The 266,077-nt window shown below is 42.8% G+C and overlaps 10 protein-coding genes and 1 long non-coding RNA gene across 21 annotated transcripts in view; 6 read left to right on the top strand and 5 right to left on the bottom strand.

Annotated features, from left to right (window-relative positions):
• Positions 1-9,496: 9,496 nt before the first annotated feature.
• Positions 9,497-25,470, bottom strand: blvra (biliverdin reductase A). Its single transcript, XM_082514058.1, has 7 exons — positions 25,318-25,470; positions 17,211-17,330; positions 15,887-16,006; positions 14,583-14,680; positions 13,189-13,296; positions 11,237-11,405; positions 9,497-10,817 (listed from the first exon to the last, which is right to left on the bottom strand). Exons 2-7 carry the CDS (start codon positions 17,327-17,329, stop codon positions 10,562-10,564), a joined length of 870 nt encoding a protein of 289 aa, XP_082370184.1. The 5' UTR covers position 17,330; positions 25,318-25,470; the 3' UTR covers positions 9,497-10,561.
• A 2,727-nt stretch (positions 25,471-28,197) lies between these two features.
• On the top strand, positions 28,198-34,148 carry LOC309694715 (uncharacterized protein; the record flags this gene model as incomplete). The annotated part of the gene is made up of 6 exons (XM_082514924.1): positions 28,198-29,031; positions 29,164-29,276; positions 29,484-29,641; positions 29,725-29,857; positions 29,931-30,188; positions 34,128-34,148. The coding sequence occupies exons 1-6, from the start codon at positions 28,893-28,895 to the stop codon at positions 34,146-34,148; spliced, it is 822 nt and encodes a 273-aa protein (XP_082371050.1). The 5' UTR covers positions 28,198-28,892.
• A 12,259-nt stretch (positions 34,149-46,407) lies between these two features.
• Positions 46,408-61,285, top strand: coa1 (cytochrome C oxidase assembly factor 1). Of its 2 annotated transcripts, none has more exons than XM_082514070.1 (5): positions 46,408-46,716; positions 51,168-51,275; positions 59,372-59,523; positions 59,797-59,873; positions 60,716-61,285. In XM_082514070.1, exons 2-5 carry the CDS (start codon positions 51,182-51,184, stop codon positions 60,846-60,848), a joined length of 456 nt encoding a protein of 151 aa, XP_082370196.1. In that variant the 5' UTR covers positions 46,408-46,716; positions 51,168-51,181; the 3' UTR covers positions 60,849-61,285. The 2 variants fall into 2 exon arrangements, with proteins under 2 accessions (XP_082370196.1, XP_082370195.1); XM_082514069.1 differs by lacking the exon at positions 46,408-46,716 and adding an exon at positions 51,013-51,061.
• A 3,105-nt stretch (positions 61,286-64,390) lies between these two features.
• Positions 64,391-72,174, top strand: ccr12a (chemokine (C-C motif) receptor 12a). Its single transcript, XM_082514052.1, has 2 exons — positions 64,391-64,523; positions 69,238-72,174. Exon 2 carries the CDS (start codon positions 69,252-69,254, stop codon positions 70,332-70,334), a length of 1,083 nt encoding a protein of 360 aa, XP_082370178.1. The 5' UTR covers positions 64,391-64,523; positions 69,238-69,251; the 3' UTR covers positions 70,335-72,174.
• Positions 72,175-78,454: 6,280 nt separating this feature from the next.
• Positions 78,455-121,611, top strand: cntnap2b (contactin associated protein 2b). Of its 2 annotated transcripts, none has more exons than XM_082513991.1 (25): positions 78,455-78,910; positions 86,772-86,888; positions 87,699-87,892; positions 88,425-88,572; positions 90,608-90,811; positions 90,907-91,091; positions 92,169-92,312; positions 95,168-95,426; positions 95,555-95,704; positions 96,664-96,826; positions 97,678-97,784; positions 98,397-98,516; positions 98,664-98,776; positions 99,225-99,309; positions 99,490-99,646; positions 101,559-101,686; positions 101,818-101,988; positions 103,255-103,473; positions 107,453-107,689; positions 107,792-108,025; positions 108,349-108,482; positions 113,263-113,356; positions 115,949-116,176; positions 116,522-116,596; positions 120,841-121,611. In XM_082513991.1, exons 1-25 carry the CDS (start codon positions 78,829-78,831, stop codon positions 121,038-121,040), a joined length of 3,948 nt encoding a protein of 1,315 aa, XP_082370117.1. In that variant the 5' UTR covers positions 78,455-78,828; the 3' UTR covers positions 121,041-121,611. The 2 variants fall into 2 exon arrangements, with proteins under 2 accessions (XP_082370117.1, XP_082370118.1); XM_082513992.1 differs by lacking the exon at positions 78,455-78,910 and adding an exon at positions 85,764-86,014.
• Positions 121,612-123,897: 2,286 nt separating this feature from the next.
• tgs1 (trimethylguanosine synthase 1) lies at positions 123,898-142,119 on the bottom strand. Of its 3 annotated transcripts, none has more exons than XM_082514016.1 (15): positions 141,836-142,119; positions 137,919-137,980; positions 137,638-137,762; positions 137,447-137,537; positions 133,679-133,753; positions 132,406-132,906; positions 130,719-130,845; positions 130,548-130,634; positions 129,295-129,439; positions 128,664-128,946; positions 128,427-128,579; positions 126,954-127,100; positions 126,648-126,864; positions 124,468-124,546; positions 123,898-124,240 (listed from the first exon to the last, which is right to left on the bottom strand). In XM_082514016.1, exons 1-15 carry the CDS (start codon positions 142,027-142,029, stop codon positions 124,130-124,132), a joined length of 2,397 nt encoding a protein of 798 aa, XP_082370142.1. In that variant the 5' UTR covers positions 142,030-142,119; the 3' UTR covers positions 123,898-124,129. The 3 variants fall into 3 exon arrangements, with proteins under 3 accessions (XP_082370142.1, XP_082370141.1, XP_082370143.1); XM_082514015.1 differs by having other exon boundaries at positions 128,664-128,967; positions 141,836-142,118; XM_082514017.1 differs by having other exon boundaries at positions 128,664-128,967; positions 141,880-142,101.
• A 456-nt stretch (positions 142,120-142,575) lies between these two features.
• tmem68 (transmembrane protein 68) lies at positions 142,576-154,057 on the top strand. 4 transcript variants are annotated; one of them, XR_014272814.1, is made up of 10 exons: positions 142,577-142,761; positions 143,080-143,222; positions 144,035-144,205; positions 147,011-147,110; positions 148,149-148,316; positions 149,036-149,229; positions 149,829-149,889; positions 150,280-150,419; positions 151,953-152,135; positions 153,021-154,057. XR_014272814.1 is itself a non-coding variant. In XM_082514055.1 (9 exons), exons 2-9 carry the CDS (start codon positions 143,169-143,171, stop codon positions 152,055-152,057), a joined length of 993 nt encoding a protein of 330 aa, XP_082370181.1. In that variant the 5' UTR covers positions 142,576-142,761; positions 143,083-143,168; the 3' UTR covers positions 152,058-154,057. The 4 variants fall into 4 exon arrangements, 2 of the variants coding, with proteins under 2 accessions (XP_082370181.1, XP_082370180.1); XR_014272815.1 differs by having other exon boundaries at positions 151,953-153,107; positions 153,216-154,057; XM_082514055.1 differs by having other exon boundaries at positions 142,576-142,761; positions 143,083-143,222; positions 151,953-154,057.
• Positions 154,058-155,299: 1,242 nt separating this feature from the next.
• xkr4 (XK related 4) lies at positions 155,300-182,661 on the bottom strand. Its single transcript, XM_082514027.1, has 4 exons — positions 181,498-182,661; positions 168,597-168,796; positions 164,007-164,361; positions 155,300-163,714 (listed from the first exon to the last, which is right to left on the bottom strand). The coding sequence occupies exons 1-4, from the start codon at positions 182,190-182,192 to the stop codon at positions 163,117-163,119; spliced, it is 1,848 nt and encodes a 615-aa protein (XP_082370153.1). The 5' UTR covers positions 182,193-182,661; the 3' UTR covers positions 155,300-163,116.
• On the top strand, positions 166,760-177,101 carry LOC309694211. Its single transcript, XR_014272823.1, has 3 exons — positions 166,760-166,775; positions 167,636-167,721; positions 177,059-177,101. It is a non-coding gene; the product is annotated as an uncharacterized lncRNA (long non-coding RNA).
• Positions 182,662-187,076: 4,415 nt separating the features above from the next.
• Positions 187,077-245,952, bottom strand: rnf31 (ring finger protein 31). Of its 4 annotated transcripts, none has more exons than XM_082514008.1 (24): positions 244,709-245,952; positions 241,671-241,869; positions 240,623-240,769; positions 239,033-239,188; positions 228,864-228,920; positions 223,650-223,833; positions 223,118-223,286; positions 219,757-219,890; positions 219,000-219,172; positions 217,602-217,835; positions 215,951-216,136; positions 215,700-215,867; positions 215,416-215,601; positions 210,935-211,141; positions 210,664-210,837; positions 207,647-207,745; positions 205,059-205,148; positions 202,446-202,560; positions 198,215-198,327; positions 197,121-197,231; positions 195,746-195,794; positions 193,295-193,391; positions 190,903-191,068; positions 187,077-189,024 (listed from the first exon to the last, which is right to left on the bottom strand). In XM_082514008.1, the coding sequence occupies exons 2-24, from the start codon at positions 241,866-241,868 to the stop codon at positions 188,974-188,976; spliced, it is 3,264 nt and encodes a 1,087-aa protein (XP_082370134.1). In that variant the 5' UTR covers position 241,869; positions 244,709-245,952; the 3' UTR covers positions 187,077-188,973. The 4 variants fall into 4 exon arrangements, 3 of the variants coding, with proteins under 3 accessions (XP_082370134.1, XP_082370133.1, XP_082370135.1); XM_082514007.1 differs by lacking the exon at positions 244,709-245,952 and adding an exon at positions 243,393-243,704; XM_082514009.1 differs by lacking the exons at positions 228,864-228,920; positions 244,709-245,952 and adding an exon at positions 243,393-243,704.
• A 2,779-nt stretch (positions 245,953-248,731) lies between these two features.
• Positions 248,732-266,077, bottom strand: part of LOC309694169 (potassium voltage-gated channel subfamily B member 2-like) — a 21,121-nt gene continuing 3,775 nt past the window's right edge. The window contains exon 3 of the mRNA XM_082514011.1: positions 248,732-254,020. Coding sequence (XP_082370137.1) covers positions 252,008-254,020 — 2,013 coding nt within the window. The 3' untranslated portion in view covers positions 248,732-252,007. The remainder of the gene's footprint in view (positions 254,021-266,077) is intronic.

Here is a 266,077-nt window from a genome sequence, read left to right as displayed (position 1 = left end):
ATAGTCTATTTCTTATTTATGTTTTGGACCTGTGGGTAAAATTGCTTATGAACTGGTGAAATAAAAACATAACACATTATGTTATTCTGTTTGAACTCCTCTCTTCCTCACTGGTTCAATCTCTGTCATTGTGTCGCACACCGGTCTGCTATTTATCACAACACAAATCCCACCAGTGATTCACTTTCTTATAAACCACAGAATCAGGTCCCTGAGTGACATAGATCACTGCTTTGATACCGAGCTCAGTTGTTTAGTAAATGGCCTGTATTTGTGTAGCCAGAAGGCAACGGGTGAAGTGTCTTGCCCAAGGACACAATGTCCGAGCCGGGGCTCGAACTGGCAACCTTCCGATTACAAGACGAACACCCAACTCTTGAGCCATGATAGTATGAACTGACAGTTCTGTGTGATTGGGCTACCCTGTTGTTGTGCTTTGTTTTTCATTTTTTGTGTTGTTTGTTTGTTTGTTTGTTTGTTTGTTTGGGTCAGTGTATCTATTTGAATAAATAATTGTTTTGTTTAAGCATGTGCCACGGTCTCCCTTTGCCTGTGACATCTTAATGTTTGTAAACATATTCAATAAAAATGACAATATAAATAATAATATACAACACAATCGTATAATAAGTTGGGGGGTGTGCTGTGAGGTTGGACTGGTACATTTATATATAATATATAAAAACTTATACATATAGTGTATATTTTATTTATGTTTTGGGGGTAGAATTGCTTGTGAACTACTAAAATAGAAACAGCACATTTATTGTTATTATGGTTATTCTATTTGGTTTTTATTTAGGAATGACAGCGCATCCTCTCTTGCTGGTTTGGGGGTTTTTTTTGCACAAAATCACTGTGAAAAATTTTGCTAATTATTCACTTCCTTATAAATAATTGAATCAGGTGCTGAAGCTGTGATACACTGAATAAAGCTTCGGACGTCACTGATCACGTGACCCTGGCCAGACGGACCAAACCTCGACACAATGCTTCTGTTTTGGTGTTTCTTTGACACGTGTCAGAGCTTCAGCTTCAAACGGTCCATCTTTAGCCAGCTGTACCTGCTGCCTCATTAGATAAAGGTTTGTTTCTGTTTATTAGAATCTGTCGTGAAGCATTTTAGGTCCAAATTCCACACATATTATGACAAGCTTAGAGTCCAAGTACATTTCCAGAGATATGAGCGGATGAAGCTTTGTGGCGCTTTTGTGAGGTTTCTTCCTGATTGTACAAAAAACGATTCACAGACAATCCTGTCAGTGACATCTAGTGATCAGCTGCAATAAACAGAGAGGCAGATGTTGTCCAAGATAATGATTAAGTCTAAGGAGCATGTTAAGTGACAGACTGAGATGACCCAAAATGCACCACTGAACAACACAGGAAATTATTCCTGCCTGTCGCTCTGTCCGTGTACGACTCCTCCATCTAATCCACAGTAAACAGTGCAATAACTGAACCATTTTGCATGAGCTCTACAGTGAAAATAACGTTTTACAGTTCAGAGCATTTTTTTTTATCTCTGTGATATTCTGGATATTTATGATTGAACTATTTGTATATGTTAGATCTATTTCTTTTATTTTGTAACTTTGTTATATGTTGTATTATTTAATTTGGTTATTATGATTCTGTAGAATTATTTCTGCAGATTCTATAGAATTATGATTCTGATATAGCAGAAATGATTCACACAACTCATTGATTGCAGCTCCACTACAAAAGCAGTAAATAGTGTTTTAAACAGCTGTGTCTTCAGTCTAAGATTCAGAGCCCACTAATGAAAATGTTACAACATTTTGAAATGTAAATTTACTAACAAAATGTTTAACACTAAAACCACCAAGTGGTCATCAGGAATCAAAACAACTACTGTGGCATGCTGGGTTGACTAGCAACACTTATTGTTTACAGACACATAAAGGCTCTGTAACATAAGCTAAATGTGAAAAACAAATGCATAATAAACTGCAGTTAAAAAAAGATAAGACGACTGTAGACCTGAATGGGTGATGCAAAAAAAGTATTTAAACCATTGTAAATGGCTTGTTGTCCTATAGTCTGCCAAACATGTCTGTCATGAATGGTATCGAGTCATTTTGAGATGGAAGAACATTTCTGTCACAAGGTAGATGTCACGGGAGTGGAACGGACTCAGGCGCAGACCGAGGTAGCACAGTTCAACGACACTTTATTAATCACACTGGTGCACTATATACACGTGAAGGGGGGGGACACCAGGGTCCCGGGGATCAATAGGCTGGGGAGACACACTTCTTCGCTCTCGCTCTGCTCCTCGTCCAAACAGTCTCCACACAATCAGCTCACTCTCCTACTCACGGGGTCCAGGGGTCACAAAAGGGCTGATCCAGGTAAACCTGTTTACACAGACGAGGGTAAGTCGAAGGCAAACACGGGAACAGTAGAATCGCAAGGAAGCCAGGCAATACTAACGAGAGTTACTCAATATTCCAGCGACGAATAGCTCAGAGCCCCAGCCTTAAGAGCCAGAGAACTGCAATTCGCTCGAGATCAGCTGCAGGTGCGTGGGCCAAGGGCAGGAGCCCAATCAGAGCTCCGCCCAGGCAGACAGGTAGGAGAGAGAGAGCGAGAGAAAAACAACAAACACTTGTGGCCACACTGGGCTGGCCGGGGAGGCACAGGGACCATGACAGTAGAAGCTGCAATCAGTTTTGGCAAAGTGCCTTTTTTTTCTATCCTTCATTTAACCAGGTATCAATGTTTACTGAGATTAAAAATGTTTTTCTCATGAAAGATCTGGCCAAAAGGAAAGCATACATTGCAGAAACAAAGATAACATTTCATTAGGGAGTTTTGAGGGTCCAGCGCAGCATCTTAGCTGTTCCTAGGACTGCGCTCTTCTGGACAGAGATCTTGGATGCTGTTCCTGGGATCTGCTGGAGTCACTGCCCTGAGCGCTCCGATTACCACTGGGACCACTGTTACCTTCACCCTCCACATCTTCTCAAGTTTTTCTTTTAACTCTTGGTAACTCGTGTTCCTTCTTCCTAATGTTGCTGTCATTTGGTATCGTTACATCGATCACTACAGCCGTCTTTCTTTGCTTGCCCAACACCACTATATCCATTTGTTTAGCCACCACCATTTTGTCCGTCTGTATCTGGAAGTCCCACAAGATCTTAGCTCGGTCATTCTCCACCACCCTTGGGGGCATCTCCCATTTTGACCTGGCAGTATTCGGCACAGATGTTCCTGTACACTATGCCGGCCACTTGGTTATGGCGCTCCATGTATGCCCTGCCTGCTAGCATCTTGCACCCTGCTGTTATGAGCTGGATTGTCTCTGGGGCATCTTTACACAGCCTGCAGGTGCAGGTTGATCACAATAGTGATGTTAACTGTCATCACTTCTGGTTTGTCTGACCAGTTGGCCTAGCGACGAGCAGCAACAACAAAGAGTGAAGTGTGTGGAATTGCCGTTGTGCTACATCCACAATTTAATGGACGTCATTGTTTTTCTTGTGACATTACCAATAAGTTTGATGTGTCACATGGCCCTCTTCCTATTGAAAAAACAAAAGTTGTATCCAAAATGACCGACTTCTAACTGGCCACCATGGTCACCACCCATCTTGAGGAGTTTGCCCCCTCACATATACTAATGTGCCACAAACAGGACTTTAATATCACCAACCATTCCCATGTTATTACGCTGTATCCATATAAATGGCCCACCCTGTAGATCCTGTTAGTTTTTCCTTCACACTGTCACCAAAGTGCTGCTCATAGGGGGTCATGTGATTGTTGGGTTTTTCTCTGTATGTATTATTGTAGGGTCTACCTTACAATATAAAGCACCTTGAGGCGACTGTTGTTGTGATTTGGCGCTGTGTAAACAAAAATGAATTGAAATTTAATTGAATATATGGACTGTTGTTTTGACCATTTCTGCACAATGAATAAAAACAAGCAAAAACATATCAAACACATAAAGCTCAGACTTCTAAAAGATCTCGTCCAACTCCAAGTAGTTTGGATAACTCACCTACATTCCCTGCTGATCCAAGTCCTTGAGAGGTGTGACATTTTATTGTCCATTGAACAAAAACTGAATTCAACAATAGACTTTCATTGATCGAGCTATTATACAAAGAACTTCAAGCTCTGCGTGAAAGCTTCGAATTGTATCGACTTACAAATGTGCAGCATGAGGGACAATCTGATTTTCTCCAGCATCAAAGAACAAATAAACAAAGATCCTGAACAGCTGATCAAGGACTTATAACATTGAAACTTAACATTTCCAGAGAAATTTTCAGCAATATGTACAAAGACTCAGTCAGAAGAAATCATCAAACAATGGCCCTCTACCCATAATCACAAAATTTGAAAGATTTAAGCATAAACAAATGGTACAGCAACAAGGGAAAGAACTGAGAGGAACAAATTACCGACTAAATGAACATTTTCCACAGGAAATATATGAAAGGAGCAAGAAACTTATCCCAGTCAGAAAGATGAAGATGACAGAAGGAAAGAAAGCCGTGATAATAGCAGACAAACTGTACATAGACAGTAGATTGTACTGGGACAAAGATGTCACACCCTGGCTGTCTTTACCAAAGAACTGTCACTGTTATTTTTGCCTTTATTTGTTTGTTTCCTCACTTGTCATTGTCGCCTGTCACATGCTTTTCTTTCATTTTCTTTGACATTGTTTACTTTACTATGTAAATGTCACAATCTGTGGAAGCAGACTGTGTGGAGTGAGGAGGTGGACCCAAGTCCAGACACGCAAAACGAAACTTGATTTTAACAAAGGGTGAGCCGTTTATTGGAGGCTGATAAAACAGTACAAAATCAAAGGCGACACGAAACAATAACCTATACTGGAAGAAGTCTAAACATGAAAAACCCTGAAACATAAACATAGAAACCTGAAACATGAAGACTTCATAAACCTGGAAACGTGGCGTGACATTGCAGGTAAGCAGGCAAAACAGATGAATGGACAAAGAATGACAGGAGCTCAGAGATTAAATACCCACAGGAGGTGATCAGGGAAGTGGAAACACGTGGGGAATCAGCTGATTCAAATAAACATGATGGGAAGTGAAACTAAACACACTGAACATGGAACAAATGACCTCTTCAAAATTAAAATAGGAAACATTACAGGACGCAGACATGACCACACAAACCTGATTACACAGAAAATGCAGACATGAAACACATGATGGACTTAATATGACAAACTGACGAGGAACACACACTGTAAATACACACACAGGAAAAAGGGGATTGGAGATGAGACAGACGAGGTAACCTAGGGAAAATAGAAGGAGCTGAACTTACAATGAATGATAAAAATATAACACTCAAAACGCTGGGTCACATGACCCAGGATCATGACAGTAAAACAATACAATCACTGAATGTCATTAGCTGGAATATTAAGGGTTTTGGCTCTCATAAAAAAGAATGAAAACATTTAAACATCTATCTGACCTGCATGCTGATACAGCAAACACATCTCTCTGAGCGATCATATTGATCTTAAAACAACCAAAAATAATCAAGTATTTTATTCAAATTATAATTCAAGACAAAGAATTTTGATCAATAAAAATATACAAGCAATATAAAACCACTGTAGATCCTGAAGGTTTTGCACATACACACCTACACTCTGCCGATAGATAGATACCCTACTGGGATAATAAGCTGCCCAAAGGAAGTGATAGAAACAGCTGATATCAAGACAACAAAGCTCCTGACCATGTATGGAGGGTTTCACCCCAAATCCAGCACCCTGAGATTATATGTCAAGCAGAAGAAAGGAGGCCCAAGACTACTGTGTCCCCTATCCAGGATGAAGCAACATGAATGTCCATGAATGCATCAGGAACACTAAGCACCAGTGCTTATTGAATACCTCAGGCAGAAGAAACCAAAGAAAGAAGACGAGCAAGTGGAAAAACCACCCTGGAAGAACAGGCGCCCGCAGGATTTGTACTGAAGGCAGAAAAAGTGACTGACATCCAGAAATCCTACCGGTGGCTGGTGAAAGACAGCACAGAAGCACTACTCATGGCAGCACAAGAACAAGCCCTTAAGCACACGATCAATAGAGGCTGGGGTCTATCACACTGGACAAGACCCCAGACACAGGCTGTGCAAAGATGCCCCTGAGACAACCAACACCTAAGAGCAAGGTGCTAGCAGGCAGGCCATACATGGAATGCCATTACCAAGTTGCTGTCATAGTATGCAGGAATATCTGTGTCGAGATGACCTAGAGACTCCGAGGTGACTGACCGAATTAAAATCCTGTGGAACTTCCAAATACAGACAGACAAGCTGGTGATGGCTAACCAAAAGGATATAGTCGTGGTGGTGTGAGATTATTCTGTTATTATATGTTACCTTATATATGTAATCAAAGTAGTTGGATTAGAATACTGCTGTAGATCATATTATACCCTTTAATATAGAGTGTGTGATCAGTATGTAGTTTAGTTCTCATTATACTTTTGAGTTAAAAGAACATATTCACTTATTAGTTTATTAGATAAGTGTGCATCACTCTGTATCCTTGATCTGCTGTGAATGTCTCATACTGTGTTCTTGACATGTTTTATTGCTGAATCATAAACAGAAGGAGACTTTGTGTCTAGAGCAGAGGAGCAATGATCCGAGGTCATAACTTAGGGAGAAAGAATGTGAATGTTTGGGCTTTTACGACTAGGTGGGGGCCACTAGCGGCTATAAGAAGCTGAGTAACACGTCACCATTTTGAGACTTGCGGTGACCCTCTTCAGGCATGTCTCCCCATCATGATGGTCCTTATGCTCTTAAGTGTTGAATTGTATGGAAATAAAGTATTGTTGATTGAGCATAAATACACCGAGTACTGTCCTTCCTTCAGCCCAAAATTGGGAGATTTCAACAGTGGACAAGCAGAGGAAGACAGCTGCAGTGATAGACGTAGCTATACCGAATGATAGCAACAACAGGAAAAGGAACACAGGAAGATGTAGAGGGTGAAGGCAGCAGTAGTCCCTGTAGTAATGGGAGCACTCGGGGCAATGACCCTCCAAACTGGGCGAGTGGCTCCAGAAGATTCCAGCAGCAGATTCCAGAAGATTCAGAAGACTCCAGCGCCCTGATGCACTGGTGCTGAGACAGCCATCTCACCCTCAATGTCACAAAGACAAAGAAGTTGATAGTGGACTTCCGGAGGTGCAGCATGCCCATCACCATCAATGGAGATGCTGTGGAGAGAGTCAGCAGCTTTCATTTCCTAGGTGTAAATCTGGGGGAGGATCTCACATGGTGAGTACACACAAACAAAACAGTGAAGAAGGCGGAGCAGCGCCTCTTCTTCCTCAGGAGACTGAAAAGATTCGGCATGAGCCCCCGCATCCTCAGGACCTTCTATCGCTGTGCCATTGAGAGCATCCTCACTGGATGCATCACCACCTGGTATGGCAACAGCACCACTTACGACCGCAAAGCTCTCCAGAGGGTAGTGCGGTGGGACGAAAGGATAATTGGGGGTGAGCTTCCCTCCCTCCAGTTGTGCTGTCCTCGCCCTTTGTTTTCACCGGCTGGACAGTAAGATAATGCTCCAGTAAGCAGACTTATTTTCCTTTTTTGTGCTGATTTATTGAAGAATGGCCTCTGATCATCGCCTTCTCTTTGACTATTGTAAAACTGAAAACATACAAAATATTGCATTAGCAAACTACTATCGCAAACTAGCTTGTTACACACTTACTGCGAGCTGACAAGAAAAAACTTTCATAACTCACACGTACAAATTATTATACAATTTGTAAATAAAACAAAGAGACAATTATTATTTTATCATCACTCATACTTTTGGACAAATCTCGTCCAAAGCAACATTTTAAGGTCCATGTCAGCTTAAAACAGTAATACTTTGGCATTACGTTCAGCCATCTTGGATTTTCCGCTTTCTCTATTTTTCTTTTTCCAAAGTAATCAAAAGAATATTACAAAGCAGCCACCAGAGGGAGCTCTAGGGCAGTTTATAAAACTGTATAAGCCAGTGTAAATTATAAAGTCAGAACAAGCGTAGTCCTTGGAGAACCAAAGATACCTTGAAGGACCCCCAAGACCCCAGGCCTCTGGTAGAGGACCCAGTGGGTGTTCATGTGAGAATGGGCTAATGATAAAACTGCATAAACTGAATTAAACATGAAGAGAATTGTATTCATATGTGACTGAATGTTCATAATTATTGGAACTTCCTAACATAGAAAAGAAAAATAAAAGCCTCATCTCTGCATCCAGGAGGGCAGCGAGTCTCAGACGGCCTTTAATACTCCGTTTAGACACTTTGTCACTTGGATTAACAAATGTGTCTGCTGTGTTTCAGGCTCTGGAAAAGAAGGTCTTAAGACCAATTTCTGCTGTAATTTTCACCTTTATTGTTGAATACACCAGTTTTCAGTTGGGTGTTTCTAAGATAAGATCACCTTTATTAGTCCCGCATGTGGGAAATTGGTTTTGTCACAGCAGGAAGTGGACAGTGCAAAAGTTGTATAGCAAAAATTAGAATACAATACGAATAATATACTGTACTTCATACTGTATTGTTTTCTTCAGTGCACTCAGTTCTTTCTGGCTTTGCTCAGTGATGTAGTTTTGTACCCACTGTTTTTCCCACACATAATTTGCGTGCAGGCAATGTCAGTAACTGCATCCCAAAGCACTCTTTGGTTACAGATGGTGGATTACACTCTTCACCTTTATCTGTGTCAGTTATCTTGACTTGCTCACCTTTGTGGACAGTCTTTAACCCAGTGAAAAACAGACGGATAAACTGCACATTTAGTACTGCAGCCAAACAGTGAGTTTCTTCCTGATCCCTTTGTGCCAGTGGCTAGCCTTTCTGTCACTTTTGCTATGGGATATTTACCATTTCTTGGTTAATTCACCTACTTGAGACAGCCTCTGATTTTCTTCCAAATATCCTTTTTAGAGTCGACTTCATAAATGTAAAAGTCAGATCTGAACATGCTGTAAAGACTTTAGCATCCAAACATGCAGCATCTAATGATTTAAAAGCCAAGACTGCATTGGGAAGCTCCATCGTGTACGTCCACGTGTGACTGTATCATTGTTCAAAGTCCATGGTAGAGCTTGTCACAGTTACACTGGGGTCTGTCGTTATCTTCTCAAGGCAAGAAACATCATAGGTCTGGTCTTTTTCTTCAAGAAACAAACTGTCAAGATTCGTGAGTAATGTGTTCGTACCAGGGTCCTTGTTCAAGTCATCAACCAGTGTTTCCCCCACTGTTTCTCTCATCCAATTGGAAACCATGAAAACACCAGTTGCTTGCTTATCTTTGTTGAGCTGTGACTCGTATCCAGAAAGCACCTTCATTCTTTCAGCTTTCATTCGTCAAAGTCTGGAGGAAGTCTGTCATTGCGAGCCATCCTCTCCTACCAATATTGATCTATAATGAAGTCAGACTTTAAGGTGGTTTAATATTTACTTTATTAGTGTACATCACCATCCTGTTGACTTCCCAAAACAACTGGGATGTCCCCACTTAGAAAGTCCAACTGGAATAAGCTTGCAAGTCAATAATGTCATCCATAAATGCAGTTTAAAATTATGTCATGCAAAGAAAAAGCCAAACGATTAAAGCAACTGTTTTTGGGAAACATGGATGGCACGTGGACATCCAGGTTGTTGTCAGCGCTCAGTTCAAAAGAAGAGTTCTTTGAATTCTCTATCACACAACAATGGGACGACATTCCTCTGCTACAAACGCAGCATTCCTCACTTCCCAGATATTTATGAAGGTTGTTGTTTTATTGTGAATAAACTGAGGCTACGTCCACACGTACCCGGGTATTTTTGAAAACGCAGATTTTTCTATGCGTTTGCACCTTTCGTCCACACGTAAACGGCGTTTTCGGTCACTGAAAACGGAGATTTTTAAAAACTCCGGCCAGGGTGGATAGTTTTGAAAACTCCGTTTTTGCATTTACGTGTGGACGAAAAAAAACAGAGAAAACGCAGAAAACGCAGCGTCAAAGGTGTGCGCCTTTTTTGACGTCACACTGTGCGCCACGTAATTGTTTCGGTGAAATGAATTTCTACAATACTGTTACTGTTACTTGTACTCTCTGCAGTGTTTAAATGCTTACATACACACACAGTTACTGTCCCTCCACACATACGACTCGGTTCTGCTTCTATGCCCCAGCCTTGTTTACTATTTCCCACCGAGGCTTCTAGACTTCTGATTGGCCAACATTTCTACAGGTTAGGAATATATCGCCACCTGCTGCTTTGGCATGTTCATAGCAGCGTTTTCCTTCATTTCTGCGTTTATGTGTGGACGGGATTATTTTTTAAAACGAAAACAGAAAATCTCCGTTTTCAAAAATACCCGTGTACGTGTGGACGTAGCCTATAAATATATGTGACTTTCAAATCACTGCATTTTATTTACATTCCACACAGCATCCCAAATGTTTTTTGAAACAGGGGTATAAATGTAACTATCATCCAATGAGATCAAGGAGTTTCCCTTTAACCTTGGCAAAGCTCTTGTATTTTGCCTGCCAGTTCCAGGCAGTGTAGGACCCTGACTCTCTCTCTCTGGAGCTCTTCAGGACTCACTTGGCCTGCCAGCTTAGCAGAGAAATGGATCAGGTCTTGCATAAAAAGGCCCACGGTCCCTCTTGGTGCCGGAGGAATCTGAGTCAGAGGCCCTGAATCAAACTGAAAGTTGATGTTTTTGGCTCGGGGGAGGCCTGGTTGCCGTTCCTCAATCCATGTCAGAGATCTGGATGGACAAAAGATGAAATGATTACACGTCATTTACGCCTCTCATCTGTCCTTTCGTCATGACAACCAAACGACTGGGACATATTCTCACTCAGTGGCTACTCCAATGGCTTTCTGACTTTAAAAATACTTTTATTTATTCCAGTTAGGTGAAATGAAGTTATGACGCATGTACTGCACAACTGACAACAGAAAAGAGTGATGTTTCAAACAGACTTTTGGCTATGATTTTTGAAATATTATCCACATGTACATTCCTGTTGTTTGGGGTTTAGTTAGTCTGTTTGGTCCAACCCTGCTCTGATGTTGGCCCTAGCCCCCAGTCTTGTGTGCGGACATGTGGGATAAGATGTCCTATTTTCACTTAGGGTATAGTCCTCCTCTTGTTCTTCATTCAGATGGATCTATCCTCCGTACCTGTTGTCAGATGTTAGCAGCTTTGCAGTCATCTTGCTGTAGCTGTTAGCAGGGTCCTCCTCCAGTGTTGCTGCAGATACTGAGAGCTCACCAAACAACTCAACCAACCAAGTAAGGCGGGCGATGCCGCTGAATGATGGGAAACCAAATCCAGGCTTTAAAGCTCCACCTTGAAGAAATTACAGCACGTACATTACTAAGAGTTTCCTGAAGTTTGAATTAGAGTTGATGAGAACTGTTGTGTGTTTAAAGCATCGTACAGATGACTGAATTATTAGACCTCACATCAAATTTTTGTCAAAAATTCCCCTAATACTGTTTCTAAGATTGCAAAGGATAGCATTTCTAAAGATACGAGTTTTCTTTAGAAAGCATAAATTTCTATATTTCTGTTTGTATAGAATAACAATTGTTTCTGAAAAATACCAAGCTCAACGTTACTACCTCTGAACTTAGTCTTACTGAGTAACAGCACACACCACTCCTATGCTTTAACTCGCCGAAGAAGAATGTGCTGGGATTGCTCAGGAGACGTGTGCTGTCGCAAACAAACGTCTGCAGGCTGCTATACACAAACAGGATACACAATTCACTATTTAAATCACAGGCGGTAACTACACCAACAATTTTCTTTAAACACTACAGGTGCTGCACAGAATATTATACATAGATACACATACAAGCATATTTAGAGTTTTCATATTCATCTGGTTTTCACTGGTCATTGTGCTTCTGCCTCGCGTGCAGGGACTGTAAACGAGGGCCTAGTTCATCCTTTGCAGATCCTCACAATATTCCCTTCCCTGGGTAACGTTCTGCTGGTGGAAACGTGATCAGATTTTAAACCCAAGGTAGGGCTGGGCGATATGACCCAAAATTCATATCTTGATATTTTTTAGCTGGATGGCGATATAAGATATATATCTCGATATATTTTTTTAAAGCCATAAAGTAAGAACAAAAAGAGAGTTCTTAGTCAAAGCTGTGTCCCAGATGTCACACAGGCACTTTTATTAACATAGAGCAGATGTACATAAAATTTACTCAAAAATAAATTATGAGCATTTATTAAATAATAATGCTCCATAAATAAAAGAAAACAATGTTGTTTTTGTGCTAAACAAAGAGCTCACAATTGTGCAGTCAAAATGTAAACTAAAAGACGCTGAGCACAATAACAAAGACAGATTTCACAGCTGCTCTGTTCCCAACTTCTACTGTGTGACTGACAGCCTGGAGTTTGAAATCCGCTTCGCAACCACGTCTCTTAACAGATGACATTTATGGTCCTTATACACAGTAGGGTACTATTACGTTGAAGCACAGTACGTATCACTCCGCGAAGCTCAGCCGTAATCCTCCGACAATCCATCAAGCGGTGCAGCACCGTAGCTTATCAAAGTCGTACTAAAACATTTTTGACAGATTGCTGAGCGCTGTGTTCCACATAAAATCGGTTCGCGGCCATCAAGCACAACCAGAATTCATACATAAGGCGCACTGTCAACTTTTGAGAAAATGAAAGGATTTTAGTCCGTGCAGCACCTCTGGGCTGCATGGCGTTAGCGTGGTTAGCGTGGTTAGCTAGCTAACACATTGACGCCGTCCAGCCCCATGCACGGTATGCGCAGTAACTCGTTAAAGGAGATTTGCCGTGTCCATCTTGTTGCTTCCTGCAGGTGAAGCGATGGGGGAGGAGGGGGAGTTGTGTTCAGTGAAGGAGAGACGAGGCCGAGTAACGTTGCGTAAAGACGAAAGTGGACAAAAGAGAGGCAAACTTGCGGCTCCACAAGTATAATTATAACGTAACATAGACTATATCGATATAAACGATATTGTCAGATCTTATATCTAGTATAAAAATATATCGATATTTTTTAAAAACTCGATATATCGCCCAGCTCTAACCCAAGGGTTATTTAAAAAGACACTCTTTAGCTTCTGTCTCTTACCAGTAAAATGAAGAGTACCTTCTTGCAAGGTTTTCCCCTCTACCTCTCTCTTCAGCTGTTTGTATTCCTCTGTCAGCAGCTCAATGTGTTCTTCATGCAGAATCACTCCTGACAAACAGACACAGTTGCTGAGAATCAGAGGATTCAAACTTTTACAAACAAAAAAAGAAGGCATGCTACACAAAATGCAAACAGGCGATGCAATCATGTGTGCCCGTATTTTATTCTCAGCAGAATACAGAAAACATCAAATGTTTAAACAGAGGAAATTTACCATTTATGAAAAATGTTGTGAAAATATTAGCTCAACTTGGATTTGAAGACAACGTGTCTCAAAAAGATGCCAGCCACTGCGTAGCATCTCATTTCCTCGTGTGCCAAATGTTGTTGTCTTACTCAGGTATGCAAAGACCCTCCCTGAATATAACCTGGAAGAAACATGTTGCCCTAAAGCCTCTGAAGTCTGTTCCTGTCTGATGCACCTCCATGATGATCCCTCTCGTCTTTATATTTTGGGGAAGGAATTTCAAATTTTGATTCAGCTTCAGAGGTTTGGCCCACAGCAGATTTCTGATGGCTTCTTCTTTGCAGCTTTAACCTGCTAACTGTGTTAAAAGACAATTATTTCTGGATGCGTTCCTAAATCCATGCTGTCATTTCCATGACAGAATCATGTCTGTTTTTAATGCAGCTCCCCCTGAGGGGCATTCAGCCTTTCTGTGCCCATGCACACAGACATTCCTCCAGATTCTTGGAATCTAATATATCATTAATATCATTTGCTGTAGTTGGAGACATCTAGTCTGTGTGGTCCATAACAGAAGAACATTATTCTAACATTGTTCCACAACTTTTGTAGACTCGGTTTTTTGCAGATTAGTGACTCTCTGCCCATAATATTACTCTGGCTCTCTAACATGCTCTTTCTACAGCCAATCATATTACTGACCTGTTGCCAATGAACCTAATTTGTCGCAAAATGTTCCTTCAGCTGTTTCTTTTAGTATAACAAATATTTTTTAGCCTTTGTTTCCCCATCTTGACACAAGTGAAGCGTTGCTGCAATCAAATCCAAAATGAGCTACTATTTTTCTTAAATAAAACAAAAAGTCATTTCCCACAGTATCATCAAACTGTGTTTCTGCAAAACAACCGATCCAAATGCTATTATGAATTAGTGATCACTTGCAGAACCATCAGGGGTAAATGTTCATGCTGTTCTCACAGCAGTAGTGATGACAACACTGTACTTAATAAAAGGAACTTCCATTACTCTGAGATGTTACAGCTGAATTGCTTCACTTTTTAATTATCTGTTTGACAGCATTTCTCCGAACTCAGCGTTTGACGTGCAAAGGGAAAGTGCATGGTAGCACACAATCATAAATGATCACCTTTTTCTTCAGCTAAGTCCCAAAGCTCCACCGCAGCCTTGTAGCTCATGGTCATAGGATACTCAACACAGACATGCTTCTGTGCCTGCAGAAACATCCTAATGAGACACGAGTTCTTGGTCAAAAGGAAGGCAACAAGAATAAGTAGTAGGTCACGTAAACATTCAGAATTTTGTTACAAATGTTTTCTACGATGGGAGAAAAAGACTCCTGTCAGATAATAGAGCACTATTGGGGACAAAATTAGATATGTAATTACATTTTACATGAGCGCTTAGGCATATTTGAACGTTTGTTTAGACCCCCCCGCACAAACACATCCTCCAACCACACACGCCCATATTTTGCTCCACTGCAGTTTATTTCACACCTCAAACATTTAGTAAACAATTAAGCAAATGCAAGTAAACAGCAATAAATTACAGGTAGTAAGAAAATTAACTACTAACTCTTTTACACTGCGTTAACACCCACACAGGTTTTTTTTAAAACGCAGCTGTTTCTGTGTGTTTGGACCTTTCGTCCACGTAAACGTGTTTCAAATCACAGAAAACTGAGATTTTTTAAAACTTATTTTTTGCCTTTACGTGTGGAGTTTGTAACACAACATCAAAGGTATGCGCCTTTTATCACGTCACGCTGTGCGCCACATTATTGTTTACATGAGATGAATTGCAGCATGGCAGATAGAGACAAAATACTGTTAATCTGACTGTCTGCAGGTTTTACACGCAGTTACTGTCCCTCTATTTACAAAGGCAGAGGCGTCACGGTGTCATTATTTTACTGTAGTTGTTTTTTCCTGTGTAATAATATTCAACATTGCAATCAATACATTTTTCAATTCCTCTGCGAAATAGGTTCAAAAACATAAACAGCTGTAGGATCCTGTCTGTCTGTGATTTGAACTGGGGGAACAAATCGTGGCAGGATCAGCCTGATGTTATTTGTATCCCGCTGTAACTTTACTGTATAAAGAGCAAACATCTCCAAAATGTCAGGAGTAGTCAGTCATTACAACAAGTGTTTGTGAACTAAAAATCACGAATGTGGGATCCTGTTTGGCTGTGATTTGGAGAGCCCAGCGCTGCTCCCGATGAAGGGAAAAACAATGTGTTACTAAGTCTAGATGCAGTCTGGCTACTGATTCAGTGAAAAAAAATTGCGCGGTTTCCACTCCAGGAAAAATGACTCAGCATATTTCCTTAAATCTGATGTTTAACCTCTTTCACGTTTGTAATCTAAGTATTCCCAACCCCCTGTACATTTTTTCTACAACATTTTGTAGTTGCACAGACATTTACCTGACATTGTCCTCGTGTGACATGTTCTCAGTACAGATGAACGCCACATGAACGTCGTCTCTACCCAAAGCCTCCTCCAGTGAGATCCGACTCACTCCCTGCTGAGGCTCCAGGCTTCTCCTTTGGTAAACCAAAGCAAAAGAAGCAAAAGGAAGAATACAGTAGTCACAGTTAAGACAACATCCGATGAGACTGAAGATTCACAAACAACAAAAATGAAAATATACACCGATTGTCAACATAACAGCTTTACATTACAACGCTATGAACTTTAATTCACTAACAGTCTTACAAACTGTTCGTAAACACAGTCTGCAACCCTGGGTGCTTGACTTTACACACCTGAATTCATGGAGTTGGACGGGACAGTGAACACTGTAGTGTACTGTGACTTTTTATGGGTACATGGCAAGTCATGGCCTCCAGTTTGGAAGGAGCATGAATTAGTGTGTGAGGTTGAGAGATACCAGCTGGAAACAGCTGACTTCACCTCGTCACAGCTTGGGGGTTCTGGAACCAGACCCTGGAATGGGGCTGGAACCTGTTCCAATCCTGGGAAACAGTTCGGCAACTGAAGAGGTGGAAGAAGTGTTCTACTGTATCTGTGACTGCTCCGATGGAGAATCTCTGGTTTGATGGCCTCAGGGTGGCCTCTGCTTTCTGCAGATGATTTGTTTCTTTTGGCTTGATCAGATGATAACATTCAGCTAGAGTGGTTAACAGCCCAGCTGGAAGCAACTCAAATGAAAACCAGCACCTCCAAGTCTGAGGCGATGGTCCTCTGTAAAAAAAAAAAAAAAAGTGGCAGAGTGCCCGTTGATTGGAGGGGAGTAGCTACTCCAAGGGAAGGAATTTCTCAGGGTCTCACAAGTGAGAAGACTGACATCGATTGGTGCAGAGCTGAGTCTGAAAACAAATCTGCTGGTTTACCAATCGACCTACATTCTATCCACGTGCTTTGGTTAAGGGCTCACTGTAGTTTTACTATTCCTCTGCATGATGACTAGGATGCCTCCTGTTTTGAAGAGGTCTTCATGGAAGAACCCAGGACAGATTAATTAGAGAGATTAGATATCTCAGCTGCCCTTGGGAACTACTCAGTGCACCCCTGGAAGAGCTGGAGGACCTGGGTAGGAATAAGGACAACTTGTCTCTGCTTACACTGCTGCCCTTGCAATGTTGTGACATCCATCAGTTAGCTTTATTTTCATTCACCTCTGGACTCATCATGAGCTAACGATTTATGACAATAATTTTGCTTGACAAAGACCACATACACTATATCTCATATCATTAATGAGCTGCATCAGCATGTGTGTGTTACCTGGATATAAATCCTTTGACAGCGAGTTTCTCTGCAGGACTGCCACGTAGTGGCACCAGCATGTCTCTGATCCTAACACAACCAGCTGTGCCAATGCCAATCACCACTGCTCCAAGCATGCTGCGTGAGAAAAGGTTAGGTTGTGTGCAGGATGTAACAAATATAATGTAAACAATATATGAACAACTATAATGAACAGTTTCATGTTTCATTCTCATCCAAAACACACAATCTCCAAATCTCCTCCTTTTTAAACAGACTTGCTTTGTATCAGTGCTTGTTTCTTAGCCAGCCCCTAATTTTTAAACCTTGGACTCTGTGGAGGTCTGATGGGATCTTCCAGGAATGGTGATGCCATTTTCTGGAAAACTGATTGGTGAATGGGTGATGATGTCATACTTCTTGATCTCTTATCTGGAACTTAACCTGTTTGAGAGTAGGTTAGGCTCTAAGCATAAAGACTGCAGTACACCTGTCAGAGCTCTAGACTAACTTGTTGTCACGGTTGCACTGTTGTATGGCGTTATTTTTGTGCCACTATTCTGAGCGCACGTAAAAAAAATTTGCAGGTGCAAGTGTTGCATTTTGAGGAGAAAATTATTTTGAGCGACGAAAAGCTGAATTTGAGTGAACAAAATTCATTCCTGCGTGCAAAAACTGTATTTCAGTGTTTGCTATTATCCACACACACACACACACACAGCAGCCCCTCTCGCTCAGTTTTTGCACTTGCGCTCGCTCGCAATGTGTCGCTCGCGCTCTCAACATTTCTGCCCGTGCGCGCTCAACTCTTTCTGTACACCGTTATATTTGTGAGACAAAACCAGCCAATCACAGACTTGGATGCAAAAAAAATCTGATTGGCTGTTTTTGTCTCCAATCAGCTCAAAATGACAAAATGAAATATCCCAGAATCCATTTTGTCCAAAACTCAAACGAGGCAGTGGCAGAGGAACGCAGAGTGGCAGAGTTTGAAATATTACTCTTTCTGGGTCACACAATAAACCTTTGAAGATGATTCATGTGAGAATGGTGCTGCGTAAACTTCAAATACCTGCTCGATTCATCAAGACATCACATATAGCCATAAGTGTTTATTTCCAAACTTAACAATGTGGTGTTTGCTGTACAGTGCAGCGAGGAATGCTCAGACCTCTACATTGGAGAGACCAAACAGCCACTTCACAAGCGCATGGCACAACACAGACGAGCCACCTCCACAGGACAAGACTCAGCAGTCCATCTGCATCTTAAGGATAAAGGACACTCTTTCGAGGATGCCAATGTTCACATTTTGGACAGAGAGGACAGATGGTTTGAAAGAGGAGTGAAAGAAGCATCTATGTCCACTGTGAGCGACCATCTTTGAACAGAGGCGGTGGTTTACGACACCAACTCTCTGCCATCTATAATCCAGTTTTGAGATCCCTTCCCAGACGCCTTAACGCCCACTCACATCCTGGGCCATCTGACCTCAGGAATTCGCATGATAAGGTGGGGCCAGGTTTCACAATGAACACACCCGAAACTCTGGCTGATTGGGACCCACACCCAGTTTCACACCTTGGCTCAGGCGATTAGAGGATCATCAGGGGGTCCTTTTGTCCCTCTGTGGGGGGAAACTCCCACTAGGTTTATATCTGGGACTCTCCACCATTTGACCTTAGAACTGAAGAAGCTTCTCGGATGAGAGGTGAAACGTCTTCAAGCAACTTAAAGAAGTCCAGACGCTTTTCTTTGCAAGCTCCTTTGACTACGATGACCTGGATGACTGAGAACCTTCACAGACAAAGTTAATAGTACATTTCCTTTTTTTAGGAAATGACCTGTATGTATCTGTGTGACATCAATAAAAGGATCCAGTGCTGCATTATCTTTAGTTACATTGATGTTATTTATTTATGGTGAAACAGTGGTGGAATATCGCTGTTGCTTTCATATAAATGAAGCGGACATACCTGCGTGGCCGCGATCTAATCCTGTTTACATAAAGTAAACCTGCTCCCGAGCAGGTTTACGCTTACAGCTCTGTTGCTACGACAGCAAGTCCCGGATGAGCTTCGGGGAACCGAACGATCCAGGATCACGCAAAATCGTCAACAATCAAATCCAGCTAACTTACTTAGCGAGGTACGAAGAACGGGCCCCAGGTGATTGATATATGCATTTTTTTTTCTTTTTCTTTCTGCCCATTCTGTTGGTTTTTGTTGTTTGCCCTTCTCCCACATCCCTCTTCTCAGCTCTTTCTCTTTCCCTCTTTCTTTCTCCCCTTCTTTCCTCCAGTCAAGTCTGTCCCGTATTCAGCAAGTGAAAATAAAATAAACAATAAAAGGTGAATCAAATGGACCATTACGGCAAGACTGGGATGGTCAATTTGGTAAAGTAAATCCGTTGGGCATCTTTCTTTGCCTTTAGACAATGATTCTGATGGCAAAAGAGCCAAACGGGACAGGCAAAAAAAAAAAAGAAAAAAAAAAGAGGAAGTGATAGCAGAGCTGTACGTTTGAATTAGCTTCAAAAATCTCTCAGTCAGAACATGGTATGTCATGTTTAGGTGTAAACTAGCGAGCTAACTTCCTGTTAACTTCTAACTCCGTGAAATTTAATAAATTCTGTTTTCATGGATGCCTGGATGTTAAACTTAATTGTTACACCTGGTAAAGCAGCAACGCTGATGATGAAAGAATTTAGACCGTTTTTAACTCTTAGTATTCGTTTGACTTTGGGACCTGAAACGGACGGAGTTTTGGACCCAGATTACTCCGCGGAGCTCCTTACTACGGCAGCCGTAATGCTCTGACAATCCATCAAGCAGTGCAGCTTACCAAAGTTGTACTAAAACATTTTTTAACAGATTTCTGCAGCCAAAATCGGTTCGAGGTCAGTAAGCACAACCAGAATTCATACATAAATCACACTCTCGATTTTTGAGAAAATTAAAGGATTTTAAGTGTGCCTTATAGTGTGGGAAATACGTTATACAGAAGAATATATCGTGATATATATCGTTACTGTCGCGGCTGGGAAGGCGAGCCGTGTGGTGTGGAGGAAGGAGGACCCAAGATGCAAGCAGTGGATGAAAACGCTAGTGAAGTTTATTTACAAGGTGTAGTGGCAAACAAGCAGTGGGGGCATGACAAATAACTGAAAACATCTAAACTGGGAGAACTAAAATAACAGACCTGGGAGCATACGACAAGAGGATGAGAGGCAGACGACGAGCAGGCCACCGAGGAACACAGACTGACACGGAGGAACACAGACGAACCGGCAACAGGCAGGAGAACACACAGAGCTTAAATACACACACCAGTAATCAGGGGATGAGAGACAGGAGGGCAACACAGCTGGGAGGAATCGGAGCTGACGGGACAGGGGAAATGTAAACTGAACACACTCACATCAGACAGAGACCTTCACAATAAAGCAGGAAACTCAAACACGGGGAACCAAACAAGACACAGAACTAAACAGACAGCTTCACAAACAGACGGGTTGACACCATAGACAGACAGAGACACAGACGCAGACTCAAAGGCAGACCGAATATAACACATAGAACTCAAACAATAATCATCATCATCATAAACTAGAAAATGATAATAAACTAAAAGTGCTGGGTCACCGACCCAGGACCATGACAGTTACTGCACGTGCTTCAAATTATATCGCGATATGAATTTTAGGCTATATCGCCCAGCCCTAAGCAACAGTCACAAATGCAGTATTGCCGCTTGTGGTCTTTCCACACTCATCACAGTAAACGCAGTGCATCAGGTGGTCAGCTTTACTGTATCTTAGCCAGGGAAACTGGTCAAACCACTCTCTTTGAAATGTATACACGTCCCCCTTTTACTTTCAGTGGGCTCTGGCTCAGAGTCAATCGTGTGTGGCTCATTATGGGATGCCGTCTCCGGACCGGTGTTAGAGATAACCTGAGAGGTTGATGGCTCCATGTCAGAGCTGGCTATGAATTTCAGATGGTTCAGGCCTTAACGAAAAAGTTATCAATTGTTCTTTTCATCTTTTCTCATTACCCACAGCTGCATCCACTTCTGTCAGGCCTAGGCTGCTGACTAGGGCTGGGTATCAACACTGATTTCTATTATTGATTCAATTCAGGTCTGACTCAGACAGTGTCAAAGTAACTGAGGATAAAACAGAAAAAAACATGAAGGAGATTTTTCTGGCCTGGCTTTTTATAGCAGATAACCTTAAAAATATTCTGCAGTAGAACAAAAACTGAAGAAAACCATGAATCAACAAAGGGCTGTGCGATATGACCAAAATCTCATATCCTGATATAAGACATCTATCGTCCCGATAACGATATAAATCACAAAAATTTTACATTTTCTGTAAATTCTGCGAATCTCGGGCAGCTCGACTTGCGTGAAGTGTTTTCAGCTGGGCGCTGTGTACCTGGAGTTGAGACTTTTAACCGATGCATGAAACGATACATTTTTAGACATAAGTTGTAACGGCGCCGTTTTCTTTGTGAGTATTTATTACACGGCGTGCTGCGGGGAAAAGCCTGTTCTAAAGTTTGAGTCTAAGGTTTATTTTTTAGCACCTGATGCCTCTTTTATGCTTCTCATCTGTAAACACTCTGAATACTCTTTCACGGGATTTCGTTTATTTTTAAAAGTCTCAACAGGATCTTGAGCTTTATTGTGAAAGGTCAATATATTAATAAGCGGACGGTGGAGCCACGCCATTGTTTAACCGTCGTGGTTGCTAACGACAACCGGCTTCGTAGCTTAGCAAAGTCGTACTAAAGCATTTGACAGATTTTCGAGCGCCGTGTACATAAAATCGTTTCGAGGTCAGTAAACACAACCAGAGTTCATACATAAGGCACACGGGATTATAAGGTGCTCTGTCGACTTTCAGACAAATCAAAGGGTTGATTTTAAGTGCGCCGTATTTTCCAAACAACACGGTAATAACGACGGCCCGCTAGCATGCGCTACCAAAAATAGTGCTTTGTTGTGTATCTGACGGACGAAAGCTAAACCAGTTCCACACCAGTGAAGCTGCAGCATTTTTACAAACCAGTTCAGGTTCATTCGTTTCATTCAACGATCCACTTTCACTCTTCTCATTCTCCGTGGCCGCCATACTTTTTCCGCCATGTGCATATGAAAACAAAGGCACTGCGCATGCGCGTTTTACCCATATTTTATCGCCATATTTCAATTTGTTATCGTTGCCCAACATTATAGCGGTGAACGGTATGATATGGCCCAGCCCTAATAACCACCATGCCACCATGTTGCCCACATTGCAAAACCTTTATAATAAATACAAGATAATGGAAATTCAACTCAAAAAATATTTAATAAGATAGATAATAACATGTGTCTATAAAATGTTTCTCAGCTATATTATTATTTTCAGTCACATGATCACTAACTGAATATTTTTCTATGTAGGCATTGACTTTTCAGGTGTTTTTAATTTTTTGTTTGATAATTCTTCCTAATTAAAGAATTAGAACAAGAAGTCTGATGTCTTGTATTTATGGACGACCTGAGAACTGTCGACATTGCCTGGGACGAAGCTGAAGCAGTCGCTGCTGACCGACATCGATGGAGATCACTAGCTGCCCGATGCGCCGCTCGGTGTAGGAGGAACTAAGTAAGTAACTAAGTAAGTAAGTAAGATGTCTTGTATTCTTTATGAAAGAATAATTTGAAATACATTACTTTTGCTTTTGAGTTTCCACACATTACTTTTTTGTACAAAGTATCAGTATCAGATCAGTATCATCGATACCAGCCTGGATTTTCAATTTTCAATTCAATTTTATTTACACAGCACCAAATCCCAACAACAGTCGCCTCAAGGCGCTTTATATTATAAGGTAGACCTTAGTGTGTGAATGGGTGCATGACTGAATGTGTAAAGTGCTTTGGGGTCCTTAGGGACTAGTAAAACGCTATACAAATACAGGCCATTTACCCTACAATAATGCATATAGAGAAAACCCAACTATCATATGACCCCTATGAGCAAGCACTTTGGTGACAGTGGGAAGGAAAAACTCCCTTTTAACAGGAAGAAACAGGCTCAGGGAGGGGCGGGGCCATCTGCGGGGCGAGGGGAGGAAGACAGGATAAAGACATGCAGTGGAGGAGAGACAGAGATTAATAACAGGTACGATTCAATGCAGAGAGGTCTGTTAACACATAGTGAGTGAAGAATGTGACTGAAAAGGAAATACTGAATGCATCATGGGAAGCCCCCAGCAGTGAGCCTGCAGTGTGAGAGCAAAGTGCTCTAATAGGGTGATATGGTACTACAGGGTCATTAAGTTAAGATGGGGCCTGATTATTTAAGAGGAGCAGGATTTTAATAACCACCATTTTCATGAGAATCCTGCAAGCTCAGAGAGTGTGTCCAAGTGTTGAAACAGTTTGCATATGACGCAATATTGTCCAAGTGGCGAGACCTGTCATTTAGGAGAATACTGCAGCAGCTTCTTGCCCCTTAACAGCAGGTGTAAATGATGAACAACAAACGGTGAGCAAAGCAGGTAATATTGGCCCCTTTAGACGATCCCAAAAATACATGTACTCTCCACTGTGTTCCTGTTAATGACAAACTAAATGAATTTACCCCAAATTACTAAAATATTGATATTTTAAATAAGAGAATCGACTGGAACATAGATATCTGGTGTCACAGACACTTCGGTGCAGCTGTCGCATGACACAAAGATGGTGTCATGATGACGTCAGAATTGGTAAGCATAGTGGCCATGGGGATGTACTCTGGGAAGAGTGAACCACCTTTGCAGCAGAGAAAACTCAGTGTTAACCCTGAAGTTACCTGAATATGCCAAAACTCATCTTCGTGGTACAGGCCTCTAAACGATTTTGAATGTGTTTGCTTCTGAAGTGAATCTCAAGCGAGCTCAGTTCAGCATGCTTCTTTAAGAAGGCGCATAAATGACCAAGCAATGGTTAGACTACATGCCTGTGATGTAACCCTGTTAGGTAACTGGTGACAATAACTTGAGGCATCAGCATTTAAAAAACGAGCACGGTTACTATCGGTTTAACCTGTGCTCAACTTCCCCAGAAAATTCAAAAAAGTTGTGCCGCAAACAGATTGTCAGCATTTAGCAGTTGTGACGTGTTGGTCTATAATCTGTAAAACATATGTCAAACATATCTCTCTTGAATGACGTCAAGCCAGAAAGATCATTTCTGTTATGAGGTAATAGCTCCAGTTCCCTTTTTATCCTTTATTTGTGAATGTAAAATGCTCATTAACATTAAAAATGTCTTTTACAGGAGAGATCAGCAGAGGGCAGCAGAGGGCAGTAACGTGATGTATATGGGTTATAAAACACAGAGCACTACAATTACGCGGAGCGATGAAGATACTTTCAAAGCAGGTCATTTCTTTATTTTTATCAAATAACCCCTTTCAATGTAGATTATTTATTAATACTAGTTTTGATGTATAAATTATTGATGTAGGGCAAACAGTTTGGGTGGGACAGGACGAGAAAGACAAATTTTTTAAATTATTCTCCACACTCTGGTTTTTTGGCAGTTGACAGTGGGGCGAACATTCCGTGAAAATCTAAATCTTCCTAAAACTTAAACTGCTCTTGTGAAACAACCGTAAAAGATATCGCAACGAGGATTTGGACAATAAAAGTCCAAAATCTTGTGACCCGTTTAAAGTACGACAAAGTATGGCCGAGCGGTAGGCCTTCAAAGTGGTCTGTGTTGGCGCCTTTTTTCGGGCCCATCCCCATCGAAATGGATGGGGGAAAATGGGGTCTTTTTGGGGGAATTTGGGGAAAATTGTGCGACGAATCCCTACCAAGAGTCGTGGGGTCGTCTCATAATTTCAGGCGGAAGAAAAATAATAAGAATAATAAATCTGTCGAATAGTAATAAGTGTGCCATTACATAGGCACACTTAATAAGGAAAGATATTACACACACCGCACTGAAACACCGGAGATCACTTTTTGTCGGACCATCACCGGCAGAGCGCGAAATATTCTGTCAGCGCCGCCGGTGATGGTCCGACAATCATTCAGCGTCATTGCTACAAAACAAACTACATCATGTTTGTCTCTTACCTGAATTTCTTTATGTCCTCTGTGATTCCCACAAAAACTGCAGCTATTACCGAAGTGCTGCTTACGTACAAGTTACATATACCGACCTGACATAACAACACTTCGCAGCGAGTAAGCGAGCAGCACCGACTGTGACGTAGCTGCTGAAAGCCCCGCCCTGCTTTAGGTGCGCTTGTTTTGTTCAAGCGGAGTTATATTTGGTACACGTGCAATAGGACGCTACACAGAGCTACACATTATATGTTGAATGGCTGCATTTTTTTAGACTATTGTTGGTCAGCACAAAATTGTACTTTGTGAAAAATCTACGGAAGAGTATTAGGGTCTCATTAAGAAAACAAAATATTATCGACCACATTTTGAGATTGAAGTCATAATTCTGTTTTGAGAAATGTGGAGAGGCACGGCTGCTGTTCCCTGTGAGTCGGTTTTAGTAACAGGGAAAGAAATGATTTGTCTTAGAACATAAACACAGTCATGAGTGCAACGATGTTGAAAAGCTTTTGGTCACATGTGAAAACACAAACTTGGAAGAGTGCATTTGTACAAAATACAATGACAGTGGACAGATGCAAGCTTATCAATAGTTTACCCTCGTACAAGAAAGAAGATGTGTGCTGTGTCACACGACGGCCCATCGACTTGTTTCACTAGCTTATCTGCACGAGGCATTTTGCAAACGTGGCTTTTTATCTTGAAAGAACAAAAGTAAGCTCCACATTTCGACTTTCTTCTCAAAATAAATTTTTTACTTTAATCTGGAAATTTCAACTTTATTGTCCAAATGATAAAACAATCAGTGTGAAATACAACTACAAACGTTGGAACACCACACTTGTTTTTCAAAGAAGAAAGAATTTTTACTATCTTGTATTGGCTGAAATATTTATGTCTTTAAAAAAAAACTGTCATTGCCACATGGTTGACATTGTTTTTATCTTTATCATTTAGTCTGCTGTCAGTAACTAAAACTGGACTTGTTTGTAACCCAAAAATAAGAAATGACCTTGTTTTATCGTGAGACTAGGTGTAGAGGTGTAGGTGACTTTCTTGTCCGAGTTATTCTTGTGACTTTGTTAATGTAATTGATATTTAACAGTTAACCAATTTAACACAAAACTGAGTTTTCCTGCATGACTATTCAAGCCAACAAACAAATGACTTCATCCCAGACCTCTCCTATCTTAAATCAGAATCAGAATCAGAATACTTTATTGATCCCTGGGGGAAATTATTTTTTGTTACAGTGCTCCATTATAAACCAACATTAAGACAAGACAGACAATACACTAACTAAGAATAGTACAATATATACATATATATACATACATACATACATAAGTCACTCATAAATAAATAGCTGAACAAGAAACATGTGTAGTTATAGCAGTAAACAGTGTGTTAAGTGGATGCATTGTACAGGGAGCCACAGGCAGGAATGATTTCCTGTGTCATTCAGTGGTGCATCATGGGTAATCTCAGTCTCTCACTGAACGTGCTCCTGTGACTGACCAGCATGTCATGGAGTAGGTGGGAGGTGTTATCCAACATTGTCTTTATCTTGGACAGCATCCGCCTCTCCGACACCAACTTGAGGGAGTCCAGCTCCATCCCCACAACATTGCTGGCCTTACGGATCAGTTTATTGAGTCTGTTGGCATCTGCAACCCTCAGCCTGCTCCCCCAGCATGCAACAGCATAGAGGATCGCACTGGCCACAACAGACTCAGAAAATCCTCAGCATTTTCTGGCAGATGTTGAAGGACCTCAGTCGCCTCAAAAAATAGAGACGACTCTGGCCCTTCCTGTAAAGTGCTGTGGTGTTTTTAGCCCAGTCCAGTTTATTGTCAATGTGTACTCCAAGGTATTTATAGTCCTCCACAATGTCAACACTGACCCCCTGGATTGAAACAGGGGTCAAGTGTTTCCTGGTCTTCCTGAAGTCCACGATCAGTTCCTTGGTCTTTGCCACGTTGAGCTGCAGATGATTCTGCTCACACCACGTGACAAAGGAGTCGACCACAGCCCGGTACTCTGTCTCATCATCCCTGCTGATGCATCCAACCACCGCAGAGTCATCAGAAAACTTCTGAAGATGGAGGTCTCTGTGCAGTGGCTGAAGTCTGTGGTGTAGAGGGTGAAGAGGAAGGGGGAGAGGACAGTCCCCTGTGGTGCCCCTGTGTTGCTGATCACCTTGTCAGACACACACTGTGGGAGACGTACATATTGTGGTCTTCCTGTCAGGTAATCAACAATCCAGGACACCAGAGAAGCATCCACCTGCATCGCTGCTAACTTATCACCCAGGAGGGTCGGCCTGATGGTGTTGAAAGCACTGGAAAAGTCAAAAAACATGACCCTCACAGTGCTCGCCGGCTGGTCCAGATGGGTGTACACGATTGAGCAGGTAGATGATGGCGTCCTCAGTTTCGAGACGAGGCTGATAAGCGAACTGAAGGGGATCCAGATGTGGTCTTACTATGGGTCGCAGCTGGTCCAGGATGAGCCTTTCCAGGGTCTTCATGATGTGAGAGGTCAGTGCCACGGGCCTGTAATCCTGGGGGCCACTGGGACGTGGCGTCTTTGGTACAGGGACGAGGCATGATGTCTTCCACATCACCGGGACCCTCTGCAGACTCAGACACAGCTGGGGGGCACAGGTCTTGAGGACAAGGGGACTCACTCCGTCTGGTCCAGCAGACTTGCCTGAGTGAAGTCTCCTCATTTGCATCTCAACCTGGTATTGAGTGAAGGTGATGGGTGGGGGAGGGGTGTCAGGAATCTCACAGGAGGCAACATGTGAAGAGAGAGGCTGGCACAGTGGTGTGGCTCTGGATTCCAGGCTGACTGCAGGTGAGGTTGTGGGGGTGGGAGCAGACACTGTGGTGTCGAATCTATCCGGTTGTTCAGTCAGACGTCACGGATGACGTTGCAGGTATTTCCGGGTCTAAGTGCTCCTCAAGAAACAACGATGGCGGAGCCAGTGACTTTGTTCACGATTACCTCCTTCTTTAGCGAAGTACCAATTAGGGTTAAAAAGGGTCTTAATTCCTTCAACTCTAGTAAAGTGGTCAGTGTAACCGTTCTCCCAGGCGGAATTATAAAGGGAAGTGTCCAGGCATCCATGAAAAAGAAGATTTACAATGTTGAGGTGAGCTAGGAGTAAGCTAGCTAGCCGACGATTAAACATGAGATATTCTGTATTCTGATGTATTTCATAAAGCACACACACGTACAGCAATGCTATAACAGTGGAAGTAAACGAAGATGAAAATCTACATAACATGGAGGTTTTGGAGAGTTAGTAATGTTAGCCTAGTACCAGTTATATTAGCCTAGTTAACCTGGTACCAGTACACAGAGCAGCGCTGCAAGTGTTTGTTAGAATGTTTAGAATCAGAATCAGAATCAGAAAGGGTTTTATTGCCAAATGTTGAGCAGGTTTACAACATCAGGAAGGAAGGAACATCATTAGGGTAAGCATTAACTTTCTTTCAATGTAGGTGCATGTTGAGGGTCAGTCAGTCAGGTTCAGCTCCTGTGAGTGCCCGATTGGCAATGATAAGTGCCATCATATGGCGGCATTGTTGATTTGGGTGGAGAAGAATGTGTCTCGCACTGACGTGGAATGTGTGTGGAAGAGGGTAAAATCATGCAAAGCAGAAGAAATTACTGCCAAGAGAGTGTCTGTGATGACACCCTCAACAACACAAGGTCAGTTATTTATTTAAAATTTGCCCTTTGAATTAATTATAATAATTATTTTCTTAACTTTTTAAAAAGCATTGTGTTTTATATGCTAAAATTATTATTTATTCAGATTACTAAAAGCTTTTTTTTTTTCAGCTGGAATTGAAAGACCTGTCTCCCAGGAGGACAAGGAATGGGCAGTGGCATCCCTATCGAAATTGCAACGTTTTACTGGGATGGGTTGGATTTTGAGTCCTGAATGCTCTCAGGTACTTTGATATTTACTTTAACATGTGGTATAAATTGTACATGTATGTAAACTCTTGTAAATTACATACAGCAGACTGTTTGCTTCCACTGTCCCCACTTTATTTTTTACATGTATTTTATATACTCTGTACCTGACTTTGTCTATTCTGTGGTCAAAATTTCTTGGTTCCATTAAAACCTTTAAAATCCTTTTGCTTTAAATCTAGGCTAAACCAGCCAAGACATTTGATGAAGTGCTGAGGAACCTGGGATTTCCCCAAGCGGAAGACAAGGCTCGTTATCTCTTGGCATCACTGGCTGTGTCTGACGAAGAGAAGAAACAGATTGAGGAAGCAACAGTTGGGCAAACGAAGAATGCATTGTGGTAAGAAAGTGCTTTGAAATTAATTCTGTTAAGTAGGAAATTTTAGTTAACTGTGTCTCTTAATTTGTGTTTCTTTATAAAAGGTCAGCATATCGCAAGAAGAGAATCACAGCCAGCAACTTCGGTTTGGTCCTGAGTGCAGTCCAGCGGCGCTCATACCCCCCTTCCTTATTTAAGACTCTGCTTGGACAGTACAACCTGACAGAAGGATCTAAAGTAAGTTGTTAGTAAAAAGGGTCTGTGCATCTAAGAATTCCTTTATGACTAAGTTGTATTTTCATCCCCAAAGGCATGTGATTGGGGGATCCTTCATGAGCCAAAGGCCAAGCAGTTGTACACTGACTGTACTGGTGCAGCTATCAAGGAGAGGGGACTGTTTTTATCTAACAGTGGCCTGCTTGGTGGTTCTCCAGATGGGACTGTCTCTAATGAGTGCATCATTGAGGTGAAATGCCCATGGTCAGCCAGAGCCAAAACTGTATTGGAGACCACAGACTGGGACACAATGAAGGCTGCTTCTAACAGCTTGGACGAGTTTACGGACACTGTCACCTCCTATATCCACTTCTGTGAGGACAGCATTGTGCCATCACGCACCAGGGTGAGTTATAACAATGACAAACCCTGGTTTACTCCTAAACTCAAAAAGCTGTGGCTTGAAAAGAGTAAGGCGTTCAGAAGCGGAGACAGGGACTGCTACAGAGAGGCCAAGTACAAGTTCACTAAGGAAGTGGACATTGCCAAACATCAGCACTCTGAGAAGATGCAGCAGCAGATCTCAGAGAATGACTCGGCCTCTGTGTGGAAAGGTTTTAGGAATATTACAAACTACAAGCCTAAAACCCCCCACTCCACTGATGACTTGCTCTTAGCCAACACCCTCAACGACTTCTACTGCCGTTTTGACGAGACATCAGGCAGCCTTCACACCTCCAACAACCCCAACAATAGAGGCACTTTGGACACTCATTCCCCCACCTCTCCCCCCTCCATAGAGCCATCACCACCTTCAAACTGTTTACCTGCAACACCCGCCCCCTCACCCCACACAAAAGAGGATTTCACACCACCTCCTCCAACCACAACTCTTCATATTCATGAAGCAGATGTGAGGAAGCAGTTTAAGAGTCTGAATGCTCGGAAAGCTCCCGGCCCAGACGGTGTGTCTCCTGCCACCCTCAGACACTGTGCAAACGAGCTGGCCCCAGTGTTTTCTGGCATCTTCAACTCCTCACTGCAGGCATGTCATGTGCCTGCCTGCTTCAAGTCCTCTACCATAATCCCTGTCCCCAAGAAACCTAGGATCACTGGACTAAATGACTACAGACCCGTGGCTCTGACATCTGTGGTCATGAAGTCATTTGAGCGCCTAGTTCTCTCCCATCTCAAGACCCTCACGGCCCCCCTCCTGGACCCCCTGCAGTTTGCATATAGAGCCAACAGGTCTGTAGACGACGCCATCAACATGGCCCTACACTTCATCCTGCAGCATCTGGACTCCCCAGGAACCTACGCCAGGATCCTGTTTGTGGACTTCAGCTCTGCCTTCAACACCATCCTTCCAGACCATCTCCGAGGCAAGCTTTCCCAGATGAATGTGCCTGATCCCATCTGCCGGTGGATCACTGACTTCCTGACGGACAGGAAGCAGCACGTGAGGCTGGGAAAGAATGTCTCGGACTCCCGGACCATCAGCACCGGCTCCCCTCAGGGCTGTGTTCTTTCTCCTCTGCTCTTCTCCCTGTACACCAACGGCTGCACCTCCACCCACCAGTCTGTCAAGCTAATCAAGTTCGCAGATGACACCACCGTCATTGGGCTCATCTCTGACGGGGATGAGTCTGCCTACAGGAGGGAGGTTGAACGTCTGGTGTCCTGGTGCAGCCACAACAACCTGGTGCTGAATGCCCAGAAGACAGTGGAGATTATTGTGGACTTCAGGAAGCACACAGCCCCACTCCCCCCCATCATCCTGACTGACACCCCCATCACCTCTGTGGACTCATTCCGCTTCCTGGGTACCACCATCACCCAGGACCTGAAGTGGGAGCCCACCATCACCTCCGTCATCAAGAAAGCCCAGCAGAGGATGTACTTCCTGAGGCAGCTGAAGAAATTCAACCTGCCAACACGGACGATGATGCAATTCTACACTGCAATCATCGAGTCCATCCTCACCTCCTCCATCACCGTGTGGTACGCTGGAGCCACTATCAGGGACAAACAGAGACTGCAGCGTGTTGTGCGCTCTGCTGAGAAGGTGATTGGCTGCAGACTCCCATCTCTGCAGGACCTGTACACCTCCAGGACTCTGCGGCGTGCAGCCCGGATCTCAGCTGACCCTTCTCACCCTGGACACAGTCTGTTTGACCTGCTCCCCTCAGGCAGGAGGCTCCGGTCCATTCGCACCAGAACCTCTCGCCACAAGAACAGTTTCTTCCCCTCTGCTGTTGGACACATGAACAATAACCACATGACTGTCCCCGCCACTATCACATGACCCTACGCTGTGTCACTGCATCATTTCATGTCTGGCACTGATCACCACCTGCACTCATGTATATATCTTTCTACGTAGCACTCATAATTCTTATTCTCATGTATATATCTCATGTATATCTCATGCACATATCTTTCTTTCTACATAGCACTTTAATTCTTATTGTCTGCACTGAAGCACCGCAGCAATTTCCTAATGTTGTAAACCTCAACATCTGGCAATAAACCCATTCTGATTCTGATTCTGATTCTGATTCTGCAGAAAGTAAGGACTTTTTCCTACAGCTGGATGAGGCAAGTGGTTCCCTGGTATTAAAAAAGAATCACAACTACTGGCATCAGATCCAGGGCAACCTCTATCTCACAGGGGCGAAAAGCTGTCACTTTATTGTTTGGACTCCATGTGACTTTTTCATCTTGCATGTGGATAGAGAACAAACTTGGGCTGTTAACATTGAAGCGTTGGAAACGTTCTACCGGGAAGTTTTTTTACCCCATATTTTATCGCAGCTTTGAATTCATATCAGCATGAGTAATTTATCAGTCCAAATGTTTATAGTTAATTTTAAAACTATTTGGAAATATTTGGAAATTGTACATTTTTTGTCATTGTAACTTTGTAAATATATTCAGATAAATTCTTAAATTATATTAATTTTTGATTTGAAAAAATAAAATGTTTTGGACAAACTGTTCCTGAAAATAAAGAGTAACACATGTATCTGGTATTCTTCATTTTAATTGAAAATGCATAGCAAGAAAACTAGGCAGTAATCAGGAAGCTGGAATGGAATGAAAATTGTAACAAGCCATTGATAAAAACAGAGTAAAACATTATACAAATCACAAATGAGACCATTCTCAATTTGAAACTATGCAACTAAGTTGTTTTTATGTTGTAACATCCTGAGTATACACACAAAACAATCCACTTAGGAGTTATAAATAATAAAAGTAAACTTATTCAACAGTTGTGTTTTCTGGTCCACAAGTAGTTAGAAAATGACACAATGTACTTTTACCTCTGAACTCTCACAGGTATAATTTATTCAATTTCACGGAGAATAGGTGTTTGTAAATTTGTAAGACACCCACATGCTTTCAAGATCTTATTAATATTTTTTTTTAACTGATATGGGATGTGATGCAAAATTGAGAAAACTTTCAGTCTTTGAATGGAACGCTCTACATGTATTCTTGCACAGGAAATCTTCCTGTTGTTGTTCACTTCCTCCTGTGTGAATTGTCCGTTGGTGAGGAAGGACGGAATGTTCAGTGAGACCCCTTCTGGTAGGATGTCCCGAATTGTGAAGCCCTTATCTGCAATGACCATGTCACCTGGTTGTAGATGTTGCAGTACTCCACAGTCAGCTGTTATGGCCTTATCTGAGGCACTTCCACCGTACAAGTTGCTTACAAAGGTTATTACACCATTAGGAGCCACACCAATTAGAGCCTTTAGTGTGGTCCGTCCTTTGTACTGGCTGTACAAATGACTTTGTGTGTCAAGTCTCTCTGTGTTACAAACAGAAACTTCCGTGCAGTCAAGCACAATCCTGCAGTTAGGAAATGGTTGGAAGCAATCTGGCAGCGATGTTTGATTCTTGGCTCTCGAGGGAATGTTGTTTTCCAGCATGCCAACATACAAAATGTCATACAGTGCACTAACAATTGTTGTAAAAACATTAGTTACTGTGCCTCTGCTGCAGTTAAACCTTATTGAAAGGTCTTCATGACCAAAATTAAGTTTAAGCTTGATCAGGGTTAGAAATAACTGGTCAATTAGGGGCATCATTTGGACAGTCCAATCAGAATGATATTTAAGATCAAATCTGGAAAGAAGCGCTTCTAAAAACAGGACAGAAGCAGCATCGGGCAATCCAGTATAGTACTGGACCCTTTCAGGATTGTCAGATATTTGACTGAATGAGAAAGTCTGCTTCTGCTTCTCTACTTGTTTTTTAAGTTTTTCATTCTCTATTCTTAGCATGTCATTCTGAATCTCTAGCACCAGAAGACTTTGGGAAGAACTTGTGGAACTTGCAGTATCTGTCTGTGTAGCTGCATTGTTGGAATGATGTGGCTCATCTGATATTTCACTCTGATTTTCACCAATAGCCGGGACCTGCTCTTTTTTTCTTCTTTTTTCTAACAGGGTTGTGGTCATCTGGGAACTGAAAAGACTTCCCGTCATTCCATGCAAATCTTGTTGGCCCCGCAGCTTTTCCTTGAGGGAAGTGCCAACTGCAGACTCTTGAGTTGCAGTTTGGGGTGAAGTTTTCACGTCTGTGGAAGTGTTTAAAAAGACAGAGAGAAATTTCAGATCATACGCTAGCCCTCCATTAGTTATGATTAATACAAAAAAAAAAAATAGAGATAAATAATAGAGAGAAGCTTCTTTCATCCAGATGAGAGAAGCTTCAAGAAACTTAAAACTTAAAGAAGTCCAGATGCTTTTCTTACACATCGTTGTACTAATTTGCTTTTAAGCTTACCAGAAAGATAAGTACTGGCAACCTTTGCTAGCTATTTGTTGGTTAGGTCTTTATTTTGGTAATTAACTGGCACATAGGCTGGGGATTGTAATGTATTTTCTTACATAGACATCGCTTTTTGGACGTAATTTTTATTCCTCTGAGCGTCGAAAGCTAACTAAGGTTCATATATATAGCGAAGTGACCCTTAGCTCTCAATCTTTGCTTGGAGAAATAAAAATGACTTCAAAAATGCAACAACGTCTTTGTATTAAAAAAAACACAATAAAATCCATTGTCTATATAAGTACAATTACTCGTAAAAGCCAGTTTGTCTTTTAGTAGCGGGTTTTAATTGTTCATCACTAGCTATATTAGCTAACTAAAGTAAGAGCCCACTAGCTCTTATCTTACAAATTTATTCATTCACTTACGAGTTGTAACATACCTTATCAACTTCAGCCACTTCCTCTTCTCTCTCTTTTCACAAGGAAACCGGTAAAATGACAGATTAGACTGTTGTTTTGAGCCAGATTGGTTAAAACAACCAGGAACACAGCATTGTGTCATATTGAACACAGGAGCGTTTAGACCCGGAAGTAGGATTCGTCGGATTCGTCGCGTCATCACTGAACAACCGGATAGAAAAACAGATTCAACTCGTCGGCTCTATTCTCACCTCCCTCAGCTCCCCTGCTGTTGGTTGGCCTGAATCCAGTGATGGTCTTCATGCCCCTCCACACCTCTCTCATGCTGTTCTGCTGGAGTTTCCACTCCAGCTTCCTCCTGTAATTGTCCTTAGCCTCTCTGATCTTGTCCTTTAGTAACACCTGGATCTTCCTCACCTCCTCTTTGTTGCCCCCTCTGAAAGCCCTCTTCTTGTTGTTGAGGAGGGCTTTGATGTCCTTAGTCACCCACGGCTTGTTATTTGGGTAACAATGAACAGTCTGAGCTGGAACAATGGAGTCGGTGCAGAAAGTTATGTAGTCTGTGATACACTCAGTAAGCCCATTGATGTCCTCGGCGTGAGGCTCACAGAGTGTTTCCCAGTCGGTCACCTCGAAACAGCCCTGTAGTTCTGCTAAGGCCTCCTCTGACCACCTCCTAACAGTCCTGGTGGTCACAGGTTCCCTCCTCACAATTGGCACATAGCGGGGGGTGAGGTGAATCAGGTTATGATCTGACCTACCAAGTGGGGGGAGGGAGGAGGAGCTGTATGCATCCTTGACGTTAGCATACAGTAAGTCTAAAGTTTTCTCTCCCCTGGTGGGACAGTCCACATATTGTTTGAATGTTGGTAGTGTATTGTCCAGTGATACATGGTTGAAGTCACCCGAGATCACAATAAAGGCACTCGGGTGCTGAGTCTGTAGCCGAGCTATGGCAGAGTGGATAGTGTCACATGCAGCTGTGGGGTTAGCAGAGGGGGGAACATAAACAGCCACCAAGATGACGTGAGAGAAATATATAGCCAGCCAGTTATCAGAAAAGCCACCCTGGTCTCTCAGTTACTGCCCTCAGGTTGAGCTGATAGCACACTGGCCTGAAGAGAAAGATAACCCACAGGAGCACTGTTTTTCCATTCATACTCTGTGTGCTTGTGTGCATTTAAAATGAATATGTGTATGCATTTTTAAACTCTGTTTTCAAATGTGCATTAGTTATTGATAAGAAAAGGTTACCAATCCTTCACAGGGCTAAGAACAGAGACAACCATTCACACCTACACTTTACAATTTATAATCACCAGTTAACCTAACCCCATATATGTCTTTGAACCGTGGGAGGAAGCACCCAGAGAGAACATGTACATTCCCCACAGAGAAGCCCCAGACTGGATTCTAACCCAGTGCAGAACTATCCTGCCCCATTTTCAGGGACCTGCCAGTTTTGTGAACGCTCAGTGGCTTTTCTTGATGATGTTAACTTTCACCACAGGTTCTTCCAAGATTTCAGCAGGGTGGCTACCCCATTAACTGAACCAAAACCCCTACCAGTTGGCCATTGAAGACCTGAAAGAATAGTCCAGGCTAGGTGCTGTACTATCACAACACTGCAATAATAAAATGCACTGAAACTGCATTTTGGTGTTCATGAAGTCCACCTTAGCAGGCATGAACAAATGCTCAGACTTATCTCTGGACAGCAGTCATTCAGCTAAAAGCTATGATAAAACCTGATTCAGAACCTTATGTTAACTCTCCTCGTCCTCCTCCTCAGAGCTCAGCACAGGCATGACGATGACTCCAGAGAAGTTACCGTCCACACCTGAAGTTTTTACTGGTGAGTTAGAGAAAAGTGGGGGATTTCTCACTCAGTTTTTGGTTTTCTGGCAACAAAGCAAAACAGAATCCTCTGACTATGCAAAGATTCCCTACTGGGAGGGTCACTGGGATCCTACTGTCACGTTTTAGAAGTTTAAGTATGATTGCCATGAGTGGTCCTCACGCAGGTACTGGGGGGGCAGCTAGGGTGACCTCAGAGTTAGTCACAGCAGCCCTGTTTCATTCAGTGCACGAACGGCCTGCGAGCTGAAGTGCTTGTGCTTCTGTGTTTGCAGAATGAAAGAATTAAAGGAGACTATTATAAACTCATGCACACCTGGAATTGTCTTTTTGTCCAAGTGTGCAACATAACCAACGCAGCCGGGCCGAGCCCATCTCTCTGCTTCTGTCTGGAGAAGATGCCCGGTTCCCAGTCTCTGGGAACGGTTCTTTGACATTAAATCACAAAGCGTAACCTGTCTCTCTCTCTGTCTGGCAAACAGTCTGAGTAAATCAGTCTGATCCTATTTGAGGCCCTGAGCTCCCCTCTGGTTCTTGATCACACTTGGTTTAATGTTCATAACCCAAACAATGATTGGAATAAGAATTGCATTTCCAGTTGGAGTCTCACTTGTCAATACAACTGTTTGAAATCTGCCATTTCCCCTACACTGTAACATTCACCATCCAGACCTGTAGAACCACCCGCACGGTCTCACTAAACCAGAAGCTCTTGAGAAATGTAGAAATGTTTTGGGGGGGGGGGTTAAACATAGCGCCTAAGCCACTGAGGTGTTGGATGGTGGGGTTGCCACTGTTACAAATGATGCTTGAGAAAGTCCAATAACTCCAGCCATACTTAACTTGTCGGTTTAACACATTTATTGCTCATCAGTAGCTGCATTTGTTGTTCAGCAATTCCTCTTAGTATTCAACATCATTTAACATACATCACAACAGTGCAGCAGACAAACAAAAAGCGTCCCCTAGCAGCAGACATGAGGTAACAAACACAAATGGCTCCTACAACAACCATCAAGTGAAGCTCTGCTCTCTCCTATAATCTAAGACCACACTGTACTGTGTTTATTCTGCTCCACAGCCCTTTCTTCGATATTGGGCTTCTTGTTAGTGTGTGCATGTGTTCTGTTTGATTTACAGTAAACATCAACATTTAAATGTCCCCCAGCATTGATGGAAATCTCAGTCTAAGCTAGCCTGTCATCTTTTCATACCCTCCCTGGTGAACTTGATGTGATCAGTGTAATGTTCGGAGATTTGATTTTCACCCAGGTGTCATCCACATACCTGAACCGATGTCTTGGTGGTGTTACAGGGTAGGATAAAAGTAGGGTGACCAACCGTCCTCTTTTCCCCCAAGATGTCCACTTTTCACATTCTGTCCGGGGCGTCCGGGAGGATTTTCGAGATGGATGAAAATGTCCGGGTTTTCCTACAGGCCTACAGAGGGCCCATATGTGCAACGTCATCCCTGAACTGCTGTGTTGTAAGTGGTTGTTCCGCGCTCACAGACAGGACAGAGCGCAAGCTGTGCGCTGAAAAGATGCCAACGCGCAAGTGCATCTTTTCAGACAAACTGCAAAAGAAATTTGTGGTCGGAATAAATGGGAGGCGTAGTGCACTGTGTGCAGAGCTGGCACATACGTTTGTGTGTCTAACAAAGGTGCCGGAGATCTTGTTGCTTACATGGACACAGAAAAACAAAAAGGCTGTGCGAGGCGAAAATTCATCTAGTAAGTTGACTGAGTTCTTTGTTACACCCGGGAAAAACAAGGATGCTGTTGTATCTGCAGTAGAAGGCGCACTGGCATTTCATGCTATGAAGCATCACGATAGCTACAGATCCATGGATTGCACTAGTGTGTTGCTAAAGAAACACAGCTAAAAAGTTCAGTAGTGCACCAAGACTGAAGCTATTGTCAGTGATAGTGCTACATTCAGTGGAAGTCACTCTTGAAGCTCTTTATGAAATCCAGTACTGTGGCACTTCTCAGACTTAAGTAACCATGGAACAGGGAAAATATTCCCAGTCATACTTTGACTGGAAGAATGGTGGCGTGCAAACAAAATTAATTAGGTTAGAAACGCCAAATGAAACAGCAGAAACCATTGCACTGGTAATTTTTCTTATAACTCTCATATATACTCAATTGTATATAGCATTTGTACTCTATTTTATTTGATTGTATATTGTATTTTATTCTATTCTATTGTGTACAGTTGTGTACATTCAGTAAAAGGACTAGATGTTGTCCCTGATAATTGTCAAAAGAGCTTGCAAAGAAATTGGATGACTGGATGACTGAGAACCTTCACAGACATACGTCCCTGATAATTGCATTGCTTTAAATGGCAAGAATCTTGAGGGATGGCTGTTATAAGAAAAGGCAGCCCAGAAACTTTAAAGGCAGCACACATCGTTGTGTGCCTCAACTTTCGGTCTTTTACCCAGGCTAATCTGCAATTTATTTTATTTTCATTTATTTTTTTGGGGGGGGGGGGGGGGGGGGAGATTAGACATCTGATATAGATTATCATATTAAGATTTGGGACACATCATCAGTTGTGGACCTTGGATTAATCGGGTGTTTCGGCCATTATCACTAGACACCCTCATCCAAGGAGGCCCTGCCAGGGTTGATCAGGCCCTGGAGTGTGTCTGGTTTATGTTAAATTGTTATTTCTCTCCTTTCTTCTGTTTACAGTTTATTTTCTATCTATTCACTGCAACTGAGAAATAATACTTACCTCTTTAGCATTTATGGAGCCTCACTTCTTCAAAGGGACAGAAAAGGTGATCGAGAGAAGTAAGACAAAGGGGACACGATAGGAGAGAGGAGAGCCGGAAGGAGGGCGCTCGATCTGGCTTCCCACACCTCCACGCCGGATCGGGCTGTACGCTCTACCTCCCCACTGCCTCCCAGAAAAGGGAAGAAGAGCAGAGGGGAGAAGAGCATAATATTTTCTTTTCTCTTGCGGTTAGCTGACTGCCTTAGCTGCCCAAGTGAGGTCAGCCCTTTTTAGCCATAGCCAGTGACTGGTCCTCTCAGCAGTGTTAGCTAGTTCTCTTATAGCCTGTCGTTGCACCTGTCCTCTGATCCCAATCTCTCTAAGCAGTTTTGCTGTTGTACTGGCAACAAAGCCCCTGCACCCCACTTCCATCGGGCGCACCTTGATCTTCCAGCCTCTGCTTCAGCTGCCAAGTTGGCATACCGCAGCTTCTTACACTCAATTGCTTCCTCCCATGGTACCGTCAGCTCAATGACATACACAAGTTTTGGGGAGTTAGACCAAAGGACGAGGTCTGGTCGCAGAGTAGTTGTTACGATCTCTGTGGGAAAAATTAGCCTCTGACCCAAGTCCGCTTGCATCTGCCAATCCCTGGCAACCTTCAGCTGGCCAAGATCTGGTGTTGAAGGGCTCGTCCTCGACTTGTCTCCCTCCCGGACAAATGCTGCTGAAAACTGATGCTCCTCTTGGCTCGTGAAAGGTTGAGCGTTGATGGATTTTCTTTTGCGCTCAACTTTCTCGGCTAGACAGATGAGATGCTAGATGTGCTTGAGTGTTGCTGGGACTGTACACAGGGGGCAGGCTGGGTCCTTTCCAAACCACAGCTGCAGATTTATTGGGGAAGGTAGAACATGGTACGTCGCTCGGATGATGAAACTTAGTCTATTAGACTCCATTGAGGTCTGCGTTATACCACCGTCCCAGGCTTTTTCTGGACTTCTCTAAGACTGTTGGAATTGGTTCTCCACTGATATAGAAATTGCTCGGCTGTCAGTTTTCCTTTTATGATGGAGATGCTGCCAGATTTACTTGGCTTAAACTTCATTCTTGCCCATTCATGTTTTTCTAGAGCTTCTGTAGCAGTCACCTAGTACATGGTTTTGTTGTTGTAATAATGGTCATGTCATCCATGTAGGCCCTAATGGGAGGAAGATGAAGGCCACTCTTTCGTGTGGAACTGACCCAAAGGCGTTGGCAAGGTCTAAAAAGACCACGTGAAGATTCCTTTGTTCTTTCTTGGCACTTTGAATCTGGTGCCAGACGACGCTGGCATGCTCCAGACATCCTGAGAAGCCCCGGATGCCGGCCTTCTGCACTGATGTGTCAATATAGTTGTTTCTTTGCAAGAAAGTAGATAGTCTTTGGGCCAAGACACTGAAGAAGATCGTTCCCTCTACGTTCAGCAGGCTGATCTGGCAAAACTGGCTGATGGATGAGTTCTTCTCCTTAGGGATCAGAATACCTCCTGCTCTTCGCCAAGCCTTTGGAATCACTCCTTTCTGCCACGCTACCTTCATCAGCTTCCACAGGTATTTGAGAACTCATGGGGTGTTTCCATAGAGCCTATATGAGATGCCATTAGGTCCTGGAGCCAATGCTTCTCTTTCCTGCTTCGCTGCCTTCTCCACTTTACTCCATGTAGGTGGTCTTATGTCCATTTCATGTTCAGGTGCCTGGATAGGTGGCATATCAGTCAGAATAATAACTGGCTCATGCCTCCGATGCTCAGAGTAAGTTTTCCTCAGGTGATTTTCCAGGTCTTTTATGGGCATTTGGAGGCACCCACTCTTCTCTTCAACAAAAAGGCCCTTAACAAAGTTGTATGGGTTGCTGTAGAAAAGGGTCCTTGTCCGTCCTTTCCTCTTACGTTGTCGTCTGAGTTGTTCTGCTCTTCGCAGCTTGGTAAGTTGTTGCTTTATTTCCTCCTGCAGGGCAGTGAGTCCCTCCCTTTCTGTCTCATATGCCCTCCTCCACTGCTTCCTCAGCTGTCTTCTCTCTTTAATTAATCTGTCAAATTTCCGCTGTCTCCTCGACTTTGACTGGTTTAAAGGGCCTTTCTGCTGTCTCTGAGTCTTGTTCTTTACCCCAAATCGCTCAGCCCCATAGCTGCAGATTATGGTTCCCAGGTTCCCCAACTTCTTTTCAGGACTGATTGTATATAGTATTTTATTTTATTCTATTCTATTTTGTACAGTTGTGTGCACTATCTTATTGGTATATTAGTCCAGTGTTTTGTTTGTTTGTTTGTTTCTAATTTTTCTATGTAACTTTGCACTGTCCACTGCTGTAACAAAACAAATTTCCCACGCATGGGACTAATAAAGGTTATCTTATCTTATCTTATGATTCTGATTCCTCTATAATTGTAATCGTTTTATCTCTAATAATAAAAAAAATCTTCCCGAACTGCTTCACGAGCCACTGTTTTCTTTCATTGCCCCTCACTCCATACACATGTCCAACGTACAGCTCTCACTTCCTTAATCTCGTGAGCCTGCTACCACTACGGCAAACCCAGAAGGACAACAAATACCAAGTGCACACAATATAAACAATAACAACATCGCTCACCTTCTCAACAAAGCCCAAACTCTTCTGGGATTTTCTTACCTTCAGCTCTCCTCCTCCCAGGTTATTCACACTACTGCCTACACCAGGATGGTCAGACATTGCTCTGGATTTTGTTACATGCCTACCTCCATTGGCAGGTAATACTACAATACTCACCATTACTGACCGCTTCTCCATGGCTGCCCATTTTTATTGTACGGTCAGTTACCTTTAGCTATTAAGATGGCCCAGTTGCTCCCTGATCATGTGTTCTGTTTGCATGGCCCGCGTTCAAATCCAGTGTATCGAATGAGTTCTGTTTCACTATCAGAGCCCAGGTCAGTTTCTCTTCTGGTTCTCTCCTCAAACAAACGGTCAGACTGAAGAAGCGAATCAAGATTTGGAGTCTTTGCTGCAACACCTCATGAAATCTCTCTACTGGCCTGGGTGGAACATGCCCATAATTTGATGACATCGTCAACTAATGAACTGTTCCTTCTTGAATAGTCACTCAGCTATCGACCTCCTCTGTTCTCTGTTACTGAAGGGGAGCTATGTGTCCCTTTTGTACAGCATCACCTTTACGGTTGACAATCACAGCTGGATTTCTGCGCCATCATACGGATCAGAAAGTCTGGTTATCTGCAAAAAATATTCCTTCATGCATTGAATCAAAGAAACTTTAACCTCCTAAGACCCGAACTCTTCCACGGCATGCATTTTGAATTTCTCTTTGATATTTGGGCATATTGGGGCCCAATGAATGTAAAAACAAAGAATTACCAGATTTTTTTAACCTTATTTTTGTTTTTAAGAAAAATAAGAGCCACATATAAGGATATTCGCTTAAAATTTTGATAGAACAGTAGCAGTATAATGTATAAGTGGATATCAGGCCCTTGTAGAGCAAAATTGTGTATTTTGGCCTAAATAACCCAAAATGCGATGTCCACATGTGGACGCCTGCTTGAGACATCCTCTTAATAGAAGGATTAAGATGTTTGTCATGTTTTTCACAGTTAAAACTAGTGTGTCCTCCTCCTAGTAGGGTTGCAGCAATCTTCAGTTTCAGCTTGTCAATCAACCAAAGACCCAGACAGAGGTTTCATTCATTTGAAAGCCTGACCTCGTCCACCCCAGCTGTGAAACTCAGAAACCAGTCTTATTGGTTATCATCTATCGTCCACCTGGGCCTTACACAGAGTTTCTGTCTGATTTCTCAGACTTTATATCTAATTTAGTTCTGAGCTCAGATAAAATAATTATTGTGGGTGATTTTAACATCCATGTAGATGCTAAAAATGACAGCCTCAACATGGCATTTAATCTGTTATTAGACTCAATTGGCTCTCAAACTGTAAAAGAACCTACCCACCACTTTAATCACACTCTAGATCTTGTTTTAACATATGGCATAGTAGTAATTAGTTACTGATTACTTTTTTCTAGTAACTTGACCAACACTGGTGAGCATTTATTAAGACAAAGTCATCTGGAACATGAATAATTATTTCCCCAGGAAATGTTCATTATCCGTTATCAAAATGCAGATAGTTTACCGAGAAGCAAAACTGGGTACTTGTTTAGAGCTTCAACTTATGTAAATATGAATGTCATTGTGAACTTTTGAACTATGCTGGATTAGTTTAGGAGGTTGGTGGGGCCGACATCAGTGCTAAGTTTCTAAGGTGCAGTGGTTCAGCCCTCGTAACAGTTTCATTCAGTTTCTGTAATTCTGCTTCACATTTGTCTCTAGCACATTTTCACTCTAATCCATTATACTGGTCTACACGCTGTACCGTTCCATTGTGATGAGAGAGCTGATGTGAAAGCTAAGCTCTCAATTTACAGACCAGTCTGCATCCTTACCCTCACCTGTGGTCACGAGCTTTCTGTAGTGATCGAAAGAACACGATGGCGACACAAGCAGTGGAGAAAAGGGTGACTTGGTTGGGAATTATTTGTTTTAATGTCTATATTTAGAGTTTCAATGAGTATTTTTTTTCACTTTCAATACAAAATTTTTCTGTTTATTTATTTCACTTACAATATTCTTTTTCAATGTCAGTATTTTTTTTTGTTTCATTTTAAACTGGCTTCTTTTTAACCCCATAAGAAATCAGATGAATCAGATGATAGAGCACAGAGAGCGGAGCTGCGGCACTACATGAAGAAGCAGTGATGTGCCACCGATTTCCTGTCCGATCCGATACAAGTAAAAATCAGGGTGGTATCGACGATACTGATCCGATACCGATACTTTGTACAAAAACTTATTTTATTTATTGTGTCTCAAATTATAGCTTCATAATGCTTATAGGACATCAGATTACTTGTTCTTATCACTTAATAATAAACAATTAACATATAGAAATAAGAACCTGAAGTTGTGCTATTTGAACACCTTGCCTGCCTGCAGCACTAAAGGACTCCCTGAGAGACGTCTGTCTCGCCCTAGCAGCACCTGTCCTCCTCTTCAGTTCACCTCAACATACGCTCGTCATATTCTGTGATATGATTTACTCTGAGGTGCTTGATGAGGTTAGGGGTGTGGCCACAACACCTCACTGTCTTGCCACATGTATCGCAAACCACGTCTTTGCTGTTTGTGGAGGTAAAATACGTCCACATATGACTCCGTTTACGCTCAGCTATTGTTGTGAGTGCGCACACCAGGGGCTGCCACACATTTATACAGCCGTGTTTCACACATGACTATGAAAGACGTGAGAGGAAGTAGTTCCTTCCAATGTAGAGAATCAGAATGATATAGTAATTTACCCTAAATTACTAAAATATCGATATTTTAATATGAGAATCGCTTCTAGAACATAAATGACTGGTATGGGAGGAATCGATGTTTCAGTATCGATCACATCACTATGAAGAAGTCGGGAGTGACATGTGAGGGTGATGCAGGGCATGTATGATGGTGGTGAGTAGTGATGGGACGTTCTGTATCGAGGCTTCGGAGCGTGTGTCGAGTAATGGAGGGGGCGTTTCCGCGAAGCGCGTATCGAGGCTTGCTTCATTTATGGGAGGAGCTGAAAATGATGACGTCCGAAGCCTCGCTGCCCGGCTGTACCACGTGACTGGTTCAGGAAGCGGTTCAAACTTTGCCGCGAGATATGACAGCGATATAAACCCCTCAGACTTCATTCAAAATGTGGGTGTTTGATGGAGAGTTGCGGTTAGTGAGAGTTTGGAGACCGTTTGGAGGTTTATGAGAGTGAGGAGAGAAAGTCAGGAGAGAATGGAGCCAGCTAAGAAGAGGAGGATGTCCTCCCCTGTGTGGGAACATTTTGATCTTATTCCTCCCAACAAGGTATGTAAATTTCTACAGAAGATGTATTTTCCTGATACTGATGGTGCAATACAATTTATGTTGAGCTGTCTTGACTTTTGTACAAGGTGAAGTGTTTGCTATGTGCCAGGGAGCTGGGATATAACAACAACACCTCATCCATGCTTAGGCACTACAGAGCTTTGCATGAGAATAAGGGGAACACTGATTGTGGAGCAAGACCAGGTGAGCCATCAAATGCAATGATAATATAGGATGCAGTAATGTTACTAAATGATATAACAATATTATACAACTGTAATAAGTTACGTGTGTGATATTTATATTTGTGCTTTATCTTTATTGTCTTTCCTCAGGAGAACAATCTCAAATAGATGAAGACCTGGTCAGCATGGTGATTGAGGACTCACAGCCATTTAGCATTGTGGAGGACAAAGGATTCAAAAGATTTGTTAAATCATTAAATCCTAGCTATGTTCTCCCCACTAAAAAGGTCATAAAAGCAGTGAAAATTTAGTTTTTACAGAATAAAATGTGAACAGGCAGTGTGTAGCTGTCCATACCTCAACGTTACAAAAGCACAACTACTGTCCACACCCCAACCACACCTCACCTCACAGTAAATGATCGTTTCCATTTCAAGCATTTCCAAATAATCATTTCCCATACTGCCACTATAAATATACACAGTATACTGCCATCACTACAATATACATGTTTTACACACTCCTTTTGTTGTTGACATTTACAGGCTGTGTGCAAAATGCCACACTCTTCAAATTCATGCCAGCTATTATTTTTACGTCCAGTAGGTGTCCTGCTAGAGCAAATGAAGCTTCATGAAGCTTCGCGTTGGGGTGAACCAATTGGATGAAAAGCTTCAGTGCTTCATGGGGCTTCATCTGCCCATCACTAGTTGTGAGACGTGCTGCTGATGGACCACCATAAACAGGTCCCGTGTAGTACTGCAGTAGAGGAAGGCTTCCAGCTTCAGCTTCTTTCTGAACCACGCCCGACAGGGTCTAATATCATATTTCGATAAACACCCCCTGCGTGAACAAGCGACAACCGGCCCATCCGGCTGTTTGATAAAGCGCACCCACAACCGATTGGCTACGGGTTTTGTGACGTTACCGGATGTGGAGAGAATACAGTGGTCCACCGTAACGCGAGGTGAGTGTTTGTGTCGACGTGTGGTGTTATAGTTGTCTCCAAGGATGCACCTTAGCTGTTTAAATATCATTGTGAGCAACCTTGACACGCAGCGAATGCGCGGTGTTTGCGGCTGCATGTGTTTCAGCATTACTCTTGCTGGGACCCAGTATGCACAGAACACGTCTGCCTGCCTTGTGCACTTCACACCGGTGCTTATCTGCTCTCAACAACGGTCAACAGTCTGCGCAGCCACGACGGTGCTGCTGTTAGATCTTTTCCTTTCCACTTTCTTTGCATTCTGACGGACCTGTTGCAGCGCTGCGTGTTTCACTCATGCACTGAGTTAGTGCAATGCTAACGCTATCTGTAGGCAGTGATAGACCAGATGCTGGTGCAACCCATTCAGTCCACACATGTAACGAAATCAAACCGCAGATGATTCTGTGCAATAACGAGAAACGACGCAGGGAAAAAGTATTGAACATGCGAAGAAAGGGAGGCGCGAAAAGTCACCACACCGTCTCAAACCTGTCAGGAATTACAAAGCAATCTTCCAAATTAGCATCAGCTGGTTCAGTCCCAACCGGTGGCCTATGAAGACGGTGTCATTAACAAGGTTTAATACAGGAAACATCCTGTAATAGGTAAAACCAATGAGCTCTCTCAACATGTACTAATACAGTCTGCTCAAACATGTAACGTCCAACACATGTTTGCAGGCCAAAGGCGTGCGCGTCTCTCCAAAAACACCAGACCAACAGTGAAGCTGTTACCGGTCATATTAAAATCCCACAGCTCTCTTCTGCATTCAGAATTTATTTATTTATTTTTAGAAAGAGGGGCAATACATATTAATGAACATGTTAACAAATGTAAATATGCCAGATTATAGCCTTGGGCTAATTTCCATCTGCAGACCCTCTGGGGAATAACATCAATGTTGATAAGATTGAAACTGTTTAGATCAATCAATCAATCTTTATTTATAAAGCACTTTTCATACAGAAAAAATGTAGCACAAAGTGCTTTACATAGTTAAAAGCAGCCCACCCCACCCTCCAACTCACTCCCCACACTCTCAATACACATATATCCCCCCACCCCCACCCACACACACATACACACACGCGCACACTTAAAGAGTAAAAATTGGGCTGGGCTCGCATGAGCCAAGTGAGGAAACACTATAACAGGGAGCCGTCTGCACCGGGAGCCGGTCACAGACCGCAGCCTCCGGGCTGGGCACACAGCAGGAGGGAGGCCAAGGAGCCCCCCAACCAGGCTGAGAGGACCCCAGAGACCCAGCAGCCACGGTCAATAACAGCCCCGGTGCAGAGAGCGCCCTCCGAGGAAACACTGGAGATATGACGCAATACGATATATACAGGGTAAAATGATAAAATAAATAAGAACAGGATACAATATAAATATAAATATAAATAGAGTAAGAAGATTAAAAAATGAATAAGAATAAAATCAAGAAATATTAGGTAAATCCTAAATTAATAATAGAATAACAGGATAGAATAAATAAGCATAAAAAATAAATAAACGCTAAGTAAAAGCTAAATTAAAAAGGTGGGTCTTGAGCCTGTTCTTAAAAACATGTACGTTCTCTGCGGCCCTGAGCTCCTCCGGCAGGCTGTTCCACAGACGAGGACCATACCACTGAAAAGCTGCCTCTCCGTGAGTATGTGTCCTGACTTTAGGGACAATCAAAAGGCCAGTACCAGAGGACCTCAGGGTCCGCGAGGGTTCGTATGGTAAAAGCAGATCTGAGAGATAAGAAGGCCCAAGACCATTAAGACATTTAAAAACCAATAAAAGAACTTTAAAATCGATCCTGAAACACACGGGGAGCCAGTGCAGCGATTCTAAAACCGGTGTAATGTGGGCCCGCCCTCTGGTCTTCGTCAGCACACGAGCTGCCGAGTTTTGCAAGAGTTGTAAAGTTGAAATATTCTTCTTAGGAAGACCAGAGAGCAGGGCATTACAGTAATCAATGCGACTGGTAATAAAAGCATGCATCAGCATCTCCGTGTTGGCCCGAGAGAGAATAGGGCGACTCTGGCTATATTTTTTAGATGATAAAATCCAATTTTAGTTACATGTTTAACATGTGGGATAAAACCAAGCTCAGAGTCAAAAATAACACCCAGGTTTTTCACTTGTAGCGAAGGACATAGTGAAAATGCCTCTAATTTAGACAAGAGTTTCTCTCTCTGAGCCTCAGGACCAACAATTAAAACTTCAGTTTTGTCCTGGTTAAGCTGTAAAAAGTTTTCTGCCATCCAGATCTTATATTCAAGACACAGTTAAAAAGGGCATCCATTGGTCTGGTGTCATCAGGAGACACGGAGATGTACAGCTGAGTGTCATCAGCGTAACTGTGGACGTTCACTCCATGCCTCCTGATGACACCGCCGAGAGGCAACATATACAAATTAAAAAGTACAGGGCCTAGAACCGACCCTTGAGGCACACCACATGTCATTTTATGGATCTTAGAGGAGCATGTTCAATTTTGTCTATGGCGACATCCTGAATAACATCCAGAAGTCTCTCTAACAAAAATCATCAGTATGTCAGCAGATCTCCCTGCTCTGCTGACATACTGACAACAATCAGAACCAAAAATGTCACTTTTAAACGAACCACTCAGTCAGTCCAGTTTTCTTTCATTCGGCACACCTCAGCCCTCTCCTGGTTTCCCTTCCTCAAGAAGCAAAATGATATTTAAGAAAGAAAAGTGTTACTTTTCAAAACCCCGTGTACTTAACTATACTTGTTTACTTGTTTCTTATGTAGATAGTTTGTCTTGTGAAAAACTCGTGATGAGTTGAACCTTCTAAGGCATAGGTGTCAAACTCTGGCCCGCAGCCTAATTACATTTGGCCTGCGAAGCCATACCAAGTTATTATCAGAGCTGGCCTACTGGTATCATACAGCTAATATATATATTGTTTAGTATTAAGCTTTGCTTGTTCCATATTCAGTTTTTCAGCACAACGTGTTTGAGTCCATAAGAAAAGATTCATTCTTATATCTGGAGGAATAAATATATTTCAATAAATATTAACGTTAGCCCGCGACTTTGTTCCAGTTTTGAATTTTGGCCCACTGTGTGTTTGAGTTTGACACCCCTGCTCTAAGGCCTCTGCATGTCAGCTAAACAGAGACTCTCAGCTGCAGTTAAACTTCCCTATTATAGAGGTGCAGCCATTGATTTCTTCCTCAGTCTGAGGAGCCACTTGCGCTGATATAAAACTGCCAGGCTGAGCCTAACATTTTGGCTCATTAGCTTCAGTTATATTTGTCATGTGCACGTTAGCACAGGGTCAAAATGTATTTGACGAGCAGAAGACAGTCACTCAGCAGGACAGTAAGGGTTAAGGGTCAGTAAGAGGAAGGGTTTTTATTTTTATTTAAATACTAACAAAAAAATAAGAATGGGGTGACCAGTGCAGAGTGTATTGTGTACCTGAGAAACTGCAGGACAGCTGTGTGCATCCTGTGAAGTGTTGTGGTTGAGGTGTCGACTTGGTGGTAAAATCTGTTTTTGAGTCTTGTAGTCCGAGCAGACAGAACCTGTAACGTCTGCCAGATGGTAACAAAGAGAAGAGCTGATGTGCTGGGTGGCTGTGGTCCTTGGTGATGCTGTGTGCTTTACGGAGGCATCGCTGGAGATAAATGTCCCGAATGGCAGGAAGCCTCATGCCAGTGATGTGCTCTGCTGCTTTCACCCTCCGGAGTGATTTCCGGCTGCTGGCACAGCAGCTTTGTACCAGACTGTGATGCAGCTCGTCAGCAAGCTCTCGATCGCACACCTGTAGAGGTTTGAGGGGATGTTGGCGTTCATGCCAAACGTCCTCAGCCTCCTCAGGAAGTAGAGTCATCGTTGTCTGTGATGAGGCCTTTGATGGTTGTGTCATCCGCAAACTTAATGATGGTGTTGGACTCATGTTTAGCCACACAGTTGTGTATGAACAGGGAATATAGGAGGGGCTAAGCACACATCGCTGTGCTCATATGGATTACCTGTGCTAGGTTTGGACATGTTCAATCTTAGCAGCCACCATAAACACAGGATACATATGACTGAAAATAAGGGAAACCAGACTTGGATGCATTCACAGAATGTGCATGTATGTGTCTTTGCCTGTGTTGGCAACCTTTACCATCATTAGCTGAGCTGTCTCATGGATGTAGGCGGTGATATTAATAGTACTTGTTCAACTGTATGTGTGTAGGAGAGGGGGTCAGGGGGTCACCATATGTTTTGCTATTAAAAATGACAAAACGTGTTTTTTCTCTTTCAGAAAATTGGAAATGTGTAAGACTGAAGCCTCTCAGAAGCTTTTAGGTTGTGTCCTGTAGTTACCACAGAATTCATGGCAAACCATGAATACTTCCTTATTAAAACACAGACGCTCTCTGTATACTGACCAGATCCTCGTCATTATTTTCAGGAAAGAAAGCAAGCATGAGGATTTCCAACAGTCACCTGCAGCAGCTCACCATCTTCACCACCGTGCTGACGGGTGCAGGGATCGGCACAATGTACTACCTGCTACAGAGTGAGTACAAAAGCTTACAGTTAGTGAAACTTTTCATTTCAGCAGCTTCGATCATGTACTGTCGCGCTCAGAAATGTGTCATTTGAGAGTGTAGAAAAATTCAACTTGACGTTAACTTCAGCTGCACTCCTGAGAGTGAATTCTTCAGGTTTTCAGCTCCAGCTGACCTGGGCTGGCTTCAGGATTTAGCACCACTCTGTGGTTTGTTGCACATGTTCAAAAACATGGTGATCTAATTACTGTTTGAATGTCATCACCTGTTTTGGTGGTTTAACATAATTTAAGTTGGGTTTAACCTCCTAAGACCTGAACTCTTCCACAGCAGCATTTTTAATCTCTTTGATATTTGGGCTGATTGGGACCTGATGAATGTAAAAACAAACTATTACCAGATTATTTTTTTATCTTTTTGTTTTTAAGAAAAATAAGAGCCACATATGAGGATATTTGTTTAAAATTTTGAAAGAACAGTAGCAGGATAACGTCCTTGTTAGTGGATATCAGGCCCTTATAGAGCAAAATTGAGTATTTTGGTCTAAATAACCCAAAATGTGACGTCCACATATGTGGACGCAGGTCCTAGGAGGTTAAAAGAAATGATAAAAGAGAGGTGCATGATAATGTACTTTTACTAATTGTAAACATTTTGCACGTTATGTGTGCAGTGAGTGAATGATAAAGCCTAACCCTTCTTGCTCTAATATCTGACCCTCTTCTACCTCGACAGCTGACAACACGACTTTGCAGTTGTGGTGTCCTCTTCTAGAAACTCCACAATCTGAGCACATTGTCATTCAAAAAGCAGCTAAAAGCTCACATCACTACGCAGGATGGTGGAAATCCTGCCAGGCATTTCTGCCTCACCCACCTTTAATGATGCCCTTTAGCTCAGGTGCCCCTTGAAGGCCTTTGCCTGGGGGAGCCACAGTAAACATCTATGGGTGGCATCAGCTGAGGACCACCAGCCAAGGATGTTTATCCCCTGTTGTTTAGCCCCCAGACCTTGTGCGATCTCTGTAATCACAACCACATGCTGGCTTTATGCTTCTGCTGCCAGTTTTCTGGTGGCTGGCATCAGCGCTGCTCCCGTGCAGCGTAGACTGCAGAGGAGGAGTGAAGTTGAGGAGCCAACAAAGCCCTGATACCTGACTTCCAGTGAGCATATTACAGCATTTCAGTCAGCCTCCCGAGACTCAGCTGCCAGGTCGAGTACTTGGATTGCTTCCTCTCATTGCCAACCTCAAACCCTCCTCCCACATCAACAAAGAGAATCGTAGCAATTTCAGAGCTGGATCTCTGCCCCTTCATCGCTTTTCTTGCCAGCCTCACCATCATTTGCTTGATCTGTCTCCCTCTTTCCTTCCAGCCCTGGACGACCCTTCTTCTCCGCACATGTCGTCCATGAAGTTAAGCTTAGCTTCGACCTGGCCATGCACTGAATGCTTCAGAATGATGCTGAGGTCGTTCTCCAGATCTTGCAGTTGCAGTCACTTCCCTTTCTCTCGGTGACTTGATTGCCTGTGTCCACTCTGGTTCTTTCCTTTCTCTATTTTCTGCTCACTTTAGCGTTTGTTGGTGCACAACGTGCTGCTGCCTTCAGAGGGACTACTTTGCACCGTTGGTTCGCCTGCCTCCACTTCCTGCCTTCTGTCTTGCGCTGTGGTTTGAAACCTTGGCTTTGAGTCCCACTTGTCTGGCCTGTTATTACTGTGCAGTGTTGCCCCTCGCCCTTTTCCTTGCACTTGCATCTTCCCTGTTGTATCTGCAGCCCTCTGAAGGTAGTCACCTCTGCCCACTCGTATCTGCACTACCTCATTACCTTGGAGAGCCATGGTCAGTCTGATAGGTCTACTTTTATGGGACTAGCTTTGTTAAACTGTCATTTGGGCAGCATTTTATTTTATTTCCCTCTTAGATGGTTTTTATTTGATTTGAAGCTCCTTGTGATTTGCATTTTGAAAGGTGATATAAATAAAACTTACTCACCGTGTAAACCAAAGAGCCACTCACTGAGGCACAAACTGTTATGGCAGTGTCTTGATGAGTGACGAAACGTCCTGTTTCCTGTTCCAGTGCTGCAGCTGATCAGAGTTAATTAACTCTGAGTATTTTCACCCGGAGTTAAGTGCACGCGTGAGTAGAGAAAGAAAGCAATCGTCAGTAGAACCTCAATACCGCCGTTCACCATGGTAACGATTAAATAAAGAGCAGAGCCTCCATTTTTATTCCATGTCAGTGGTGACCACGATATATCATTTTATTATAATTTACACACTCATCATTCAGCCTGCTTGGACTTTGATCACAGTAAGTAGAACATTTGATTTAAAATTGGATTATTCAGCTGCGACCTTAAAGGACCAGAAAGTGAAATTCAGCCACAGTTTAATGACGGTGAGATTAACCCAGACAAGACCTCGTTTCCCAGTTCCAGTTGGGCCAAAGGTTTTTCCATCAGTGTGACTGCTTATTAAAGTTAATAGATCTGTGATGTAATTATAATAAGAGTTCATGTTAAGTACAAAAAATAGCAAAGTAACGATTAACTGGGATTTCATTGATTGGAAAAACTTCTCTTGCTCTGCTACGTGATTTGATAGCAAATCTATGAATGAGAGAATGAATCTGAGTGTCAGCAGGTGGGGAGAAGTTGCTTGATGAAGAAAACCTGCCAGCCAGCATGTTTACTTCAGACTCTGTTGCCCTGGTAACTGACTTAGCCCCTATCACAGACTTAACAAATTCAGAGTTTTAGCTGAGCCTACTTCCTGGAATAGGGCCAGCTATACCGTTGCCTCGATGTCCTCCATTGTAGCCGTGTGCAATAGCAGCAAGACACAGAACACCTGCAATGGAGCTTGGATGCTCAGACAGCATTTAATCGACCATTCCTGGAACAAACATGAATAGAAACATGAATAGAAACATGAATAGAAACAGGACAGGAAAAATTTGCCGCTTCCATCTGTTTGAGAAAGTGGGTACAGAAGTTGGATCACAGAAGGTCTCAGCACAATTAACCTGCTGTTTAAGGGAAGAGAGCTTAATTTACCCAGCTTCAGTCCAACTCTTCATACTGGAGACCTACTGGATGTCTGCACTGTGATGGTTACTGGAGCCTGTTGCTCCGTCTGCTCTCACATCCACTAGCCACTGAACAATGCTGTTATAGGTTGTGTCTTCTCCCCTTCTCCATCTCTAGCCTTGGTGGGGCTTTTCTCATATTGTTCCCCTGCCACTAAGAGTACAGTTTATTCTCTTGCCTTCTGTCTGATAAACCTTATCAAGTGGTGACCAAGGCTGTGAGTCTTTGCTTGGCAGATTCTTAGAGATCACACTTAGCCAACTTTCAGTGCTTCCCCAGAACGTCCCTCCCTGCTAACATACGGGGGCACTGCTCCTTGTGGTTGTTCGTTTTGTAGCCAAGCACCTCAGCGGTCGCTGCTGCTGTGGTCTAGATCAGCTGATTCGTTTTGGAGATGGTTGCAGTAGGGATTGTCTGTAATGCTTTGTTCACATCTTTTAGTAGAGAAGATAAAACTTAGATAAAACTTTATTAATCCCTCGGGTAGCTTCCTCTGGAAAATCCAGTTTCCAGTAGCAGAACATTGACAGACATTTGCATAGTAAAAAAAAATTTAAATTAAAAATAAAGAGGGGAACACCCAGCGTGTCATAAATAACAGATATTAACCCTTTCTGAGATGGATACAAATATAGGAACATATCAGCCGTCTTCAAGCCTCTGGAAGTAGGACATCTGAGATTGAACAAAGTGTCTGATCTGAAGCTCTCTGAGAAGATTTGTGTGCAGGAGATTGAATGTTTCAGAGAGTTTCATGAAAGATACGAAGCACCTACTGCACCAATCCTGAAACACAGAATCGCTTAAGGATGGTTGAAAAACATAATGTGGTGAGACTGGACTCAAAGGAGAACAGTCAGTTTCACCGGTGTTTTTTCATCTGAGTGTGTGCCTCACCACTGGATTATCAAATGACTTGATGGAGGCCAAGGAAAGTGGAGATCCAAGTATTGCCAAGACAGATGTGTCTTTAACAGGAATTGGAAATTAAACCAAAACCTGGTCCAGCATATATTAGATGCCCAATAGTAATACTGGAAATTATGCTTAGACTTGTGGAGACCAGAGTTTTTCACTCAAGGGTGTTTGCCCCTCCATGTGTAAAAAAATAAAATGAAAAAGGCGTGGAAGTGTTGCAGTGTTTACGGTGTATTCAGTTCACTTTGCATCCTGCAAACATACGGAGTAAAAATGTAGAAAATAGGATGTATAGATTCACATGACAAGAAGACCAGGTGATCCTCTACATACAGGGATACTTTATGCATGACTCCTCTCCTCCACTTCCCAGAGACATCTGCTCAGCCTCGTAGCATGGCCAGTGGCTCTATATCCACATCAAAGAGTAACGGACTTGAGGGGACACCCTTGCTGGGTTTGGAGGTTAAACAGCTGTGACTGCTGGGAGTTTGAAAGGATTGAGGGTTTAGGGCAATTTTATCCAAAAATTAAATTTGGGTCCAAACTTGAATTTTCCCAAGCTTGAGAATAGATACTCGCACTCCACACAATCAAACGCCTTCTTTGTATCCAGGGAGCAGATACAGTCTGGAGTCTCCGTGCGAGGAGAATATAATATATCAAACGGATGACAGATACTGGTTTTTAATAAAGCTGGTTTGATCTTCAGATGCGATTGATGGTAAAACGATTTCCAGCCTATGCACTAAAACTTTGGTCAGTGAGTAAGGAGACTGACCTGTAAGATGAGCATTCGAGTGGATCTTTACCTTTCTTTAGAACAACAGTCATACATGCTTCATAGAACGATGAAGGGACTTTGGCTGACTCCTTTAAATATGGCAATGCTACACACAGTTGAGGTGAAAACAATACTGAGAATGCTTTAAAAAAAAATCAGGAAATCCATCTTGGCCCGGAGACTTTCCAGACTGATGAAATCTTAACTTCCGCCTGTTTTATAGGTTCCTTTTTATAGGTTACATTTCGGAGAGAGCGTGGGATATTCAAAGAATTAAAAAGTTCTCCATCAGAGTTTTCTCCTGTGGAAGCTCAGAGGTATAAAGTTGAGAATTGAGAGACCTGGATGTGTTGTTACTCTAACATGATCTGAGGTGATGGTACCATTGGTCGTTCTGTTTTTGGGAATATGCAGTTTTGCCTGGATACCCTTCAGCTGTTGGATAGCATCCTGTCAGCTCTGTCTGTGCATATAGAACAAACTCTTACACTTTAGAAGCTGACATTAAACTGAGTGTTGAAAGGATGTCAAACATAGTCTGCAGCATTACCGTCTATTATATAATTGTGTGTTTTTTTCAATCCTTGGATATAGCTGAAGTATTTCTTTGATTTGGTTAGCTAATTCAAGTCACTCCCTTTTTCCTCATGTTTGCTGAATAAGAAATGAATTGCCCCCTCAGAAAGTCTTTCAGTGTATCCTAAATCGTCAGGCTAAATATCTCATTTGTTGTATTCGTTTGGGGGAAAGCAGATTTGTTTTTTCATGAATTTTAGAAAATTCTTGTCTGCAAGAAGAGTTTAATTAAATCACTAATGTTTTCCGTATTTTGGGGCATCGGGAAGATTCATGATTGGCACGAGAGTTTAACGTATCAGAAATGACCTCATGTTTTTCAAAGCACACATCTGGATCCGTAACGACTGAAACACCTCTGGCTTTGGCCTGACGAGTGGAGTGAAAATGCTGCCCCTCCCCCAGTGAGATGGGTGCTATCCGACCTGCAAATGTGTGTTTCCTGTTTAAACAACACAAAACAATATAAAACAAACCACCGCTGCCCTGCACTGTTTGATGTGTGAGAACATCCTTTTAGCAGGGTGGTTTACACCTCAATATTCCACCTAACGAGTCTACAGCACTACCCAACCTCGACAGAGATTCGTGCACAGATAGAGCCATGCATGTACAATAGGGTAAGGTTGTCCTGCAAACACAAATGAAACCAACACAACCGAGGCCACTGTGCCTCCTAAAACGTTACTATTAGAATCAGATCATTCCCACCCCTCCATACTCACTACTCCATAACCACCCCCACTACTTTTTCCCCAGCTGATGACGGCTGCCAAAAGGAAAAGCAGCGAGCTCACCAAAACACTTCCTACCTTATTCAAAAAGAGAAAACAAAAATTCTGTAGAATAGATTCGTAATTAAACCTTAAAGCTTCTGGTCAGATATGGCTGTGCCTTCAACCACATCAGAACATCTTACCAGATACACAAATGTTGAAAAGTGAGAAAGAAAAAAGTAAAATAAAAGCGGCACCAATACGTGCATGTATGTACCGTATTTCCCGGACTACAAAGCGCACCTGAATATTAGCCGCACAAGCTAAAATCAGGGGAAAATCCTGTTTTGTACATACATTAGCCGCACCTGACTAAAGGCCGCAGGTGTTTCAATGTTGACTTATCATATGTAAGAGAATATGCACAAAGCGAATTGTCAGGAAAGAGATGGCTGTTTGGAGACACACCCCTTTTATTAATATTTTGAAAAACAAGTTATGGGTACATATTTGCACATGTAGTACATAACAGTAACCTACAGCACACCAGAAAAATAGATTCAGACTACCTTTTAGGCTCAGGTGCAGCGACACGGCTTTAACAAGAAGAAAAGTCAGTCATTCACCATCTTTCTCTTCTTCCTGCCCACTGAAACCACCAAAGTCCTCTCCTCCAGTGTCGGATACGAACAGGCTCAGGATGGCTTCGTCATCCACTCTCAGCTTCTCTCCTTCGTTGTCACTTTCAAAACCAAAGAAATCCTCGTTGTCAGTGTCAGAGTCGAACACCCTCTGAAGGGCCGTGGCGGTGTCCTCCTCTCCATCATGCAGCAGTCCAGCCCTTAGAAATCCGTTAGTGATCGTGGATGTTTTCACACTTTTCCACGCTGTCAGAATCCACTGGTGGAGTTGGGCATAACTTGCTTTTCGCAAGTTTATCGCCGCTCGTCATCCACGCCTCCCGCTGAACGCGTAGCGCTACTTTGAAGTTTGTTTTTCGCGCTACTTCGTACGGCACTACGTTGCCTGGCGGACGGACATGTGACTAACATACCACTCTTGAACCCCGATCCTTCCGCCAGGCAACGTAGTGCCGTACAACAGCAGAACAAACAAAACAAATCCTCTTACGATATGACAACAATCACGGACAATCCATAGAAAAGCCGCACCTGACTAAAAGCCGCAGGGTTCAAAGCTTGTGCAAAAAGTAGCGGCTTATAGCCCGACAATTACGGTATACAAGTATGCAGAGTGCTGACATGAGCAAATACTTAAAACCACTGCTGAACAGTCTTCCCGTAACCATAGCAGCCAGGTATCATCTAGCCTCCTGCATACTGCAGCAAAGGATAACGTGACTGCGGTAGTTAATAACATAACATGGATGCTCAGGATGATACAAATACAGTGGATAGGTTGTCCACATAATCCCTCGCATCAGCGGCTGAGCAAAGCCATCCCTTCTCTCTGCTGGTAATGTTATTGCAACTTCCCTCCCCGCCGAGCCTCGCGGATCAGAAGGTCCTTTATCTGATAGCGATAAAGGCGAATGATTACAGGCCATGGTCTCTGAGCTAAGTTTGGCTTAGCAACAGGTGAGCGATGGGCTCTGCACTCACCTTCGATGGATTCCACCAGACCTGCATGTTCTGTCGGCTTTCCAGGTCATTAACGCTGGCCACCAGTTTAGCATTGCTTTCACTAAAACTGGAACAGACATCCTCGTAATTCTCTAACCAGCTAACGTCTATACAAGTATAGAAGTGTGACGCTTATGTTCTGAATAAAAGGGAATAACTGTCTCCTCGTCCTATCACATCCCTGCCAAATTCACTCCATATGAACCTTTTTAAAAACTAAACTCTTGGTTTGTGTTCTGTGAAAGCTTATTTTAACTTTAAGTTTTGAGTAAAAAGAGTAACTGTTTCCATTCATACTTTAAAATGTTGTATTATTTTCTAGCTTTCCTGTTTTTGTTCACTCACATATATCATTCTGTCTGCTGTCTACTTAGAGAACTTTGCTGCGTCAGACTACCACAGGCTGGCTTTGCAGGAGTTGGAGGCATGTCCAGTTGCCATGGAAAGCCTGGGGGCGCCACCTTTAAAGGTCCACAACATCCATCTGACTGACAGATACAACCGTGTAGATAAGCACACTGCACAGGTACTGTCCTTTAGGAGGGCAAGTGTGCCAATAACACAGACAACCGATGCTGTCATCCCTGACTTCTTTCTTTTCTAGTTTTGCATGTGCAGCTAAACTGGTTTTCCTTCTGCGTATAATTAAAGTATTTGCTTACAAGTAGCTTTTTAAAAGTATTTAGATGTATAGAAAATTGGTGTAGAATCCACATAGTGAGCAAATGTAAATCACAAACTCAATCCTATTGCAAAGAACTCTGAATGTATTGAGTACTGAGTGTAAATTGCTTTGCAGATAAAGATTCCTGTGACAGGGATTAAATCCGGAGGCTATCTGTGTGCGTCTTCACTGAGGGATCCCAACACAAACAGGTGAGACAGTTGTGCCACAACTGAGCTGCTGCTGCTGCTGAATTTGTATTCAGTTTATTTTGACATAGTGATGTGACTGACGGGCGCCAGTTTAGCTCAGTAGGTGAGCAGAGTTAGGCTGACATCAACATGACTGACATGCAGACGCTGCCATTCGTCATCAGCATATTACATTTTAGTGTGTGTGTGTGTGTGTGTGTGTGTGTGTGTGTGTGTGTGTGTGTGTGTGTGGTATATCATGCATATAGTGCCGTTGATATTTGAGTTGTATTTACATTTTCGATTAATGAATAACTAATGGAGAAAAGCAAAAATCATTATTTTTGAAAATATCACAGAATAATGTAACACTTCACATGCTTTATTGTAGAGTGTTGTGTTGAGCTGACACATTGACAGTAGTCATTTTTTAGTCATTTTAGGACACTTTATATTGTAAAGACCGTGTGTGTTTCAGGGCTGTGCGTCCTGATAGAAATCTTATGTAATGTGTTTTGGGTACATTCAGTGAATAGTTTATATTCACTTTGTAACTGACTAACAACCCTTTACCGTGTTAGTAGTCTCAGGCGTGGCTTCAACTTTAACACTAAGAACCACACAAACACACATCCACACAAATAACAACAAAGCTGAAACAACATCTACGGGTTTCTAGGCCTTGAATCGTATTTGCAGCCGAACACTCTTCAGCACACTGTATGATGACTGCTGTGAAACTGTCCATAATTGTTTTAACCGCCGTCAAAAACAAATGAAGCAGGATGTGAACGCTAACCATAGGGACTGATGTGAAAGCTTGATGGTCGCTATTCCTCACACGCGTTCGTTACTCCTTGCAGGTGGAATCTGAAGCAAGCAGTTCTAAAGCTCAGGGAAGGAAATGCCATTGACCTGCTGAATCCTCCATCAACTACAGCACAAAGCCACGCAGCAGGGCACGCAGACGGGGTAGACGTGGGCCGCTGGCACTGACCAGCTTTATGAACAAACAACTATGCCTGCTAGAAGAAGCAGGCGCTGAAGATGTTTTGAGCTATATTTACTCCACATTCATTGTATGGTCTTCTTTTAAGGGAACCATCAAGAAGAAAAGCTCTGTCAGTGCCGCAGACTGCTGCAGACTGTCAGAGCTGAGTGGACTTGTGCACTCACTGCTGCCTCTGTCACAAATCATGAGAAATGTACAAATATGCACCAATCAATAAATGTTACAAATGTATTAGTTTCTAACATAATTGACTTTCACACAGACTTGCAGATGTGTGTGTGTATGTGTTCAGGGGAAACGGTCTGATATTCATAAAACAGGACGTAAAGCTGTGGTTTCACTTTTACCGTAACCTTCTGCTTCCTGTGCAGATGTAGAGCGAACGCACAACCACCGATATAAAGAAGGCATGTTTGCCATGCTCGGCTTTCTGTGGTTTCTCTTCAGCTTTTTATCCTGTTATTTTTGCTCTCGGTCTCAGTCAACATTTCCAAAATAACAAATTTCCAAAATAGCAACACTTGAAGCTATGTGTGCGTGTGGATGCACTATCATTTGGTCATAACACTTTTCCTACTGTCACAAAGATTTTCAGACAATGTTTTATGGAGATGGTTGGACTTGTGCACTCAGATCATTACATTTTAGGACAGTGACGCAGTTTTTGTAATTTTGTCTCTGCACAGCACCGCAGTGGATTTTACTTCAACCAGCATGTGATTCAAGTACAGACAAAAGAACCGATTCGTTTTAAGTAAAGAAACTGTTGTTTAATACTTGGATGCAGTCTAGAGTCCATGAACATCACCAAATACGCTTTTCTGTTCTTCCTGTGTTGCTTCGTGCAGGTGCAGCAGTTCCTCCTTTTTTCCTGCCTGTCAGCTTAGACATTGTCATACTGCACTTAAACTATAACAGCTGAAATAACTCTAATAGAAATGAATACATAAAGAGACAAAAGAAACCTGGGAACAAGAGGAGCCTGTAGAGCATTTATCGAGCTCTGGCTGCAAAAGCTTACTGACAAGACAGTTTGAAAACAATATATTAAAAAGAACAAAGTTCATAACTTCATATTAAAATTTCAGGTCTGGAAAACACATTTGGGTTCAGTTTAATGACAAGTTGGTCTGTTTCTATATTTAAAATTAAATGACACGATGATCTGACATCCTGGCTTCCTCTTGCTGTTGAGTGTGTGTTGTACCTCATCTCTGTTCGGAGTTGAACGACGAGTTGTTTCGACTTTAGTGTAGATGCTTCAAAGATTCCATACATCCCACATCCTCTTCATGTAACCCCTTCAGCTTATTACACACATCTCATTATATATTAGCATTCTATAGCAGATGTATATGACAACATGAAAACTCTACTTTTATGTCCAGCTTGCACTGGGACAGTTTGTGTGAGGCGGCAGGAATGAGAATCAGCACTTCCAAGTCTGAGGCCGGAAACAGGTGGAGTTGCTGCCCCAGGTGGAGGAGTTTAAGTGTCTTGGGGTCTTCTTCACAAGTGAGGGGAGCAGGAGATGTATAGATGGATGGGTGATGCAGCCACTGTGCCGGTCCATCACGGTGAAAAGCAAGCCAAGCATAAAAGCAACCTGTGGTCATGAGCTGTGGGCAGTGACCAAAAGAATGAGATCACAGATACGAGTGGAGGAAATGAGCTTTCTCTGAATGGTGACTGTCCTCTCAGAGATGGGCTGAGGAGTTCATCTGTGAAGGGCTCTTCTTTGGTAGACTCTGTACTCATGATGCATGCTCAATTATCCAGGTAGCTTTTAAACCACAAAACACGCTGTGTCAAAAAACGGGTCCACCCCAAGGATCGGGTCCCGACACAGAGTATCATAGTGTACGCTGGTAAGTGCAGGAGGACTGGCAGGATTTATACATCGGGGAAACCAAAGAACCTCTGGCTACAACACAGAAGAGCCACCTCGTCAGGCCAGGACTCTGCAGTCTATGCACACCTACAGGCCAGTGGACACTCTTTCAATGATGAGGATGTAACATCCTGGACAGGGAGGAACGCTGGTTTGTGGGCGGAGTCAAGGAGTCCATTTACGTGAAAAGGGAAAGACCATCTCTGAATCGAGGAGGGGGCCTAAGGGTCCATCTGTCACCATCTTACAATGCTGTGATTGCAGCCATTCCCCAACTCTCTGTGACTGGGACTCATGGACATTGATCAGTGGGCTTTTATTATTATTATTATTATTATGTTTATCAATTGAATTAATTAAAGGAACTGACCTCACAGCCCATTGTTCATTCAGTCACTGTGCAAATGTCCTGTTTATAAGGTTGGAAACCTGCAGTCAGCTCAGACTGAAAAAGTCACCTGGATGATGACTAAACACTGAAAACGTCCAGATGAGCAGAATCAACCGTTGGGACTGTGTACTAAACATTACCCAGTAGTTCAATTGTTTCACGTATAATATTGAAACATTTGAAATTAAAGAAACGTGTCTCAGCAGTCAGTGTCGTCAGAATCATTTTATAAATATAAGCAATATCTTTTTCAACATCAGTTGTATCTACAACCGTAACAACACTTTGATTCGTCTGTTTTTCTGCACACAGTCTAATGGGTGGTGTCCCTGCAGGGACAGATATCAGGTTCAAGTTCAAGTTCAAGATATCAGGTATGAAAAGAAATGATTGTTCAAGGAAATCAGCAGCTGTTTCACACCTTTTCTTTTTCTTATAGTTCCAGGAAAGAGGCACATATGTTCTTGTTAAGTGCGTGTGTGTGTGTGTGTGTGTGTGTGTGTGTGCGTGTGTGCGTGTGTGTGTGTGTGTGTGTGAGGGGGGGGTGTAAATCTGAATCATTTCACCAGCAGCTTTCTGAAGCTTCCTCTTGGCCCATCAGTTTTGTCTGATGTGGCTGTCAAACTGCTGTTTATAGTTCTGTGGTATTATAACTATATAATTGTAGATGTGAATTCTCCAGCTGCTCAGCTTATCCATCTTTATAGACACACGACTGTCCCCATCACGTGGGTTCTTTTATCCCCACACAACGTCCTAAGAAAACAACAAATTGCATTCGTTTCAGATCTCTCGTTTAGTTTGGATATTATTCTTTCCAAAGTGGCAGCAATCTTATGACTGACGTTACCTTTAACTTCTCTTTCCTATTGTTGGACAGAGAACCAAAACTGAAATATGTGTGCAAAGAGGAAGAAGAAAGGAAGTGGTATCAGATATGATCAACTATCATTATTACACAGAAGTTTTACACCTTTGCAACCTGACATTGTTCTTATTAGCTATTGTGCTTTAGGGCAGTTTTTTAATGCTTTCAGATGTATAGATAATTAAAAAAATTTCCACACATATAAATGATTTTGTGTGTGTTATTGGCAGAAGTGTTTAAAGCCAACATAAATACAGTTACAACTGAAGTCTAAAGAAAAAAAATCCTTGTTTGCATCAGTCTTCTTTTTGTCTCTTTAAAAGTGAATCAGATGGTTTGGAGACTGCTGGAGTCCACCCTTTGTCTCCTCACACTCTACCCTCTGCAGGTCTGCTCTGAGACGTCCCCTTTAAACACTCGCTGATCACTGACACGTTCAGTTGCCGTGAATCTTCCAGTGGCTCAGCATTCTTGGGTTCCTTGTTGTCCATTTTGCACTCTCTCCACGGGTGAGTTTGATTGCCTTTAAGACATTAAAATCAAGGACTTTATTTTTTTTCAAAAATAGGTGTAATATTTATATGTAACTAAAACTTCTTTATTAACTCTAAATATTCAAAGCTGGAGATGCAGAATAAATGCAGGGGGGAGATGAAGGTTTTTCATCATGTCAAACGAAGCAGAGGGCTGTACTTAGAACTGAAAACCAGTTTTAGTTTTGATATTAACAGTCACGGTAACCTGATTGAAACTTACAAACTGAACTGCTTATGTAATAGGTCCAGTTATTAAATATAGTTTAAAGTATCATTAACATTTTATGATGACGTGTATTTCAACACACACACTTGTTGTGTTGATATTTTCTTATTCTATTGCTTATTGTTTATAACTATTTATGAATAAATAGGCAACCGTAGTGGAAACAGATGTTTCCATGGGAACTTGTGTTATGGAAACATCTGTTTCCATAACGAAACATCTGATCAAAATAATATACACTGATACTGATAATGAGCCTTTAACAATCATAGCATTCAAGTTTACAGTAAGCATGCTTGTGCAGGTATTAACTGATTTATGAGTTAACATTGTAATAGATTATTTATATGTGCAGGTTTGGTCAAACACACTTTCTCATACACAGCAAAATGTTTCTGTTTAGTGTTTTTATTTAAGTAAAGTAATGGGCACAAGTAAGTGTTTTTGCAACAGGTTCCTAGTAACAAACTGCTTAAAGATACAATTTAAAATTGTTTTTTTATGGTCTGTTATGTGTAGACGGAGCGCGGTTCATATCTTGTGTCTTTTTATGTGTGAATGATTCATCACTCAGTGTAAACTTTCCTCTGAAAATAGCGACGCACAAAGCCTCGACTGAAAGTGAGTGAAAAGACATCCGATGTCCAGCGACTAAACTCTGAAGGATCTTCAGAAAGTTTGGACATCACTGCTGATGAACACTTTTTAAAAACAATTTCAAACCATGACTCTTTGAAAGCAACATTTAAAAAAATTAGGGCTGGATCAAGACTTTTGCACAGGACTGTAACTCATGGCATATAACCCTTTTAATACACTTTTAACTTTAAATCAACCCTTAACTATTCTTAATAATAACAGTAAACCGTACCGATGTTTTAAAGTAAACTCTCCTGCAATAAGAATTGAATGCAGTGTTGAACTCAGCAGGTTGAACTGAGGGCTGCACCAGCAGTGAAACGAGATGTGATATTACTCCACGTCGCTTTTCTTTTGGTATGTTATCGCAGTCTGACAATCAAAGCTGCTACATGGTTTCTGTTGATGCCTGCTGCGGTTAAGTGACAAAATACTGAAATCTATTCATTTCAATGAAGAGGAAACATTACATGGAATACTTAATTGTGCAAGACCTGCAGATTTCTGCTATTGAGAAACGTAAAGATCTGGATAGCGATGACCTTTACTAGTTATCATGCTGCGTTTTATTAACCAGTTTTTAAATAAAACAACAAAATTTGCTCCTCGACTGACTGTTGAAGTCCATGTCAGTAAACCTGCACAAACTTGATTTGTTAATCGCACTTAGAATGGATTACAATGTTCCACCATCTTTTCACCACCTTATCTTGCATATTTTTGTGTGTAGTCCAGATTGGAATTTTGGAAAACACATAATTCCCATGGACTTAAATGCAACAGTAACATAAGGTATTAACAGTTAATGTTATGTGATGTGAATGTGACCTGAATGTAATGTAGATACATTCATACACTGGTGAATGAATGTGAATGTGGTTGTTCTTCTTCCCGAAGACTTCTTCCCATCACTGATGGGAATAACGGCGTTACAAGTAACGTTTTCAGTAACGAGTAATCTAACTAATTACTATTCCTATCGTTACAACGGCGTTACCGTTACTAACAAGAAAATGCAGTCGCGTTACTATTTTTCATCAAACAGACCGCATCTTACATCAGCTGAAGGAGCTGTCTATGGAAGTAATCTGGGCGCTACAGCTTTAAGCAGTGCCCAGCGCTCCACTGCTTAAAGGTTTGCTGTATGTTAGAGTTTTGTTTTATGCCTGCCTATGTTCCCTCTGTTTGTCCATGGTGTCACTGTGTCTGCTCGTGAGTCTCTGTTAAGGTCAGTGTCTAACAATGAGCCTGGTCCTCTAACAGACACAGAGTCCTCTGTGTCTGTTAGTTTCCTGTTTTATTCTGAAGGTCCTTGTCTCATGTGAGTGTGTTCAGCTTACGTTTCCCCTGCCTCGTCAGCTGTGATTTCTCCCAGCTGTGTTCCCCTCCTGTCTCCCCTGATTACTGCTGTGTGTATTTAAGCCCTGTGTTCTCCTGCCTGTTGCTGGTTCATCTGCCTTATATGGTGTTTTGTTCTCTGGTCTGCGTCAATCTCCTCCGTCATCCTGAGTGGTTTCCCTGCGTCTGTCTGTGTATCTGTGTCATTCTCCCCGTTTGGTTATCATTTCAGGTTTGCTCTTTAGTTTTCCCAGTTTAGGTTTACCCAGTTCTGTTTTTCGCCATCCTCGCCTTGTGTATTTTCCACCTTCTTTATAAAGCTTCCTCACATCTGAAGTGCCTGCGTTTTGGGTCCTTTAACAATTCCACACAGCTCATCCTACGAGCCGCGACAGCTTATGAGCAAAAAGCCCAGCCCTTTCGTGTTGGTGGAAAAATGCACCGTGTCGACCAATCAAATATGATATGGCGACATGACATTTGGTTGTTTAGGGAGAGGAGTGACGGCGAGAGAGAGAGAGAGAGAGAGAGAGAGAGAGAGAGCAGAAAAAGAGAGAGATTTGTGACGTTTAGCGTGTTTGGAGCGTGTAGTTAATGTGTTGTCTTGTGTAGTTAGTGTGTTGTGGATAGTTTTGTGTTGTGTGTCAGAACAATGAGGCGGCTGCTGTCTCCAGGTAGAAACAGCAGTGACACACCTGCTGCTGTCAGACCTGCAGGTATCAGGCTGTGATGTTTCCTTTATAGTGGACAGAAATTATTGTTTTGTAGTGGCACAAATCATTTGTGGCATCTTATTGAAGAACAGCTGATTGTTCTGTAAATAGTTTGAAATGGTCATTAAAAAAAGGTAAATGGCTGCAAATAACTTTGTTTGCAAAACTTGTGCGTAGGATTTTAAAATTGACCATTTATATTTGCATTTAAAGTTATGAAATATGATTCAATAAACATGTTTGTGGTTGTTACAGTAAAAATATCACTTTTTCTACTCGGATTTTATGTTTTTTGTCTGATTTGTGTCTGAACTGTAGATTCAGACAGGTGAGGTTGTGCTGATGATTCCAAACAAGGCAAATAAACAGTTTTTAAATGTGGAGGGAAAATCAAAAGTAGTTACAAATGGCCAATTCAGAAAAATTCAGAGGAAGAAATGTAGTTTCATTTTGCAATCTGATGGGACTGCAGTGGCAAGTTAAACATGTGAGGTATTTATAAATATTTTATTGTTTTTGCAAAAGAGCACTTTTAATAATCACGTTGTGTTGGGATGAGCCTGGTTAATGTAACATTATTCCAGATTGTTACATTGCAAATACAACAGCCTACTCTAAAGTTCAAATGTAAATGAGCCTGTTTTGCTGAAAATGAGTCATTTCTATTACACACCAGTGGAGAGGATCAGGGCTTGTTTAAGTCAGCAGTTTCTCTTCTCCGTTTTGAAACAAATGAACCCAACAGGATGGAGTATGCAATGATTGTGTCAGGGCTCTGTGTGCGGGTAGGCGGAGAGGAGGATCCAAGTGCAGGACTCGAACACAGAATTGTAAATCAGAACCTCAGCTTTATTGCTGGCATGAAAACCAAACGTGAAGTGACGTGACTACAGAAACCAAAGAAACACACAGGCATAATCTGAGGGTACAACGCGACACCGAGCATGGGAAAACACAGGGCTTAAATACACAGGGTAGTAATGAGGGAATGGGCAACAGAAGGGAGACACAGCTGGGGGAGATCAGGGCTAACGAGACAGGGGGAACAAAGCTGCACACACTAACCTAAGACACAGACTTTCACAATAAAACATGAAACACTAATAATAAACATCACTACAACAAGAGAATGAGAAAACAATCCAAAACACCAAGATAACTGAAACACAAAACACCAGAGAAACAAAGAATAATCCATGATGCAAAAGTAAACCAAAACATAAACTCAATTGCTGGGTCCAACGGACCCAGAACCGTGACAGATTGGGTTAGTTATTTCATAATGCTACTCTGTCCTTATATCTTTGAAAGGAGTGCCTTATATTGATCTTCAATAGTCCTGGCCATTTTTGTACCCATCAAACTGTGTCTGATAATATATAGCATGAAGTTGGGATGCTCTGTGAAATAGGAATAAAAGCAGAATGCAGTAATTTGCTAATCTCATCAACTTGTGAGAAGTTGGAATAAACTTCTTTGGAGCCCATTGCTCCTGAGAAACCAATTATTGTTGTGAATTTTACATTGGAATGATTACTTGTGCGCTGATTTACATTAGTGCACAAATATAGTATCATAGCTAGTTATATAGCTATGGGAATAATGGCATATCATGCTGTCCCTGAGATCCTTTGAGATGTTTTAGCAGAACCCTGTCTGGCAGTCTCACACTAAGGGACAAGGTGCCTAAACTCATCAGATGTTCCTTCTTGTGTTTTATGAGCATTTTTTTCCTGACTAAAACGAGTCTTTAATGTTTCTTGTGCCACAGGGTAAACCGCAGCCATGGACGATGGAGATGACCAATTTAGTATCTTCATGACTCTGTTTAACGACACAGAGACGACTGACCAAAGCTACGTGGTCAGTGAAACTGTCCAGCTCTGTGACAAGAAAGGTGTCAATGAATTTGGTGCAAAATTCATCCCAGTTTTCTACTATGTCAATTTCCTCTTGAGTTACCTTGGCAACGGGCTTGTCCTCTTCATCATCTACAAGTATGAGAAGCTCAGCACAGTGACAAACATCTTCCTCCTGAATTTGGTCCTGTCCAATATCCTCTTTGCCGCCAGCCTCCCCTTCTGGGCCACGTACCATCTATCTGAGTGGATGTTTGGAAATGCCCTATGTAAGATGGTCAGCAGTGCCTACTTTATTGGTTTCTACAGTTCCATCCTCTTCCTTACACTTATGACATTTGACAGATACCTAGCAGTGGTGCATGCAGTGGCAGCTGCCAAGAGCAGGAAAAAGCTATATGCTATCATTGCATCTGTGATCGTTTGGTGCATCAGTATTGCAGCGAGTGTGAAAGAGCTGGTTCTTCGAAATGTCTGGAAGCATGCTGTTACTGGACTGATGTGCGAGGAGTCCGGATTCACAGAGGACACCATGAAGCGCTGGCGTCTTTTCAGTTACTACCAGCAATTTCTGCTCTTCTTTCTTCTCCCCCTGTTCATGGTGATGTACTGCTACATCAGCATCACCATACGCATCATGTCCACCCGCATGAAAGAAAAGTGCCGTGCCATAAAGCTCATATTTGTCATCATCTTCACATTCTTCGCCTGCTGGACTCCATATAATATCGTCATACTTCTTCGAGCAATACAGATCTCCAGTTCCATTGAAGAATCGTGTTCTAGCGCAGAAAGCTTGGACTATGCACTTTATGTGACCCGAAACGTTGCCTATTTGTATTGTTGCATTAGTCCTGTGTTTTACACCTTTCTAGGAAAGAAGTTTCAGAGCCACTTCAAGAGGCTGGTGGGTAAGAAGATTCCTTGTTTGAAGAGACACATTAGCTTCAATAGCCAGAGCACCAGGACAACGTCACAGCGGACACCACACTCTTTATACGAGTACTAAACACCCACATGTGTGTTGGTCTACTGTTGTAACGTCTCTCACTGATGCATTCTTTAGGCCATCTGTCACCAATGTAACTGGCAAAGGTCAGAGATGATGGCCACAATCATTTTGTTATATCCCTGCAGCACCAAACCAGTCTGGCCCCGTGTTCGTTGTGTTGCGTTACAAAGTAATTACATTACATTTTTCAGTGATGCAGTAATGTAACATTTTACTGTAGCAAATTCAGTAATTACATTAGTTACAATTATGTTGTTACTTACAAAGGTTCTTCAGTTGTCTAAGTACAAGTTGGTTTTTACAGCACATTTCACAGACAGATGTCAGAGAGGCATCTGTGCACCAAGCAGATACAAAAACAAAATCTGTTTCATGTTTATATGGTTTTTTTTCTTCCTACTACTTGAACAACTGATTTCAGTTCATGTGCAAGTGGAGGAAAATGCTGGCGCTTTGGGAGATGTGAACATTTATTTTTCTTGTATAACAGCGTGGTAGCACAGTGCAAACTGCATCCAGGGCAGAAAAAAACTCTTTATACTGCTAACAACTTTGGCTCAATCATCGGCTCAGACAGCATGCTAATGCAACGCTAGCTGAGAACCCAGAGAGATTTTAAAGCTGAGTCTTTGCCAACCCAAGCTCAGCAGACAGAACTTGAACTGCAACAGGTACCAAAACGTGATTAGCAGTCAAACTTCCAGTGTGCTGTGGCGACCGCTTTGAAGGCTGGTTCCATCTTTGCTTTGCTGTCATTTTTGTGTTCATATGTAAATACTAGAAAGAAATCATATAGGTAGCCTAATATGCAACGAATCCTTCTCTTATTAAACATAAACATTGTAGAAATACTATTGAAGTGTACTTTTATTTGATACCTACAGACACTGATACAATTATTAGGCTACTTAAAAACACGTTGCCTTGAATTATATAATTATAATAATGCATGTGAAAGTTTGATATTCTGAATCTTTGTTTAAGGAAAAGTTTTTTAACTGGACAATCTAACGTTTTAATCTAATACTCTTCACTCCACCCTGATAATAAGCAATCTTTAGTTGACTTCACTCGTCTCCTGCTGCGCCGCTCTGTCAGATTAAGTTTTAAACCTGCTTCATGTTTGTCACGTGTTTAAATCAAGAGTGCCTAACTGAAATCATCCAATAATGTTCTATTTGTGTTAACATGTATTAGACTCATACTCAAGAACAGCTATGAAATTACTTTTGGTATGCATACTTCATGTGTTACGTTACAGCTATATCTACCATAGTCATGCTGTAGAATTATGATTATGTGTTGCCGAAATGAAACAACTGATTGTCTGGTCAGTCTCTGGTTTGTGATTTTCAGGCAGCAGAGCAGAGTGGGATCATATATTTGAGAAAGTGCGAGCTAACAGCTCTATGTTTGCTGGATAAAGTGATGTTGGTATTAATCGTTTGTAGGTGTTATGTGGATGTAGCCAAAAAGCTGAATGAAAAGATCAACCCAGGATGCTTCTGGAAACATGTATTATTACCAGGCTGATATGTAGTTATGTTATAAACCCATATGTTATTCACAATACAGAAAACATTGCACATTTAAACTGAGACATCAAATTCAAAATGAACTATTTGATTTGACACAGGCTTTTTGGAACTGGGGTTTCATTTCAACAGTTTAAAGCTACTGAATGATGACGTTTTGGCTACTTCTGCACCTACTGCATATTTCTGTATTCTGCTTTATGATTTGATGGTTTTTATATTGACTGTTCTTGTATTGTAACATAATGTATATGTTTGCAATGCATCTGTATCTTTTAAATAAACTGTATGGATGATTTAAACTTTTCCTCACTGCCGTCTGTCCTTTTATGGAAACATTTATTACTACTTTGGGAGTCTTAGCAAACGACCAGATTAGTTCCCTTTTCTGACAGAACATCTGGTTGTTGCTTCCTGTCACATACGCATTTTCTAGTGAATCACCTCATGCAACAGGACAAAATAACTATGTATTGCAGCAACATGCTGAAATGATGAAATAGGCTTGGTTATCTGTACAGTGTGAGTCAGTGTTGTTACAAATATTGTTCGTCATTTTCATAAACACTGGCCTGAGGATCTGGATGGCCATCACCCTGAGCACGCCGTATCTACTGAGCTGGGTTGGGTCTGGTATGCTCCAGCACTTACAGCAAGAAGGTTCGTAGCTAAAAACCCAGCTGGGGCCCATTGATACTGGGATGGTGTGACAGGTAGGGGGCAGGACACGACCACGATTCACCATTCAGGACATCTTTACACACGGTTGCTGTACAAACCACAGCTGCAGCTCTCCGCTCACAGCTCGACATCCACATCAGCAACAACACAACAACAGGCCCTAGTTCATTTATGTGCAGGGGAGGAGTGATGTGCTGATTCCGCTCAGGTGCGCCAACCTCCCCCACAGCCACGCCACGGACCACGCCCCGCCACATTTGAACGTTCTCCCTGTGCAGCAGCAATTCATTAGTAATTCCAAATTGGCCATGGATGTTAGATGAAGGGTATAACATTCGAGTTGTGTTCCTGCCATCAAATTCAAAAATGTTTTTTCTGAAATATTGGATATGTTTAATATGTTCTATTGTCAATTATAACCATTATGACTGTAGTTCATAATGGTTATAAGAAGAACAGTTAGATGTACTAAACAGATTCTTTGTAAATAAAAACTGTAAACTGCCACAAGCCCCTGAGCTATGCTTTTGAGCAGGTATGTAGGTAGACTTGGTCTGCAGTGAGTTCCAACCTCACATATAAGATACTAAACTATGACTTGTTTACCAAGTCATGGATGCAGGGAAGCTATGCACTGGCTAACCCGGCGACTTCAGAAACCCTGAATGACCATGGAGGACAGCTACAATGGATGACTCCAGAATTTTCCATTCATTAAATAAAACCTCTGCACAACATCTAACCAAGTCAAGAACAAGAGGTTTGTGTATCATGTAAGAGCCTACAATGAAGAGGCACCAGATGGAAATAGAAAAGGTTTACAGCATGGTGTGACCCACCGGTTACACTCAAGAACAGGAAGGCCAGATTAGACTTAGGAAACATCTGCAAACTGCACAGATGAAACCAAAATGAAGTTGTATCCCGATGACTGGAAATGGCCAAAGCATATCTCATCATCTGTCAACGAGTTTAGAGGCAGTGTTATGGCACGGGCATGTATAGCTGCCAGTGAAACCAGCCTACTGAATTCTGAGGTGCACACCAAATGCTGCAAATCTGATCAGACAGCATGTTACAGTGCAAATGAATAATAACCCAAATCACAAAGCAAAACTGAAAGAGTTTCTCAAGGCAGGTCAGTCAGCTGATCTCAAACCAGCAGAGTGTCACAGTACTGGGACCGCAGCGTTTTTGAGTTTCACTGTATTTTGTTATTCATTTGTGTTCTAGTTTCAGTTTAGCTTATCTAGTAAATCTCTACGATGTCCAGGTTGGCGTTTTAGTCCTTTGGTTTTTAGATCCTTATATATCATCTCCCCCTGTACTAAGTCTCCCTGGTTCATGTTTGATGCCTGTGTGGTTCTTGTTGTCAAGTTCATGGCATGTCTGCGTCTCGACATGTTTCCTGTTTGTTTCAAAAGTCTTGTTTCCATGTTCTATGTGCTTTGTTTACACTTGCCCTGTGGTGTCATTATGGTCAATTGTGTCAGCTGATTCCCCATGTGTGTTCACTTCCCTCCATCACCCTCCTGGGTATTTAAGTCTTGTGTCTCTTACTGTTAGTTGTCAGGTTGCCTACTTACGCTCCCCCCATGCAGTCACAGTCATAGTTAGTGTCATAGTCACAGTTAAAATCATAGTTTACTTCTCAGTTTAAGTCACAGTTAGAATCACAGTCAAAGTTATAAAGTCATAGTCTGGTCTTAGTTCTCACTTTTTGGTTTTGTAGTTCATGAATCAGCCCAAATAAGGCTCGCTTTTGTTTTGCAAACTTAGCACAGTCTTCCTCAGTGTTTGCTTTTGGGTCCCCTTCCTCCCTCCACACAGTCTGCCAGTTCAGATCGTGCCAGTAGGACCTGACCATGCCGGACCCAGTGACACAGGAAAGAGAAATTATTCAAGCTGTGGAATCACTATCGACTGCATAGCTCCGGAAAGGAGGAATGGGAAGGGTTAGTACACCAGATGTGTGTCAGTCTTTCCCTGGTTGTGGGAGGGGCTACCCCCGATGGACAGTGACTTTCTCAGTACCATTCTGCAACTCTGTTTGCAACTATAGAAAGTAGCTGTGTAAACTTCAAATATCTGCTCGGTTTATCAAGACATCACATATTTGCAAAAGCGCTCCGATGTTTTCGGAGACGTCTGTTACCCACCAGCTCGATAGCTGACCGGTAGTTCAAGGCTCACTAGAGCCGGCGAGAACAGCAAACTCCCGACACATCATTTTCAAACCCCCGTGATCTTTCGCTACTCAGGTTAAACATGATATATAAGTCACTTAGATAACTTAAAAATGTTATCGTTTGGCTTTTTTCAGTGTTTTATTTGTTCGTCAGTAAATCGGTTTGGCTGAGATTAAAGTTATAGTTTTTACACAGCTGAATAAACGTCAAACAGAAAACTGATAAAACAGAAGTGTGAGATGATAGAGAGTTTACTCCAGTGTGCTGTTATATTTTAGATAGAAAGAACAGACGAGGAGCCAGCCAGCAACTACTTGCGTCAGTTATGAAATCAGCTGAGCTCATCCAGCCTCCTCATGTTTCCACTGGAGGTTCTGGTCCTCCAGCCATCCGTTCCAGCTAGAGGATCCGAGGTGCCCGTCCAACCATCTTCTGTCTCCGCTGGAGGTCCTGAGGGGTCGCTTCAGCCGTCTGTCTCTGTTGTAGGTTCCGAGGAGTCCATCCAGCCATCAGTGTCACCTGCAGTACCACCACCTGCTCCATCGCTTGCAACTGCCACGCTGCCATCTGGTCCAGCTACCTCGCCTGTGGTTGCCACACCACCGTCTGATCCTGCCTCGTCTGGTCCTGCTCAGCCCGCACATCCACATCTAGTACCTCACCGTCACCGGCCACTTTCCAGGCCAGCGGCTGGGCATCTTCAGTGTCATGGATGGCCTCTTGAACTCTGTCACCGCCATCTTCCACATCCTCAACTGCTCCATTGTCGCCGCTGGCTCAGAGGTTGGCGCCCTGAACTGTTCTGCCATGGACTCCTCAGGGGTCGACCTCCTGAAATAAGGAATATTTAATGGCTGTGTGGCCGACCTTCAGGTTGATCTCCCGAACAGTTAGATTACCGGCTTTTGTGCTGCCAACCTCCAGGTTGACCTCTAGAACTGTTTTGTTACGTTGGACCTTCAAAGTTAGGCTTTTTTGACTTGTTTTGCTCATGTTTTGGTCTGGGGTCCCTTGTTGAGGTTTGTTTATTGGTTGGTTTCAGCAGGTGGATTTAGTTATGTTTTGGGCTGCTCAGTCGCTTATAGTTGGTCAAGAGTAGCTAGCAAAGGAAGTGATCATTATGTCAGTTCACAGATGATGATGATATCATTATTTAATGCATCACCTGACCTTTCTGCTAACTATACAGTAAATATACACCAATCAGGCATAACATTATCATCACCTGCCTTATATTGTGTTGGTCTCCCCCCAAAAAACAGCCCTGACCCGTTGATGCATGGACTCAGTTAGACCCAGCCACCAGGGGGATGGCTGTAGCTCAGGAGGTAAAGCAGGTCATCTACTAACCAGAGGATGGTGAGTCGATCCCAGCGTGCGTGCCAAATATCTTTGGGCAAGATACTAACTTCAAGTTAATCTCCAATGCAGTATGAATGTGAGAATACCTAGGAAAAAACTATGGAAAAAGGAGCTTGTATGAATGAGTGAATGAGGCATAAAGTGCTTTGAGTGCTCAGGTAGAGTAGTGCATATAAGAGCCGGTCCATTTACCATTTACCCCAGGGACGGGCCCAAGGTTTGCCAAAAGCATCACACTGCCTCTGCCAGCGTGCCTTCTTCCCATAGTGAATCCTGGTGCCAGTTGTTCCCAGGTAAGCGACATACACACACCTGGCCATCGATGCAGTGTAAAAAGCAATCCGACCAGACCGACTTCTTTCATTGCTCTGAGGTCCAGTTCTGATGCTCACTTTTACATTGTTGGTGCTTTTGGTGGTGGACAGAGGTCAACATAGTCAACCTGGTTGGTCTGGAGCAGCTCTGCAGTGCACGGTGTGCTGGGACACCTTTCTATAAGAACCAGCTTTAACTTTTTGGCAATTTGAGCTATAGTAGCTCGTTTGTTGGCTCAAACCACACAGGCCAGCCCTCGCTCCTCGCATGCATCAATGAGCCTTTACTGCCCATGGCCCTGTGACTGGTTCACCACATTTCCTTCAGTGTGCCGTCTTCAGGTGCCATGTTTTCTTTTCAGCAGGTCACAGCTGGGGAGACAATGGGAAGTGAAATTAAAGTGGTAACAAGCATTTTGTGAAGTGTTAGAGACACAAAAACTGTGAAATCCACCGAAAAAGGGGAATAAAAAGGAACATGAGGAACAGAGAAGGGGCTTTTCCTTCCCACTGTTGCTAAGCGCTTGTTTGAATGTAATCATTAGGTTTCTCTCTATAGCAACCTTAGATTAATATATAACCTTACTATGTAAAATACTTCAAGATGGCTTATGTTTGGATTTCACACTGAATAGAAACTGACTGACGGTGTGTTAGGAATGAAATGATTTAGCAAAGTTTTTTTTGTGATTTTTATATACACATTGGAACTTTGCTTATTAACTCTGTGTCATCAATTCAGCATCAATTCAGCACAATGATTGAGTTGAATATTGAGACTGACATGTTGAGCTGCAGAGGGAATTGCAAACATGCTTAAACTTCATAACTAGTTAAAGTCAGGGCGATATTTCTCTGTGCCAAGAGAGTCCGAACAGAATGTCCCGGACTTGGATAATAAGCAGAGAACAACAGGCTGAGAATTGCTATATAATATTAATATAGCGAGGTTAGGTTAGGGAGGTGTTTTTTCTTTGTCTATTTTTTTCCAAAAAAGGAGCAGATGCAGACGAGGTCAGACGAGGATGAAGTGCAGGAGAAGATCCACTCGCAGGATGGCACGACCGGCCACATCGTAGAAGAACACAGTCATAATCAGACTTGTTCTTGTTGTGGTATAAAAGTGTATTGCAGGGTCATCCTTTGTGTAGAGCAGACCGTTGATCCAGCGCTGAAACTTCAACTGCTGAAACAAATGAAATCTTTTAAAAGATAATCACTCTCCTGTTCTTCCTTAAAGAAACAAACACTAACAGAAGTGGGTTTAGTAACTATTTATGTTTAATTATTATTTATTTAATTATATATAAATAGTTACAATGTTAATAATGTTACATAAAAATAACTACATTACACCTGAAAATGTGTCATTTAGTTACATTGCCAAGGATTACAGTGTCTTAAAGTGTACCATCATTAAGCTCCGTCTAAATCTTGTTTTTGTGAGAGTAACCTGAGTGTAAATACTTTTTACACTGTTTTTTGTTTGTTTATTGATTTTGATCATGAAGTGAAGTCACCCAAAAATGCGCTTACATTGTAAAAAGGATTTCATGAAGTCCTGAAATTTGACTATAAGACAAAGAAGTTGTCATCATTCATTTATCCTTGAAGCCTCATTAAGAGCTGCTTTGTGATCATTTCTAAAGAATATTTCATTATGTTTATTTCTTTGCTCTTTACAGGAGCAGGGACACATCTGTGGTGTGAGCGCACTGTCTTTAGTATGCTATGGTGTAAACTGGCCTGTTTTTACTCCGAACCATTTCTATATATTAATTCAGGCCTTTTGTTTTTGTGTGTTTAATGTATCTTTTAGTCTGAATTTGTGGTGTGAGTCTGTCGTGGAGGCTGATTTCCATGTTTTTATGTTAAAAATAAACTGAAGATGATATTTTGTTCCAGGCCTTTCTGTGCTTTGTGCCACCTCTCTTGTGTTTTCCCTCCGGGACGCGTGCGGACCCTTCTGTTACCCCTCTGTCCCCCCTCCTTTCAAAGAACCCTGTATTGTTGTACATATCAGACCGTACCAAGTATTGTGGAGAGTGGGGGTGTATCGATTGCTCCTGCGGTGTATTGATTGCTCCTCCATCGCACTGTCTGACCACGCACCTGGAGCTCGAGGCCCGGCCCGCAGCACAGTCGCGTCCCGCTCACAGGCTGGTACCGGAGGGTGTCGTTTGAAGTCAGCTGGGGTGCCGCTTGGCAGATTGATGGGACAGGAGAGAAAGCAAAGACGTACACGACGCAGTGGGCGGACAACCATTGCTCCTGGCTGCTAATAAAGGAAAACCGCGTCTCGGCTGTGTGTCGCTGGAACAACAGACAGCCCAGCGGAGGGAACGCGGCACGGGATCCCGCCTGCACCTGCTTTGTTGTCTGTGCTCGTCTCGTTCACCGTGCGGATAACATGTTTCATCGGAGCGCTTTGTTACTGCTGCCCGTCTTTTGTAACATCATCAGCAACTCCAGCGCTGCATCCTCAGCATCCCGTAAGTAGGCTGTCGCGCGCGCGCGCGCACGCACACACACACACTACCGTAGCAACCGAGGTTAATTTGGAAACATTCATTCATATGAAAATTACGCTCGTACCAATATTTCTGTCTAACGTGTAAAAGGATTGGGCTTCAGTAGAAATAGCAGCTCTGCGTGGAGACACACTCGTGTCTCGGTCCACCGTGGACTTCTAGACAGAATCTCAACAACACATCAGAATAATAGCATGACCAATACACACCATCTGTGACTGTGTAATATATCCATGCATGCTCCACAGATGGAGCTATAAATAGCAGGAGTCTCAGTGTAGCTTGTATTTATTTAGATCACAGCAGCTGTTCTGTTCATGGAGCTGCTGATGCAAAAGGTAAGAGCCCCAGCAGTCACATAGAGCCCTTCAACAGGAAGAGATCTCCGACAGAATGAGGCTGAGGGAAGGGCAGCCATCTGCTGCGGCCGGTGACTGGCTGGGCAGTGATAGGAAAGGGAAAAGAGGAGCATCGGGAGACCCCCAAAGACCACACAGTATAAAGCAGGTAGAACTAATCACATGTATTAGGGACATATAAGCACATATGGAGGAGGGAAGAAAGGCATCATGAATGCACACAGGACAATAAAGAAAAAGTTGAGAAAACTCTAAATGCCAACATGATCCACGGGCTTTTTGACTTTTGTCTTGTTTTTGACTGGTTCTGGTAACTTGGATAATCTTATTAATCTGTTTAACGTATTCATGTGACGTAATCAGTCAAATGTTTGGTTTGGCACAGGTTTTTCAGCCAAACACTCTTCCTCATACAACCTTCCCATTTATCTACACTTGAGACCAGTAGCAGACCCAACCCAAAAACCATGGGCATCAGAGCTTTTTAAAATTTGACTCTGGATTTAATAAGGAGCCAATAAGAGTAACTGAATATGACAGAACTGTGATCTTTTATTGGGCTGTGACCAGAGCCCGTATTGATTTTGACACAGAAATTCTGATACCATGACGATAGTTACTCTGAAGTGGACACATGGAAGAAATGAACGGATGGATAATTTAGTATAAGGTACTGTGAGCAGCATATTTACCGAGGCTCCAGTTCTGCTGGAACTAAAGGGGGCAGCACATGCATGCAGCTGGTGGTGACGAAGAAGAATAAGGACCCAGCATACACACTGAAAACTACAGCTAGGCAGCGCTGCTCCAGCTCAGTGATAAGAAGGGCAGAGTCGGGTATGAAAGTTTGTTGCATTCAAAGTCAGTGACCAAAGGTTAACAACGGATAATATGCAACCAGTGCTATCATGCTTTTTATACTGGGAGAGAAAATGCTTCCAGTTTACCAGAGCACCTGAACATCTGGCATCTGTTCAAAGAATTACAGGTTTCAATTCAACATCAAGCAGCCTCCAGTGTTGCCCTTCTGTTACTGTGAAAGACACACAAGTGTTCTCTGAGGCCATTGTAGAAATGCTTAAGCTAACATAACTGCTGTTTTAGCTCACAGTAGCATTAACAGGCTACAGCAGCCACGCTAACATCAGGCTGTGTCGTGTCCTCTCGTGGTCTATCACCACCGTGTCACTGATTTTAAAGACGATTGTGGTTACGTAGCTGGGACAATCATTTTAATTTGCTATCAAAATGGGAATCACATAATTGTACTGGGACTGTTCCCACTACTAATCTTCTGGTATTGTGACGTCCCTGCTTTCTAGGCGTGTTTTTTAATTAAGTACATACAATAATTAACAAAGGTTTGCATCGAGTATGCTTTACAGCAGGACATTCTGTTTTTTGTTTTAAAAGATAATAAATAAGACACAGAGACAAAATAGAATAAAATAAATAAGTAAAAGCATAGACCCGGGGTGTCAAGCTCCTCGAGCGCCAGCATCCTGCTTGTTGTTGAGATATCCCTGCCCTACTGGCTGCTGATTACCTGGATCAGGTGTGCTTTGCCAATATGAAGCTTCAAGGGCAGGTTAGTTGGAAAACGAGCAGGACAGCGGCCCTCGAGGCCTGGAGTTCGACACCTGTGCTGTAGACAAACCAGTGAAGAGTAGCACTGATCGGTCCCTCAAGTCCAGTCGTGTTAGAAAATTCAGAGAGGGATCCACGTCCACTCAAACTCTGTTAATTTCCTCCGGACTGAATGGAGGATTTTTTGGGGAGTGCAGTATGATGACAGCTCGTTTATCCAGTGTTTCTGAGGCTCTGTTGATTTCCAGTTTTTAAGTGCACACTTTTTTGCTGCAGTCGATGTAAGCAACACAAAGTGTCTCCGACTAGGGTGCAGTGTTAGAGACGCAACATCTCCAAGTATCCAGAACTGAAATCCACACAGCTAGGGTTATGGTTAGGGTCATTGTGATCGCAGCGTTCCAGTAAGCCTGGAACTCCAAAGCATTTATGTTTGTTTTTATATGAGACATGTGAAATAATGTGACCTCTCATATAAGCTTTAAGTGCTTCTCATATGTTTGAATGTGAGGAGGTGTTTAGGTTTACCTCTGGATACACGTCTGGTTTAGTATTCATACAAGTAATAATTTTGAGGTCTTCTAGCAAATATCCTGTAAATCTCCACCCAGAAGGAGGAGAAAGAGGCTCAGGTTGGTGAAGCTTCAATTCCATTTTTATAGGACTGTGATCTGAAATGGTAGAGGAGTGTCTGTGAGGCCAAAGACATGTCAGTTCTTCAGTGAGTATTAGGAACAGTTGAATAAAATGAATATTCTCTGCTCAACATCACTTAGGCCCAATTCTGTCAGGCCCCGGGTCGGAGATATAGAAACTAGTTTTCCATGGAGCGATCCATTGACGGGTTCAATCACCGCCCAAACACTTTGGACTTTGCCTGCTGTATTAAACTATTAAAAAATTGTGGGTCATCTAAATGTGGGCCATACAAGGATACCAGTACTATTCTGTTCATGTCCATTACACAGTCTATCAAAATGAACCTGCCATGTTTGTCTTTCTCTGTTGAATTTAACATCTATGGTTTTTATTAATAAGCCACACCTTTAGCTTTGGATAACGAATAAAAAACATGGCCGACCCAGTCTCTGCACGATTTTAAATGTTCTCTATTAGTGAGGTGAGTTTTTTAAGATATGTTAATGCTTTCTTCTTTTTGATGGGGGAGTTACTCCCTCTACATCAAACACAGTCTAACCGTCCTGTTCAGTTTACACACTGCAAATGAATCTTTCCCTGGTTAGGAGAGCAGCTCAGAGTCTGACTAAGCCTGCGACTTGTTGCCAGATGTTTACGATTTCCAACACTTACAGAGTCAAACGTGGTACAGAGAGAGTGGAGAGGAAAAAAAAGAAAAAGCCATCCTGTAATCTCCCCATGACAAAAACGCGGGCAGGTAGGACTCCATCTCTAACCTTGAGCGCCTCAGCGGAGCGTTCAGAAGTACTGTCATAGCTTCATAAAGGAACAACCAAACCAGTTCACAGAAAATAGTACAAAGTAGCACGCATGATAACCAGTTGTTGCATATAACAAAACAGTGTTTAGACATTTAAGGTGCAGCTGATAGTTTCTCATTTCAACGTTTACATCATCATGTGTAACAGTGGTTTACTGTAGGCCTCTTCCACACTGGACAGGAAAGGTTCCACCTCAGATGGAGGAAAAACTTCATGTCAGAGCCACAGTTTGGTGGGATAGGTGCTGCTGTACTCAAGGTTCTTCTCTCAAAGTTTTTTCTTCACCTTGTTGAAAGTGATCATCTCGATGGTGTAGTGCAGGTAAAAGGAGGCTCGGCTAGTATCCAGGTACAGTCCCTTTGTCTCTGGCCGAGCGGAGCACTTTGTCCTCATCCCTGTAGTTGAGAAACTTAATAAGGATAAGCTGGACCCCATCCGCCGCTCTTCCCAAGCAGTGTGCTCTCTCTATGATGACCGTTGCTTGGAAGTGTTCCTCCCCATAAAGCCTGGGATGATGTAGCCAAATACATCATCACCCTCAGACTTCTCTGGGATATTAACAATCGTAACATTAGCTCTCCTGCTCTGTGCGTTGGCCAGGTTGTCTTCATTAGCTCCATCGTGTCTGCTTTGCAAAGAACTGAAGTCGTGTTATCACCATAATACAGCTGTTTCTGTCCTGGATGCATTTTCCCCTGTACTCGCACTTTTGCATTTTTGCCCAACAAAAATAAAAGTAACGGCCACATCCATGCTGTAGACTGTTTCCCACCACCGTGAACTAAAATCATCTGATTGTAGTGCAAGTGCAGCTGGAACTGGTAAGTAGAATCGATACCACCAGACTAACGAGTCTGGTTCTCTACAAGAGTGCGCTCAGCTTGCTACCAGCTGGTTGTATTTTGGTTGGTAACATGTTACTTTATTTGGTATTTGTATAAATCAGGACATTCGCTGAGTGCAGATGTAATAGTTAAATGTGAATTTATGTCTAAGCAGACAGTAACACGTGATTTTTGATGACTTATCACAGTTTATTGGTGTTTTATCAGAAACTGATTGCCTGTAATTGCCAACTTTACCCCAGTTAATCACAAACTTGGAGCAGAAGTAGCAGCTTGACTCTGTATTATGGCAACATTTATGTTGGCTTTCAGTCACAGTGTTTCTGTGATCGATAGTCTGATTTTGCAGCAAGAAAACTAACAGTTTAACTTAGAGGACGTAATCTGAAACTCAGCGTATTGAAAATGTAAAGAATACAATAATACTGTGTGGTGATAACACAGTACCGTGGGGTGTTTGCTGATTCTGACCTCTAATATGTTTCTTTGTACGTACATGCATTCCTAAATATATGTTTGTATCCGTTTGTCATTTCTGGCGCCAGTGAAACACTCCGACTGTTTCAGCCTTTATAATCATGTCAAAATAAATTGGCTGACGGCCTTTCAGCAAATATTTCTGTTGCTTTTTTTGGCTAATTTCCCCTACATGTTATTTTTAAAACTGTGTTTTAGGTCATTGCTGAGGTTGCTGGGTTTTCCTGCCTGTGCTCAAATAACTGTTGAAGTTCATGCATTTAGTTTTGTTTCCATTTGAAAAAAGTCAGCTGAGTCAACATCTTTGACCTTGTCAGCCGTGATTGGAGCATCGATGTTCATCACTTCACAACAGCTGGTTAAAAAGGATATGGTCAAAAGTTGGTGAAGAATGTTTGATCTAAAGTGAACCAAATGTCTGCCTTGATGACGTCGGTTGACAAATTGTGCTGATTCAAGGGGAAATGGCCCAGTACAGTCGTCTGGTTTCATTCTTTATCCCTCATGTAAAACTACAACAAAGCAGCAGTTTTGGTTTAGACTTCAGTTCAGTGCAGAAACAGAAAAAACATCAGAAATCATTCACAGTTTTCTTGCATTTGCATATTAAAAATGATGATGAAGAACAAAAGCATGGATGGAGGTTGTTCAGTGGTCGGGTGAACAGCAGTAGGGCTGCTCGATTATGGCAAAAATGATAATCACGATTATTTTCACTGAAATTGAGATCTCGATTCTTTGGCGATATTTATTTAACAATAACAATGTGTTGAATAATGACTTTAAAGATTGTCAAAAAATAATATAAAATAGTGCAAATACTGATAACAGTGCAAATGTTTGCAATATAAGAAATGAAAAATGTAAACATCTGTGTTTAGTGAACTTTGCAGTGTTGCTCTGTGGTGCAGCTACGACACTGTAGCAAAGTTTACACACTGTGTCTACTTGATCCACGTCTGACTGAACCCATAATGTTTCCACACCACTGAAGGTTTTTTACCTCTTTTCAACCAACAGCAGTCACTCTCCTCTCCAAATAACTTCTGCTTAGCTTTCCGAGCTTCCCTCGGGTCCTCTTAATCAGCGGTCCCCAACCCCCGGGCCTCGGACCGGTACCGGTGCGTGAGTCGTTTGGTTCGTTGAGGCTCAGGTGTGAAATGTATAGTTTTCAGGGTTTTTATCGGTTTTCAGCGTTATTTTGTTATTGTTTTTATCGTTTACTCTGTTTTCCTGGGTCTTTTCACGTGTGTTATGAATAAATCTTCTTTTTTTCGGTACCAGTACTAGTTTTATTTTGTTGTATTTATCCGCGACACCTTAAAGGCCGGTCCATGAAAATATTGTCGGGCATAAACCGGTCTGTGGCGCAAAAAAGGTTGGGGACCGCTGCTCTTAATTGTTGTGACACGTGTTCGAAATGCAGAGAGGTGCGCTCGATTTGCCACACGGAGCAGCGCGAGAGTAAAGCACGAGGGAGGGGCTAATAATCGGCTCAGTCATTTTTAATGATCGTTGAAAGCCCAGATTGTAAATTAATTGAGCAGCCCTAAACTGCAGGCGGGTCAGCTTCCAGAAGCAGCAGCGCTGTCATCACACGGGAAACTAAATTAGAGCCTAGATCAACTCTGCACCACTCAGTTTATTTTTCGATGTGATTAAAAAAGCAGTTAGACTGGATTTGTAGGAATATCATTGTGGTTTTGCAGCAGGAGCTCAGACGTACTGCTGTCAGAAAGATCAGGTGGAGACGCTGATTTCAGGTCGTCTGCTGACGACGTCGTGTTTGTCGCCTTTCTTTATGCTGCTGAATGCATGCGAGGCTTGTTTTGTAATGCATATGAGCAAGCTCATCACTATGCTCAGCACCTGTCTCCCTCTTTCTCTCTCACACACACGTGTTATACATCGGTTATGTTGCTGTGCTGAGTGTTTCTGCTCTCTTCCTCTGATAGCAGATAGTGTGTAGTTTCAGCAGATAATAATAATAATAATACATTTTATTTAAATAGCGCCTTTCAAAGCACCCAAGGACACTGTACAACAGATAAAAACTGGAAATATACACAATGGTAAGAATAGAAGATAAAAGTTAAAACATACAGAAATTTAAGAATAGGCAATTTTAAACAAATGAGTTTTAAGGGTGGACTTAAAAAGAGAGAATGAGCTAATATTTCTGAGGTCCGGGGGTAGGGAATTCCAAAGTCGAGGGGCAGAGCAACTAAAGGCCCTCCCTCCCATTGTGATCAGACGAGCAGAGGGAACAGAGAGAGAAAGAGAAGATGAAGATCTGAGGCAGCGGGATGGGAGCTTCATCTGTAATAAGTCAGAGAGGTACGGTGGAGAGAGAGAGTGAATAGCCTTGAATGTAGACAGAATTATTTTAAAATGGATGCGAAATTTGACCGGGAGCCAGTGAAGTTGCTTCAGGATTGGGGAGATGTGGTGGGTAGAAGAAGTCCTAGTAATAATACGGGCAGCAGAGTTCTGGACACGTTGGAGCTTGGAACTCTAAACTCTCTAAACTCTAATCAGAGAATCTCAGACGCAGTCATTAAACATCTTTTTGTTGTCATCACACCCAGTTTCATCAGTTTCCATCCAAATGTTCACAGAGCTGAGATCAGCAGCATCAGCCTCACACTCCTCCTAACCTCCCAGTGTCAGTTATACAGATGAGTTAATGTCGGTGATGTCGTGTTAACCTTGGCTCGAACAAACGAGTGGGTTCAGTCAGCTTTCAATTGTTTGATAAACAGACGAGAACATTGGTTCTTTGTACAAGTGGAACAAAATGTCCAAATGATGGATTTTGGTGTTTGTCTGCTGGGTATTAAGACACATCAATCAGTTCTCATTAGAGTGTAAAATAATGTCCTCAAAGCCAACTTTGTTATCAACATGAAGAGCGGATTACGTGGAGTTATGAATATTTACCTGAAAACGCAGGTGAGCAGCTGCAAACGACTGCTGTGAGTTCGTGCTGCTGTTTTCGTGTCTTGGATGAGGATGCGATGTAGAAGTGCAGCACACGGTAAAACGTTGGCCTGTTGGTAGCATTGAAGGAAACATCTGTGGGCTTCTGTTTCAGGTTCAGGGAAGTGTGAGGACAGCTTGGCCACTCCTCTTCCTTACAGCTCCTTCACCGGGTCGTCTCTATACAGCCGAGGAAACGGAGCCGGTTATGCCAAACTCAGCCGGAAACAAGGTATGCCTCGGGAATCTTGAGGATGAGGTTGTTTGTATTTCTGGGTTGTGGAGGGGTTAATATTAAACCGGTTTCTGGGTCCATTCATGGCTGCATTTCCACAGCTTTGGTGTTAAATGTCAGCTTCTGTTAAGACTCTAGCTCACAGTGCCGACATGTATTAGTTGTATAATTGTGACTAAATAATTATGTCGAAGAAGAAAGCGGTTTGCAGACTCCTGCTGAGATGCAGCTCGGCCCCTCAGCTGAACATGTTTATTGAACTTTGACTTGGACTCAACATCAACATAAAGTGTTGATCTTGTCATAAACGAACACTGAACACTGAACAAGCTGTTCTAATGCTCAGTAACGTCTCAGGTATCAACGTTTTTCTTTTTTATGTGACTGTAAACATAACCATGATTCGTGGGTTTACTGGTTCCCATGTGAAGTTTTACCTCACCTGACTATAAACATCTGGCTGCCTGTAGAGCATATGTAAATGTTAACAGTATAAAATAATAATGACCATTTAATTTAAGAGATGATTAGATTAGACATAAATGAGAATTGATATATTTATTCTTTAGATACATCATCTGTGGGCATTTTTTCACTGTTTTTAAAAATCACATTTGGCATGTGAGCTCATGTGTGCAGTGTTTTTGGCTTAAAGTTCGTGTGGGCAAAGCCTCAGAATAATTCTCCAGATAAAGTAGTGCAGACACTGAAGACGATTAGGCTCTAAATGTCGTTTTTTCTTCATCTACTCACTTTTTTCTCTGACATCTTTAACCCTTCCCAAACTTACAACATCCCAAAATCTAGGTTCTGGAGGGTGGTCGCCATTGGATACAGACCGTTACCCGTGGCTACAAGTAGACCTTGGTTCTAAGAAGCAGGTGGTTGCCATAGCAACACAGGGTTGCTATAGTAGCTCTGATTGGACCACAAAGTATCGGCTACTTTACAGTGACACACAGAAAAACTGGAGACCTTATCTACAGGATGGAAACATTTGGGTAAGGAAATCAGTCGGACCGACTTATCGACACAAATATCATTTCAAGTCGACGCTGATGTTAAAATATTCCACCTGTCAGGGTTTAGGAAGACTAAACCCTGACAGGTGGAATATTTTAAATTTAGATCTGTGGCACGGTGCTATTACTGAAACTATTACTCCTCTTCCTTCTAGTCTTCTTCTTTTGCTCCTCGTTCTCACACTGTAACGTAAGCCTGTGTTTAATGTTGCAGTGTGAGTCAGTTTCACAGGTGTGGACCTGTGGTGTGTATTTGCTCCGTTTAGAGTCTCCAGTATTTATGGATTAATGGGTACTAACCATGTTATTATCAGGACAAAACCTCCGATTTGACTTCTGTTTTTTTTAAATGTAACACCAAATCACATCAACAGCTGCCTGAAGGTGTTTTTCACTTTTCTAATTAACCAATGAAAAAAAAACATGTGGTTTAATGTTATTTGATTCATTTTCTAATGAATAAAAACTACATTTAGATCTGATTTTCTCTTTAAAACAAATGTTGTTTCAGACATTTGAAGGGAATGTGAACAGCGAGGGTGTAGTTCGCCACGAGCTGCAGTATGCCATCCTGGCTCGCTACATCCGTTTCATCCCAGTGGACTGGAGCAGGGCGGGTCGCGTCGGGGTGCGCCTGGAGCTGTATGGCTGCTCATACTGTAAGTGCAAGCTGAAGATACCTGATTGAAACACCATGCATGTGATGTGGATGTAGATTTACAGTACATGACCTGTGGGCACCTGCGTCTGGCCACTACAGGATAGGCAGTTCTTGAAAACTGGAAAGTACAAGTTCATCCTTTGTTGGACAAATATACACTTCTTGCAGTTGTGCCTCTGTGCAGCACGACAGTGGATTTAAAACCCAATGAGGATTTTAATACCTGGATGAAAATCCTTTGCAGGAGTCAGACTGCATGGACATCGCTGTGGACCAAAGATGTTCTGGTGCTGCTGACCGGTGCACCACACAGTTTGCCAAGTTTTTGCGTCTGTCTGAACTATTTAGATCTTTTGCACCGCACACAAAGGCTAAAATAAACTGAACGTTTGGTACCAAAATAGACGATATAGACAAGTCAGTGAAACGCAGTCAGATTAACAGGTAGCAGCAGAAAGCTTGTTTAAACAGAAAGGTTTTTACTGCTTTTTAAAAGAATCACCAGACGTGGTGGTAGACGGTCCTCGTTACTCTGCAGCCGTGTTCAGGGAACAACCAACAAACTCTGTGAGCGCAGACAACCAGCAGCAGCAGCAGCGTGTAAGACGCTGGGATAAATAATCTGGGGCCATTTAGTGCTCTGTATGTTAAAACGAGAATTTTTAACTAATTCTAAAATCTATTAGAAGCCAATGTAAAGAATATAAAACAGGAGTAATGTGAGCATGTTTGCTGGAACGTGTCAGTAGTCTGGCTGCGGCATTTTGTTTGGCTTGAAGGCAGAAAGAGACGATTTGCAGATCGTTAGATGAAGGAACCTTTAAATACAAGCGCGTCCATGCTCACAGGTGTACACACCGGTGCTCACACACTTTCTCCCCTTTCTCTTCCCCAGTCAAGTCTGTCCCGTATTTAGCAAGTGATAATAAAATAAAATAAACAATAGGGCTGGGATGGTCCATTTGGTAAAGTAAATCCGTTGGGCATCTTTCTTCACCTTTAGACAATAATTCTGATGCAAAAGAACCAAACGGGACAGGCAGGAAAAAAAAGAGAGGATTTGTCCAAGCTGGTGAACAGATTTTACATGTGGGTTAAGGCCCAGAGAAGAATCCAGTATTATTTCGAATGTTTGGCTCAGCAGGAGGACAGAAAAGCAGAATGTGGTTGAGGAGGAGCTGTGATCATGGTCTCAGCCTTGTTCATGTTTAAAACAAGGATATTTCTATACAAAACAATGTCACGTGTACAGATGTGTGATCTAAAAACACGAGGACTTACATGTTAGCTTTAATCTTCCGGTTTAACAGCAGTCCTTCCCTTTAAATCTAAGCTCTCTTCTTCCTCTCCTGTCTTTCTCATCTTTCTCCATCTCTGAGTGAAGTTCGCTCTCTTTCTTTTCTTTCCATGTGAGATGCAGCAGTTGGACTTTCAGCTGCAAACTGTTGTTCTAACTGCAGATTGTAGATAGTTAAGTTTAGGATTTTTTTGGATCTCTCAGTCATGCAAGTGTAGCTGAGAGTAAGTTGATGTAAGAGGCTTTGCTCATCAGATCAGCTTCTCAGGCCACAAATGATGATTGCATGCTACTGGCACATTACGCTCAGCTGCAAAGTCTGTGCAGTAACAGGTTCTGTGACACACAACAAGCTCACACTGCAAGCAGAAAACCATCTCTGTGCAGAAGAAGTTGCACTTGGTGGAAAGTGTCCCCAGTACATTTGTTAAGGGCGAGATTTAGAGCGACTGAAAGTCGCAGGAAAAGATCTTTCCTGAAAGCTGCTGATGGCTGAGAATGCAGCCGGACGTCTGCTAATATGTTCCTATAGTTACAAATCTGTCTGCTAGCAAATGTATGTTGTTGTGTTACAAAGTCTGAGGGCCAGCAGAATACAACACCTTTGTATTCCTATCGCTGATGTCTATGTATTGATGAAAGTCACAAATACACTATATTTTGAATTATATGTTAGTGTTTAACTTTCATTTAATACGTTTCAATGAGTTCATACTTTTGCTTTTGCATCTTTCAGGGGCCGATGTGATTGGTTTCGATGGGCACGGGGTCATCTCCTACCGCTTCAGGAGTAAAAAGTTAAAAATTGTGAAGGACGTCATCTCTCTGAAGTTTCGCACCACAGCAGGAAACGGGGTGCTGCTTCACGGAGAGGGGCAGCAGGGGGACTACATTTCCCTCGAGCTTCACAGAGCGAGACTGCTGCTCAGCATCAACTTAGGTAGCTTTCTAATCTTCCTGGTGTTTGTATCAGAGCGAGTTCTGTTAAACTTTATTAACCACTGATTTCATGACTGATGTGATGTGTCTGTCCAGGCAGCAACCAGAACGGTTCTATTCAGGGTCACACGGCTGTGACCAGTGGAAGCTTGCTGGATGATGACCACTGGCACTCTGTTGTCATCGAGCGTTACCGCAGGAATGTCAATTTTACTTTAGACCGCCACACTCAGCAGTTCAGAACCAATGGAGAATTTGATCACCTGGACCTGGACTACGAGGTACACCCTCCACACGGCTCAGTGAATCATACATTTGACTTAAACTGTGAATGTGTGTGTTCTCATTTAGCAGGAACCTGTTTATTCATGTGTAATCACTTTGGTTTTAAATGTGCTATAGAAATAAAACGTGCTTCCAGCCATCCGCTCTCTTCTGCTTATCCTTGTCAGGGTTGTGGGGGTTTGGATCCTATGATGTACTTATTTAATGAAGTACTTGCTAGGTTCTAAGAATCCTCTCCAAAGTCTTAATTGAAGAGGAAAATATCTTCTTAGTTTGGATGTCACCTCGAAAGGAAGACACACAATGTTTGTTCACATATAAACCGTATTATATGGAGGTAGTCTGACTTTCAGCTCCTCGTCTCCAGCATGATTTAGGTTCTGCTGATGTTTATTGTTATATTAGGCATGCAGTGAAATCTGCTACTTCCTTTTAATGACTTTAACTGAGGCTTCAGTGTTTAGAGGACACGTGTGCACAGGTACGCATATCTGCTGCTAATGTATGTCCTAGTTATCCATCAGCCCTGTCAGCCGGAGCACAGGTTCCATCGTTCAGTTATATTCAGGGCACTGTGCACAGTACACCATTAAGAGTAACTCTGCAGTCACTGCTTGAACAGATTGTTGGTGAAGCTGGAGGAAGAAACTTACCTTTGACAGGAAAAGTAAAGATTCTGGCAGAAATGAACCCACTCGTCATGTTTCACACACAGTTCCTGCTTTGGCACAGCAACAACACAACACTGTCATGATAAAGCTTTCTTTGTTGTTTGTTTAACATGCAAAAAAATCTGAAGTCAGGAAGGAGGCAAACAGTTTGTAACAACACTGTACGGAGCTTATCTCACTGTGTATATTTGATAGTCCGTTTATTCCTGCTGGTGTTCCTACAGTTTACAACATTACTGCGGTTCATCTGTGTAACGCCTGAAATGTTCATTTACTCTTCACAGTTGAGTGAAGTGGTTGTTGTCTGCTGTTATTAGCAGACCTTAAAAAGCGAATCGTTTGACTCTGTGTGGTTGCAGAGATGCAGAATCCCCCAGTGTTGCTTTGTGTTGTGTTCCTCAGATCAGCTTTGGAGGACTTCCTGTGTCTGTGAAGCCAACCTCAGGAGGCAAAGAGAACTTTGTTGGCTGCATGGAGGGAATTACCTACAACGGGGAAAACATCACTAGTCTGGTGCGCAGGAAGAAGGTTGACACCACCAGCTTTGTAAGAAGTGTCTTCTCTTTGAGTTCATGTGCCCAGCCTTGTGTAAATGTAGACTCGAATGCTGCAATGATCTTAAAAACCCTTTTGCAGTTTTTCTGTTATTTGGCAGTTTGCATCTTTTCCTAAACTAAATATGTCATGGCCACTCGTCTGTGGAGGAAAACTCTTCTTCAGCTTCAGTAACATGCCTCGATTCGTCGTGACCCAAACAGCTCTAAACGTACTTTTTAAACCATATATTACTGTTGTTTGTGTTAACCTCTGCCAGACAATGTAAAATATTTTTCTTCTTTATTGGGATCTTCTTAAATAACAAAGTTAATTGAGTGGATTTAATTGTTTGTTGCTCCTGTGGATTTGTCCCAAACAGTCTCTAACCTGAACACTTTCGACCTGTCAGAACATTAAAAGGAGCTCCGGTAGTTTCTTCACTGTTGCTCAAACTCCTGAGCAGTGTTGGTCAAATTACTTGAAAAAAGTAATCAGTAACTAATTACCGATTACTCCCCCAAGAAAGTAATCCCATTACTTTACTGGTTACTGATTTTCAAAAGTAATTAATTACTTAGTTACTTAGTTACTTTTTAAAAACACGATTTACAACCTGAATAGGTGATAAAGCGATAGATCTTTCAGCCCAATTCTACTTTTTCTGCATAATCCATCATACAAAATGTAATCAGATGGAAAAGTCTCTTTTTAAAACTTGTTTTATTAGTTTTAATCTTTTAACTTTATGCATCAAGCAAACATTAAATTATTTGCAACATTCTCTGACTGGAAGAAATTAGTTTAACATTTAAACCTATTTTCTGCACATTCCAGCACATAAAATAAAATATTTTTTGTGTTTACACTCAGTCTTTCAAATAGATGCAAGTAAAACACAGCAGAAAATAAATAAAGTCAAAGACTCAGCGCTCCTGTTGCTCTATTTTCACCTGTAAAGCAGGAGTGGGGTAGGCGGAGGTTTACCCTGGTGCAGGTGTGCCGCGGTCAGTGGAAGAATCCGCGAGTTTCTCTGTGAGTTTCCCATTACGTCGTAGCTACTCGGTGCTTGTTGGAAGTTTAGGGGTTTTTGTCGCTGTAAAAAGAAGTTTTCTTCCCACGCACAGCGGACACTAATGTTTTTGTCACTTTTTTTGTTACTTCCACGCTTTAGACGCTGCACGCTCATACTCTCTCCCACACTTGATATATGATCCATTGTTGATCTGCACACAGCTGTTGTCACCAATGGCGCTCTTGCTTACGTCACTGTCCTGAGACATTCTCGCAAAAAATCACGGTTTTAGCAACGCAGTAACGCAGCGTTCCTACGGGAAAGTAACGGTAATCTAATTACTGTTTTTGCAATAGTAATCCCTTACTTTACTCGTTACTTGAAAAAAGTAATCAGATTACAGTAACGCGTACTGCCCATCTCTGTTCGTCACAACAACAGTCACTGTTATACAATATTATGGTCAACAGTATCAAGTGCTCTTCAAAGTAAAACACTTCCTGTAACAAGCTTTTACAATAAAATAAATAATTACCATTAACTGTTTGAACACATTTTCTACACATTCACTGCAGTAATGAGAAGCAGAGCATGTTTTAGTGTTTCCTGCATGTCCAAGTAGTAACACGTAAAAGATCAATAAATCACAACATCCTCCCAGCTGATTAACAGCTGTTCATCCGTGTCCAGCTGCTTCAGTGGTTTACTCATCTCGAGTGGATGCAGTAACTGAGCAGATCTGTGCAGCAAGCTTTAAACTGTGAACAATGCAGGAACAGCTGTGTCCGAGGAAATGCGTTTGTCTGGGCGAGTTATTCTCTCCAACCAGGACAACATCGCCCACGTTCATCACACTGGGTGTTTTTACTGGTAAAAGCCACCGACCTTCTGGTTAGTGGCCGACCTGCTCTGCCACCTGAGCTACAGCTACCTCCAAGTGCTCACAGCTCTGGAACTGTGCAAAGAGGACAGAGGCCTCAATATCGCCTCTACTTCTGTCAGTATACTAGTGAGCTCCTCAAAGTTCAGCGAAGCCCTCCCAGGACACTCCTTAGATTTGTTTTCACAGAGTTCTCAGGCTTTTCCCAGAAGCCACCCCACCAAGCTGCTCGCTCAACAATAAACTGAAGAACGTCTCTGATGGTCTGCTCTTTCAAATGTCATGAACAAGCCTACATAACCTTCGTCTTGCAATAAATCTCTTTACTTTACAGTTCTAAATAAACCACCCCAGTGATGGTGCATTGAACAGTGCAGTGTAATCACAGGCTGCCAGTTAACCACAGTGAATCTGTGATTCGTTGGCAGCACCCATGGGTGTTGCTATCTGAAACTAAAACCAGAATACCGTAGCCTCCCACACTAAGACTGTGGTTGTCCTGTAAGAATGGATTTTGAATCTCTCCTTCCTCAGGTGGCACATTTCTTGTCTGAAACTTGTCTAACTCGTTAGAGCTAATTTTGATTGCCGGTTCTTTTTTCCACTCCATAGTAACCACTGTGTTTTTAGCTCAGATGTTCAAACTGAGTGGACTTCCTAGTCTGTGACTAGACTGGCTTTTAGTAACGTATTCACTGTGAAAATGTCTGAAATGTAAAAAACAGACATGTACGTGGATCCACGCGCCCAACATTTGATGACGTTCATGTTACTCAGACCTACGCTGGCCCTAGAGGACTCGCAGAAGTGGAAATTATAGCATCAAGTCTTTATTCCACACACTCTGAGCACCTAAACTGCCTGACAACCGTTTTCAATTTAGAATCACCAAATAAAATGAAGTTTCAAAATAAAAGTCTGTTAGGTACTGTCTCCATAAATCTCTTTATCGGTTTCTTTCTTCCACTGTAGCGTAACCTGACATTTTCCTGCTCCGAATCCAACACCTCCCCAGTTTTCTTCAACTCCACATCCTTCCTGCGGCTGCCGGGTCAGACTGACAGCGACACCCTGTCAGTCAGTCTGTCTTTCAGGACGTGGAATCCCAACGGCCTTCTGATGTTCACCGCCCTGGCGGATGGCTGGGTGGAGCTGGGCCTGACGGAGGCAAAAATCACCGTCTATATGAATGTGACACAGAAGAAGAACACACGTATAGACATTTCATCAAGTGAGCTCAGCTCGTTGGTTTTCGGTTGTTTAATTATTATCTCGAGGTCCTTTTTGGTCTCTTTGTCTTCACTTCGATCGCTGTTGTGTTTTCCTGTTAAACTTTTCTTCATGTGTTTTTCCTCATAGGTTCAGGTCTGAATGATGGACAGTGGCATAGTGTCCACCTGAATGCACTGGAAAACTATGCAATGCTGACAGTTGATGGAGATGAGGCCTCCACAGTTAGAACAGCTATCCCCATCCAGATCCAGACTGGAGGAACATATTACTTTGGAGGTGTGTTAAGTCTAATTGTTGAATGTTGTCATTGTGTTTCTTAAATTTGTAAAGTCTTAGTTCAAGCAGTAGCAAAGAGATCCCTGTGATCCTGAGCACCTCTGCAGCCTCTCTGTGCTGGGGGAGGTTTTATTGTAGACACATCCTCTCTGACAGATCTGCTTCTTGTGTTGTTGCTTCCTGCTTCTATGACCCTTTTGGTCAGGAGGAGGTCACACACACACACACACACACACACACACACACACACACACACACACACACACACAGTGCCTTGTCTTAGAACCATTGGGGGCTTTTACATGGGGAGGTGCTTGTGTTGTGTAAACTGTAACTGTCGTGGGAATAAACAGCTGTGAGGAAGCTGCTCTTTGAAGGATTTGGGCTACAGACAGCTGATGAGCACTAAGCTCCACCGCCTGGTTCTGACCAAAGCTTCCCTCGTTAGCGGCTGAAGATGTTCTGTCTTGTCTTGTGTTCTTCATGAGGAATACGTCTCTAAACTAGCGGCGCCTGTGGAAACACAGACTCAACAAGGTGATTACTGAAAAATGGGAGTAAACATGATCCAGAGTAATTTGATGTTTTATCAAGTGTGTCCAAGTTTTCTCTTCTCTCCTAAAAACACAGTGTGAGAAAGCAGCACTGATGCAAGTGTGAATTTAAAACGTGCAATAACAGGCTATGACTGCGTGCTACATCCGCGTGGGTAAAATTAGTCCAAGTTTCTTGATTATCAAACAAAATGAAAGTAGATGTTTGTTTTGTCCTGAAGCACAATGACTTTATTTTCACAGAAGCTCGCATCGACCTTCAAGACCCGATTTTTGGTGCCTGAAATAATTGCATGTTTTGAATCCTGCTTAAATGAGATTAAACCGTGCCGTCCTCACCAGCTTCATTCCAGTATACTTCTGCTGGTGATAATAATGCCTTTGCTGCTCTCCGTCTTTGTCTAGGTTATTTTCTGCAAACTAACACCAGATCACATCAGCGCTCCTTCCAGGGCTGCATGCAGATGATCCACATAGATGATCACCTGGTGGACCTCAAGGCGGTGGAGCAGGGCCTCATTGGAACTTTTGAAAATGTCAGCCTAGATATGTGTGCCATTATAGACAGGTATTTATCCCAGAAGTCCAAAGCTAAGATTGTAATAAAGAATTAAAAGCACAGTGGATTGTTGTTGGGACCTCCATCAGGCTGGAGGGTGGAGAGGGGTTGAAGTCGTGTTCTCACTGAGTTTCCTGCTGTTTCATGTGTCGCGGTTCGAATTTTGAGGAAGAGACATACGACTGAAAGTCCATAGTGGGTCAACACAAATGATTTTATTAAAACACATATATGTGGTGAAAATGGGCTCTGCAAAACATCAGGCTCCATCTCCCCCTGACAATAGGTGGGTGTGATATTTATACTTATGATGACCAGTAACTCCAGCGAGGACATATTCTAAAAAGGAACCGCTACTTCCTCTGTTCCTCCAGATGCTTCCTGTTATTACACTTTTCTAGACTTACACAACATTTGCAATCAGTTTACCCAGACAGGCTATGTGTCTGTGTCGTTAATCTAAGTGCATGACCCCCCTCTAAGTCATCTGTTACCAGGCAAACATCCACAGCACAGGGCACACGGCCTTTATTTCCTTTCTTAAACAATCATAGAAAATATATGTTAAATTGTATATATATAAGCAATCCTTCCAGCTTGAACTTTGCTCCATTGATCGGCCAGACATCGCGCTGCCCGTAGCTTCAACCCTTTAATTATGCAATATGTGTGTAACATGATTACAGTTGCCCCTGCAATGAAAGATTATGTGCTAACACCTGAAATACAGACTTTACTGTAACCTCACCAGTTTCAATAAATGTGTCAATGAAATGACAATAATGATAAATCATAAATGATGCAACAGTAATAATAAGGATTATGGATGTAAAATAATATTTCATCTCGACACATGTCAGGTGTGTTCCAAACTACTGTGAGCACAGCGGCCGCTGCTCTCAGACGTGGGACGCATTCACCTGCAACTGCAGTGGCACTGGCTACACTGGAGCTACTTGCCATACCTGTAAGTGCAGTTATACTCTGGCATTTGTTTAATTAATGGTAATCCTAATGTTATGTTAATCATAAGACTGGTTTTTAGTTAGTTGGTTATTTCATGATCTATTTGCTCAGGTTCCCTGAAAAATGTTCGATTTTTTAAAGATGCTCGGATTCTTTATCAAGTTCATTCTTTTAGGCTGAAGGTAGCTGTGAACATCAGTGTTTTTGTTTTTTAATCTCTGCCCACTCAGTGGTACAGTCAGGGCAACCGCCCAGATCCTGTTAGCATCTAGTTCTAAGGCTTTCATTCTGCATTTATCCATCAAATACACTGTTCCTCCCTTTATTCAAATACTGTACCATTATTATTACTACCAATATTTTCCATGCAACCTTACATGGCTGCAGACACAAGTCACAATACTGAAAGGTACCAGCAGCAGTCGTTGAGGGTGCCAGTAGAGTAAATTCCTGTGACTGAACTGAGTGCCCAGGGTTACTTTTCTAGACGTTTCCAGCTCTGGGACGGGCTGCTGACTTGTGTCATATTGGTGCCAACTTTTTGGCTTTTGCGTCTGACTCTATGGTGAAAATGGATGCACACAGACAGACTATACCTTGCTTCCCCTGATAGCACTGTATCAGCAATCATGTGAGGAGTATAAGCACCAAGGCAAGAGTTCGGGGAGCTACTGGATAGACCCAGATGGCAGCGGCTCTATAACCCCCTTCAGAGTCCACTGTGACATGACAGGTAAGATATTCAATCTTTATTTAAACCAGCATGAAGAATATATTCCAGCACAAATTACTTCAGGTTTATCATGTGACTGATTGTATTTAGGTAAATCTGTGATGTAGAAGGAGCAGAGAATATTTACATGTCAGTTGTTTTTCTTAGAGGATGTGGTTTGGACCACGCTGAGGAACGACCTGTCTCCTCAGACGTCAGTATCCAGTGCAGGCAAGGGCAACGCAGTGCTGCAGATTTCTTACAATATGACTGAGGAACAGGTACACACTTAATGTTACACACTCCGTTTCCTACATGCACTGCACTTTTTCTTTTTTAACAAAACAGTTTGCTAACAATAAACATGCAGACACAAAACTGAAGTAGAAACAAAGTTCATCTTCTAAGCATTGTTAATCGACTGTTCAGCGTTACAGATATTTTGGGGAGAAGTCCAACGATTCGATGGGTTCATAAGCAGAATCGTGTTGGTCGTACGGGGCTGGCTGCTTGAGTCACAGGTTTTTATAGTCACGTTAAACAGTTGAACCTGTTCAGGACTAGATGGCTTTAATCAGTCCACAGTGCTCTAAACAATAAAGAAGAACCCAGCTGTTCGGTTGGTTTTCATTCCAACACACGTCACAGACCGTAAATATCACAGACTAAGAAATGTTCTTAGCAGACAAATGACAAATCAGCATACTCGTGTCTGTCTCGTGTGTCCAGATGTTGTCAGTAACCAGCAGTGCAGAGTACTGTGAGCAGTACGTCGCCTACGCTTGCCGAATGTCCCGCCTGCTCAGCGGTCCAGGTGATGATGCCTATTATCGACCTTTTCACTCACTATAAAGAATGTGTTTACTCTGTTCATCACACCCATCATTATTATCATAACACATACTGTAAACATTAAAGTGATATTTTTGAATGGTGCGTGTGTTCAGAAGTGTTTAAGTAGCAGTACACTGTAGCTGTTTGGTTCGACCTCCAGATGGCGTCCCTTTCACTTGGTGGTTCGGAAGAGCCAATGAAAAGCATTCTTATTGGGGGGGTTCAGGACCAGGGATCCAGAAGTGTGCCTGTGGTATTGAACACAACTGTACTGATTCCAAACACTACTGCAACTGTGATGCAGACCTGCGTGCCTGGTGAGTGTACCCTCACTCAGCCGCTCAGCTGAGCTGTATCGTGTTACAAACTAGAGTTTATAGTTTCATCCTGTAGGTCAGGGGTCGGCAACCTTTCTGGTGATGAGTGCATCTAAAGTTTCCTCAGAAGTCAGTGTGCCATATGACTGCATTAGCAATACATTTAATAACGCTCTATATTAACAGTTACACACTATATAGAAAAACTTTACAGAATTATATTTGTTCACAGATGTTGGCAGCTATCAGCGAATAGTTATCAGCTGTTTGGAAACAAAAAAAAGACTTTTTATCCATAACAGCAAATGAACTGAACAACAGAAAATGCAAATGCTGTTTATCCTCACAACAATGTTAACAGACGCTGTTGTGACAGTGATGCACAGTCTTGTTGGTATATGTATGATTTCTATACATTTTACATCAGACAAAAACTTTGGTTGTAAAATTCAGATAATTATTTAAACAAGAATAAGAAAGTATTTCTTTGTGCCCCCCTCTCCCTGTTAATGCCCTACCTGCCCCCCTGGCAACACTTTGCTAGATCCGCCCCTGCACAGTTACCAGCTGTCAGCTGCTTAGAAAAGGATCCTGGTGTTATTTGTCTCTCAGAAACAGTTCATAACTTCAACTCATCCATGTCACCTAAAAGGTAAACCTGTTTCTCCATCACCTGTTCAGCTCTGATGATTCAGTAAGGACATCTCCTGGTTTCATCTTCATGTTTCCCTCTCACCACATATCCAAACCGACATCATGACCAGCAGCTTTACAGCTGTGGCTCCAGCAAACATCAGCTGATACTAGAAATTAATATTAAATAAATTCTAACAACAGCTGATCAAGCTTAAACGTGCTGCTGTTGTTTAGCGCGACATCCGCTGGTTTCCTCTTTCTGGCACAAAGTGGGCGATAAACAAACAAGAGAGAAAAGCCGATCAGCTGATCATTGATCAGTTTCATGATTGAAGTAGCAACAGGAGAGAGAGGGGAGAGAATGAGAGAAGAAGAGGCAGCTGTGCAGCGTAAACACAGAGTAACTCCAGCTTTGTGTCTTTTTCATAGTAGCTGAAGTTCGGGACAAACTGTTCTTTTTCAGCTCAACATGAAACGCGTAATATTTTCTCTGAATACGAGACGATAACGTCTTTTTACAGAACATTTGGCAACTCTACTAACTAACCTTATGAATTAAATAAAGTTCACCATCAGTAACATCATAGCACCACCCAGCTGTATAGAAACTCCGTCATGCTAGCTAGTACGCAGTACGAGTTATTGTAACTGACTGTAAAAAGTCAGCACAACGAAAATAAACTCCACCTAAACTTGGTTTATATCTGACCCAGATAGACTGCAGGTCATAACTTCTTACCTGAAGTTCAGTTCACCTGACACTCGGACCGGTGGCCACCTCGGGTCTCTCCTCCTCCTGCCTCCCCTTTCCCTCATCCACCTGCTGCCTCTGTGGAAGCTCTAAATAACTGAGTTATTTTTACACATCTTCCAGCATCTGGCCAATTCACCACCTTTCATTGTTTATAACGTTACAAAACCCCCAAAACAACAAGCAAAAAAACAACAGAAAACCATCGGCCCATAAAAACGAAAAATCACATGGCCAGCCCAGCTATGGTCGTGCCATCAGTTAACCCTTCGCGTGCCACAGGGTTGCTGACCCCTGCTATAGATTATAATCCTCATAATCCTCACTCAGTGTTTGAATGAAAGCTTGTGCCAAACCCTGATCAGCCCTTCAGTACTTTCTTAAATGTATATGTGAATGATGTAATAACACAAATTAGACAAAATTGATTTAAAAAATCAAATCTAAAGTAAAGGAAATATTTTTAGCTGACATAATCCTGAGCTGACTGTCATGTCTTCTTTCTGTGTGTGTCCGTGTATGTAGGAAGGAGGATTCAGGCCTGTTGGTCTACAAAGACCACTTGCCAGTCAGTCAGGTTGTGGTTGGTGATACAAGCAGAGCTGGATCTGAGGCCAAACTAACCATAGGGCCACTCAGATGCCGAGGGGACTGTGAGTCTCTCTCACACACACACACACACACACACACACACACACACACACACACACACACACACACACACACGTATTTCATGTTGTTTCATAGACAAATATATTTTATATCTTGTGGTTATTTTCTATAGCAAACTTCCGGAATGCGGCCTCCTTTACAAGCCCCGCCTCTTACCTCCACTATCCTTCTTTGAGAGATGAAACCAGCACTGACATCTCTTTCTACTTTAAGACGTCCTCTACTCATGGAGTCTTTCTAGAAATCCTGGGAAGCACCAGCTTCCTTCACATTGAGCTCAGAGGTGGGTCAGTGTGTGTGTACTACTGTAATACTGTTGAGACCTTTGCACATGTGCAGTTGAGATATTAGGTCCTTTTTAAAGATATAATCCCCAAAGGTTGATTCTGTTCATCTGGATGTTTTCAGTGGGAGAAACGTGTCGTGACTCATCAGCTGACTTCTTCAGTCTCAGCTGATAAACACCGCATTTGCATAATGACTGAAACCAGCTGACTGAATGAACAATGGGCTGTGAGGTCAGTTCATTGATCAGCTGAGACTGAAGAAGTCAGCTGATGAGTGACGACACGTTTCTCCCACTGAAAACGTCGTTTTAAAATATCTGTTGTTTTATAATAATATTCCTTAAGTGAAACATGTATAATGTAAAAAATATTGGTCCCAGCATGGAGCCCTGTGGAACTCCATTCATAACTTTTAAATTCAAATTCAAATTCAAATTCAAATTTTATTTGTCTCACACACACAGTATGACATGGGGGTGAAATGCTTGAAGAAAAGTTTTACAATATTTACAATTTACTACAAAAATTTACAAATTAACTTAGGAATTTACAGTAAAGAATGTGCAAATAGCAGAAGAGATTATAAAGATAAGGATTATAAATTATAGGAATTATAGGATTATAGGAAATGTGTGGTGGTGCGTGTGGTGACGTGTGTGAGAGTCCAGTCTTATAGTGACGTGTTTGGGAGAGTCCAGTCCTACACCTGGTTCAGGGCCCGAATAGCCTGGGGGAAGAAGCTCCTCCTCATTCTCTCTGTTTTGGCCTTAAGGGAGAAGTGTGTGAAGAAGACTCCCGTTTATATGGATAAATTGGAGTCTATCAGATAGATATGATTCAAACCAGCACAGTGGTGAGTTCTAATCTCTGTAGTAAAACATTGTGCACTGAGGTCTGTCAGGACAACCATGGAGAGGAGTCTGCTATTAGAACCCATAAGTAGATAATTCATAACCTTCACTAGTGCTGCTCCTGTGCTACGATGCACTTTAAGTAAACCATTAAATAAACCGTTCCTTTGCAAATGCAAATGGTCAGTGTTTGGTGACGTCTCTTTCAAAACATTTTGAAATGAAAGGAAAGTGGGTCTATATTTAGCTAAAACATTTGGATCAAGTAAGAGCTTTTTGAATAAGGATTTAAAAGCCTGTGGTATGTAGCCTGTAAACGGAGATAACTTAATCATCAGTGTTTATTACTATCTGTCTCTAGGAGATGAAAATTTTAACTATTTCCAATGTTTGACATGTTTGACTCCACAGCCGACTCAGTGGTTTTATTCTCTTTTGGCATTGGCACTGAGAAAATGGAGCTCAGTGTCCGCTCACCAGTGCCGTTAAATAATGACCAGTGGCATCGTGTGGAGGCTGAAAAAAACATCAAGGAGGCAGTGCTGCAACTTAATGGACAGCACAGAATGGTCAGGCCCACCACCTTACAGGGCCATGCAAAACCAGAGCTCTACAGTGATCTCTATGTTGGTAAGACTTGTGTGCCACATATGTTTATGGTCCCATTTGGACTCATGAGGAGTATGTTACTCTTCTTCATATATGTCTTCAAACCGCAATGAACAAGCATGTGTGCTTCATTCAGTATATTTGGTCTTTTTTTTTTTATGTTTTAAAATGTTATGTTGTGATCATCAGAGTCTGAACTATAAAAAATCTTTTAAGTTTTTGTCTGAATTTATTAATGGCTGCAGATCATCCAAATATAAAAAAAATGTTAATGGTCCTGACTTTGACGACAAATTTCCCAAAGGGTGAGAAGGTGCTATCGGGCATGGGGCGACCGTGCCCGATAGCACCGTGGCTCAGGGGGTTGGGAAGCGTATCTGTAACCGGAAGGTCGCCGGTTCGATCCCCGGGCTCTCTGTCCTGGTCGTTGTGTCCTTGGGCAAGACACTTTACCCTACCGCCTACTGGTGTTGGCCAGAGGGGCCGATGGCGCGATATGGCAGCCTCGCTTCTGTCAGTCTGCCCCAGGGCAGCTGTGGCTACAACCGTAGCTGCCTCCACCAGTGAGTGAATGTGAGAGTGAATGAATAGTGGCATTGTAAAGCGCTTTGGGTGCTTTGAAAAGCGCTATATAAATCCAATCCATTATTATTATTATTATCACCGCTCTGGTGGGGAACGAGCCTGAGTTAGTGCGTGAGGTTGAGAGGTACCTGCTAGATATAGTCGGGCTCACCTCTACGCATGGCTTGGGCTCTGAAACCAGCCTCCTGGAGAGGGGTTGGACTCTGTCTCAGTCTGGAGTTGCCCCTGGTGAGAGGCGGTGGGCTGGGGTGGGTATTCTAATATCCCCTCGGCTTGCTGCCGGTATGTTGGGGTTTTTCCCGGTGGATGAGAGGGTTTGTTCCCTGTGCCTTAGGGTCGGGGAACAGGCTCTGACTGTCATCTGCGCTTATGCGCCGAGTGGCAGTTCAGAGTACCCAGCCTTCTTAGAGTCCCTGGGGGGGGGGGTGCTGGAAGGTGCTCTGTTGTCCTGCTGGAAGACTTCAATGCTCACGTGGGTAACGGCAGCGAGACCTGGAGGGGCGTGATTGGGAGGAACTGCCTCCCTGATCTGAACCCGAGCGGTGTTTTGTTATTGGACTTCTGTGCAAATCACAGTTTGGCCATAACGAACACCTTGTTCGAACATAAGAGTGTCCATAAGTGCACGTGGCACCAGGACGCGCTAGGCCGCAGGTCGATGATCGATTTTGTAATTGTATCACCAGACCTGCGACCATATGTTCTGGACACTCGGGTAAAGAGAGGGGCTGAGCTGTCAATTGATCACCACCTGGTGGTGAGTTGGATCAGGTGGCGGGGGAGGACGCTGGACAGACCCGGTGCACCTAAACGCGTAGTGAGGGTGTGCTGGGAACGTCTAGCAGAGGCCCCAGTCCGCGAGATCTTCAACGCACACCTCCGGCAGAGCTTCAACAGCATTCCGAGGGAGACTGGGGACATTGAGTCCAAATGGACCGTGTTCAGCGTCTCCATTGCCGAAGCTGCTGCATTGAGCTGCGGCTGCAAGGTGGTTGGTGCCTGCCGTGGTGGTAATCCCCGAACCAAATGGTGGACACCAGAGGTGAAGGGAGCCACCAGGCTGAAGAATCACACTCCTCTGCCTTCCTTGGGAAAGTCTATGCCAGGGTGCTGGAAAGGAGAGTTCGTCCGCTAGTCGAACCTCGGATACAGGAGGAACAATGCGGTTTTCGTCCTGGTCGCGGAACACTGGACCAGCTCTTTATCCTCTCAAGGATACTTGAGGGTGCATGGGAGTTTGTCCAACCAGTCTACATGTGTTTTGTGGACTTGGAGAAGGCATTCGACCGTGTCCCTCGGGGTGTCCTGTGGGAGGTGTTGCGGGAGTATGGGGTGTCTGGCCCATTGCTACGGGCCATTCGATCCCTATACAACCGTTGCAAGAGCTTGGTTTGCATTGCCGGCAATAAGTCGGACTCGTTCCCGGTGGGTGATGGGCTCTGCCAGGGCTGCCCTTTGTCACCGGTTCTGTTCATAATTTTTATGGACAGAATTTCTAGGCGCAGCCAAATGGCGGAGGGATTTCACTTTGGTGGCCTCAGAATCTCATCTCTGCTTTTTGCAGATGATGTGGTTCTGTTGGCTTCATCGGGTGAGGGCCTCCAGCTCGCACTGGAACAGTTCGCAGCCGAGTGTGAAGCAGCGGGAATGAGGATCAGCACCTCCAAATCTGAGGCCATGGTTCTCAGCCGGAAAAGGGTGGCGTGCCCACTCCGGGTCGGGGATGAGTTCCTGCCCCAAGCGGAGGAGTTCAAGTATCTCGGGGTCTTGTTCGCGAGTGATGGGAGAAGGGAGCCGGAGATCGACAGACGGATTGGGGCTGCGGCTGCAGTAATGCGGACGCTGCACCGGTCCGTCGTGGTGAAGAGGGAGCTGAGTGTAAAAGCGAAGCTCTCAATTTACCGGTCGATCTATGTCCCTACCCTCACTTATGGCCACGAGCTGTGGGTAGTGACCGAAAGAACGAGATCGCGGATACAAGCGGCAGAAATGAGCTTCCTCCGAAGGGTGGCTGGCCTCTCCCTTAGAGATAGGGTGAGAAGTTTGGCCATCCGGGAGGGGCTCAGAGTAGAGCCGCTGCTGCTCCACATTGAAATCAGCCAGCTGAGGTGGTCGGGCATCTGACAAAGATGCCTCCTGGGCGCCTCCTGGGTGAGGTGTTCTGGGCATGTCCCAACACCTTGGTGTTCCCCCGGATAAGCTGCAGGAGGTGGCTGGGGCGAGGGAGGTCTGGGCCTCTCTGCTTAGGCTGCTGCCCCCGTGACCCAGCCTCGGATAAAGCGGATGAAGATGGATGGATGGATGGATGGATGGATGGATGGATGGATGGATGGACAAAATAATAATCAAATCACCAGAATTATGCTTATGTACTTATACTAATTACCCTACTCTAATGCTAATATTAGGGTGGTGAGTTGGATCAGGTGATGGGAGAGGATGCTAGACCTAAATGTATAGCGAGGGTGCGCTGGGAATGCCTGGCAGACGCCACAAGATCTTCAGCTCCCACCTCCAGCAGAGCATCTACAACACAGGTGTCCAGCTCCAGGTCTCGAGGGCCGGTGTCCTGCAGGTTTTAGATATGTCCTTGAACCAACACAGCTGATTTAAATGGCTAAATTATCTCCGCAACATGTCTTGAAGTTCTCCAGAGGCCTGGTAATGAAGTAATCATTTGATTCAGGTGTGCTGACCCAGGCCCTCCAGCAGGACACCGGCCCTCGAGGCCTGGAGTTGGACACCCCTGATCTACAGCATTCTGAGACACGAGACACTGAGTCTAAATGGACCTGCATTGCTGAAACTGCTGCACTGAGCTGCAGCTACAAGGTTGTTGGTACCTGTTGTGATGGTATACCCTGAACACCAGAGGTGGACACTAGGGGTGAAGGGAACCACCAGGCTTTAGATGGAGTCCTATCGGGCTTGGTTAGCCTGTGGGACTTTGGAGGCAGCCAATAGGTACTAACAGGCCAAGTGGAATGTGGTGACGGCAGTGGCTGAAGCAAAAACTCGGGTGTGGGAGGAAAGACAATGGAAAAAAACTTCCAAACTGCCTTGAAGAGATTCTGGCAAACTGTCAGGCGACTCAGAAAGGAAAAGTGGTGCTCTACCTGCACTGTGTATAGTGTGCTGACTTCGCTGCTGACTTCAATTGGGGTGGCTGTAGCTCAGGAGGTAGAGTAGGTTGTCTAGGTTCGATCCCTGGCACCTCCAGTCTAAGTGGGGCATGAGATGTCATTATTTTCTGATTTCTGTACCGTTAGCTGGAAGCCACTGCAGACTGGAGCACACGAAAAACAAGAAACTCATTCAACAGTAATGTGCTAATCTGCATATCACATTGAATTACTCGTTATTTGAAGGTGTTCTTAATGCTGTTCTGGATTATTCTGCCTTACATCTATACCAGGTGCTTCAAGTGGTCAAAGGGGTTTTCTGGGCTGCATGCGAGCTCTGAAGATTAATGGTGTGATCTTTGACCTGGAGGAATGGGCAAAAGGGACTCCAGGTGTGAATCCAGGCTGCCAGGGCCACTGCAACAGCTACAGGATGCACTGCAGAAATGGAGGAAAGTGTGTAGAGCATTACAATGGTTACTCCTGTGACTGTTCCCTTACTGCTTACGATGGACCCTTCTGCACTGATGGTATGACCAACACCCTGTTTGAGATTAGATGGGTTCAGATTTAATAATCAATAAGAATTTCCACTATGTTTTAATGTTCTTTATTCTTTAATTATACCTTAGATGTAGGCGGCTACTTTGAGACGGGGACATTGGTGCGTTACGACTTGCTGCCAGAGGGGGGACCTTTTGCATTGAGGGACGTGAAGAGTCTGTCAGGTGTTGGTGTTTCAAGTGAGGCCAACCTGACTCAGGAGGAGCTTGTGTTCAGCTTCAGCACCTACAGTGCTCCCAGCATTCTTGTCTACATCAGTTCCAGAACTCAGGACTACTTGGCTGTGGTTCTCAGACACAATGGTAGGCTTATTAGTGTCGTATCTGATACATTTAATGTGTTCTCATCTTTGTAAACTTTATCTAGGGTGGTCTCCATGCCAAATATACTTGGGAGAGATACTCAGCCCAAGTGGCACTCTGATGCATCGGAGTGTCGGTGTAAATGTTAGATAGCAAGCACCTTTGTAGAAGAACAATTGAAAAAAAGTGCTTGTGTGAATGGATGAATGAGGCAAGTTGTAGAAAACACTTTGAATGCTCAGAGTAGAAAAGCACTATGTAAGAACCAGTCCCTTTACCATTTATGAACTGTAAGAAATGTACGTATTTCTTTGTGTTTTCAGGCACTCTCCAGATCCGCTACAGCCTTGGAAGACTCACAGAACCGTATACCATAGATGTTGACCATCGTAACATGGCCAACGGTCAGCCACATTCTGTCAACATAACTAGGAACTTAAGGGAGATACGGCTACAGGTTAGTGAATCCTGCCACTACAATACGCGATGAATTGCAAAATGCAGTCAAGTTAATAATAAAAGTCTTCAGCTGAAAATTCTTTTAGTTTGAAGCTGTAGCAAATATTTAATAGTGAGTATTAAGTTTGTATTAGGAGTGATTTAATGCAGCACTTTTTGCTGGAATGTCATCAAAGACACAATTTATAACAAAGACTTATTATATAGAATAATTATTTACATGCTGTTACCCCTGTGTTACTGAGATATGTATGTGTAAGTTCTTTGTCGCTTTCACAAATTTTTTTCCATGTGTAAATAGAAATAACAGAAGCTAGGAATTTTTCTTTAGCTGGCGATACACGCTGCTTCAAAACTTAGTATTAGAAAATATACACTAACCACTATCAAACGTTTGGACACAGCTTCTCATTTAACGGTTTTTCTTTATTTTCATGACTTTTTACATTTTAGATTCTCAGTGAAGGCATCAAAACTATGAATGAACACATGAAATTATGTAGTAAACAAAAGTGTGAAACAACTCAAAACATGTTTTATATGTTAGATCCTTCCTAACAGCCGCCCTTTGCTTTGATTCCTGCTTTGCTCACTCTTGGCGTTCTCTCCATGAGCTTCATGTCACCTCAAATAGTTTCCAACAGTCTTGAAGGAGTTCAGAGGTGCTGAGCACTTGTTGGTCCTTTGCCTTCACTCTGCGCTCCATCTCATCCCAAACCATCTCCACTGGGTTTATGTCAGGTGACTGTGGAGGCCAGACCATCTGGTGCAGCACTCCATCACTCTCCTTCTTGGTCAAACAGCCCTCACACAGCCTGCAGGTGTGTTTGGGGTCATTGTCCTGTTGAACAATACATGATGGGATGGCATGTTGCTGCAGGATGCTGTGGTAGCCATGCTGGGTCAGTGTGCCTTCAGTTTTAAATAAATCCCCAACAGTGTCACCAGTAAAGCCCCCCACACCAGCAAACCATCAACTCCATGCTTCATGGTGGGAACCATGCATGTAGAGACCATCGTTCACAAAGACACGGCGGGTGGAATCAAAGTTCTCCAATTTGGACTCATCTTGTGTTTCTTGGCCCAAACAAATCTCTGCTTGTTGCTTTTCCTTAGTCGTGGTTTCTCAGCAGCTATTTGACCATAAAGGCCTGATTCCCACAGTCTGCTCTGAACATGTAGAGATGTGTCTGCTACTGGAGCTCTGTGTGGCATCTATCTGGGCTCTAATCTGAGCTGCTGTTAACTTGTGATTTCTGAGGCTGGTGACTCGGATGATTGTATCCTCAGCAGCAGAGGGACTCCTGGTCTTCCTTTCCTGGGGCGTCCTCATGTCAGACAGTTTCATCGTAGTGTTGATGGTTTTTCTGACTGCACTTGGGGACACATTCAAAGTTTTAGCAGTTTTCTGGACTGACTGACCTTCAGTTCTTACAGTAATGATGGGCTGTTGTTTCTCTTTACTTAGCTCATTGGTTGTTGCCATAATATGAACTCTAACAGCTGTCAAACATGGCTGTCAGCTGTGCACCAACCTGACTGCTGCACAACACGACTGATGGTCCCAACCCCATTAAGAAGGCAAGAAACTCCACCAATGAACCCTGACAGGCTCACCTGTGAGGTGAAACCATCTCAGGTGACGACATCATGAAGCTGAGAGAAGGCCGAGGGTTTGCAGCTGGGTGGCTACTTACAGGAATCTAAAATATAAGACATATTTAGTATGGCTTATGTTCAAGTTAACGCAGCTTTCACAGTATCAAAAAAGTAACACTGGCACTAATCGTATCACTCAATGCAGCATTTGACAAAGTAAGCTGGAAATTTCTGTTTGCAATATTTAAGAAATTTGGATTTGGAGAATCATTTATCAGTTGGATAAGAGCGTTTTACACATCGCCAGTGGCCACAGTCACCACCAATGGGTTAATTACACAAAGCGTTACTCTTCACACTGGTGCCAGGCAAATATGTCTAGCTGCTACTATAAGACAAAATGGCAATATTAAAGGTATTTCAATGTCTAATATACAACAAAATTCTTCTTTATGTAGATGTTTTATTGCTCCTTCAGGATCCCCACTCTTTGCAGCAAACATTTGGGTTATAGATTTGCTTTCAGAAGTCTCAGCTTCTCTATAACCTGGTCGAAATCCACTATTTTGCCACTCTGTATGGATGAGGAGGACCGGGCAGATCTTAAATATTAAATATTAATGTTTCCTCCAAGCTGACCAAATCCTGTTCAGCATGAATTTCACCCCCTTGCTTAAATTGGTTCAAAAGAATCATCCATCCATCTGTCCGTCCATCCATCCGTCCATCCATCTGTCCATCCATCCATCCATCCGTCCATCCATCTGTCCGTCCATCCATCCGTCCATCCATCTGTCCGTCCATCCATCCGTCCGTCCATCCGTCCATTTCACAGGGAAAGAACCTTTTATTAGATTATATATCCTAAGAAAAAAAGTCACCTGCTCTCAAACAGAAATCAGCTGAGTTCAATAAAAACTGGTCCATTATCATCACTAAAATAATGTATGCTACTGCCTGATATATCTTAATTATTTTTTTCCCTCTCTCCTCGTCTCCCATTTCACATCCTAATCACCTCTAACCACCTTTGATTCCCCCTTGTACACAAACAAAAAACAAAAACGCAAAACCGTTTAACCTGATCACCGATCCACTTATAAACAGGCTTTCTCCTTTGGCTCTGGGGGCTAATCTAAAGGGGGCCATACACAGGGTTCCCTCCAATCAGGTCTGGGGGCAGCCCAGAGCTCTATGGTCCTAACTCCAAAAAGGAAGAGAGCAGTGGGTGCCAGTGGCTTGGGATGTAGAGCAGATTGTCCAATAAACAGAGGGCTGGTGGTTCGAATTCTGCTCCATACCAGTCGTATTATTACCAGTCATTCAAGACTTCAACACTGGTGTGAGTGGGTGAATGAACCAAGTTAAGTAAAGCACTTTGAGTGTTTAGAAAAGAGCTATATACGAACTAGTCCATTTACCAAAAAGGAGGGGGGCGTATGAAAGGAAAGAGAAAAAGACCTTTCCTACCCTGCAGGCAAAGCCTCTGAATCATCCCTCCAGCTTATTTTAGCAGAATACCGCTGTGAGCTATTATATTCTTCTTATAACGATGTTACTGTTGTCATGGTCATGACTGTTATTGTTCATAGCTGGTCATTGGTCATACTTATGGCTATTATTATCGTCATTATTATGATTGATGGTGATAATACTGAGTTAATGTTGCTTTAACTATTATTATCATTATTGTTATAATTGTCTCCTAAATTACATTAATCCTGGACTGAATACATTAACACGTCACGCTCACTTCACTCTCACTACTCACAATCACACTTGTATTATTTTCTTCCAACTCTTATATCTTATCATAATTATTATTATTATCATGATAATAAAAAAGAAAGTAGTAAAAATAAAGGAAAACCATTAAATAGGAATGTGTGTCCAAACCCTTGACTGGTAGTGTATATATTTCTTAAAGTCACTACTTTGAGATAAGCTGCTAAAGGTGCTAGTTTGATATATTGATAGTCAGAGTAGAAAAATGTATTTAAACCCTGAGTTCACCTGAATTGCAAATTGTAATTAGTTGCAATTGTAAATTACATCTGCTGAAAGAATAATTCTATTATAAAAAGTATGTCTGTGAAGGTTCTCAGTCATCCAGGTCATCGTAGTCAAAGGAGCTTGCAAAGAAAAGCGTCTGGACTTCTTTAAGTTGCTTGAAGACGTTTCACCTCTCATCCGAGAAGCTTCTTCAGTTCTAAGGTCAAATGGTGGAGAGTCCCAGATATAAACCTAGTGGGAGTTTCCCCCCACAGAGGGACAAAAGGACCCTTGATGATCCTCTAATCGCCTGAGTCAAGGTGGGAAACTGGGTGTGGGTCCCAATCAGCCAGAGTTTCGGGTGTGTTCATTGTGAAACCTGGCTCCACCTTATCATGCGAATTCCTGAGGTCAGATGGCCCAGGATGTGAGTGGGCGTTAAGGCGTCTGGGAAGGGATCTCAAAACTGGATTATAGATGGCAGAGAGTTGGTGTCGTAAACCCCCGCCTCTGTTCAAAGATGGTCGCTCACAGTGGACATAGATGCTTCTTTCACTCCTCTTTCAAACCATCTGTCCTCTCTGTCCAAAATGTGAACATTGGCATCCTCAAAGAGTGTCCTTTATCCTTAAGATGCAGATGGACTGCTGAGTCTTGTCCTGTGGAGGTGGCTCTTCTGTGTTGTGCCATGCGCTTGTGAAGTGGCTGTTTGGTCTCTCCAATGTAGAGGTCTGAGCATTCCTCGCTGCACTGTACAGCATACACCACATTGTTAAGTTTGTGTTTTGGCGTTTTGTCTTTCGGGTGAACCAGTTTCTGTCTGAGCGTGTTGCTGGGTCTGAAATACACCGGGATGTCATGCTTGGAGAAAACTCTCCTGAGTTTCTCTGATACACCGGCTACATAGGGGATGACAATGTTGTTGCGTCTGTCCTTCTTATCCTCCCTCGCTGGTGTCTGATCTTCTTTTCTGTGCCTCTTTGCTGACTTTAAGAACGCCCATTTAGGGCGTTCTTTATAAAAAGTACATCAAGTACATCAAATTATATTAAAAAACTAGTTTTTAGCTTAAACAAACTTCTTTTCACCAAATCAAGGACAGGAGTCTTAAAACTTGCCAAAGTTTAAAGAAGATTCAGTTTATCAGTTAAACTTGACTGTTGCTTTTCTCTGTCCACATTATCCAGCTGGACCATTATCCAGTGTCCACATATACGCTGCCTGAGGCCTCTGACACCCAGTTCACTTTGGTCAAAAGTATCTTTCTTGGCAAAGTCTTTGGTGAGTCTAGAGATTTGTGTGTGTGTGCGTGTGTGTGTGTGTGTGTGTGTGTGTGTTTATATGGCTCCTGTTTTTGCATGACTGACTCCATGAAGGGATGCTGAGTGATGTTCTATGATCTGAATATTGTCCTATTTATTCTTGTACCAGTCACTTATTAACTTTTTTGTGTGCCTTTTTTCCTACCTGAAATGATGAGCTTCTACTTCTTAGAATCCAAATATGTTTTGTGTTGAAAAAAATAAAATAAAAATGAAGTAAAAAGTAGAAATGGCATTTAGCTTTTACTGTTTCTAATATCATTAGAGCAACACTACAGGGTGGGCCATTTATGTGGATACACCGTAATAACATGGGAATGGTTGGTGATATTAAAGTCCTGTTTGTGGCACATTAGTATATGTGAGGGGGCAAACTCCTCAAGATGGGTGGTGACCATGGTGGCCATTTAGAAGTCGGCCATCTTGGATACAACTTTTGTTTTTTCAGTAGGAAGAGGGCCATGTGACACATCAAACTTATTGGTAATGTCACAAGAAAAAAATGGTGTGCTTGGTTTCAACGTAACTTTATTCTTTCATGAGTTATTTACAAGTTTCTGACCACTTGTAAAACATGTTCAATGTGCTGCCCATTGTGTTGGATTGTCAATGCAACCCTCTTCTCCCACTCTTCACACACTGATAGCAACACCGCAGGAGAAATGCCAGCACAGGCATCCAATATCCGTAGTTTTAGGTGCTGCACATCTCGTATCTTCACACCATAGACAGTTGCCTTCAGATGACCCCAAAGATAAAAGTCTAAGGGGGTCAGATCGGGAGACCTTGGGGCCATTCAACTGGCCCACGACGACCAATCCACTTTCCAGGAAACTGTTCATCTAGGAATGCTCGGACCTGCACCCATAATGTGGTGGTGCACCATCTTGCTGGAAAAACTCAGGGAACGTGCCAGCTTCAGTGCACAAAGAGGGAAACACATCATCATGTAGCAATTTCAAATATCCAGTGGCCTTGAGGTTTCCATTGATGAAGAATGGACCCACTGTCGTTGTACCCCATATACCACACCAAACCATCACTTTTGTTGGTCCAACAGTCTTGGAGGGATCCATCCAATGTGGGTTAGTGTCAGACCAATAGCGGTGGTTTTGTTTGTTAACTTCACCATTCACATAAAAGTTTGCCTCACTGAACAAAATCTTCTGCGTGAACTGAGGGTCCTGTTCAAATTTTTGTTTTGCCCATTCTGCAAATTCTGTGGCCGATCTGGGTCATCCTCGTTGAGATGCTGCAGTAGCTGGAGTTTGTAAGGGTGCCATTTGTGAGTAGCTAATATCCGCCGAAGGGATGTTCGACTAATGCCAGTGACATGCGGCGAGTGCTACGCTGTGGGCTCTTGCTGAATGAAACTGGGACAGCCACTGATGTTTCTTCATTAGTGACAGTTTTCTTGCATCCACATTTTGGCAAATCCAACACTGAACCAGTTTCACGAAACTTAGCAAGCAGTTTGCTGACTGTAGCATGGGAGATGGGTGGTCTCGTAGGGTGTCTTGCATTGAAATCTGCTGCAATGACCCGGTTACTGCGTTCACCGGATATCAACACGATTTCCATCCGCTCCTCACGTGTTAACCTCTTCGACATGTCAATGGCTGTGAACAAAGAGAAACTTGTAAATAACTCATGAAAGAATAAAGTTACGTTGAAACCAAGCACACCATTTTTTTCTTGTGACATTACCAATAAGTTTGATGTGTCACATGGCCCTCTTCCTATTGAAGAAACAAAAGTTGTATCCAAGATGGCCGACTTGTAAATGGCCACCATGGTCACCGATCATCTTGAGGAGTTTGCCCCCTCACATATACTAATGTGCCACAAACAGGACTTTAATATCACCAACCATTCCCATGTTATTACGGTGTATCCATATAAATGGTCCACCCTGTATATCAAAAAAAGGACAATCTCACTTAGTAGTACAGGGCTCTGATGATGTAAGGGTGGCCTAGAAGTCAGAGGGTTTAACTTTAAAAACCTAACCTTAAAAGGTAAGTTTATTGGATTGTGAACAATAAACACATTTAAAATATTGCTATTATATTATTTTTGTTATTTAAAATATTTAAATATTTATTCACAGTGAATATTTTAAAGACTAACATGCTTTTAGGCCCAAAAAAGAGTTTCAGTCGTAGTTGCATTGGGCGAGGCCCCCGCCTGTATCACTGAGCTTCTTCAACCCTACTCTCCAACTCCAATGATAGTGGTCTCCTGACTATTCCACGGAGACATTTAAAAACAAAGCGGGATTGCGCTTTTCAAACCCTACCTCCAGTACTGTGGAACTGTTTACCTCCCCCGCTACGCTCCATCGACTCTGTGGCTTCTTTTAAAAAACAGCTTAAAACACGTTTGGGTGATGTTTGTGTGTAATATGTTGTTTTGTTTGATATGCTTTTATATTCCCATGTGAAGCACTTTGTTATAGCTTCTTGTCTTAAAAAGTGCTATATAAATAAATTTTGCTTACTTGCATTGCTTCCAGAAAAAAACTATTAAAGCTGCTTTCTCTTTCTTTTAGAAACAGGCCAGATTGACCCCATCCTGATCGAGCGCTACAACACACCGGGTTTCATGGGCTGCCTGTCAAGAGTTCAGTTTAACAGTGTAGCACCGCTGAAAGCTGCCCTGCGCTCCAGCATAGCAGCACCTGTCAGCACCCATGGGATACTGGTTCCTTCAAACTGTGGAGCCTCCCCCCTGACCATCTCCCCCATGGCTTCAGCCAGAGACCCCTGGCACATAGAAGGTGGTAGAAACACATAGAACATAGGAAAGGGGTGTCCAACTCCAGGCCTCGGGGGCCGGTGTCCTGCAGGTTTTAGATGTGTCCTTGATCCATCACAGCTGATTTAAATGGCTAAACGACCTCCTCAACATGTCTTGAAGTTCTCCAGAGGCCTGGTAATGAACTAATCATGTGATTCAGGTGTGTTGACCCAGGGTGAGATCTAAAACCTGCAGGACACCGGCCCTGATGCCTGGCGTTGGACACCCCTGACATAGGGTTTCAGCATACATAGGGGCATGCCACTGTAAAATTCTAAAGTTTCTCAGGATTCAGATAGATAACAGATGTTTGCTTTGTTCACAGCTGGAGCTGTTTTCAACCTCAATGAGGACAAGTTCAGTGGTGATGGTGTGGATCGCAACTCGGCTGTCATAGGAGGTATGTTTAGTTTTAAGTATACCAGGATTCTGAGCTGCTGTTTTTGTCGATATAATTGGAAAATGCACAGATTGATGTACATAAAACGAGGTGATGTATGATTTTAAAACTGATACCATAGGTGTATCTATTAAAAATCTCTGAGCAGTTTGAATCTCAGTGATGTTGTCTTCAAGGTCGAGGTCACAGGTCAACTTTTCTGAAAACTGCCTCAGGAGGCTGAGGGGGAACGCCCGGAGCCGCTGGTATTTTTCAGTTTTTCGGTCACATTGACTTTTTATGCTGTCTGGGACAAGTTGAAGGTTGCCCAGAGGTCACCTGGTGGAACCTAACCTGTCTCATTGTGACTCAAAGCGACTGCCATCTGCAAATAATCACCATCTAATTTATTAATACAGATTGTTAACCGTTGCAACACATTAGAATCAGTCAGCACTGATAAGTGCAACTTGTCTGTTCCAGCACAATGTGAAACACACACCTGAGTTTACTGTGCATTACACTAAATTTCATGAAAAAGTGTCTTATTTTGCACCCGATATGTGTGTGATATTTGATACCAGGAATATTAATTTGGAATGAGAGAAGTAAAAGTCCTTCCATGAAACGCTGCCTTACCGTGGTGGAGGGGTTTGTGTGTCCCAGTGATCCCAGGGCCTGTGTTGTTGGGGGCTTTGTTGCTCCCTGGTAGGGTCTCCCAAGGCAAATTGGCCCTGTGTGAGAGGCCAGACGAAGAGCAATTCAGTCGACTGCTATGGATAAAAGAAGACCAACGGACGAGTGTACCCTGTCTGGAATAGGATTGCTGGGACCCCACCCTGGAGCCAGGCCTGAGGATGGAGCTGGAGGGAGCGTGTCTGGGAGCTGGGCCTTAGCCCATGGGACCTGGCCGGGCACAGCTTGAAGCAGCGACATGGGCCTGCCCTGCTGTAGGCCCACCACCCACAGGAGGCACCATTAGGTCCGGGTGCAATGTGTGTTGGGAAGCAGACAGGGGTCCAATCCCCGGCTACCAAGGCTGGCTATCAGGACACGGAAGGTCACCTCTCTGGTAGGGAAAGGAGTCTTTTATATGGTGGGGCTCACCTCAATGCAACATTTGGGCTCTGGAACCAATCTCCTAGAGAGAGGCTAGACTCTGTTCCAGGCTGCTATTGCCCTCGGTGAGAGGTGGTGGCCAGGGATGGATTTTCTTGTATCCCTGAACGGGTCCTGAATGTAGTTTGCACTTATGCGCAATGGTGTAGCGTCCACACCGCTGTGGAAACATCTTTCAGGCATTGATGTGAGTGACTGAGTAGAGTTGCGCTGATTTCCCATGTGGTGGAGTTTATGCTGCACAGTTTCATGTCTCTTTTAAAGATATCTTTAAAGCGCAGCCGTGGCGTCCAGTGGGTTGCACACAACTGATGGTCCCAACCCCACTAAGAAAGCACGAAATTCCACAAACGAACCCTGACAGACTGACGCTGAGCTTGGTTCTGCCAAGTTTTTTTACAGGTTTCTTCCTGTTAAAAGGGAGTTTTTCCTTCCCACTGTCGCCAAAGTGCTTGTTCATAGGGGGTCATATGATTGTTGGGTTTTTCTCTGTATCTATTATTGTACGATCTACTGTACAATATAAAGTGCCTTGAGGCGACTGTTGTTGTGATTTGGCGCTATATGAATAAAACTGAATTGACAGGCTCACCTGTGAGGTGAGACTACATCATGGAGCTCACTGAGAGAAGGCCGAGTGTTTGCACCAGAGGGTGGCTACTTTGAGGAGTCTAAAATATAAAACATATTTAGAGCTATTTTTCCTTTTTTTCTTTTTCTTTCTACATAATACTGTAGATACATGTAGTAAAAATAAAGGAAAAACACTAAATGAGAAGGTTTGTCCAAACCTCTGACTGGTCGTGTATAATAATAAAATTATATCTTGCTCTGAGCTAATGTTGGCGTTGTTCTGATGTTTGAGAGGAAAGAGGTTAGAAACATCCAAGTCATTGTTTTCACTGCATGAGGTGATCCACATATTCTCTGTAGGAAACAGTGAGAATTCAAATCCTCTTTATAATCTAACATGGCAAAAATGAGCAGAGCAAAAGCCAAAAGACATCAACCCAGTTTGTAAGTTCACAGTTTGAGCTGCGGTTGATCCCTCTGGTCTCTGGTGTAACTCTCAGTTCAAATCGTGTGAACTGCTAATCAAAGGGAAACTCTTCAAAACACAACGTTTACACCTCGGTGACCTTTCTCCCGCCTTTCTTGCTTGATGTTACATCTTCTGAGATGACATCTGGCATCTGTGCACTTTTACGTTAATTAGATGGATCATTAGCTCATTCAAACGTGACTGTGCATTTCTACATAATCTCTTTTTAATTCAAAAACACAGGGATACTTTTTTTATCAGTCTGTGTTGGTCAACGACAACATACGATTCCTTTTATGAAGTCATGCATTTCAAAGTCAGACATTCTTGTTTTCAACTTTTTTTATTAAACTTTAGACATAAACAAAACAAGAGAAATAAGTTTTATCATACTCTGTTTTACACTCACCTCCCACTCCCCCCATTACACACCTCTGCACCTCAGGTGGCAGAGAGCCAGCTACTAAAAGGAGACCAAATACAGTTTGTTTAATAGGCCACAAGTCACTTTTTTGTACGATGCTATTTTAACCATTAACCATTCGTCATAGCGAGGCCGGCGGCTTTCCCAGCAGTGTCTTAGCAGAATCCCTTTAGCTGTGTAAGGGCCAGGATGTCTCATTTTTATGGGGAAGTCAGAAAGTTCTGTGGTTGAACCAAACATGGACAGTTTTGGTGAGATGTGAAATCTTCTTTTCAGAACATGAAGATGACTCCATAATATCAAAGTCAGACATTACTTTCGATTAGTGGTTCCTTAGTATCGCCCTCACTCCCCATCCTGCTTACATACATGTGATCACACAGCCTCACAGGCCGCCTCTACACTCAGTGAGACGCCTGAATCATTATAATGTTTTCATACTCATTGTAGTGGTTGAACTTATACCTGATTCCCATCAGTATTAAGCTTGATTAACTATCATATCAGCTATGATTCTGTTTACAACATACTTTTCTCTTATCCAGAGTCACATTTCTTATCTTTCCACTTTCCTGCAGCCACACAAACACTTCATCGTGTCTACACATAATTTAGACATTAGAAAAATCTCCATTACTCAAACTGTATTTCTCATATATATACTTCAATATTCTGTATTTCAACGTATTAATTAGACTTATCTTTGATTTTATCTATTCAATTCAGTTTCATTTTATTTTTATATGTCTTTGATTAAGAATTAAGAATAAAGGGTAGCACTTTCTACACTGTCTCTGTAATAAAGTGGTAATAGTAGGGTAACAAGGGGGAAACGAGTATAATGTGTCTAAGTTATTACTATGCAATTACCAAAGTAATAGCCACTAAATAGCCAAGTAATATAACGGTAGTAACAGTGGTTAAAGCTGAGAAATATTACTCTGAAATATATGTTATAGGCTAATAAGAGCCCAAAAACTGGGGTAATAATATGGAAATACAGCTCAGTAATAAAGTGGTAATAGTAGGGTAACGAGGAAGGAAGAGGATTGTAATAATGTGGTAACTTCTAAGTTATTACCACTGTTACCGTGGTAGCATCTGTGTAATAAGCAGGAAAGAGAGCTGCCTGTTTCCATTTAATAACACATTATTAAGCTATTGAAGCTAATTTAAAAAGTGATTATCATCAGGAAACAGCTGTGGTAGTTTTCTGTAATAAGCAGGAAACAGAGCTGCAAAATATTCACCAGTTATGGCGATTCTAAATCGCCTGTAGGTAAATGTGAGCGTGAATGGTTGTATGTCTCTGCGTGTTAGCCCGGAGACAGATTGGCGACCTGTCCAGGGTGTCCCCCGCATCTTGCCCTATGGTATGAACCATAGGGCAACCCCCCTCCACAACCCTGAGAAGGATAAGTGGAAGTCAATGGATCTCTTAACCTTAATTCCATCTCTGGTTCCTGGAACCGCGACTGGTCCTCAGTGAGCCATTTTCCAAAATGATCATTGCTTACCAGTTTAGTCATTTCTGGCAATATTAGCATGCCATTAAAAATGACTAGCTCAACATGCTCAACAATGCTGTCTTCAGTCCGTTCTTCAAATGCTGCATCAAATATACTTGAAGTTCACTGTGTTAGAGAAAGTGCTCACTGCGTTGCTCATGCTTTCTTCCAGGAATCATCTCCATGGTGATCTTCAGCGTCCTGTGCATCATGGTGTTCGTGATCCGTCACATGTTTCGTCACAAAGGCTCCTACCACACTAACGAGGCAAAGGGAGCCGAGTCAGCAGACTGTGCCGACGCAGCGATCATTGTCAACGATCCGGCCTTCACCGAAACCATTGATGAGAGCAAGAAAGAGTGGTTCATCTGAACCCTCGTCGATACGGACACACGTTAGGATGTAGTTTTGCAAGCTTAGGGAGTAGCTGGAGGTGACGACCTACTAACCCTGGAGGAGCTGAGGACTTTAGAGACAGAGGAAACCATTGGTATTTTAGCTTGGGTATTAAAGCACAGGGCGCAGAAGTGCCTGGCAGCGACAGTGTGGAGTGATTCATATGATGGAAGGACGGCCTTCAGTGTACGGTGCCATAAAGTTTCAGGCCTTGGATCAGTCAGTATGTTCATTTGCTTTTATCTTATATTTTTATATATATCGCTCTGACTTTGATTTCAGTATGTAATGTATTTATTTATTGATATTATATTTTTTCAAATGTTGATATTATTTATTCTTAATTTTCTTTGTGTTTTTATTTCATGTGTTTGTGCTTTACTTCTGGTACTTTGACTTTAAGAACTTTGGCATGAATTAAAATAATTATGAATTAGTCCCAATAAGCCTTTGTGCATATAGCGACAGTAAACAATTCTAGAGTGTTTTTGTATATTAAGTGTGATACGTTATAATTTGCCTTATTTTTATAAAATGATTTATTCTGTATGTTGGTAGTTTAATTTTGGTTCTCAGACTAAAAACTATGTTGTGTGTGTGTGTGCGCGACACACGCACGTGCATGCATAGCTGGCTTGCTTGTCTGTAAAGGAGATGTAGCCATGACATTGTTTGCATCAGCTGAACTCAGAACTTCTTTTGATTTCTGCATCTGAATGTGTCTTTCAAAGACTTCTTGATACTTTTTTCCGTGAGTTCAGGAAACACACTCAGCTTGTCTTAAGCTGCCGTTTGTCCAGGGCCAGACTACAAAAACAGAACAAATAACTTTATTAAACTTTACCTTCAAATCCACAGTGAGGCAGCATTAAGTTAGTGATTCCACTACCAAGGCTGGTGAGGGACGAGTAAAGCACAGCACTGTAGCAAACAAATACTCTAACTTCCCTAAAGTGAACCAAATTCCTTCCAACAGCTCCCAGAGCTGGCAGATGTTTTCACTGTCAGCTGCTGAGAGCCGCAAACTCCACAATCCAGACTAAACTGTGCCTCTAACAGCACCCCCGTCACTACCTTCACATGCTGAAGGTAATATGTTTGACACAAAGCTGGTGGCAGATCTGCGACGTGTCCACATTGAATCTGAGGTCAAATAAAGACAAAAGTAGGAAAAAGCAGCAGCCTCATAACACTGCACTGGGCTTATGGATCAGGAAAGAACTCTTATCTTGGATAATATTCAATTTTGCACAGTGTTATTATATCAACGAGCCCTCCCTGTAATATAAGACAGAGTGGGCTGACAGCAGAACGGTTTCCTCACGCTCACACAAGTTCAGGTGAACAGCAGCTGAGAACAAACGCCTCGTGGAGACTTGCTGTGACTGAACTAGGCTGCAGAGTCGGTTTCATTCGACTCCAAGGTGAAACACATTTAAACACCATCTCTGTAGATGAATGTGACATGACGCAGATACTCATCATCAAACAAGCAGCTGGTCATATTTTGGCAGCAGGACATTTTCCACACTCAGAGAAATCCTTGTTTTCATTTAGCACAGTCTTTCAGAGGTGTTGTTTTCTCCTCGGTGTCCCTGAAACTAGAATAACGGGTCCGATCATGCTGAGAGCTGCTCCTTCCTGTAGAGCAGCTACGCTGACCGGATTCAAGCTGGTGATAAGAGTGTTTTTGTTTCTTGTATCTGGAAATATGTTTCTACAAACGTCACACGCTAACGGCTTACACTTGACATTTGATTGTACTGCATTTGTATTCGTTTGACTGCATTGAGATGTATTGGCATGCCATTTGTCACTGATGACGTTTCTGTTGATGAACCACTGTAGCATCACATGGCTTTTTCTTCATTGTTCTGTGTATAAATGATTATCATTTATAGCTGATTTCTCATTCTTTGTGCTTGAAACTAACGGCTCCTGGAGCAGCCTGTGAAATACAAGTATGACTCATACCTCAGTGATATTTCAGTTTTTAGGAAACGCACTTTCATCACGATGACGATGACTCTATAAAGGCCCTGGAAATGACTCTTGTGCTTTAGCACTATAAAAAAACTGAATGAAATTGAATACTTGTGAAAATAGTTACATGGATACATAATTGCAATTTTAATTGCATCAGGTCACTGTAAGATAAACATATTGTAGTATGGATCGTGTGTCCCTCACTCCAAAGCCGTAGCTCAGGATGTAGAGAAGGTCGTCTACTAACTGGAAGGTTGGAGCGTGAATGCCAGCAGCTGCTAGTGCTACCCCCCTGCCTCCTAGCAGACACACCTACTGTATCAAACTAAATCCTACATCACAGCGAGATGTCAAAAACTTTATCTCCAGGATTTGAAGTCGTCTGAGATTTGCAGTAGACACACTCATGGTATCAATTTCAAAATTCTACGCCACCTTGTTCACGAGTTATCGCATTCACAAGATTTTCAAATAAACCTGACGTTTGATCGGAGATTAGTAACAGATGCACCTGTGGCATCAGACTGAAGCCCCTACACTGCCTCGTTTTCAAGATATCGCATTCACAAACCTCGATCTGCAAGACCTGCCCGCCTGCCTGGGCCGGTGACCCCATCATCAGAATGTGGAGAGGTGGAGTAGAAAGGTGCTATATCAGAACCAGTCCGGTTACCATCCTAGTGGCAGCTATCAAAGCTTTGCCCCCCACACTGCACCTCTTTAGCAAACACATAAACAGCTTTTTAAAAGACGGTTCTGCTGTGCAGATGTCAATAACTCTGTTGCTGATGTAGTTAATGTCTTTGTCATCTGCCAGTCTTAAACTAAAATGTACCAAAACATTGCATAAAAACAATGAGAAAAACATTTTATTAGGCTCAAATGTAGAATAAAAGGACAAAATAAAAACAGATATTATAAAGATACAGAAAATGGCAGGTGGGTAAGCTGGGCCAGGCTGATCTGCAGAGTGAATCCTGTGTGGATGTGGTTCAGTAACCTGGAACAGAAATGATGACAAACAGCAGAAATGATGTTCGGTCCGTTCTCCTTCATCGTCGCTCGTACTGGTGCTTGGCTTAGCCCGGGCTTATCAAGCTGCCAAAGTAAGCAGTCACTGTCTTCAGCTTGTTGTTGAGGAAGTTCTGCTCGACCTCCACCTTCCCTCCTGGGCCGGCTAAAGACGCCACCTGTAGAGACAAGATTTCAGTAAGACAGTCCCAACACAAGCTGAGCAAAGCAAACACAACTACAACACAATACTCATTACAAGTATAAGAGTCTGGGTACATAAAGAACGATGCCACCGCGGCGTTGCCAGTCCAGTGGAGCATGAACATCCAGACATCCACGGTCACACGAAATATGTCAAAGTACAGATTACATTACATGTTTGAGAAATCCTGAACACACTGACCTGATCCATGTCAACATTACGCGGAAGAAAGTACACAATGTTGTCTGATATCAGTTTGGCCAGGCGGAAGATCTCAAATGTGCCGAGTGTCAAGGATGAAAACTGCATGTTCAAAAAAAGAAACTTTCAGATTGAACAGACTGACTGTGTTAACTGCAGAGTGCCTGAAATAAAGTTCACCTTTCAGGGCTTAACTGTAGGGACTGTCTTACAATACAGTGGGGCAAAAAAGTATTTAGTCAGCCACCGATTGTGCAAGTTCCCCCACTTAAAATGATGACAGAGGTCAGTAATTTGCACCAGAGGTACACTTCAACTGTGAGAGACAGAATGTGAAAAAAAAATCCATGAATCCACATGGTAGGATTTGTAAAGAATTTATTCGTAAATTAGGGTGGAAAATAAGTATTTGGTCACCTCAAACAAGGAAAATCTCTGGCTCTCACAGACCTGCAACGTCTTCTGTAAGAAGCTTTTCTGTCCCCCACTCGTTACCTGTAATGAATGGCACCTGTTTGAACTCATCATCTGTATAAAAGACACCTGTCCACAGCCTCAAACAGTCAGACTCCAAACTCCGCCATGGCCAAGACCAAAGAGCTTTCGAAGGACACCAGGAAAAGTATTGTAGACCTGCACCAGACTGGGAAGAGTGAATCTACAATAGGCAAGCAGCTTGGTGTGAAAAAATCAACTGTGGGAGCAATCATCAGAAAATGGAAGACATACAAGACCACTGATAATCTCCCTCCATCTGGGGCTCCACGCAAGATCTCATCCCGTGGGGTCAAAATGATCATGAGAACGGTGAGCAAAGATCCCAGAACCACACGGGGGGACCTGGTGAATGACCTGCAGAGAGCTGGGACCAAAGTAACAAAGGTCACCATCAGTAACACACTACAACGGCAGGGAATCAAATCCCGCAGTGCCAGACGTGTTCCGCTGCTGAAGCCAGTGCATGTCCAGGCCCGTCTGAAGTTTGCCAGAGAGCACATGGATGATACAGCAGAGGATTGGGAGAATGTCATGTGGTCAGATGAAACCAAAGTAGAACTTTTTGGTATAAACTCAACTCGTCGTGTTTGGAGGAAGAAGAATACTGAGTTGCATCCCAAGAACACCATACCTACTGTGAAGCATGGGGGTGGAAACATCATGCTATGGGGCTGTTTTTCTGCCAAGGGGACAGGACGACTGATCCGTGTTAAGGACAGAATGAATGGGGCCATGTATCGTGAGATTTTGAGCCAAAACCTCCTTCCATCAGTGAGAACTTTGAAGATGAAACGAGGCTGGGTCTTCCAACATGACAATGATCCAAAACACACCGCCCGGGCAACAAAGGAGTGGCTCCGTAAGAAGCATTTGAAAGTCCTGGAGTGGCCTAGCCAGTCTCCAGACCTCAACCCCATAGAAAATCTGTGGCGGGAGTTGAAAGTCCGTGTTGCTCGGCGACAGCCCCAAAACATCACTGCTCTCGAGAAGATCTGCATGGAGGAATGGGCCAAAATACCAGCTACTGTGTGTGCAAACCTGGTAAAGACCTATAGTAAACGTTTGACCTCTGTTATTGCCAACAAAGGTTATGTTACAAAGTATTGAGTTGTATTTTTGTTATTGACCAAATACTTATTTTCCACCCTGATTTACGAATAAATTCTTTACAAATCCTACCATGTGGATTCATGGATTTTTTTTTCACATTCTGTCTCTCACAGTTGAAGTGTACCTCTGGTGCAAATTACTGACCTCTGTCATCATTTTAGGTGGGGGAACTTGCACAATCGGTGGCTGACTAAATACTTTTTTGCCCCACTGTGTTAAAAACTTGGGTGTCTGTGCCACGTGCCTGTCAGTGTGATGTTTGCAGCTGAGATAAGGACTGAACTGCAACTGGATGTGGAAGCAGCCAATCCAGAAACTGAAAGCTAGAAAACTGTTCAAAGATGACAAGAAAGTCTGACTGATTGGAAACAAAATATAAAAAGTGAGGGCTGGCGTTTGCACGTTATTATTCTAACAGATGAACAGATGACTCCTGACGTCTTCTGCAAAATTGAAAACGCAAAAACATTTTTCAAAGCTAAGCTGTAATTTTCTCCTCTCAGTTTTCGGTCCCTCCTGCAAACGAATCCTGTCAGTCACTAACATCCCTCCACTTCCTCATCAAAGGATATCCATCAGGCTCCATCATGGTCCTGATGTCGAACACCTCAGCAGTTAGGTAGTCAGGTCCTCCCCACGGTGGCGACAGGAAGACCACATCAGCGTGGAGGTGGGGGGCCAGCTGAAGGAAGTCCCCTTGTATGAAGTCGATTCGGTCGGCCACACTGTAAACCGCAGCATTGTGCCGAGCCATGTCCAGCCGCACTGGATCGATGTCAACGGCTAAGACTGAGAGAGAAACACGACGCAGAGGACAGACTGTGAGCTCAGCGTGTTCAGCATTTCTAAAAACACCTTATGAACTTATAAACACTTACCTCTCTTTCCAGTGAGGGCAAACTGGATGGCATTTCCTCCTACACCACAGAAGGCGTCTATGACCAGCTGAGACGCAGAGAAACTGTGCTCCACCCTGAGGGCAATGTGCTCAGCGATTCTCTCCGGTGTCACAGAGAACCAGCCCTCTGAAACACATGATGAGCATGTGTGAGACGACCTGAGCAGCTAAACCCTTCAAAGAGACGCCAGCAAACTTCCTGCTGTATTCATCACCCATTCCTTCTCAGTTTAATTCAATACAATGTTAGTTATATAGCGCCAAATCACGACTACTGTTCAAGGTACTTGTTGAACATCAGAATCAGAAAACTTTATTAATCCCAAAGGAAATTATAAGGCTGCCATGAGGGTGGTTCTCCTCAGTACGTGAGCAGAGCCCAGAAGGAGGATCTGTGTTACGCTGATGCTCTTCTCAATTTCAAAGTCTTTATATTTTGAGAGTTTTTCTAAAAACCTCAGTTTTCTCCTTCCTTACTAAGCCATGTGTCTTGATTTCTTTCTCTGTACATTCCTCAGTTTGCTGCTCTCAGTTACTGTTCATGTCTGAGGAGCTTGGCTAGAAAGCGACTTTGTTTCACGTCTCTTCCACAAAGCTTCTTTAGTTCTGAACCAAAGGTTGAACGAGCTTCGTAGTAGTAATGTGTGCGACTAGATGACTAACAGTCGCTATCGTCACTCATCAGTAAAACTGGTCGTTGGTATTTCTCCAGACACGCTGGAGGAGGTGGGCGGGGAGCGGCAGGTCTGGTCTCCTGCTCAGACTGCTGCAGATAAACTTATTACTGTACTGTGCACTCTGAGTTATAAGTAAGTTATAAGTTAGTTATAAGTTAGTTATAAGTTAGTTATAAGTTAGTTATAAGTAAGTTATAAGTAAGTTATAAGTAAGTTATAAGTTAGTTATAAGTTAGTTATAAGTTAGTTATAAGTTAGTTATAAGTTAGTTATAAGTAAGTTATAAGTTAGTTATAAGTTAGTTATAAGTAAGTTATAAGTAAGTTATAAGTAAGTTATAAGTTAGTTATAAGTTAGTTATTAGCTAATCCAGTGACAGTAAACGATGAGTAACACTGAATCGTCAAGTGTAAAAGAAATATTATATCTAATAGTTATACAGCAGCTGTTGGGAGGCGACGTCACGAGTGTCAGGTTTTTGTTTTGTTTAAATCTGACATTAAAAAATAAAAATGCAGGACAATCAGTGTTGCTGCCAGTCACTGACACTCCTCAGGGCCTAACAAAGTAATATTCAAACACTTCTTTAAACGTGGTTTATAAAAATGATCTTTGGAGCTTTTACTCACCTGGATGCTCAGCCATCCAGGTGAGAACACTGAAATGACCTGAACTGTGATGCAGAGCCGGCTCTCAGTCATTTAGAGGTTAACTATGACTCACATGTTGTTGATTCCACTGGAGTAATGTGACATAACTGCAGTGTGCAGACTGACCTCGGTCCAGTCTGATCCCTTCATCAAAGCGAGAGAAGAGTCTGTAGCGCTGAGCCCAGTATTTAGCCAGCTGTGGTTCAGCTGCCATCTCTGCTGGGACCTGCTTCTTCTTCTTCTTCTTCTTTGGTGTTTTTGTGTGTTTCACACTTAATTCTACACAGACATAAATATTAGGCAGTTACTTTTTTGTTCATTTCTTTTAAACAGCACAGCCTTACTATGAACAACCTGATTCACCAGCAGATTTACTGTGAACTTCAGGCTCGTCAGGAATCTGAGGACAGGGTAAGTGTGTGCCCGGCTGCTCCTCACTCTCCTCCACGTCACTCTCCTCCGGCTCTGTGACAGAGTTGGAGGTGATGCTGGGGTAACTGCTGCCCTCTGCATCTAAACTGGATGCAGAATTCTTCACCTCCTTTTTCCTCCCGTCTTTTTCTTCTTCAGCTTCTCTTAAAAATGGAGGCTTGTCCTCAGGGTGTCTCTCTCTGTCCACCTCACTCCGGTCACACTCTCGCTGGACCTGTTCAAGGAAACTTTGAACCTGTGAAACAAAAAGACTTTTTTCGTTCTGTGTAACGTTCAAACAAACAAAGCTCTGCTCGACTTCCTCCTATCTAAGCTGTTCCAGTCCTCCGTGCTTTTAATCCACGTCCACGGACATGCCAGGAGAACAGGTAAAGGACATGACTTTCAGTGATTTCCACTGTGATGCTTCCTTTCAGCTGTTACTCCAGCCTAACGTCTGAGGACTTATTGAGATTCTGGGGTCATCTTTCATGCTCACAAAACTGAAAACATCGAATCTGTCCTGGCTGATCAGGGACAGGCTTCAGAACACGTCCGCTCTTCAGCCCGTTGCAGGTCGTACCTTACAAAGGGAGGTGCTGATCTGTGGACGTGTGCTGTCTCTGCCCGTCTTTGAGAACCTGGTGCTGCTGATTTTCCTCTTGGTCCATCGCTGCTTCTGACACTTTGAAGCTGAGCTTCCTTTGAAGCTGAACACACTGTTGAACCTGAGACACGAACACATTGTTACAATTTAGACATTTAAAAACATGTTTACACTCAAACAGCCGCGCTCACATAAACCTTTGTGTTTCTAAAACACAGAGAAACGGCTCAGAAGCAGGCTGGGTTCAATCATTTCACCAGAGCCGACACCTGCAACACTTCAAGCATAAAAACTGTCAATTTGCAGCATTCGCTGCCTTGCAGGCCTTTTGTGTTCTAGATGTTGGTTTGCTGAAGTTAACGGCTTTCATGTCACATGTTTGTCTGTTAATGAAGAATCAGTGCTGTTAGCACACGATGCCACATTACATCTCCTGTGCACTACAGTCACAATCACTCGCCCTGTGCTTTCCCTGCTGTGAAAGGTCCGTTGGGAAAAGTCGTTCCACACTTCCACAGTGTGCATTTGGTCCCATCTTCCTCCCCTCAACCTGAACCAGTCGCAGAAGATACTGGGAGTTTCTTCCTGTTAAAATGGTTTTTCCTTCCCACTGTTGCCCAGAGCTGCTCGTCGCTGTCTGCCTGACTGTTGGGGTCTTCTTTGTATCATTGCAGGGTCTTACAATGTAAACCTTGAGGCGACAGTTAATCTGATTTGGTGATAGTTCAGTGAAGTTGGATCCATACTGGCTCATATGTTTGTTTCAGTTAACTTTCTGTTTTATGAGGAGATGGGTTCCAATCAGTGATGTAAAGTATAAGGCTGCAAAATTCAATGATGAATATTTTTTGTCCTTTAATACTTTTTTACCCCGACTGTGTTTTGTTTCACCAATCCTATCTTTTTGGAACTAATATATTATATTTTTAATCTCATTTCTTATTTTCGTGTCTCTGCCTAGAAGACCATTATGTATTTTAGCAGGTAAAGTGGATGCAGTCACTGAGGACTTGTGACCTACCACAAACAAAGCAGGACATGTGCTGAATAACAACTTCAGCTTTAGGCCCATTTCTAATAATCAAGTTGAAATGTTTTCATCTGAGTGTTTTTGTTTTGCATGTTTTATATTTCTATCATAAACATAAACGACCAATCACAAGGTATCTGAGTTGGAGTCGGCAGACGTGACCGAGACGAGATTCCCAAAGGAGCAGAGGAAGACTTACTGAGGCTCTGGGTTGTGTTTGAGGCCAAGCTGACTCCAGGCTTCCTCGGGTGTCAGACGTGGGCACTCGTCCACATCCAGCTCATGACTGACAACAAGGACAAACAGCAGAAACATTATTCCCGGGCTTGTTGGAGAGATGACGGTCTCCATGATAGAACATCAAACTTACCTCCGTTTGACTTTAGCGCATCCTTTTCCTGGTGGTTTGTCGTCATCGTCATTATCATCCTTTCCATCGGGTGTTTCATTCCTCGATCCGTGCCGTCCGTTATTCCCGGCAGCAGCCAGTTGGAAGCCTGTGTCAGGACGTGCAAAACGCTACGTGTTTATTAAAGCAACCACACATCCATTTACTGAACAAAGGAGAAAAAACTGTGGTGAAAACCACAGGACAAGAACATGATTAACCAAACAGAACTGAACAAGTTAAGATTCAGTCTTTGACTCATTTTCATACACAGCTCAGTAAACACAAACACATTTTCTGTGACACTGAGTTACTGAAGTCATTGTCACCAAAGTAACAAGTTCCTGTGCGATCCAAGGTTGACTGACGCTGTCGGGATGTGAGCTCCTTCCACTTTTCTGAAGACATTTGTTTTCAGTGGTTGTGAAGACCTACGCCAGCGGTCGGCAACCCGCGGCTCCAGAGCCACAGGCGCCATTTCATCCTTATACTCCCGCGTGGTTTGGGAAAGTAAATTAAAGTATTTAATTGAAGTGTATTCTATTTGTTTTAGTTCTAAATTGGAAGATGACTGTGATCTTGAAACATTAAAATCAAATTATATTTCATTAATTTTTTGACGCTCAAAGTAAGCGCCACACTCGACATCGAGGCCGCTCTTGTTCAGGATCACAGATGGAGTGATGTCGAGACCAACCAAATCCAACTCGTGTTTGAAACATGGAGCGCCATCCCGACACATAAACATGAAGACATATGCATCTGGAGTCTTGTCGAGCTTCTGATCCACACACGTATGTGAGCAGCTATTCTCCACACCGCTCACGCCGCACGGCCCCGATCTGCAGACGCCGTGCGCAGACGTTCAGGAGCAGAAGTCCCATTAAGCAGGTGAAAGAAATATCTATGCAGGTACTTTGCAAAAATGTATTCATCATGGTTTAGTGACATTTATTTTTAAATTCAGCCTCCGCTACACGCTCAGCTTTGTTTGGTCCGTGGATCATTTAAGTTCAGCTTTTTAATCGTGTTTGTTTTTGTTAATATTTTTTTAAGAGTTCAAAATGTGTTTATTACACAAATGTCTTTTTCTCTGTAGATTTCATGAGCAACACATTATTGTTGTTTATACGAAGCGTGAAGGTAAAAAAACAGGATGCAGTCTTATCGTCATTTTAGAGTCACAAAGTGTTCGCGGCTGCCAGTGTTTCCGTTTCCGTGGAAACTGGGTCCACGTGGCTCTCTGTGTGTTAAAGGTTGCCGACCCCGGCCTATCGAACAGCTAATGTTTCTCAACATAACTGATTTCTCTTGTGTATAGGCTGTGGGGGTTTTCTACACTGACTTTATTTGATTCAATATTTAGTTTCCTGTGGGCGCCCGTACTTTGTTCTTGTCCCCCTGGACACGTTGCTGGACAGAACATGTTGGTGGACAGACATTCGACACTGAGGTCAGTGTCTCGTTGTCCCAGTGAGCTGAGCGTTTGTCTCTCACTGCCAGCACCAAGTGGAAGAACCTTAGTTTATGTTACGGGTGTCCTTTGAAACAGGTTCCACTCAAAATGCTTGAAAAAGAAAACAATGAGAAATGTTATGACTGAGACTCAGCAGACAGATAGTCTGCTGATCATGCAGCCTTGGCCACACCTCATACACACAATTGTTACCTGTAGTAGCGCTGTGATGCTGTACAGAGTCAGCTGGTCTCTTGCGGTTATTCCCATCATCAGAAGCATCATCAGAGCTGCAGGACACTCCCTCTGACTGGACCATGACTGAACCAGCCACACACTGTCCACCTGCCTCCACTGTGAAGCTCTGTCCAAACAGAACATGCAAAACTTCAGCATCATCTTCTTCGTGTTTACTCTCAGCTTCAGTAGGGCCGTCGCTCTGTTTCTCTGATTGGCTCTGTAAACCTCTGTCCGTGATTCCTGTTTCTTCTTCCCCTCCAGCGTTCCCATTACAGGCAGACTGCTCAAAGGTCCAGCCCTGTCCCGCCCAGTACGAGTACTGTTCCCAATAAGAATAGTAGGTCTCTGTAGCGTGTTTGTCCCAGAGAGCTTTAGTATCCGGGTTGTCCCAAGGAGTCCGTCCTGGATCTTCTGAAGACGGCAGCTCATGTTTCTCCAGCCAGCTGCTCCACATCAGAGCTTCTCCCTGTTGTGCTGCAGAAGAGTCAAAACATTAGTTAATATTTCATGTGTAGGATTGTTGCATTAAAAGAACACGAAGAAGATATGGTGGAACTTCTTTTTTTTAAATGGTCAGTGGATACTCGGGGCGGCTGTGGCTCAGGTGGTAGAGCAGCTCAGCTCCTGATCGGAAGGTTGGTGGTTCGATCCCAGGCTTCTCCAGTCTGCATGCCAAGTGTCCTTGGGCAAGATACTAACCCCAAGTTGCCCTCCGATGTGTTCATCAGAGTGTGAATGTGTGTGAATGTAGATTAAGTTTGCACTTGCATGAGTGGGTGAATGAGGCATGTCGTATACGGCGCTTCGAGCACTCCGGGAGAGTAGAAGCACAATGTAATCAGTCCATACTGCTTTCCTGTCTGTGTTGGTCTAAACAGACGCGTGAAGCCAGAATTTTGGATGAATTGTGCAGGTTCTGAGGAGCACGATAAACAGTTATAATTATTTATGAAGTCAGATGACACAAATGAATTCGACATCAGGAGACATGTCTGCAAGACCTAAAGACCTGGATGACCTGCCAACTTCTACTCCTGAATGAAGAAGTAGACGAACGTCTTGCCCAGCAGACTGGAGGAGGCCACTGGTAGTTGACCCACTGCCTCCTGAGCCACAGCCACCCCGAGTATCCACTGACCCAACATGATATCTCTATGTCTTCCTACCAAACCCGGTGTCACAGTGCAGTGTTAGAAAAAAACAGTCTTCATACATTTCACTATAAACGTCATGTGACCATTCTTACCCCAGTAGGCTTCCCAGCCAGCATCTTGGATCCCTCCTGATACTCCCACTCGTGGATCAAACGCCTCCTCATCAACTATGACATAAAAACATCATGCATGACTAGGGATGGGTACCGGTTCTGACATAAACGGTAGTAACCAGACCGAAAAGCAGCGCACATTTCGGTGCTTTATTTCCTGAGCTGTGATACACTTCTAGCCAATCATTTTACGTTTCCGAGGATAGTAGGCGGGGCCAGGTACGTACGTTCTTTTAGAGCAGAGCTACAGATTAAAAATGCTCAAGGCGAAGCGGTCAAAGTCTGGCTGTACTTCACAGCAAAAGATGCAAACTCAGCAGCAACAAGTGCTTTAAGCGGATACTGTGATACTGTCAAAGGAGGTAACTCCTCAAATCTGATGAAACACCTGGCGACGCATAGCGTTTTTTTAAAAGCCGAGAAATGCGCCGTATTTGATAGCTTGCTGCGAGACCTCACACCGAGCGCATCTACTGCGGGTGTGGTGCCTGTTATCAGACCCGGAGTTAGCAACATCCCCCAAAAACCCGAAGAGGAGAGTCCTGGCCCCTAGCCCTGCCAGTGTAGCAGAAATGATGAGGATGATGATGCAGCAGCAGCCGTTCTTCTCTGTATGAGTAGCTTCATGTTGTTCGTGTGTAATTTACGTTGAGTAGGCTAACCACGTTATTATATTAATGCATGTAAGGTGAACTAGCAAACATCATCATAGCTACATGCGGCTGTCCTCTTGTTTGATGGCAGATACTCCCTTCACCCTGGCCAAAAAGGCTAAAATGACCAAAGAAAAAGTGGAAAACAGTTAAACATGAGAGGTTTTTGGACAAAGTTTGTGTTTTTTCCATTGTTTAAGCACTGCTTCCAGCCAAGAGTGATGCCATATATGCCCCATAGCTGCAGAAAAGGCTAACATTGTTATCTTTTTACAAAAAAACAGCTGAGCATGAGAGGTTTTTGGACAAAGTTTGTGTTCTCCATTCTTTAAGCACCGTTTGAGCACCGGCACCGTTTCAAAAGTGCCGGTTTGGCACCGGTGTCGGATAAAATCTAAACGATACCCATCCCTATGCATGACATCACAGTCGCATGAAAAAAAGAAGGACCACATGCAATACTCTGAAACAATGAATACGCTGTTACTGCTTCCATTGTAATTAAGAAGGTAAGGAGACATGTGCTGCTGATAAAAGCCTGTAAGCTGACCGCCTAAAAGGAGAACTTCTGGCAATTTGCTGGTCTGGAAAATTCAGCTGTGTGGACCCAAAGGTCTGATTGTGCAAGAGCTATGTCGCAGACGCCGTTAACATTTAACAGGCCTTAATTAGCATGTTGAATGTTAAATGTTCCCAACATTTACAAACAGTGGGATGGTGTTCCCAAAAGTTGATTCTGTTCATCTGGACGTTTTCAGTGGGAGAAACGTTTCGTCACTCTTCCAGCTGACTTCTTCAGTCTCAGCTGGCTGCAGGTGTTTAACCTTATAAACAGGACATCTGCACAATGACTGAAACTAACAGCACTGAGGGAACAATGGGCTGTGAGGTCAGTATATTGATCAGTTTCTTGATCATTAATATGCTGCCATTGAAAGCTCACTAGTGCATGTTGTCACAGTAATCCCAGTACCAGATGGTACCTGTCAGCTCCACCATCTACAAGCCGAGTGCAGCTGTGGCAGTAGCTGACACAAAAACTCAGGTATGGGAGGAGATGAGTTAGACCGTGGAGAAAGTGGATACTCTACCACATACAAACCTTCGTAATATTACTCGTAATAAAAACAATAAGAGGTGAAGGGAGCCACCAGGCTGAAGAAGGAGGCCTATCGGGCTTGGTTAGCCTGTGGGACTCCGGAGGCAGCCGACAGGTATCGACAGGCCAAGCGGAATGCGGCTCGGGCAGTGGCTGAAGCAAAAACTCGGGTGTGGGAGGAGTTCGGAGAGGCCATGGAAAAAGACTTTCGGACTGCCTCGAAGAGATTCTGGCAAACCGTCAGGCGTCTCAGGAGGGGAAAGCGGTGCTCTACCTGCACTGTGTATAGTGCTGGCGGAGCGCTGTTGACGTCGACTGAGAAAATTGTCGGGCGGTGGAAGGAATACTTCGAGGACCTCCTTAATCCCACTGACACGTCTTCCGGGGAGGAAGCAGAGTCTGGGGATGAGGGGTGTGACCCACCGATTTCCGGGGGCGAGGTCACTGAGGCAGTTAAACAACTCCTTGGTGGCAGAGCCCCTGGTGTCGATGAGGTCCGCCCCGAGTTCCTGAAGGCTCTGGACGTTGTAGGGCTGTCTTGGTTGACACGTCTCTGCAATGTTGCGTGGAGATCAGGGGCAGTACCTGTGGACTGGCAGACCGGGGTGGTGGTCCCCATCTTCAAGAAGGGGGACCGGAGGGTGTGTTCCAACTACAGGGGGATCACACTCCTCAGCCTCCCCGGGAAAGTCTATGCCAGGGTGCTGGAGAGGAGGGTTCGTCCGCTAGTCGAACCTCGGATACAGGAGGAACAATGCGGTTTTCGTCCTGGTCGCGGAACACTGGACCAGCTCTTTGTCCTCTCGAGGATACTTGAGGGTGCATGGGAGTTTGCCCAACCAGTCTACATGTGTTTTGTGGACCTGGAGAAGGCATTCGACCGTGTCCCTCGGGGCGTCCTGTGGGAGGTGTTGCGCGAGTATGGGGTGTCTGGCCCATTGCTACGGGCCATTCAATCCCTATACAACCGTTGCAAGAGCTTGGTTCGCATTGCCGGCAATAAGTCGGACTCGTTCCCGGTGGGTGATGGGCTCCGCCAAGGCTGCCCTTTGTCTCCGGTTCTGTTCATAATTTTTATGGACAGGATTTCTAGGCGCAGCCAAGTGGCGGAGGGCTTTCGCTTTGGTGGCCTCAGAATCTCATCTCTGATTTTTGCGGATGATGTGGTTCTGTTGGCTTCATCGGGTGAGGGCCTCCAGCTCGCACTGGAGCGGTTCGCAGCCGAGTGTAACGCAGCGGGAATGAGGATCAGCACCTCCAAATCTGAGGCCATGGTTCTCAGCCGGAAAAGGGTGGAGTGCCCACTCCGGGTCGGGGATGAGTTCCTGCCCCAAGTGGAGGAGTTCAAGTATCTCGGGGTCTTGTTCGCGAGTGATGGGAGAAGGGAGCGTATCGACAGACGGATTGGGGCTGCGGCTGCAGTAATGCGGACGCTGCACCGGTCAGTCGTGGTGAAGAGGGAGCTGAGTGTAAAAGCGAAGCTCTCATTTACCGGTCGATCTACGTCCCTACCCTCACCTATGGCCACGAGCTGTGGGTAGTGACCGAAAGAACGTAGATCGCGGATACAAGCGGCGGAAATGAGCTTCCTCCGAAGGGTGGCTGGCCTCTCCCTTAGAGATAGGGTGAGAAGTTCGGCCATCCGGGAGGGGCTTAGAGTAGAGCAGCTGCTGCTCCACATCGAAAGGAGCCAGCTGAGGTGGTTCGGGCATCTGGCAAGGATGCCCCCTGGGCGCCTCCTGGGCGAGGTGTTCCAGGCATGTCCCACCGGGAGGAGGCCCCGGGGCAGACCCAGGACACGCTGGAGAGATTATATCTCTCGGCTGGCCTGGGAACGCCTTGGTATTCCCCCGGACAAGCTGGAGGAGGTGGCTGGGGAGAGGGAGGTCTGGACCTCTTTGCTTAGGCTGCTACCCCCGCGACCCGACCTCGGATAAGCGGATGAAGATGGATGGATGGATAAAAACAATAAAAACAATAAGATAATCGCATCACCTTTTTCATCAGCCTGTGGATCTTCTTCACTTTCCTCTTCTTCACTTGTTTCTTCACAGTATTTTGAGGAACTCCTGTTAGACCTCCACCCCTGTGACATGACGGAAAATAACAACCAAAGCTGCTTTTTAGCTTTCATTTCAAAAAACGGCGACTTTAATAACACAGCACTGCAAAACTGTGTGACTTACTGCTCTCCTCTGCTCGGAGGAGCACACAAAGGCTAAAGGCAGGCCCATGCTGGCCATCATCTGAGTTTCTTCATCCAGCTCCTCCACCTCAGTCTCCTCTTCCTCCTCTTCACCATCATCTACATCTATGAGTTGAGAAATGTATTTTTTAAATCATGGCAACTAAAACTAGACAGTACAGCGAGGTTAAGAGAGCCACATTCTTCTACCCCAATGCCTGATACATTTCATAGGTGATTATTTTAATCCCTGGTACTATTAAATATCATGACAGGATGTACCTTGTACAGTGTTTTCCAGGTCAGGCAGAAGTCTGTTATCAGAACGATACAACTCTCGATCCCTGTAAAGAGGCGATGGACATAAAGGACAGATGTAGGAAATCCATAGATGCATCTGTATACATCAGCGTATCCGCTAAAACTCAAGGTGTTTGGGTACTGAGAACAACAACATCTAAACGACTGTGAAAAAATAAAGTAATATACTTGCATTTCTACTCCAACACTCAAAGCATTCGAGTGACATGACACACGATAGTATTCATTAAATCGTTAAATCCAGGTGTTCCAATCACATCCAGGTGTATAAATCAGCACCTGGACATGCAGACTGATTCTACAAACATTTGTCAAAGAACGGGTTGCTCTTAGGAGCTCGGCGAATTCCAGCGTGGTACTGTGATAAGATGCCGCCTGTGCAGTCGTGAAATTTCCTCGCAACTAAATATTTCACAGTCGTGGTTCGTGGTGTTACAGCAAAGAGGAAGTGAGTGGGAATGACACCATCTCAGCCACGAAGTGCTCGAGCGTAGTGCACAGGTCACAGGTCACCAACCTTTTGCAATTGCTGCAGAACTCCAAACGTCACATGGCCTTCAGATTAGCTGAAGAACAGTGATCAGACAGCTGCATGTTTTCATAGCTGAGCAGCTGAATCCAAACCTTACATGACCAGGCGCCGCACAAAGCGTCCAATGCAGCGATGTAAAGCATGCTGCTATTACTAGACCTGGAACAAGCACTCTGTGGAAAAGCAAACATCTGCTGTCTTTCATAAGCTCCAGGTTTTGATAACCACCAATATTTTCCTCATAAATACCTTTTTTAACACAAACACCTCTCTGACAGCCTAATGGGAATGTTCAGAAAATGAATGAATGCGAGCAGAGACTGTGAGCCAGGTTCTCATCCAGCGTCCGTGTCTGACCTCGCAGGTGTAAAAGATTCCATAAACATACTCGTAGCCCGTGTGGGAAGACCTCCCAGAGGAGTTGAAGCTGTTATAGCTGCAAAGGCTGGGACAGTATCATGGGATGTCACTCAAGTTCATGTGTGTGTGAAGGCAGACGAGTGAATACGTTTGGCACTATAGTGTCTGATTCCACCGCTCTGTGTGCAAGACAGCAGCTCATACCACGCTGCCACCAGCACACAGCTGCTAACCTTTTCTTAACCTTACAGCTCATCACCTCTCCCTCCCCTGGGCAAATCTGACCACAACCTGGTGCACCTTGTCCCTGTGTATGAGCCCTTAGTGCGCAGGGTGCCACCAGCCACCCGCACAGTGCAGAGATGGTCAGAGGAGAGCGAGGAGGCTCTTAAGGACTGTTTTGAGTCGACTGTGTGGGAGGTGATCTGTGATGACCACGGAGAGGACATCGACAGCCTTACTACATGCATTACTGACTATATTAATTTCTGTGTGGATAACACCGTACCTACCAGGACTGTACGGTGTTTCTCCAACAACAAACCTTGGATTACCCCAGAAATTAAAGCTGTCCTCAAGCAGAAGAGGAGGGCCTTCAAATCCAAAGACAAAGAGGAGTTGAAAAGGGTGCAGAGAGAGCTGAGGGGACTGATAAGGAATGGGAAGGAGAGCTACAGGCAGAAGATGGAGAACCAGCTTCAACAAAACAACGTCGGTGAAGTCTGGAGAGGCCTCAGAACCATCTCAGGCCACAAACATCAGAACTCTCTGCCTGGGAGGGATGTGAGGTGGGCAAATGAACTGAATCATTTCTTCAACAGATTTGATTCAACCATGAGACAGTCTGCAACATCGGCTGCAGACTCACCCACCCCCACTGCTGCTGTTCCACCTCAGACACTTCACACCTCCTCTATTCACCCTGCTCACTCCCCCCCACCCCCAACAACAGCATCCAATACACACTCAACACAAGGCTCCAGCCTGTCTCTCTCAACCACCCAGGTTAGGAGGGAACTGAGGAGGATTAATGGCAAGAAGGCAGCGGGCCCAGATGGCATCAGCTCGAGGGTCGTCAGGTCCTGCGCGGACCAACTGTGTGGGGTGATGGAGCACCTCTTCAACCTGAGCCTGAGGTTGGGAAGAGTCCCACAGCTCTGGAAAACATCCTGTGTTGTACCAGTGCCAAAGACTTCACGCCCCAAGGACCTCAACAGCTACAGGCCGGTGGCTCTGACATCCCACCTGATGAAGACCCTGGAGCGGTTGGTCCTGGCTCAGCTTCGGCGCCTAACAAGCTCATCACTGGACCCACTTCAGTTTGCCTACCAGCCTGGCATTGGAGCGGGTGATGCCGTCATTCACCTCCTACATCGTTCCCTCGCTCACCTGGAGACCGCTGGAAGCACTGTGAGAATCATGTTCTTTGATTTCTCCAGTGCCTTCAACACTATTCTTCCCTCGGTTCTGAAGGACAAGCTGGAGAATTCTGGAGTGGACCATCACCTCACTACCTGGATCCTGGACTACCTCACCGACCGACCACAGTATGTGAGGACTCAGGGCTGTGTGTCGGACAGGGTCGTCTGCAGTACGGGGGCCCCACAGGGAACGGTTCTGGCTCCGTTCCTCTTCACCATCTACACTGCAGACTTCTCCCACAATTCCACCCAGTGCTTCCTGCAGAAGTTCTCTGATGACTCTGCAATAGTCGGCCTCATCACTGATGGGGACGACAAGGAGTACAGAGGACTGACTCAAGACTTTGTGGACTGGTGCCAGCTGAACTACCTCCAGATCAACGCCAGTAAAACCAAGGAGCTGGTGGTAGACTTCCGCAGGCACAAGCATTCTCCACTGCAACCACTGAACATCCAGGGTATGGACATTGAGGCTGTGGACAGCTACAGGTACCTTGGTGTTCATCTGAACAACAGACTGGACTGGACTCATAACTCAGACGCCCTCTACAGGAAAGGGCAGAGCAGGCTGTACCTGCTGCGGAGACTCAGGTCGTTTGGGGTGGAGGGCCCACTCCTGAAGACCTTCTATGACTCTGTGGTGGCTTCTGCTATCTTTTATGGCGTGGTCTGCTGGGGCGGCAGCATCTCTGCTGGGGACAGGAAGAGACTGAACAGGGTGATCCGAAGGGCCAGCTCTGTTCTAGGATGCCCTCTGGACCCAGTGGAGGTGGTGAGTGACAGGAGAATGGCGGCTAAGCTGTCATCCCTGTTGGACAACGTCTCCCACCCCATGCAGCAGACTGTGACAGCACTGAGCAGCTCCTTCAGTGGGAGACTGCGGCACCCACGGTGTGGGACGGAGAGATTTCGCAGGTCTTTCCTCCCCACTGCTGTCAGACTCCATAACAAAGACTTTAACTGAACAAACACACACATCCACACATGTGCAATAACACTAAGTGCAATAATCTTTTCTGGCATCGTTGTATTTTTACTCAGTTGTATATAGCATTCGTATTCTATTTTTATCTTATTGTATATTTTTATTCTATTTTATTCTACTGTATATAGTATATTATTTTATTCTATTCTGTACAGCTGTGTACTGTATTTATTCTTATTGTATTCTAATTTTTGCGTTCATAACTTTTGCACTGTCCACTTCCTGCTGTGACAAAACAAATTTCCCACGTGTGGGACTAATAAAGGTTATCTTATCTTATCTTATCTTATCTTTTGGGGTTCAGCATTGTGCTAGCAACAGTAGTAGCCTTGTAATGACTGCGATTCATTCAACTGTGATTGATATGATAGCTTTTTAAAACGCTGCTTTGTGGTTGCCTTCACTCAAGTCAGTTATTCATTAAAACGACATTTATTACACGGAATTTCAAAGATTTGACTGGAGTTCGTTTCTTGCGTCGTCTTTTAATGACCCACACTGGCTGGTTGCCATGTCAGCCCGGCTGAGACAAACACCGGTTTAGATCAGACTGTTGTTCGACGTGCTGCTAATGAATTACGTGTATGAGTTGTAGCGGACAGAGGAAAGGTGGTGGAGGCTCACTGTACGAAGGCTCTGGAGCAACGACAATGAATCGTTTCTTCCTCCTGCAGTGACTCCTTCTTGGTGAAGATGATTTCCGCCACCAGGGCTACTCTTCTCATTTCCAGCATCATGGCGGTTAGCTCGCTGCAACAACAAACACACTTTCATTTACCGACGAGCTGCTTGCGTCTTTAAGCAGCATGGGACTCTTTCCTTTATTATTGATTATTTCCGCACTATAAGCTAACAGCGGATTTCCGCTGTTTTTCAAAATAAAAGTTGCAATTTTTTTGTTTTGTTTTGTTTTTTATAGAAAAAAATTCTAACAAAATTTTTCCTTTAAAATCACTAAATCTCATGGTCATTAGAACACCAACTGTTTCATTTTAATTGCTTTATAGCTACATTAATGCATCTATTTTTACTGATTTTATTGCGCTTTTTAAATTTAATGGCATCTTTTGTAGCTGCCATCACCAGTGTGTGAATGTGTGTGTGAATGGGTGAATGACTGAATGTAGTGTGAAGCGCTTTGGGGTCCTTAGGGACTAGAAAAGCGCTATACAAATGCAGGCCATTTACCATTTTGACATTTCCACTTTTACTTTTGAGGGTTATATTCTCAAAACTATGACTGTATATAGTTACTGTTTGAAAGCAGGTGCAATTAGTTTTGTTTTTATTTTGAAGCGACGAGTCGACCCGGAAACTCTTCCTTGTTCGCGAGTAGAGCTCTTCATCGGCAGTTTTAGGATAGAAATCTGCGACTCTGTGTTCGCCCGACGACGTTCCGGGTTGATGGACAGGATAGTTGGTAGCTCTAAGAAGCATAGGTTTTGCTAGTGTAATATTGAATGTCGTGCTACAGTTTAATGGCACGCTTTACCGAGTAAGCAGTCGGTAGGTACCGTTTTTATGTCTGTAACCGGGGAGTTGGCTCTTAGAATTAGAGGTTTCTTGAGAAATGTCAGATTTTCCAGCTCCTTCAATGAGACTTAGCTCACAGTCAGTTATTATACCGTAGCCCCAGCTCGCTGTTGTCATTTTGCTGATCAAATGTAGCCTCTTCCTATTCCAGTAACACTGTGGTGCTGTTCTAGATACTAATGCTATGTAAAGTTGCTGTCAGTTTAGTTGGTTTTAAAAAGCTGCTGGTGTTTACTAGAAATTGGAGTCTGCGTAATCCACTGCGTCCTCCTTTACCTCCTTTCTATGTAGCAGCAGGTGTTCTCTATGCAGTCTGCCTGAGACCTGATCGGAGCGTCAGTCGGCTGAGCTGGAGTTCTCGTGGCTGAGAGCAGAGCACTATGTCAGGCAACCAGTCATGTCTGACGGGCGCGGAGGACACGCTCTCTGTCTTGGTATGCATCCTGTCCAAGGACTTGATAATGAAATCGAGCTCACCTAGAAAGAAATGTATTATTTATTTAACATCAGCTTTGGTGTTCATGCATGACTTTATTTGAAGATGCACATAATACAATAACACTGTCCATAACGGAGGGTTAACACTGCTGCACCATCAGATCTTTCTGTTTGCATGTTCTCTCCGGGACCTTCCTCCCACAGTCCAAAGAGATTGGTGAGTCTAAATCGCCCATAGTGTTGGCCCTGCGACAGACTAGCGACCTGTCCAGGTGTACCCTGCCTCTTGCCCTTACACAGCTGGGATAGGCTCCAGCCCGCCTCAAGGAGAAGCGGAAAAAGATGCATGGATGGATTTTTCACAATATGTTGGCAACAAGTGGATAATAAGTCCCACAGTGTGCATGATGGGATGTCTCTCCAGCCCTCTTTGAGGCCCACTCCTCCACAGAGGAGGCGTTCAGATCGTGGGCCTCACGCCGTTCTAAATTTAAATGTAGATCATTTGTCCTGGACCGTAGTTGTTATTACGATCTGACCTGGTATTAGTAAGAGTGTTATACTATCACTGCGTCACATGTTAAGCATTGAAAGGAGCTTCTATGGTGTCCGTCGCTTAGAAACTCTAGATTCTCCCACAGTGGTATTTTATGTCCAACTGTGATGTTACATAACACAGTTAACCACTGCTGATACAAACAAGAATGTGTTACGTATTTTAAAGTTACCCATCCAGTAATTACTGAGATGTTTTCACCTGGACCAAAGTGAGGGATGTTAGTATTGACGTTCTGGTCCTGGTCGACAGGTGTGTTTGTTTCATGCATGGGAGGAATGGGCGGGTCTTGATCAAGAGGACTATCTGAGTGTCTTGGAATACCTGTTGTGGGTCTTCACACCCCTAGCCATCGTCTTCATCGTGCCTTTCCTCATCGTTATCTTCCTTTACCTCTCTATACTCTTCCTTCATGTCTACAAGGTAAGTAAACAGTGCTTTATTGGCTTTTAAATCTCTAAATGGTCTGGCACCTGTTTATTTGTCTGATTTGTTGAAGCCCCACGTCCCCACTCGTTCCCTTCGGTCAGCTGAGCAGTTGCTGCTTTCGGTCCCAAAGTCACGGCTGAAACTTAGAGGAGACCGAGCGTTCTCTGTTGCCGTGCCGATGCTTTGGAATAACCTTCCTCTCCATATTAGACAGGCTGCATCAGTGCCAGTTTTTAAGTCTTTATTAAAAACCTATTTTTATTCCCTGGCTTTTAACTCTGTGGGTAACTGACATTTTTATTTTATTTTATTTTATTTTCATTATTTTTTTTTTATTGTTTTTTAACTTTATTGCTATGTCTATTACTATGTGCATATTAGTATTGTACCGCACGTTGGTCTAACAGGTGTGTTTTTAAAGTGCTATATAAATAAATGATGATGATGATGATGATGCTTACACTCGCAGTCACACAAATAAAAGGACCTTCACTGTTTAGTTATCATCTGCAGCTCCCTCCATAATGTTTGGGACAAAAACACCATTTTAGTAGCTTCTGACATCTGCGCAGTGTTTGTAGGACTGTCTGATTGAAACTTTCAGATTTAAATAAAGGAGTTCACAGCTATTTTTTTACATAGTTCCCTGGTTTTAGAGGTTCAACATCAATAGGACAGTTGACTGGCAAGTAGTTCCATGGACAGGTGAGGCCTGCTCACTTGTTATTTTATAAAAAATAAACCAGGCATTGATTGAAGTTGATTCAAAGTATTGAGTTTGTATTTTATAGTTTTATATATGAGGCCTAAGTAGGGATGGGAATTGATAAGAATTTAGCAAATCCAGTTCCATAATCAATTGTCATTGAGATCATCTCTAAGCAGTATGTCACAGACATTAAATCCATGCATGGTCAAATGTTTGTGCACCCTGGAGGTGTTTGTTGTGATCAGTGGTGGGGTCATTACTCCAGAAACGTCATTATTGCACATATTACACACTTTGCTTAAAAGTAAGGATTTCTTTGAACTGTTCTTTTTCCAGGTTTGGAAAGATTGTACAGCATACATCTTTCATTACTTTAAGAAATAAAAATTGGATGCACAAATTAGAATCAACACTACTTTAGATAAGTAATAAGGGGAAGACACGCAGCAAAGGGCCGCTGCTCTGGGGCCACACAGCATATGCTGGCCTGCTCACCCGACATCACATTTCTGACAGTCAGGCAGGTTGTTACACTTGTGATGTTGCTGTCTCTTCGTTTGTCTTTGTTGCAGAGAGACGTGTTAGACTGAAACTCTACTTACTGTTTTTTTCCCAATGATCTGTAAAACGCACATCGTCTTTGAATGACACTCAGACAGCCAATCAGGAGACCATGTGGCCAAACACGTCACTCCCAGTCCGACTGGGGACGGGGATGTTGGGAAAGCAAGGCTTTGTGAAACATTCAAAGCATTTGTGCCAAAATTGTATCGAAGTTTTGAAACAATCTGAAACCTCTCTCCACAGTGACACCTGCTGGCCAACTTGGGTATCCCCACATGTCGATAGTGCTATGCAGTGAGCTGATGCAGAGAAGCCCTGCACAGTTTCAGACCCACTTATTATACCAGCCTGTCAATAATTGTGATCAACACAAGTTGTGGAGAAATTGCCCCACAAACATCAAAAGAAAAATACTGACACTCTTAAAGACAGCAAGCTGTGATGGTGAAGAGCAATGTGCTTCAGAAAAGTTCTTTAACACTCATGAAGCTGTTTCAGCTGCTCAGCAGAAATGAATTTATAAAGTAAAGCATCCTGAGAAAAAAATACTGTGTTTATTGTAACAACCACACTGGTTTTCTCAAAGTTTGGAAGTGTTTTGTTCACTGTTAAGCTTTTAGGAGTTGATCCCGTAAGGTTTGTCCTATAAAAACAAAGCTGGCATGCCATTATTTTTTATTTTTACTCAAAAAAAATTGTTTATTCGAAAAGACTGTTAACTAAAAACCTTTGTTACTTTTTATGGGCTAATTCGTAACAGTTCCTTTCATGCCTGTGGACTAATACACTTTTAAATCATCTTCTTCTGAGCAACATCTGAACCATAAAGACACTTTCCTTTATTATGTATAGGCACTGTGGATCCTGTGTCATGTGACAGAGGCATGATGTTTTACTCAGTGAACCTGCATGCCTCCTATTTATGAGATATTTGCACCAGACGCGTCAGTGGTGACAAAATAGGGAAAAGAAAAGAACTTCATGAAAAACATTTGGTGAAATTTGTTAAGTAATAGGTTGCCTGTAATTACCGGATGGGTTTCTAGCTTTTTACAGTATAAATACTGCTGGTCTGGTCTTAAAAAACCCAAAACTATTTACATCAAATTGGCATCAAATTCTTCCCAACAGGAAGTCTTGACTGGGTTGTCAGTAACTACCCATCCAATCCACACATGCAAATAAATCCAACCATTGATGTCTATAATTAAGTAATGTGTAATAATGGAAAATGCCACAGGGAAATTTATTTAATACTTTGTATAAAAGTTGATAATGACAGCTTCAGACCACGTCCTGTATGGAGAAACTATTAGCATTTTCCCACCATTTCCCAGGCTTGTCTGACTGTTGTTCAGCAAATTTTAAATGTACTTCAGCATGCTTTGTCTTTATCAGTGGGGTGTGGTGAGCATACATACAGGCCATGGTGGTAGAGTCCTATAACTCACGTTATAAAAAGTGAATATTGATGATCTCCTGAAAGCGTGAGCAGGTGATAAAGTTCTGCTTATTTCTTCTACCAGAGGAAGAATCAGCTGAAAGAAGCTTACTGTAACAACCTGTGGGACGGAGCCAGGAAGACCTTAGCTACTCTGTGGGACGGACACGGAGCCATCTGGCATGGTAGGACACCAAGGTCCTTGATTTACGATGACACAGTGCTCTACATCCACTGCTATCAGTAACAGCCTCCATTTGGTTAAAGCCAGCACTGTACATGTGTATGAGTTCTCAGTCGTGCTTGAAAAGTTTGTTTGGTTTGTTTGGTTTGTCACCCCTCATCCAACAGTCAGTGCTAACAGCTGATGGAGAGCTTCGTGTAGCCTCTCGTGGACTTGACATCAAACTGCAGGTTTCGCTTTCTGTCCTCGTGAATCCCGAGAACAAAACACCCAAACACAGGCTAAACCATGTAGTGCAGGGTTAGGCAACTCCAGGCCTGGAGTGCTGGTGTCCTGCAGGTTTTAGATGTGTCCGTGATCCATCACAGCTGATTTAAAGGGCTAAATGACTCCTCAGCATTTCTGAAGTTCTCCAGAGGCCTGCTAATGAACTAATCATGTGATTCAGGTGTGTTAACCCAGGGTGGGATCTAAAACCTGCAGGACACCGGCACTCGAGGCCTGGAGTTGCCCACCCCTGATGTAGTGTATGCTCTGTGTGTAGAAGCGAGAGCAAACAACCACTCTGCAAATGTTCAGCCATCTTAACAGGACAAGCACAGCTGTACACATACAGTCTGTTCAGGTTACCAGTGTTTGAATTTTGGAATATAGACACAGCAGTTGACTCACCATCGCTGTGAGACGCTGTGAACAGCCGATGTTGAGGCCACGCGGTGGCTTTGCAGATGATCCCTTTCTGGATGAGTCCTGTCCTTGGCTCATACGACCTCAATAACTCACATGATAGCAGGGTGGGGCATAATAGACCACACCCTGGTCGATACCTCGGCTCACGCAATGACTCGTGTGATTAATAGTGGGTCACCAACCCTCACCTGAGAGACTCCATCAGGTGTTTTAGGACTGAAGAATCGCCTTGCAGTGGTGAAACCTCTCCACCAATCAAAAACTCTGAAGATGACAATAAAGTTCTAAGTGTCTAATGCAGCACCATCTATGCATAATTGATTGATCCCTAATGCTATCTGTGTGCTAGGGTATGAGGTTCATGGTATGGAAAAGATTCCCGATGAAGGACCAGCTCTGATCGTGTACTATCACGGAGCCATTCCAGTCGACTACTACTACTTCCTCGCTCACGTTATCATTCAGAAGGGACGGACCTGCCACTCCGTAGCCGACCACTTCCTCTTTAAGATCCCAGGTACTGTACACACCGACCCATGTGCAAACGTTAACACGGAGCACACACTAAACACTTTCCCAGAACGACTGTGTCATCATTCTTCTCCAGATGCTCTTAAACCACGAAACCACTTGTAGGATATTCACTCAGTTTTGGTTTTATTTTTTCGCTGAAAACAAACAAACAACCCAAATCACATCATTTTCTTAATAGAAAAATTTCATTCAACATACAAAGAAAGAAACTATGTTAGCTATCACCAGAATCTTTGCAGATCGAGAAGAGGAAGAAATGATGGAGATAAAATATGTGTTTTTCCAACCGAGGTCTGAAGCTGTTACGTAAATAACAACCTGCACTAAAGACGTCAACACGAGCAAATGATTATTAGTCAGTCTTACATGACATGCATTGAAGGTGTGTTGGCTCACACAGAACCACAGGTGGAAATGTGATGTTTGCATCGCTGGACTAGGTGGTCCTTTGTGATTGGCTGATGTGCAACACAGGAGCGCCACAGACAGAGACTGCTATCTTCATTGCTGTTGGCCTTTTATACCTCAGACTTTCAGTACTCTGGGTCACGCTAGCTACAAAAATACTGTGACATTTGTATTTTTATCTAACATTCCCACTCATTGGATGCACTGGGGAAACATGGGCACAGTATGGTAAAGTATTGGTGATTACCTGCGACCGTCTGTTCCTTACTCTGTCGTCTTGTCTCATTACTGTAGGTTTCAAATTGCTCTTGGAGGTGTTCAGTGTGATCCATGGTCCTCAGGAGGAGTGTGTTCGAGCTCTGAAGAACGGTCACCTGTTGGCGATTTCTCCGGGAGGAGTGCGGGAAGCTCTGTTTAGTGATGAGACCTACCCTCTCCTCTGGGGCGAACGGAAAGGCTTTGCCCAGGTCGCCATTGATTCTCGAGCGGTGCGTTGTTTCAGTCTAATTTAGTCACATTTCAGCACAGTAATGTTTTTGAACCATCAACAGCAGTACATTCCTGCCCTATTTGATACAAGTGAAACTAAACTTACAAAATGTGACTGTCACATTATTTTAATACTTTATCACTGACAAACAAAACTAACAAACTGGAAGCTGAAGGCTCTGCCTCCCACGCTGCTTTTAAATACTTTAGGAACTACAAGTAAACCAACAGCCTGAGAGTGAAGTGCTCTAACGGGGTGATACGGTACTATGAGGTCATTAAGATGGGGTGGGGGCTGATTATTGTGAGGAGAGGGATTTTAAATTCTGTACACTCTTGTTTGCAAATACATGCATATCTGTGAACTGTTCATCGTACAGCTAACAGTGACAGATTGCTTTGCTCTTGTACAATAAACATGTAGCTTAGAAAGAAAAATCGATTTCTGTTATTAATGTGTTTATGAACAGCCATCTCATTACAACTATATATATATCAATTCTAATAAAATATTTTACATTTCTAACATTTAATGATAATGATGCTGTGGTAGTACCGTCTCTCTGATCATCTTTGTGTTGCACTCTCTGTTTTTCAGCCAGTAATTCCAATGTTTACTCAGAATGTGCGGGAAGGCTTCAGATCTCTGGGAACGCTCAGTAAGTTTTGACACTTACAGTATTACTCCAGGAAAACTGCTGGTGTCTCGCATCACCCCAGGAGTGTTTCAGTTTCAGGATGTGAGCCAGTCTGTTCCCGGGGTTGGGGACACATGTTCAAGGGAGCACAGCACATATTTGCAACCTATCATTGAAAAAGACTGAAAGTCTGTGTTCTGTTGTAGAGTTCAGGTTCAGGGAATCAAAGTAAGTGCGTCTGAGTTAAAGCCTTCGTTAACCTAGAACAACACTGTGGAGCTCAGCGGGGCTTGATCACAATAATGATACTGTCCTGTGTAATAATGTATTTTCATACATTTTGTTTCTGTAACAAAGCACTGCTGTCTGAGCTCGTATCGAACACGCTCTTTCTCTGATGTGTCTATCCAGGATTTTTCCGCTGGGTCTATGACAGATTTCGTCTCCCTATAGCTCCTGTTTATGGTGGATTTCCTGTGAAGTTTCGAACCTTCCTTGGGGATCCCATCCCATATGACCCCAACATAAATGCTGCTGAACTAGCACAGAAAGTGAGTAAGCGTTTGCTTCCTTTCACTCTAACAGCATGGCAGTGCTTTGGTTTGCACTGCAAGGTCCTGGACCTTCTCAGAGCCTTACTCTGTGGACTTTCCATTTCTCCCTGTGTGATCTACTCTGGGTACTCGGTTGGTCATTCAAACTTGGATGTAGGTATGGATGTGACCACCTCCTGGTCCAGGTTCTTCCTCCTCAGGACACGGAGGAAGTGCAGCTGCTGCTGGGCGCAGATGTGGCTGCTCAGAAAGCTGAAGGTAGAGACAGAGTCCACCTGTTCAACACCAAAGCAGCAGGTCCGCGGCTCCGTACAGAGACCTCTGGATAAGGCTTAGTGTTCCCAGCTTGGCCTGTAGCTGCTAACTAACTCTGGGTCGAGCCAAGCGGAGAAATGGAGACAGGCGTGGGAAGACTGCACCAGCAGATTTTCTCATATTCAACTGTCATCGTCTCGGTTTTGAACTTGCTATAATAATTCAAATGTCTTCAGTTGTTAGTAAGTTAAAGTCAAACTTGATCTACTGCCCACTAATCTTGTTAATCTTTCGCTCCGCTGTCTTGGCTCGTTGGTCTTTAAATAACACAGTTAGTCTACGTCAGCAGCAGGTTTCACAATATGAACAAACATGATGTCTGCTTGAAATACACGAGGACGTACATGTAAGCTTTACCCTCAGTGAGCAGTCCTTACCTTTAAATCTAGCCTCTCCTCTTCCTCTCCTGCCCCGTCTTTCTCATCTTCCTCCACCTCTGAGTGAAGTTGTCTCGTTCTTTTCTCTCCCTGTGAAATCCAGCATCTGAACCTTGACTGGATAGATGTCGAAACACCGCAGCCACAACTTCTGGACAGCTGTGGCCGTTCCAGTGTTGTTCCAAAAAAAGAAAGAAATGAAATAAAGAACAACACCGGCCCACTTCAGCCCCTGACAACACACACACGTCTCTTTTTATGCGACATTATGTCGCTCATAAACGATCAGCACTGCTGTTGTGTTACTGTTCAGGCTCAAATCGCTTTGATGTTTGGAGGCTCGGAGTGATGTAAAAAAAACTCTCCTCAAATCTGTCAAACCAAAAGTAATGAGCTGGTTTTGAAACTGCAAGAAGAAAAAAGTACAGATGTCTTTTTAAAAATATAGGAAGTAAAAGTAGTCAGAAGAATAAATACTCTGAGGAGCAGCAGGCAGGGGTGTCGCTCTGTAGGCCTGCTTAATGGCACTCAGTCCAGTGTCGCCCCCCCCCCCCCCCCCCCCCCCCGGTAGGATACTTAACAGTGTCCTTGAGTGTAAAGAACTGTGGGGGGACCAGCGCCGTACGCAGACAGCGCTGATCTCCGACTAATCAAAGCATAAGCAGATATTTTATACCATCTGGGTTAACGCCCCCTCATGTGTCATCAGATACAATATATGCATACCTCAAATCAAAACCACAATGACTTTTAACACAGTTTGAAAAGAACATTATCTCAGATGTTTCCTGTCAACCTTTTGACTGCCGCTATCTCTGTTTGCGTTTTTACTCTGAAGGTGCAGCAAGCAGTCCAGTCTCTGATAGACACACATCAGCAAATCCCAGGGAGCATCCTGAGAGCCTTGTTGGAGAGATTCCACACCAAATACAAAGCCCACTAACATCAGTGACACTACAACAGAGACAAACTGTCCAGTATGTGACCAAACCCACGCATCAGGTGGCTGCAGTCTGCACAGGTTTGGTGCTGATGTGCATCTGAAGTCCTCGATGTTTTTATTGCACAGCTCTCATATGTATTTTTGTTTACATAGACTCCCTTTTATATATATTCGTATTCGAGACGAATCTGTTGAAATTAAGACTTTATAAGATGCAGTCAGGTTTCATAATAATATCTCTCAAAGGACGGAAAGAAAAGCAAATATTTATTTGAATTCAGACACATTATTGTGACCGTAATGTTTTTGTGTTTGTGTGGAAGAAAAGGCAAATGTGTTTATTTAAAAGTGCATTTACATCAACAAGTGATTCATAATGATTTTTAATAAATGTGTTTTGTTGTCGATGCCTTTTGAGTTGATCGGTGATTAGTTTAGACCAATCAATCAATATTTCTTATAGAAAAGGTATGGGTGGGTGCTTTATGATGACAAGAAAAGCTGAACATTAATGTTTCACTACGTCCACCAACCACTGAAGTACTGTATCGTTCTCAAACACTCAGGTACTGCAGGATGTCCTGTCACGCAGCGGTCTCCAACCTTTTTTGCACCACGGACCGGTTTATGCCCAACACTATTTAAGGTGTCGCGGATAAATACAACAAAATAAAACTAGTACCGGTACCGAAAAAAAGAAGATTTATTCATAACACAGGTGAAAAGACCCAGGAAAACCCAGTTAATGATAACAAAATAACGCTGAAAACCGATAAAGACCCTGAAAACCAGACATTTCACACCTGAGCCTCAACTCTCGCGGCCCGGTACCAAACGACTCACGGACCGGCACCGGTCCGAGGCCCGGGGGTTGGGGACCGCTGCTGTAACGTATAGAGATGGAAAGGATCCACAGTAACATGCAGCTCTTTGAGGAAAGCTGTGTTGTTTTTTATGTTTCAGTACAGCTGAACACTACTAGCTACAGGCGAGTCTGGATATACAAAGAAAGGACGCAAGGAAAGAGTTCTTAGTTTCTTACTAAGGCTGGTACAGTATTTTCTTTGTATTATTATTATTATTCAATTTTAAATAGAATAGTTAAAAAAAACAAAGCCCTAATGATTTAATTCCCCAAAAACGTTAATGGGAAAATAGGTCTTGGTGCTGGATGACCTCACAGGAAATGACAAATCGGGGATCCGTGTGGAGGGCGAGCGCCCGATGTCCAGGCCTGGATTTATGGGGCCTAACAAATGACATGTAAACGCCACAGTGTGGATTTTTATGTTGCTCATTTTTGTCTTCACACACAAGAGCAAAAAGGTTTTTCTGAAACTGGAGATCAATGGTGACCAGCTGATTTTCACTGTTTAGTATTGAGACAACAAATATGTTATCTGGGACTTCTGATTGCACAAAAGTAGACATTTGAATTCTGACTCAGAAGGTGAAACTGACGGCTTCCCAAAGATGGAGTAAGAAAGTTCCAAAGCAATGACTGATCATGAGAAAACAAAGTGTTTAAAGACGATGATGTTGAACATGACGGTGTTTGATTGTTGCTGTAACAAATGCAACATTGCTAAAAACAGCCTCTGTTGGTCATATCAGTGTGCACACTGCATGTCAGTTTGGTGATATCAGTTTTACCCCGGGCTCTTAGCTGCTTTGTTATTAACTAATCATTTGTAACGTAAATTCAAATTTGGTTGTGGTTTGGAGATGCAGTTACAGTTTGTGTGTTTGTGGTTGCTGTATTTTTCAATATCTAAACATGTGAATATTGTGATTCAGCAGATCTTTTGTCACACTGGTGTCACTGCCAGCTCAGAGACATGTCTCACTGGAGCATTAATGTCTGCACACTGGTTGCCTTTTTCCATGTCACTAGTGTTGAGGTCTAACATGTATTTTTAATGTTTGACAGTGTAAAGTATGTGTTAAACTTTTAAATACTGAGAGCTACTCCAGCCTGTTAATAAATGTCTTTACTGAGATGTTGCTTTGTTTGTTATTTGAGGAATGAGTAGTTCATAGCACAGAGAGTCAGACGATGGATTTATGTTTTTTATTACAAGATCAATAAAGAGGCAAATTACTATGAAACTAGTTGTTGCTCTACAGTGAGTGGCGGGAAAAGCAGTGCATGCATCAGCACGGCGATCTGTGACTTAAAACAAGGCATGAGCATAATGAGCTGCTCACCTCAGCAGGAGTATCCCTCCTACTTTACTCCCAGCTTTTAGTTACCTGTTAGGTTAGAGTCCTACAAAAAGGTCCACAGCATAATCTGTGCAGGAGCAGCAGCAGTTCCAGATGGGAGCATCCAGTCCACACGGGTTTCCCTCGGCAATGACACAAAGCTTTCTCCTAAAGGGTAAACACAACTTTTAGCATCACAAGCAAAACATTTTCCTGTGGCTCCAACAGAGGGCTTTGAAACCCACATCAGTCACTGCTCACACCAGGAATCCCCCACCCCCACATCCAAGTTCATAACACAACATCGAGGCCTAATTACTGCACCCGTGCTTGTAAAGAAGAAAACATACAGGAATGTAAACAGAGTTTTTGATGCTTACATTATTTTAACTTTACAAACAAAAAAATAATTTCAACAAAAACTACCAGGATCAATATCATCAGCCCCCCTGATGTTCTTTCTGCAAACATGGCCAAAGAGAGCTAGTTTCATCTGAGAGGACGTGCTTCCTGTCTGCATAATCCATCTCTGGTTGGCTGATTTTCATTGTGTGCAACCTTTTCTGTGCAGGCTTCGAGTGACTCTTTGGTTCCCTGCCTCTGCCGGGCTTGTTCTGTACTGTGTGGCTCTCTTTGAATCTCTTGATGATTCTTCACACTTGGAAATACTTTGATAACTTTGTGCATCCATCTGCTGCAGTGCGAGCACTTCTCAAGGTAGGTTGGCTCAAAAGATGAGCCAGACATACATTTAGACACGTGGAAGTGTTGGAGATTTTTGATTATGTCTTTTGCCATATCTTAGTTGCAATGAATCCGAGCAACTCTGCACACAGCAGCCCGTCCTGTGCTGTCCAGCCCCTTGGGTTAGGAGGTTAGTTGTGTAACATCGATAGCCTGTGATGGTGATTTGATTTGTGGCTCCTCCTGGAGAATCTACCACCAATGAGGTTTTGACTCGAAAATGAAATGAACAAACGTGAGGCCAGATAAATGACCACAGTGTACTTTATTAACTGAATTTTGGTAGTTTGTGTTGCATTAGATTCAAATAAAAATTTACAAAAATCTCATATGTACAAAAAACTCATTTTGATTATTTTTTTTTATTATTCTTGAATTATTATTTTTACAATAAAATGTACTTTTCCCCCATTGAATGCTTTCATCACACAATGCAACGTACTGATAAGACCAATATTACTTTGTCTTAAACATGTTTTTTCTTTTGTTAAATACACCACATACACCACATTTATCTTTTTTTCCTCTGTGTTTTACTGTCATATTTATAGCCATCATGGTGGCATCGCACCTCTAGAGACACGCTTCACAGTCAGAACTCAAAAAGAGAGGAATGTTCTTTTTTAACATGTACACATTGCATACATTTATTTACAGATAAGCATTTAAGTTGTTCAGTTCACTATCTGTGGTATTCCATGTTTAACCAACTCTAAACAGACATCTGTACAGAATGATTATACAGGATTGTTTTTAACCTGCTGGTCACTGTGCTTGTACTAAGACTGGACGATCCCACCTGGAGCTGCTGCTGCTGCACAAATGATGCTGACCATTCAAACTTCATAGTGTCGTTTTTGCCTGGTTCAATAGCTAAATTCTGTATTGTGCTTGGCAGGTATGTCCGGACCACAGCAGCAAAGCTTTGATCTGTTATAGATGATGAATAGAGACAGTCGCTGGACCACAATACTAACAGAAAAACACAATCTATTTATCTCATCTTATAGTGATAGTAGAATATGTGCTCGTCATGTGGAACCACTCCAACAAGTCTTTAAGACTAAATGCAGATATGAGAGTCTTGTGTCTGTGCTTTGGTTACATTTAGCCAACTACAAACATTTTACTTTAGTGGATGGAGACTTTGTAGCCTTGTTTCCCATTACACACCAATAGCAACCTCCCCAAATCTGGCTCCCGGTCAAATATCCTGTTAAGTCTCGTGTCAAAAACCTGTTGGATCGTCAAACTAAATTGAGTTTTTGCAATGGCTCTATGATTGTTATATTACATATTTAACACGTGTCATGTGTCCCTGATGTTTGTAGACTTTGTCTATGGAACAGACTGGTCAAAAAAATCTTGTGCTATTAATAAATAACCGTTACTGAGAACATCTTACTCACACATGGAACATTGTTTTTCTTAGAGTCAATAAAAGTGCAAGAAAACAAGGAGGAAGAGTAAACCAAGAAACAAACTGCAATATAACTGCAAGCTTTCTATATTTTCTATTGCTTCTTCATTCCTTTATAGCAGTATTGTGCAACTGATGTTACAAATAAACACAGTCTGAGGGGTTTAGATGATGCAGTACTGAGGAACAACTTCTTTGCTAGACTAGTATAAGCACAGTAACTGCCACATATTCTGCTATCGAGTGTAAAAACATCTCTCTCTCTCTTTCACACAGACTCACACGCATGCTTTCCAGTTTAACTAGAAAACTAAGCTGTGCCCTAAGTACAGCCTCATTGTCTCCTGTGTGATGATGTCGAAATGAAGGAAAAATCAAAATAGATTTTATTTTAAAGCAAATTAAACACAGAAAGCAGCTAAAACAAAGTCATGAACACTGGAGCACATCTGGGATTTATAAAATTCCAAATCACAGCGACAGTCGCTTCAAAGCGCTTTATATTGTAAGGTCGACCCTACAATAACACATACAGAGAAAAACCCAACAATCATATGACCCCCATGAGCAGCAACAGTGGGAAGGAAAAACTCCCTTTTAACAGGAAGAAACCTCCAGCAGAACCAGGCTCAGGGAGGGGCGGGGCCATCTGCTGTGATTGGCTGGGGTGAGAGAAGGAAGAAAGATTAAAGACATGCTGTGGAAGAGAGACAGAGGTTAATTGTTATAACTAATAATTAAATGTAGAGAGGTGTATAAACACATGATGAGTGAAGAAGAAACACCCAGTGCATCATGGGAATCCCCCGGCAGCCTACGTCTATTGCAGCATAACTAAGGGAGGATTCAGGGTCACCTGGTCCAGCCCTAACTATATGCTTTAGCAAAAAGGAAAGTTTGAAGCCTAATCTTGAAAGTAGAGATAGTGTCTGTCTCCTGAATCCAAACTGGAAGCTGGTTCCACAGAAGAGGGGCCTGAAAAGTGAAGGCTCTGCCTCCCATTCTACTTTTAAATACTCTAGGAACAACAAGTAGGCCTGCAGAGCGAGAGCGAAGTGCTCTAATAGGGTGATATGGTACTACAAGGTCATTAAGATAAGATGGGCCTGATTATTTAAGACCTTGTATGTGAGGAGCAGGATTTTGAATTCTGGATTTAACAGGAAGCCAAAACAGGAGAAATCTGCTCTCTCTTTCTAGTTCTAATCAAACAAGGTCTAAAGTAATATTTTTTTAGTTGAACCCTAATCCTCAGTTCTGTTCAGGTCAAATGTTTATATAGTCAAATCACAACAACAGTCACCTTTATATCATAAAACCAACAATCAGCCCATTTGCAGTGCCATATAACTGTCATGCTACCAATGTTATACTTTGAAGGGTTTTCATAGGGTTTAATATTTATTGTTATTTGGAATTCATTTTAATTTTGGTAAACATATTTTCATTTAAACAGAAGTGTCAACTGTGCTACAGAAGAAAATGAACTGACAGACAATCTGTAAGGGTTTGTGCATGAGACAAACTGAGGTAGCTTCATGTTCCACACATATTTATATCAATGTACTGTGTGTGTTGATGGTGATGAGCAAACTAAGGCTACAGCTGATTTTTGAACTGAAAACTAAAATAAATTGCTTGGATGTCTAAGAAATACAAGGCTGCATTTGCAACCCTGTTTCCAAAACAACAGAGAAACCTCAGTGCTTAACTCAGTACAGAAGAAAGCATCAATGAAAAGTCTGCAAATAGGGAACCATGTCTACAACAATGAATGTAGCTGAAAGCTGTTCTGGAGCAACATTTACTAAAATTACGTCACTATCTAAATACCTGTGGACGAACTGTCTTCAGAGATGTGCAAGTTATGCATGGCATGCGTATTAACGCATACCACCACATCTGCTGGCTTTTGAACTGCGCACCAGGATGGTGCAGTGGTTGAGAACCATTTCTACATTTCCCACCTCACATTTTGTTAGTTTGACACATGCTGTGCTATTTTTAATTAAATATACATGTTTAGACTTTGTCTTTATCCGCTGACAGCCCAGTTACTGATTTATTTTATTCACTTTTTTCATTAAAAAAGACGAGCAGTAATTTCACTTTTTTTTATTTGAAGGGATCATGAAAGTTCTTTCCACAGCCTGCTCTTGGTTTCCTGAACAGGCAGTATGTACAGCCTTGTACAGTATATGCCTTTCTCCAACAGTATTGTGCCATCATGAAACTTGTATCTTTATCCCAAGAAAAAAAAACAAAATGACAAAAGAAAAACGCTTTACATCTACATCACATCACCGAGTTTGTTCCCAGATAATAGGTCTGGAAAAGTCCCTTCTTTAAATGGAAAATCATCAGGTTTAGTATATTTTAAAGCGTTTAGTCTTTTTAGTTGTCACTAATGTTGATTCAGCTACTGTAGTATTACTTCAGGACATCTGTCTTATGTTATGCAGCTTCTGCTGAACCCACAAAAGCTTTATGTATACAACATTTTCACTAAAGCACAAGTGTATTCCTCCACCAAACACAAGTCCATGGAAATCTCAAAGTAACCGAAAAATAATGAAGAGACATTAATGCCACGATAGAGATTGGTCTCCTGAAAATATCTGATGGAAACTCTGCGCACACACACACACACACACACACACACATAAAAGTATCTGTTGTCAAACTTCAGCCGTAACACTGTTTGCATGTTTTTCGGTCCAACTGCTCAGTCTGAATAGATTTTTGCAGCCAGATTTTTATGCCAGATTTGTGGATTTATATCTACTTTGTGGATTTTTGTTCATTACAGTACAGTTTAAAATTGTGCAGTGTATGACTGTTTAAATGAAGATATCCGGTCGTTAAGTGATGACGTGACGAATCCTACTTCCGGGTCTAAAGTAGTCTGCGTTTAATATGGCTTTTGTGTTGTTAACATGTTTAATGTTTTGTATTTTCTTCTATTTGATCTCAAAAAGCTCCTAAAAACAGTCAGTGATCACTGTTGACCTCCCTCGGCTTTTATTACCGCTAATCATTTATTTAAGCTCAGTTTTTAAAACCTTAGGATGTAACTACAGCCCAGCCCATGCAGCAGTATATGAATGACTAACCTCGTATTGTGGATGGATTATCTCAGTTGTTCTCCTGGCTGAAGTTTGGTCCTTTTACAGCATCCTGCCATGCGATTACATTTGTTCCTGACCACCGAGAACACTCACGTTAACTTTTATCCAGTGGAAAAAAGTTAGCTTGTTTATATTATGCTAACATAGCTGTGTCGCTAGCGGTCACGTAGCACATCATTATATACCAGCTAGCCAAACTTCAGTAACCCTACAAACGTCACTGCTGTTTAGTTTTCTGTCTTCATTTATGCTGGAAGTGATAACAGAGCTGTACGTTTTAATTTGTTTCCAAAACCCCGCAGTCAGGACATGCTATATTGTATTTAGGTAGAAGCTAGCGAGCTAACTTCCTGCTAACTTCTAACTCCGTTAAATGTCATAAATTCCATTTTCATGGATGCCTGGATGTTAAACTCAATTGTTACACCTGGTAGAGCAGAACGCTGATCATTTTATTAAAGATGAAAGACTTTAGACAGTTTTTCAACTCTCAGTAATGCCATAGTGATCGTTTGATATATGGACCTGCAGCGGAGTTTAGGTCCAGACACGGCTAGTGACGTCAGACTGAACAACCGGATACTTAGGAAGTCTCCAATGCATTACTTTATAATTATAATAATAACAACTAACAACAAAAGTTCAAAGACTATAGTGAAACTGACTATAGTGAAAGGTTTTGCAAAAAGATTTTCTAAAACGTGCAAAACCACTGCTATAGTCCTTTAAAAGTATGTCTCTGGTAAAACACAGAGGCTTTGGTGTAAGCACAAAAATATCTCTGTATCATTCAAGATTGCTTCTTTGAATTTTTATTTTTTTTACAGAAAACATTTTTGACTTGTCACCACGAAGAAAACACAATTATTAAAAAACCCTAACATACAGTATGTAATTGAAACTTCTATCTAATAGAAACCACAAAAAATGGTGGGAATATGCCAGCACTTACCAGCATAGTATATTCTGCATACACATCATCCTGGTTCTCTATCGTATCGAGACTATCTCTCCACTCCGTTACATGTTCCATATGTACGGAGTGGAGAGATAGTCTTTCACTCAGAGAACCAAGGTTACAACGTAACCGTACATTCTCTAAGTGGTCTGTATGTAATGGGCACAATACAGAGTCTTTTTTCACTTATATCTTTGTTTAAACAAGATTATGACGGCCACTGTGCTGTGGTTTCAAATAACTGCAATGACCGGTCAGAATATCCTGATTATCATTGACTCGCTTTGTGTTTTTCTCTTTCCATGCTTTAAAACAAAGACTTTGGACAAAAGACCACCTAGAATTCCTTTTATCTGGACACTATCTTAGCACAGGAAAAGCAGGGAGAGAGCTAAAATTCTTGACTAACAGACAACTAGTCTGTGAGGTGATATTGTCTGTTGCTGCCCAGCGTTTCTTGAAGTAAAGTTATTTGGGTTTTGAGGGTAAGCAGAATGGTGCAAATGGGATGGCACAGCACCTCCTTATGTCTTCAGTCTCTGGTTCTCTCTTTCAGGGATGTTCCAAGGTTTGGAATACACACTACGCCAACCGGGCCAGGACAATTTAACTGGTAACATCAAACACAGACTTACACAGTATTGTTCATATTTTTTTATAGTGCACTGCACAACATCGTAATGCACTATATCAACCTTTGAATTTTGTAAGACCCCCTGACTCCCCTGAAACTTGCTACCAGGTTGGAACAAACTTTTGGGAAAAACAGGCACCATCTTGATCCAGGTCATCCATGACAAGCTACTGGAAGTACAGCATAAACATTTTGTACAATAACAATACCTCAAACAATAAATGTTTGAGGTATTTTCATAAATGTAATTTCCACATAACAACACTATGTGTGTATGTTTAATACTTAGATTGGACTTTGAAAAATGTTTTGGCCCCAAATGCCATCTGTTGGAGCTTGTACATGTTTACAGTTTCATCATTTAACACCACCAACAGTCATTTTTGGATAACCGCCTGTCACAGCATTGCATTTCTGATTGAGTAAATCCTACATTCTGTTATTTACACTTACTGTCTTTGTTACCCACATTAAAAGTTACGTATGGAAAATGTTTGTATTCCCATCGCTTATTTTCCAGAGCATGGTATGCAGTATGATCAGGATCAAGCTTTTTCCCGTCTAGGTTTCTCATTTGCCAGTGGAAACTTCCAGCACTATGCTAACCTGTGTTGTGTGGTTTGGTTGGTAAATGTGTTGAGTCAAAATGTAAAAAGTGTTTTTAAAAAGGGCAATTTTTCCTCGAAAGGTGACGTGTGTCACCTGCATATCTACAGCAAAGATTCTATTCAGACAGACTAACCACATGTTCCTTTGCTTGTTTTGTGTAAACTACACACACACACACACACACACACATGACTTCAGTAGCCTCTACTTCATCTCTAAAAGAAAAATGCTGCATGTTGCATGAGTACTGTACATCCTGGTTGGAATGGCTGAGTTGGCTGCTTGTCTGTGTTTCGATCCTCAACTCATTTCCATTTCCGGTATCATCCTCTCTCCTCTCTTCGGTTCATTGGTGTCTGGCACATGCTTTCACCCTCCACATACAAGCAAAGATCAGAATAATTCTGCAGCTGTGTTTCTGAGGCCGGACTACAAATAGTTATGTTGAGCTGCCAGGAAGATTTTTTTTCTTGGCATTGAGTAAGTTTGAATGCTTCCTTTTCAGAACGAGACCATTAGCTAGTATTTGACCTTTGCCCCCTTTTCTTGCTTCCTATTATAACATTCAGCCTTATCATTTAGTATGTTTTGCCCAAACAAAACACCATCACTGCTCATAGATGCTACTTTGACCACTGTCTTCTCATAGGTCACTTTCTGGCCATCTTCCAGTGTTGATCACAGATGTCCAATAACACTGAAAGGTCTAGCTCAAAGAAGAACCTTCTGGATTATGCAGGCACCCCTAAGTTGTTTGTACAGGAATCTAGAGGATGTTCGCAATGACCCTTTTTGGCACTAAGAGAAAGAGAGTAATGACTGAGAGTACCCACCTGCTTGTGGCTGATATGGTAGGACACCAACACATTTGGACAAGTTTGAGTTTGTAATTCAGGTCTCCTTTGTTTTATGGGAGTATCTGGTGACTTAAAAGCTGTCTGTATGGACAATGGACAATTCTACTTTTTATTATTTTACAGCTTTAACTTAACACCCCTTAACACACTCGCTTCTTGTTGTTCTAAGCAGAGTGTCATTTAGTATTTAGTCCATAGAAGACAGCATTTACCAGATAAGTGTTAGTAAAAATAATAGCAACAATCTGACCAGCAGCAATCCCACCAGTGACACTAACTGAACTTGTACTGAGTTGGTCATCCAGCCATTACCAACAGTCCCGACTGCTTCTCGACACTTCTGATACCCGGAAATAGAAAAAGAACGACAGCAATGGGAGATGAAGATATTGAAACTGATGCCAGTAACAAATTCTTATTGCCACAGTTCCTGTTGCTGTTTATGTGATCACAGGATACCACTCTGTTGCTGTGCCCCTGCAGGGTTTCCGAAAGCCGAGCGGACTATAGAGTGGTCTCATATTCCAACCGCTCCTGTACCAGAGCATCATCTTTGTACTGCAGCCGTGGAGGAGTCAATGAGCAATCTATGGCCAAAATTGCTTTGCGAATGCTGCGGTCCAGAACATGACGCTCCCAGGCTGGATAGCGGTTCCTACAAAGGTCGATCTTGATGACGTTCTCCTCTAGGCGTGGAGCACGAGAAGATGGCGTTGATGGCACTGTGGATCGGACCTGAAACACTGGCATGCAGCCATCTCGCTCAGAATACTTGTCGTGTCGTTCCAGAGTTGTGGTAGCACCTCGGTTCGAACGCAGTGAATTGGTGGCACCTTCTGATGGCAGAGTGGAGAACTGAGCAGTAGGGTCCAGGTCAAGGCCTTGGCCACTTGGTGAGTGTCCAAAGCGTGGCCCGTTCGGGTGAAAAAAGGCATAGTACATGAGCATGAAAACAATGCCGGTGAGGAAACTGCTGAAAATGACGCAGAGTGCTGGCACTGCAAAGGCGTCAGTATTTTGAGGAAATCGGTAGAGATACCACAACGCACTGAGAGCAGTGTTCTCCATCAAGATTACCAGGTAATAGATAAAAAGCCGACACCTGCACAGAGACATGAGACATAATAACAACAAATAAATGCAAGTATTTGCAAGCAACTATCACTAAAATAAGCTGAAGGTCTCACAGATTGTTTCATGTAAGTCAGAGTTGTCAGTACTAAATGCTAAAGTTGAAACTAGCTCAAGAAACAGGAATGGCTGAATTTCTTTTGCATGGTAGTTTCAACTATTGCACTTACTGCAACCAAGCACTTATAAATTTAAAAATGACAGAAGAGTTAAAGCATTGTTTAAAAATTGAACCACATCACACTGATGGAGAACGTCTTCACCTTGTCCGTCCTTCCTTGACGTTGAACCAGGAAAAGATGTAGATTATGCCCACCACCATGTCAAACACAATCTCTTCCCACTTGCTGATGCAGAAGTCTGTCTCACAGTGGACAATCCAAAAGGTCATGATGCACCAGTGCAGGACGATGAAGATGCCAAAGTAGAGTTGAAATACAGACGCAAACAGAGCAAAGGTGATAACTCGGGCTGCTATGGTGAAGAAGTGCCAACAGAACTGGATAATCACTGCCAGATAGCTGATGGGCTTCTTGTCATCCCGAGACTCTCGCAGGGCCTTCTGATAGGAGGCCAGGGCCCAGGCCATAGAGACGAGGGAGGCTGCAGCTGTCATTCCTAAAGAGACAGAGAGAAAACAACCGTTTTCACAACCACATAACGGATGGATTACAGAAGCACCACATGATGGATTGTCTGGCACAGGCCCCCGCTGGAACGAGACAATTCTACTACAATGGCTAAAGCAACGCACAAGTCACCAGAGCTCTTTGTGTTACTCGTGCACGAGGGAGAGAACTGTGACGGGCGCCGTTCCTTCCGCTCGAACCCCAGTCGCTCTCGTCAGCTCCCTCGTAGCACTGCTCTTTATAGAGATGGAAAATGTGACGTCATTTCTGGGGTAAAACCGCAAAGGATTGTAGGTACGAGTGGCAAGTGGTACTAGTGCACGCAGGCTTTCATATGAAAACAGTCACACAGTGATAAAAAGAAACAAAGAATGGCAAGAAGCTGTTGTATTATTAACTGCAATAGTCACATGACAGCCAGGGGAAGCCGACGGGTAAAGAGATCGTTTTTATCGGATTCCATCGTGGAAGAGAAATTGTTCAAGTCATGTTTCCGAAGTACCAAAGAGGCGACGGATGGCCTGGATTGCAGCCATTCGAAGACCAAATATAACGTCCCAGAACACTGCAGCTCACAGGTTAGTCTGCTCCAAGCATTTCAACATTTTTTGTTGATGTAGGTTACAAATAAATCTTATATTGATTTGAATTCGTTGCTTTGCTGCTTTGTTCACTGTGGTTTTGTGGACTAATGTTTGTTGTGTTTTGTAGGAAAACCAGCCTACAAAATGCTGGGATGTGATCCAGACTGGGCCCCTCCATCAGCCTGGGTCAGACCGAGTTTAAAGCTGCTAACACAGCCAGATTTGATCGGTGAAGAGAGAGCGCGAGATCAAAACAGCCACGAAACGTCTGCATACATGTGCCCAAGTGTTGTATTGAAGCAATCAAGTGATGAATAACTGTTTCAGTATGTTGTTTTGCATTGTTGATTTGTTTTTCACCGAAGCAGCTAATAAAGCTGATGGATTTTTACAACGTTGCCTCTTTCCTGTAATATTCTCTAACAGAACGAAACAATAATGCCAGTTATAAATAAAGACAACAAATTGAATGAATTACGAAACACTCGTTTTATTTCTACTAGATCTGAAAATGTTGTGTAACACTACAACCTGAAAGGACAAATACATGGTGTTGGTCTGTAACAGCAGCTGTGAGATGGAATCGTCCAAATCACCAAAGTAAACTGGCCCTGGGCTTGTTGCAGGATCTGAAGTTACTAAACATGTTGAGTGTGTGCGCTCACACTTAGGACCACATAATAATAAATGTGTGCGTGATGAAAGTTGTGCAGCACGCTAACGTGCTTACTCCACTCTGTGCCCGTGTGGGTCTGACCCTTCCACTCCTTTCAGTTTTTCCTCCTACTTTTCTGTCTTCGTACAGAGCTGCCGTGTTTCTGTCGTTTTGTACAGAGCTGTTTTTGGGGGCAAATAAAATGCAAGTAGGGATTAAAACCACAGAATTAATGATTAGCGGTGCTGGAAATACTAGCGCTTGATGCAGTGTTTTGACTTTGCTGCCACTCGTACCCACAATGCAATGCACGAAAGTCATCTGTGGTCTGTCGATCTCTATTGTGGTTATATGAATATGCATAGGTTCATTAACATATGACGTCTTACATAGGCATACATAAGAACAAAGAGTACCTTGTCTGTGTGTCGTGTAGGTATGTGTGTGTGTGCGTGTCAAGATGTGATCCTGTGAATGACTCCCCAAAGCTGGTCCCAGGAGTCCAGCGGTCCACCTAAACAAAAGGCACTTATACTTAAGCAGATACATAGCAGGTGTCCTCCTATACCATAAATCAGTAAGAGAAGGTACGACCTCAAGATGTATGTGTATGCCAGAGCACTCTGGGAGGCTGTGAAGTAGTCAGACTCGAACGTCAAGGAAGGTGGTGGGAAGCCGACTACGCAGACATTTCAGATTTCCAGAGGTGAGCAATTTATTTACAGTGAACTTAATTTAATGTGTAACTTAACAACCCCCCCCCCCCAAAATCAACTCCATTACCTCTCCTCTCCTCTGCAGCTGGTAGAGACTGGCTTTAAATAGGGCCATCAATTTCCCTCCAATTGCCCAGCCAGTACCACTCACTCAAACTGAGGGATCTAAAGCTCTACACAGATGATCTAAAAACACAAAACCTCTACACACTTCTAACATGCACATTTACACAACTAAATGGCAGTGTTAACGAAAGGGAAAACATTCAACAAATCCCTTTAAACCTTAACACAAACAAAAGGAAGCATCTCTGTGGAAAAACAAACCCCTCCACTTGGTTTGACCTGCTGATGTCATGTGTGACATCATCAGGACTTTAAAATGAGGAAATGCCAGGCAGGCGTTTCCCCACACCTGACCCTCATGAAGACTGAAAAGACAAACAAAGTAAGTATGAACAAATGACTTAATCTGTAACATAATAAAATATAAAGAAACATGTAACTGAGTATTTGCCTTAATTTGCAGCATGTTTGATTTTCCGGCAACAAAACGCTTCCACAAACAAACCTGGGATAGTGAGTGAAGCAATGTTACTTGACAAATAGCAAATCATAGCAAATACATAGAAACAGAATAATGTGTACAATGTGCAAAAAAAGATAAACACATATGGGACAAATGGAGAGCATTGCAACTGCTCCTCCACTTTGTCATAGAGGCACACAGAGTCTTTGCAGGCTGCTACGGATCAGACCTCTATCATTACGCATTCCATTATAAAACTCTAAGCATATATGAGTAAATTTTTCTAAGCATAAATGACAATCAACAATATAAACCTGACACCACACTTGGAAAGATGAATGCAGCAGGTACAGATACTGCTCCAGGGCATTCTTATTCCACCTTGAATCATTTGCATAATTAGAACCTTTGTTCTCATGATTTGGTGCAATATAAATAAAATATATATAAATAAAATTGAACTGTAACACATCTTGTCATGTTCAACAACATAACAAGATATCCAACGCCTTTGTCTAGAGAAACTCATTGGTTGTTTTTGCAGTAAGCGTTTCATCATGTGCATCTTGTTGTAAAAACCCTGATTTGTAGACTTTCTCCTCCAGAGTTTTCTAGTCATGGGGTAGATGCCGTAAATGTTTTTTTCTTGACCAAGTAAAAGTTCTTTGATTGTTCTTTTTAGCTATTTTTTAGCACACACTTTTCTTTGGGCCTCATATTTCCAGATTCAGTGCAAAGCTACTAAAAAAAAACCTCCTGATCTTTCATCTGCTTCACAGGTTATTGCATAATTAGGAAATGGACATTACATGACCATGACACTGCAGCAAGTCTTGCACATCCAGGATGATGAACTAAGCACCGGGTGAGAGAACTGGATGTTTAACTACAGCCATTTGACTGAAAAGGTTTGAAAGCTAACGGAATCAGAGAATTATTCATTTATATTATTGAGAATTAAAGTTCAGAGTGCAACAAATCAGAAATACTGGTAAAACTCACAAGCAGGTTCCCAGTCAGACTTGGCCATAACACCTTGGATGTGCCTGTGAGGCATCCTTGCCTGATGTCTGAACCACCTCAGCTAGCTTTCTTTGATTTGGAGAAGCTCATTTCTACCAAGACCATAAATGAGGGCTAAATGAAGCCAACAAAATCAAATAATCTGCAAAAACCACAGTTGTGATCTTAAGTCACCTGAACCACAAACCCTCTGCTCGCTGGCTGCACCTAGAAATTCTGTCTATACACAGAATTACAGACAGAATTCCAATTCACATGTGACTTTGAAGAATCATTTCTATCCATAAGATAGCATGTACACACAAACAAATAGCTCTGCCAGCTTCAGCTACAATCATGGCGATCGTGGCTCAAGGGTTGGGAGTTAGTCTTGTAACTGGAAGGTTGCCGGTTCGAGCCCCAGCTCTGACAGTCTCGGTCGTTGTGTCCTTGGGCAAGACACTTCACCCGTTGCTTACTGGTGGTGGTCAGAGGGCCCGGTGGCGCCAGTGTCCGGCAGCCTCGCCTCTGTCAGTGCGCCCCAGGGTGGCTGTGGCTACAATGTAGCTGCCATCACCAGTGTGTGAATGTGTGGATGACTGAATGTAGTGTAAAGCACTTTGGGTCCTTAGGGACTAAGTAAAGCGCTATAAAAATACAAGCCATATATAAAAATGTTTGGCATCAGTATGGTCACACAATTGTGCAGCATTGTTTGAATGTGTGTGGGGCTACTACCTTGCACAGCCTGGAGCTTGTGTGTCTGGATGATAATGCACAGCTGAAGCACCAGTTGTGGAGCGCTCTCCAGAAAGGTTGCCAGTAGATGCAGCATGCTCACATCTGCAAACTCATAGACCATCCTCCAGTAGTAACGCCAGCGCTCCGTCTCAGCACCCTGGCGACTCCGAACACCCAGGTAGATGGTGTGGAAATACCTGAGGGGAAAAATACAGTGCTTGAACATCCACCATGCATGCTCAAACATTCAAGCACAGTACATCAACTCTTCTGAAATCCAAACTTTATAACTCACCTTCTCTTGGAAGTACCAAATGGAAGGAAATTTGGACAAATGTATATAATAATGTTATTAATTTCTAACAATAGAAACATTGATAATCTGTAACACAAGGCTGCTGCTAACTGACATATGAAGACAGTTAAAGGTTACTTTTGATAATCTATTCTGGTCCCATAGCATAAAACTTCATGGCAAAAATATTACTGAGACGTCTCATCCAGATCATTCAATGATTTTGTGGGAATCCGAATCAGAAAGAGTTTTAATGCCAAATGTTGAGCAGGTTTACACTTAAATAAACAGAAAAATTAAAAGTGCTAAGCAGATTAATATATACATGTGCGCAGGTGATGATCAGTGCAAAAATGGAACAGATGCACAGAACACAGTATCGGGTCATGTGTTTGTGGTGTATTGTTCATGTGTCCAACAGCAGAGGGAAAGAAACTGTTCCTATCCGGTTGTTCAGTCTGACGTCACTAGCAGTGTCGGGGCCTAAACTCCGCTGCAGGTCCATATATCAAACGATCACTATGGCATTACTGAGAGTTGAAAAACTGTCTAAAGTCTTTCATCTTTAATAAAATGATCAGCGTTCTGCTCTACCAGGTGTAACAATTGAGTTTAACATCCAGGCATCCATGAAAACGGAAGTTATGACATTTAGCAGGAAGTTAGCTCGCTAGCTTCCATCTAAATACAATATAGCATGTCCTGACTGCGAGGTTTTGGAAACAAATTCAAACGTACAGCTCTGTTATCACTTCCAGCATAAATGAAGACAGAAAACTAAACAGCAGTGAGGTTTGTAGGGTTACTGAAGTTGGGCTAGCTGGTATATAATGATGTGCTACGTGACCGCTAGCGACACAGCTATGTTAGCATAATATAAACAAGCTAACTTTTTTTCCACTCGATAAAAGTTAACGTGAGTGTTCTCGGTGGTCAGGAACAAATGTAATCGCATGGCAGGATGCTGTAAAAGGACCAAACTTCAGCCAGAGAACAACTGAGATAATCCATCCACAATACGAGGTTAGTCATTCATATACTGCTGCATGGGCTGGGCTGTAGTTACATCCTAAGGTTTTAAAAACTGAGCCTAAATAAATGATTAGTGGTAATAAAAGCCGAGGGAGGTCAACAGGGATCACTGACTGTTTTAGGAGCTTTTTGAGATTAAATAGAAGAAAATACATAACATTAAACATGTTAACAACACAAAAGCCATATTAAACGCAGACTACTTTAGACCCGGAAGTAGGATTCGTCACGTCATCACTTAACGACCGGATAGGAACCTCCTGCCTGAGGGGAGCAGGTCAAACAGACTGTCCAGGGTGAGAAGGGTCAGCTGTCATCCCAGCTGCACACCCCAGTGTCCTGGAGGTATACAGGTCCTGCAGAGATGGGAGTCTGCAGACAATCACCTTCTCAGCAGAGCGCACAAAACACTTTTCACAGTGTTTTTGCTTTATTTTGTTGTACTAACAGAATCTCCCAGTTTAGACTTTTCACTTGGCCTTTAATGTTTCCTGGACACACACAGTGTATATACTGTATTGTGCTTTTCTTCTCTAACTGAGCACTAAAAATAATTTTACTAGTATTGTTCAAACACCCAAGCACCTTCTGTTTTTATCCTTTAGCACCATGTTTTCATACAAATTGCCCTCAATGAAGCAGCTTGGGATTCGGTATCTTACACAAGAATACCTCAACACACAGACTCACACAGCCAGGCACTGAATCAATAGACAACCCACGCTATTTAATTCAATATATTTATACAGCGCCAAATCACAACAACAGTCACCTCAGGGCGCTTTATATTGTAATTGTATTGACATGCATAGAAAACCCCAACAAGCACTTTGGTGACAGTGGGAAGGAAAAACTCCCTTTTAACAGGAAGAAACCTCCGGGAGAACCAGGCTCAGGGAGGGGCGGGGCCATCTGCTGTGATTGGGGGAGGTAGACAGGATAAAGACATGCTGCTCTCCCTCCCATTCTACTTTTAAATACTCTAGGAACAACAAGTAGGCCTGCAGAGCGAGAGCGAAGTGCTCTAATAGGCTGATATGGTACTACAAGGTCATTAAGATAAGATGGGGCCTGATTATTTAAGACCTTGTATGTGAGGAGCAGGATTTTGAATTCTGGACTTAACAGGAAGCCAAAACAGGAGAAATCTGCTCTCTTTCTAGTCCCTGTCAGGACTCTTGCTGCAGCATTTTGGATTAGCTGATGGCTTTTCAGGGAGTTTTTAGGACATCCTGATAATAATGAATTACAGTAGTTCAGCATTGCTTTTTTTTCCTTTTCTTTTTTTTAAGTAAAGCAAAAAACTATTTCTCCAGGCTAAATGATGATCTTCTAAATTTGTGACACGCCATTTCCTCTCCAGCTTACAGATTATCTGCTTTAGGCTACGTGTTTGAGAAGTACAGTGGTTCCTCGCTATAATGTGGTTCACCTTTCGCGGCCTCGCTGTTTCGCAGATTATTTTGGTTGTGCAATTGTGCATGTTTTTTTCTTTTTTCTTTTTTACAGCGCATTGTGCTCTGCATCCTGATTGGCTGTAGGTAGACCATTGCCAATTATTCTCGTGCCGTGTCTCCTGTACAGTACAGAATGCATTCAGCTTGTCAAATTCACATAAATCTTCGATCGTTAGCAGTGTGACTCTGAAGTGCTTTATGTTTGTAAGTTTTCTCCACAACAAACACAACAACGTCGGCGAAATGTCGTCACCTGCTGGTGCCTTTGGTTTCATTCTATAATACTGGACTTACTTTTCTACAAAGGTCTTTGAGAGTGTTTAAACAAGATAGAAAAGTGTGAAAGCGTTCATGCCTGTCTGAGAAAAGTGTATAAAGTTTGTAGTGAGGGCTTTTACAGCCTTAAAACATCAGAAATAACTGTAAAAAATAAAGTTGGCTACTTTGCAGATTTCAGCTATCGCGATGTTTATGGCAGGATGTAACTCCTGCCATAAACAAGGGACCACTGTATACCACGGAGTCAAATACTTGGTTTCTTGATTTGAGGCCTTAGTTTTCACAGGAGCTACAGTATCCAGAGTCGTACGTAGTGAGGAGGTGAAATTATTAACAAGATAATCGACCTCTGTTGGGGTAGCGTTCAGATAGCTGCTCTGCTCTGTGTTGGTACAGGGCATTGAAGATGATAACAGTGGGTGGATTATATTCTTAAACTTAGTTACAGCGCTTTCAGAAAGACATCTACTTTGATAAAGTCTACTCTCCACTGCTGTGTAATCAATTATTGTAAATGTAAATGTTATCAGAAAATGATCAGACAGGAGAGGGTTTTCAGGAAACACTGTTAAATGTTCAGTTTCTATGCCATATGTTAAAACAAGATCTAGAGTGTGATTAAAGTGGTGGGTGGGTTCTTTTACATTTTGAGAGAAGCCAATTGAGTCTAATAACAGATTAAATGCCATGTTGAGGCTGTCATTTTTAGCATCTACATGGATGTTAAAATCACCCACAATAATTATTTTATCTGAGCTCAGAACTAAATTAGATATAAAGTCTGAGAAATCAGACAGAAACTCTGTGTAAGGCCCAGGTGGACGATAGATGATAACAAGTAAGACTGGTTTCTGAGTTTTACAGCTGGGGTGGACGAGGCTAAGCATCAGGCTTTCAAATGAATTAAAAGTCTGTCTGGGTCTTTGGTTGATTAATAGGCTGGTTGGAAGACTGCTGAAGATTTGGTGCAGATGTGGATACTGTATTGTTCTTTCTTTGTAAATGGCCTGTATTTGTATAGCGCTTTACTCAGTCCCTAAGGACCCCAAAGCACTTTACACTACATTCAGTCATTCACACGTTCACACACTGGTGATGGCAGCTACACTGTAGCCATAGCTGCCCTGACTTAAATATAAACACTGATTGTATTTATATTTAAGTTGTTTTTTACTGACCGGACACAGCCCGAGTCTCATGCTGATCAGTGCTGGTTGGGTCCCAACAACAGACTAGAAACAGGCTGACCAGGGTAAATGAGATGTGTCATCTTTTATAGGTTATTAGTGTATATATGTTGATGATACCTGATACTCACCACAGGAGGGAGGAAAGTTTTTCTACAGCACAAGAAACCTCTGACAGAACAAACCACAACCTGGATCTACCCACGTGTTCACCAGGGAAAGAAAAGTACGGTCGCAGGACACCAAACATGTCAAACAGTAAATGTGGCTGTAGCCGCAGATATGAAATTCTGAATTAGAATTTGATAAATTCTTGATATAAAGCATTATAACACATCCAATTTAACTTTACAAAAAAAGAGAGTGAAAATCTATTGTGTTGGGTTGCAGCATGGACAGAAGCACGCACACTGCAGCTCAACCTTTCCTGTCTTTACCTGAAGCAAACACTCTTTTGAAGAAATGCATCATTACTACTTTTCAGCTTGCCTCCAGCCTACATTTTATTCTCTCTCTGTCTGTGAAGCATTCATTTCCATTGTCTCTTTCCCATTACCACTACCACCAAAACACACAGTCATTTAGCAGCATGCTAATGGACTGTGAAATTAAGTTGCAGTAAAGAATTTTAGAATTGAATCTGAGCTGATAGCATTTAAGCTGCAGTCTATTCATGGTCAGATGGACCAGACACATGGTGAAGCTGTGGCTCCAGAGGAGACTGAACGGTTGTGTACTAGTGACCTTTTCACTTCTTTGGTCCTAAATGATGAACCTTTATCTAAAGTTCAGGATTGGGACCACACCCCAAACATATTCTCTCTGTCTGTGTCTGTTGTGTTCTCATATCTGTGTTTTATACATTGCCACATTATGTGGCACTCACAGTACATTTCCAACCAGACTTTTTAAAGTCTTATAGTCTATCTGCTTTTCTTTAATCATCTTATCATGGACCTCCTTCTCTCAGCCTATCAATTATAAATATTTCCAGCCCAGATCCTGCAGATCCTCTCCAAACCATTCCACTGAGCTTTAGCAGGTTTCCACAGAGATGCCACCAAATACTGCTGGGAAAGTAAGCTAACAAAATGACACTGCAGTTCATAACCTGCTCAGTAACCTCAGCTAGCAAAACTTTCTCTCTGCTCCAGTCAAAACCTCTGATTCATTTTGATTTGATTTGATATTTGATTTGATTTGATTTACCTTTATTAGTCCCACAAGGGGAAATTTCATAAGGCTGCCGACCTATTGCACGCAATGGCGGCACCATCTTACCCTCCGACCATACATACATTACACAAAACATCACATGGGGAAGACAGGTCAGAGAGGTATAACAATGGAAAATGCACCACATGAGGAAAGATAAGGAGAAAAAAATAACTCCCCCCAGACTGAGCTCCAACAGGGAGATCAGTTTGAGGACAGAAAAAAACACCTCTGCACATGAAAAACTCTTAATACACCAAAGAAACACATGACAAGCAACAGGGGGGGTAAAGGGTGAGAGACAGCCAGTATAGACAGCACATCCGGGCCTGCGTGCGCTGGTTCCTTGATCCCCGTCAGCATCGGAAGGGAATAAGCGTCGAAGGCGTTTGGAAAGGGAGGGGGGAGGAGTGTACAGGAACATCTGTGCCGAGTATAACCTGGAAGTCCCGAGGTCAAAATGGGAGTTATGACAGCCAATTTTATCGTTTTTTCCTTTTCAAGCGTAATCCGACTTCACCTGGCTGCAACACTGATGTTGTTGTTCACTGACAAATCAAGCTGATAAGAGATCTGGAGCTGATTCCAAATGCTGAACACAACCAAGGTGTCCATCACTTTCATCATAGTGAAAAGGTACCAAATTCCAAATATACCAACTATGGAAAATGTTGACGCAAATGAATGAGAAACCCAACTAAATCAATCAGAAAGACAGAATAAACTTTATTCGAAGCCAAACAATCAATCAGTGATCATACTCCTAAAAAGCAGGAATGCACTGGTAAACTCAACAACAAAAGGTAGGAACAGTGCAGGAATTTCTCGCTTGTTAAGAGAAATGTCTTGCTAACACTGAGCCAGTTAAGAATACTCTTAAACAGGCAGGTGTATGAGTCTATAACTAAGATGTAAAGACAGTGCAAATCCACAATGACACAAAGTACGCTACAAAGCAACCCAAGAGTTTCTGAAGAGAAAGACATTTTTCAGTCACCACTTTTTCACAGCTAATTCAACACTTTGGCTAAAAACTCGAATTAAAACCTGAATTTTAATCATATTTTCATTACTTGATTAAAAACACACTATGTTAGAGTACAGAGGCAAAATCCAAAGATTGTGTCATGGTCCAAAAAACGACTAAATCAAACATTGAAACACTCGATGTCACATTGTTAGATGGGTAACTCGCAGCCCATCACAGGACGTCATCACTTTTTAGCACCACCTTACTCTCTGCCTATTGGCCCTTACAAAGGTGCAACGTTTCGAACCACCAGCCACGATGCAGTGAATGTGTCCACTATTTTGTATTTGTATTGTAGGAGAAAAAGCAGATGTTCTCTGCAGTTATGCATGTTTCTGTCCACAGGGGGCACCATCACTAAAAACATATTTCTTGTTGCATAACAGGGTGAAGAAGGTGTAACATTAAATTGATTTGAATCATTCTGTATTTGCAATAGTATCCATTTGAAAATGTATGTCAATGTGCAAAGCTTTACAGTTTCAAATGATTTTTAAAAGGTTGCTATATCCAGTGTCGGCAATGACTGCATGAATAAACATCTATTTATTTATGCCCTCAGAAAGTAAACAAATCAGCAAATAACACAAGAATAACCCTAACAGCTATTTCAACCCCTGGAGTCATATAGTTGTAATAGAGAAGTGTCATCCTGCAGTATAACAAATATATATATATATCTGGTGTTATGTACTTTAGGTAGTTTATGGATAAACTGCTGTCAAAGATTTCATATAACTGCGATCTTATTTTCATGAAAGCATAGAACTGGGGCCAGCAGTTTATTTTACAGCCTGGCTCACTGTCCATGTGCAGACTGTAGCTTTGCTGTTACAAACAGTCGACTCTGTAACCACACGAGCAGTCCCCCTCCTGCAGGAGGAGGAGCATGAATAATGTAAGCAGTCGATAAATAAGCCTTTGAATGTGAAACCCACAACAGACACACGGTTTCACAGAAGCTAACCTAAACTTAACCTGATTAAGCTTTAAGCCAAGTCAATGACGGTTCATGGTATGATGAACCGTGGACAGTTTTGTAGGTTGAAAACATCGATACAGTATTTTAACAAAAATAACATCATTAAGATTAGCCAAGAAGTCAAACAATGGTAAAGCAAATATGAAGCGTCCGTCATTGAAACGGTTTATGCAGGAAGGCGTCTTTGGGATGTTTAGAGTTTAGAATTTAGTTTGTATCTTTCATTGTTTGTACATGCTGCCTTAATTTAGATACGCTGGTATCAGGTCAGTTTGTTTTTCAAAGTGCTCTTGAATTAAACAAAGAAATTGTGTTCACTGCTGCGTATTTAAATTTACAATAACAGATTACACAGCAGTGGGGAACACATCACTGTGGCTGGTGTCTTTCTAAAAGTCAATTCCTCCACTGTTATCTTGATGCCATGTGCCAGCACAGTGCAGACCTAAACTCTCCTCCCACTGAGGATGATTATCTTGTTAATAGTCTTAGATCCTCACTGCATGTAGGTCTGGATACTGTGGCTCATCTCATCTCACTAATGTAGAAAATCTTTTAGCCTAGAAAAACTGTTGCATTTTAAAAAGGCCCTCTGTAAAGCCAGAACATCTTACTATTCATCACTGATTGAAGACAATAAGAACAACCCCAGGGTGTAGCCAGGCTGACACTCAGAGCTCTGTTGAGCCAACCATCCCTTTAACCCAAACTAGTAATGACTTCATAAAATTCTTCAGAAGTAAAATTTCAAACACTAGAGAAAATGATCCATAATCATCCCACAGATGAAACATTGCATCCCGCTATTATTTATTAATTATTTCTTGTTATTGAGTTATATTCTTTCTCTCCTGTTGATATTTCTGGGTTAACTTCAGTAATCTCTTCCTCCTGTCTATTAGAGCAGGTCAGAGAAGGCCTGCCTTTAGTCAAAGACTCATTCTTTCAATATCCGTTTTAAGAAACCTGACCTGTCTGACAGTTTTGCCAAGAGGATCTACCCCAGAGGAGCAGAGGGAGGCCCCAGATGGAGTGCCCACAGCCAAAAGGCAGGAGCACCAGAGAACCAGGAGCAGGAGGCAGCAGACTCCAGCCGAAGTCGGCCTCCCAGCACGAGCTGAGAACAGGGCCACAGGACCCTAGGTGCCCAAGAACTGCCTGACACCTGGCGGGAACCCCAGCATGCAACAAAGAGGTCAAACCACTTCAGACCACAGGCCTGAGGGCCAGCAAGTACCCACATCCAACAACCAGTGGAGATGGAAACCTCCCCACACTCAAGAAGAGTGTCCCACAGGGACCAAGGCCTAGTGAGCCACACACACAACAAAAAGATTGTTGACTTATGTACCTGTGCATTTTCAAATGTCTGTGTTTCAGGTGCTGCATGTTTGTTTTCCTTACAGGTGCCGTAGTTGAAGAGACATTGTGCATTTCTACTTCTACTCTATCCTTTTACTGCCTGTCCTGCCTTAGACATGGTCATACTGTGTACTACGTATAATGACTGAAATAACACAGATAGAAATGACAAAATAATCAGATAAGCCCTGAACAAGAGGAGCCTGTAGAGAATCTAAGGAGCTGTTCTTGGCAAAACAAAATGTGTTTGGCACAACAGTGGATCCAGATCATTCCACCCCCAATCAAAGGACTTCCTCTCTACACAGACTACACAAACAACCATCACTACTCTGTAAGAGTGAATTTACGTGCAATCACCTACACTGTAAATATATAACAATATTGTTTTATATGTATACATTTGATATTGAAGCTGTTCAGATGTTTATGGTGCCACAGAACTGTGCACCTTACCCCCGTTTTTTCCACAGTTGCTCTGAATTTCATTGTACGTGTGTAGTGACAATAAAAAGCATTCAGATCTATAATTCTGATTGCAAAAGCTGTCATATAGGACAGGATTAAAAAGCAAACAAACAAAAAGAAAGAGCGTGAGACGCCCATGACACTTTTAGTCATTTTGAAGGTATTAAAGCATATTTGTGACCACAAGCTTTGATCTGTAGATATTTCTAAGTTCAGCTGATCGGGATTAAATCTTTCCTGCATAAAAGATTTAAAATGTCGATATTCAAGAAACCTGTTGTTGCCGATTCCATATTTTAAAATGTGTTCCTGATAAAGTTGAATAACATGTTCTAGATTTCTTTTATCCACTCCTGATGCCATGACAGAATGTTTTTTGATTCATTTTACTCATAAATATTTGGATTGTTCCAAATGGGTTTACAGGAGATAACTGAAGACAGAACAGAGGGTTTATGTTAAGCCATAAATCAATTATGATGCTTGATACTGTTCTGTTCTATTCTAGGCCCAGCCATGGGATGTATAAGCAGCTTGAGTTAATCTTTCTGAAACATAAAAACTTGGTAGCTCTCGACCACCACTGTGTTTAGACTTTTCAAACTTATTTGTGATGGTTTATTTTTCCATAAATATTTTCGGATCTTTGAGTCTAGTAACTTAAAGCAGGCAGTGGAGGGTTTGTACGGGATCAGTGAGAGACGGTATTTTATTTTCATTTTAATTGTGGTAACTTTTCATATGCTTCAATTTTAAATACGATGAACCTGTCTCTATGAATGGGATACGTATACGTATTACAAGCCTTTAAGGTGGCAGTAATTAAACAATTACTTAAAAAGTGACCACTTCACCCAGCTTTTACTGATTTAACCGATCGTCTGCAGAGGAATGGTCTATTTAAAGAATTTCAGTTAAGTTTCATCGTGGAATTGAAACTGCTTTAGTGACGGTTCCTCGAGTAGACTCAGCTCTGTCCTGCTGGACCTCAGTGCAGCATTCAAAACTGCAGATAAAAGCATGCCAAAGATTTTAAATGTGCTGCAATGGTCTGAATTTCATCTAAATGGACTGATTCTTCTACTTCATCTGAGCACTCGAAGCGCTTTACACAACCAGCCCTTCAGTTTTTTTGCCCTGTAAGTTCTTTCAGGCATATTTGTTATGCAGACTGGATGAGATGGGGAATCACCAACCTTCCAATTAGTAGGTGACCTGCTCTACCACCTGAGCTGCGGCTGGTTGTAGCTCAGGTGGTAGAGCTTTAAACTCCACATAATACATTCAAATGTTTTCACGTAAACAGCGAGTCTTCTTCACACATACAGCTTTATTATGGCATTCCACAGAGTTCTATGCTAATACCAGTTTTATCTACAATATATATGCTTCCCTTTGGCAGTGTTAATTAAAAGGCATAGCATAGCATTTAATTCCTTTGCAAATAATATCGATCTTATCGATCCGTGAAGTCAGATATGTCATGGTCCTGGGTGTTTCACAGGACAACACAATTAGTTAAACTTAAGACATAAAGACCTGGATGACCTCTGATTTCCTGCTTCTAAATTCAGATAAAACTCAGGTTATTGTACTCGGTGTCTAACTAGATACTCTGTCATTCAATGCACACGTTAAACAAATATGCAGGACTGCTTTCTGGCATTTGTTCAAGCTCACTAAAATTAGAAACGTGTCCTCTCACAGTGAAGCTGAAAAATTCATTTACGCATTTATTACTTCTAGGCTAGACTATTGAAATTCATTATTAAATAAAAACTCCCCGAAAGCCTTCGACCAATTCAAAATGCTGCAGTAAGAACCAACAGGGATTATAAAGACAGAGCATATATCTCTTATATTGGCTCCCTGTTAAATCCAGAATTATCTCTGCATTTAAAGGTCTTGAAGAATCAGGCTCTATCTTACCTTAAGGACCTCAGTGTGCACTATTTATAAAGTTATTGGATGGTGAATAACACCTTAGGTCCTCCCATCTAAAGTTACCATTGTGTTTATAATGACAGGCTAATATACTCTCTACATAAGGATTCATATAAGTCACAGTAATTCTCTTGGAATTTGTTCTTTTCCAACAGATGTTGAAAATGATAAAGTCCCACAAACTGTTTGTATATCAAACAACACAAAGTCCAAACCCCGTCTGAGATTTGGCTTTACAGCCCTGTGTCTGTCCTTCCACATTATACGTTGTAATGGTAATCGCCTTCAAAGAAACCGGACTGCATGATTTTTTTCAAATAAAAGAGTCAGACATTTTCAAAAGGAACTTTATGTTCATTTTAACCAGAAAGTTTGGGTAAAGGCTTGCAAAACACATTGTGGAAAAAAAACAAAACAATGAGAACTGATATCCAAAAATGTGTCCAAAATACAACCTTTCCTTTGTGGTTACTTTTCCAATACAAAACAGATGCATTAGCCTACCTGTGCATCAAAGGTCTGTAAATAAGGGCTCCGCCCTGCTCTGCACAAACACAGAGAAAGCAATCTCACCATGGAACAGGGCCTTTTCTGACAAGGCCAGTATAATACTTCACGATTTTAAAGAAAGAAATCTTTCTTCCTTTGTCGTTGGAGATATTTGTTATTTAGGTTACTTAGAATCCACTGTGAATAAACAAACACCAAACAACCTCGACAAATGATTTGTCCAGATTTTAAGGTGTTACTCTGACTGGTTTCAGGAAGAAGGCAGAGCCTCACAAACCGACAAATATTCAATTCAATTTTATTTATACAGCAGCAAATCACAACAGCAGTCGCCTCAAGGCGCTTTATATTGTAAGGTAGACCCTACAATAATACTGATTCAATGCAGAGAGGTCTGTTAACACATAGTGAGTGAGAAAGGTGACTGGAAAGGAAAAACTCAATGCATCATGGGATTCCCCCAGCAGCCTATGCCTATTGCAGCATAGTTATGCTGCAAACTATATACTTATACACATACTTCACTCTGAGCTGAAAATGCATAAACCAATTCACAAGTTGCAGATTTTGTAAATCTGCATCGTTTGAATCTCTCTGCTGTTCGAGGAATAAAGGAGGAAAAATGTTAATGTTAACGGAAATAAAGTTTGTCAGAGGTGATTAAAGTGCCACAACACCTTCTTCCTTCAGGTCTATAGGTGCAAACCTTAGAACGTGTACAACAGATTCAGTTTAGTTCAAACTGTGAACGTATATTACAATGGTCTACTACTAATGAATGAAACTTTTCTTTCAGCCTTTTGCCTTTAGTAGATAGTGTAGTAGTGGAGAGTGGACGATGAAATGGGAGAAAGACACACAGCAAAGGACTTAAGCTTGGACTCAATATATCTACATTTGTTTTAAAGGACAACAGAAAGGAGCCACAACATTTGTACCACAAAGGCACCACTACCTTTGTGACTGGGAGGCCTGGGCTAGTTTCCCGTGTTTTTAACACAGGGTGGAGAGGTAAACACAGGAACATGTGTGTGGGGGGCTAAAGATGGCAGCTGGTCCTAAAAGCAGCCCTCTGCTCTGTCATTTAAATATTTTAAACACATACATTTGCACGCCAGCCCAAGGCCTCCATCCTACCTCCATATCTGGCCCAGCTGCATGATGTGAATGACGGACTGGCCGAACCACACACAGAAGGAGTAGTAGGCCGAGCGTTTCCTATTCCTGTTTCCCAGCGCTGTGCTCGCCGTGCTGTTAGTGGTGGTGTTCTTGCTGGCGGTCGACGCCTGCCTCTGCGGCGTGGCCGGGTGGTGTTGAGCAGTAACATCACCGTGTGAGGCCGAGCCGCTAAGCAATTTATTCCCATCCATGAGGGAGCAATCGGTGACAGAATCGGCACCGTCCTCGGTGCTGAAGTCGTGGACGAACCATCTGAAGCTAAAGAGCTGGACCGAGAAGGAACCCAACACAACGAAAAAGAGCGTCGGGCCGAACCACCAATAGTCGTGGCGGAGGTAGTAGTCGACCGACAGCCACACGTCGGTGCCCACATCGGCCAAATAAACGGCCACGGCGGCTACGATCCACAAGCAGTCCCACACCGTATATTTCTGCTGCCCTTTTCCCAGACGAAGGCACGTCGAGTTTGAGCCTCCCCCACCGCAGCACCGCGACTCCCCGTTGGCAAAATCCCCGTCCCCGGTGCCCGCAGAGTCCAGCTGGCCGCCCGGGTGGAGTCCCTGCACCGAGCCAGAGTGCTCCGAGTTTTGCAGAGGGGTGAAGGCCACGTCGCTCTTCTTCATCTTCAGGACCCCGTCCGATTTAGCAGCCATTATCAGTATCTTGATGTATTAGCTAGTCTATTTCCCCCGGTTGCTCCCCGCCTTAGCTCCTCTGCTCCTGCCTCTCTCCGTCGACACCCTTGTGCGTGTGTCTCCTACTCCTCCTCCTCCTTTCTGGGCAGGACTAGCTCGTCCACACTGTCGTCTGGTCATAATACAGAATGAAGACAAAAGTGAAGAGCGATCGAAGCCCCGTGCTTGGTCCGGTATTTTCGTCCATATCAGATTTGGACTGGCCCTATGCTTCGAGGATCATTCGCTCACATACAGCGCACACGAGGACGTTTCCGCTTTGTGTCCTTCTAAACGGCTTCCGTTTCCAGCGCTTGTAAGTCACCGGAGCTGAGGCTGATGTTTGGGATGGAGATGGAAGCAGGAGCTAAGCGACAGGAGGACGGCTGCAGCCATCTGCTTGGCACAGACTAAAAACTATGACATCATCTCCCCCAACCCCCTCGACTCTCCCTCTCTTTGCTGTTTTCCGTCTCTCGGCAGTTTCCTTATCATTTGAGCGCTGTTACAATACAAAGACTCTCCTAAATCAGCCATGAAGAGCAAACATGTCCCTCTCAGTGTAACTAAAAGCATGCAGCTGATATGTGAACCAGGATAGAAACATCCGGAGGCCTGAACACGGTTTCAGCACCATGGACAGATCCAGCTGTTAACTCAGCAGCATCTGCAGGACGTTGCGGTCCATGCTCTTACGGGAGGTTTGCCTCCCACTCAAACCTTCCACATACTGTGGCAACAAAGTGGGAAGAACACAAGGACATTAACTACTCTGAGAAATATGGACAGGGCAAAGCAAATGTTTTCGTTTACATGGAGAGTTCTCACTGACCTACTAAGGAGAAAGCACTGTAAGGGCAACATTTCATCTTTTAATCTCTTGCTCCTTACCAGTTGTTAAAAAGGTAGCCTAAAAAAAAAATGCATATAAGGAAGACTTAAAGTACACTTTGACTAATGAGCCAGTGTCACATAAAAGGCACTTGATTTTCATATACAACATTCAAAGTCTGGTGTGGTAATTCCTATGAAACACCACAATTAAAAATACAATAAATATGTGTCAGTGCTCAATCTAAAAAGAAATATCCCATGGTCACTGAGTGGAGGTGCTTGTGGGTCATGGAGTCACTGCTGAGTGATATTTTACAATGAAACATCAAACATCATGTTTATCTTACTCAAATCTTCTTCTTTCTTTTTTTTAAAGCTAACCATGCTTACATTGAACAGAGTATGCACTTAGCCCTTGTAGACAGTCATAGCTACACTGTGTATAGTGCAGGTGTAGTGCTGCTGACCTCAGCTGAGGATGTTGTCGGGCGGTGGAAGGAATACTTTGAGGACCTGCTTAATCCCACTGACACATCTTCTGAAGCAGGACGAGGGGATAAGGGGGCGGCTCATTCGTCACTGGGGGTGTTGTCACTGAGGCAGTTAAACCAGGCTGTTGCTAGTTGACATTCCTCTACAATGTAGCATGGATATCTAGGGTGGTACCTCTGGATTTGCAGACTGGGGATGTGGTTCTCATCTTCAAGAAGGAGGACTGAAGGGTGTGCTCCAACTATAGGGGAATCACATTCCTCAGCCTCTCCAGGAAAGTCTATAGCAGGGTACAGGAGGGTGAGTCTGTCTGTTGGTCAAACCTAGGATTCAGGAGAAACAATGTGGTATTTGTCCTGGTTGTGAAACACAGGACCAGCTCTTTATCCACTCTAAGATATTTGGGAGTTTGCCCAACCAGTCTACATGTCAGAGAATTCTACTGGAAGTACTTCAGCAGTATGGGGTGTTCGGCCTGTTGCTACAAGCCATTGCATTTTTATTCAGCTGTTGCAAGAGCTTGGTTCACATTGTCAGCAATAAGTTTCGCTCCATCAGGGCTGCCCTTTGTCACTATTGCAGTTCATTTTTATTGAAGAGAACAGAATTTGTACTTTTAGCCAAGTGGGAAAAGGCTTCTACTTGGATCATCTCAGATTCTCATCTCTGCTTTTCACAGATCGTGTGTTTCTGTTGGCTTCATTAGGTGGTGGCCTCCAGCTCACACTGGAGTGGTTCACAGCTAAATGTGAAGTGGCAGGAATGAGAATCAGCACCTCCAAGTTTGAGGCCACGGTCCTCATCCAGAGTGGAGTGCTCACACCAGGTCAAGGATGAGTTGCTGCTCCAAGTGGAGGAGTTTAAATATCTTGAGGTCTTATTCACGAGTGAGGAGAGAGGGGAGCAGGAGATCGACAGATTTATCGGTGCTTAGCTGCAGTGATGCAGACCCTGTACCAGCCCATCGTAATGAAGAGGGAGCTGAACGTACAAGCATAGCTCTTGATTTACCAGTCGAGCTATGTTCCTACCCTCACCTATGGTAGTGACCGAAAGAACGAAATTGCAGACACAAACAGCGTAAATGAGCTTTCTCCAAAGGGTGGCTGGCCTCTCCCTTAGGGCGAGGAGTTCAACCATCTGAAAGGGGCTCAGAGTAGAGCTGCTACTCCTCCAAATTGAAAGGTGGCAGCTGAGATGGTCCGGGCATCTGATAAGGATGGCCCCTTGGTGAGGTGTTCCCAATGGGAGGAGGCCTCGGGTCAGAGAACGGCTTGATGTTCCCCCAGACATGAGGTCTGGGCTTCTGTGCTTAGGCTGCCGTTCCTCTAATCGCCCCCGGATAAGCGAAAGAAAATGGATGGATAGTCATAAGAAATGCAATTCACAGTAGTAGTTTTAAAAAGTATTGTATGCTTACAATACAATAAAATACATATACAATCTCCTCAGTTACAATAAAACTAGATATCACTGCCACTGGCTCCAGGTCAGTGCTAGAGAGCACCGCCTTCAGTCCTCTGAGTGACTCGTCAAGTTTCAGGAAGTTACCCACGAGCTAACTTCAAAATCAAAAGTTGAAGATAATCCTTTTAGTTTGATGAAACATTGTTACTGTTAACTAATATGAGAGTAGAAGCATTCAAACAATCATGACTGTTTATCAAGCCAGGATTGGAAATTTAAGGTGTAGAAAGAGCTAAAAACGGCAGTATTTGTTTTTCTGCTTTGAAAGATTAAATTAAATGTTTTCTATGTTTATGATTGTTTATCATCACAGAAATTGTTTTCCTGCTCTATTTACATTATACATGCTTCCCTTAGGCAATATCATTAAAAGGCATAGCATACATTTTCATTGCTATGCAGGTGACACCCAGCTCTATGTGTCCATGAAGCCAGATGTCTCTTCAGTATCACATGGAAGTTGGTCACAATGCCTGTGACCGGACTGGCAGATAAGTGTGGTGGTACCCCTTCTCAAGAAAGGGGACTGGAGCATGTGCTCTGATTTCCGAGGGCTCTCACTTTTCAGCCTTCTTGGAGGGGCTATGCCAGGGTGCAGCAGAGGGTTCCATTTGTTAGTTGCACCTCAGATTCAGCAGGAGCGATGTGGTTTCTGTTCTGGTTGTGGCCTTATCAGGCAGTGACCTCCAGCTTGCACTAGACTGGTTTGCAGGCACGTGTGAAGCACCCAGGATGGGAATCAGGAGGTCCAACCACTGTTATCAGCTGCCCATTCCAGGTTGTTGATGAGTTGTTTCCCCGAGTGGAAGATGTTAGAGAATTGTGGATCAATATGATTGTCATCGTGCAAGGTGATTAGGTCTTTAGCATGAATGCTCACCTGTTTCCTACACAGACACACATACACATATCACATCACATGCTCATAGACACACACACAACAGATGTTCACATGTGAGTGTTTTATCTGTTGCATGATTAATGAGATGATTGTGTGACCACCGAGTTAATAAAAGAGCTGCGAGAGGGGGCCGGAGTTTGGAGTTGTCTGGGATCAGGTGAGGAACTCGCAGCTCCAAGACCCTGGTCCGATCGGCTCCCCTTGCAAGTTAAAATGGATCGCGCTCTGTCTTGCTTTGTTCACGGGAATAAGTCTCTGAGTCAGCGAGGTCTACAAGTATAGACCTAACAGAAGAGTTTAAGTATCTTGGGGATGTGAGAGCAGAGCATGAGATTGACAGATGGAGTGAGATGGATGCTGTTCTAGGCTGTTGTGAGCATGAAAGTGAAACTGTCAATTTACTGGTTGATCTATGTTCCTACCCTCAACTGTGGAGTAGGAACATAACTGAAATAATCGTGGCTGTTATTAAGTTGGTTAGGAGCTCTGGGTAGTAACTGAAAGAATGAGACTGAAATACAAGAGGTGCAAATGAGCTTCTTTCGACGGGTGAGGTAGTAGGCTCTCCCTTAATGATGGGGTGAGGAACTCGGTTATAAAGGAGGGGCTCAGAGTAGAGCTTCCACTCCTCCACATCAAAATGTTGTGAAAAGTTTTCTTAACCCTGCGTCCTATGTCATAGTGAGAGTTTCAGTGAACGACTGCCAAATGCTAGTACTCCATCATATATGCAAGACCTAGAAATGCTGGAGCCTTCTTTGGACAAAGAACCACTCAACGGTCCTGGACGCTACATCTTGGGTCTAGCACAGAGCTCGTACCCTATATTCTCAATGGTATGGGATTGTATTGATGACATACGACACACACATGTTACAGAACATGTTTTTAGCATGAATGAAAATGATAACGATTCTTCTGATCACTGTTTCCGAACTGGATTTGTTGTAAAATCACATAAATACAGGCTCTGCATAATTTGCAGATTGTCAAATTTTATTTCCATTCACGGCAATATTTAATACGGTTCCTCGAATGTCCTGCTTAGAGTCATGTCTGTGACTGTTGCTACGCACCACATCATATTGTATATGTTGTATGGTTCATCTGCTTCGTGTGTAGATTAACCAGATGATCAGCATAAACATTACCAAACTGTATAAAAAGGGTATCAGTCATGTTATGAATGCTTTATTAGACACAGTACATGACACAGAATACACTTTCACAGGGACTTATGTTCTTGCTTATTACAAACGGCAGCTTTTAAACTCTCAGTATGTTATTCATTTGGTCAAACCATTATCTGTCTGTCAAGTGTAAGCATTCTGATTTTTACATGCAACCTACCACTCTCAAATGGCCAGTAAAAACAAAGTTGTGGAAATGTAGCATTTTATAAGAAAGGAAATAAAAGATGAATTTTTATGTATCAATAGAACTTGTTTACTTTCTGCAGTAACAGCCTTTGCAAAACATGCAGTCACCTGTGGATTCTGAGTTTACAATCCTTCATTTGTTTTCATCCCTGCAGAGTGGACAACTTTTATTCTCTTGGCTCTTAACTTACTTAAGATTAATTAGGTTAACTTACTTAATCACTAAGTAAGCTCTTATGTGAGCTTACGTAGTGATGCAAGCACTTATAATTTCAATAAGATGTTAATTTGCTCCAATCAAATCCAATGTTACAGTCAAGCTGATTTCAATACATCTTTCAATAAACTTTGGTAACGTAGTAAAACAAAAAAAAAATATATCGCTACCTTAGTGATTCATTTGCTGCTGAAGCCAATTGAAAATAAAAGTATTTGCCCTTGTATTCACATCTGTGTATTATATAAGTAAGGCTACGTCTCACAGCTGGGGAGTGAAACAGCGAGTTTGAGAAAAGAGGAAAGTTTTGTTTTATTTGGTTGGCACAATAAAAAGATCCAGCCGAAATACTGGCTGTTCATTTGAGGAAAAAAGAAGCAAAGCCTCAGTGTACAGTACTGTGTAAACGTCTCAAAGCAACTCTCACTTCTTTGAATTTTGCGAGGAAAATGGGAGCAAGTGCAGTGATTTTTGAAACGTATTGAAACACACATGGAAGCCAAAAACAACGTCTGTACAATTCTAAAGTCCAAAAGCTGAAACGCGGCTTTTGGAACTAAACTCTGTTGATATTCACTACTGTACCTCCCTGATATCCTTCGTCCATATTGATGATGATTTAAGATCTGTTGCCACTCATTTCAGTCCGGTTCTTGTGTAGTTCGGCCTTTTCTCTGTTTCCCTTCCTTAAGAGAAACAAATCACGTAAATCACTCAGTTCCTGTGTCGGAGCTTTGACAGATTTTTCTTCCTTTTTTAGGACGTGATTTGTAGATGTTGTTTATCTGCTGTAGACAGTTTTTTGTAATTCCCTCGGCCATGATGCTGTTCTTTAGCAATCACCTTGTTGGTACAGAAATATTATTCTATGCCTGTCAAAATGTGATATCTTTGGCATTTTTCACAGACATACCTAAAGAAGGGGAAACACACTGTGTTTTTGGAAGGCTGCAAGTGTGCCTACAAATATGATTTAAAATTGATTTCTTTGTGACGTAGTTTGATATGTGAGGACACATCACTGGTTCATCTCTTGAGTTAGGAGCATTTTTTATGCTTGAATGAGTTATAGGTCAGTGTTACATAACTGTAAGTGAAAAGCAGGCAACATCCAAACTTCGAAAAAACTTGAGAAAACCTGAAGAACTATTGCTCAAGAAAGTCTCTCTGCGGAAGAAAAATGTAAAGAAATGTTGTTGCTCAACAGTTTTACACAAAAGAACATTCAGCTGATTTAAATGATTTAGTCAGAGCTTGTCTCATGTTCCAGCTCACATACGTTGATTTTGAAATGTGGTTTTCTGACAAAGTCAAACTATTTATTTACACTATCACAGAGGTATAAGTGAACACTAATACATTGTCCACCTGAAAAACAGGGATCTTCTGGATCATCTTGTCTTGTTGCTGAGTTTTAAGTTGAACGGTTAATGTAGTTACAAATGATATAAAACAGGAACTGAGCATCCTCTACTTCTTTCGTGGCACCTTATCACCGAGCGGTACTTCATCCATCAGTTTCTGAAAAGACACCACAACGGTGATTTTAACATACCTTATAGTCATGCAGATGGCCAAAACACAAAATACATTCTGGTGAAGCAAAGATGCTCTATGAAACACGCAAAATGTCTTTAGAGTCAGTATTCAGTAGGGATGGGTACCGGTATCCGGTGCTACGATGGCACCGGTTCTGACATAAACGGTAGTAACCAGACCGAAAAGCAGCGCACATTTCGGTACTTTTTTTTGGTGCTTTTTTTCCTGAGCTGTGATACACTTCTAGCCAATCATTTTACGTTTCCGAGGATAGTAGGCGGGCCCAGGTACGTACGTTCTTTTAGAGCAGAGCTACAGATTAAAAATGTCCAAGGCGAAGCGGTCAAAGTCTGGTCTTGATATTTGATAGCTTGCTGCGAGACCTCACACCGAGCACATCTACTGCGGGTGTGGTGCCTGTTATCGGACCCGGAGCAACATCCCCCAAAAACCCGAAGAGGAGAGTCCTGGCCCCTAGCACTGCCAGTGTAGCAGAAATGATGAGGATGATGATGCAGCAGCCGTTCTTCTCTGCGTGAGTAGCTTAATGTTGTTCGAGTGTAATTTACGTTGAGTAGGCTAACCACGTTATTACATTAATGCATGTAAGGTGAACTAGCAAACATCATCATAGCTACATGCGGCTGTCCTCTTGTTTGATGGCAGATACTCCCTTCACCCTGGCTAAAAAGGCTAAAATGACCAAAGAAAAAGAGGAAAACAGCTGAACATGAGAGGTTTTTGGACAAAGTTTGTGTTTTTTCCATTGTTTAAGCACTGCTTCCAGCCAAGAGTGATACCATATATGCCCCATAGCTGCAGAAAAGGCTAACATTGTTATCTTTTTACAAAAAACAGCTGAACATGAGAGGTTTTTGGACCAATTTTGTGTTCTCTATTCTTTAAGCACCGGTTTGAGCACAGTTTGAGCACCGGCACCGTTTCAAAAGTGCCGGTTTGGCACCGGTATCGGATAAAACCTAAACGATACCCATCCCCAGTATTCAATGTAGGTAATAAAAATACAAAATCATATTTCTGGGGCTACAGCTGCTGTGAGACAAAGCTCAATAAGCCAATTAAAGATTCATTCTCTGGCCAGCGTCTGTACCAGACACAAAAAAACATACTGTATAAAAACCAATACAATACACACGGATGACATAAGTACAGCAGCATCAATAATATGATGAGTGTGGATGCAAGTGTTACGGCTATATAAACAAAACACAACAAAACCAACCACGCTCACGCCTGCTTATGAAAACTAAAACAGAATATTTAGACCAAAACCTTTCAAATAACACCCAGCCTACTTCTAACTGGTGTGTCATCTTTTGGAACCCACCACTCAGTTAACAGGGAACAGGGAGAGGGGAAAGCTCACTGTGCTACTTATACAACCACTTCCTCATTAACTCGATGTCATTCATTTTTTCATTTAATTTTGGGTATTAAATTTTACCATTAACTGTGAAGGGTCCCCATTTCTGCCTGAACTCTGAGGTGGTTAATGAAAATATTCTACCAGTTGGTGTTTGCATGCTGGTGGTAGAAGTCTAACAGGGCAGTCTTACATGTCCCAAGTTGCTCAGTTAGGTTAGGATGAACTTTGCAGACTTGCTTTTTGTGAAACCAATTCTACATCTTTATGGTTAACGTGGCCGCTGCGGTCAGGATAAAAATGTTTTATATTGTAAAGCTGATAAGTTATTTACAGTGACCATTCCCAGAAACCAATGGACCTAAACAATAGCAGAATAACGATCCACATCTGAACTAAAGATGGCCAGCATAGCAATGAAATGAAATGATGAACTTATGTTCAGCAGTGAAATGTATATAGGTAATGATCCTCACCTCAAGAAGCCTGGTGTAGTAGGTGAAGGTGTCCTCCCCGTCCCTGTGGGTGTCCTCTACCTTGTACCTCCTGCAGGCCAGCAGCAGCTCGTTTGAGCTGTAGAGCGGTGCTGGGTCAATGGAGTGGCTATTGATCAGGCTCACCAAGTACTCCCGGTAATGCTTCCTAGAAACCAGCACACCACCAAAAAATTATTTATATATCAAGTGATATCAATGATCAATGAGTCTTAAATAGGGATTAAAAAAAATATGCCAAAGCCAACCAGAGTTGCTCATTTTGTGTGAATACATATATAAAAATTCCCCACTCGCCCCTGCGGGCGGACAATCCTTCAAGCTCGGGTCCTCTACCAGAGGCCTGGGAGCTTGAGGGTCCTGCGCAGTATCTTAGCTGTTCCCAGGACTGCGCTCTTCTGGACAGAGATCTCCGATGTTGTTCCCGGGATCTGCTGGAGCCACTCGCCTAGCTTGGGAGTCACCGCACCTAGTGCTCCGATTACCACGGGGACCACCGTTACCTTCACCCTCCACATCCTCTCGAGCTCTTCTCTGAGCCCTTGGTATTTCTCCAGCTTCTCGTGTTCCTTCTTCCTGATATTGCTGTCATTCGGAACCACTACATCGATCACTACGGCCGTCTGCTTCTGTTTGTCTACCACCACTATGTCCGGTTGGTTAGCCACCACCATTTTGTCCGTCTGTATCTGGAAGTCCCACAGGATCTTAGCTCGGTCATTCTCCACCACCCTTGGGGGCATCTCCCATTCTGACCTCAGGACTTCCAGGTTATACTCGGCACAGATGTTCCTGTACACTATGCCGGCCACTTGGTTATGGCGTTCCATGTATGCCTTGCCTGCTAGCATCTTGCACCCTGCTGTTATGTGCTGGATTGTCTCTGGGGCATCTTTACATAGCCTGCACCTGGGGTCTTGCCTGGTGTGATAGACCCCAGCCTCTATGGATCTTGTGCTCAGAGCTTGTTCTTGTGCTGCCATGATTAGTGCCTCTGTGCTGTCTTTCAGTCCAGCTTTGTCCAGCCACTGGTAGGATTTATGGATATCAGCCATTTCTTCTATCTGGACATACCATACAAGGGCCTGTACTTCCATGATGGTTACTCTTGTTGCTCCTCTGATGTACTTATTGGTTGTTTCATCCTGGACAGGGATTCTGACACTCACTAGTCCTTGGGCTCCTTCCTTGTGATTAGCATACAGTCTCAGGGTGCGGGACTTGGGGTGAAACCCTCCATGCATGATAAGGGCTTCCTTGTTTTGATGTCAGTGGCTTCTATCTCCTCCTTTGACCAGCATTATCCCAGCAGGGTATGTGATGACAGGCAGGGCGTAGGTGTTGACTGCCCAGATCTTGTTCTTCCCATTACGCTGACTCCTCAGGACTCACCCTACTCTCTGCAGGTATTCAGTGGTTGCAGCTTACCTGGTGGCCTCTTCATGGTTCCAATCTGCCTGTGAGATTTCTAGGTACTTGCAGCTGTTCACAGTATCTGCAGTGTTGCCTTCTGGTAGTAAAATCATTGTCTTGATGTCAGTGGCTTCCATCTATCTATTCTTTTTTATTTTTCATTCACTATTAGCATACAGCTTGTTGCCATCCATGTAGAGGAGGTTGCTGACGATTGCCTCATTTCGTAGTCAGTCTCCCTAGCATGTTATGTAGAGGAATTCACCAAGGGGGTTCAGGGCTATGCAGAATAGCAGTGAGGACAGGGCATCTCCTTGGTAGATCCCACAATTGATGGTGACCTGCGCAATCGGCTCGAAGTTGGCCTCTAGTGTTGTCTAACACATCCCCAACAAATTCCTGATTCAGGGATTCAGGATCGATGTGTGATGCATTGAGTAACAGGCTTTCTTGTGGTCACTCCAGGCAGTGCAGAGGTTGGTCAGTCGAGTCTTATAGTCTTGGGTGACTGCTCTATCTACCAGGAGCTGGTGTTTTGATGTCATCAAGTGCTTGCTCATTGGGGGTTATGTGATTTTTGGGATTTCTTTTTAACTGTAAGGTCTTTAACTTACAATGTAAACCGCATTGAGGCAAACGATTTAGCACTATAAAAATAAAATGGAACTTAACTGAATCATTTTTATGCATGGTTTAACAAGAGCAGTTCAAGTATTCTGGGACACAGACAGAGGACAAAGAACTGTGAATTACTTTAATTATCAATTCCCTTATTTCTGTTTGTGTTCAAAAAGTTTTTAGCACACTTTTTTTTAAACTATAGTGTTTTGAAGCCATTTGAAGCAACCAACAAGGGTCACACAAGATTAAAGACAAGTGCTCCTTATGGACTGCCAGAGACTCTGGGATCTAAGGAACATATTACAAGCAAAGCAAATACTACTCATTAAAAGCTCCATACTCGCAGAGTCCAGCATGTCCAGGTTGGGTCTGAGCTCCACAGGCTGCATCTGACTGCTGCCCGCCCTCATCTTTTTGCTCTATTACTCCACACAGATCTAAAAGGAAGAGAGGTACCCATTTAAAAATATAGAAAAACATCTGTGAAAATCAATACAAAAAATTCCTTAATTGAAAAATTCATTATAATATTCAGAACTCCATTAATTCAGCCAGGTTTCTTCCTGTTAAAAGGGAGTTTTTCCTTCCCACTGTCACCAAGTGCTCGCTCATTTGGAATCATATGATTGTTGGGGTTTTGTTTTCTTTGTATTATTGTAGGGTCTTTACCTTACAATATAAAGTGCCTTGAAACAACAACCGTTGATTTGATTTGGGGCTGTATAAATAAAACTGAATTCAGATGTATTAGTATTAATTTGTATGAACATTTCCTAAGATAGCCAGTCATGGTGTCAAATCAACAACAACGTGTTACATTCTTTAAAAGAATGACTAAGCTAGCCAGGACAGAGTAGAGATTTATTTACTTGCTAAATCCTGTCCTGTCTGCCAGCTTTTTGATCTGAATGCACTGTTGTGGGTTTATCTGTTTATTTCTTCATTTCTATTCATCAAGACATAATAGAGTTACAGTTGTGACATTATAAGTGGTATACTGTATGATATCTAAGGCAGGACAGGCAGAAAAAAAGGGGGGGGGGGTTTGATAAAAGGATGGAGCATAAATACAAATGTTCGTGAGTGTGAACGAGAGAAAGAGCGAGAGCCCAAAGGCTGTCAGTCCCAGAGGGCCAGAAGTGACCGGCAACCAGCCCTGCTACGGGCCACCCACCCCCGTACAGTCCCAGGGCTCCAGGTGCCTAATAACCGCAGTATAATGAAACAGGTTACATTTTCAAGAACGCAAATATAAAAAGATTACCCTACAGAAAGCATGTCCCAGCGCCTAGAACAGGGGTGGGCAATCCCAGTCCACGAGGGCCGGTGTCCTGCAGGTTTTAGATGTGTCCATGATCCAACACAGCTGATTCAAATGGCTAAATTAGCTCCTCAACATGTCCTGAAGTTCTCCAGAGGCCTGGTAACGAACTAATCATGTGATTTCATTAAATTTAAAGTCTTAGCTGTCACCTATAGGCCAAAGCGTCCCAGCTGCAAACTTTTTTAAACTGGTAGAAGAAAAAGACATTTGATGAACCACATTTCTCTTTCTGTACAAAGAGGAACAGACAAATGTGGAGTAAGTTTGCCAGAAGTGGAACAAATCCAGTTTCTTTGCAATAAGAAAGGATTTACAGAGCCCACCAAATTCCCTAAAATACAAATGGTAAATGGCCTGTATTTAAAACACTGATTACTTGGATTTGACTTTTTCAAAAACATCTTATTTGCATTTCACCCTTAGTTACTATAACGACCCAAGGGTCCAGCGCACCCTGCCTGGGATAGAGTTACTGGGAGTGGATTGTGTGTCAGTCACAGGCACTGGTCCTGGCGCTCCGATCCAGGCTTCTGACACTGGTACTGGAATGTCACCTTGCTGGTGGGGACGGAGCCTTAGCTAGTGGGTGAGGTTAGGAACTACTTACTAGATATAGTCGGGCTCACCTCAAAGCATAGCTTGAGCCCTCGAACAAGCTTCCTGGAGAGGGGTTGGACTCTGTTCCCCTCTGGAGAACTCGCTGGAAAGATTACATTATCACAGTCTGCTGTCCCCATGACTCAAACCCAAATAAGTGATTGAAAATGGATGGATGGATGATGTGCATTTTGAGATACTGGTTTAAGTATTATCAAGCATCCCTGGTTCAAATATTCTAATCAAAGGTGGACGTTTGTCATTGGTTGAACACCCTAGAAAAGATACAAGGTTTCAGGCACTCTGTTTAATTCCCAGATGAAAAGCAGAGTTATTTAGATTAAACGTTATGCACTTCTCTACTTGAGTTATAGCACTTACAAGGTTTTCAGAAAACACTGGGATTCAGACGTTTTAGTAGACGCATGGTAGGAATTTTGAAATCTTAGTTGGGCGTCCATGCCGCCTGCTCAGCATCAGCCTTTTACAGCTGAGTAGTTTAAAACACAGAGTTAATCCAGCTACTTCTGTCAGCAGTCACATGGTTTATTTTACGAGTTTCAGTCAGAATTCATTCGAGCAGAGGAAAAGCACTCGTGAAGGTTACAATGATCTTTCAGTGGACTCAACTCTCTGATTCTCCTGTGCCTGCACCTCTTTCACCTCTGCTGTATTTAATCATCAGTAATGACTAAACTTGGGCTCTCTCCTATAGTGTGTCTTTCCCTGTGCTGTTTTCCACTTACTTGTGGGGCCGTTGAGTGTGTCCTCACTAATATGAATGCCATGGAGAAAATATTAGAAAGAGCACAACTCCACAGCATCATCAAAAGTATTGAAACAAAAACTTTGATGGAAGAAACAGCCTACCTGTCTGAGTTCCAGGAGGAGGTTCAGTGTTGAAGGCAACTCCGTTATTCTGTCACGAAGATAAGATATGATGAGACGTAAAACAGGCACTGACCAGATAAACACATGAAAAAGAACGAAGGGTCTTTAGGATGACAGCAAAAACACAGAAGAGACAAAACGAAACGAGTAACGGCTCTAAACACGCTAACATCTCTGTCATGGGCCTGGGTCACATGACCCTGTGTTTTGAGTTTCTTGTGTTTTTATGTCATTTTGTGTTATGGTTTAACCCTTTAAGACCTACCATAGAACCAAGTCTGCCAGAGCTTATATTATATTTTTACATACTGTGGAGCCATTTTTGGGAGCATTTCAAGTTGCTATACATCAATACAACCATTAGAGCCAAAATTCTAATAATATGTCTGCATTAAGTGCATAGTAATTACATTTATTGCAAAAAAGCGTAATAAACTACAAAAAATTTAAAATCGTTTTTGTTTTTTTTAACATATATTTCTAGTTAGAGAAATTTAAGAGGCTTATCCCTCAAAACTGTAAATACAAAAAAGTTGCACAAAATAGTTTCCACAGGAAATTTATTTTGAGTGTCTTCATAGTTTTATTTTTGAAATACACCAATTTTTATATACTGCAGGAAAAACAAAAATAAATATTATAATGCAAATTTGCAAAAAAGCAGCATATGCATCAAAATAAACTATTTCCAGCAGTGCAATATGAGTCCTCAGCATCCCAGAAACGACACAGAAAGTCATGAAGTCAAACATAACTTTTAAAAACACCAGTATAGGCTCATGAGGCCCTGATGGTAAAAAACTACATTTCTGCAAAATGACATCACTTCCGGTTTCGGGCAGGTCATGGCGGACATGTGATAGTTCACACTGACGTCTATTCCAATGTAGGAAGTGTTATGAACAGCTGATCAGATCGGCAAAGCGTGTTTCTGGAATATTATGTTTTTGTTGCTGCAAGAGCTTTTTATGCAGTTTTTGCAAAGCTTTATGTGGAAGGAAACTGTGACCTAGGACAAGCTGATGGCATCAGATGTAAGTACAACTCCTCCGGTTTCATATGCAAAACAAATTATTGCGCTAGCTTACGTGGTTGCAGTGCTACAAGGATTTAAAAGTAATTACGCAAAACGGAGCGTGCCCGCTCTGACCGGCTTTAAAGGGTTAAGGTTCATTTTGTAGTCCTGAGTTTATTCTATGTTAGCTTTTTGCACATTTAGGCTCCCCTTGTGTCTTTGTCCTCTGTGTCCTCTCTGTGTCTGTGTTTATGTGTGTTTGTGTATCCTTGTCTCTTGTTTCCCTCTTCTCTTCCCATCCTTGTGTGTCATTCCACAGTTACATGTATGTGTGTTTACCTGGAGCAAAGCCTGCAGCCTGGATGGTTCCCAGTCTCTCAGATAGAAGAGACAGTCTCTAGGATGATGGGCATGCAGTCCAGACACCGTGCACTGGTCCACTGCACAGGTCTGATGGGAAACAAAAGAGAAAACGACAGCCATTTTTATTTTTCCCCTCAGTCTGCTCACGTAACACTGAAATTAATAAAAATTAAAAAACAAAAGGAAACTGTGACCCTTCACTAAACACTAATAGTGTTTTTAAAAGACAGGACATAAAAATGTGCAACTGAACTTCACACGTGTCATCATTTCGTCCACTTTCCCAGATGAAATACACGCAAAACTAAATTGTAATGAATGCATCAATGCTGGTTTCTGTTTACTGGAAAGATGTTGATGAACTTTTGCACCAAACACCAATGAATTGAACAAACACCGCAGCTGCCAACAGCTGTTTTGAATGTCTCATGTGAAACAGCCAAAAACAAGAAAACAAATCTGTGTGCTGCATTCGTGTCATCAGTGAATTTATGTCGGAGAGCCTTTTCCAAAGCTGCTGAGGTCAAAGGTTGCACCTTCAGAACAAGAAATGCTGTGGCCCAGATCAAACATGAGGATCAGTGCCTCGTCTGCAGCGTTATGAAGTGCTTACTTTTGTTTCAGTGACTCAAGATTTCACACAAAACAAATCAAAAACAGTGTTTTAATGATCACATGCTGCTCTCCTTTTTTAGGGATAAAAAATAAATCTAAGAGAAAATTGCCAAAGTTGTACACGTGTTTTCACTACCCACAGTCTGTGTGAAATAATCAGATGTGGACTGGTTCTTTTTCTACTTCACCTGAGGACTCAAAGTGCTCTATAGAACTGGCCTAATTCACCCACTTACACTCTAATGTGTACATCGGAGAGCAGCGGGGTTAGTACCTTGCAGAAGGGCACTTGCATGCAGACTGTTGCAGCCAGGGACTAAACCACCAGCCTGAGCATTAGTAGATGACTACTCCACACCTCTCTGTCACACATGTATCCTAGGTAGAGTATCACATGGCTCAAATGACTCCTTGGAAAATGACACCATGAAGAGGACTGTATGTGACAGACTTACAGTGTGGAAAGGGTTGTTGCAGCCACTGCAGAACTGGTAACGACACTGTGAGCAGCAGAAATGCATGCAGCCTCCTTTAGACAGCGCATACTGAAAGCGACAGTTAGGACAAGCTAGAAGGAGGGAGGAAGGAGAGGACACACAGGTAGCATTACATTCAAGAAAACCATTTTAGTCTGACGTACTTTCAACACCTTTCCTGACATAAATGAGTTAACTTTACTTATATATACTTGTTACACAGTTAATGTCATGGATCTCAGCACTCGATGACCTTGCTCTGTAAGTTTATATGGCTGAGCTGCTTTGGCTCCTAAACGCTTTCATTTTGTAATAATAGCACTTAAAGCTGATTGTGGAATATTCAGGAGGGAAGACTTTCACCAGCTGACTTGTTTCAGCAGTGGCATCATGTTACAGCATCACACTCAAATTCAGGGAGCTCTTTAGAATAACACAAAGGCAAACTGCATGTCTAGGTGTCATATACCTGTGGCAACAGACTGAGCACACCTGAATTCAAACAGAGGTGCGGCCCAATACCTTTGTTCATATACTGTAACCTTACTCGGTTACACAGCATGGACAGGAGGATAACAACGCATGCATAAATGTGCATGTTTGTGTACTTACACCACAGACCTGTCTGAAACATACATAGACATCATGAGACATAGTTTGCAGAGCAGCAACACAACACAGAGTGCATTATGGGCTGTTCATGGGGCGATCGTGGCTCAAGAGCTGGGAGTTCGCCTTGTAATCGGAAGGTTGCTGGTTCGAGCCCCGGCTTGGACAGTCTCGGTCGTTGTGTCCTTGGGCAAGACACTTCACCCGTTGCCTACTGGTGGTGGTCAGAGGGCCCGGTGGCGCCAGTGTCCGGCAGCCTCGCCTCTGTCAGTGCGCCCCAGGGTGGCTGTGGCTACAATGTAGCTGCCATCACCAGTGTGTGAATGTGTGCGTGAATGGATGGATGACTGGATATGTAAAGCGCTTTGGGGTCCTTAGGGACTAGTAAAGCGCTATATAAATACAGGCCATTTACCATTTACCATAATGCTAAGACAGAGATATGCTCAGCTCTGTAAGTGTTTGGTTTCAGATTTGTACGTCCCACAGAAAGCTTCTCATGGTGGGTTTTTTTGGCCATGGATGAAACAAACTTCACGATGAGTGAAAACAAATGAATATCATATGAAACTGCATTTTATTTTTTCAATACAACATCCTATGACATCACAATGATGCGCCACCGTGACAGGCTCATGTCATCATATAGTAGTTATGATGCTTTAATGATAAAACGTTAAAGTTTGCTCTTGTTTTCCACTTTTATCAGAAAAATTACTGGCAGAAGCCAGGACTAAACACTGAAGTTCACACATGGCATCAATTTGAAAGACTTGAGCTGAGTGTGGTAGCAGGGTTTCGTTTGTGGCTGCACTGCAGCCAGCCCGGAAACACAAAAGATACAGCAAAAGAAGTGTTTGTGACCACCCCTGTGTTGTGTTGTGTTAACCAGCAGCACAAAGCTTGCCATAGTGGCGCTATCAACTACATGATGAGAGATGTTGGACCCACAGCATGTGCAGCCAGTCCAGGCATCGCTGTGAGGTGTGTCAAAGCTACGTAGAGCCATGGCAGTGACTGAGGGCAGAGTCAGGGCTGCGGGTCTCTCCCCTGCCCTCTGGGGAGGCCCAGACAGCAATGCTGAGCCTGCTGTTGCCCTCGTGGGGAGAGTTTGGGAACATCTGCTCCACAAGATCACCGCCGCCGGTTCAAGGGCTGTCAGATGGAGGCAAAGGATCACACGTTTGCCTACGCTTGGAGGCTCCGTGTCATGGCAGCCAGGTAGCTGCAGTCAAACCCTGGGAAGGAGGAAAAGGTGGCTGCTGGAGTTTGTCGTCAAGTACCAACTCATTGAGAAGACAGCAGAATGGGTCCTCGGCCATCGGCCAGGGAGCCTTGATGCAGCAGTGACTTTGGTGGACAACCAACTACTACGGTGGATGGAGGACCCTGGGTGGATACAGTCGTCGGTGGGGAATCTGCCTGTGCCAGCCCCGAGGAGAAGAATCCTCGGCTCTCCTCCAGCACCACCGACTGTTGCGCCCCACAGAAACTCCCTACTGACCTGTTCTCCTCTGCTTCCCCTCTGCAGGTCCTGGGAGCTACAGGCACTGGACCCATCTCACAGGAAGTCACACAGACGACAGGGCAGGAGTGCTGGTGCGGGCATCCACACGGAGCGCCCACTGATGGAGGTGGGACAGGTTTTCCGTGTCACTGGCCTCCCAGCACCTTCCCCTGGCCTGGGAGTGACGTACAACGTTCCAGTAAGGCACCAAAGGGCTGTACACCAGGCTATGGTGGACTCAGGCTGCATGCAGACCTTGGTCTACCAAACTCTGGTTTGACTCTGGGCGTTGTTGGAGAAAGAGTGGGTTTAGATCCCGTGTGTGCAGCCATAGTGCCCGTTGAAATTAGGTACAAGGGCAAAAAGCATGGAGTCAAACCTGCTGTTAGCTCATGCCTGAATCTTGGGAGGTGGGGGCTATGATTTCTGGCTTAGTTCAGTGGGTTCAGGGGTGGGAGGCTGGGTAATGTAGCTCCCATCCATCCAAAGTGTTCCCAGGCCACCCGAGAGATATAATCTCTCCATTGTGTCCTGAGTTTGCCCTGGGGCCCCACTGAGACATGCCACGAGGAGTCATCCTTGTCAGATGCCACTACCACCTCGACTGCCTCAGCTCTGGCCAGTTGGTTAATTATGCCTCCCCTTTCCTTAAGATATGTAGTATGCAGTGGTCCCAGCATACTACATATCTTAACTAGGGGTGCAACGATACACAAACTTCACGGTTCGGTTCGGTTCGATACTTTGGTGTCATGGTTCGATATTTTTTTCAATACAAAAAAAAAATGTTCATGCCTTTTTAATTTGTAATTTATTATAATTATAAATATATATTTTAACTCAAAAGTACAGTTTTTAAATTTAATGTTGCTGAAACAACAAAGTAATAAAAAAAATAAATCTAAGATCGAGAAATCACTCATCTTTGGAAAAGAGAGTTTATTACAGAGAAATGGCTCTTTCCAAAATAAAAGCTGTACTATACACTTCTTCTGGGCTATATTCTCAGCAGCATATTAAACATATCAGGTCCCCATAAGGAGAATCCTGTGCTAACGGCTGTCTAAATGACTCGGGTAAAGTTTGTAGCATGCGTGCTTGTTGTTTTTGTCTGCTTCCACTTGTCTTTGCACTAGGGTGATGTCGGAGTAAATGTGCAGTCATATTCGTCGTGTTCCCACTAGTGCTGTCAGCGTTAATCTGAAATGACGTTAACGCCACAACACGGCAAATCTCCGTTAACGAGCTACCGCGGATCGCCCCGTGCGTGGGGCTGGACGGCCAACACGTTAACGAGCTAACTGCGCTAACGCACTAGTTCCCACCAATGTAATTGAGCATTGCATGGCACATCCAACATACTGTTTTACTTTTGACCTTCAGGGTCATGCTTCACATGAAGACCAAATTAGTTCCAAACGCCAGATCTGAATGAGGGTGGGGGAGGTTCAGTTTGCTATGTTGCTACGAGCTTAGCTTCTGTCTTGCTAGCTTGCGCTGTGCTCAGTGGATCTGCGCTCGACAGTGCAGCCTAGGCGGATAAGTCGAACGCAGATCCACTGAGCTCTCAACACAGACAGCATCGTCAGAAGAAAAGTTGATAAAATAAATTAAACATTTTGTATTGTTCGATACATATGCGTACCGAACCGAAAGCACTGCATCGAACAGTTCAATATCGATACGAGTATCGTTGCACCCCTAATCTTGACCTCTTAAGTACCAACACCCCCAGATACGGGGGCAAAAGCGAGGAGATCGCATTTAGGGTTAGGCATGTATGCTTAAGAGGTTAAGGACAGTCCAGTCAGAGGACTGGAAGTGACAGCTGAAATAACTGGAAACACAAACGCAACAAGCTGACCGCCCCCGTGTTGTGTCGTGTCAGGTGAACCAGCAGCAAATTTTTAGAAAACTTGACCTCTGCCCTTAACCTTAAGGTTGAGGTAACCAGGATTGTCTTGCCTCATTTTCAAGTTATCACATTCACAAACTTGGCTGCCCATGCATCACAGGACTTTAGTGAAGAGGACTCCATGGGTTACGTTTACACAACTAATCAGAGTTTGTGTGTGTTCATATGTGTGTACTTACTGATGCCGTTGTCTCTGAGGTATCCAGCCAGGCCCTGTCTCTGATATTCTGGATCATTCTCTCTTTTCCAGGACTGGAACTGTTCACAGGACAGACCAGCATGCTGAGACTCCCACTGCACACAAACAATGTTTACCAATGAGTACAGAACAGAGCATATAAAAATGAATTACTATTGTAACAGTTACATAGAAAGATATTTATAATCACATAATATTTCATTTTCTTTTAAATTAGAAACATTTATAATATTTATAAAGGCTTGGATTGCACACAAGCACAAGTCTACGAGGACTACTTCACAAAATAAAATATTAGCCCAGGGGTGTCAAACTTATGAGCCCCATCTAGCCCATAATATAATTATATATACATCCCACCACGTGTCACTTATTAACAGCCTGGAGGCAGGGGTGAGACTTTATTTTGATGGGCACACCGTGCTGCCCATTACATTCCTAGACAGACTGGGATCATACCATTAGGTGAAAGAAGGAAGGGGGGGAGTAAGTATAGTGGTACAGCCAGGGTCTTTGAATCAGACGTCGTGCATGAGATCACTCTGCAGCTTGTTGTCTCAGTAAATGATTTCAAATTCTCAGATGAGTCCACATTTCCATCTTTCACTCGCTGCTGCCACATCTCAAGTTTTCTGACAAGTGATGTGAGTTTATCTGCCAGATGTGGGAGCTGAGCGTTTGTGCCCTGCATCTGCACATTCAGTTCATTGAGTTTCAGGAACATGTCACTGAGGTATGCCCGTTTCATGAAAACGTTGTTACAGTTAAATCTGTTGGTAAGATCACTGCCCTCTTCATTCAAAAACATGCAGACCTCCTCTCGAAGTTCAAAGAGCGTGGACGGCACCGTCCCACGTAACAGCAGGTGGAACTCACTGTGATGCAGAGCTGTGGCCGGAGCCCGTTTCTTCACACAGTGAGGAGAAAATCCAGGCTTTCACAGGTCGTGTTTTGATGCAGTTGACTGTGGCGACGACATCACTCATTATGTCATTCAGCTCAGGACTCAGCTGTTTAGACACTAGTGCTTCGCGGTGTATCTTACAGTGCGTCCGCTGCACATTGGGGGAGACGTGTTCGATTAACACTTGCAGCCCTCCTGGCTTCCCAGCCACAGCCGTCTGTGCAGATCCCCACACAGTCCTCGATGTTTTTGAACAGTTTCTCTGCGCTGGCTCTGGCAGGAACTTGTTTGCAGAAAAGCAATTCCTCCCTCAGCATCTTCATCAATGAATCTGACATACGTTATCAGCAAACAGTATTAATTCCTCCGTAACTGTGTGCGGTTTTTCACACGGTGCTCGGTAGGCAACTTTATAGGAGCTGAGCTGAGCATTGCCAGCACAGATGCAGCTTTAGTAAAGAGACACTGTTGAGCAGTTTTTGTCTGAAAAGGTCAGCTGACTTGTCTTTGTGCTCTGGATGTTTTGTCTCCAAGTGGCATCTTAGCTTGTTAGGCTTTTGTCATGGTCCTGGGTCGTGTGACCCAGTGTGTTATGCTTAACCTATTTTGATGTTTATTGTTTGCTTAGGTTCTTTAAGGTAGTCCAGCCCTTTTTGTAATTATGTCACCCTTGCATTACATCTCCCTTGCCCTTCGTGTGTTTATGTCTGTGTGTCTTGTACTGTCAAGTTCATGCTGTCAGTTATGTCACCTCCCCCTGTACTACGTCTCCCCGGTTCATGTCTCATGTTTCCTGTTTTACTTTGAAGGCCTGCATTCACTGTCTGTGTATTCAGCTCACTCCTCCTGTCCTGTCGTTAAGTTCATGTGTGTCAGCTGCGTTCCCATGTGTGGCCACTTCCCCTGATCATCCCTCATGTGTATTTAGTCTCTGTGTTTCTTACAGTCTGTGTCGCGTCGTCTGTGTTATCTCCCCTACCCCTTGTCATAGTTTCCCAGCCTTAACTAGTCCTAGTTTGTACTTTGTTTAGCCATAGTTTTCCCAGTCTATGTTCAGGTTTTCCCTCAGTTGCTTTGCTGCCTTGTTCCTTAAGTTTTCGGCCCTAAATAAAGGCTCGCCTTCTGTTAAGTCCGGTTTTTGTGTCCTCACCTCTGTTTGCTCTTGGGTCCTCCACTCACTCCACACGGTCTGCCCCGGTGGCCTGTGACAGCTTTAAACTGTCACAAGCTTGCACTTTAAGACAGACGACACACTGCTGCCTCTCCTCATCACCCACCGCTGTGCAGGTGAAGCCAAAGGCGAGATATGCTTTATCATATTTTATAGTCTTTGGCTTGGAAGCAAATTTGATGATGCTTCATCCCCGTCAAAACCCGTCCATTATGCTAGCAAGGCCCAAGCATTCTTTTTTCTTTCTTTATTCATACCAGCCCCCCCCCATATCGCACACTGTTATTATGTTTTCCCCACTATGAGGGGGAAATGTAATGATTCCTTCAGTTTCGTATTTTTGGACTATTTAGGACATAACTTTAATGTTAAGGTTCTTAAAAGAGTTGTGAAGAGCAGATGTGCTTGGAATATCATATTTTTATGGCTTAACAAATGGATAAGACTGCAGCTCTGCAGAAAAAGTGAAACCAAACATAAAGTGGTAAGAAAACAAGAATACACAAAGAGAAACTTACAGGCTTTTTACAGTGAGCACAGAAACTGTTTCGACATTGAAAACAGGTGACCTTCAACTGGTCTCCATCATAGATGAATCCATATGAGCACTGAGGAGAACAAACACGAGAAGGGAAAGGAGAGGACAAGATAGAAATTTCATTGTACAATAACACTATAACGCAATCATAGTCCATGAAAATGACTTCTTGTATTCGGTTGAGTTGTTTAAGTAAAAAGGTGTTTTTAATTAAATCATTTCAATGGATCTTGAAAGCTCCATGACACAGAGTGCACAGACTCTCATGTAGTTACCAAGCACTCTGCAAGCAAGAACACAGGGTAAGATTAATTCATTCATTACAGCCTTTTCAAAATAAATTGCTGAACTAATAACTGGCAATGAGTCAGTCATATTGTTGAGGAAGAATTTTGTCCCACTCTTTGCAGAATTGTTTTAATTCAGCCACATTGGGGTGTGTGAGCATTTTTAAAGGTTATGCCAAATAGGAACATTTTTCTTCATTTGTAGATACTGACCCTGTGCACGAGAAAATGCTAACTTCCTGGTTTGAGACCGGATGTGGGGTTGTATATTTCCGGTAGCTTTACTTTGCGGTCAATCGCTACTGCGAAGATATCCTCCAAAACCATGTCCAAAACTCGAAAACGGAAAGATTGCGTTAAGTTACAAAGAGCAGAGGTGGGAACACTCACCGCTGTTGTGTTATACAAAATCTAATGATCAGTTTTGATGTTTAAAGCGTTTAGATCGATCAGTTGTTTACATCACTCAACACAAGCAGAACTGCATCACTGCAGCAGAAGACACATCGTCCACATTCAGAAGCACATCTCTGTATAGTGACTGGTCTCATGATTTAAACAGGCAAATGTTCAGCATTCAAACTACAGGTGAAGAATAGTCAAACCAGATGTTTCCCCCATAATGTCGAGATCAGCTAGTCAAGTACACACCTACACAGCATATTAACAAACCGTGAAAAAAGCCACACAAAAAAATGAATGACTGCTGGTAAAGGTTTCTATACATTAGTATGTACGAAGGGTATGTTGTGACTTGCCTTCAAAATTACAGTGGTCCCTCGCTATAACGCGGTTCACCTTTCACCTCGCTGTTTCGCAGATTTTTTAGTGCAAGTTTGCACGTTTTTTTTTACGTCACATTGTGTCCTGCGTCCTGATCGCTGCAGACGATCTCCTCCGTGACGTCTCTCCTGTACAGTACAGAATCGCTGCATCGATCGCTAGCAGTGTGACTCTGAAGTGCAGTACTGTATGTCCACGATGTCCACCAAACGTTTTGCACCGTCAAAAAATAAAATCGGCTACTTGATTTCACCTATCCTGGTTATTTTTAGAACATAACACCCGCGATAAACGAGGGACAGCTGAGAAATATAACATTTGAATCCCTTTTCTCTTTTGCTCTGAGGCGCGGGGAAAAAATATCAACAAGTCGATGAACATCATTTACAGATATATTGGGTAAATGCCCGAGACATCTATAGAAATGTAAATCGCCGCTTGATTCATTCATTTGCTAAACTTGTTTTGGACCGTAAACCAGGCGCGAATAGGACACCGGAAACAAAGCTCCCCACAGGAGTTTCCGCACCGGAAGTAGCATATGCTAACGTGCACATAGTCCATTGGCTCTCATTATGGTTTACTGGAGTCCCAGTGCCTCTGAAATGGTTCTGTACCCTGTTCCAGACTGACAGACATCAGTGACTTTGTTTCTTACCTGCTTTCCTTCTCATTTTTAACCCTGTCATGTCTAGTACAGAAATTGGGGAAGAGGTAAATATTTTTCCCAGCACTGGAGTTACATATAGTCTGTTTTGCATCTGTGTCACGGACTCTGAAGTTAGTGTTCATCCTCCAGCTTCACTGTGTTTATGTCATGCTAAAATAGCTGTGTCGCTAGTGATCACGTAGCACATCATCATGTACCAGCTAGCCAAACTTCAGTAACCCTACAAACGTCACTGCTGTTTAGTTTAATGTCTTCATTTATGTTGGAAGTGATAACAGAGCTGTACGTTTGAATTTGTTTCTGAACTCCCTCAGTCAGGACATGCTATATTGTATTTAGATGGAAGCTAGCGAGCTAACTTCCTGCTAACTTCTAACTCTGTCAAATGTCATAAATTCCGTTTTCATGGATGCCTGGATGTTAAACTCAATTGTTACACCTGGTAGAGCAGAACGCTGATCATTTTATTACAGATGGAAGAATTTAGACAATTTTTCAACTCTCAGTGATGCCGCAGTGATCATTTGACCTATGAACCTGCAGCAGAGTTTGGGCCCAGGCACGGCTAATGACGTCAGACTTAAAGACTATAGCTTCCATCTGGGAAAAGTGAGCTCTTCACTGGTCACCAATTCAATTTCAAAGTTTGCAAAACTACTTACTGCACTATTGTTTCATATAAAGAAAATTGAATCTTTAACACATGTGAAGCATCAATAATCCAAAAACGTGTACTCAAACTTGCATCACTTTTAAATAGAAATTAAGTAATTACATTAAGTAATTTGTTCATTGAGATTTTGTTGCAAATATTGATCCTGTACTCACGTGACAGCACCAGAGAAATTTGGGGTCCTTGATTAAAGCCTGCTCTGTCAGCTTCTTGTGAAAAAGCTCGTAGACTTCTGGCTCTAGACACTCTCGCAGCTGTGAAGACCAAGTTTTAGAACGTTAACTTCACAGAATGTACATGTAAAGACTGATTTACCTGTCACGACTAGTCCTGTTCTTCCTGTAAAAATATTTGTACAGAGTAGAAGATCTCTGGAAGATCTTCACCAAGTATGGTGTCGGTCACTCTTTCCCAGGTTTTACTCATACTGCAAACAATGCGTTGTATGTTTGTCACTCTTAAATATGAACACCTTTAATAAAATAACACAAGTAAAGACAAAATGCCGTTTCTAAGTGACGTGTTTCTTATTAAGAGGAAAAAAATCCAGACATACGGCGGTGGGTGAAAAAACTCTTGCCCCCTAATAACTGGTTGAGGCAAAAACTGCAATCAGGAGTTTCAAATAAGTTGTTAGGATGCCTGGGTCGTTGTCCCAGGGTTTTTGAGTTTATTATATTATTTATTATTTCTAGTCTTGCTTTCTTTGAGTTCTGTCTTATGGTTTATGTCTGTCTTCTCTAGTTGCTCTGTCTCCCCTGTCAGCTGTATCCCCTTGTCTAGTTGGCGTCTCTGTGTATCCTTAGTTGCTATATCCCCGTGTCCAGTCAGTGTCTGTGTCTGCCCTGGTCCCACGTCTCTGTTCCCTCTGTTGCAGTGCGTGCGAGTCTGTGTCTTTAGTTCAGTTTGTGTCATGTTTCCTGTTTTATTTTGAAGGTCCTTGTCTGAGGTTAATGTATCTGGTTTTGCTTCCCCTTGTCTCGTTAGGCCTGATTTGCCCCAGCTGTGTTTCCCTCCTGTTATTCATTCCCAGATTGCTCCCTCTGTGTATTTAAGCCCTGTGTTTCTCGGTGTCTGTGTCGCGATTTACCGTTTATTTTGCTGTGTGTTCTGTCAGTCCTCTGGTTTAAGTTTAGTTTGATTTTTTCCAGTTATGTTATATTTTGAGTTTTACATTAAAGCTGTTTTGAGTTCACGACTGTCTCCGGAGTCTGCACCTTGGGTCCTATTCCTGTCTGAACACAGCCACACATAACATAACTGGCATGAGTCGTTAACAGCGCTGTGGAGGAATTTCGGCCCACTTGTCTTTGCAAAATTGTTGTAATTCAGCCAAACTGGAAGGTTTTTGAGATTGAACCTTTTTAAGGTCGTGCCATGGCATCGCAATCATGTTCAGATCAGAACAGTGACTCCAAAGTCTTCATTTTGTTTTTCTTCAGCGACTCTGAGGTGGACTTGCTGGTGTGTTTCGGATCATTGTCCTGCTGCAGAACAGAAGTGCACTTCAGCTTGAGGTCATGAACAGATGGCTGGACATTTTCCTCCAGGATGTTTTGGTAGACAGCAGAGTTCATGGTTCCATTTACCACAACAAGTCTTCAGGTCCTGAGGCAGCCCCAGACCATCACACTACCACCACCATATTTTACTGTTGGTGTAATGTTCCTTTTCTGAAATGCTGTGCTACTTTCACTCCAGATGAAATGGCACATCACACTTTCCAAAAAGTTAAAGTTTTGTCTTGTCAGTCCGGAGAATATTCATCAATCATCAAGATGTTTTCTGGCAAAACTGAGACGAGCCTTTATGTTCCTATTGAGTCAGTCCTGGTGTAACTTTGGTCAGCCGGCCACTCCTGGAAAGGTTCACCACTGTTCCATGTTTTCACCATTTCTATGTTTTTATACTTGTTTTTTATACAAGAGATATCAATTACTTATGTTCTCATTTGTTCCTGAATTTCCTTGGATCACAGCAGGATGTCTGGTCCTGTTTAAGTCTTATTTAAGAGATTTCTTAAAGTGCTTTTAATTTTTAATCACTTTTTCCACACAGGGCCACAATAATAATAATTATTATTATTATTATCATAACAATAATACTAACACCCTCATTTTGTGTTTACTTGTGTCATCTTTGTCTAATATTTAAATTTGTATGATGATCTGAAATATTTCAGTGTGACAAACATACAAAAAATAGGACCTCAGGAATGAGGCAAACACCTTCTCACACCACTGTGAATAAAAACTGGTGCTGACAGTCACAATCACAGGTATTAATATAATATTAATACTTCATTTCACCCTTTGTCTCCAGTAATAGAAATATAAAGATTCCAGACCTCAACACTGATTGTAACGCACTAACTCTAACACAGGTGTTCCACAGACTGACCTGGACATGCACTGCATTAGGACATAATGATATGACCAAAATGAAAGTGATTACTACCCCTCTCTTACAATATTACTCTCATGAATGTAAAAAAATCGGAATAAAAATTAAAGTTCTGTATAATTAGTAAGCCTAGAAAAACAATATTGCAATAACTAAAGATACATGTCGTGTACATGTTCAGGTTTTTGATATTTTATGGGCAGAACTATAATCGATGACATAAATAATAATCTGAGAAAGGAATGAAAATATGTTTTACTGTTAAACAGGAGAAAAAACATAATCAGTCCCTCCAAAACTTGCAGGAAACAGCATTTTGAAACTGCTGCTCAGCAGCCTGTAATTCATTTTCAACCCAAACAGCAAAGTTAGATGTTGTTTGTCAACTGAATTTTCTGGCAACCAAACGTTTGTGTACAAGAATGTTGGTACATTAACCTCTTGTATATTTTGTACATTGTCCAAAATATTGGATTGGAAATAAACTCAAAGAAGTAGAGACACTAAATCGTACCCTGCTCAGCTAACAGCTAACAGAGTGAAGCCAATGTTCTGCTCATTAATATAACATCAAGACATTTAATCCATTTTAGAAAAGCTCTGCAGCGAAACAACAACTGAGCAAAGAAAAAACAAAAAAATGCAGTTCATTGTTTTACTGAACTGTAAGTGATGGCAGGCTTTATAGTTGTGGTTGACAAGATGACAATGTAGCAGTCAGAGAGAGGAGAGACATTCTCATTCCTTTCCCGGTTTATTTGCTTCCTACCTGGATGTCCAGGGTGGAGAAGTAGCTGTTGAGGTGTTCGGGGTCATTGATGTCAGGCTCCCAACAGACTGGACACACCATGTCTCTGATGTGTTTGTCCCTTACAGCGATGGTAAAGTGCTGCTGAAAACAACCACAGCACACAGAGCACTGACACGACGTGAGAGACTGCATCTGAGAAGGGGAGGTGGGAGGAAGTAGAAAATCAAGAAATGGAAATCATTCAGAAAATTATTTAGTGACTCAAAAGCATCTGTCAAGTAACCCTAACTTTGCTGTGAGGGAAAACCGAGAGGCAGATGGGACATTCTTTGGCGAGCACTCGCTTGATAAATTCCCTGTCGTGGGACTCTTGCACTGCCTGCACCACATCTTCTAGGGAATAGGGGGCGCTGTGCTCCAGAAGAAGCGACAATGCCAGCTCACAGCGACCCCAGCTGGGTAGATCGTAGACTGCTAGAAGCCACCGACATACACGCTGAAAAAACAATAAAATCATGTTAAAATAGACTTCACATTTTCTACCAGTAATGCCAAACATGGTGTCTTTGTAAAGTACTGTGTAACAGTTGCAAGTCACTCCTCATTTCTGTGAAGAGAAGCCTGAAGGCTTCTCTTCACTGGCTTCCTGTTAAATCTGGAGTCTTAAATAACTAATCCCCAAAAGTGGATTTTGTTCATCTGGACGTAGCGTTTTCAGTGGGAGAAATAATTTGTTACTCATCCAAATGACTTCTTCAGTCTCAGCTGACTGATCCAGCTAAATCCAGTGGAGTGGTTTGGTTTAAACTAGATTAAAGCCAACAATGGTCTTAAAAAATTCTATATTTTAAAATAAAATGATCTCCTCCTTGAATCGCTACCTTATCGTGGTGGAGGGGTTTGTGTGTCCCAGGGATCCCAGGGGCTATGTTGTCTGGGGGCTTTTGCCCCCTGGTAGGGTCTCCCATGGCAAATTGGTCCTGGGTGAGGGACCAGACAAAGAGCGATTCAGAAGACCCTTATGAAAAGAATATCGAGGGAACAGTTTAACCTGCCCGGGATAGGGTTACCGGGGCCCCGCCCTGGAGCCAGGCCCGGGGAGGGTGCCCGAGGGCGAGCGTCTGGTGGCCGGGCCTTAGTCCATGGGGCCCGGCCGGGCACAGCCCGAAGAGGAGACATGGGCCCATCCTCCCGCAGGCCCACCACCCGCAGGAGGCGCGCCATAGGGGTCGGGTGCATTGTGTGCCGGGTGGCGGCCAGGAGCGGAGGCCCTGGCGGACTGACCCCCGGCTGCCAAGACTGGCAATAGGGACATGGAATGTCACCTCTCTGGTGGGGAAGGAGCCTGAGTTAGTGCGTGAGGTTGAGAGGTACCGGCTAGATATAGTCGGGCTCACCTCTACGCATGGCTTGGGCTCTGGAACCAGTCCCCTAGAGAGGGGCTGGACTCTGTCTCAGTCTGGAGTTGCCCCTGGTGAGAGGCGGCGGGCTGGGGTGGGTATTCTAATATCTCCTCGGCTTGCTGCCGGTACGTTGGGGTTTTTCCCGGTGGACGAGAGGGTTTGTTCCCTGCACCTTAGGGTCGGGGAACGGGTCCTGACTGTCATCTGCGCTTATGCTCCGAGTTCGGAGTACCCAGCCTTCTTAGAGTCCCTGGGGGCGGGGGGGGGGGTGCTGGATGGAGGGTGCTCCACCTGGAGACTCTGTTGTCCTGCTGGGAGACTTCAATGCTCACGTGGGTAACGACAGCGAGACCTGGAGGGGCGTGATTGGGAGGAACGGCCTCCCTGATCTGAACCCGAGCGGTGCTTTGTTATTGGACTTCTGTGCTAATCACAGTTTGGCCATAACGAACACCCTGTTCGAACATAAGAGTGTCCATAAGTGCACGTGGCACCAGGACGCTCTAGGCCGTAGGTCGATGATCGATTTTGTAATCGTATCACCAGACCTGCGACCATATGTTCTGGACACTCGGGTAAAGAGAGGGGCTGAGCTGTCAACTGATCACCACCTGGTGGTGAGTTGGATCAGGTGGCGGGGGAGGACGCTGGACAGACCTGGTGCACCTAAACGCGTAGTGAGGGTGTGCTGGGAACGTCTAGCAGAGGCCCCAGTCCGCGAGATCTTCAACGCACACCTCCGGCAGAGCTTCAACAGCATTCCGAGGGAGACTGGGGACATTGAGTCCGAATGGACCATGTTCAGCGTCTCCATTGCCGAAGCTGCTGCATTGAGCTGCGGCCGCAAGGTGGTTGGTGCCTGCCGTGGTGGTAATCCCCGAACCAAATGGTGGACACCAGAGGTGAAGGGAGCCACCAGGCTGAAGAAGGAGTCCTATCGGGCTTGGTTAGCCTGTGGGACTCCGGAGGCAGCCGACAGGTATCGACAGGCCAAGCGGAATGCGGCTCGGGCAGTGGCTGAAGCAAAAACTCGGGTGTGGGAGGAGTTCGGAGAGGCCATGGAAAAAGACTTTCGGACTGCCTCGAAGAGATTCTGGCAAACCGTCAGACGTCTCAGGAGGGGAAAGCGGTGCTCTACCTGCACTGTGTATAGTGCTGGCGGAGCGCTGCTGACGTCGACTGAGAAAATTGTCAGGCAGTGGAAGGAATACTTCGAGGACCTCCTTAATCCCACTGACACGTCTTCCGAAGAGGAAGCAGAGTCTGGGGATGAGGGGAATGACCCGCCAATTTCCGGGGGCGAGGTCACTGAGGCAGTTAAACAACTCCTTGGTGGCAGAGCCCCTGGTGTTGATGAGGTCCGCCCCGAGTTCCTGAAGGCTCTGGACGTTGTAGGGCTGTCCTGGTTGACACGCCTCTGCAATGTTGCGTGGAGATCAGGGGTAGTACCTGTGGACTGGCAGACCGGGGTGGTGGTCCCCATCTTTAAGAAGGGGGACCGGAGGGTGTGTTCCAACTACAGGGGGATCACACTCCTCAGCCTCCCTGGGAAAGTCTATGCCAGGGTGCTGGAAAGGAGAGTTCGTCCGCTAGTCGAACCTCGGATACAGGAGGAACAATGCGGTTTTCGCCCTGGTCGCGGAACACTGGACCAGCTCTTTATCCTCTCGAGGATACTTGAGGGTGCATGGGAGTTTGCCCAACCAGTCTACATGTGTTTTGTGGACTTGGAGAAGGCATTCGACCGTGTCCCTCGGGGTGTCCTGTGTGAGGTGTTGCGGGAGTATGGGGTGTCTGGCCCATTGCTACGGGCCATTCGATCCCTATACAACCGTTACAAGAGCTTGGTTTGCATTGCCGGCAATAAGTCGGACTCGTTCCCGGTGGGTGATGGGCTCCGCCAGGGCTGCCCTTTGTCTCCGGTTCTGTTCATAATTTTTATGGACAGGATTTCTAGGCGCAGCCAAGTGGCGGAGGGCTTTCGCTTTGGTGGCCTCAGAATCTCATCTCTGATTTTTGCGGATGATGTGGTTCTGTTGGCTTCATCGGGTGAGGGCCTCCAGCTCGCACTGGAACGGTTCGCAGCCGAGTGTGAAGCAGCGGGAATGAGGATCAGCGCCTCCAAATCTGAGGCCATGGTTCTCAGCCGGAAAAGGGTGGAGTGCCCACTCCGGGTCGGGGATGAGTTTCTGCCCCAAGCGGAGGAGTTCAAGTATCTCGGGGTCTTGTTCGCGAGTGATGGGAGAAGGGAGCCGGAGATCGACAGATGGATTGGGGCTGCAGCTGCAGTAATGCGGACGCTGCACGGGTCCGTCGTGGTGAAGAGGGAGCTGAGTGTAAAAGCGAAGCTCTCAATTTACCGGTCGATCTACGTCCCTACCCTCACCTATGGCCACGAGCTGTGGGTAGTGACCGAAAGAACGAGATCGTGGATACAAGCGGCAGAAATGAGCTTCCTCCGAAGGGTGGCTGGCCTCTCCCTTAGAGATAGGGTGAGAAGTTCGGCCATCCGGGAGGGGCTCAGAGTAGAGCAGCTGCTGCTCCACATCGAAAGGAGCCAGCTGAGGTGGTTCGGGCATCTGGGTGAGGTGTTCCAGGCATGTCCCACCGGGAGGAGCTTGTGAATCATGATTCACGAGTCAGTAAAGTGATTCTCAAGTATTGAACGATTCGTTCATGATTCGCACGTCACTATTTGAGAGTGAGAGTGACACACCGAGAGCCGGTCTGCAGATGTCTGTGAGCACACAGAGCAGAGATCTGAGCGAGAGGGGCTGTTATTGTGTGTGTGTGGATAATAGCAAACACAGAAATTAATTTTGTTCACTCGAATCGACTTTTCTGCACTGAAAATCATTTTCTCCTCAAAATACAACATTTGCACTTGCATTTTTTTTATACATGCACTCACAATAGAGACACAAAAATAACGCTGTAGAGTTTTTCCTTCCCACTGTCACCAAGCACTACTCATAGAGGGTTTTCTCTGTATTACTGTAGGGTCTTTGGCTAAGCACCTTGAGGCAAATGTTGTTGTGATTTGGAGCTATATAAATGAAAGTGAACTGAACTGGACCTTAACACTGAAAATGGTCAAGAACAAGGACAGGACTGAAAATGAGCGAAATAACAGCAATGTCCAAAGAAAACCTTTAAATGGCCTTCAGAAAGACAATGACCACTTTAAAAAATGCCAAGAAATCCCGACTCCTTGGAAGCAAAATATAAAGAAATGAGGATGACCCATTTGAAAAAAACCTACAAATTCCAAAATAAAAATCCCCGGTGTGGCCATAAACTAAAGATCTGGGCTTTAAACTGGCCCCAGCGTAAACCAGTGAGTGACATCACACGGCTGTGGTTTTACCTGCTTGTCAGGATGGTGGATATCGACAGGAGGCTCAGGTTTCTCACTCCAGATGCGTTTGTGGAAGGGCTCCAGAAGTGGTCGTTGTAGCAACGCCAAGGCTCCTCTTACCTCACCACCACTCTGCCGTAAAACCTCATGACAGTGACTTTCATCACTAAAGCCGAGTGCACACAGCTCCTTTACCTGATAGGATAGAATGAAGAAATATAATTGAATGTCTACACAGAGGGTGGAGTCATGAAATATCAGGGAACAATGCTAAACGTTTGACCAAACATCACCTTGGCGAGTCGGTCTCTCAGAGCTTGTCTGGCAGCTCTCTCTGTGTCACCCCCTGCTGTAAGCCAGGCTTGTTTAGCTTCTGCTCTGGAAAGCTGGATCACACTTTCTGTTTCTGCAAGATCTACCACTTTGCCAGCCTCCTTGGTGAGATCCTGTGTTATGTTATTCTGTGTAGCAGGACAGTTTCACTTTCAGAAAACACAGAACTATAGTCAGAGTGATTTGTCAGGTTTAACAGGAGGTTACTGACTTTGTCTTCAGTTGAGGTCTTATCTGAAAATGACTGAAAGGACGATGTCGCCACCAACATCCTGATCTGGTCTAAAAGCAGGGGAAGTTCAGTCTTTAACCACTTGCAGGGCAGGATGTTGCTGTCCCCAGCTACCCTCATGCTTGTGTATACTTCCTCTGGACTCACTCCTTTCTTCTCCCCATGCTGACACAGACATGAAGATCAAACGAACTTGTGTTAAGACTAGAGATGGACCGATCCGATATTACGTATCGGTATCGGTCCGATACTGACGTCAATTACTGGATCGGATATCGGAGAAAAATAAAAAAGTGTAATCCGATCCATTAAATATCAAAAAAGCACCTCACAAAACTTGCGACATGGCGTAACTCGGCTCATAACCGTAGCACATCGCAGCAGAACGGGTCACGTGATAGAGCGGCTGTGTGTATTTGCAGCCTCGCTAGCAATCCGGCATTTCATCTCCGAGGAAGTGATCCCAGAGAGAAGTAAAGCAAGTGTGTAAGTTCATCTCTGAGTGTTTGTAAAGCATTCCAGCGTTAAGTTTAACAACCAATATATGGAGCGACTGCCTCTTCTCTCTCCTGCTGCTACTTCAATCGAAACTGATCAATGATCAGCTGATCGGCTTTTCTGTCGCGAGTCCGTCTCTCTTGTTTGTTTATTGTTCACTTTGCGCCAGAAAGAGGAAACCAGCGGCTGAACAACAGCAGCACGTTTTAGCTTGATCAGCTGTTGTTAGAATTTATTTATTATTACTTTCTACTCCAGGATCTTTTTCTACGTAGCTGACGCTGGTAACTGTGCAGGGGCGGATCTAGCAAAGTTTAGCCAGGGGGGCCGATAGGGCATGAACAGGGAAAAGGGGGCACAAAGACATACTTTTCTTTCTTATTCTCATTTAAAATGTCTAGCTTTTAATAAATAATTATCCGAATCTTACACCCAAAGTTTTAATCTGATGTAAAATGTATAGAAGTCTATTACTGTATATAGTAACTATTAAGTCTAATATACCCTAGTAAGCTATAGTACTTTTTCCTTTGGAAAGATACCATCTGTGCAGTCTGCAGTTCTGTTAAAGAAAGATGTTGAATCTATTTAATTGTTCTTGAAAAATAATTGATTTCTGTGTATTTTTTTTTAAAACTGCATCAAATTATAGTTGTTTACGCCAATTAAGCATTATGAGGTGGGGGGTGGTTCCCTTTTTTTTTTTTTTTTTTTTTTTGCTGGGAGTTTGCAACCCTATTAGTTAGGTTGCTTAATATTTCTGCTAAGTACTCTTCAAAATACCAGAATAGGGAGGATGGAGCAGGTTTAAGTTTATTAGATTGATCAGTTTTGCTGAACTATGAAATATTTTGGGTGCAGTGTATTTTTTACATACAGGTTTAACAGAATAGCTTTAGTGTGTTTTTTTTTTTAACTTGAGTATGAACTTATACAAAAAGCAGCAAGATATTAAAAAAACAGTTTTATTGATTAAAAAATACACTATATCGGATTCATATCGATATCGGCAGATATTCAAATTTATGATATCGGTATCGGTATCGGACATAAAAAAGTGGTATCGTGCCATCTCTAGTTAAGACATGAAAAGAATTCTGTATGCAGATATAATGACAGTACGGTGACTTGCTCTGATTAGTTGAATCAGCTTTAGCCCCTCCTCCTTTATCAAATTCTGCCTCCAGGAGTCCAGATCTTCAGGAGCAGGTTCCTTCGGTTTGATCGGCAGAGCAGGGACACGTCTAACAGGAGAGGGAGGGCGGAGCTTCACTGGCAGCGGTGCAGGCTCTGGGCGAGCCAGGTCACACATCTCACACACCATAGCCGGAGAGTAGTTCAGATATGTGCAGAACTGACACACCCACTGGAGCAGAGTTACAGGAAGAGAGTCACTAACCACGGTGAACCATACTTGCCAACCTTGAGACCTCAGAATTAGGGAGACATTGGGGAGGGGGGCGTATATATATATATATAAAAAACATGAATTTTACAGTGTTTATTTAACGGAGAAAATAACTTAAATAAGTTAAAAATAATTTTAAGTTATCTTAAGTGACTTATATATCATGTTTAACCTGAGTAGACCGCGGGGGGTCTGAAAACGATGTGCTGGGAGTTCGCTGTTCTCTCCGGCTCAGATATTTGAAGTTTACTCAGCTACATTCTCGCCTGAAAATATGTTAAAAGTTTATTTTACGACCCAGAAAGAGTAACAAGAGTAATATTGAAACTAAGTCGCTGCCGCCATTGTTGGAAATCGGAATTGGAATTGGCTGAAATCTGGGATATGGTTTTTTAATTTTGTTGTCCCGGTGGAAAATCGGGAGGAATGGTGGCTTGGGGAAATTTTTGGGAGGGGCACTGATATTCAGGATTCTCCCAGAAAAATCGGGAGGGTTGGCATGTATGCGGTGAACAGCCACAGCATTAAACGGCTGATGAAGAGTTATGATCAGGAACGATAATCATATCTAACTCACACTATTAAAGCCTCAAAATTACAACCGTAAACCTGACAGTGATCACTCACCTCTGTACATGTAAATTATTGTACTGTAGTGTAGGTCTCGGTACAGGCATGAAATGTGGGGCCTGCCTGGAAGCCCCACTATGGGGCCTGGGTGGGGCCCCTGTAGGGAAGCTCCTGTCTACAGTATGAGCATGTGGCACTTCATACTGGCATACTGGGGTGGCTGTAGCTCAGGAGGTACAGCAGGTCATCTACTGATCGCAAGGTTGGTGGTTTGATATTTGATGAATAAATTGGAGTCCTCATCATGTCATGTGATTTTCTGGCTTTCTTTCTATTATTGTAGGGTCTTGGCCAACATAAAGAGCCTCTAGGCAACTGCTGTTGTGATTTGGCACTATAAAAAAATGAATCCTTAAACAGATGTGACTTAAACCACTGCAGCGCAGTACCTTTAATAATTACAGCATGCTCTAATCGCTGTAATGAAATGTTATTAGCAACAGATAGCTAGCAGGATGAGCGCAGAAATGTGACCACACTCACACACCTAACCTGACTGTCAGGGTCACCGGGCATCCCCAATACTGGTGCTGGAGGTCTGGGTGGGGTTATGGGTGGGTGCGACGGGGTCACTGGAGGTCGCGTCGCCAAACGAGGTCGTTCACAAACCTCACACAGAATACTACTGGCTGCATTCACCATAGTGCAGCTCTTACACTGCCACTCTAAAAAAACAGCGACAAACGTTATTACTCAAACTGAGCTTTACAACAAAATTCTTACAGAAGCCTTTGTGAGAATTACTCTGTTACAAAGGAAAAAAATGATCACGACAAATAATGGAGGTTTTTAATACACACTAAACATAAACAGATCTACATGTAGATCTTATGTGTAGTTTTTATGAATATTTTATGTTCTTTATGAATACTAACTAAGATAATGACAACATAGTATAATAATAATAATGGCGTTTTCCTGCTTCAACAAGTCGTAGATTACTTGTTTATGTTCTGCCCGACAACTCGGATCAGAACTGCCAGCAGGGAGGCTGCAGAGCGCACCCTGGTGGACAAAAACTATGTTATAATAACACTGGTAACATGGTTGAAGGAGGTTTCCTCTATGCAGTTACTAATATATTGACTATTGGCCGGGCTATGGTTCAAACCAAGAAGCTCCATGTCATTTGGAAACAGTGCAGCACTGTGCCAGCCATCAGTTTCTATGTTGAGGAAAAAAACCCAGAAAAATAAAAGATAACAACATGCTATTGCTAGAGCCTGAGATACACCAAAGGATAACAGACCGATGATAGTAGCAGGCTGACATTCCTCTTCTTTAGAGCCGAGGGGTTCCAAGCGAGGCTGCTCACACTCGTCACAGAGCACATCCTGGATAGAGTTGACTTTAGTGCAGTGAAGGCAACGCCAGGTGGAAGAACTTGAAAAGTAAAAAGATCTAGTTTAAGATGAAAAAAGTTAAACCAGCAATAGTCGTATATATGTATATATATATATATATATATATATATATAGTCGAGATGAAATATTATTTTACATCCATAATCCTTATTATTGCTGTTGCATCATTTATGATTTATCATTATTGTCATTTCATGGACACATTTATTGAAACTGGTGAGGTTATAGTAAAGTCTGTATTTCAGGTGTTAGCATAAGCACATAATAATCTTTCATTGCAGGGGCAACTGTAATCATGTTATACATATATTGCATAATTAAAGGGTTGAAGCTCGGTCAAGTTAATTAATGGTTTGAAGCTACGGGCAGCGCAATGTCTGGCCGATCAGTGGAGCAAAGTTCAGCTATTGAAAGGTTGCCTACATGTTTACAGTATAATTTACTACATATTGCCTGTGTGCATTCAGCAGGCTGCACTGGAGTTTGCCTGGTCACAGATGACGTAGAGGGGGGTCGTGCACTTAGATTAACGACACAGACACATAGCCTGTCTGGGTAAACTGACTGCAAGTGTTGTTTAAGTCTGGACAAGTAGAATAAGTCTGGACAAGTAGAATAACAGGATGCATCTGGAGGAACTGAAAGAGGAACTGTTCTGTTTTAGTGACGCGAGGTACTGGTCATCATAAGTATAAATCACCTCCACAGGACAAGACTCAGCAGTCCATCTGCATCTTAAGGATAAAGGACACTCTTTCGAGGATGCCAATGTTCACATTTTGGACAGAGAGGACAGATGGTTTGAAAGAGGAGTGAAAGAAGCCATCTATGTCCACTGTGAGCGGCCATCTTTGAACAGAGGCGGGGTTTACGACACCAACTCTCTGCCATCTATAATCCAGTTTTGAGATCCCTTCCCAGACGCCTTAACGCCCACTCACATCCTGGACCATCTGACCTCAGGAATTCGCATGATAAGGTGGGGCCAGGTTTCATAATGAACACACCCGAAACTCTGGCTGATTGGGACCCACACCCAGTTTCACACCTTGGCTCAGGCGATTAGAGGATCATCAGGGGTCCTTTTGTCCCTCTGTGGGGGGACACTCCCACTAGGTTTAAATCTGGGACTCTCCACCATTTGACCTTAGAACTGAAGAAGCTTCTCGGATGAGAGGTGAAACGTCTTCAAGCAACTTAAAGAAGTCCAGACGCTTTTCTTTGCAAGCTCCTTTGACTACGATGACCTGGATGACTGAGAACCTTCACAGACACAAGTATAAATATTACACCCACCTATTGTAAGGGGAGATGGAGCTTGATGTTTTGCAGAGCCTATCTTCACCACATATATGTGTTTTAATAAAATAATTTGTGTTGACCCACTATGGACTTTCAGTCGTATGTCTCTTCCTCAAAATTCGAACCGCGACAATATATATATATATATATATATATATATATATATATATATATATATATATATATACAGTGGGGCAAAAAAGTATTTAGTCAGCCACCGATTGTGCAAGTTCCCCCACTTAAAATGATGACAGAGGTCAGTAATTTGCACCAGAGGTACACTTCAACTGTGAGAGACAGAATGTGAAAAAAAAATCCATGAATCCACATGGTAGGATTTGTATAGAATTTATTCGTAAATCAGGGTGGAAAATAAGTATTTGGTCAATAACAAAAATACAACTCAATACTTTGTAACATAACCTTTGTTGGCAATAACAGAGGTCAAACGTTTACTATAGGTCTTTACCAGGTTTGCACACACAGTAGCTGGTATTTTGGCCCATTCCTCCATGCAGATCTTCTCGAGAGCAGTGATGTTTTGGGGCTGTCACCGAGCAACACGGACTTTCAACTCCCGCCACAGATTTTCTATGGGGTTGAGGTCTGGAGACTGGCTAGGCCACTCCAGGACCTTCAAATGCTTCTTACGGAGCCACTCCTTTGTTGCCCGGGCGGTGTGTTTTGGATCATTGTCATGTTGGAAGACCCAGCCTCGTTTCATCTTCAAAGTTCTCACTGATGGAAGGAGGTTTTGGCTCAAAATCTCACGATACATGGCCCCATTCATTCTGTCCTTAACACGGATCAGTCGTCCTGTCCCCTTGGCAGAAAAACAGCCCCATAGCATGATGTTTCCACCCCCATGCTTCACAGTAGGTATGGTGTTCTTGGGATGCAACTCAGTATTCTTCTTCCTCCAAACACGACGAGTTGAGTTTATACCAAAAAGTTCTACTTTGGTTTCATCTGACCACATGACATTCTCCCAATCCTCTGCTGTATCATCCATGTGCTCTCTGGCAAACTTCAGACGGGCCTGGACATGCACTGGCTTCAGCAGCGGAACACGTCTGGCACTGCGGGATTTGATTCCCTGCCGTTGTAGTGTGTTACTGATGGTGACCTTTGTTACTTTGGTCCCAGCTCTCTGCAGGTCATTCACCAGGTCCCCCCGTGTGCTTCTGGGATCTTTGCTCACCGTTCTCATGATCATTTTGACCCCACGGGATGAGATCTTGCGTGGAGCCCCAGATCGAGGGAGATTATCAGTGGTCTTGTATGTCTTCCATTTTCTGATGATTGCTCCCACAGTTGATTTTTTCACACCAAGCTGCTTGCCTATTGTAGATTCACTCTTCCCAGTCTGGTGCAGGTCTACAATACTTTTCCTGGTGTCCTTCGAAAGCTCTTTGGTCTTGGCCATGGCGGAGTTTGGAGTCTGACTCTTCGAGGCTGTGGACAGGTGTCTTTTATACAGATGATGAGTTCAAACAGGTGCCATTCATACAGGTAACGAGTGGGGGACAGAAAAGCTTCTTACAGAAGACGTTACAGGTCTGTGAGAGCCAGAGATTTTCCTTGTTTGAGGTGACCAAATACTTGTTTTCCACCCTGATTTACGAATAAATTCTTTACAAATCCTACCATGTGGATTCATGGATTTTTTTTTCACATTCTGTCTCTCACAGTTGAAGTGTACCTCTGGTGCAAATTACTGACCTCTGTCATCATTTTAAGTGGGGGAACTTGCACAATCGGTGGCTGACTAAATACTTTTTTGCCCCACTGTGTATATATATATATATATATATATATATATATATATATATATATATATATATATATATATATATATATACACACATATATAGTTGTAAATTCTGAGGATTACTGCACCCTTGTAAGACAAAGTACATTTTGCCAAGAACTGCTTATCCTGACCCTTCATTGCTCCTGTTTTTGGATGAAGTTGATGACGTGACAGCTGTTCGATGGTGGTTGGCTCTCTCAGGGTAGGAGTGATTCAGTCTGTCACAGTCTGAGCACAGCCCCTGGAGGCAGGTGAGGCAGTGGGCTGAGATGCGAAATATTCCGCAAATAGCGCAGTTCTCTGTGAAACAAAACAACAATGACACAACACTGCTTTCTGCTATAATTTGTACCCACTCACAGCAAAGATTCACCATTGTTTTGCAATGTAGCACATGATACGCTGTTAAATCTAGACTTAGAAAGTGTAAAAATACAACGTAAAAATTCATAATAACTGGAATCTTTCCTTCCAGAAGTTGAGGCTCAATTCGCACATCTGGCCTTCAGGGTAAATGGACTGCTTTTCTAGGCCTACAGACTGAAGCTATATTTCCAAATCATATGTCACACACTCACATCCACATTATGATGACACATTGATGGAAGTTGAGTGTCTTTAGCATCAAGACTGAGGAAGTCAGACATCAATTTGTCAGCTAACCTGGATGTTTGCTTGAGAAGGTGGAAAAGACCTGAATGGACCTGAGGCTTTGGTTGTTGGCAGAGAGCGAGTGGCTGCGGTTGCTCTCCCTGGAGGATCGACGGTATAGGGAAAAAGCTAGAGACTTGGTCTGGCTGTCTGCATGGCGTGACGAGATCACAGCATCAGTGTTGAGTCCCACATCCTAAGAAAAGAGAAAAGTGGCTGAACGCTGGCTTTAAAACTAGAGATGGTTCAGTGATGGTCTGATAGTATATTAATATCAACATGGCTTCATTAAAAATGCAATCATAAAGACAACGTATGTAGATAATAAGAGGATGCCAATAAAGCTGGAAATCTGAAAGTCTCTATTTAAACTGTGGATGTATGGACAGAATTCCACCCCTCACTTGTGAACAAGACCCCAAGTTTGTCTAGGGAGCTTGGGAAGAAAAGCGTCTGGAAGTTTCTTGAAGATGTGTCAGCTCTCATCCGAGAAGCTTCTTCAGTTCTAAGAGGAGTTGGCGGAGAGTCACAGATTTTTAGCCCTACTGGGAGTGTCTGTAAGAGGGCCGTGGATCCCGTATTGTTCCTCTGCCTAATGATGGTCGTTCATCTTTGAACAGAGGCTTACGACACCAACTGTCTGTCATTTTGGATTATAGCCCACTCACATCTTGGGCCATTTCATCTCAGTACCACAATAGGGTGGGGCAGGGTCTCACAATGGGTTCACCTGAAACCTTAGTTAAAATGCAGGAGTTAACAGACACCCATTTTCACACCTTGGCTCGTGTGATTAGGCAGAGGTGGTCCTCGACCCTCTTAGGGATACTCCCAATAGGTCTTAAAAATCTGGGACTTTCCACCAAATGCTCTTAGAACTGAAGAAGCTTCTCGATGAGAGGTGAAACATCTTCAAGAAACTTAAAGAAGTCCAGACGCTTTTCTTTCCAACATACCACGATGACCTGGATGACTGAGAACCTTCACAGACAAGACCCCAAGATGCCTAAACTCTCTCATTTGGGGCAGCAAGTCCCTGCCCTGGCTAATTCTAATGCTAATTCTCATATCGAACACTATCGAAGCTGAAAATCTCCACTTGAGAAAGCCAAAAAAGCCAACTGTTTCAAAACCACAAAAGAGCAAAATAATTATTAATTGTGGACTATAAACATTAGGTCACTCTGTTTCCATTTGTAAAAAATTAACAATTGATCAAAACCTGGTTACAGGAGCAGGTATTAAGGTTCAACATACCCAAGTCAGTCAAAATATTGGTAAAGTTTATTTGAAGGTTTATTTGAAGAGTGTAAGTCAGCATTTAAAGGCAAGAGTGAAACTAATGACTAATCTGACAGAGGACTCATCTCTGTGCTTGTCCTGTTAGACAAACGTATAGCCACATCGACCCACAGTACAATTACACCCAGCCCGAATAATTATATTATATCATTTCAATAATTTCAAATGTCAATTATTAATGGCCTGTTGGTATATGGCATCCGAATCTTCAGCCCTGCTGAGAATCTATGTAGCCGGGGTCAGACTTCATTTTCATGAGCACACAATGCGGCCAATCACATTAAAAAGACTGAGTGGGATCATACCACGATGTGAAAGAAGGAAGGTGGGCAGACGTCCTGGAGACAGCAAGTGTAACGGTACAGGCTGGGTACGCCGAGAGACATGGGAGAGGGATTTGAATGCAAGCATCTCAGGGAAAAATGAGCAGCATCTGGCCGCATTTCAATGATACTGGAGACTACAAAGCTGAGTGCAGAATTTATAAAATTAGGAGCTGGCTTAAGTAATACATGTTTTTATTTCCACCGTGGAGGACAAAAAGGTTTCAAAGTTGCCGGGCCTTAAACCTCCTGTGTGTTCTCCCTACTAGTATGAAATGCATCAAAACAAGGCTTTTATGAAAACACTGAATAAAAATTGCTTCCGTGAAAAAAATCAAAATTTACAGTTCAGTATTCAATATTACATAAACTACATACAAAGTGTCTTTGATTGGCAGAGATGCAGAAATGTGTGCATGTACCACAGAGCCATGGCTCAGTGTCCTAGTATCTAAGTACTCCGACTTCAATGTGTTCATGAAGCCATTTACAATTCTTGTTTGAGCTGCTGCTCACCACAAGCAAGCGCAGGCATACATTTTGGACTTTTCACAAGTCTTACAGCTTTTCCTACTGATACAAACTTCCCTTATAGCCATGCATACTACACAAAGTAATTAAGCAATAAACAGTAAAATAACAGAAACCTTCCTGTTTCTATTTTCTACTACAGAAATTTTAGTTTTGATTAGTAAGGTACCAACCTTAGGATTAGTAGATGACCTGATCTACCTCCTGAGTTACAGCCACGCCTTAAAAATCTGACAAATATGGTGTCTAATCAGGATGGCATTAACTTGGATTCTAGTAACACTGTGAGGAATCCTGGAGTAGTTTTGACCAGGATATGTCCTTCAATGTGAACATTAAACAAATATGTAGGACTGCTTTCTTTAATCAGCACAGGGCAGGGATAGCTCAGTAGGTAGAGTGGTGGCCCTCAATCCATTTTGGACAGAGAGGACAGATGGTTTGAAAGAGGAGTGAAAGAAGCCATCTATGTCCACTGTGAGCGACCATCTTTGAACAGAGGCGGGGTTTACGACACCAACTCTCTGCCATCTATAATCCAGTTTTGAGATCCCTTCCCAGACGCCTTAACGCCCACTCACATCCTGGGCCATCTGACCTCAGGAATTCGCATGATAAGGTGGGGCCAGGTTTCACAATGAGCTCACCTGAAACTCTGGCTGATTGGGACCCACACCCAGTTTCACACCTTGGCTCAGGCGATTAGAGGATCATCAGGGGGTCCTTTTGTCCCTCTGTGGGGGGTCACTCCCACTAGGTTTAAATCTGGGACTCTCCACCATTTGACCTTAGAACTGAAGAAGCTTCTCGGATGAGAGGTGAAACGTCTTCAAGCAACTCAAAGAAGTCCAGACGCTTTTCTTTGCAAGCTCCTTTGACTACAATGACCTGGATGACTGAGAACCTTCACAGACAAAGAGGGAGCATATTTCACCCATACTGGCTTCTCTTCGATGGCTCCCTGTTACATCAAGAATTGAATTTAACCCTTGTGTTGTCCTTGGGACATTTTTGTCCCTGAGGTGTAAGGAAATCGGGAGGACATTATGAGGGTTACATTCACCACACGTGAATTTGTTTAGTATGTAAAAGATGGATGAAGCCACTGTGATGTCATCCAGTGGTCTTTGGACTGTTTGTTTTATGGAGATAACTGTTTAATCTCGGTTTGCTGCTTCATTTGGTCCCATTTCCTTAACCCTCACAATGTCCTCCTGATTTCCATACACTTGTGGTCCTCAGGGACAAAAGGACAACACAGGGGTTAAGTAAATAAGTGATTTATTAAACGATGAAATACAGATTTAAACAGTTTAGTGGGGATGGGATAAAGTAAAGAGATGCACCTGAAGCTAGGCGAGTGGCTCCAGCAGATCCCAGGAACAACATCTGAGATCTCTGTCCACAAGAGCACAGTCCATTAACAGCAAAGATACTGCTCAGGACCCTCAAGCTCCCAGGCCTCTCGGAAAGGACCCCCAAAAGACCAAAGGATAGATAGAATGTATATAAAAAGCATGACATTAAGAAGTGCAAGTTGAAATTGCAGGAAGTAATTTCAACATTAGTGGATGGAGACAGGGTGGGTTTAATGTGTGTGGGAGCAGAGGGTCTCTGAGGTGTGCTTATTGTTGTTGGTGACTACTCTACTGTGATTATTATTATTTTAATGTGAGAAAGTGGTTTATGGAAGTTATATAGTGATGTATTAGCAAATGTGAGGAGTTCAAGAGATTAAAAAGAAGTAGCTGGTTCCTTATCACAGCATGAAGCGCTCCCAGTATGGAAAGTCATCATGTTTATAGAGGGTCATCTATTCTATAGGGAGTGCACAGTGTGGCGTAGGTCAGCACAATCTTAACTAAAAGGTCACGAGCAGCCTCTCCTCCAGTTTATTCCTCTTTAAAACACCTCATACCTACATACAGACAAATGGAAAAACTTCTAAACCGGAGGTTAAAGTAGTAAGGACTGGACCGAGGAGGAATTACAAGCCTGCTACGCCTACACAGCCTGGAGTGTTTCTGAAGCTGCAACCGGGGGGGGGGACGACGACCAGAAACCAGAGGTCCAGAAACAAGCTGAGCAAGGAGATCAGGGTAACTAAAGGAGTTACAGTGAAAAGCTAGAAAACAGCTTCTTAGCTAATGACCGTGCATCAGCTTTAAGAGTTGTGAGAGTGCCTGTGCTGTATATATGTATGATCTATAGCAATCAGAAATATTGTGTGAAGGCCAAGAAAAATGCCCGAAAAATGTTTTTTCCCAAGTGGATCATCACGGCTTTTGCCTTCCTTCTATCTTAGTCCTGAGTCTGTTGACTCAGTGGTTTTGATTATTATTATCTTATGTTTCAGGTTAATTCTTAAGGCTTTCTTGTTCTTAGGGTTTGGTTTCTGTTTTGTATTTTGAGCGCCTTTGGTTCTGTGTCTCTGTGCCTGCCCTGGTCCCACGTCTGTGTTCCCTCCCTGTTGCCATGTCTGATGTCTTTGCGTTAGTCTTACGTGTCTTGAGTTGAGTCTGCGTTGATTCCTGTGTCTCGTTAGCTTTGATTTGTACCTGCTGTGTTATCACCTGTTCCCCATCCTCTTGTTGTCCGTCTGTATTTAAACCATGTGGTTCTCTCTGTCTGTGCCACATCGTCAACGTCCTCCATGTTCTGGTGAAGTTCTAGTTCCCAGTTCTGCTCTCCTAGTCTATGCTTCCTAGTTCTAGTTTCCTGAGTCTAGTTAGTTTTAGTTTGTGTTTGAGGTTCTTCATTTGTTTTTTGTAAAGTTTACTTCTAACAAAGAGTGAGTCCACATCCTGCCCACACACAGCACTAGCCTGACACCTTCCTTCTTTCACATAATGGTATGATCCCAGTCATGACCTGCTCCAAATGACATGCCTCGTGCTTTCTTGGCATATATAATTTTTGATCACTGCTTGCTTGAATCCGAATTATTAAGCTTCATTTCAGCGTAACTGTGGTCAGCACAGTAGCGAGCTCTTTTTGATGACACCGGTTTTATTTCCTGCAGTTTGAGAGCCACCAGTTTAACCACTTAAATGTAAGAGAAGAGACTCACCTTGTGTCTGAGTGTAGGAATGATTCTCTCATAGAATTCAGGATGGGGATGAGCCTCCTGAGATCAAACCAAACAAGTCATAATTAATGAAAAAACTACAGTGCATGTACAGTAGTGTGTGTGTGTGTGTGTGTACACACACACACACACACACACACACACACATATATATATACATATATATATATGTTTGCAATAGCTTGACATTTGAAAGTATGTCCTGTTAATATATCTCTCCCAAAGATGGAACAGTCATTCTCCTATCTGATGACGAGCCACTCTCCATGCTGCATCATAATTGACTCGTGTTCCTCAAACCAAACATCATAAAAGGAGTTGAGCGGTTCATTTCATCCACAGAGTTGCTTCACTTGATGCAGTCAGTATAAAGTCCTCCAGGAAGTGATGGTGATGAGTCAACAACTAAGTTATGTTTCTTTTTCTTGTTTTGAAGCGTTTGCCATAATTCTGGGTTGCTTCATTCATGATTTTTACTATATGATTAATAGGAAATGAGAACACTGTTTTTTCCCCTCAATTTAATTTGTTTGATTTGTGCATCTCTGAAAGATTGAACTGACTTTTGGCACAACTATAACAAGAGTTTCCAGTTAATCACGTCACTCTTAGTCATGAGCCAGTGACCACAGAATAGCCTCCTTGCTGTTGCTGGGAAATGTGATGCCAAGATTGATGGATATACTTCTGCTCTTTTATAAGGTAATTCAAATATTAAGGTGGTTATAATAATTTGTTACATCATCTTCATAGCTATATACACTGTCACCACCAAAAAAAGGTCACAAACTCTAATATTTCGTTGGATCGTCTTTAGCTGTGATTACAGCACGCATTCGCTATGGCATTGTCTCCATAAGCTTCTGCACTGTTACAAGATTTATTTCCATCTATAATTTTTCACCAAGAACTGCTTTGCTTTGAGGATGATAGAGTCTGAAAGCCTTCTCCAGCACATCCCAAAGATTCTCAATGGGGTAAAGGTCTGGATTCTGTGGTGGCCAATCCATGTGTGAAAATAATGTCTCATGCTCCCAGAACCATCTTTCACAATTTGAGCCCGATGAATCCTGGCATTGTCATCTTGGAATATGCCCGTGCCATCAGGAAAGAGTATAGTATAGTCAGTATATTCAGGTAGTCAGCTGACCTGTTTTGGAGCACATCGTGGCTCAAGAGTTGGGAGTTCGTATTGTAATCGGAAGGTTGCCGGTTCGAGCCCCAGCATGGACAGTCTCGGTCGTTGTGTCCTTGGGCAAGACACTTCACCCGTTGCCTACTGGTGGTGGTCAGAGGGCCCGGTGACGCCAGTGTCCAGCAGCCTCGCCTCTGTCAGTGCGCCCCAGGGTGGCTGTGGCTACAATGTAGCTGCCATCACCAGTGTGTGGATGGGTGGGTGAATGGGTGGATGACTGAACGTAGTGTAAAGCGCTTTGGGGTCCTTAGGGACTAGTAAAGCGCTATATAAATACAGGCCATTTACCACATACTGTTGGTGAACCTCGACCTGACCAACCAGACCCCGATCATAGCACTGCCCCCACAGGCTTGTACAGTAGGCACCAGGCATGATGGGTGCATCACTTCATCTGCCTCTCTTCTTACCCTGATGTGTCCATCACTCTGAAACAAGGTAAATCTGGACTCATCAGACCATATGACCTTCTTCCATTGCTCCAGAGTCCAACCTTTATGCCCCCTAGCAAAGGGAAGCCTTTTTTTCCGGTTTGCCTCACTGATTAGTACTTTTCCTACAGCTACACAGCTGTTCAGTCCCAATCCCTTGAGTTCCCTTTGCATTGTGCGCGTGGAAATGTTCTTACTTTCACTATTAATCATAGCCCTGAGTTCTAGTGTTGTTTTTTTCTTTGATTTGACTTCAACGTGTAAGTGATCATGATCATTCAGGATTTTTTTCCGGCCACATTTCTTCTTCTAAGACGATGGGTCCCCACTATCCTTCCACTTTTTTATAATGCGTTGGACAGTTCTTAACCCAATTTTAGTAGTTTCTGCAATCTCCTTAGATGCTTTCTATGCTTGATGCATGCCAATGATTGACCCTTTTTAAACACACAATCATCTCTTCCACGACCACAAGATGTGTCTTTCCACATAGTTGTTTATGAAATGAGAAGCAACTCATTGCATCAGTTAGGGTTAAATAACTTGTTGCCAACTGAAAGATAATCACCCACGCAGTAATTTTCAAGTAAGAGGCTCATACCTATTTGCTTAGTTAAATCTAGGTGGCAGCTTCTTTGGGGGCCAGTCAGTGTATATTGTAGGGTCTAACTTACAATATAAGGCCTTGAGGCGACTACTGTGTTGTGATTTGGTGCTGTATAAATAAAATTGAATTGAAATATAAATAATAACATGAAATACTTTACTCTGGCTGCAGGTTATTCTGATGTCTGACGTAGAGTTTCCTTATCACAACCCTAGTTGTGTTGAAGTTTGGAGGAACTTCAACCAGAGTTTGAGGGTGAAGCAGCCAGCAGCACTCATACTCAGTGCAGGGCTCGCAAAATCGCAAACCCAACGTCCCGGGGCTAGCAATTTTTCCAGTCGGGCTACCAAAATCCATCTCAGCCCTGCCCGTCAGGCTATCGTAGGAAGGAAAAATATATGTCAATGCTTTTGCATTCTTTCGCAAATGTAGCTGGGTAATTATGTCATTGGCATTGATGAGCCACTGTCAACATATTGAAATCGCGTTTGAATTTACGCTAGTTTTTGCTTTCACTTTCACTTTGCGATCACGCAAACTGTGTATATGTCACACAGTGGAAAATTGTGTTTTTATAGTTTGTTTTGGATCAGACTGTGTTGGTACATAGTGTCGATTTTATTTGCATGATTTTATTGTAATAGTGATATTGCATGTTTGTTTATTGATATTCCTATTGCATGATTTTATCCCCATATTTATAGTGTGTGTTTAGTGTTGATTAAACAATATGCTTTTTTTATTCCACTGTGGATTAAGCGGACAATTGTAGGCACCTGTGAGGTTGGGGCGTTCCCTGAGGTGGCCTTTCAGCCGCCAAACTGACTTAAGGGAGATAGTGAGCGCAAAGACTGAAAGAGAGACACACGAAAAGTGAAGAGCTGGAAACAAAACGTGTGCAAGCCAGCATATGAACAGAAGGACCTCCGGCCTGACTGTGGGGCGCCACGAGACATTCGGCGATCGGCCAGCATAACCCGGCGATCCAGTCCCGACGGACAGAATAGCGACCGTGGGAGGCGACGCGTGAAATCCACAGTAGGGCAGGGGTACGCCTCTGCCTGCATCTGTGAGTATCGCTTTCCCACTGTTGGGCGCTAGGCGTAGCTTTGCCGGGGAAGGGTAACAGCGGCTGCGCCGACAACGTTGCTGGCCCGTGTCTGTTGTTTCAGGGCGGAGCTACGAGGGAGGCCGTGCGAGGAGGTGGAGAGTGGCTGGACTGCACGATTGCGCACAGTCAGGCGGAGATAGGAGCCTCCTCCCTGGTCTTCTGCTGGCGAGATTCCCCATCCCGGAAGAGGAGTTCCTCTCCTGTCTCTTTCAGCTCAGGAGAATTTGCCCGCGTGTTGCTGGACTGTGAGAATTAGGACCCTGGGGGGAGTTTTTAGCATAGGGAAAAACATTCATTTAGCTTTGTGTTTTTAGTGTTTAATCATTCCTGCCGGCAGGGTTTTTAGCAGGTTGCAAACACTATTTTTATTGTATACGGGGATTTTAGCTTGTATTCGGGGCTCTGACTGTGTTTTATCCTGAAAATAAATGGTGTGTTTGAAGCCAGCTAAGTTTCTGTGCTCTGAGCGCTGACCCACTCACTCCCCTTTCTGCTTGTATGTATACAGACGTGGTGGTGAAGATTTAGGTCCACCAGTTTAGCGGCTACATATAGAGAGCGGCAGCACTGATTGGTGAGTGACAGATCAATTGCGCACCAATTCCTCTGGCATCGTCTTACCAATCGTTAGATTACTATTCAAACGTGACAAGTGAAATCTCCTGCAGCAAGCTTAAACATGTCATAGAGGTTCATTTCGCAGAGAATCGCTGACTGTTATGTAAGTACGTGTGTAAAAGCAGATGAATTTATGAAGGTATTTTAGTTCTGCAGAGCCAAATGAGACAGGTCAGGGTGAAGACGGGACAGCAAAGAAAAGCTGATCACAAAACAGAAAACTTATGACAAATCAGACAATGAGGCAAAAAGAAAGCGCAGCTTTTTTTGTTTCATGGACAAAAGAATTTCTGTGGTTGGAATATGATGAGCTAAATAACATGATGTTCTGCCAGGTGTGTCATGAGTTTCCCTCCATTTCTGAGTCGACAAGCGCCTTTGTTACTGGGACCAGTCATTTTAAGAAAGACCCCATCAGAGCCCATGAGAAATGCAAGAAATGCATTATTGCTCAGTCTGCAGTATCTTTCCCAGAACAAAAAACAATTGCAAAAAACATACTAACAATAAACAATAAACACAGACTGATTCATGTTCTACAGTTCTTACAAGTTCATAGAAATTTCTGTTCAATTAGAACCAAGTATTTGAGTTGATGATTGTAATTTTTATACAGTTGTTGTAATTTGTGTTTTAACTTTTTTTTGATTGATGTTTTGTTTCCTTTACAATATTATACTTTAATGCAGCGGTCCCCAACCTTTTTTGCGCCACGGACCAGTTTATGCCCGACAATATTTTCATGGACCGGCCTTTAAGGTGTCGCGGATAAATACAACAAAATAAAACTAGTACCAGTACCGAAAAAAGAAGATTTATTCATAACAGACGTGAAAAGACCCAGGAAAACCGAGTTAACGATAAAAACGATAACAAAATAACGCTGAAAACCGATAAAACCCTGAAAACTATACATTTCACACCTGAGCCTCAACTCTCGCGGCCCGGTACCAAACGACTCACGGACCGGTACCGGTCCGAGGCCCGGGGGTTGGGGACCGCTGCTTTAATGTATAACATTGTAAAGGAAACAAAACACCAATCAAAAAATTGCTCTTTTTTTTAAATTCGGGCTACTTAAATTTATTTTGGCTACCAAAAGCTGAAGAGTGCCTGCCCGAAAGGCTACCAGGGATTTTGAAATTTTGCGAGCCCTGCAGTGAGTGAAAAGTATGTGACCTGTTTCATGTGTCTGTATCCCAACAGTCAGAAGTCAACTTCACATTTAAGAGTTGAACATTTGAAAGAGCCAATCCCCTCGGCTCCAGACGTGGAATTCACAAAATTGGCCGAGTTTATTCTGCTGTAAGACACTTGCCTCCAAAATTTAATTTGGTTTTGAATAACATTCATTTGGGATCACTTTTTCAGAGGTGAGATCTCCACAAGTACGGTTTTTATGTTATACTGGAACCATTGATCAATGATATAAACACTGGACAGCTAAGGGCTAAGTCTTCCATTATCTGGGGAGCAGTTCTATGGTACAATCTCACAAATCACTGGAGATAATCTAGGGATACACAAACGTCTTGGCTTAAACGAGTCATTCAGGAGCCGTCATTTCTGTTGCCTTTGTTTAACTGAGAAGAGTGATTCTTAAACCGTATACAGTGAGGATGATCCTTCGTGGGAAAAGATGTGTTTGAAATGCATTGCCAGTCTCTCCAGGAAAACCCAAGTTTTTATATGGTTTGAAAAAACATTCACACTTAAGTATTTCAATGTTTGTAATTCCGACTTATTTGATATAATGCATGATATTTTTGTGGGAGTAGCTCAGTACGAGATCAAAAAGCTCTTTGAATATGTCACGCATCACTTAACATCAGAACAAGACTTGCTTTCCAGGATTTAGGGTTTTGATGATGGAGTGATTTTGGAGAGTGCTGGCAGTGGCATTGGTTTGAGTTCTATTCAGTGTCTTGTGACATTATTATTCTTGCAGGACATGAAAACTGGAATTTGTTTTTGTTGTTGTTACCTCAAATAATGAACATAGTTTTTCCACTTTCTATCACAATGACAATATTTGACTGCATTAGAATTTGTTGACCACCACAAACTATTTATCCACATAGAAACTTGATACGTAAGCATGATTCTATGATCCATTATTGGCCCCCTTATTACACATGTGGAGTATGAGGTTTGAAAAAAATTGGGAAAAAGGGCTTAAAATACTTCACTTTACATGCAATTAATGCAGAATTTATAAATGTTTTATAAATGTAGAATTTATAAATGTTTTATAAATGTAGAATTTATAAATGTTTTATAAATGTAGAATTTATAAATGTTTTATAAATGTAGAATTTATAAAGGTTTTCCTATTATAAAACCAGTACAGATTCATATACAACATTCAACTTTTCCCGATATTTAGGAACACTCACTGTTTCCTCAGGGAAAAAGCAAAGAGTTCACACTGACCAAAAACAAGAAAATGCAACAAGAGACTTTGTTACATATAAACTAGGGCTGCCACGATTAGTCGAATAGTCACGATGATTGTCGACGACTGATTTAATAGTCGACGCATCGTTTGAAGCTTTTGTAAGATCCTGAAAGATGCAGGAATAAGTAGCAGGAGTTAAGAGTGTAATAACGGACTGAAACAGAAGATGGCAGCACTGCATGTACAAGGATGCCAGCTGCCGTTAAACCCCGAAGAAGAAGAAGAAGCTGTGTCCCAGAATTCATAGCGCAGCCCAGCTCAGTTTCCAACAATGGCGGCAGCTAGTTAGTTTTAATATTACTCTTATTATTCTTTCTGGGTCACAAAATAAACATTTAACATATTTTCAGGCGAGAATGTAGCTGTGTAAACCTCAAATATCTGCTCAGTTTATCAGGACACCACATATTTTCAAAAGTGCTCCGACGTTTTTGGAGACGTCTGTTACCCACTAGCTCGATAGCTAGCCGGGGGCTAGGCTCACTAGAGCCGTGAGAACACCGGACTCCCGGCAAATCGTTTTCAAACCCACTGCCGTCTTTCGCTACTCAGGTTAAACATGATATATACCGTATTTTCATGACTATAAGGCGCACATAAAAGTCTTAGATTTTCTTCAAAAAGTGCGGTGCGCCCTATAGTGCAGTGCACCCTGTGTGTTGTTGTTGTAAGGAGGACGTAGTAGAGAACACCATGAGAACGCTAAAGGGGGAAGTGTGGGCGTTGATTGTATATAAAAGAACAGGTATGTGCGTTATGCAGAACCTCGTTGTTTTAACAACCCTGAAAATGGAAAATAGACATGCTTATGAAGCACTGTTTAAACTGAAGGCCATCAGCTACGCGGAGGAACATGGAAATCGAGCAGCCGCGAGAGAATTTAAGATTAATGAATCGATGGTTCACAAGTGGAGGAAGCTAGAAAACAAGCTCCGACAGGTCAAGAAAACGCAGCTGAGTTTCCGCCAGAGGTGGGACCAAGTCATTGTTTTGCAAGTCTCAAGTAAGTCTCAAGTCTTTATCCTCAAGTCTCAAGTCAAGTCTCAAGTAATGTCAGGCAAGTCAGAGTCGAGTCTCAAGTCACTGGTGTAAAAGTCCGAGTCAAGTCACAAGTCTGAAACTTTGAATTTCAAGTCCTTTCGAGTCTTTAAAAAACAAACGAAAAAATAATGTTGCAGTTATGCTAAATGTAAATATTAGACCATGTAATTTTAAAATCTGTGTTTTTCTCAACACATGACAAAATAGTGAACTTAGAAAATATACACAAATTGTGAAATTGCACCTCTTTAAAATGCAGCTCAATTAAACCTAGCTCCAAGAATAATTTTCACCGACAGTTCTGAGATAAGCTGCATGTTATTCTTGGATGCGGTTGTAGGACCAGCTTTAAAATCGCATGACAAAAATATCATACACATTAAAAAAAACTGCATCACCAACGTAGCCTGGACAACATTTGCTAGTTAGATGAAGTCAGCTATCTCATCTTAGCATATTTATATGCATATTTATAATTACACGGTTCTTGGAGTGAGTGCATACACTCATGAAGTTTAGTAACTTCAGGTCACTGCAACAAGCCCAGGTACAGTTTACCGACGGATGGGTGCAGGACCTTGAAATGCACCGTGTAGAACGAAAGACCATCGTACGTATCATAAGTTTACCAGTCTCACAAATCGTCGTCATAAATACACATTCCTTAACCGTTTATTAATAGGACCTTTGAGCTCAACGGTAATTAATTAGTAGTGGAAATAATTTCTGGTACCCATCACAGAAATGTAGCAGTGACAATAATACTGTATGCTGTAATCGTACTGGGCAATTAGTGATACAAAAAACCTGTTTTATCCTGTGAATAAAAGTATGTGTTTTTGTCAGTGTACCATAATAACAGAAGCGAAACGCAATATTGTGTCAGGACAATTCACTATTTATGCACAATAAACACAATAAATAAAGGAGCATAGCGCGGCAATTTCTGTTCAGCGCCAGACTTGCTTGTAACCTATATCACCAATTATGTTATGAAAATGACGTGTTAACTACAACAGCAGACTGACCTTTGTGTAAATGCTTGGAGCAGACTAACCTGTGAGCTGGAGTGTTCTGGGACGTTATATTTGATCTTTGAATGGCTGCAATCCAGGCCATCCGTCGCGTTGTTACTTCGGAAACATGGCTCGAACAATTTCTCTTCAACGACGTAATCCGATAACAACCGATCTCTTTACCCGTCGGCTTCCCGTGGCTGTCATGCGACCGGCTATTGCAGTTAATAATACAACAGCTTGTTGACATTTTTGTGTTTCTTTTTATCGCTGTATAACTGATTTTAATTGAAAGCCTGCGTGCGCTAGTACCGCTTGCCACGAGTTCCCAGAATCCTTTGCGGTTCTACCCGTGAATGACGTCACATTTTCAATCTCTATATAATATGCATGTTAAATTTTATATTTGGGGTAAAATATCAAGTCTTTTCAAGTAAACCGGTTCAAGTCCAATTCAAGTCCCAAGTCATTGGTGTAAAAGTCCAAGTCAAGTCACAAGTCTTAGAACATTTTTTCAAGTCAAGTCTAAAGTCATAAAATTAATGACTCGAGTCTGACTCGAGTCCAAGTCATGTGACTCGAGTCCACACCTCTGGTTTCCGCGGACATAAGGCGAGGTGGCCCGAGTTGGAGGAAAGACTCGAGCGGTGGATCATCGAGCAAAGAACGAGCGGGAGAAGCGTTTCGACGGTCACCATTCGGCTAAAAGCAGTTTCACTAGCTGAAGAGATGAACATTGAACATTTCCAAGGAGGTCCGTCTTGGTGCTTTCGTTTTATGAAACGGTGCCATTTTTCCATCCGGACCAGGACTACGGTAGCGCAGCAACTTCCAGCGGATTATAAGGAAAAGCTGGCCATCTTCCGCTCCTACTGCAGCAAACACATCGGCGACAAACACATCCAGCCCAGCCACATCACTGACATGGACGAGGTGCCGCTCACTTTCGACGGTGAGTCACACTGTGGAGAAGCAGGGGACCAGCACGGTAGCGATACGCACAATGGTCTTCTTTTACTGTTGTGCTTGGCTGCCATGCTAATGGACAGAAACTGCCGCCTATGGTGATTTTTAAGAGAAAGACTTTGCCTAAAGAGAAGTTTCCAGCAGAAATCATCATTAAGGCAAATGAAAAGGGCTGGATGGATGAGGAAATGATGAAAGAGTGGCTGAGGGAGGTGTATGTAAGGAGACCAGGTGGTTTTTTCCACACATCACCATCGCTGTTGATCAATGACTCTATGCATCTCACAGCCGATGTGAAAAAACAAGTGAAGCAAATGAACTGTGAGCTTGCTGTTATTCAGGAGGCCTGACCAAGGAACTCCAACCGCTGGACATCGGTGTGAACCGGCCGTTCAAAGTAAGGCTGCCAGCGGCGTGGGAGTGATGGATGACCGATGGAGACCACCGTTTCACTAAGAGTGGAAGGCAGCGCCGGGCGAGTTACGCCACAATTTGCGAATGGATTGTCGATGCTTGGGCTAACATGTCTGCTGGCACTGGAGCAGCCAGTAATCGAAACGCTAACCTTCCAATTACTGGATGACCTGATCTACATTGAACTGACAGATCTGGTCAAAGCCAACCTTTTAAAACTCTCTTTGGTTCTGCAGCAAACTCACGTCGGCACAGGGACAACTAGTAATACGCATACAGAAAGTTTACACAAACCTTGATAAGCATTTCTAGTTCCATTCTCAGGCTCATCACTTCCAGAGTTACCGCAGCAACTCTGCCCACATCAGGATCTGTAACATCATCAGGGAAACTGAGTCCATCTGGCTGCTGATTAGAGTAACCATAGAGACAGAGTACAGCGCGTCCTCCCTGGGAATATAACAGACAGGGTAGAAGGTAATGAAATGTTAGTGGTTAGTACCAGCAGCAGTAACTGGAACATTTCTGTCACTTCCTACTAGTCTGCATCAGTAGGACCGGGCATTTTCACACAGAGCTATGATCACATCAATCATAAACATTAAAACAAGAGAAAGAGGAGTCCACAACTAATTAGTCTCAACCGGGCAAACATCACACAATTATAATAGAAACATAAATTATTTTGAACACTAAGACACACACAGCTGAACAGCGTGCTGAGTGATTACAGCTAGCATAGCAGTCTGTTGGCACGGGAACTGTCACTACATTGAAGAAGAGTAAGGACAGATGGAGGGTGAAGGAAAGAGATGCTGCCATTAATCTGTGATTGGGGAAGGAACTGCGCCTGCTGACGAGGTTTTGTACCTTAAAAAAATGCTTGTTTTGCCATCATCTTTGGTGGTGGTGGACTTTCAGTGTGGGTGGGTCCACCCACCTCCTCCACACACACCAACAAGAAACTAGGAGAGGTAAAGGCTGGCTTTTGATGTCTTAGCAGGAAAAATGTGCACCTGCAGCCCTCAGAAGCTCATTACTCTCATCTCCTTGGTCATTGTTGAAATTGCTTCCTTGTGTTTGTGTTTATTTGCTGATCTGTGGAGATTTTCTCTTAACTCTTCGTTCTCCTTTTGGAGTAACTCATATGTCTCATACTCGCTTATTTGACCCTCCGAGAGTGTGTGCTCTACTTTGTCAAGTTTCTTGTTGCATCCATTCAAGTTTCCTGTCATCGAGTGAAGCTAAAGCTTTGTCGGTCACATAATAATCAACATTTTATGTTGTTTTGCCTCTTTGCCACTTTCCCACTTCATTGTTTGCATCTAATTCTCACATGCTCCCTGGACTACTCCACCGATCTGTCAGCTTTTCACCACAGCCAATTTTCACTCCTCTTTTCAGTAAAACTTGACCTCTGACCTTTCAACCTGGCAACTGAGGCCATTGTAATTCAACCTTGTTGTTGATGGTATTGATTTGAAACTAATTCACAAACTCGGGAAACCACACCGTTCGCCACCCCGTCAGCCTTTTACATGTGAGGGGTAAAAATGTCTGTATCTGTCTCACACAGCAGCCTGACAGCCAATGAGCTCTTTGTATTCTTTCCCTTCATTCCTTTCCTTTTTTTTTTTCCCTGTCCCGTTTGCTTTCTTAGCCGTCAGAATTAATGTCTGAAAGCCAACAAAGATACCCAACGGATTTACTTTGCAAAGTGGATCAGCACAGCCTTGCCGTTTTGGTCCATTCGATCAGCCTTTGTTTTTATTATTTATTTTATTTTCAGTTATTACAGACGGGATAGGAAAGGGAGAAAGAAAGATGAAGGAACAGAAAAACAGAGGGGAAGAGGGACAGTGAGCGATAATACTTTATCATTACCTGGATAGCATCAACTGTGGCCCTGAACACTGGGTTGTTGTGTTTTACAGTCCTCCAGTACTTTGGCCTGTTGGGATTTGTCAGATTACAGCCATACTTTTCGAGGATGTTAAGCGCTGTAGATAAGCGCTGAAGAGATCCAAGAGTCTGCAAAGGAAGCAGACACATTTTAGCATCAATTTTAATCTGAAACGTGGCCTGTATTTGTACAGCGCTTTACTCGTCCCCAAAGTGCTTTACACATCCAGTCATAGAAGAATACAGTTAAGCTGAACCCACACTGTTTCGGTTGTAGTGGTGTGACATACTACAACACTGAACACATTCAAACATCTATCTTCCTGTCGACCCTTACATCACATTTGTAACTGCCTGTGTGTGGGGGGGCGGTGTACCCGCCGCAGTCACATTTATACTCACGTAGGAAGCCGTTGCAGTACTCAGCGTCACCACTACTGAGCGTCGTCACTCGGACAGTTTTGCTACATAAGTGCTATAGGAGTAGTAGAAGTCAAAACCAGAAGCCTTTGTCGAGTGTTCAGAGTGTTCAGGTCATAAACTCAGCTGTCTGTATGTCTCTCAGCTCCTGAGCTGGAGCATCATTAAACCAACAGGATCACACAATCATAGACAATCTCAGGACACCTTTGACACGTTCATTTTTGGGACTCTGGCCTTGTGAAGAAGTAAACCTGATGATTTAGTATAAACCTCTTTGAAAGCAATCATTTGAAGTGCATGCCTTTATCAGGCTCTCACAGCATGTCGGGGGAACTCTGGCCCCCTCAACCTTCGCTGAGGTTTTCAAAACTTTTATTAAGCTCCCACCACAGCATATCAATCAGGCTGAGGCCTGGGCCATTGCAACATCTTGATTACATTCTTTTTCATTCATTGTGTTGTCTACCTGCTATTCTTTGAATCAAGTCACGATCCAAACAACAGAGTGTGAGATGTAGCCAAATCCTGAAAATCTTGGTCTCAGTCTGGATTGAGGTTAGACATATTTCCAGATGGGACTAATAAACATGCAGTTGATCTTTCTCACCTCCTTCCTGTTTCTGCCAAAGCTGTTCTCTATGACCATCGTTTCTGCAGCAATGTGGTGGTATTTAGAGCAGGGTGGTAAGGGCAGATTAGCCATGGCCACTACCCCAGCCCGCAGATCCACCACTCTGCCCCCAGAATACAGACACACTTCAGCCTGACTCCGCACATCCTGCAGCTGCTCAGAGAGGGACGCCATTCTGCACACACACACGGTTGATGCATGCCGTTTAGTTAAAACAACAACAAATAAATCTGACGACATGCATGCACAGTATCTCAGATCAGTGTATTCAACATGAAATATGAATTCCTTTGGTCTCATATTACTGCACAAATTGGCACTTTTGTTTCGTTTAAAGTGAACTTTTTTTGGAGTGCTCTTCTCTGGAAGTTGGCACAAATGACTGTAACTGAAATGCTGTTGTGCTGCCATGCCCACATCAGATTACGTAATTTTCTTGAGTGTTCCTAAAAAGTCCTTTTTCGATTTAGTCGTTTAGATAATGCAGTAAAAACTCTTTATTCCAAGTAAGTTACATTTGTCATTGAAATGTCAATTCAAACATTCTGCTGTGCTGTTGCTGTTCCTACCATCTCTGACTTCTTTATATTTGACTTCTAAAGAGACAGACTTGCTCAGCAACAGTTCTTCAGGCCTTTTTCAGAGTTTGACTTTGACATTGGCCTTTTTCAGTCATGGCAGTCCAACCTTGTACCTGACCATTTTCACTTTTGTATTATTTAAAGCCTCTGAACTGGAAGAGTGGCTGTCAAGACACCATTCTTGAGAAAGAGAATTAATTTTTACACAAAAACTGGAATGATGAATCCAAATGTCAAATGTTTGGTTCACATCTCGAGTATACAAATACACCAGTGAGTGCCTAAGAGCCAAGTGTAAAACACGGTGGAGGCTTCATCATGGTTTGGCGCTGCATTTTAGCCAGTTGTGCTGGAGATCTGGTCTAAATGTGTGATGGAATGATGAATGCAGGAAACGTACTGTCCACTTTTAATCTGCCCTCTTGAAAGGTTCTTACTGGGAACAGCTTTCATAGCATGCATGGACTGAAAAACCCCACACAGTGGAAACGATGTGGGATCATCTCGACAGAGAACAGAACAAAAGGCAGACACATCTGTTAATATGGTTTAAGAAGCCTAGAAACTTCTATGAGCCGCTAATATGGTTCAAACTGTACAAACTCACTTTTTGCTTTATATGCTGCATTATGTGTTGGCACATGTTTCAGTAAATCACTGTATCCACATTTTCCCAATTAAATATAAAGAAATTGGGAGTTTTACACAGTCCTGATGATAAAAGTATATTTCACATGATGTTATCAGCTAACACGTATTTGACCACAACACAGACCGGTGACTGTCTGCAGGTGTTCACTGCATCCCTGAGCTCCGGCTCCATCCGTGAGATGAGCTGGAACAAGTCGCTGAACATGCAAAGCTGCTAAATCTGTTTTCACGTGCAGTACAATTGAGTGCACTTTGCTCGAAGAGCTTGTTCTCTGATTGCAGACCTCCTGGTTACAAAACAAAGACGCAGAAGGACGATGCGCTATTTCCAGCAGTCAGTGCAAAGCAGCAGGTGCGCCTATGATCAGCTCATAGCGGCACAATGTCCTGTAAACGATTCATTATTAATGATTAAAGCAGCAAAGCTGTTATTAGCGAGGATCGGCACGGTGAGCCCGCCTCCTACCTGTGCTGCTGTCCGGCTGCACTGCGGTGGAATCACTGTTACGGCACAAATGTCTGTTTGTACCGCCGAAGGAAGCCCCGCAGAAACGGCAAAACACTCCCGCAACAGCGCGGTGTGCAACTGCTGTACTGGAGACACAGCGGCAGGGCCTCCCTCTCTCCCCCTCCCTCATCGGGCAAAACGTGGAAGCGGCGCAGATTACGTCACCAGTGGACCCTCTGCGGCGCAAACGCAGCAGCGCCAGCTGCTTTCACATTCACGTTAAGGATGCTGCACCTGATGTCTCCAGGTTATTGCATTATTGCACAAGGAAATGTTAAGTGACCATCCTGTCAGGCACAGTCAAATGTGTTTGTTGCAGCAGGCTGTAAACATGCACAGTGTTTTCATGAAGGCCAAAAATGTAGCATTAAATATTCAGTCCTGTTGATGGGAATCGGAGACGATGGATGGTCAGTGTTCCGTTTATTTACTTTTTTCTCTGAGTAGTTGGTCTTTCTCTTTCACACTGGCCACTTCCTAAAGAGCAGAAGGAAGGTGCATCTGTCTCTTCAACTCCTCCCAGTTGGATGCACGTGGAGTACTTCCTCAGGGAGGTATCAGGTGGCATTAGGGTTGCCAACTCCCTGAAAAATAAATAAGGGACACCTCGTGGCCAGGGCCGGGCAACCCAGTTGTCTTCACCCTTCCCAGTGTGGTAGCTCTTTTTTTTGTGTGTGAAATTATTTTTTAACCATTTGACTTGAATTTGATTTAAGCAGATGCATATTCTATTCTTTGTGATATGACCATATGTGAAACAAATGATCATTTAGCCATTTATTTTTAGCTCAAAATGACAACATTAACACAGTAAAACAGGTCTCTTTCTTAAACAGAAGCCTGTCATGCTTAACTTTTGAGAATATAAGTAAATCTTTCTTTAAAAGAACTCTGTCCTGCTTAACTTAAAATTATATAAATTAATAGAAAACAATAGAACAAAATCATTCTTGTAACAGTGCACATATAGTGCATTTAGTACAATTGGCTTCAGTTGAGGTATTATTTCAGCTTTTCTAATGCTAATCAGCTGCTCCTGTTTGTAAACCCGCTTGTTCCCATGATTACGCATCTTAACTCATCATCATTATTCATCTATGTATTACTTTTATGTATTAGTCATCTATTTGTTGTAATCATCTATCCTTGCAGTTGTTTATTACACAAAATAAATTATATTATCACACTTCTGGCCACATAGCGTTGATATTCACTGCACATGCCCATATTAACCTTAACCAGAGGGTTTAAAAAACAAACCAGTGTTTACATACCATATCTGCTTCTGCCGTGGCCTGGCGGACAAAAAATTGGTTAAGGGTTCCCCGAGCTTTCACGCCCCTCATGTTCTTCTTGTGCCCACCACTAGAAGCATGCCTATGGAAAAAGTGCGCCAGCACACAGTGCAGTGCGCTTTATAGGTGTTATCGTGCACTTTTCCAGCCAGGTGTTTCCCTTTTCCCATTCCTCCTTTTTTTCTTTCTCTGAGCAACAAACATTGCTGCTCTAACGCTGGGCTCACACTGTGCGATCTTTGGCCCATTTTGAGCCGATTTTTGAGTCGTGCGACCGATTTGGTGATCGGCCCGATTTTGGCCTTCATCGTGCGTCGTGTAGTATACGTGGGGTAACGAGAAGCGATTAACACCTCGACCAGCTCCCGATCATCAATCGCTCGTGAGGGTGTCACCACAGGCGCTCACACTGCGCACGCGCAAACGTCGGTGAAAAAGACGGCGCAGCACGGCTGTGCAGCGTGTGATCTGGACACAAGCGATGGAGGCACAACTTGTAGAACTTTGGAAAGCTCATCCGAGCCTTTTCGATGTGGCCTCACAAAATGATCACGACCACAACAACTGTGAAAATAGTTGGATTTACATGCTGCTCAATCACAGCTGCCTGATCAATGTTTTTCATTAGCAATTTAGCAAAGTTGATGGTGGTGGTGTGTCTGTGTGAGTGTAAGACAGAGAGAGAGAGCGACAGATTTTCTGTTATAACCTTAATTTTATGGAGGCACAGTGTGAGCACTCAGGTCGCATCAGAGCATCGGGCGGTATAGTGTGAGACCCTGCATCGTGACCTACCAACTTCTAACCCCTGCGAGTCAATCGTGCAGTTTGAGCAGGAGCTGAATAACGTGACTGAAAAAATCGCACAGTGTCTGCCCAGCTTTAGGTGTACTGTCGTCCGAGACTTGCACCGCAGTGTCGGCGTTTGTTTCCCTGTTGGCCATGCTTCTTGTTGTGGTCATCTGTTGTCTTCCGGTATTTTCTCCGTAAGCGACCTTTCCTTGACCAATGAGATAAGCGGTAATCTGAATTGTCATACTCGAATTGTCGTAAGTGTGCTGTCAGCTCATTGGTCACAAAGCAGGAGAGGGGCTGGGAATTATGTTTTCAAACAAAGCGTTAATTCCATTAACATTTATAGACTACTTTTGATTCTCACTGTATTACGGGACAAAGTGCGTCCCTTATTAGCTCAATACGGGACGTGTACTTTTGTTTCTAAATACGGGACGATTCCGTTTTTTAAGGGACGGTTGGCATCTCTAGGTGGCATTTAGGTGCTCCAACACCTCAGCTGGCTCCTTTCAACAGGAAAATGCAGTGGATCTATTTTAAACTTTCCGTTTTTCCCAAATGACAGCACCATAATTCCAGTGCCCTGTCTCCAACAGCTCCTTCTGTTTGCTCTGATGCTGCATGGGCCTCAAACAGAGAGCTTCAGGCTCCTTCTTGTTTTTTGTCCAACATGGAAAAAGAGTCATGATGCATTTTTCAGGCCTCTTGGTAAAGTGTCCCACATATTCACTATCTAAGTATCAAAAGTCTGTTAAAGCTGCCAAATCTGCCTTTTTGTCTGGCATTATTATGACTAATAGCCACAACCCCCGAGCACTTTTTAATACTTTTAACTGTGATAAACCCTTGCACTACCACTTATAGGGATGCCTCCCCTGCTCTTTGTGATAAATTCTTAAAGTATTACTCTGAACAAATCTCAGCTCTAAGGGCTTCTCATCCATCTCATCCATCATCAGTTTTAGACCCAGTTCCAGCTTCTGAATGCTTGACTGTCCTTCAACAGTTTGAGCCAGTGTCTTATTCTGCTTTAAAACATATAATTGATCATCTCAAAATCTCTGGTTCCCCGCATGATATTCTTCCTTCTCGTTTCTTTAAGGAAGCTTTACATATTATTGGTCCTTGTATCTTATCTCTGCTGAATGCATCATTGTCATCAGGTTGTGTACCATCTGTCTTTAAGCATGCTGTTGTGCAACCTATTATGAAAAAGAAAAATCTTGACCTAATTGGTCTCACCAACTACAGGCCGATCTCCAAACTCCCTTTTATTTCCAAAATATTGGAAAAGGTAGTTCTAAAACAACTTCAGGCCTTTTTAGATGCAAATGGTATTAATGACAAGTTTCAGTCTGGTTTGAAACCTCGCCCCAGCACAGAGACAGCCTTACTTAGAGTTTTTAATGATCTTCTTTTAACTGTAGATTCTGGATATTCTGTGGTTTTAGTTTTACTTGACTTGACTGCTGCTTTTGACACGGTTAACCACAACATTCTTCTATCAAGATTGGAACATGTTGTTGGTCTCAAAGGTACGGTTTTATCTTGGTTTAAATCCTACCTCTCAGAGAGGTCGTTCTCTGTTGCTATGGGGCAACACTCCTCGGCTTCTGCCCCTATGTATTGTGGTGTGCCTCAAGGGTCCGTGCTCGGTCCTGCTCTCTTCTCTTTGTACATGTTGCCCTTGGGATTAATTTTTAGTAAATACAACATCTCCTTTCACTGTTATGCCGATGATATCCAGATTTATTCACCTTTGAAATCCGATGTGACTGCTTCTTTGCAACCTCTGTTCAACTGTTTGCATGAAGTTAAAATTTGGTTATCACATAATTTTCTTACATTGAACAAGAATAAGACCGAAATCATAGTCTTTGGTAGTCACACTCCGCTAGACCAGTTAGCTGATGCCCTAGGCCCTCTCGCTAGCCATCTTTCGTCCACTGTAAGAAACCTCGGAGTGTTCCTGGATGGCTCTTTTAAACTCGAGAAACAGGTCTCCACTGTGGTAAAAAACAGCTTTTACCAGTTGCGTCAGATTTCCAAAGCAAAGCCATTCCTTCCTTTAAAGGACCTTGAAAAGCTTATCCACGCATTTATTACATCCAGACTGGACGACTGTAACTGCCTCTACTCGGGCCTCCAACACTCCTCTCTTTGCCGACTCCAGTTAATTCAAAATGCAGCTGCGCGTCTTTTAACAGGTACGAGAATTCATGAACACATAACTCCAATTTTAGCCAAATTACATTGGCTCCCTGTTAAATATCGTATAGATTTTAAAATTCTTTTGTTCACTTTTAATATTTTGAATAATTTAGCGCCCAGTTATCTTTCTGATTTACTCCATTCATACAATCCCAACAGAGCACTTAGATCGTCCAACCACAGGCTCCTAGCACAACCTAGGACTCGAATGAAGTCGAGAGGCGACCGGGCCTTTGCATCCGTGGCACCCAGACTCTGGAATAACCTCCCCGTTCATATTCGCACTGCCGAGTCTATCCAGTCTTTTAAATTACGTCTTAAAACCTATTTTTTTACTTTGGCTTTTGATTCAGTCTAGTTGGCTGTTTTAGCTTGTTGCGTTGTTACCTATTGTTTGTTGTCCTCTTTTATTGTTTGTTTAACTGTCTCATGTTTTTATTGACTGTGAAGCACTATGGTCAACACTGTTGTTTTAATATGTGCTATATAAATAAATTTTGATTTGATATTATTCCACGCTTTTTTGTCTTAATTATGATCATTATCTCATATAATTATTGAAACATTCATTTTAGTTTAGTAGTATTTAATAAATTATAAATACCATCAATTTTACATGTAATGAAAGTACAGGATATATGAACGCTGACCTTTGTTTGTTTGTTGTTTTTGAATATTGAATTACTTGTTGTTATGTAATGAAAACAATCACATTAGTGGGAGTGGAAGGCTGGCCTGTTTCTGCCAAACAATAAAAACTCAAAGATTAGAAACTTGACATTATTTCATCGTTTCAGAAAGACTCAGCCAACACATGAAAACCGTAGGAGTTAGAATTACTGTGATGCTGCAGAAACATTTAATTAATCTAAAAGTAAAGTACTATGTTTGAGCAAATAAAGTTGAAGTGTTTTGATTTGCAGAATTTGTAGTGGTTATATTAGCAAAACTACCTGATGTGGCACAAATACAGACACAAAAATACACACAACAAGATGAGGTCACATGACCACATTTATTTGTCTTGCATTTTGATAACTGAATCAAAACTCTTTATCATTTACTATCATTACACTGAGCTATATATAATAACTCATACTAATCATTGCACAGGCTACAATTCAATAAAGTATATGAGGATGGACGAGTGGGGCATTAAAGAAGTGGAGCTGGCAGGACAGATCGAGAAGCTTTATAGTTGTATGTTTACTGTACACAATCTGAATGAACAAATATAAATAACAATTCTCCGACAAATGAGTGGAGATGAGGTTGTGAAAGCCATAACACTGTTCTCATGCTTCCCGACCTGCAGCAGCGACAAACCAACGTTTGTTAGAACCGGTGCTCTTTTTAAACTTCTCTGAGTTTGTCTTGATCTACGTTAGGCTGGATATATACTTGGGAAGAATTAACATTTAGTTAATGTTGTGCAATTTATCATAACATAAATCTAGCTGAGTCCAGTTGCACGACATAAAAAGCCGTGTTTTTAGACGTTATGTCCGTTTGGCTGTCAGTAATCTGCTGCTGCACTCGAGTCACACACCGAACGTGCTGCTTTCAGCTGATGAAATCAAATGACAGTGTGGCACTGTGAGGTTGGAACGATGAGCTATGGGGTGCGATAACGTTGATGAGATAATAATACAAAGTTGTAAAGGTACGCAAATCCAGAAAATGTGAGGATTTTCATTTAACTACATCTACTGCACAAGGACAAAGAGAGAGCACGAGAAAAGAAGACAAAGAAAAAGTCGGGCCACATCTAACAGTTTTTTTCACCTTCTCATAAATGATCTATTTATGAAAAGGCACATATTTTTAAAAACTTCATGTACTGAGATGTTAAGAACAACACACAGCTCAAAGTTTTAACCAACAACAAAAATGTGAAACAACTGATAAGCTCATCAGGGAACACAGATAAGACAGTACCATTCCCCTGTTAGCATGTGACCTAATCACCACCTGCTCACTCTGCTCTATTCACACAGTTAAATGTGCATTTGAATCTGTCAGGTTCATTCACATGAATGCAAATCTGATCTTTAAAAACACAAACAAAAGAAAAATGTCAAAGGTTCCCAAAGATAATGCTTAAAGTGACGTCAGGTCTTTTTACTCAAGTGACTCCCTGCAAAGGGAACTATTGTTCTACCTTTATAATACAGTCAGCACCTAAAGGTCACACAGACACACTCCCTCTATTTATCTCTCTGCACTCATCATATTACAATTATTCTTGGTTTAAAGCGATGTGTCTTTGCAATAACTGAAGTCCAGATGCTTGAGCCTGCACCTCCTCTCACTAAGAAGACCTCGTTTGTCTCTTTCCACATGGTCTTACTCTGGCAGCTGTTGTATAACTCGTGATACGACGAGTACAGCTGCTGAATTCTGCTAGCATGCTGACATCGATGCAAGAGATTTTCAGAAGTGTGGTCAAAATAGCATGCTAGCTTGCATGCTGCAAAATGTGACCTGTTGCAGAAAGATATCTAGTTATCTCTGACATGCTGTTCCATGTATTGGAACATACTTTTTTGTGTCATATTTATTATACGCTTAAAGCATGGAAGACAAATGGTTAATAGCCACAGTATTTTCTATCAGACAAGCCATTTGAGTCGTCTCACTGTAAACCAACAGCTTCCAGTTTTCTAAATTCTTACTTTAAGTCACATTTTGGCCGTTTTTACTCCGGCTTGCTGTTACTGTCTCAGTGAACATTTTTAACAGCGTGGCCAAAAACAGCCTGTTGCTGTACGGCACTCAAATCAGACACATTCTTTGAAACATGCTAAGACTAGCTAAGTAAACAAGGGCAATTGAATATGACTCCTGATGGCTGACTGGTTGGCCTTTTTATTTTTTTATGAAAGTCTCCATGTTACCAGATCTCATTCTTAGCTTGGTGAGTACACTAGCAAGATTAAAACGATTAGATAGGGCTGATGTTATGATAAGACACTAGTCTCACAGAGACAAAAATAAAGAAAGAAGACAATGGTTGCTTTTCATGAACTCTACTTCCACAACTCATTTTCCTGAATACACTATGCACCTGGCCACTGTGTTGATAAAGAATCCAAAAACAAAGTCAGATCTGAGGTTCGTCAAACCTTTATCACGCACACAGTATGTGTGGGAACTGGGAATTAAAGGAGTGTATGATGAACCACAAGTGAGTAATCATGGAAACTGTGTGAGGTTTCCTTTCTGTCTTTCTGTCTCAAATCGTGTGTCTCAGTATGGGTTTGTATTGTTTTTGACTAATGTTCGTTGTTAGGATATTTCATGCTGGACATTGGTGGAAGCCCTGGGACAGACTGGTGGCCTGTCCAGGGTATACCCGACCTCTCACCCGCGACAAGGGACAAGCAGTAGAACATGGATGGATGGAAATTTGTGCAAACAGTGAATATAGTAGAGATTGTATCTCCATTTCACATATTTAGGAACAAGAAAAATGAAAAGAAAAATACAACAAAAAGTAACCAAGAACAAAAACAACAACATAAAACTGAAATATATAGAAATACTTAAAGTTAGAGCATAGATCACAGTGCTCAACAGCAGATACATATGTTCTTTTGGACAATGCAGTACTATGTGGGACTTTTGTCTTGTATCATGTGCTTGTGGTTGTCCCGTTACAAGAATGTAATAATGAGTAAGGAAGATCTACAACACAGAATAATGACTGATCATTGATTTTTCTTGCAAGTCTTGCAAAAGATAGATTTTTAAAATTTGTAAATATAAAAAATATAATTTCCTTTCACGGTCTGTCTTTCCTTGGTATAACTGTCCATTCAAATCCGGCCTTGGGGAGCAAGTGTTAGGAAACTGAATATCTGACTCTTCAGGATAGTCCCGAACATTATCATTCAGACAAGGCCTAAAACACAGGTCAGGTTGCCACTGTTCATGTCTCATTTAAACAAAATCAGTCAGTAACACTGACACCACACGGTGTCACTTAGACTCAAGTTCAAACAGTGCCCAGTCAGGCATGCGTGTGCTTATGAATGTCCTCCAGTAATAAAGTCATGACAGCAGAACCAAGGTCAAAAAAGGAACGACCGTTCGAATGTGTCGTGAGATCGGAAGAGTTACAGCTTTTATGATAGATTTGTTTAATGTCTTTGTCAAAAAGTCCAGTGCTCACACACACAGCATCTGTCACAGGTTATTCCTGGTACTTCCTGTCAAGCATCCCATCAGCCTTTGCTTTGCCTTGGCCCTGTCTGCATTTTTCTTTAAAGCTCACATGTTCGTTTCACAGGGCGGCGTTCGGCTTCCATCCAGAACAATGTGATTTTCTCGTTTTTCTACTCTCTGTTCTGCTTCCTCTAATCCTCCATCGGCCACTCCTTCCTTACTTACTAGGTCTTGGGTGCTGTTGAGTGAGCATGCTTTTGACAATGGACTAGCACCACCACCCGAGGCAGCAGTAGATCTCTCCATGTGATTCCTGCCCAGGTGGCTTAAGCCAGTGAGCTGCCCTTCACCTTCTAAGCTCCTGCCTGCTGAGCTTTCACCTCCCCCCTTGGGGGTGCTGGGACTGATATATTGCTGAGCCAGGGATGGAGATTGCAGGATAGCCAGCGGAGACTTAGTTTCCTGTGTTGTATAACTGGGAGATGGAGAAAACCTGGAAACCAATTCGTCAGTAAGTAGTTGAGCACACTTTGCAGAGCCAGTGGGGATGGGTGTCGCCACAGGTGTCATCACTGCCACGAGGACATCATCTTTCGATGCAATGAAGTCAAGCTTCAGGGCTCTTGTGTTTTGAGGGCTGCCGTGATCTTCCAAAGCTGTGCCGGTGCTATCATAGGTCATCCCAGAGCTTTCTGCACTCTGTGAGAACAAATTCAGATCCCCAGTCAACCTTCCTTTGGGGTTAGATGTGAACTCATACAAACCCTCTTTGATGAATGTCATTGGCTGAATGCTGTCAGGGCCCTGCTTTACCTCCATATTGCTGATCTGACTTAGGTCCAAGGGAGGTGGAATACACTGATGTCGAGTACCAGCTTGACCTCCTTCAACACTGGGGAGCAGTGAGCTTCGCTCCCCTCTTTCCAGTGCAAAATTATCCGCTGCAGTTGAAGATTCCCTGGAACAACTGACTTTAGGTGATGCTTGCTGGGCCAGAGTGGATGAGAACTCTTTCATCTCAATCTGTTCTTCTCGAATTTTTTCCTGCTGCTCTTGAATGGCTGCTGTCTTGTTGTAAGTATCTTCTAGCCGCTTTGCACTGAGGTGTTGAGGAGTAGTTTTATTCGACGTGGGCTTGAATCGCTCTGGGGAGCCCTGCCGGGCCACTTCTTGGTATTGTTGAGACCTGCCAGGGCTACCTGCCTCTGCATTGTGGTAGTGCTTGTGGTAGCTCCAGCGACTGGGTGACAGGTGATTTTCAACGGGACATTTACTGTCCTCTCTTTTTTCTACCAACACATCTGTTAATTCCATACTGCGGGCAAAAGCATCCTTTAGGTTAATAGAAACAATGCTTCCACTCCGTTTTGCTCGTTCTAGAGCTTCCCTCCTCCTGATGGCCTTCTCTTGCCTCTTCTGCTCTCGGTAGAACTCTGAGAAGTTGTTCACAATGATTGGAATAGGAAGAGCAATGACAAGCACGCCTGCTATGCAGCAAAGCCCTCCTACAATCTTACCAAGCAGGGTTTGTGGGTAAATGTCACCATACCCGACAGTCGTCATAGTAATGGTTGCCCACCAAAACGAAGCAGGGATGCTGGTGAATTTTGTAGCATCTTCATCCTTTTCAGCAAAGAATACCAAGCTAGAGAAAATCATGATGCCCATGGCTAAAAACAGGATCAGCAGTCCCAACTCGTTGTAGCTCCTTCGTAAAGTGAAGCCCAAAGACTGGAGCCCCGTCGAGTGCCTGGCCAGTTTCAGAATCCTCAAGATCCTCATAATACGGAAGATTTGAACCACACGCCGCACATTCTGGAACTGCAGCACGCTCTTGTTAGATTCAGTTAGACAGAGGGTCACATAGTAAGGCAGTATTGCCAGCAAATCAATAATGTTCAGTGGTGCTTTCATGAAGACCCACTTATTGGGTGCTGAGAGCAGCCGTAACATGTATTCCATGGTGAACCAGGCAATACAGACGGCTTCGACGTGGGCTAAAGTGGGGTTGTCACTGAACTGGCCAAATTCATCTACAACCTGCAGCTCTGGCAGAGTGTTGAGGGACAGTGAAATTGTGGAAATGACGATGAACAGGATGGAGATCATGGCCAGGATCTGCAAGACAAAAGCAGGTTATTACATTAGCTGGGCATAGTGTTAGCTTCATACATGTCTTCTATTACATCTGTTTCTGTGCCTGTAAACAGTAACACGTTCTTTAATAAGACAAACCCTGTTTGTTGCTACTAATCACTGACGTGTACATTCTAGAGTAGAAGTTTCTTAGACTACATGAGACATTTTTGAGACTTTTTTGTTACCCTTCATGGTGGTACCAACTTTGTCCTGAAGGTGGTGCTATTTGAAAAGCTACTAAAGGTCAGGCCTTTTTGATTAAGGCCCTTAAGAAGATTTAGCTTTGGAAGTTGTGCATCCACAGTGACAGTCAGCCCTTAACTTTCATCTGTTCATTATGTCCAAGCAGAAATGAAAAGCTCTTACGATCCACACATCACCACATATGGGCATTTTCTGCTTTTGTCTTTGTAAGCCAGGTTACAGCAAACAGACGCTGACTTTAATGTTTTAAGCAGCTTTGTGAAAAATTCTGGCACGGACACTTTCACGTGGAACTTGTCATGTAGGAGGAGACCTGCAGCGGTGATAAGACAACAGCTTTTATTCAACCTGCAAAAAAACATTTTACAGTGTTTCCTGTGTCTCTTCAGAAAATCACGGCGATGTGCTCACATGATGTCAGATTTGTATTTTAATGAGAACACAAAAACACACAAGACTACAAACCTTCTGACATTAACTGCAACTGGAAATGATTCCAAAATCTGACAAAGCACTACAATACACGGTGCAAAACAAAGTGAGTAACACCTAAAAACACTCGTCTCTTTCTTTTTTGGGGAGGAAAATGGAAACAAAAGTTAGTTTTTGCTCCTGCGTGTTTAGCTTCACACTTGGTTTCCTAGGGTTTGAAACAATTTTGTCCTTTTTGTCGCCTTTTCAATTCAATAAAGATAAAACCTTCTTCTCAGAGAATGACTGAATGGAAAAAGGGGCCCAGGGGATTCAACTATTACTTATAGCCAATTTAAAAACTCTAACTGGGAAAGCAGAGTAACGAAGCTGAAGGATGTGTGTTCTGAGTCCTCTCAGTGTAGCCCTTGGTAGGACATTTCAGGTTTATTGTAATAGGATTGCGCTGCTATACATAGAAAGGATAGAGAGGAAGGTTAGAATTGGTTACTCATTCTTTCCTCCCCCAACAGGAAGAATCAAGCAACAGGCGGAAATAGACGATGCAAGATTATTTTTTTGTCTTTAAATACATCTGACGTGATATCTGACAAAAGACCACTGCACTGTTCTCTGGGGACAACTCAATTTCCTGTTAGCTTACATTTCAGTGGCTTCAACACATAATACGTATTGTGTGTCAGTGGAGTAGATAAAGGTACAAATGTCACACGAAAAAACTGATTACTTTTAAAGTATTTGCATGTTATTATTGCAAATCATTGTTCATTCTTCAGGTGAAAAATTATAATGATCATTATGATGCAACTGATTACAAACTGAATGTTTTGTCATTTCATAATTGCTTAAAAAGACTAAAAGTGAAATCAGCTTTGAATCCTTATCCAAATGAAACACAACAAAACAAAGATTTCATTCCACGCTTGTCAGCAGCAGAGCCATGGCTGCTGCAGCTAGCATGTTTGAGTACAGGCAAGACACTAAACCCAAGAGTGCTCCAATTCATACGCCACTGGAGTGCGAATGTGTGTGACTGTCAGAAAGCACTGAGGTGTAGAAAAAAGTGCTTGTATGAACGAGTGAATGAACCATGTTGTATGAAGCACTTTGAGTGATCCAGTAGAAAAGCGCTATATGAGAACCAGTCCATTTACTGACAGGGTTAGTGTGTTTGAAGAGTTGGGAAGTGATTCTAAAGCCACCAAACCCAATACCTCCGACTGTACCTGGAAACGGTGTCTTCCAAAAAACCAGATCAGAATCAGCCCTCACTGTGGCTTTACTGGGACCCAACAGCCTGTAATAACAAGCCCAAGAAGCCATCCTCCTGAAGCACTGCTCCATGAAATCAGACAGAGCGACTGGACAAACTCCCACACCCCCCCTGCATTTATCTGACCTTTATTTAACCAGGGAGTTCTACTGGGACCAAATCTCTTTCACAGGGAGACCAGTGTTGCCAGTATAGCAGCCATACAAACTCAGAACACAATAGAAATGCAGCATAAAACACGGTAACTGTTAGAACAGTGACAGAAAAGTGGAGTTGACCACTGTAAATGACCACGGCAGACCCGGGGGCGAGTTCATGCTTTGCAGCATACTTCATTGACTCACACGGTTGCTGTTCACAGTGCTCACAGAGCTGCAGCTCTCCCGCTGCCCGCTCAACGTTATCGCAACAACCTCAAACACAGCACCCGTTACAATATTCGGCGGGGCGTGATTGCAGATGCCGTGCAGGTGCGTCCGTCTTCCCTGCACGGCACCGCAGGCCACGCCCCGCCACATACCCCCATCGCCCGACTGAGGCTGGGGAGCCATCCGGCCGAACCTACTCCCCCCACCGCGAGCAGGAGAGGGGATCAGCCCGGACCGTCGGCGCCCCCGGGCCCTGGCCAAGCGACAAGGAGTTGTGAGTTCAGGTGGCCGCCCGGGAAATCAGTCTAATAAACTTAAACCTACACCATCCTCCCTGTTCTGGTATTCTAAACAGTACCCGAAAGTAGACTGCTTGGTCAGTTAACCTCCTGAACTATCTACAACACATGGTGAAAACCTGAAATTAAAACAGAGAAGGCTAGAGGTGAGACATGATCATTACTGATGACAGATTTAGATATATTTTCATAAACTATTCATTTGCCACATCAATAAACAGCATGGCAGGGCAAAATATTTTTTCTAACATGGCAACCTTTAAAAAGTGAAAGGAGACAGAAAGACAGGTGAGAAAGAATAAAACTTAACTGACTTTTTGGTGCCATTTTACACACAGTACTGGTGCAGTATCTAGAAAAAGTGGGAAATACTGGCACCATATACAGTACTTAGTTACTTCTGAAGAAATTATGATGGGACCCTAAAAAAATTACTATGTACAATAATGATTTCTATACATTTTACATCAGATGAAAACATTTGTTGTAAGATTCACATAATTATTTTTTAAAAGCAAGAAATTTTAAATGAGAATAAGAAAGAAAAGTATGTCTTTGTGCCCCCCTCTCCCTGTTAATGCCTACCTGGCCCCCTGGCAACACTTTGCTAGACCCGCCCCTGCACAGTTACCAGCTGTCAGCTGCTTAGAAAAGGATCCTGGTGTTATTTGTCTCTCAGAAACAGTTCATAACTTCAACTCATTCATGTCACCTAAAAGGTAAACCTGTTTCTCTATCACAGCTCTGATGGTTCAGTAAGGACATCTCCTGGTTTCATCTTCATGTTTCCCTCTCACCACATATCCAAACCGACATCATGACCAGCAGCTTTACAGCTGTGGCTCCAGCAAACATCAGCATTTTTGGCCCATTTTGAGATGATTTTTGAGTTGTGCGACCGATTTGGTGATCGGCCCGATTTTGGCCTTCATCGTGCATCGTGTAGTATACGTGGGGTAACGAGAAACGATTAACACCTCACGACCAGCTCCCGATCATCAATCGCTCGTGAGGGTCTCATCACAGCCGCTCACACTGCTCGCGCGCAAACACGTAAACGTCGGTGAAAAAGACGGCGCAGCACGGCTGTGCAGCGTGTGATCTGGACACAAGCGATGGAGGCACAACTTGTAGAACTTTGGAAAGCTCATCCGAGCCTTTTCGATGTGGCCTCACAAAATGATCACGACCACAACAACCGTGAAAATAGTTGGATTTACTCTGCTGCTCAATCACAGCTGCCTGATCAATGTTTTTCATTAGCAATTTAGCAAAGTTGATGGTGGTGGTGTGTCTGTGTGAGTGAAAGACAGAGAGAGCGAGCGACAGATTTTCTGTTATAACCTTCATGTTATGGAGGCACAGTGTGAGCACTCAGGTCGCATCAGAGCATCGGGCGGTATAGTGTGAGACCTGCATCGTGACCTGCAAACTTCTAACCCCTGCGAGTCAATCGTGCAGTTTGAGCAGGAGCTGAATAACGCGACTGAAAAAATCGCACAGTGTCTGCCCAGCTTTAGGTGTACTGTCATCCGAGACTTGCACCGCAGTGTCGGCGTTTGTTTCCCTGTTGGCCATGCTTCTTGTTGTGGTCATCTGTTGTCTTCCGGTATTTTCTCCGCAAGCGACCTTTCCTCGACCAATGAGATGAGCGGTAATCTGAATTGTCATACTCGAATTGTCATAAGTGTGCTGTCAGCTCATTGGTCACAAAGCAGGAGAGGGGCTGGGAATTATGTTTTCAAACAAAGCGTTAATTCCATTAACATTTATAGACTACTTTTGATTCTCACTGTATTACGGGACAAAGTGCGTCCCTTATTAGCTCAATACGGGACGTGTACTTCTGTTTCTAAATACAGGACGATTCCGTATTTTAAGGGACGGTTGGCATCTCTACTAACTAACCTTCCAAATAAAATAAGATAAAAGCACCCGCCCAGCAGTATAGAAACTCCGTCATGCTAGCTAGCAGCAGTACGAGTTATTGTAACTGACTGTAAAAAGTCAGCACAACGAAAACAAACTCCACCTAAACTTGGTTTATATCTGACCCCCTCTTCACTTCACCGCCTCGGGTCTCTGCTCCTCCTGCCTTTCCGTCATCCACCTGCACCTGCTGGCCTCCACCTGCACCTGCTGGCCTCCACCACTTGCTAATGTTACTGAATCTGTGGACTGAGCTCGGTAACAAGATTAGCAACATTCATTAAATAGAAGCTTGTCATCCATGCTTGTGTTTAACATCACTTGCAACAGTGCTGAAAGGATCAGCCCTTGTGGACAAGCTTCTGCAAAGACCAAACTTTGTCTTGGGAACATTTAAAACTTCTTGCACTGTTTGCCTTGCAGCTGGACGGTGTGTGTAAATGATGCTGATTATCAACGATGCTTGAATTCCCAGGACGGCTGCAGAGCCTAATCCTCCTGCACTGTTTGCGACTTCAGTGTGATGTGTGTTAACCAGAATAGGCTACAACATGTAGAGTTTTATCAGAGTCAGGACGAGCCTCATTCAGCCAGGGGCCTGGACGAGGGCACATTTTGTAACTACCTTGGAGAAGCCTCTATGGAAGGCCTGACAATCCCAAAGCATGACAAGAGGTCAGCAGCACTCCAACCCCAATAAATATAACAGTTTTTATGCTTGTGCAGTTGTTTTAAACTTTATAAAAGTGTGTAGGCCACATTAAAGACGTGCTGAGTTATTTATTTAAACACTGGAACATGGACTGAGCGCTGTACTGATAGCTAACACTGTGTGACTGATGAGCAGGAAATGATCAGTTAAAAAAGGAACATCATTAATCTCTGTATCTGTAGTTTTGTTCTTATTCCACCACCACAACTGTCCTGGTGTCTGTGAAACCATGTGATGGATTATCTGAGCTATTTTCAGTGGGGGAGCTTCTGGCCAATCACGGTAACGATAAAAGACACCGAGCATTACATCATTACAGAGTTTAGACAAAAGTAAAAACTGGGAATAAACTACGAAACATTGAGAAAGAAGAAAGAGGAGATAAATAGAAAGTCAAAGAGGGACAAAGCACAGGGGAGTATAAGGCAGATATATCAAACGGTGTCCACCCTGCAGCGTCTTAATGGCTTAGTGGCTGCCAAATGCTGTGACCTTGACACTCAGGGAAGATTCTAAGCAGTACCAAGAACAGACAAGCTGCTTTAGAAGCCATATAGTGAGTCTCCACGTTTGACATTCAGGTGCTCAGCAACACTTTTTTACATAAAAGTTTGAGTCGCTGACAAAGAAATGGACTCCACTCGTCACAACGAATCTCTTTAAGTGAACGTGTTAAAAGTCGGTGTTATGGGTACTGCATGTCATCTCTATTTGGTTCATGAAGCAAACAAAACATAAAGATAAGAAGTCTGTTCATTAAGAAAGATTCCAAGTAAGGAAACAAAACAGGATTCATAATTTGAAAGGACACAATGACACTGGACAAAAGATTCTGAGTCCAGTTCAGAGTTGAGCTCAGTGACTGTGAATGGACTCTGTGCACTGAATGGAGACACAGATACTCAGCTGCATGTTCAACCGTCGGTTAACGTTTCCCCCTCTAACAGCAGACGTACTGCTCGTTTATTTATCCTTTCGTCACCGAGGCGAGAGCCCGTGTTGACTGCCGTTTGATTGTCTTTTTAACAGAATTACCAGACCAGTTTCATGAGAAGACATCACTAAATTCTGGTGCAGCATTGACACACGTTCAATAATACTGCATCGCTTTTTACTTCATTCTTGTCCGAGTGTGAGGGAAAAATGTTCACGGCCGGGGTCGACAACAAACGAGCGAGACAAAGAGAGGAAAAACGTCTCTCAGATTGTGACCAAAATGGAAATCTGATAGTTTATAGAACAAGAAGACGAGCTGCAATGAAAGACTGGATAAAGCGATTGAGCAGAGAAATCCAAGCTGTGATCAATACGTGGAGTTATTTGTGGAACAACAGGCGCAGGAGCTGTTGGACAGTGGCTGTTTCTGCAGAGGTCAACATGGTTTCTATTTGAAGACGCTGCTTTCATGGGTCACATGTTTTTATCTCTTGTTACACTGAAGTTGATTCTGAGCTTCACTTATTTCCACATTCATTACTCGAGATGTTCCACAGCCCTCGTTTGATTCTTCTCAGTCTGACATAAAAACAAATAAAAACTATTTGCACGTGTGATTTTGTGAACAAACGGTAAAACAAGTGACGCTTCATTTCGTCTTAGGGAAACTCTGTGCAGTGGGCTAATATCTGGGGCCACAAACCAGTTACATTTAAAGCAACTGTTGCCCACGATGCATTTAACATAACTGAACTCAAGTCAGTTCAGTTGTTTTGGAATAATTACTTATTGGCTGGCCGTGATGCTGATGTGAATGTAGCCCAGTCCAGACCACAGATATGAAGCTCAGGCTGAATAAATGTCTCGGCTTTGTCTTTGTAACAAGAAAGAGGAATAACTCCCATTTTTCCACATTTTGAAACCACATGTTTCTGTAAGAGGATTCATTTATTGATTTTCACTATTTTGGTCAGAATTATGAAAAGTTCTACGCTAACATAAAATAATGATTTTTTTGAAAAAGTCCTAGCCCAGTTCTGGCGTCACGCACTGAGAGGGATGTGTCGTGTTAGACACACAGAAAGTGTTTTGAAAGAGAAAATGGTCAGATGTGTGAAGGTGAACTTAATAAGCTGCGTATGTTTCGAGGTTTGTAAAGTACTCCTTGGTGCACACATTTGTAAATCTTACTTTGAGCTGGTGGAGCGTATCATATCCATCATGAGAGACGGTAATAACCACGTTTCAGAACAGGCTGCTGTGGCTGAACTCACTGCTCGACTCTACAGCAGGAAACATAAGGACTGAATACATCAACATTTTCTCAGTAAACTGTACATAAAGATGTCTAATGGGCCCAAGTAATCTACACATACAAAGAAATCTGAATCTAAAAAAGTCCATAAATTATGTGGAATAAAGTGGAAGAACAAGCTTCTGGAAGTACTTTGACTTTTAGGAGTGAATTTGATTTATTTTTTCTGTACTGCAGTAACATTTTGTAAGCAGTACCAAATATTTCTAAATAAAAGATCTGACTACTACAGGAGATGCAGGAAAGATTAGTAATGCCTCGTGGCTTTTGTATACAGTTGCAGAAAGAGGCTGCTAGCACGTTAGCTCTGCACACTCACGGTGGAGATGTGCGCCAACCAAAGATTTACAGCTGACAGGCTGAACTTGGCTGAAGAAAAACCACTTTGGCTTTTGGGCTTCGTGCTGCCACAGCCATAAATTCCCATCCGAATGGAAGCATTTCAAACTGAAAGCTACAGTACATTAGTGAATCACTCTACCGCTCCTATGTGAAGGCACAAGGCCAGTAAACTATAGACCTCTGAGTAGCTGCTTATAGCTGTCAGGCAAGCTTATTTAGCTGAACCAGACACTTTACACACACATGCAGTGACTCAGTGTTGTCCTGCATTTCACTCAGGATTTCACTGTGAATATTACATTTCATTCAAGTGTTGAAATGATTACTAACTGCTACATGAACACAGGTATTCCATGTAAAGTGGCTGTGGGTGTGTTATGACTCGTTTCTCTTTAAGCTCACAGGTTGTTGTGGATTATTCCTGCACTTCCACAGTGTTTTACATGAGTCCACACATCATTAACAAACTGTGTGCACAAAAAGACACAAACAAACCCATAAAGCAGAACGCATCCTTTTTTAGCGAACCAGATTTACAGCCTTCGTCTCACTTTGAGACATGCGGATCAGACACTAATCCCATCATTTTGTATTATTATATAATCTACTTAATGGAGACCTAAATGTAAGCAAACGCAGTTTAAAGGTTTAAATAGAAAAATGCAAGTACAACGTCAAAGATGAGGCAGGAAGCAGCTGTCAAAAATCTAATGGACAGTCTTTTAATTCTGTCTCTGACTGATCCCGTCGGCTTAAAAAGCCTCTGTGTCATATCATCGACGGGTTTTCCTCCTCTGCACACAATACAACGTATACACAGCTGATATGCTAGTGAGGCACATCAGTCCTGAGCAGAAACGCTGCAACTCTTCAAGCTGAAATATAACATGCAACCTATTAGCTTTACATGAAATACAAATTCCCATTTTTGCTAAATAAAGAACACATTTAAGTCAAAGTGGACAGCTGAGACCACTGAAGCTCCCTGCAGTAGGCCTCTGACTGTGAGAAGTCATTGTTGAACATAAACTGTTAAGATCACAGACTTTCCCCTTGTGTGGTCCAGCAAGCATGCAAAAGGTCATAAAGTACAGTAACATTTTAAAAGTGCTGAGATGTGGACCCGTGGTTTATCAGAGACAGGTATTGTGTGAACAGGTGAAGCCAGTATGTAAAGCATTAACATACTACCCTAAACAGCATGCGGTGTCTCTAATGTCCTGACTACAAAGTGAGCAAACCATTTTCTCCACTCCAAAAAAGATCTCGTTCTTCTTATCAATCAGTTTTTCTAGACTGGATTTCATCCAACCAGTTCTGAGTCAGGCTGGAGACCAGATGAGGTTTGGATTTGAATCCACGGGCTAGCTGAGGCCTTCCCCGTGTCTGAACGAACGTGTACCGCTCAGCGTCATCAGTGATGCTGAACGGACAAGCAGAAGAAAATGGACGAATGCTGAAACTGCACAGCCAGATTGAGTCTGTGACTTTATCCAGCTCCACCCCACCACCTTCCCCACTGCAGGTCAGACAGTGGACAGGACAGACTATCCAACCTGCCAACAGTTAGTCTATTTGCAGCAGCAGCAGTCCTGGTAAAAGCTCCAAAGGAGATTAAGCCGTACTCCTAAGTCAGACTCATAGTTCTCTATGGACAGTTGCATTACAGGTGTGCTGTCATAACTGTCTTTTAATCTCAATGAGATTTTACCTGCATAAATAAAGGACTGATAATAATACATCACAAAACTGTGTGCAGGATAAGTGCATGCACAGGTGATCATATAACAATGGAGCACAAAAAGCTTTAAATACATGTGGAAGAGATGAGAAGTGAACCCGAACAGCCCAACACTACAGCCTGAGTGTGCGTCAAACAAAGGATGCAACGAGGACATGCTAAAACATCTCTGCCAAAAATAAGAAGATTATACAGATTATGTAAAGTTTATGAAACTAATCTCTATTATTTAAAGATTTAATACTCATATTATCCAATAAAAGTACAACTATTGCTGGTGGATGTACAGCTGACCATCTGGACATGACAAACTGTGCGCAGTGGTTTACAAATAGCCAGGTGATGCTTCTTTTCTAATAAGCAGCAGCACTGAGCCGCTCACATCACCGGAAAGAGGCCCTCCTATTGGTTAAGTGCTGCTGCATCACTGCCACATGGCTGGTGTCACTGCAGAGTGGCCTAAGCGGCTTCCCTCCTGCTGACACTACGGTTCCAGCCGGGTCACATGGCTCTGCTAAAGGTCAGTGCTGTTATATTTTTAGAAGGAAGAACTAGCTGTCACTAACTTGGTTAGGTGATTAGGAAATGATTATATAGACATATATAAGACACCTTAAATATTGTGTAGAAAATGATACGAGTATATTAAATTGAATGTTTCTGTTCTTTTAATTGAATAGAAATAATCAGTCACTGTTGGAATTCAGTTCATAGATTATCTTGGTCACTATAAATGTTTCCTAACCTTATACTTCCTAAGTCTGATACTTCAGAAACGAATCAGCTAAACGTTTGTGATGTTGCAGTGAGATCTGAATATAATATCTGCACCGAAGGCAATAAAAAGAACAAGAGTTCGGTCCAGTCCTAAAGGTTAAGCATCAAATTGTTGAGGCTGAACTTTGTTCATGCAGTACGGAGGCTACAGCTCCAAGTCCCAGTCATATAGAGGCACTTTTGTTCCACATAACAGAGGACGGTGCTTTGAGCTTCCAGAGCACTGAGGAGCACAGATTAAAATACTCTGTGTGATTGCTACTAACGCTGCTGCTTTGTGCACAGTCAGCCATTAGCACCCGCACACACATGTGCGACATAAAGCTTGGTTTGTTTGATCGCCATGTAATGAAACTAATTTTACTCAGTCCTGCATCAGCACATCAGTGATGTCAGCTATAACTCGCTATGTCTCGAACTGGTTTCCACAGTGTGTTACTTTTATCTGATTGATGGAAATCAGTTTAAAAAGTAACAAGACTGTTTATAAAATGAGCACAAAAACATGACAACAAAACAAAAAAGTCTTCCCAGGTAAAATGCACGTGTCACAGCGACTCGGCTCACAGCTATTATAACGATGCTGTTTCTTTCTCACTGCCTCCATCATGACCTCCTCCTGCTGTGGAGGATAAAGAGGTTCTCACTGAGTCTAACTATGAAGTAGCCATCTCCCTCCATCTGCTCGACACGATCTAAACACAGGGAACTCTGATCAGCTATGCCAACCAGCACTGCCTTGTCTCTATACTTGTATTTGTCACTTACACGTTGGGTTTGCTCATGTTGACGGAAGCAAATAAAGCCCAGTTTGTTGAAGCTGCATCTACGAAAAGTCTATCTTTGTCCTGCTTGCTTACTCTTGGCATGCAAAGCTCTTCGGTCAGTCAGACAGAAACTGGGAGTCACTAATAAAATCCACCCCCCGATTTCTTGGCTCCCTTGCCCACTGACTTCTGTGTATGAGCTCCTCTTCACTTATAGCCGTTTGTTCTTCACATTTTCCTACAGTTAGATCATATATATATAATATAGAGTTGGAGGTATGTCACCATATGTGAAGGTAACATCCTTTCCCCACTACCCTAACACCCTCAGACAGGTCTTGACAAACTACCAGCCACCTCCCGTGTGGATGACTTTAAAGTGTACCAGAAGTCAGAGAGACGTGGACTCACTGATAGAGGCCGAGCTGTAAGAGTGGCTCCAGAACAACATCTGAAGTCTCTTTCCAGAAGGGTTCAAGCTGAGATCCTGCTCCAAGGACCTTACCTACCACAGCAGCTCATTTGTGCTGCAGAACCACTGTCACTATCTTTATATCTTTATTTTGGACTAAGTGGGTTTTCCTAAGCTTACAGTGACTGTGAGCTATATTACAATATCTCTTTTAATTCTTCTGTTGTGTTCTTGCCTCTTCTTCTCGCAGGTTCACACACAGTTAGGTCCATAGATATCAGGACAGAGACAATGTTTTTCCTGATTTTGGTTCTGCACATTACCACAGTACATTTTAAATGAAACAACTCAGATGCAGTCGAACTTTAGACTTTCAGCTTTCATTCAGCGGGTTGAACAAACAGACTGTATGAAAACATAAGTAACTAAAGCATTCATTTAACATCACCCTTCATTTCAGGGGCTCAAAAGTAATTGGACAAATTAAATAACTGAAAAGAAAATGTTCATTTCTAATACTGGGATGAAA

Source organism: Aulonocara stuartgranti (genome assembly GCF_965226115.1).
Source record: "Aulonocara stuartgranti genome assembly, chromosome: 18".
Taxonomy (NCBI): Eukaryota; Metazoa; Chordata; class Actinopteri; order Cichliformes; family Cichlidae; genus Aulonocara; species Aulonocara stuartgranti.
Note: the sequence above shows the minus strand (reverse complement) of the source record. Positions and strands in the feature narration are given on the sequence as shown.

What these genes read in the sequence shown, in the direction of transcription:
- blvra (XM_082514058.1), bottom strand. Translation starts at nt 17,329, where the DNA reads ATGCTTGGAGCAGTGGTGATTGGCATTGGCACAGCTGGTTGTGTTAGG. An exon ending in GTCAAAGGATTTATATCCAG is followed by an intron (nt 16,007 to 17,210) that starts GTAACACACACA and finishes GGTTTACCAAAG; the next exon opens with GAGAAGCCTGGAGCCTCAGC. An exon ending in AGGTACTCTTCATTTTACTG is followed by an intron (nt 11,406 to 13,188) that starts GTAAGAGACAGA and finishes AATTTCTTCAAG; the next exon opens with GTGGAGCTTTAAAGCCTGGA.
- coa1 (XM_082514069.1), top strand. Translation starts at nt 51,028, where the DNA reads ATGTGTAAGACTGAAGCCTCTCAGAAGCTTTTAG. An exon ending in AGCCTCTCAGAAGCTTTTAG is followed by an intron (nt 51,062 to 51,167) that starts GTTGTGTCCTGT and finishes CATTATTTTCAG; the next exon opens with GAAAGAAAGCAAGCATGAGG. An exon ending in AATGTACTACCTGCTACAGA is followed by an intron (nt 51,276 to 59,371) that starts GTGAGTACAAAA and finishes CTGTCTACTTAG; the next exon opens with AGAACTTTGCTGCGTCAGAC.
- ccr12a (XM_082514052.1), top strand. Translation starts at nt 69,252, where the DNA reads ATGGACGATGGAGATGACCAATTTAGTATCTTCATGACTCTGTTTAAC.
- cntnap2b (XM_082513991.1), top strand. Translation starts at nt 78,829, where the DNA reads ATGTTTCATCGGAGCGCTTTGTTACTGCTGCCCGTCTTTTGTAACATC. An exon ending in CCTTCACATTGAGCTCAGAG is followed by an intron (nt 101,989 to 103,254) that starts GTGGGTCAGTGT and finishes TTGACTCCACAG; the next exon opens with CCGACTCAGTGGTTTTATTC. An exon ending in TGTGGTTCTCAGACACAATG is followed by an intron (nt 108,026 to 108,348) that starts GTAGGCTTATTA and finishes TTGTGTTTTCAG; the next exon opens with GCACTCTCCAGATCCGCTAC.
- tgs1 (XM_082514015.1), bottom strand. Translation starts at nt 142,029, where the DNA reads ATGAAAGTGTGTTTGTTGTTGCAGCGAGCTAACCGCCATGATGCTGGA. An exon ending in TGCGCTAAAGTCAAACGGAG is followed by an intron (nt 130,635 to 130,718) that starts GTAAGTTTGATG and finishes CCTTGTTGTCAG; the next exon opens with TCATGAGCTGGATGTGGACG. An exon ending in AAACACAACCCAGAGCCTCA is followed by an intron (nt 129,440 to 130,547) that starts GTAAGTCTTCCT and finishes TTCGTGTCTCAG; the next exon opens with GTTCAACAGTGTGTTCAGCT.
- tmem68 (XM_082514055.1), top strand. Translation starts at nt 143,169, where the DNA reads ATGTCAGGCAACCAGTCATGTCTGACGGGCGCGGAGGACACGCTCTCT. An exon ending in AGGACACGCTCTCTGTCTTG is followed by an intron (nt 143,223 to 144,034) that starts GTATGCATCCTG and finishes CCTGGTCGACAG; the next exon opens with GTGTGTTTGTTTCATGCATG. An exon ending in ACACGGAGCCATCTGGCATG is followed by an intron (nt 147,111 to 148,148) that starts GTAGGACACCAA and finishes TCTGTGTGCTAG; the next exon opens with GGTATGAGGTTCATGGTATG.
- xkr4 (XM_082514027.1), bottom strand. Translation starts at nt 182,192, where the DNA reads ATGGCTGCTAAATCGGACGGGGTCCTGAAGATGAAGAAGAGCGACGTG. An exon ending in CAGCTGGGCCAGATATGGAG is followed by an intron (nt 168,797 to 181,497) that starts GTAGGATGGAGG and finishes TTTTCCCCTCAG; the next exon opens with GTATTTCCACACCATCTACC. An exon ending in CAAGCTCCAGGCTGTGCAAG is followed by an intron (nt 164,362 to 168,596) that starts GTAGTAGCCCCA and finishes CTGTCTCTTTAG; the next exon opens with GAATGACAGCTGCAGCCTCC.
- rnf31 (XM_082514008.1), bottom strand. Translation starts at nt 241,868, where the DNA reads ATGGCGTCCCTCTCTGAGCAGCTGCAGGATGTGCGGAGTCAGGCTGAA. An exon ending in TGAGAGACCGACTCGCCAAG is followed by an intron (nt 215,602 to 215,699) that starts GTGATGTTTGGT and finishes CTATCCTATCAG; the next exon opens with GTAAAGGAGCTGTGTGCACT. An exon ending in TCTCCACCCTGGACATCCAG is followed by an intron (nt 207,746 to 210,663) that starts GTAGGAAGCAAA and finishes TGGTCTTCACAG; the next exon opens with CTGCGAGAGTGTCTAGAGCC.